The sequence below is a fragment of the Sebastes fasciatus genome, chromosome 3, assembly GCF_043250625.1.
Source record: "Sebastes fasciatus isolate fSebFas1 chromosome 3, fSebFas1.pri, whole genome shotgun sequence".
In the NCBI taxonomy this organism is placed as follows: Eukaryota; Metazoa; Chordata; class Actinopteri; order Perciformes; family Sebastidae; genus Sebastes; species Sebastes fasciatus.
This window is the reverse complement of record NC_133797.1, coordinates 16,510,004-16,736,109: the sequence shown is the minus strand read 5'-3', so window position 1 is coordinate 16,736,109 and position 226,106 is coordinate 16,510,004. Positions and strand designations below refer to the sequence as shown.

The window sequence follows — 226,106 nt, the reverse complement described above, 5'->3', positions numbered from 1 at the left end:
GATGATGCCAACAGGACCACATCATCTGCAAAAAGCAGCGATGAGATCCTCAGCACACCGATCTGCAAACCCTCCTCCACCCGACTACGCCTCGATATCCTGTCCATGAATATCACGAACAGGATTGGTGACAAAGCGCAGCCCTGGCGGAGGCCAACCCCCACCGGAAACGAGTCCGACTTATTGCCGAGGATCCGAACACAGCTCTCGCTTTGGGCGTACAGGGATTGGATGGCCCTGAGAAGTGCCCCCCTCACCCCATACTCCCGCAGCACCCCCCACAGTATCTCCCGGGGGACCCGGTCATATGCCTTCTCCAAATCCACAAAACACATGTAGACTGGATGGGCATACTCCCAGGCCCCCTCCAGGATCCTTGCGAGAGTGAAAAGCTGGTCCGTTGTTCCACGGCCAGGACGGAATCCGCATTGTTCCTCTTCGATCCGAGGTTCGACTATCGGCCGAACCCTCCTTTCCAGCACCTTGGAGTAGACTTTACCAGGGAGGCTGAGCAGTGTGATACCCCTGTAATTGGCACACACTCTCTGGTCCCCCTTTTTGAAAAGGGAAACCACCACCCCGGTCTGCCACTCCTTAGGCACTGTCACCGACTTCCACGCGGTGTTGAAGAGACGTGTCATCCAAGACAGCCCCTCCCCACCCAGAGCCTTCAGCATTTCTGGGCGGATCTCATCAACCCCCGGGGCTTTGCCACTGTGGAGTTGTTTGACTACCTCAGTGACTTCCACCAGGGTAATTGATGATGGTCCCCCATCAGCTTCCAGCTCTGCCTCTACCATAGAGGGCGTATTGGTCGGATTCAGAAGTTCCTCAAAGTGCTCCTTCCACCGCCCGATTACCTCCTCAGTTGAGGTCAACAGTGTCCCATCCTTACTGTACACAGCTTGGATGGTTCCCCGTTTCCCCCTCCTAAGGTGCCGGATGGTTTTCCAGAAGCACTTTGGTGCCGACCGAAAGTCCTTCTCCATGGCTGCTCCGAACTCCTCCCACACCCGCTGCTTTGCCTCCGTCACGGCAGTGGCTGCTGCTCTTCGGGCCCGTCGGTACCCTGCAACTGCCTCCGGAGACCTCCGAGATAACATATCCCGGAAGGCCTCCTTCTTCAGTCGGACGGCTTCCCTGACCACCGGTGTCCACCACGGTGTTCGAGGGTTGCCGCCCCTTGAGGCACCTAAGACCTTAAAACCACAGCTCACCGCCGCAGCTTCAGCAATGGAAGCTTTGAACATCGTCCACTCGGGTTCAATGCCCCCAACCTCCACAGGGATGCCAGAAAAGCTCCGCCGGAGGTGTGAGTTGAAGATCTCTCGGACAGGGGCCTCCTCCAGACGTTCCCAGTTCACCCTCACTACGCGTTTGGGCTTACCAGGTCTGTCCAGAGTCTTCCCCCACCCTCTGACCCAACTCACCACCAGATGGTGATCAGTTGACAGCTCCGCCCCTCTCTTCACCCGAGTGTCCAAAACATGCGGCCTCAGATCAGATGATACGATTACAAAATCGATCATCGACCTTCGGCCTAGGGTGCTCTGGTACCACGTACACTTATGAGCATCCTTATGTTCGAACATGGTGTTCGTTATGGACAATCCATGACTAGCACAGAAGTCCAACAACAAACGACCACTCGGGTTTAGATCAGGGAGGCCGTTCCTCCCAATCACGCCACTCCAGGTGTCTCCATCGTTGCCCACGTGCGCGTTGAAGTCTCCCAGGAGAACTATGGAGTCCCCTACTGGAGCCCCATACAGGACTCCATTCAGGGTCTCCAAGAAGGCCGAATACTCCGAACTGCTGTTTGGTGCATACGCACAAACAACAGTCAGAGTTTTCCCCCCCATAACTCGAAGGCGTAGGGAGGCGACCCTCTCGTCCACCGGGGTAAACTCCAACGTAGCGGCACTCAGCCGGGGATTTGTGAGTATCCCCACACCCGCCCGGCGCCTCACACCATGGGCAACTCCAGAGAAGAATAGAGTCCAACCCCTATCCAAGAGTACGGTTCCAGAACCGAGGCTGTGCGTAGAGGTAAGCCCTACCAGATCCAACTGATAGCGCTCCACCTCCCGCACAAGCTCCGGCTCCTTCCCCCACAGAGAGGTGACGTTCCACGTCCCCAGAGCCAGCCTCTGCCGCCCGGGTCTAGTCCGTCGAGGTCCCTGGCCTTCACTGCCACCCGTGTGGCAGCGCACCCGACCCAAGCGGTTCTTCCCGCAGGTGGTGAGCCCACAGGATGGAGAGGAGGGGGGTGCCACGTTCCTTTTTCGGGGTATCCCCGGCCGGGCTCCGTGGCAAGCCCGGCCACCAGACGCTCGTTGACGGGCCCTCCGTCTGGGCCTGGCTCCAGACGTGGGCCCCGGGCTTCCTCCGGGCCGGGTAACTCCTCCTCTGCCTCGTGTCGTCATTGGGTTTTTTGTGAACCATTCTTAGTCCGGCCCCTCACCTAAGACCAATTTGCCATGGGAGACCCTACCAGGAGCACGAGGCTCCAGACAACACAGCCCTCAGGGTCATAGCGACACACAAACCTCTCCACCACGTTAAGGTGATGGTTCCCGGAGAGGCATACTATACCATGACTTTTTAATGTAATTTTAATGGCATACTGTACTATGGCTTTTTTAAGACATTTTTTGACATACTATACTAAGACTTTTTATTATAGCATGCTATAGTGTTACTTTTTAAATAAATTTTTTGACATTATATACTATTACTTTTTTATAGCATACTATACTATGACGTTTTTCAACATACAATAACATGACATTCCAGTAATTTTCAACATAATATACTATGACTTTTTCTAAGAAATTTTTCATCATACTATATTATGAATTTTTTCATAAATTTTTTCGACATACTATATCATTACTTTTTTTATGAAATTTTTCAACATACTATACTATGACTTTTTTTGTTGATATTTTTTGATATTTAATACTATAACTGTTTTTATCATGACATTTTTCGACATACTATACTATGACTTTTTTCAATGAAATTTTCAACGTACTATCCTATGACCTCTTTTAAAGAAATTGTTCAACATACTATACTATGACTTTTTTTCATGAAATTTTTCGACATACTATACTATGACTTTTTTTATAACATTTTTCGCCATACTGTACTATGTCTTTTTTTGGCAAAATGTTTCGACATAGTTTACTATGGCTTTTTTAGGTGAAATGTTCCCACATACTATACTGTGACTTTTTTTCTAAGAAATTTTCCGAGATACTATACTGTGACTTTTTTTTCCATGACATTTTTTGACATATTATACTCTGACTTTTTTTCTAGGACATTTTTGACATACTATACGACTTTTTTCCACCTATTTTCTTTATGAATTTTTTTCGTCGATTTTTTCAATACTATACTACGTCTTTTTTTGGTGAAATTGTTCACCATACTATTCTATGACTTTTTTTGTAGATATTTTTCGATATACAATACTATGACTTTTTTTTCCTGAAATTTTTCGACATTGTGTACTATGTCTGTTTTTGGTGAAATTTTTCTACATGCTTTATTATGAGTTTTATAATAACATTTTTCGACATACTATACTATGACTTTTTTTTCCATTAAATAATTCGACATACTATACGATGACTTTTTTTAAATGAAATTTTTCGACATACTGTACTATGAATTATTTTTTCGATTAAATTTTTGAAAGCACTTTACTATGAATTTTTTTCACAAACTTTTTCGACGTACTATACTATGCTTTTTTTTCCACGAAATCTTTCACCATATTACACCGAGTTTTTTTTTCATTAAATTTTTCGACATACTATATTACGACTTTTTTCCACCTATTTTTTTATGAATTTTTTTCGTGGATTTTTTAAACATACTATACAATGCCTTTTTCATCAAGAAATTTTTCAAAAGACTTTACCATTACTTTTTTCCATGAAAATGTTTTAACATAATATGCTATGACTTGTTTTTCCATTACATTTTTCCTGCGACCTGCTCGCAGGTTCAATATAGTTTGCACACTCTTGCTGGAACTAACTGGAACTATGTTTGATTCTTCCTTTTATTCAATTTTATCGGATACCTCGCAGCCTTCAAAAACATGTATGCTCCATGGCCATGGTATAAATAAAGACAATGTGTCTTTGAATGTCTGGGAGAAATATGAAATATTAAATCAAAGCATGCGTCCTTCTGCTTTGTACCAGTCTGCAGTCTAGAAGTGATTGGCGCTCCGTCATCGGGTTGTGTCGCTCATCTGCAAAGAACATTTTCTTTCTTTCCTTTAATAAAAAAAATGTTATGTGCTGTGAAAACTACTGTGCTCTCCGTGGCACTTTTCACATTTAATTTCCTATAAAATAATCATCAAATTAATTCAGATGACCTAATCTGTTAATCTTTTAATTTACATACAATTTAACAAGGTTTTCTGTTGCACAGGTATACACTTTAAGGATTTGTCAATCTCTAATGCTGAAATAATAAATTATTAGCATTACTATATATTATTCATAAAAAAAATCTTAGATCCCAAAGTTGACTGATATTCTAATATCAAATTGTGCCAAATAAAGCAAAGTGGCCGGTAAAGAGTAAAGAAACTGATTAGAGACGAAAGTTTGGTGAACTCACTTGTTGGGATACAGCAGTAATTGGATTTTGTTATGAAACTGGTACTATATAAATCAAGCACAGTCAATCCATAATGCTGACACACAAATAAGAGAAATCTTGTGATTTGATCCTTTGATCATTTTACCCAGCCCCAGCATAAGGAAAGTAGTTTGAAGTTCTGGGGCATCATTATATTAAAAGTATCCTTTTGAGTTTTCACTGTACACAAACACAGTTTTGTTTGATCATCACCAAAATACATTGGGTGCAACCTTAAGGTGTAATGAACATGATGAATGCAGGTTTGTTTTTAACATTATGAAAGTTAATGTAACATCAAATGGCTGTCCTCTTCTTCCTCTTCCCCTCTTTAATTAGAGGAAAGCCATCTTTCATAGCATCACCTGCTGTCGATATCCCTGTGCTCTCACTGTGTGATCACACAAACAGTACAATACAAACAATAAGGGGACCTGCTCATCAAAACATAGCTCGACAGCGCCACCAGTTGTCAAAAGCTCAAAATATATTGTATGTCTCTTTTGAACACTGTGTTGCTTGTCAGCTATTGGGATAAGAAAAAAAATGCTTTGTTTCATAACATATCAGTCAAATGTATTTTATTTACATACTGGTCTGGATAAATCTGAATTTGGTGAATGCACCCATGCATACAGAAAACCTTAAAATTCCAGCCGATGCCCTTCATTATCACAGCATACGATATGCAACTATGTGCTTTGCAAGTTACAGACAGAGCATTATACCATAACACATGGACATACACATTTTGTGCATGTTAAACACAGCCTTGCATTACACACAAGGTTTCCATCTGTACATTAAAAGTTGAAATACCAACCATTTTGAAATCCAATTAATATCATGTATGAATTTACATAACGTATAAACCACACAACACATGAGATTGTAGATCTTTAGAGTATGTACACACAACTACATTTACAATAATACAATTTGTGAAAGCCTAAAAAGTTGTTGGTTTCGTCTTTATAACAAACTGCACTTAATATAACAAAGCACATACTGTATAATAGAAAGTAAGTGTTGATTTGCAAGTGTCAAAAATCATACACTGATTCTGTTTGACACTTTTCAAGTATCTGAAAAACAATGACCATGGCGTGTTCAAACAACTTTGGGAGGCTTCAATAAAAGATCAGGGTACAAAAGGTGCTAAATTTTTAAACCCTCTCCTACCGAACAGATCTTTGAAATACTGTGACAACAAAAGAAAGCTGCGTCGTTTCAGTCCAAACTGTGCTGTGGAACAATTGCAATACCAAAAGCTCAGATAAGACCAACCAACAAAAGCAGGGCTAAACTGACTCTCTCGCTGATTTTATACTTTGGGTTTATATTAGATGTGTAATCTGAATTAGAACGAAATTATGACAAATACTATTTGTCTTTTACATGAGTTTCTTTTTTTTTTTTAATCTCTAAACCTCAAAGAAAGGTATACCATCTCTGATATGTTGCTGATCAAAACAGTCACAAAATGCACCCCTGGTCACATGTTTTAACATCAAGCAAATAAAAAGCAATGGCTTGTGGCTAAAGGATCAAAGCAAGGCAAAAGCAGACTGCTAAATGAGGGAACGGTCCTCTCTCCAGGAAGAAATGAAGTGAAGGTGGGGCCTCTCAGCGGTGTGGCTGGAAGGCTGCCAGGGCTGTGTTAGGTGGAGGACATTTCCATGGTAAGTAGGTACATGCAGGTTTCATAGTAACAAGGTTATGGAGTGAGAGGGAGGCTGAGAAGACGGGGGTGTGCTGCTGGGATCCACCCGTGACATTTCGATTCAGTCGTTTTATTCATGGACAGTCGAGAAAGAGAAATCCACTGTTCTGCAGACGCACAATTTTTCAGATATCGTTCACAGAATGGCAGGGAGGGGCGGCGGGGGGGGGGGGGGGGGGGGGATCAGCGAGAGCCCAGAGTGAGGGGGTGTCACAACAGAGTCAGTTCTCTTTGAGATGATTTTCCATCTTGTTTTCTTTCTGCCTTTCTCTGTTCCGTCAGTCAGAGTCTCCTCAGATTGTGCTCCTCTGTGCAGGAGCCTTTCCTCAGGGTGATGTCGTCCACAGCCATCTCGCCGCTCCTGCCTCGCCCACGCTCCCCCTTCAGGATCACCTGATGAACAGCAGCAACGTGCACACTGAGGTACTGCAGCAAATACTGCTGGCATGCATTTCTGGTCGAAGCGGACGTCAATCTTACATTTTACAGATCCACTCTTTTTGAAATGCAGCTTGACTGCTGCTCTAATTTATTTTTCATAAACATTAACACAAACATTTGACATACTGTCCCAAATGTCTGTAGAAATATTCATATAAAACTCTCACTGTATGAGTGAACTTACAAAAAATATTTATACTTACACTTTCCAGACCTGTGCCCCATAATGTGATTTGGGTGTGCCTCCAGCCATTTCCACCTGTGCGGCCCCAGACTGCTGGACTGTACTGCTTCCCTTTCTTCACAAACACTTGCAGCATGCCCACGTGGTGGCCTGCCAGCTTGTGCCGGAACGACAGGCACAGATTGCCGTCGTTCCAGGGAGGGGTGAGTGGGAGGACCAGCCGGGCCCCTCGCCCAGTCCTCTTGTTGCCTACCTCGGGAATGGTGAGGTACCGTCCACCTGGGGAGGCAAGTGACGGCATCTTACAAAATGTAGCACTAAAAAATGTCCCGCCCTGCCATGAGTATGCTGCATCTTTGCCAGTTGCACTCCACTTATGCACTTTGTCCAAATTTTTCCATAATTTATACTCACCAGTCTGTACATATTGTGCATGATGTATTTAAATTAATATGCTTCTTGGACTATAAACCTTTGTGAATTGGTTTAAATTGACTTAAACTGAAACGAGTTGACCTAAACTGATTTGAAATAAAAATTTGTTGAAGTAGACTAGATTAAACAGAAAAGAAATGACACCATTTCTAATTAATTACGGCACTGAATAATAGCATGGCTTTCCAGAAACAATATCCCGATCTACTTACTGCAGGATAATTGACATAATGATTGAACAGTTTTTCATTTGATACCTTCTACTTCAGAAACAGTCCTCACGCAAACTGTTGACAACAAGGTCTGTGGATTGTCCTGAGTTAGTGCTGTTTGAGTTTTTCCAAATACATTGCAAACTTGCAAATGCAAGTCAGTTTTTTTCAATGCTTTGAGCAACGAAATACATCCATTCACCTCACTGTATTTGGGTGCCAGCACAATTAAAAACGAACCTGAACAAGCAGCATGGCCTTTTACTACGATAGGTATAAGTAAGAAAATGTGTTTATTTGTACTTTGGGTGAATGGACCCTTTAACATGTAGGTAGGTAGGTAGGTAGGTAGGTAGGTAGGTAGGTAGGTAGGTAGGTAGGTAGGTAGGTAGGTAGGTAGGTAGGTAGGTAGGCCCATCTGTCTGTCTGTCTGTCATAGCACAAATAAAAAAAATGTTATCCTTTACGGTCAAGTGTAGAATATGTTGGGAAACTGTGAAAAAAGTAGACAATTGAAAAAGACTTGACCCACTTATGTTTCTTCATCTCAAAGTACTGCCAGTTGGCAGTGGCAAATGGATTTTTTTTTTTATTAATTCATGCATTAGTTATAATAGCAGAGCTATATAGTTTTAAAAATTTAAAGTTGAAAGTGCTTCTGGGTAATAGCTGATTAATGCTGATGCATTTTGCTTATCTAGCAGATTCGTATAGGGCTAGTGTTAACCACGGGGGGTGCGATACGTATCTGTAGGCCACAGAGAGGTTCTGCATACGTTATGAGCACCCTTCAAATCTGTGCCAATCCTCTAACAGCCGTGAGTGTTTGCCAGAAGAACTTAAAGTGATGAACAGTAAATAGTTACATGCTTCACAACACACTGAAGATGTAGCAAAAACCATATATATATAGATGGATACACGCACATATCAATAAATAAGACCCTATTCAAATGTTCTGACTATTCACTACATGCTACTGAAAACTGAAATGTTGCCTCTTAAATGTAGTTAATCTTATTCAGGGCTTAGATTATGATTTACTATGAATGATTTTCCAGGGAACTGGGTCTGGGCAAAAATCTTTATTTTCTCTAATGAGTGAGCACAAACTTGGCTGAAATGAGGCCTCAGTCTGAGTGTCTGGGAACACACTTGTAACTGCAAGACCAAGCCAGTTGGCAGAGGAAGCCAGATGTAGTTAGCGTCGCTTAAACAGTGCCAGTGCACTACACTGTTTAGTCTTTGCACCGCATCTAATGAGTCCTCTCAACATAATTCATCACGTTTTCTCCTCGTCTGAACCCCAAGAAAAACAGTGTCGTGTTCCCATTTAATGTGAGCCACAGGTATCGCTGACGGGTCGCGTAATCCGCCTCTCATTTGCATCGCTTTGTAGAGCAAAGCACTAATCCGCAGAAAAGACAAACTACTTCCCTCAAGTAATTTTCATCTTGACCTGTAATTGAGTAGAACAAAATTGAGCTGCGTAGATAGTCTGACTCTGTGTGTTTGCATATGTATGCGTGTCGGTAAAGGAACGCAGCTATTCTCGTTTCCATTTACTGACTCTAAAGCAAACATTGTTCCTTATTGGAGTGTGTGAGTGAGAATGGCCCTGCAATTACCTGACGGATCAGGCGTCGTCTCCCAGTGCAGGTCTCCGTCTTTGTCCCTGATCCAACCGCAAAGGCCATCATCAAAGGAGCAGCTCAGATACCCCGACCCTGAAGAGAATAAAACACATTTTTCAGAGAAGTGCACACACATGCAAAGAGGCTTCATTCTTCTCTCTGTGATGCTTCACAAGAGCCCTTCTGTGTGACTCATCCGTTACCGGGAGCAAGAGGACTGCTCGTGCTCCTTCTGATGAGCATGATGATACAATAAAAATGTAAACATTTATTGTACTGTTGAAATCATGGAGGACAAATGAGGTGGAAAAGGAGCTGCGTAAATCTCAAGTGGAAATGCATTCATCAAAAAATATATATATATATATATTTGTATGAGTTGCTGGAATTGCTGATATGTCTGTGTGTTTTTATAAAAGTGAGTGTTCTTATACATACAGCCTATTGTATGCCTACCCTCCACCATAATAAAATGCTCTATAGTGACAAAAGGGAGGTATAATATTCAATGACTGATGATTTCTTTCCAAGTGATGATGCCTAGACAATAACATTAAGGGAATGCAGGCTAAACAGTTGCGGCATCATCCATGCATTTCTGTACAAATTGGTTCAAAGATAGGAATAACATCCATCACTTTGTCCCTGAAATAGGATTTCTGCAAAACATTTCTCAGTTAATTTTCTGAGCCAATGAAAATACCTTCTCACTTGACACTGCATAGCAAACGACGCGCCGTGAACCAAAATAAACACGTAGCTAAACCATTAGGCAATTTAATCTGCATACCATTGACATCAATAAATCACATCGAGCAAATATGACAAACAAAATGCTGTCTCTTCACAAAAGCTATTCTCTTATTGTTGCTTTAGGAACTCTACACTGAGTACAATGGTGCAATGATGTGCTTCAAGATGATCAATTAATCATTCAAGTAGTCAAGCAATCAAGCAAGCATAATGTGAAAAGTGGAAAGTCTGGCAGTACGTTCTGGGCTGTGAGCCATTATTTAAAACGAATACAGCCAGATGTCATGTGTCACCTCCTGGTGAAAGGCCGATCAAAACACATCTGGTCACTATAATATCTTCGCCTCGGCAGCAACCACTGCAGGAGTTGATTGTCAGTTTCATTTTGCAGATACCAAATGTGGCTCGTCCGTCATCATTTGAGGTCGGCTACGAGCAGGGCTGATTGTCTCTGTCAAATGTGTTGTGTTTACCTGGGTCGTCCTTGGCTTCATCTGCCGTGTTGCCGAGCTCAATGTCAAAGTCGACGCCGAGGACGGTGTTATGGCCGTGGTTCCGAGGGACTGAGGAGAGAGGTCAGAGACGCAGGTTTAGATAAAGGATTAACAAAGGTATTATATTTGCTCAGTGTCAGCCCTGCTTGTGGCTATTGTGTGGCTTTGTTTCATCACTCTACAAGGACTCCGCAAGGATGAATCAATGTCATGGTTTAGTGGCTGCATATCCAGAGCGGAGCACATTTAACAACACAGCACCAGAGCAGAATACCTTAGAAAACCTGCAGAAACACCAGAAGTCAAATGTGAATCATAACAAGGAAAAGGCCGATGGTTCATCTGACGCAACGTCTGGGCTGCAACAAAACCTGGAGCTACAGTACATGCACACACACACACACACACACACACACACACATATATAGCACACAGCCGGTCCTGAAATAGTCTCTTTCCTTCTCCAATGGGGTCACACTGCCAAAAATACTATAAGCCAAGCTGTCTTATTAAAGGTCGAATGACAAGTGAAGGACAGAAAGTTGTTTCTTGTACTTTTACAGTGGCAAGAATTTTGTGGCGAAACACTTTTTGTCTCTTTTACTCTATTAGAGTGAAAGTTGTCTTTACTGGTTTTAAACTGCCTTTATGAAGAGGTTCTTCATGAAGAAAAGTGTCCCAACAATGTAAAATACAGATAAACATCATCTAAGTATGTATTGCATTTGCAGATGAGATAAACCAGTGTAATTTAATTGTACAAACTATCACTAAAACTATTCCTATAGCATCCCAGGCAGATTCTCTCTACTATGCCGTGAATGCGCTGTACTGTAGCCTCCCCAACATGTGCCCCCTCCAGTCAGCCTGAGCACAGAAAGGGCGCATCCTCCCTCACGCTGGGTCACAACCGCCTGGCAGACCGCAATGTAGTCTGACAGTCGAAGGAATCTGACAGCGGGGAGGTCACACTCCCACCAGGCTCTCCAGCAATCCCGGGCATCCAGGTCTGTGTGTGTGTGCGTGTCTGTGTTTGTGTGTGTCTGTGCTTTTAAGGAATGAAGCCCCCCCGGATTTCTCATGTCCGGTCGTAGAGCAGTTATATAAAGAGTAAATAAGGCGATACGCCAGTTAAGGGAGCAGTAATTTGAACACTGTGACTACAAGTATAAAATAGCTGTTTGACTCTCCTATATTGACGAGATAGATACTTTGTGTAATTAATCTAATTCTTGCAAAGAAACTGTGTAGTTTTATATGGTATATTTGTTTTCTCTAATGTAATTTTCTGTTAAAGAGTCAGTTTAAAAAAAAGTACAAAACATGTTAAGTATATGCATGTCACATTGACTGTATATAAACATTTAAAACCCATCCAGTGTCTTTCTGGTTCCTTTGTATGATCCACAGACCTCACTGTTTTCACAGTTTTCATGTGACTTTTTCTTCAGTAGAAAGTAGCACAAATGAAAACTTTTCACAGAAAGGTCAGTGGATTATCCAGAGTATCTGAGACACTGTTTCTGCAAAGCCAAATGTCTTGATGGTTTTCTAATGAATGCCTTTAATTCCATTCACCTCCATCATAAAACTGTAACTCTCTGCATGGATAGACACCACCAGAGGTAGGTTTGTAAGTGACCCTGTCAACAACTTATTTGTTCAACCACTATGTTGAAACACAAACTAAATGTCGCTCCACTGGCCAGCCTTGTTATTTTACCTCTTCACCTTTTGTGGTTCATTTCATCCAAATATTGAGGTCAATAAAAGCTGCTCAAGTGGGATTTCCTGTTCTGCCAAAATGTTCAGCAATAAACCAATCCCTGACTCTTTTAAGGTTTGGAGACAAACACAGCATTCTTCATCATTATGATTTGTTTTAACAGATGCCAACATCCCCTTTGTTGACATGATGTTGAATCATTATATTCATATTACTGTATTACTGGGTGAAAACCTTGAATCTATAAATGCCAACTTTTATGGAGCTTAGGTAAACTGTGTTATTTTAAACTTAATGTAAATGCATTTTTAACGAGAGATTGTTATTTGCTATTGATTGATAGAGGATTGTTGAAAGAGTTTTATTGGCGTCAGAGGTTTAAGGGTTTTATATATCATTCATCTTCTTGCTGAGAGTTAGCTGAGCAGATTGATACAACTCTTGTCTATCAATCTAATCTTCTAGCACAAAATTGAATTTGTGTATTTCCCAAAACTATTCCTTGAACTATTCCCGAACTGAAAATAAGAAAAGGTTGCAGGTACAAGGTTTATAGACACTAATGTTGCTAGTACACATTCAGTCTAAAGTCAGCATGCTCTGACTTCAGTACACACCTGCATTTGAGGCACAGCTGAGGCGTTCTTCGTGCCATGAGGCTCTTATTCAAATGATTCCTATTTCCATCTAATTATTTGAATAATCACTCAGCGGTGTCTCTCCTCCCTCCCTCTCTCGTCTTATTCAAACCATCTTCAGGAAGCTCTGATTTCTAGAACTGCTCTGCCGTGATGCGAACTATTAGATTGATGTCTCCCTCAAGCAGTGCAGACAGGTGTTAATGTAATCTTCTCTCCTCTTTCCTTTTTCTAATTATGTGACGCCATCTGGCAAGGTGAGTAGGAACCGCACTATCTCACCTCTTATTCTGTACTTTGCTGTTGCATCTCACAAGATATCTCTATGTTAAAGGAGCTTAATGTTTTGGTTTTGGTAAACATGACACAAAAAACATTTCGATCTACGTTAAATTACAATTTTAGTGCAATTCATACTGTTGGTGCATCTGGACTAAATATTCTCACCTTCTGTTGCTTTTTCTGTATGGCACTACATCATAATAATGTGCAAATTTACTGAAACTACACATGTTTGAGTAGTTCCTGGTTAATCTGTTTGTTAAATCGTGTCTATGGCACTCAGCGCTTTAAAGTTAACTTATTACTACTGAAAAAGTAAATCTTTGAATGTGATATTTTTTTTAAAGGCCAAGAATTTTCCCACTCGGCAGTGTAATTTTTAGCAAATGTTACTCAAAAAGGAGTAAATAGTACTTATAGTATTTGTTGAGAACTATTTTACACTGTGGATGAATATGCATTTGGTGCTCTTTTCGTCTTTTCATGGGATTTGTTGACAGTCAGAACAATCCGGTCTCACAGGAAGGCGTATAAATAGCACGATATTACACGGACATTTCATGTGTCATTTGTACGCCGCTTTTCGCGTGTCATTTGTGCTACACAACAAAACTACGGTAACATTAATAGTTAGGTTTAGGCAACAAAACCACTTAGTTAGGTTTAGGAAGAACGTCATGGTTGGGCTTATAATAAGTAAAATACATAAGAAATAAATTAAACAATGTAACATAAATTCCGAAAACACATTACAAACATCACTAACCTTACAAAACACCGGCCTCCTGGTTAAAATGTGTCTGTTTGTTGGACCCATCCACCTCCCCTCCTGCCCACCATAAGCAGTCTTTCTCCCTCTTTATTCTACGTCACTAACTGCGGCTGCGTTTACATTGCAATCAGTACAGCCTAAATGGTGTACAAATGACACGCCAAAAGCAAGACAGGTGTTCTTATTAAACGTTAAATGCCTTGTGTCTTATCGCGACATTCATATGCCTTTAAGTGCAAACGGGCTGGTCAGAAAAATATTAAATACCAGCCTTTCCTTTCAAAAGCTGTTATAAAAAGTGTTTACCTGCAGCCAAATGATCCATCATATCAACAAAAAAAGAAGAAGATAATAGTAGTGTGTGAATTTGGCCCTGAACTGAATATTTCAGTTTCAAGTCATAGAGATTATCTCATTAAAAAACAATTCAGCGTTATGAAAAGGTGCATGTATTTAACACTGAGAAGAAATCAGCACATGATTGCTGTGATTACCTTCTTTGTTAAAGCACAGAAACAATCTCAGCAACCTCTCATTACTACGGTGATTTTATAATTCAATTCTATAAATTGCTTTTTGATCGAGAACGTCAAACTAAAACAAAGACTGATGATGCATTTTTGAATGTAATTGGTGTCACAGATACATGCTTGGCAGGGAGTTTGGTGTGACAGGTGGATAAACAACAGTCTGGCTGAGTGTTTGTTAACTGAAGCCAAAAAGATAATTACCTTGAGAGGAAAATATTCCTACTTTAACACTTAGCACCCTCTGCAATTATAGAAACTAATTTATCATCTTGTAAAAATTGGCATTATTTCTTCATTAATCTGCGTTTCATACTGCAATATGGGGGTGGATATATCTTGATTGAGAACACATGCGAAGGTTACAGCGAGACAGCTACTTGAAAGCATTAACACACAAAGCTCTCATTGCCTTATAATGAATCTGATAGACCTTTGATTTCAACCATTTTCACCAGTTTACATTAAACACAACCTTCAAATCTTCTTGCTAAATGTTTAGCGTGAACTCTTTCCTGTTGTTAGCTGGCAGATAAACTGTGTACACGGGCACTGACTGCCAACTGCTGTGTGCACATATTCATGTGTTTGAATACAAAATGAATATGATAATACACATCATCTGTCGAGTAAACATCACTACTGATTCCCCAGATGGTGACATGTGTCATAATAAACAAAATGTTCCAGGATTCAGATGAAGAAATATGCAAATATGCTCCAATTTGGTTAGAGGAAACCTGTCAGGGAGCTGATGAAGACAAATAAGTGCCTTTTAATGTCAAAGTCTGCGACCCAAAAAAATACAGAGATTAGAACCTGCTAATACAACAAGTTATTATGTTTTCTGAGCTGTTTAAGATCATCTAATCAATATTTTATATGATCAATGGGTACTTCTATATATGTTATGTGTTATGTGAAGGGTGTTGCTCGTAGTGATGAACCCACAGAGAATCATCAGTCGACTCAGCTATACGGAGCGTTTTAGCATCGTTCGGCTCATCGCTTTGCTTCTACGGCTCACAACTTTGCTATTTTGGTTCACTCTCACTGCTCTCATCAGTGTCATTTCCAGACACAGCAGTACACTACCAGTACCAGTACCACTGTACACTAACTGCTCAGTAAGAAAAAGCAGTCACTCAAAGTTAGCAACTAGCTGGTGAACAAAGTGGAGCATTAAGCAGAGCCAGATAATTCCCCCAGGAGTTGGTAGAGACCAAAAGCAGAGCTAAAAGGAGAATAAAGTGGGACTTATTTTTTGTTTATTTATAATAATGCTCCGTATCTCCTGGATGTGCAAATAGACAACTGTTTGCTAAAAGTTAACTATAACAACTATATGAGGTGATAATATGTCAATGTTGTGTACTGCCCCCAAGTGGCAAAAAAAATTAATTAATTCAGGTTTGCTTACAATATTCATATTTGTAGAGAGGGCTATAATTTCATATGTGATCAAAGACACAAAATGCTGATTTCTCATCTATAACTTAAATCATTCAATTATGTTTGTGAATAACTCTTAGATTTAGATGGTCAAGAACTAACGTGTGTATTTAAACAGACCGTTCGTTGCTAAACGTACGAAAAGCAATGCACTGCAAATTGTATTTATCCCACTAAATCAATTTGTATGTAATCCATGTAATTGTGAACCAGGAAGTATATAGAGCAACAAACGCTGCGTAGGGAGGAGGTCAGGGTGGATGGGGAGGTCAAAAAACACTGGACTTTCGCCCAGGAGACTGGCGTCCATATCCTGTGTGAAACCAGGAGCCAACGTTGATTTATTTGTCACGTAACTCTTTTCCTAAACCTAAGAAGATTTGTTGCCTAAACCTAATTAAGTGGTTTCCTGTGAAGACAGAAGTTAACTTTGAAAAGACTGTAGCGGAAATTGACACATGCGTCACGTGCTGGACATTCGTAGGAAAACACACAAAAAATGAGGAATAACTTTTGGTAAGATATCATACGAACCGTTGTATGAGGATACGTTGATTTAAAAGGTGCAATGAATGTCATCTATGTAAAACTAAAACTGAATAAAATATAAATTTAGTTCTTACTGTGGACATCCCCTCTCTGTTTGGTGACCTCTTTCTGGATGGTGTTGTCTACAGGTGTGACCGGTGGCGTCGTCTGGGGCTGTCTGGTGGGAGCCACTGGCCTTGTTGGGATGTAGGGTTTGCGTGTGGGTGCTGGTGGCTTCCTGGTTGGGATAAAGGGCTTCCGGGTGGGAACTGCCGGCTTGCGTGGAGGTGGGGTGACCCTCTTTGGAGGCAGAGGTGCTTTGGTCGTTGTCATGGTTGTCGTGGATGTCGTGGTTGTCGTGGTTGTCGTGGTTGTTGTGGCGGCAGTTGTTGTTTTAGGGATAACTGGGAAGATTCTCTTTTGAGTCACTGGTGGGCGGATGGTGGTGGTGGTCCTCCTCTGATCCATGTCGGGGATGCGGTTGTGATGATTTGGAGGCAGTTTTCCCGGTCTCGGGGGGTCAATAACCACCTTAGGAATGGCTGAAATAATAAGAGAATGCAGATGGAGTAATGAAATATGAGCACTTAAATGTTAATGAGGCATACAATTGCAGACTAACTGCAATGATTAGTCTGCCTTTTGCACGGAGGGCTTTCTTTCATCTACTGAGACTTCTCCTGATATCTATTAACTAAATGTTAGCATCCTAAAACAAATTGGGTGTCTCAAATCTCACTGGAGCAAAAGCTCACACAAGAGAGGCGCATAAAATCATCACGCTGCAAGTTCACAATCATTCAATTTGGGGTTTGTTTTTTTTAGAGATAATTCTAGACATATTTTCCAGAGGATGACACGGTGCCTTCAGAAACTCACCCACAAAGACACCCCAAGTTCAGTTCATTTCTGCTTTTGTGAAATCAATATTGCTTTCTGACAGTGTCTTTTTTTTATCCGTTCATGGGCTCGTCCTGATTAGTGATTCTTTGTGTGTTCATAGCCAGAGGCCTCGCAGCATCAGGCTAAAGCTGCTCTGTGTGTGTGGAATGATCTCTACTCTCAAACAGGCTGCCGTGCCCCGGAGATCACCCTCGCCCTGCTGATGTCATCAACGTAACACCTCCTTCGCCTTTGTTCCTGCGCACATTCTTCACGTCAGGAGCAGAGACAGAGACTGGGGGGGTTTGGTGGTGGTGGAGGGGCTTCATAAGGGTTTCATGAGTGAGGAATGAGAGTGGACAAAGGCAAGAGGTCTGAACTGAGAAGTTATTGCCTCCTCAGGTTGCAGGCGACTTTGATATGTGATACACAGATAGGATATTGCAACTCGACTCCCAGAGCACTTGTGGCTCACACCCCCCTTGGGCAGGCGACGGTGAAATATTTGCAGCGTGCTTTAAGCCAGGAGGCATCCTCTCTGCTCTATGGACTGTTACACCAGTTGTGTCTGTTAAATGATTAAATAACTGTGGAGTATAAATGACTTCTTGTCCACTGAGCTGCTGTAAAAATCTGCAGACGCGCAGACTAATGAACTGTGTGTCAGCAAGCAAAATGAGACCAGGAAAAGATATATTTCACATTTGATAATGAGTCTTTTGGCTGATTAAAATGGCCAGACGTCAAAAAAAAAAGGAGTCACTCTGGGCACATGTGATAAGGGAGCAGGGTGATTTAAGTGATGACTGACAGCCTTTACAAAGAGAGGAATTTCAGTCCCGGCTCTGTGCTTGCAAGGCTATTCCTCCCTCTTTTTTTGCTTTTTAGCTTTTTAAGAAACATGGGCAAAGAAAACAAAAATGTGAGGCCCCGTTCCTCTTTGGAAAAGTGAGCATCGGGGCCAGGGGTTTTGTTCCCATTTCTTACGTTTGCAGTCGTGGCCCATCCCCCTGTAGCCGTCTTTGCATTTGCACTTGTATGAGCCCGGCGTGTTGTAGCAGGAGGCGAAGCTGCTGCAGTGGCTCTGACCTAAAGAGCACTCATCCACATCTGAAAGATAATGGAAACATATCAACATTCAGCTACCGGGTGCAAAAGTAAAATAAACATCAGACATGAAAGTAGAATGTCAAAGGATAATTGCTTCACATCCACTTCAAGGAGGGCTCAAAGTTTATGTCATACGTACTGTTAGTGAAACCATTTTAGTGAATAACAGTGATCCCTCTATTAATGCCAGGGCAAACATCATCAACAGAGTTGTTTGTTATAAAAATCATCCCTGAGATCGAGCTGCAAGGTCCTTAGAAGCATTTTAACAGCAACTGTTTCTTTCTCTCTTTTTTACATTTGTTCTAAAAAATGAATAAATAAAGATTTGAGATGGTGCATTTTCCAGATGCTGCTAAGATAGATTCAAGGTAACCATGTTGATATGTATTGAATATTAATTTTAGATGGCATGTATTCATAAGTATGGTGTAAATAACACTAAAGTGCACTGCAGGGGCAAAGTTTAATAACATGAAATAGAAACGGTAGTTTGAATTAGTTTTGCAGTATTAATAGTTAATTAAATAAGTATTCTGAAGTGGTTTCAGTTTATCCTCAATTATTATGTATTTTCTTTATTTACTATAATTACAGAGTACTTTCCAAACGTAAAAGAAAGGAATCAGTAAGCCTTCTTCATGAGACAGCCTCAACTGACTTTTTGATTTAGCTGTTTTGATTTTGAAAACACTTGAATCCAACATCCGAATATGATGCTATACTGTAATATTGCAGGTGTAAATACAGTAAAATCAATGTCTTAAAAAGTAGTTAGCACCAGTGGTGGAAAAAGAGTAAACATAGCAGTACCTCAGTGTAAAAATACTCTGTTACAAGTAAAAGTTCTGTATTAATATTTTACTTTATTAGAGTGAAATATTGTCAGCAAAATGTAAGTATCAGATGTTAAAGTACTAATTCTGCAAAATGGCCCCTTCCACTGTGTTATATTATTATTTATTACACGGCTGTGTTGAATACTCAATTCTGATTGGTCAATCACGGCATTCTGTGATCTGTAATATCTGTATAACAGACCGTTGCTATGGGCGCTGATGTCGGACTCTGGCGAACCATTTTTGTGACAAAATATTGATTTCTTAAGTAAGTAGCCATGTAATAAGCGGGATACTGTACAGCTAGCAGGTCATTGTTGTGAAAGAAACCCCTTCAGGACGATGAGAGACCCCTCCCCTTCGTGTCAAGGTGCAGCATCGCCCTGTCGGGGATTCTTTCACAACAATGACTGGCTCGCTGTACATTATCCCTTGTAGCAGGTCAAGGCAGAGCTAATTTAAACAACCCTGTCTCCTAAAAATTACATTCCCACACAATGATACTGCATTGTGAAATATTTTTTGAGGGAAACGTATTTTGTCACGGATTATGTTTCTTTTTTGACAAATCACAAATACGTTTATATATACGTTTACATCGGGAGGTGGAAGGTGGTGGATGGGTCAAACAAACACAGGACTTTCACACAGGAGACCGCTGTTAGTGTACCGTGTGTACATCCGTAGCTTAACAACATAACAAACATATTCATTTTAAGCCAAATCATGATGTTTTTTACTAAACCTAACCAAGTAGTTTTGTTGCATTTTTCGTTTTGTTTTGTTTTGTAGGAGCCTTCTGGGTAGATTATTCTATAATAATGCATCATATTTCATAAAATGACCAAAAATTTTGCATGCAAAATCTTAATCTACAAAGTAACTAAAAACTATAGCTGTCAGATAAATGCAGTGGAGTAAAAAGTAGAATATTTGCCTCTGAAATGTAGTGAACTTGAAGTATAAAGTAGCATAAAATTAAAACAAAATACTCAAGTAAAGAACAAATCTGTCAAAATTGTATTTACAGATTAAATGTACTTAGTCACTGGTTGGTTGTAGATATCTTCTGCAGTTACAGGAGGAATAATTACAGGAAGCAAAAACTGCTTCGGTGTACTATAGGCTGCATATGGGCACCGGACTATTGTTTAATGTGCATTTTTTTGTATGTGTACGTGTCTGTGCGCTATTTTTTCTATTTGCTCCCTCAGCGTCTGGTGTAAAAACAACACCTGCATCACTGAAAATAACTTGGTTATAAGTCAAAACATCTCAGCACATTTATGACCTTTGCAAGTTTTATCTGTAAACGCCTCACTGCGGAGACCTTGTGACAGTACCTATGCATTGGTATTTCCCATTGATGTATTGCAGGTCAAAGCCCTCGTGGCACTTGCAGATGTAGCTACCGAAGGTGTTTATGCATTTCCTGAACCTGGGACACACTGCTAAGCCTGCTGCACACTCATCCACATCTGCAAGAGAAAAAGAGATGCCGCTTATTACACAGAAGAAAATATTCAAATTAAAATATAATGTATTCAGCAGTTTTCACTAAACAATCCTTTTAAAGTTTGTCACATACAGTATATAATGCATTTAAATAACACAATGCAATGGGAAACAAGGTTAAAAAATAATAAAAATTAAAGAAACATCTCAATTCACCCCAGGAGGCTTTTTTTTTTTTTTTACCTTCCCTGGTTAGTATTCATTTATGAACAAAGCACATTAGGAATTCTGTTCAGTGAGCAGAATACAATGCACAATACCTTGTTTCATTATTTAAAGACCTATTCTAAGTGTCTCTGTTGATCACCATTGCAGGCATGTGGGCATTAATATTTAGACACAGAGAGGCTTACACATTTACCTTAAAATTATTAATTTATTTGCTGCATAATGAAGCTGAGACACCGTGGAGCCACAGGGACTGTTGTTTGTAAAAGGACCTTAACACAGACACACCTGGACCAGCTGGGAAAACAAGCAAGTGAAGTAAGTGGGCAGAGCTCTCTTATTCCTTAACAACTACTGTTGAGGATCTCATCAGCAAGGTGCTTAATCCCAAACTGCTCCTGTGGACCTGCTTAATGGCCAACAGTTGAATTATTTAGCTACTGACAGAGCAGTAGTGAATTATTATGTAATACATACACGAGCACACATAAATATAATCACTGTGTCAAGATGTATGGTAATATTGCTTACAAATGCCTGTTTTTATGAATTCCGCATCTAGCTTTGAAGACAGCCACGACTCGTCTTTCAAAGCAGCAAATCCTTAAGCATCCGATTCAAACCTTTATTCATAGTTATACATCAGCCAATATTAAGCTCCGCAATTGTGTTTTACTTGACAACTCGTCTGATGAATTAAGCAATTTCTATGAGAGGCAGCATTGAAATACGAAGCCGCCGCATACTGAACTTCTGCAACAATGCACAAACATCAATACACTTTGTCATTAATCAGACAGTTTTCTGTCACAGTGCAAAACAAGTCAATACGTCCTTCTAGTGGATCATTTGACACCCTTCTTAAGGGATTTCTGGCCTAATCCACTTTTAGAACACAAATAGCAGGTGCACAGTTAAAAAGAAACGCTATTTGAAATTTAAAACAGACTCTATTTTTAACATCAAATCATAAATCCAAACACTGAGGCCTGTATTTGGCAAACTGCTAAAAGTTTAAATTTGGACTGAAACAGTAACTTCAGTATTTTTCAACATGGACCTGGAAATTGGCAGCAGCTCAACGCCATGTTATTTTGTAGCTGGTTATGGTAAACACTCTCTGAAAGTTATCTTCTCTGCACAAAAAACTATTTGAGAAAATGAAAAAAAACAAAGCCAAAACAAATGTGCAGGCTGCACTGCAGTGTTCAATTAAGTGCACACTTGCAAAAGAAACATCAGTTTTTCACAGTCAGCCATGGTTTTTGTTTACGATGCACCTGGAACGCTTGGAGGTCGAAATTTGGAAATTTGAACGCTTTCCTGTTTCAGTTTGGTTTTCTTTTTGTTTCCATTTATCATAATTTTCTAATATGTCGTCCCAATTAATACATCCCATATATCAAAAATATTAGACTGATTAATTTCACATTTCAATTGGTACAGGAGCTATTTCATACAAATAAAAAGATACAATTTGTTGAAAAAACAAATTATGTTTTTGCAGAAAAACATGTATCTGAGTAACTTGCAAGGATAAAAAAAAGAACTCGTCATCATATGTGCATCAATAGAAATAGAAAATATGTGTAGGATGGGAATGTGCTTACACTTTGCTGTAAGTAGGAATAAGTGGCTTGATAAAGAGTCTTATTCTTTACACCCAGCGAAACACTTTTTTACTCCTAAACTGGATCTTTGAAACAGGCAACGTTTAAAGCTACAACAACAATGTGTTGACACATTTCACAGTATCATAATGAGTAAAAACAGCTCTGCATCTATTCAGACTCTCAACTAAGGCTCTTGCTACTAGAAGTCATCACCTCCATAAATATGATTAAAAACTCTCCATAAAACATCTACTTCTTGATGGATCCGGAAACATTCCAATAAACTGTCGTAACACCTGTTGCAGGAAACCTTTCCTCCCCCTCCTCCATCATTTTTCATGATTGATGTCCGTCCTGTCTTAGAAATCCGCCCCCCATTAGGCAGCCCACAGTTAAGTGGGACTATAAGGCAGCGTAACAGGAACAGTCCAGTCTGGGACAGCCTGTATTTAAACCTGACACAGGTTAACTGCCTCAACTGCCCCTTCATCTGTTAGTTACCCCTCTGAAAGGAGGAGGCGAGGTTAGGGGGAGGATAGGAGGAGGGTCGGGGGTGGGCTTCCTCTGATCATATTTCTGTTGTGAAAGCTGGAGGAAGGAAGTGGAATAAAGTCACCATTCAGTTGACAAGGCCTGCTAAATTGCTGGGGTCCTTGCATCAAAGCAAAAAAAGACATATTGGTAAATATTTTTGGATGAATTTCAGCTTTCGCTGAAGGTTTTGTTTGAGTTCCAAAATTGCAGTTTCACTGCCAAGTTTTCTTTCTTGCTCTGCCAAAACAGTTGCATTTGATAATCAATTTAAAGGCTGAGAAGAACATACACAAATAAAAGTAAAACATTCTCGTTTGTGATGCTTTACATGAGTAGCTCACGGAAGGGAGTGGTAACATACGGCTCAGTTTTCAGGCCTGTGGAGATATATAAAGACTGGGACGTACCCACGCAGGTTCTTCCATCCGGAGCCAGCTGCAGCCCCGGCGACGGACACTGACATCGGACCTCTCCTTTCAGCACCTCGCAGCCGTACTGACAGTTGGCCATGCCACAAGTGCGAGCGTCTGATGGACACAAGGGAAACACAACACATATAATAGGGAGAGAAAAGGTGGGAGGTGGGGTAGTTTGTAATGCTCACACTGTCACTTTATTTCCTTCTCACATCCACGCTCACACTTTATCCTTATCCTCCGGCCAGTGTGTGAGAGCCAGGCTACTGCCTGATATTAGCTTGGTAGACCCTGAGGTGCAGACAACAGAACAGCACACACTGCCATTATTAGATTGCTGTGCTGTGCAGTCGCTCTGTGCTCACACCTTAGCCCACGCTTCCCTCACCCACTTCACTACACCTAAAGAATCATAATCCATCTAAGCCCCATCAAAGTGTGTGTGTATACTGTGCAACGCCTCTGTTGTGGAGCCGTGCCGGGCAGATCAAGACCCTACAAAATGATAATAATATAATGGAAAAGATTTTGTTCAGCTTCACTCAATAACTTCGGACCTTAAAAAGGAAATTAAAAGTGAGGCTCATGCTGCCGCTGCTACTTCAGCTGCCGCAGGCACCCTGGAGTACAGTTTGATGACTAAGGCAGGCCAGGCTGATTAAATGCTACAGCGATCTATTGATCAAAGCAGTAGCAGGGGAGAAAAGAAGAGCGGCAAGGTGTTTAACACTATCGTGCCATCATCACACAACAACACCTGGAATTGTTTGGGATTGCCTCAAGTGGTTAGCAATTCAGACTTTAAAAGGGGGAAAATGAATTCTCCTCTGATAAAAAGAGAACTAATTAAAAAGAGGAGGGAGGGAGTCACGCTATGCTCGAGTGGAAACGTGAGGAGAAAATAGTTATCAGGTGGGAAACAGAAGTTACAGTGAGACATGTACGGGCATTAACTCCCATTCTGTGGAATACCTCAGGGCAAACCATAAGAATTGCACACTCACTTGAGGGGATGTCTTTCATACTTTTCTACTTAGGGTTCTTCAGAGGGGTTCTGCAGACTGTGGAGCTGCTGTAATGAAGTGCATCAACGTGGGGCTTTAATCAAAACAGTCTATCATAAGATTGCGAGGCTGCTGTCAGATGTACTCACACAAGTGGGACAACGTATTTTATAATAGAGAGCATATGTCATCAGCATTGCCTTGCACTCGCATTCAGATGAGTACATTTGTAGTGAAGTGAAGTGAAGAAAGGCTTCACAGTAGCACGTCCAGGCTACACAGCAGAAACAAATGGAGGGAAAATAGATCGGGGATGAAAATATCCACAACAATACAACCAGTGATGTGTGTGTTTGTGTGTGTATATGTGTGTGTGTGTGTGTGTGTGTGTGTGTGAGGGACAGACTCACTTCCACAGGTCCCGTCAGGCATCAGCATGTAGCCGTTGAGGCAGTAGCACTTGTAACTCCCATATGTGTTCATGCACCTGTGTTTACAGGGTCTCGGCTTCAGTCCGCACTCATTCAGGTCTGCAGACAGAGAGAGACGGCATAAGAGGACTGGAGGACAGACAGACAGAGAGAGAGAGAGAGAGAGAGAGAGACTCCTACACAGAGGTGAAATTAGTCAGAGGGCAAAGGTGAAGAGGTCAACGGTGTCAAACCTCGCCCATCCATTTATGTGTCTGTCTGTGCATCGGTGTGTTAATGTGTGTGTTTTGGAGGGGGCGGGGGTGTCTTCGAGGAAGTGCCATGTTCTGACACGCCTGCGACTTCCCTCTTTGATGATTTAACAGGAAGCCAGTGTCGACTGTCAACCTGCCCATTACCTGCAAGTGATAAAAGATGCTATTATATCCTCTGACTCACCACGACTTCATGTGCTAGTTCCTGCAACATCCACACATAATTCCAGTATTTTTATGCAGGCATAAAAGTAGAGAAATCTCACCCACAACCGCCCGTGAAAACCGTATTAGAAAATGATGCTGTCTGACTTCGGGGCTCCTGGGAGAAAGGAATATGCCCCCTGAGCTCAACACCTGTCAAATGCTTATGCAAATTCAAGTCATTATACCCGTCGCACAGCACAACATTTATATATTTCAGTCGCACGGCCCTGGTGTTGTGTATGTTGCCTCACTGGAATGACTTGGAACAGAGAAACCATTAATGTTATTAGTTACACCTGCATACTTTCTGCTACGACAAGTCAAAGCGTACTCCACGTGAAGGGTTTATGATGGCTGTTCATTTCTTCTTCACTGAAATCTTATTTTAAGGACTGTAACTAAAGTTAAGTGACATTCACAACATTAAAACTGCAGCAAACCAACCAACCTAGTTAGATAACGACGTTTTGACATGTCATAGCAGGAAACACACAGGTGTAACTAATAACATTAATCGTGTCCTCATTTCATTTATATATTTCAGTTCCAGGGCCCTGGTGTTTTGCATTTTATCTCCCTGAGATGACTTACTGACAGTCTTAAATGGAACAGAGACACCATTAATGTTATTAGTTACACCTGTATACTTCCAGCAATGACAAGTCAACGTGTCCTTCATTAAAACTGCAGAGTTAAAGAAGTAAACATTTGTATTTCTTACTATAGACACCATTGGACACTTACTTTAAAGAACTAAAGTAAAGTGACATTCACAACATCCAAATTGTTGCAAACCAACCGATACGAGCTAGATGGCTGTATAGGGCAGATATTATTGACAGGTCATACTATTAAACGCACAGGGGTAACTAATAACATTAATGATGTTTGCATTCAATTTAGGTGTTACAGGTCAACGTATCCTCATATAACGGTTTGTATGATTTCTTAGTAAAAGTTTTTCCTCATTTTTCATGCGTCCACTCCAATCCACTCCAACCTCCTTCCTACATGGCGTTTGTCGCTCTATATACTTCCTGGTCCACAATTCCGTGGATTACATACCAATTGATTTTGTGGATATATACGAATTACAGGACATTACTTTTTAGTAGGTATAGCTACTAACAGTGAATGAGAGCAGACTGCAGTCTATAACTGCATTTATAACAAAGCATTCAAACTGTAGAAAAAGAAACCAAAAAGAGTTAGATAGCTCTATTGCCTTTTTTTCACAGCAGACAGTTTTACACACTGTAAGGTGTAATTAATAATAATATTTAATTAAAGTCTGTTCCCTACTTAGGCTGGAAAATGGAGCCATCATTAATGGAGCATGGCGGTAGTTCAGGTAGGGACAGAAGTCGTTTTATAGTCACACGTTCTCTTTACTGCATGTTCACAACCTTCTCGTTCATCGAGGTGGTCCACACAGTGAGGCTTCTGCCCTCTCTAATAAATTGTTAAAACCTGAAGTAAGGAGTCCTGACTAAAATGTTACTTACACCTGTGCTTTTCCTAGCAAAAGAAAAATGTCTGCTGTGGAAAAGGCCAATATGTATTCTAGATGCACATCTTTCTTACAGGGTAACTTTGGTATTTTTCAACCTGGACCTGAACTTTCCTATGTTTTTGTGTCTGACTGACTAGTAACAACAACAATTTCTGAAATTGGCCCAGTACTGAGGGAGAGCGCTCCAGACAGGAGCTGCTCACAACCTGCAATATAGTGTTAATGGGGCAAGCTGGCATTGTCATTTGCGTCCACTAAAAGTGCTTGTTTTGTCCCTGACAGGCTCTGATTGTTATTATAGGTGTCTGACATAATGGAAAGAGTCTCAAAATCTGGCGAAGTGACATGTGCCGGAAGACAATGGTGGAATAGTGGAATATATTCATTGTGGAAACACAAGAGTTTGTTGCGTTGTGGTACAGAAAGTGTAGCTTAGTGTTATCTAAAAGATTTACAATGTCATGGCTCAATATTTAGATGATTTCAACAGTGTGCATGAGATCTTTGAATTTGATGGCCGCCCGTATTTATTCGAGCCAGAGTATACAGATATTCAGATTTCACAACGAGACTTCTTCTTGAGCCGGACTTGGACACAATAACAAACAGACCGGATCAAGCTAAAGGTAAGAAAAATGTTTTTTTCTCTGTAGGATCCTTTCCATAATGTTGTCAGACACTTCTAATAACAATCTGAGCCTGTCAGTGGCAAAAACAAGCACTTTCAGTGGAAGTAACGTGACATTGACCCTGCTCACTTGCCCTCACAGCTCATTTCGCGGCTGCCGGTTACAGCGTTCTCCCTCAATACTGGACCAATTTCATAACTTGTTGTCCCCATTAGTCACATAGACACAAAAATATGGAAAAATAGGGTCCAAGTTGAAAAATACAAAAGTTACCCTTTAATGCAATATTGATCATGCTGCCATTATCTGTGGTGGAAATGAACTAATTAGTCTCATTACTGTAATTGACCATGTTTGTTGTGTATTTGTTCTACGTCACTACACTCAATAACTCAGTTAAGCACATTCTTGATTCTGTCTGCGCTCATACGTACTTTGAGAAAGAGAGGGATTATAGAGTAGCCTGGAGTTATGCTGTTCTGACACTGAGAGGAAGATTTTTCATTTCAGTTTTCTTTAAACCTCCTTTTCCTCCTAAAGCAATTTTCAAGATTAAGTTTTCTCATAAAGAAAATAGTGCCACTGCTCTTGCAGAACATCACTGAATTGAAGAGGGTTGGTTCCAAAATGTATTCTTACTTCTTCTTACTTTTACTTATATCAGTACTTTGATATACTTTGATATACTAGCAATAGTCCTTGCGATGTTTGGTATTTGTCAGTGAATCACAAAAAGTGGCTCTGAGAGTAAAACATTACTTTTAAAACCTGTGAGAATTAACACATATTTTGCCAAATTGTATTGCAATGATTCATCAGGAAACATTTTTGTTCAGATATCAGACAAAATCATACTGTAGCTGTGTAAGATATCAGTTATAATTCCTTTAATGTCAAAGTTGGCATGTCATTGAGCTTAATATATTCTTTCAAATTAAATAAAGGCTCAGATTATGAATGGCTGAACGAATTTAAGGCCACTCTTGGCTTTGGCTCAACACTTTTCCCTGAGTAATTCCTAATGAGTGTGTGGGGTTTAAAGGCTTATGGATGTTGACGGAGACAACGGGTATTGATGGAAGTGAATATTTCATCACAAAAGCATCTTCTGTGGGGTCCGTCGGGAGCACCAGGCCCAAAAGGGGAGAATCCAACATGTGACTACACAGGAATTCATCACACTGGAATGATAACACAGGCTCCGAGGAATAGAAATAACTTAGACTATGAACACCCCCCCCCCGTTTCTGGGATACACTAGAACCATCACAAATAGATTTAGTGTCACTGTACAGCACATGAGGGCTCGTTTTCATCTTGGCCGGCCGCACTTTGTAAATGGCTCCGCGTTTAGCTCTGTGGACATATGCGGGGTGCATTCTTTGAGTGCCGCATACCATCTCCATTTAACAGATACCATAGATTAATTTAGATGAATGACGGAGCAGATGCCTAGTTTATATGTCAGAACCCACTTTCTATTAATGGTAAGCTGCTGGTCTACTAAAGCCACGTTGGCTGATTCAGTAGGCGCGGCTGGAATTTGGACTGACCGTCTGCTTGTTGAATCCAGTCCCGCCAGGCTTTATGTTATGTTCCATGACTATAAATTATTCTGGGTGTATAGGGGTCAGTTTGTGAATGCAGTTGTTACATGAGGGCCAGTATAGTGAAACCTTTATAGGGTTATTTTCACTGAATAGGATAACAAGGATCCGACATTTAGGAGTGTCATTTATTTTTACATGTGGGCGTGTGATGAGCAAGCTAATCATTTCAGAGAGAGTGTTCCAATTGGCTGTTCATTAAACGGAGGCAGCTCTCTATCACTCGTGAACTCCGATCAAACGGTCAAACTAGGCAGCGTTGATCAAATATGAATCAATATTCTGTTACTGTAATGACTATTTGTCGCCTTTGGTCAGAGTTCGAGTGATTGACAGCTGCTCAGAGACGACAGGCTCCAGCTCGGCTCTGATTGGTTGTTTTCCTCCAATCTGTGAAATCTTGCAGATGCCATTAGGAGCACCGGAGGACACAGAGGCACATGACTTTTTTCAGAGTGCCTGTCTCATGCTCTACTGTCAGGATATAGTGACAGTTTTATAAAAATAGCTTTTTTTAATCATATTTGCTCCAAATCTACTCACTGCAGCTTTAATATTATGATCTAAATTTATCAGTAGATATAAAAAAAATGACAACGAATATATAAGGCTAAAGTTTCTGTTTGCATTTGTGCTTGCAAAAAGAGGTATTCTAAGCACCTGCGTTTTCTAAGAAACGCAGGTGTCGTGTCAAAATGATACTGAAATTGAACAGTTGTTGTTGCACTGCCACTGTGTCTGTGCTACAGCTGGTGTGCACCACATGAATATGGAGGCCACTGTGTTTTTTTTTAAAGCCTGTTGAAAAAAATTACTTTCTTTCTGAACTGATATTAACGCTTCTTAACTCTTTATCAAAACAAACTAAAATGATTTGTCCTGTCCTTGTCAGACAGCAAGCTTAGCTCTTCACAGTCCAAATACAAACCCCACAACTGTCTCTTTCTCCCACAAGATTATGTCCCCGCCACTCACACTTGCACGCACGCACACACACACACACGCACGCACACACACGCTCGTCACTTTTTTAATTAGCGGTGTCAACCCTGTTTTCCTCCCTGGTTTTCACAGTAAACAACTGGCATTCTCATTACTGCGATTGCAGAAAACCATAGCAACACTGTCCATTGTCAGCGTGGTAGAAGCACAGGTCTCCACTTGCCCGTTGCACTGGAAAAACAGCTTAAAAATTTAAATGAGGGATTATTGAAATGGTCACATTCTCAGACAGAGGCAGCTCCGTGAGCATCAGCAACATGCCAGACACAAGACGCAGCCAGGGCCTCGTCCATGTAGAAAGAAACAGACAAGACGGAGAGAGAGCACAAGGGACAAGACGGAGAAAGGACACAGAGAGATGGAAAAACTGAGAGATAACAGAAAGATATGACCACCATTTGACAGTTCGACACGGCCCCAGGACTGCAGGAACCTGCGATAGCAGAGGTGGCGAGCCCCTCCGGGGTGTTCACTGTACGCTAAATGAACTGCTGAGACACATCTGAAGTGATGCAAAGTGGAGTGATTTATTGGGTCAGCTCCACTGAGGTATGCTATGCTACATTCCCGACACGCCTCTATCACTGACAGAGAGATTAGCAGAAAAGCTTTTTCTTGGGGATATGCTCGACTCTAAAGAAGATAACACTGGTTAGAACTCAAGGCCTTTTTTCTAGCAGCGATGGAGGAGTCATGTCCATGTTGATGATGGTTTTAAAGGGAAGGAGGAGCTCTTTGTTCCAGGTGCTCAAAAAAAGCCGGAGAGGAAAATGAGGGAGGAGAAAGGGGCAGAGCAATAAGGAAAATCATAATGGGTCTTTGGTACTGAGAAACTGTTTCTTAGAGTGAAAGAAAAAAGCAGTGGTGAAGACCGTGACATGCTGGCATTCATGCTGGCATTTATGCTGGCATTTCTACCAAAAACTACTGTTCGGTGGTGTCTCTTCTGCCAGAGGAGGACAGGAAGACATAAGAAAATAGTTGAGAGTGACATTCACTGCTCTGCAGTCCGCACAGTGCAGCCCCATGCATGTTGCTAAGATGGGGAAGAAGGGGAGAAGGTACTTGGGGGGAGGTCGATCGATGAATCTCACCCTCCATCACTACCCTCGCTGGCTGATGGTCCACAGGAAGAAAGATAGGAAGGTGACTGGCCCACACTGGTGGGGTTAAATAGTCCAGCTCTTCTTCTTTAGACAAAAGGAAATGAGTTCAAGGGGATGGGGGGGGGAGTGGGGGGGGAGGGGGTTTGATCGAAGATAAAGTAGTAAAGGGTGGAGAAAGAGTAAGAAGGATAAAAGGAGAGAGACAGAGAGAGAGAGAGATGTAGTGAGAACAAAAAGCACCAACCGGTGGATTAACACACCTCTGACCACACCACATTCCTGGAAAGTAAAGAGGAACATTATGCAGCAAAGAGGATTACACTTGTGGGAATAGGACATGAGCTGAATATGAGAAAAAGAATTCTAGGGCACATGGGAGAAACAGTTTTTGCATCCCTTCTCCTCCTGCCCTCGTCTCTCTTCTGCATTCCTTCTTTGTCGTGAGGGTGAAATAGGATCTGAGAGAATTACAGTATCACATGGATTCAGAGGATCCCTTCACAATTTGTAATTTGGAGGTTCAAAGGTAGGCAGGCGTTACCAAATCACTGCTTGACTACAAACACTTCAGCCTCAAGAATTTCAGCCCCTCCTCCCCTCTCTGCCTATATCCATCCATCCATCCATCCATCCAGCTACCTTTCCTCCGGCAGTCAGCTAACAACACCTATTGTTAAGTGACAGGAAGATGATACAGCTACCTCGGACTGTTTCGCACGCTTCAAATCATTCAAGCGTTTCCCTATTGAGGGAAGCGGTAACTTTAAGCTGAGAGGTTATGCAAGCCTACTGCATTCCTGCCAACTCTACCCAGGACAGAAACACTTGTTGCAGGCCTCATCTGCTAATAGACACTATGGATGGGTATATTGGTATAAGACGTTTTAGTAGCTAAGAATAATTCACTGAGAGAATTGTGTAACCAGTGCAGCACTGTCTAATAACAGTTTGCCTTTCTTGTTGTAGTCACGCAGGTAAACAGTCTATGCAGAAAGCAAATGAGTAACACATTGGCTTAAAAGTTTTTTAGAACTAAAACATCTTCAAAAACGATATAAGAGATTACAAGTTTATTAAGTAAACCTGTAAAATCTAAGGAAATATAATAGCCCTGCAGTAGTAGTTAGTGTTGGTGCTGCACTGGACTGCATTATGTTGAAAGTAGGGCCATCCTCGACCAAAGAAATTCTTAGTTGACTAACATTAATACGATTTTGAATCGACAGATCTGTGAAACTGAGTTTCTCCAAAAAGAATCGCACAAAAGCATCACTTCAAATCTTCTGTTTACCAGAGATGAGTTAATAAGTTTCTTAAAATTAAGTCAGTCAGCATGAAAACAAGCATAAAAAATGACTAAAGAACTCTTAGTCGACTAAGACCGAAACGACCGATTAGTCGACTAAGAGGAGGCAGCCCTGCTTCAAAGGTGTTTTCAACATTGCCAATTGACATTTAAATGTGTATGTGCTGGACAATACATCTTTCAATTGTTTGGACAAAAGCTAAGCTTGAACAATATCCCATGAAATTGGAAAACAGAGCAGCTTTCCTGGAACATGAGGCCATAGTGTCATATCAAAAATCTCCCCCGGAGACAAACTCTGCATGTTATTTGATGGGATCAGACACTGATCCCCGTGGGATTCAATAAACAGACGCTGTTGTTCATTTAGCGGAGCAAGACTTTTGCTCCGTGATAAAAAACAAAATAAGCTAAAAGAATCTTTAGGAGGTTGATGACATTATTGATCTGATCTCATCACAATCTAGCCAGGTGCTGAGATTTTAATGCTGCTTGAAAATCTCACTTTCTGGTCTGTATACATGTGGCACTTTCCTGCTATTCTCCATGCCGTTAAATTGGCTCAGTAATAAAAGACAGTCCTGCAAGACAGCACCTGGTATGAGCAGATACTGCCATAGCCTTTTGTACTGTAACATTGCCTCTTCAAACACATTTGTTCAACCCTGGTAGTAACTCACTTGCTTAATCATCCTCACAGTGAAAATGTGACATTATTTTTTGCATCATTACAATAACCGCTCAAGGGGAGGTTAGGAGGAGATCAGTTCTATCTATTGTATTTCAGTTCCTGCTTCCTGCTTATAGAGGTCAGTTAAGGACAAATATTACTTCATATCCCCTTCAATGACCTTGTTATAAAAGAGAACATAGATAAAAACAAATACAATTTGGGATAATTAGATGATAATTGAGGGAAAATACACAATATGATGACATGCATGCAATACGTATTATAGCAGCTGTTTGATTGTTAACAGCAGACAGCTAAGAAGACAAACAGTGACAGAGAGGGATCAGTTTCTAAGCCAACAACCAGTATCTGTCTACACCTCGACTGATCTAAATCATAACATTTTCCAGACAGCAAAGTGCCTTCGCCAAGATAAAGCAGTGAAAGGTCCAGATTATTAGCTAATCTAACTAAAATGGAAGGATGGCCCAATCCCAAGGCTTTAAGCTCCAAACCCTCAGGGACCTAACTGACGTCACCTGGTAAATTCTTGAGTGTGAGAGGCTGCAAGGGTTTGAAATGGTATAAATAGGAATCGAATGGGACAGCACTTTGCGGCGACATTATCACGTTACCTTGACGACAACTTCCAGGCTCTTGCCTCACCGGACGAGAGGTAACTCAAATAATCAATTTACTATTTTTTGTCAAAACAGCATCATTAATCAAAATTAAAAGAAATTGTTGATGAATAAACACCAGGTGCGTAATATAGTCTAACGCTTGCATTCCTCTGATTTCATGTGTTCCTTAATGTTAATGCTTCTGTGTAAATTTAAGCCAGGCTGAACACCCATGTGCCGTCCTCTTTGTTTACCTTCTTCTTTAGTGCCTCCGGGCTTCCCGTGGTAACCCCGTATTTAACGTCACAAAGCTATGAATTATGGGTAATTCCCTCAGGCAAAGTCTCCAGAAATGCGGACTTATGGATAGTGCGCATAAAGGGCTCAAAACGTCTGCAAGAGAGCCCTCGAGCACTTGACGATTTGACAGGGAACAGCCTTTAACCCCCACCAACTTTGCAGGATCGCGCCTTAAATGCTTGGGTTCGAGAGTGTGAAGATTTGGAATGGGTCAGTGTCTGTCCAGCGATTTTCTGGACAACTGTTCATCCGATCGACATGCAGGGTACACCTTGCTCTCTGTCACTCGCTAAAATATGAACTGTTACACCACTCAATAGCATGCTAGGTACAGCTCGGTCTCTGTTGCGCAATACAATATTAAATGATACACCGTCGAACGGCATGTTGGGTACAGCTTGCTGTCCGTCACTCGCTACAGTACACTCAAGAAGAGATGAAAAAAGAGACCGGAGTGACCGGAGATCTACTGGACAGTAACTGGCTCGACAACCATTCATCTGATCGACGTGTGTAAAATCTGAGGCTGATTCATACACATTGAATGTGGGTTTGGCTTCATTGAGGCCATAAAATGTGTGAGCTTTTGCACCCAAATACCACATTATTCTCTAGCACTGCTATGTCATGGCAGGTCAGTCAGGACCCAAGGAAGCGCAGTGTTGAGTGTGAAGTTGTCTGGATGAGCGGTTCTCGAGAAAGCTGCAAACAGCAACACCAGAGGCCAAGCGACCCGTTCTGAACAGGCATGTCACAATTTGAACGGGCACTGCACTAATATTCTAAAAACAGATCAAGAAACAAATTGCATATTTACTTCAACCGCAGCTCGAGACTATCATATTTGAAGTGCTATTAATTATATAGATGGCTGACAGAAAAGGGGTGGGGGGGAAGAAAGCAGCATCTGGAGGCGTAGCAGCTGTATTGCTTCTGATGTCTGCGATGTCACTCCTCCAGCTAAAATCTTTTATAGCGTCTTAACATCAGGTCAACTACAACCAATTAAATCCACCTGCACAGAATAATCATCTTATTAAAATGATTGGATCAGCAGGGGAGGGGAGGGAGGGGTGTGCTGCCAAACTGTTAAACAGATTATCCCTATAATGAGTTTATTTGTGCAGCTAGAGCGTATTCGTCTGTCCTCACCATGCTGTATGACAGATCCAATTCTCATCAGCACCAAAGGTGTAGCGCTTTCTGAAAACGATAGGGATTCTCCAAGTAGTGCTTATTATTCTTGACAGGTGAGTGCCTGTTAATTTAATGACGAACATAATCAGAATCATTCCAATGATATCCCATTCAGCTGTTGAGATTTTCTGTACAGGAGAAGCAATGAAAGTGAAATAAACACTAAGGTGAAATGATTTGGCAGGTGAAAAGAGCTGGCACTAAAAACAGACATGTCGTCCTTGAAGAATAAATCTCTCATAATGGTTTGACAGAGGAAAATATGTCTTTGATTCAGAGAGTGAGAAATCAATATAGTATCTGCCATGCTTTTTGTTTGGTATAAACACTCATGTTTCCTCTGTGGTTTGTTTTTGCTCCATTACAAACGGTGTTCCTGAGGTGTTTAACACTCTTGTTAATCTGATTGCCTCTGGGATCACACATCTGTCCACGCCTCCCACTTAGAGCAGAGGAAGTGTGTCCAAAATATCTCTATGCACTTGCAGGTTTATATTCTATATTTTCAGCTAGGCACAACCGAGTGCTGAATAAGTGAAAGGGTTAAAAGTTCTATGACGAAAACACGGACAACCCCCAGACCGGACAACGCCCTAAAGCATACCCTGCTTTATGGTCTATTTGACTCCAAATGGGACCATAATTTACTAAATGAACATCATGCTGTATTGAAGACTTGAAACTCGCGATTGAGACCTTAAACTCATGTTTACAATTTTTACTAAGGTAATAAATCAAGTCAGAAGTAGGGCCATTTTCTCATAGACTTTTATACAATCAGACTTCTCTTTGCTTAGTCGCCCCCTGCTGGCTGTTAGAAAGAATGCAAGTTCAAGGCACTTCTGCATTGGCTTCACTTTTTGGAGCTGAATCTTTTATGTGCTGATCATGTTTCTTTAGAAACTTAATTTCATTAGATTAGTGAACTCTTAGAAGAATATTTCAACTCATCCAACTCATTATTTAAAGTCAAGTGTTCTGAAAATGAAAATGAGAAATTGTAAGTTGAATTAACTTAAAATGTAATATTTACATACCATAAAAAATTACTTAGTTGATTCCACTAAATTGCTGTATGATGTTTTACAGTTTATTGGGGCGACTATTTGACCTTTAATAGCATCGATGTCAGGGAAGCAGCACTGGGCAACTCTCCCAACAGTCTTTCACTCCTCAAGATAAATGTGCTCGAGAGGGGCAGGATATTAGAATGCTTCGAAACATTGGCCACCTGGCACATCAATAGCAAACCTCGAATCAATCTTTAATGGAGGCTGCATTTAAATGAGAAAATCTAATCTATGGTTTGAGAATAATTAAATTGGTTTGCGTAGCATGTGCCAACTCAAAACAGAATCCAAGGTTATCTCTACCTAAATAGGCTGAAAGGGCATGTCTGCCACTCAAAGCCGAGTAAAATGGAAAGCTCTGTTAAACGTCTAGAGCTTATTGAACAAATGGGGCTTCGATGGACACTTGAAAGTACAGTTTCATCTTGAAAGGCCTTGGAATCACATTTGTCCGATAAGTCTGTCTGAATGGTTGGCAGCAAAGTCTATTGTAGTTGGATATGGGACGCAGATCCTTTTCCCTCTCCCTTTGTTGCAGATTAAGACAAAGTACAGCCGTCTGGCCGGGCAGACAGGAGCCACCTATAGCCTCCAAATACAGGATGAGTCACTTGGAACATTCCGGAAAGGATTTCAACACCTCCTCCTCCTCCTCCTCCTCCACCTCCTCCTCCTCCTCTTCCTCCTCCTCCTCCACCTCCACCTCAGCCGTTGTTTTTAATTACACACTATCCTATTCCTGTCTTAGGGCGTGAATTCCACAAGTATTTTCAAGCTGCTTGGATGCCCGTCAACTTCCTAACTAACTGGGACGCTTTATCGCTTTCCAACATGTCCAATCTGTCAGTGATGAAAATGCACAAAAACTCAAGCACACACACGAACACACTTTCAATAGCATCGGTTGCGTCAGCCGAGCCAAGTTATCTCAGGTCAGTAATTGAGATGTTATCTTCACAGGAGAGGATGCACCCCCGGGATCATTCAACGTGGCCTCACCACTCATTTCCATTTGAGCTGAATCAGCACTCTCTCTCCACCTCCTCCCCTTGTGATTAAAGTTTCTCACTACTGTCAGCTGGTGGCAAACAAGCTTCACAGCTCCACGAGTGGCAACTTTATTATGCTGGTGTTGTGCGGTGGAGATCTGGCCACAATAAACAATGATTACCCTGCCATCGCTCAGGGCAGCAGTTCTCCTTCACTTAGCTTTCATGTGAAAAATGCAGGCCTCAGTGCTTTTGAGTCACGGTATGTTCAGGCACCCGATTCGACTTCTATCAGGCTATTAAATAGGCAGTACCAGTCGCTAAAAGCACCATAGATGTGGGTCATAAGGGGCCTATTACACCCACTACGTTATAAAAGTGAAAGCGAAACTAAAAAGCAACAATATCTAACATGTTTTAAAACTGAATCAAGTGTTACGTTTTTAATACAAACAAAAGGCTTCTCTAGGTTTAGGCAACAAAACCACTTTGATAAAGGTCAAGTGTTTAGGATTTAAGGTTATCTATTAGCAGAAATGGAATATAGTATTCAAAACTATGATTTCATTAGTGTATAATACCCTAAATCTAAGAATTGTGTTTTCGTTAGCTTAGAATGAGCCCTTCATATCTACATAGGGAGCGGGTCCTCTTCACGGAGTCCACCTTGTTGCACCGGCATGCTTCTACAGTAGCACAAAACTGCCAAACACTGGCTCTAGAGAGAGCCTTGCGCGTTTCTACGTTACTTGAGGACCACCATAGTTCTCTGACACGCTTGGAAAGGAAGAGGTGAGTGGAGGGTATTCAATTGGTCTGCAACCTCACCACTAGATGCCACTAAATCCTACACACTGTCCTTTTAAGTTCAAGGGAAAACATTGTGTTTGGCTTAAAATAACTACGTTTCAAAAGAGAAAGTGACACTTAATGCTTGTGAACAGAAAGACAACTACATGTTTTTGGTTTCACACGGGATGCGAACCTCAGTCTCCTGGTTGAAAGCCCTCCACCCATATGGAGTTTCATGCCATCTATACTACAGCGCCTGACTTCCGCTTCTGCTCCTATCATAATTACTATGGTAGCTAGGTCACTGTCGTCTTCTTTTATACCATCTTTCTGTGACTGACCATGTGAATAGATGTTAAAACCTACTAGTGGGTGTAGCAGGCCCCTTCGGAACCATCTTATAACCACTGATAACGCCTCTTTAATGGCCTGATAACAGTCTAATCGGTTGGTCCAGGAGGACCATATATTCCAACTCTTCCTCTCTCTTTCTTTGTGGTGAACGTTTAAACTTCAGTGCCCTATGACAAGTAAAAAAGTCACAAGCAACTGCAAAGTAACATCTGTGAATTCATAGTGTTGACACATTCCAGGCGAGAGCTCACCTTGATTGCAGGTCTTGCCAGTGAAGCCAGGGTGGCACTTGCACTTATTGGGTCCCACGCAGTCTCCTTGCTTACAGCCAGGCTGGCACACAGCTGTTCAGGGAGGATTCAAAGAGGAAGAGACAGATCAGTGCAGCGCCCTGGCAGACTACATGTTCAAGATCAGGATGACAAAGCACTTAATCCTACTGCTCCTTGACTTGGCTGTAAAGTATCTGTTTACTCCACATTACTGCAATAAGACAGCACGATGCCTCATTCATATAGGAAATGTGTTTGTTTCTTTCTCCTTGTGTGACAGTGTTATTATCATTGACTAATGGTAATGGAGCAGCCATTCTCTGCTAACCACATAATTTTCGCGTTGAACAGAGCTGGAAAAGTTTTATTGTCCTTATTGATACTAAATCATTTCACACTGTGCGAGATAAAGGAGAAGTTTGACCTTTTAACACTGAGCAAAGTTTTGATTTTCCTTGTTTGAAAAATACAGCGCTGATATTTACGCTGGCACCCTGCCAACGAGGATTACCTCAGCGAATAATATTTCCCCCTTAGACTGAAGCTGAAACAATTAGAGCACCAAAATAGTAGATTGTAATTAGTGCCTCAGTAAAGAGCTGCCCTGCAGATCGTACATAGTGTGTGGAAGGGGATATTTTGAGTGTGCACGGAGACGTGGTAGATGCTGCACAGCTTCACTGACTGTGTTCTGTCTCAGGGAGCTGTAGGCTTACCCTGCTTATCTGACTGTGCTTACTGCAGCTTGCTGCTAAGCATGTCTGATACACGGGGCCTCAGCCAAGTGTTACTAATTTTCATTAAAAGCTTCATTAATTCTGTCATAATACACTGCAATCAGAAGACTTAATTATCACTGTGGTGGAAGAGGCGGCACATAGGCCTACGTGTGTGTTGTGTGTTTGTCGAGATTCTGCATGAGAGTGTTTATCAGGCCGTTTGTTGTGTATCTGCAAAAGTGTGATGGTGTAGATTTATTTGTGACAATACAGATGGTTTAATACACAGTGACAGTAATGCCATACCTAATACACCCAAACATCTGTCTCGGTACATAACCTCCAGCAAGGAGATTTAGCTTTTGGTTTCCCATGTTTGTCAGTATAACTATTAGAGGGAGAGCTTCACATTTCTCTTCAGTTTAGTTGAATGATTAAAAGATGAACAGGTTATAGCGGACGTTCAGAAAACAGCAAAACAAATGTAAGGGGTTGTTGTTTCAGATATCAGCGAGATGATGAAACATGATCCAGGAAGTCCAGTTTGGGTAATAAAATATTTTTGAGGCTTATCAGAGGGCCAAAACACTGCATAGTTGTTTACAATGCTATAAGACGTGTCCTTTGTCTTTAAGGTAGGTTCATCGTTTTTGCTGGATGACCCTGCGTTTATTTGCCAGAACTACATTTATATGATATACAGTATGCATATATCAACTCAGAGCAATCCTGCATGGTATTTTGATGGCGTTGGATATGTTTACATTGAATCAACACGTTCTCATCCCAACTCGTCACATACGGACACGACCCCTTTGTATCACTCTTTGGTTGCAGTAAACACGTGCTTAATGTTGTGAATAAAACTAAAACTTGCTTAGGTTTAGGCAACAAAATCACTTAGTTAGGTTTTGGAAAAAACTACATAGTTGGGCTTAAAATTACTAAACTTTTACAGTGAAAATGTGACTTGACGTTGTGAACCCGGGACATGAATGAACAGCTGATTGTAACATGAAAGTGAAACTTAATGCACAAGACACAAACAGCAGTCTCCTGGATGAAAGCCTTGTGTTTGTTGGCCCCATAAACCTCCCCACCGACCCGCCCGGTGTGTCTCTTTCGCTCTTTAAACTACGTCACCACAGTCACTCTGTGACTGGAGCACATTCTCAGAGCTGCTGTCGATGGCTTTACATTGTAGTTAATTGAAAGCCTGGTGCGTCTCATACCAGCGCTAAAGCGTGCCTTGTGCAGCGGTATCGAACGTGGACGGCCGTGGCAAAGCGTTGGTATTTGGCACCCTGGGAATCAGAACAGGCTGGTTGAATCATGCAGCCTTGTAGAGAAATTCAGTCTCTAAATGCTTCATGTTTTCAATCTTTATTAATAAATATTAGAAATGAAAGCTGCTTTAACACATATTGAGGGAAACCTTATAAAACTGAAGAACAAAGGGCTGAATAATACACTCTTAATATGATATGCGTACTTTCACAATCGAGTTACAACCTCAGAAATTTCCATTCATACACATTCAGTATGAAGGTCCGTAGTCTAAGGAAGGACATCTTTCGCTGCTCAGGTTTCAGTCTGTAACATTGTTCAAACTGAATTCAAAGGCACAAAGGTATGTGATGAATCCTTTAACTGGAGTCGATAACATCTCCAGACTCATTCCACTTCATTTGCCTATGTAATTAAATTGAAAGAAAGTATTGTTAGCCCACTTGGAGCTCACAGTACTGTTATATGAGCCAGGGTGTTAACACACTGAGCAGTCTAAGGTCACGATTACAAATTAAAAATGGTCCAATTTGTTGGAGGAAAAGGATAGGTTGTACTTTTCTGGAAGTAGGAGTTTATTAGACGTTGGTCTGGTCAGCAGATGAAATGAAAAAAGCATGTGATGTCGTTAGTTAGAGGGAAGTCAAGTGGAGAGCTTTTTGTTATTCTCGTACTTGGGGGGAGGATTTGATTAGCAGGATCAGAGGCGGCCATCAACAGCCTTCGCCTCGGAGGGTATTTTTAAGCCTCTGGCCTGGCAGAGAGATCAGGGAAATGGCCAGTGATCATTAACCACAGCAGAGGACACGGAGGACTAAAAATGGTCGTAGCAGCTGGAAGGCCAAACATAGCATGTATGACCCTCGTCCCATGAACACCATCAAAACATGCCGAGTGATGACACACTTTCACTCTGGTTTACATCAGCCATTCCTGCTGCTACTGATGCAGAATCTTTTGATATATCGACGGTTCATGGATGCCTGACAGTAAACACAAGGGGGAGTATTATTTTTTAATTGACACTGATATTGCATATGAATGTTTGTAGTAGTTTAATGTATTTAAGTGAGATGGGAAAATCATTACTTATTCAATTACAAGCTGCATTATCTTGCAATCAACTAAATAATGATCTAAGGCTGCTTATAATCATTATTTTTTATTATCGCTTGATTTGCTGATTGTTTAGCTTTTTTATTAATCAATTGATTGCTTGAAAAGTTCTCTCTTTTAAAAATTGCTTATTTGTCAGACCAACAGCCCCAAACCCAAAAGTAATTCACAATTACATGCTTTTCAAACTAAGAAAAGCAGAACATTCTAGCATTTGAAGAGAATATTTTGCATTTTTGCTCAATAAATGACAAAAAAATCTCTTATCAAAATTGTTCAGCTGATTACCTAATTCAGTGGTCCACAACCTATTTCCCTTAACCTATTCCCCCCCACACTTTCTCTTTCTTCAACTATCTTTAATGAATATAACTCGGCAGTTTCGTCAACATAAATAAAGTGATTACGTCTTGACGGATTCACCAAGCGAATGCAGATACATAATATGATCTCTTTTTTTGTAACAACTTAATTAACTTACTATAATAGTGTTGGAACCAAAATATATATATATTTTGTCATTGTGGTTAAATAAATGTAATTTACGGTGTTGTTAGACTGCTGCTTGACCGCCCTGTTAATACAGGTGCGTCAAGCAGGAGGGCAAATAGGTTTTTGACCGCAGTGAAAATGTTGCTTTCGAAAGGCTAAACGCCAACAAATATGGATTGAAAATGAATATTTCGTTAGATTTTGCGACCAAGTATCTTTTTAAGTAGTTTCATTTCCAGACTTTTGTATAAATCATCTTGTTAGTGTGTTATCATGATTTTAGTTATGCATGAGCAAATCTAATTTGACAACCTCAGAGCAGACAAATTCTTGCGAACCCCCTGTGATCTTTGGTCCCAAACCCCAGGTTGGGAATTGCTGACCTAATCAATTAACCAACTAATTGTTATTGCATACTATACAGATCAGAGGACAGATCGTGTAGTGTCTGGGGTCTGAATTTGTTCTATCGTGTCTGTGTGTAGTGAAAATGTCATTGATCGACCGGGTAATGTCTTGGTGAATGTCGTTTACCTAAGTGATGAAGTATGATGGCATTGGCATTCTCCACCTGACTGATTTCTGTGTACTTACGTATGCAGACCATCTCCAACCACAGTGAAACGCTCAGATATTACTCTGCACCGCACAGATGGATATATTATGGATATATTAATTAAAAAACATTATGGATTTCAGCTTTAAGGGTTTCATTAGTATTCTAAGGGGTCGACTGGAGGGGCGGGTGAATCTTAATGAAACTGAAGAACTTCAGCATAATTCATGTTAAGACACAGCCTCAGGTGAAATCAGGTCTGCAGAGTGTGTAAGCTGTTTGCATAGATCCGAGGCCGGAGGGAAGAAGATGGCCGCTACCAACCGAGGGGCGTGAGGTGTTAGTGGGGGGCTGGGGGACTTGGCTCTATAAATAAGTGAGTGAGCCCAGGATTCAGAGGATGTGCCCCCAGCAATACATGTCAAGCAAGATTATTTCAAGAAACATGTGGAGCTAACCTTGGGGCTGGCACCTTATCCCGGCTACTCTGTGTGTTAAGGCGAAGAGAGCTGCAAAACAAATAGCCAAACAAACAAAGGTTGCGGGCAATGTTTAGTCGTTGAGAGCAAAAAAATAAACATGATGTTAGAGGGCAGAGCCTGGTCATTTCGACAAGCAAACGTTCCTGGAAAAAAATAAATAAAAGAAAAAACACACAGTCTGGAGTTCTGGAGTCGCACATATTCCCAGTTGCCTCGAGGTAATTCTGAATGCATTTACAATTGAGTTTTAAAAATTTAAATGATGTCCGAATTAAACCACCGTCTCAGGGGATGTTCTGTTATTCCTTATCGCTCACATCTAAATGGAAGTGAATGAAGCAGTTTTAATCTTGCACACAGTGAGTGTGAAAATAATAATTCCCTCTTAAAATTGCACCACTGCACTGAAAGATGAAAACACCACTGATATCATTCAAGGAGATCACGGTCCTGCTTTCTTTAATATGAAAATAAACGCTGCAGCTACCTTACTGTGAAGAGACATTAGGTTTTTAAATCAGCACCGTTTCAAAGTGCCTTTAAAGCCACAACTGTGTCAAGTAATTCAGAACATGTGCCTTTTTATTTCCGCGTATATTCCCTGTAATTTTTTTACGAGCAAACCATTCCATTCTGTTTTCACCTTATTACCTCAAGGAGATGAAAAGGCACGCTGTTAGACGGGCCTTTACAGCCCAGTGGTCATGAAAGAAAGTAGAGCAGACATGGAAACACAGACAATCACGATAAAGTGAATTACTGAAACTGAGATATCACTTTTCTGCTTTCATCGCTCACTTGTTAGCTCAAATTACCAATTCAGAAGTCCTGCCTTAATCCTGTCCACACCATTTGTCAAACAAAGACCGCACTCAATCAAACTAAATCCCAGTCTTAGTGGATTTGTTAAATCCACCAGGACCTCTGAGGAAATTATAAAATGTGATCTATTTAATATGGAGGTGATATTCAAACCAGTTCCTGTACAATGCAGAGAATGTATTTCTTTCTACCAAAGCTTTTTTTTTGTCTTTTGGAAGAATTAAGTTAATATTTAACTTGGTCAAAACCAGATTTGAATGTTAATTTAAATGATTTTATTTCAAATCTCAAACCAAATCAAGTCTTTGGGGAGCCAGCTTTAGAGTCAAGTCTCAAGTCCTCAGTATCAGTCTGAATATAATCCAACCCTATCTCCAGACAATAATGTTGATATTAGACAATTCTGCAAAACCCAAGAACCGGCGATTCAACATTTGCCGGCCCAGCTATGTTAACAAAGCACAGAGAAATGTGGATTACAACACACAGAGAGGAGGAGCGACTTCATTCTCTGCTCAGGTAGACATTACTCCTCTATATCTTTACATAGCAAATCGTTTTTCACTGCGATATTAATGCTCTGTATCTCGTAAAGAGCACCTTTAACGTTAGGGAACGATTGTGGTTTAGGTCTAGTAAAAGAAGAACAAATAAACAAACAAAAGTGCAGGCTTGAGACCAGACATAGACTTCTGTCTCCTACATGAAAAGCGGAGGCAGTGCACCTGAATGCTCCAACTTTCACACTCCTACTCTCCACTTTGCTACTTATAAGGGCACACTACTGCCTGCATTGACGCTAAATGTTAACATAATCATGAAGTGCGGTGCAGAATTGTCCAATATGAACTTAAATCAGATGAATATAGTCATGAGTTCTTTAGTCAGTTGCTTCTTGATATTTGTAGTAAAACCCCAGACAGTTTTGCTTTCCAGAACGTCTAATATGGATTAAATTAGTTTCAAATTAACAACCTCATAGGTCTTGTATCACCTGATCTCAAATGCATGAAATGATTGGAGTTCCTGCTACGACTGACTTGAGTGGACCATTTGGATGCAAACACTAGTGGGATCAACTTGTTGATTAGAGAGTTATCCATCTTCATCAAGAGCGGAAGAGATGAAAAGTATTTTTACTGTTAACTGTATCACCCTGGAAATGCAAATGTTCAAATGCTCACAGTGGCAGTAAAATGTTCATGATGGCAGCTGGTTGGAATAAGTAGCTTCAAGTGTGGCTCTGCCTGCCGGATGGCCTGTCAGAACATTATAAGTGGAGCTACAGTCTACTATAAATCTAAAGCTCCTCTCTCTCTTTCTCCATCTGCCTGCTTTCCTCACTTGTCTCTCTCTCCCTCTGTCCTGACGTCTCCCCCCACTCCAGCAGCAATCATCTCTCTACCTCCTTACCTCTGAACCGTTTCCCTTACACCTCAGCATTTTTACTTCCTCCAACTTTTAGTCCTTTCCCACCTTTCTCTCTCTCTCTCTCTCTCACACACTCTTTCAGTTCTGGGAGCTTTAAAGGAAGAAAGAATCAAGGTTGATCTATTAAGTTTCTCACTCTTTGAGAGAAGTCTCACAAACCTATCGCTGAGCTCCGTGGCTGAGAAAGCCACAATCCTACAGCTCCAATCTAATCTCCTCTATCGCCACAAATACCAGGACCTGAAATCTGTGCCGACTGCATCCTCTCACACACATGATTACACTTTCTTTCTTTCCCAAACCGTCCACCTCCTCCCTCGTCTATAAGGTTTAAATCAGCAGCTCACTGACTTGATGGAGTACTGATTGTAAGTCTCAAGTGAATGGATTTGAGCTTTGCACCCCGGCAGGAGCATTTGGAGGCATTAAGGCGAGCACTCACCGAGTGATTTAACTCGCAGAACAGATTTGGTTTTGTAGAAATAAAACGTGGTGGAGTGAAAATGCTTTAGCGGCTTGATATAGTGGTTAAGCTCAAACTTATCTCATATTTTAGCCTCAACATGGAACACGTGGGACTCCAGAACAACAAGGAAAACATGTACACACACTGCTGTTTGGCTGCTCGAGTCATTGATGCAAACATGACCTTTTTAATGTGACTGAGCTTGATTTATTATAAAGTAAATGTCACCTATGATGTATCATCACTAGGGCTGCCCAATTAGACTAATCGATCGTTTAGGTCTTAGTCAACTAAGATTTCTTTAGTCGATTTGTCTTTTTTATGCTTTTTTCATGCTGAATGATATATTTTCATGAAACTTATGAGCACATCTCACAAACACACGATTTAAAGTGGTGCTTTTGTGTGATTCTTTGTGGAGAAACTCAGTTTCACAGATCTGTAGATTAAAATCAAAATCGTATGAGTGTTAGTCGACTAAGTCAAGGACAGCCCTTATCTTTGCCCTTGATCTCTAGAGGCAAAACAACAAATGTGTTGTGTTGTGGAACCGTGACTACACTACGACATGTGCTGCAGCAATTCTCATCACTGTTTGGGTTTTAAGTGAGTAAAATCTGAGCACATGAATCACGTCTTGCCCCCTAATTTAAGCTTCTGTCATAATAAAGTCGTCGTCTTCTTTCTCGTCCTCATCCAAAACCCACATCTATTCCACCTTGAATTTTCTGAGCATGGGAAGCTGCAAAGGCAGAGAGCCCAGTACAGATGCACTGGGAGGTATTGGGCATTGAGATAGCTGACGCCTGCCAGGATTACTGCTGAGTCTGGCCCCCATGTTCAAACAAACACTATCAAATGATACAATTGAGTTGTCTCAGTAAAACTGTGCTGCTTTTGCTTAAATCATCCCAGCACAGATTGTGTAGTTCAAGTGTCAAGGCCTTGGGAAAAGGTAGGAGGTTTTATTACAAAAAAAAACACCAAAAAAACTCTCTAATTTCCAACCATGAAATCAATCCCCTCAAGCTACGAGTCTAGGTCTGTCCCATAAACCATTAGCATAACTTGTTTTCCTGACTCCAAGTGTTTATATAAGAATAAAATTATCATATTTTGTTTCTAATAGAGATGAAGCAAAAGGTGGATAAAAAGCAGATTTGTCTTGGAAAGACCTGAGGTTAATCTGGCAGAGCTAAAAAGAAATACAGAAACATTGAGGCCATGAACTCAAGTAATATTGTTTGTGTTCTCCAGAACAGAATAAGAAATCTTGCAGCGCGCTCCAACATCAAGTGAAAAGATGGCACTCTGCCACTTTTACATGCAATTGGAGTGAAAAATAGCTGCTCAACCCAGAAAATACAGAAATCTTTTAGCTGCAGCAGTACAGACCTTTGGGCCCAAAGCAGTGTGTGACATATTTCCCACAAAAAGAACATCCAAAATACAACAAATAAACAAAATGTCAGCTACAGCATGGCATGATGAGCTTCAAAACATGAGAACATAATTATGGTGATTTCAGCAATGAAAAACACAAAATGAGTGGATTAAAAAAAACATTATTTTAACAAGCTATAAATAAGTGGCCAGAACCAACATGCAGAGTTATGAGCCTTTTTTGGTCTTTTCCACAGGAGGAACTTAACAACCCAGAATATGAAGCTTCCAGTAACCTTAAAATTGAACGACTCGTGGCTTTGGTGCTAGTTCCTCATTTGTGTTTTCACCGTTTTCTCAACATTTTAGATATGCTTTGCTGAACAGCAACTTTTTATATTGATTCAAAAGGAGACAGACGTTGTCAATTTCATGCACTGATTTGCAGTTGTGGGACAGACAACAATAGAAGAAGTGGCACTAATCCTGACATTGATTTTCTTTCACATGAATTTGAGATGTAAAATTGTATGCCAACGAAGACAGAAATAATTCCAAAAGAGGATGGAAAAGATCAGACAGTGGAGAGATAAATTGAAGGATCAACTTGTGAGAGCTACAGGTCTGAGGAAAGAAAATGAAAATGAGCATCTCTAGTGCGACAACAATAACTTTGCCGTGCTGGTTCAACAAGTGGTCGCAGTATTGAAATGCGGGTTACTGCTGTGTCTGCTTACACATTGGCTTGACTAATCACAATGGGCAGCACTGCCTGCATCCGCTGACAGTATCTGGAGCTTGGATTTAGTTTCGCCTCCTGAGCAGATCTGAATTTTAGTTTTAGGAACGCGGAGAACAGTGGAAACAAAACCAGAAGCTTTGACAACAGCGACATGTTAAAGCAGTAGTTTTACAAGAAATACACTTAATCGCTTTCTTGCAGAGAGTTAGATGAGAATATTGATACCACTCTGTCTGTATATATGAAGCTACAAGCCCGGTTGCACGAAAAGGCGAGTGAATGACACGATAATGCGCAAGGCAAAAGCATGTAATAAAAAACGGCTTTCTTGCTTTAGGCGTGTCATTTTTCACGCCATATAGTCGGTACTGACTGCATAATGACGTAGAATAAAACAGGAGAAAGGCCGTTAATGGCAGGCGGGAGGTGAGGTGGATGGGTCCAACAAACACAGGACTTTCAACAAGGAGACCAGTGTTCGAGACAAGTGTTTTGTTTAGTTGTTTCGTTACATTAATGAGGTTTATCACGTGTTTTCCGTACTGATGTTACGTTCTTTCTGTACATATTGTACTTAGTTTACAGACTTATTTTAAGGGCAACCATGATGTTTTTCCTAAACCTAAGTGAGTGGTTTTGTTTCCCCTGCTGGTAGGCTACTGCACCTTCATACGTAATATTCACACATCAGCGAGGCAAAACGTGACACTGACACGCTATCCTCTGGTGGACCGGCGGGTCTGTTACACGCTTTCGGGTGATATTGGATTGAGCTACCACTAGCAGCCAATTAGCTTAGCTTAAGATGAAGACTGTAAAGTGGGAAACAGCTAGCCTGGCTCTGTGTAAAGGTTAAAAAAATAAATCGACCTACTAGCGCCTCTTCAGATTTTTACCGTTGGACAGATCCAGGCTAACTGTTTCTGCCTGTTTACAGTCTTTGTGCTGAGCTTGACTGCTGGCTGTACCTTCATATTTAAAAGTCGTATTGAGCGTGGTATTGATTTCTCATCTAACTCTTGCGAAGGAAACCAATAAGTAGGCTGTATAATCGGTTGTTTTGGTCTTAGTCGACTAAGAATTCTTTACTCGATTAGTCGTTTTTTATGCTTTTTTCATGCTGAATTACTTATTTCCAAAAAACGTATGTTAAACACAAGATTTAAAGTGGTGCTATTGTGTGATTCTTTGTGGAGAAACTCAGTTTTACAGATTAAATCAACTAATCGATTAGTCGACAAAATCGTATGAGTGTTAGTCGACTAAGAATTTCTTTAGTAGAGAACAGATCTACCAAAATGTCTAACTATTCCTTCAACTTGCTTGTTGCTAAGTTCCTGCTGTGGAAAAAGCCCATTTCTAAGTAACCCCCGTATAATTAAACCTCCACAGCACAGCAGCAGCTATACCGGCACACAGGCACCAAGCCATGCAGAGGATTTGACATTTGTGAGGCAAGTGGCCAGATCTGAAACCCATGTTAGGATATTCACACCTCCCTGGGTAGAATTACAGGAGAGCGGAAGATGGTTACACAATGTAAATATGTCGGAAATGTGACGTGTTAATATTTCATACAGTTCATGTGACACAGGCGTGCGGTCATGACAGGAGACATCCTCTGAATCCTCTAAGTGGCGTTGCTGAATATAAAGATGAGTTGAGGTCTAGCACTCCTGACAACACCATGGGTTATGTGCACACTGCTTGTTCTGGCAGCGTTACCTCGCTTGTTTTTTACAATTATAATCTATAATCAATCTCCCATCTACCCTTGAATGTGTTCACCTGCAGCTACAGCCTCTCCCTCATTATGGCCACCCTCAGCGTGAATATAAATGTCAGCTTTTCCTCCGGGTCCAACCGGCCATTACCATCAATCTTTACTCAAAGATTGTCCCAGGTGTGACGCTCCATTAGCTGTATGTGTTTCTGTTGTGACAAGGTGCATGTGTGTGTGTCTCCCAGAGCCCCTGGTTATTGTTGTAGTGCTGCAGCATCTCCCGTGTCTAATAGCATCTTTGACCCCAGCTTGAAACCTCGCAACCTTGTTAGCCCTGTTTGCCCCCAGTAGCAGCAGCAGGCATGGTGGCACTCACGCTGGCAGTGACCCCAGGAACGGCGTGTCCATCCCCAGCAGCAGTCCACCCTGGCCCCGTATCGACACAGGCCGTTGGACGAGGCCATCTGCCGCGGCCACCTGTGAGGGGATGACATAATTAGTTCACAGCCAATTAAAGTGTCTTAATGAAAAGCAGGGGTCTTTTTCAATGTTGTTTGGAAGGATGCTTCAAAGCGTTCACATTCATTTCATTTTCCTGCTGTATAGAGAGAACACACTAGTATTAAGTCTTTTCATTGGCATGAATACAAGTAATTTCCATTCTTTTCACCTGTTAAAGGGTTTTTATTATTGTCATGTACAGATTGTAAAGCCCTTTGAGGCAAATTTGTGATTTGGGGTTGCGTATAAATAAAACTGACTTGACTAATCTGTGTATATGCTTTTAAGTAAATAATCGCGCTTCAATAGCACTGAACGTTCTGTCACATGTAGTCTGTACTGACTGCAATGTAAACACAGCCGTGTAAATATGCTACGCTCAGAGCTAGTGACGTAGAATAAAAAGTGAGAAAGAATGCTTACGGCGGGTGGGTGGAGAGGTGGATGGGTCCAACAAACACAGGACTTTCAACCAGGAGACCAGTGTTTTGTTTTGTAAGGTACGTTAGTGACATTTGTGACGTGTTTTTTAGTGACGCATGTGATCTGTTTTCCATACTTATATTACATTGTTACCGTATTTTACTTAGTTTTCGTCACTAGCGTAGCCAGAAAAAAAACTGTGGGTGTACATCAGAAAAACTGGGTGTGCCACATGATCCAGAGGCGAACTGGGAATGAAATTCAGCCCAGGACTTTGAGATGGAGAGGCCCTTTATTTGAGAGCCTGGAGAGCGCAAGCAGAATTTTTTTTGGCAGTTTTAACACTATTACAGCCACCCCAGCTGCCACCTCAGTATATATTTATGAAAAGTTTTTGCTGGTCGGAAATTCACAAGAGCGGAACTCCGATGTTCGAGTGCCAGTGAATGCTGAAAGAGATGACTGCCGCTCTGTTTTTTCGTGCTAAATGTGTGTGTACGATTGCAAACTTCCACGAGTAGAAGATAGAACGGCTGCAGATGAATAGTGGCAGGTTGTTTTGTTTAATAATAGTAACTCGTTTTAGCAATGCTATAACTAAAAATTCATTCTGCATCTCTTTGGGTGGCACAGGCACCCCCGGCACACCCGTGGCTACGCCATAGGTTTAGGTACTTATTTTAAGCCCAACCATGACATTTTTTCTAAACCTAACTAAGTGGTTTTGTTGCCTAAACCTAACTGCAGCCGTTACCGTAGTTTTGTTACTTGGCGTACAAATGACACACGAAAAGCCAAAAATGCGTCTCCATGACACGCGGAGCGTTGTTGTAATGCCTATTAAAATTTGCCAGATCCCAAGGTGACAGCTTTCAGTTTAATATCACATTAGACAAAGAACAGCAACAAATAGTCCCATTTGAGAAGCTGAGACCAGGATGTGTTTCAAATTCTTGCTTTAAAATTGAATAAAATATAAAAGTAGACTTTCCCAGGGTGTTGAAGGCTGTCTTTTCACTGCCCAGATTATGTTTTGTGTCATGGAAATAAAACTGATAGCACATCAGATCATGTTGGTTTGTGCGATGTCAAACGGCAAACCTGTGTTGAAAGCCTGCCAGACCCGATTTGAATTCATCCTTCAGTTTGCATCGGTGCACCGCTGACACTCACAACTGAGAAGACCACATTACTGCTGGGTTCATTACAAGGCTTGTGAAACAGATTCGAAGCTACGTAGTGCCTGATGCCCTTGAAAATATGAAAATACAGTATGTCTCCTATCTCCATCTATTAAATTAATACATGTATGTGCCACTGTACCGTATATGTTCAAAGAACATATGACAGTGGAAGATAATATCATCCTGCTGCAGGGTGAACATGCACGCATTAGTGTTTATAGAGATATAGGTTATTTCCAAAGCACTGCAATTCCAGTAAGAGAAATTACAGCCGGATGTTTTTGTTATACCATGTTCTATTCTGCTCAGAGCGAGAAATAGCTTCTTGGCAGACAGTGCATGTGTATTACCTTTTTATCTGACTGTACCAAGGCTCACCACATATTTATGGAGAGAATGGGGCGAAGGAATGAGTCCATTTAAGGATACTGATGAAAACCCAAGCTGCATACTTTGAGAGGCTGGCTCTGAGATGTTACCTAAAATCTAGCAAAGTAAAAAATAAATCAGAAGCAGGTGTGTGTAGATCACTGAATAAATCCAATACGACGTGAACTGACTATGCAGGTTATTAGTTGTACACAGGAAACACTGTAATCTGGTTACAAAACAGAGGAGAGATTATCTTGATATACTTCTTTTACACAATGGATTCCTTCTTTTGTGCCTAGATGAGAGAGTGAGGTTGTTGCTCAGTATTCAAGGCACATCCTTTGCCGCTATCCCTGCCTGTTAGTGTCTCTATGCCAAGATGAGGAAATGCTAATGCTTGGCCCCGCTGCCAATCACCTCTTTGGAAAAAAAAAAAAAAAAAAACCCGATGGATGCTAAGTGAGAGTGGCAGATCCAGGGAAAATGTTTGTCTGCTGCCTGGAAAGCAGGGAGGCAGTCAGGCAGGGAAAAACTCCAAGTAGGAGAGGAGAGGAGACTGGCAGTGCATACATATTAAACACTAATAAAAATAAAGAAGAGTAAAAATATATATTATGCATAGAAATAGAAAATATGTATTTGCCTGACCTATAAAAACAGCAAGATATTACACGTTTGCTGAGTTGTATTGACTCAATATACAAGTAATAAATAAGTATGGGAATAAATATGTAAAAAGGAATAAACTAATGCCGGGTACACACTACGCAAAAATCAAGCAGATTTTGGGCCTGATTCCACCCTCCGACAATCGTCAGCAAGGCTCCGATGATTTTTTGATGGATCTAAATGTTATCCTTCCAGATATTCCTGTCGTGTGAGCTATAAGAGTGTTTTTTACATCCCTCGATATCTGCTTGGAAGTCTATCCTGGCTGCACGATTTCAAATCATAAATATTAAACATGTTCAATATTTACGATGGGATATCCTATTGTGTGTGGGGGAACCCCGAGGACAGCCGATGACACCATCATGTAGGAAAGAAAGATAGCCAGTTGCGAATTAAGCTGACTTAAGCGGAAGGACAACCACCGCCGTCATCGCGGCAACAGTTAATGCAAGAGGTAATGCAAAACACAAAGCATAAAGTAGTAAGATAGACCTCAGAAATGGAGGACCTACTTGTTGATTTGTGGCAACAACACAAGTGTTTATTTAACATGTCTCCATGACTTCATCCATCCATCCTTCATGAATTTTCAGTACAAAGTAGAGCAAAAATAACATCACTAATCCTTCCTGCCGGTCGTCCACCATGTTTGTTTGCACTGAAGTCACGTTTGAACATGAAAGATTGTTTTTTAGTCGGGATTCTTGATGTTCATGAATGAATCTGTTAGTGTGTGATGAGCTGTTTTGGCCAAATCATTCCTCCCCACACACTATAGGAGCAAAATTGTTAAATTTATCATAACATGTCGTTATGTGTTGGGTCTCTCACATTTTCAACATCTGTTAAGATTGTAAATATCTTTTAGTGTGGGGCACTAAGCTGCAGATGGAATGTAAATATCTGTAGTATATACAGTACAAAGGGTGCAGATGAAATGTCAAAACGTAATGTCAAACTGTAAAAACATCTGTACAGTGTACAATATATACATAGATAAGTAGTTCTAACTGTAAGTATTGTAGTGCTGAGGAAGAGGAGAGGAAACACAAGGAAAAGGAGAGGAAAGGAGAAGATAGGAAAGGAAATTGAATGAAAAAAAGGAATGGAAAGGTCTGGACAGCAGCCAGGTTTGGATGTCACTATCTCTGCTAGTGACATGCACCCACCCACAAACACATGCCCAAATATGGCACCTGCTGTCCCTCCATACTGTAAACTACATAAAGCATCTCAGCCTGTGGCAAAACTCACTTCATTTGCAGGATGGTGGTGACGCATTTAAAAAAAAAAAAACACAGACACCTGTCAACCTCCCATGACATTTCAGTGATTTCCCCTGATGATCTAGTACACTCTTTAATGTATTCATGCGGTAATTATCATCTTAGAATATGGAGGCATCATGTGGGAAGAGTTTATGCTGCGACGGCGCACCTGCTCCTCCTGTAGAACCCAATGGTGTCATTTCCTGTGCAGTTATATGACATTACAAAGCAATCATTGCATCGGATGACTCCCGGCAGAAAGCTGCCCATGCCAGATCACATTTAACAGTTTACAAAATATTCTGTGGCTTAAATAGATGTTTTGATTTCCAAGGCTCCATCAACAGTCCAGGTTTATTGGCCTCAAATAAAAGCTCTTTTCAAATACCAGAATCTCTGCCATAGCACTAGTCTTGTTCCTTGATCTCTCAATTTAGAAATTGATTTTTTTTGTTTTGTTTTGTAACATCAAAACTAATTGCGTGACTGACGCTTGTTATTCTGCCAGCTCTTCTTCTCTCGCCTATTTCTTTATGTCTCCACAAGTTGCTTTTAAAATCACATCTAATGGTGTTGATAGCCAGATGTTGTTTAGATGACTAATATGCCGCTAATAAGCTTCAACTCCACAACGCCGGCCAATGTAGTCATCCTGTGTGAAGAGATGTGATGGGAAATGTCCTCATTTGGTATTCACATTATTTTGTTCATTCGTTAAGAGCCAAAAATTCACTGGTTCCTCCTGTTAAAACGTGAATATCTATTGGTTCTCTCGGTCCTCTATTATAGAAAATTGTATAAATGTGGGTAGAGCTGCAACAATTAATCAATTAGTTGCCAACTATTAAATTAATCGCCAACTATTTTGATAACCGATTAATCGGTTTGAGTAATTTTTGAGAAGAAAAAAGTTTAAATCCTCTGCTTCCAGCTTCTTAAATGTGAATCTTTTCTGGTCTCTTTACTCCTCTATGACAGTAAACTGAATATCTTTGAGTTGTGGACAAAACAAGACATTTGAGGATGTCATCTTGGGCTTTGGGAAACACTGATCGACATTTTATAGACCAAACAACTAATCGATTACTAAAGAAAATAATCAGCAGATTAATCGACAATGGAAATATTTAGGGCTGTCAAAGAGTTAACGCGATAATAACACGTTATCGCAAATTCGTTTTTTACGCCACTAATTTCTTTAACGCATTAACGCGATCGTTCTTTTGACGATTGTAGCAGGCTCAGTTTAAAGCTAGAATGAAAATACTGGAATCATATGAAATTAAAAATCTTAAAGAATCAATTGGTACCAACCATGTCATACTAGCTTCTCACAAAGGAGGTAAATAACGCTCAAAACTTACGCTAAATTGTAGCTAGGAAAAACTGTCATGACCATTTTCAAAGGGGTCCCTTGACCTCTGACCTCAAGATATGTGATTGAAAATGGGTTCTATGGGTACCCACGAGTCTCCCCTTTACAGACACGCCCACTTTATGATAATCACATGCAGTTTGGGGTGGGTCATAGTCAAGTCAGCACACTGACACACTGACAGCTGTTGTTGCCTGTTGGGCTGCAGTTTGCCATGTTATGATTTGAGCATATTTTATGCTAAATGCAGTACCTGTGAGGGTTTCTGGACAATATTTGTCATTGTTTTGTGTTGTTAATTGATATCTAATAATAAATATATACATACATTTTCATAAAGCAAGCATATTTGCCCACTCCCATGTTGATAAGAGTATTAAATACTTGACAAATCACCCTTTAAGGTACATTTTGAACAGATAAAAAAATGTGCAATTAATTTGCAATTAATCACGATTAAATATTATAATCTATTGACAGCCCTTTATTTGGGTTTTGGAAGCAAAGGAATTTGTAAACATCAACTTGACACTTTGAAGACCAAAACCATAAATAGAGAAAATAAAAGGCTGATTAGTTGCAGCCCTATTCTTTGTACATGCATATCCAAAAAAGATTGAGGTTGATGAAATGTAAAATTATCATCATAATGGAAACAACAGACAGATGAGGCAGCCATAACAATCAGATGGAACCGAGAAAAAGTCTATTTTGGCAATTGAATGTAAGATTTCTAGTTGTTTTTCCAGTAGCAGGAAATGATAATGTGGTAGAGCTGATATTTTCTTTGCCCAGAGGATTTTAACAAAAATAAATATATATCTATACTGTATATATGAAATTTTCTCAACATGCCGGGATCAGAAGGGCACGACATTTGACTCTGAGCATATGACGTTAAGAAGACGGTGAACAAAGGAGGAGAGTTTGAACTCCTACGGGCTCCCAGAGGATGGTGGGCGAGAGGTGTCTGGGGGCAATAAGGAGACAGGGACCTCATGAGACGCAACAGGTCCTGCATTATTGAATCAAATAGTTTCCTCTAATTCTTTCTCCTATACTCTTATACATATATACATTTCCATATATAGATATACTGTATATACGCACTCATATAGTGAATATGGAATCCAGTTTCATGCTCTCCGTCCTCCCTTCATGCTGAATTCAGCTGGAGGCAGTCGTGTACCGTAACGCGCTCTGAACTTGAAACTGAAGGTTTAATACAAGTCGCCCGCTCACCGATTCATCACACCAACACTGCAGCAATAAACATTTTCTTAGAACATTCATGGCTTGAAATTGACGATGAATCTCAATTAACGATGGGAGTTACAGTGACGCCACACAAAAAAAGAAGAGCATTTTGTCAGATACATCTTGTCCCAAGTGATATTCTACTGAGCAGGAAGCTGGCATATCAAATGGACTCGAGCATAATACCTGTATTTATTACCCTGGGGCTCTGAATAATGATCCCAAATTACACTAAGCCTTGAAGGAACTCAAGCAGATAATTATTACCCTTCACGCATGCCGTGTGACACCTCTTCTCAAGCACACACCATCAGACAAGGTTCTTCCAGGAGAACCTGAGAGGTTGATATTCACTACGGGGACGCCATCCGTCTTCCATTGTTTTACTAATGGATACAGAGCTGGCCGATATCCCCTTCCTGACAGTGAAGAGCAGCGAGTCCATCGCTCAGAGGAGCATTGTGGGGTGTAGCATGATAATCAGGACCATGAAGGTATATAATTTAATCTATCTATCATCCATCCATGAAATCATACTGAAGCATGCAAAGCGTGCCCGTTGAATGGATTTCTCTCACAAACACCCATAGTTGTTGACGGCTGCACTTGTAGCATCTTGGTATGAAAGACTTGCTCGGACCTGCCGGGCTCAGCTGAAGGCATGAGCTTGTGGAGTGAAAAGGTGTCTGGCGTCTTAATGAGCCACCTCGGCCACACGCGCTGCCAGATCTGCACGCAGACTGCCAAGTCTATCACATTAACACTCATCGCCATGTGGGATATTGAGTAATATCTATCTGAGGTAAAGATTTAAAGTGAGAAATCAGCTGGCCTATTAAAATAAATAATTTTCCTTACAAAGAAGGCATATCGGAAGGTATTCACTGAGTGGCCAAAAAAATAAAAACACCTGCATGATGTAATGCAATGCAACACAATAGCTCTGCAATAAACGCTACTAAAATGTCTTTGTTGACACTTCTGATGTAAGAATATGTGTTTTGACTCCATGCTGTGGCACTTCTCAGGCTGCACTTCAATAGAGCACCATAATGAAAGATGTCCCCCTCATTCACATCTATGGAAGAGCAAAATGTTGGAAACATCTTGAAATATAATGCAAAGCAATACTTTCTTTTACATTATGTTACATTGCTTAGACTTTTTTGTCCTAAGTGGCTTACAATAAGTGCATTCAACCTCCGTAGGAACAAGAGGTAGATGTTGGCAACAACTGTAAGTGCACTCGTTCCAAACAAACCGCTAAGAGCATGTTCAGTGCTGCAATACAAGCGCTAATAGGATGTTTTCTTCTAAAGGGAATGAAGCGCTTGTAAGTACTAGCATGGCATGTCTACAGTAGATGTAGCCTGAAAAGGTTTTTTACAGCAAAAGACTCTGTTGTCCTGACTCCAGTGGGTTTATTTCACCGCTGTGGGATTCAACACCACCGACTACAGACTTACAAATTAGCACAGAATCAAGTCCGGCACAGTGTTAACATTTAATAAAGCTGGGGTAGACAGTTTTACTGGAAAAGGCAAAAGAAAGCTTCAGAATTTGAAAATACAGCCCTCCTCCAGCAGCTCTCCCCTCTCTGTCCTCAGCCTGCCCAACCAGACAAGCACAGGCATAAGCATGCGCTTCATACAGTAACCTATACGAGTGCTAGTCATTTATTTCAAACATCATCGCAATCGTGATTATGATGCCGACGCCATTATATAGCAGCACTGTGGGCCTGTAAAGCCCTTTGAGATGACGTACTGTGATTCGAGGCTCTAGCGAGCTACATAGCTGTGAGCTTTTGGCTACGGCATAAACTGTATACAAGAAATGGACGGTTTGACGACTGCCGTTTTGAAGCCTCCAGTTCGGCATTTTGGCCATCGCCATCTTGGTTTCTTGCAACCAGAAGTGATATGAGAGGGTGGAGCTAAGTACAACCGAATGCTGAATAAGACGTTTTTAGGCGACCAAAAAGGTTATAATGAACTTTCATGAACTGAAAACACACTGTGAAAGGGTTAAAGTTCTAAGACGAAAACACAAACAACTCCCGGACCGGATAACGCTGTGGTAGCCACCTGTCAATCACAAGGTAGCCACGGCCTAAAGCATACCCTGCTTTATGGTCTTTTTCACTCTAAATGGGACCATAGTTTACTAAATGAACCTCATGCTGTATTGAAGAAGACTTGAAGCTAGCAATTGGGACCATAAACTCATGTTTACAATGTTTACTGAGGTAATAAATCAAGTGAGAAGTAGGGTCATTTTCTCATAGACTTCTATACAACCAGACTTCTTTTTGCAACCAGAGGAGTCGCCCCCTGCTGGCTATTAGAAAGAATGCAAGTTTAAGGCACTTCTGCATTGGCTTCACTTTTCAGACCCCGGAGTTGCCCAGTGGGCTACGGTTGGCAGAAGGTTTAACTATGAGCAACATTTTCTCTCTATTTGAAATGCTTCGCAGATACTGACATGTGTTTTACTGCATTTATTGTCAGTCACTCTCTTTTGATAAGTCCGTCTCCCTTTTTGAGGGGGGTTTTGGGGACGTGCACGCTCATCTGCATTCGTAGAACAGCCAATAGGAACGCTCTCTCTCTGAAATGACCTGTGATTGGCCAAAGTCTCCCGTCACGAGCTTAGAAAATCTTTTTAAAACCTGAAAAAAGAGCCTCAGACCACTTGAATTACAATATGCTAAAAGGTTATTATGATTTTATTTTTGCCCAATGACGCCCTTATATATGTCTAACCCAGTTTTAAATCACAAACCTTGTATTTATTACAGGAGTGTTGAAAAGCATTACAAAATGTCTGGTCACAGAGTTTATTGTGAAACAGATTGTGCACACAAGCTGCCTAACCTTGCTGCAACTCGCGCTACTCCCTTTCTTTCTTTCTTTGTATAAAGGACACAGCAAAATGTCAATGTCTATGCCGGTAATACTTCAGTTCCATACTAGGCTGTTATGGTGACCAGTGTAGGTTTAATCGTCCACGATATTTCAATACAGTGTATAGTTTCTCAATGGATTTCCAATAACTCCCAATCTGTCCTGTTTGCTGAGGGAGAACGACAACAGAATAGCTGGAGAGAAGTTATGTTAGCCATAAACTGAAACGCTGTATGCTGAGTTTTTCCACCGGTATCTGATAAAGTTCATATGTCTTGTTTAGTGAGGTACAGCACTTGAATGCATGTTACTCAGTAAAAGACAACACTGAACAGTCAGTCAATGGAGTCTGACTCCATTTATTGTTCACGCTCAGAAAACATATGGCAAGGTTACGCTTTAAATCTCTTCTACGGCTCCTAATAAAGATGTCGGCACACTCTTCATTACGACGTTGTGACATACGCTAGATGTTGAACACTGAGAAATCTATAAATGTAGTATTTTTCTACTTCATACTGCCTGTTGGGCTACCCATAAAATGTGACTTCGGCAGTATTTTCGCACTCATTCTCAACCCCTGAAAGCCCAAATGTGGGTCTGCTATTACAACGCCAACACAACCTGGCACCAGTCCACGGCTTTGGATTATTACCGAGGAGGTCTGGTATGTGTTGCTTGGCTGAGTTGGACTTTTAGTGACATCACTAGGGAAGAATATCCTCTGCTGCATGTGTTCCCTTTCATTTAGGCGTCTATGTTACATGGCAGGAAATTGGCTCTGTTGGAATAAAGAGTGGCAACAACAACAGCACAATGTTTTTAGCTGGTAAATGTGCACAGCTCTGGGAGAACAAAATGATCTTGCCAATGATGCCCGTGAAGGACCCTTCAGGACTAGATGGATAAGCCTGTTAGCAACGCTCTCTAAAAGGCAATAAGTAAGAGAGAGCAGGTAATAAATGGCTTTTTTTTTTGCTTGTGCTTGGTCTCAGGGGATATTCTCTCAATGAATTAATATTGAGGCAGAGACTCAGGCCCAGGCAAGTTTATACCCATAAAAAATGTCAAATTATGGTCATGGTGACAAGCCACTCCATCAGCAGGGATGTTAATAATGTGCTGCTGCTGCTGCTGCTGATAGGTTAAAGCAAATGATCATTACACAAAGGCAATGCGTGAAATACAAGTTAAAGCCGCCAGACCGTGGCCCGTCACACAGACATTAGCCAAGGTGATTAAGAAAAAAAAAAAAGAAAATAATAATATTGTATGTGCTCAACTCACATTTTCTGTAATATTTCTGCTTCATTCTCTCACACACACTTTTACTTCTCGCTCGAACCTTTGATAACCAAATCGCTTCTTCTGAAACACTTTTGAACACAGCAGCAAGAAAGTGAATTGAATTGAAAGAGCAGAGGAGGAGAAAAACAAGTCTCTATACCTCCAGATGTCAGAATCTATCAACAAGCAGGTGGAGTGGCAGTCAGTCTAAAAAAAAGGGGCTTTTATTGAAATGCGTGCACACTATTTCAATAACAAGTAGTTCCAATGATCTTCAAAAACTTTTTTCATTCATTTGAATATTTGAAACATGAGAGAGGATCCTGCTTTGGGGGCCGAGGCTGTTTGACAGAGATACACGAGGAAAAATAAAGTACAATACTTGGCTGCATTCTCTGCTGGAGATGCAGGAAATTTGGCAGTAGGAGTCTGCGTGCGTTTGTGTAACTCTCTCGCTGTTTGGATGGTTTTCAGTCCAATTTTTATTCTGAGCTCTAATCCAGCTCAATATGACACAGAATAAGAGATGGAATAGTGTCGATTTTACTCACCTCTTTAAACTCACAAATAGTGCAACAAATGAGTATTCTGCAAGTGAACATGACTGGAGCAAACACATTTTTGGAAAGATGTTTTTACATACTTGTTTCAAAGGAATGGCCCAGGGTTACAGCTAAATTACAACTTGGTTTTATGATGCATGGTTGTAAAAAGGTGGGGGAAAGAATCCATCCATCTTATCATGTTCATTAACTCAGATGCACCTATAGGCAGATCCAAATCTCGGACACACATGCATTCTTTGGGGTCTGGCACATTCTGCACACCTCCAGTCTGCACATACTTCATCAGCTTCGTGTTTGAACATGAAGCACCGGGCAACGTGCTGTCACATCACTTTATAATCAGCCCTGATATCTGCACACTAAGACAAGATCACCGCTTGGTGGGATGTTTGCACATGGAAACACTGCTGCTGCTGCTGCTGCTGCTAGAACAGCAATGTGTGCTCTGGGAAGGTTTGGATGCACTTCTTGGATTATTACTGTTTGCATCATAACAATAAAAGTTATATAGATAATAGACTGGATCACCACGAACCAGCTTGGCTTTACGCACAGGAGCGCACACAATTTTAACAAGAGCAACATGTTTTGCAACCACTCTCCAGCAAGTGTGCTATATCTTTATAACCAAAGGTGCAGTCTCTTTCTTCAGAAACAGCCGGATTGAAGTGTGATGCAAGATCTTAATCAAAATCACCGTTATTTCACAAAAGCATCGGCTTCTGCAAATCATGTGAACCATGTGCACTTACCTGCCGTCAAAGTCTGCACTTGCTCCAAAGCAGCAGCAGCACAACAACATCAACTTTATCCATAAATCCATGATAACGCGCCCACGCTGCTTTTCTGTTGTTCTGCGTAAATCCAAAATCGCCGGTTATAGGAAACCGCGGAGGAAACAATCAGACAGCAGAGTTTGTGAGGGCGCACAGGTAGGAAATGTCTGCTGACGTCCTCCCAGACTGTTCATGTGCGATATTCAGGAGGTGCAGGAGTGGAAACCAGTCCGAGTGACCCCAATGTGTGTGAGTGAGTGTTTGTGTGTGAGACGCGCACAGCTCTCTCGCTCTCTCTCTCTCTCTCTCTGTGTCTCTCTCTCTGTGTCTCTCGCTCGCTCGCTCTCTCTCTCTCTCTGTCTCTCTCTCTCCTCACAAGTTCAGTCAGCCAACAGCACCCACTGCAGTCAGACCTCGTCTCCTCGTCTCTTTTAAACAACCAGCGGTCAATAAAACATCGCGCAGATCCAGCCGGCAGCACTTGTGGGACTGTACGTGTAACGTCATGACCCGCGCAGCCTAGAGGAGGAAGAGTCGCCTCCAGATGCGCGTGCTTTTGGAGATGCCTTAATTAATTGCGCAGCCTGCTGAGGCACGCAGGTGCATCGGCCACCCAGGTAGATATGGTGCTCAGTGCTCACACACAGCAGAGACGACGCAGTGGAAATTACTGGGGAGGACAAAAAAGATCAGTAGCACAAAATACAAAATGAGCGGGTTTGATACTCTTTCCAGAGTATACTTGAATAAGACTTTTGTTGAACCTGTAATTATTGTAAATAAAAACACTAAGTGATATGGCTTTTGATTGAAATTGTTTTTTTTTGTTTTTTTTATGGCATAATGAATCCAGACAGATTCTGTCTTTTCTTTGTGTCAGATATTTCCTCTATTGCATTATTGTTAAAAAAAAGTGCACTTAAAAACCTACTGTGCACATTAAGTTGTTAAGTTCAGCATACCTACTACCATAATGTTAAAAACATGGTAAAGGCACAAAACGTGTGCTGACATCTGTGAGAAGCATATTCTATCCAAATGCCAAAATCATTAAATACCTGGCTCATCAGCTGCTTTTCTTGAACTTTGCACAACATCTTGAACATGATGCACCCTATATGAAATTGCTTAGTGGCATCCAAACCACTATTAGGTTTGGGAAAAAAACAACATGATTGGACTTAAAAATACAACATTTGTACAGTGAAAATTAAACTTGAACGTTGATCAGAAAATCAAACGAAGGAACTGCTGAACTTAAGGCGGGGGACACAATTCCCATTCATTGTCTATGTAAGCAGTCGTGCAATGCATTCTGGTAGCGTTGTATTGCCTTTCGAGAGAGAGAGACCAACACAGTTGGCTGCTCCTCATTTGCATAAAATGTGGCTTAAGGCTACTTTACACAAGTCAGGGGCGTCCAGCACAACTCTCCACCTCTGGAAACTCCCGACAAACTTTTAAACTAACCGTTGTCAATTCTAAAATGAGACAGATTCAGCAACTGCATGGCTTATTTCTCACCTCAGTGAGAAAACAGTTTCTAAACGACCCGCCATGTTGGTTCCGGTTTGAAAGCTGCATGGGAGCAGCAACCCACAAGTGAGGCGTTCATTCAATCTTGTGCCTATAGTGGCAGCCCATCAAACGTCCAATGCTGCTAAGCGACGCAATCCCTCGCATCCTCTGTGTACATGTAAAATCAGTGTGTCTTTTCACTCTTTAAACTACATCACCACGCTCCCGGCGCACTTTCTCTGAGCGTTTTCTGTTGCTGCAGATGGGTTTATATTGTAGTTAATAGAAAGCAGTGACTCTCATACAGGAGCTAAAGGGTGCCTTGCGCGGCGGTATCACACGCCGACAGCCGTGACAAAGCCTCGGTATTTGACGCCCTGGGAATGAGAACAGACTGTTATATTAGTAGAGTGTAATTATCTGCCTGTAGCACAAAATTCTGGACCCTGTACATTCTCTATTGGCCCTGCCCGCATCCACGGCTATTAACCCCCCCCCCCCCCCCCCTAGTCTTACGCCCCTGACGCAAAGGCAGCACTTCGTATTGAAAGTCTGGTGAATTGCTCTTCCTGTCTGGGGGCAGAATTATAAAGGTCTGCCTCATTTTCAGACTTCTGCCTCAAGAATCAGAGACGTCAGTCAATAAAATAGTTCTCCATTAAGGACTCAATGGAATGAAAGTGGTGGGGGTGGGGGATGACAGGGTAACTAAACGGCATCATTTCCAGTATAATGGAGCAGGAGATGGATGAGATGAAGGTTTGATATGATTAGCCTACTGCGGCTTGTTCACAGTAACCGCCATCTTTTGATACATGGCACTGTTGCCTTGTTACGCCCCGTCTCCGACTTGATAATAAATCTATGCGGTGGCTCAGAGGTTTGACATCTCTAGAAGCATGTGATCGGAGAAATGCCGTTTGTGTATAATTACACTATTAATCACATTATTTTTATGACTGGACTGTAAGAATGTATTTCTATGATGATTTATTACATTTAAAAACTAGTTATGGGTAATTATAATTATGCCACATTACTAATAATATAAGGAGAACTAAGACTGATCATATGAAACTTAAAGGGTCGGTTCACACAAAACACAAAAAATACATATTGTCTCACTTATCCCAAGTGGTATTTAGCCATGCAAGGTTTTTCAGTTTCATCTCCTAAAGTTTGGAGATCTCTAAGACACAGTTATTTTAGTTAGGATTTAGTTGAATGTAGAAGCAGTCTTTCATTTCCAGAGGAATTATCTTGAGAGAGAGCGGTTCCATTTAAACCTAAATATTCATTTATGGTCGTTTATTATAGGAAACGTATTTTGTTATACTGCGTGTTGATTTGCATGCTTGTTTTTAGAAAAAACATTCAGATTTCTTTGTATATTCAGCTCACCTGCTGTGTATGAGACTCCTTATTAGGAACTAATTTGAATTAAGTAATTGTAAGGAGCACAAAATGAACACTGAATCCACAGTATTTTACCTATAATAAATGCCATTTCAGGAAACGTCCAAAGAAATTATAAAGGAATTAAAGTTAACGCACAACAGTTAACGCTCAGCGAAAGTGCTGTGGTGACGTAGTTTAAAGAGGGAAGGAGACAGAGGACGCTATTTGTGTCCTGTGCATTAAGTTTCACTTTAACGTTACAATCAGCTGTTCGTTCATGTCCCGTATTCACAACGCTAAGTCATTTTTTCACTGTATAAACATAGTAATTTTAAGCCAAACCATGTTGTTTTTTCCTTAACCTAACTAACTGGTTTTGTTGCCTAAACATAAGCAAGCATTTTTGGTTAATTTACAACATTAAGCACGTGTTTACTTCGACCGAAAAGTGACGCCGAGGGGCCTGACAATGCGTCAGTATGTGACGCGTTCAGATGAGATTGTGTTGGTTGTGCTTGAAGTATTGAAAAAAACAAAACAACAACAACAACATGTCTTTCCAGAAATTATGTCTACATTACTCAGGATAATCCCCAAAACATGCAGCCAATTGTCAGGGGGAACGTACTGTTGTGATTTGGGTGAACTCACCCTTTAAAACACCCAGAGGCACACAATGCTACAGCAGATTCAAGTAGAAAATAAACGGAAAAAATAGAATATCAGCAGGGGAATGATAATTAACTGGGATATACAGTAAATGTTGACAGCAGATATGACATATAGGATGAGAAGCATCAGGGAATAGATTATTATTATGACTATTATTATCATTGAACACAATAACAGCAGCTGCACCAGCTGTAGGCAAACAAAGAGGAAATGTGTGCATAATAATTTGTTGTTATTCCTGACTTCTATAATTATGCTCAACATTGTTTATTAGAACAAATATACAAGAGAAATTAAACACATTGCGTTGGTGGTCATGCATGTTAAATGGCAAATACAAAAGCATGGTATTTAAGATAATTGAAAGGGCAGCAGAGGCCCCTTGTATCCATCTGGGTTTGTACTTTATATCAGTGCCTGTTATAGTAACCGTCAACACATAAACAAGGTCACTGTTTGTCAAAAAAGAAAAAGGACTCCCAAATATGGAGCAACGAACTGTTGCAGACAAACAGCCATAAACACTGCCAGTGTAATGAGGTGGAAAACCAAGACCAGATGAGTTTTAATTACAAGTAATAACTGAAGTGGATAAAACAGTGAAAGCATCATTACTTCAGGTTTTCTGCAGCAACTAATTGATCAGTTCAGAGCTGCTTTTGAAAACCTACACAAATGGTGAAGAGTGTCTCCAGTGAAAGGTTTCTACATCAAAGTGTTAATCCATGATTATTTGAAAGCTGATTATCAGCATTAAAAGACTGCTCGCTGATAATATGATAAAAGTCTATTGCATATAAGTTTTGTTTGGTTCCTTTTGCTCCAAAACTAATTAGTTTCAAGTTTAGCTCACGTCTCGTCAACTTTTCTATTGATGTCAATCAGTTAAATACACAATAAAAAAAGGCACCCGGCTCAGTGTGTCACCGACTCTAATCTGTACTCATAGAAAGGCTTCACCATTAGTAAAGAAACGCTGTGCATTTACATAAAAATAAGCTCAGATATCTCACCTATTTAATCTAAACAAATACTCTTGTTTAGTCACCTTCAAGGCCTCAAGTGTTTGGGTTGAATCGACCCACTTCACACCTCAATATTCTATCTCTCATGCAAGCTTTAAGTGGCGCCACCCACTCTCTCTATCTCCTCTTTTGTGCCTATATGAATTTCTGTAATGTGCACTTGTGCAGAGCCACAAACATGAACAGGGAGTCAGCCGTCTCCTTTAGAAATAATTCCAGTCCTTTGAAGGAACTGTGTCTGGCCATTCACCTCGGGATAGATTGACTCTGCTGACTGAATTCAGATGAGCTCGACGCCGGAGAAGCCTGCAACCTCTCTCTCGTCTATCCCTTCGGTGTGAGCAGGAAAACTGGCTCTCCGGCTACCTCCCCTGATTTCTCAAGCAGCCGCGATACGCTGTCAAAGGTGACAACACAGGATTTTTCAGAGAAATACATGACCAGTTTCACCTGGAAGAATGAAAGCTTAAAGGGGCTATAGTGTGCCTGAAGTATACGGGTTTGGAAATACGGAGCGCGTTGTGTGATTTTCAGCTGCTGGGCTCTGAATAGTGCGCATCTAATCAAGCACACTGACCTTTTTCGCCAGCATCATAAAACATTCATTGCGGCTGAACGTATTACGGCATGCATACCATATTCACATTCAATCTTTATGAGGAATAATCAGTTTCTCTGTAGATCCATGACAAATGCTACATTTTACCTGATGTGATATGAGTGTGAATCCAATTCATCTCTTCAATGGTGGAAGAAGTACTCAGATATTTTTTCTTAAGTAAAAGTAGCAATACCACAGGGTAGAAATACTCTGTTATAAGTAAAAGTCCTGCGTTTAAAATTTGACTTAAGTAGGCTAAAAGTATCAGCATCAAAACATACTAGTACAAAAAGTACTCATCGTGCAGAATGGCCCATTTCAGAAAGATAAATAGAATATTTTTAAATTATAACTATTGATGCATTATTATAAACATTACTTTAATGTTGCAGCTGGTAGAGGTGGGACTTTCTTTTCTTCTTACTTACTATATACTGTATACTACTGGGTAGCTTGTGAATTTCACCAAAGGATCATTAAAGTCTTATCTTTATCCATAATAATTAGGGCTGTCAAAATTAACGCGATAACTAGTTCACGCAAATTCGTTTTAACGTCACAAATTTCTTTAATGCATTAACGCAACTTGCAATTTTTAGGGTATAGTGGGCTAGATACTAGCTTGTCACGAAAGAGGTTAAATAACGCTTCAAACTTACACAAAATTTTGGCGAAGAAAAACTGGTATGGCCATTTTCAAAGGGGTCCCTTGACCTCTGACCTCAAGATATGTGAATAAAAATGGATTCTATGGGTACCCACGAGTCTCCCCTTTACAGACATGCCCACTTTATGATAATCACAAGCAGTTTGGGGCAAGTCATAGTCAAGTCAGCACACTGACACACTGACAGCTGTTGTTGCCTGTAAGGCTTAGTAATAAATATATACATACATTTGCATAAAGCAGCATATTTGCCCACTCCCATGTTGATAAGAGTATTAAATACTTAAGATAAGATAAGATAAGATATTCCTTTATTAGTCCCGCAGTGGGGATATTTGCAGCTTCAAACCTCCCTTTAAGGTACATTTTGTACGGATTTAAAATGGGATTAATTTATGGTTAATCACAATTAAATATGTCAATCGATTGACAGCCTTAATAATGATACATTGTAATTTATTTGTTGATTATATTTTGTATTAATAATCTGAACCTGCAGGGTAACTAAAAATGTCAGACAAATATTTGCTTCCAATATGTAGTGAGTAGAAGTATAAAGTTGCATGAATTAGTTTTAGTACAGTACCTCAAAAGTGTACTTAAGTACAGTACTTGAGTGAATGTATTAGTTACTTACTCCCCTCCTCCCTCCCTCTCTCAGGCCCTCACAAACACACTCAGGAGAGGTAGATAATGATAACTCCCCATCTGATCTTTAAGTGCTGATGACCTTTTAGCGCTGAATCTCTCTCTCTTCTTCTGTTAATACCTAGCAACAGAGGAAGCTGACGGCTCGGTTCGATCACAGAAGGCCGTATACAGATTATTTGCAAAAAGCACCAAGTGGAAAGTATGGGGTGCTTAATTCGCAATGTCGGTGTGCAATTCCTGCTGCTTCTGTTTACGCTGACAGCTTGATCACACAAATTTAGGCAAAGACACAAGCGTAACGTAGCAGTTGGTGAGAGACTCGAGCTTTTACTACAACTAAGCGTCCGATGAGCGCATTTTAACAAGGGAGAGGAGTAATTCTCAGAGAGCACTGTATTTATCGCATCAAAAATCACTACCTTCAGTCTAAAAGAGATTTTAGAAGAGGAGCCAGTCCAGAAATAATGAGCAAACATCTCATTTATTTTCCAAGGCGGTTTCTTACAAAATGGCTTGTAAAAAATAAATAAAAAGGAAATGGTGAGGGTGGATAAAGCACCGGGATGACACAGCCAGGAGCCACAGAGGCTGGGTACTTTATCAAATCCTGACCACACTGAAGATGCTCGGTTGTACACTGGCGCTCGCAGTGCTAATTATGCACCAGTGCTTCCAGTTGGCTAGCACCCACTTCCAGTCCACTCTTGTGCCTTCCCACCAGCATGTTGTTCTTCGGTGAACAGCTTTCAGGCTCCATAGTCATCACCTGCACCGAGTATCCATGAGTCTCTGCTGCCCACGAGCGATCCAAGTCTACCAGGCCCATACACTGTTTACCTGCAGTGGTACAAAAAGAAAAAGGATTGCATTTTATCATCCAAAAACAAAATAAGCCCAAAGAAAGGGACATTTGTTTACACTTTTACACATTTTTTTGTGTGTTTATACGTACAGGTATGGAAAAAACAACAGGAACTCCTTTATTTTACAATGTGAGGCAATCCAAACTAATAGCAACACAAAGCACAGCCTCAAAAGTTACATTTAAAAAAACATTACAAGTCAAGCCTGACCGATATCAGGTATTTAAAAGGGCTTATTTAAAATTCCAGAGCATACTGTATATATTGCCTCCATACAGCTCTCAACATGGCGACTGCTGAGCCGGCGGCTTGCAGCTATAAATTACATTTTTATGCAGTCCGGAGGCGTGTTCATGTGTTTCAGGTGGGAATACATTCTTTGTAACATATAGGTCAACATGTCACAGGAGACACGGGTTCAGTTTACTGACTGGCTGTGGATATTCTCGTGCCGCGCTTCGCCGCTAAAAGTTAAACTTTTCCCAACTTTTAGTTTGGCTGCACTTCACTGCAGAATCAAACAGCTGCAGCTTGCTGAGCTCAGGAGCGGCCGGCGCAGCTTTTCATAGACATTACATTGCAGCTCGCCGCAGGCAGCACGTCGCCGCTGCTCTGGTGTGACATCGACGTAACAATGCAAACAGCAAACGACAGCAACAGTGCTGACAGAGCTAACAGTGATAATCTGTGGCGGGAAACCGGGGGGTGGGTGCTACACTTCTGCAATGTTATCAGTTATAACCTCCATATTATCACAGTACAGACTGGCGGCCGTGAGCTAGCCAGTGGGGCACGCTCACATGCACGAACATGCACTAAAAGCACGCGCAGTCATTGTTTGATGCTATATTAATGCCCTGGATATCGCATAGAGAACCGTTAAACCATTGCAATACTGATATTTAAGAATAATTTAAAAATAAAAAAACAGATTTTGATATTCAGATAATATATATTCAGACATATTTCATTTTAACATTATTACATTAAATACGAGAGAGAAACATGTTTGGCAAGGATTCTTATAATTAGGTTATAACTGTATTTCGGAGGATTGAACGGTAAAGTTTGGAGTAACCCCGGGTTCACATCAGGGACGGAAGCGCAGCGATTTTCAGAGAAGCGCTGCCCATGTCCTTTTGGCAGCAATGTAAATCAATTGAGCTGTTGACACACCACGGAGCTTAGCGGCCGGCTTGCGATCTTCAGCGATAGTTTCAGCGTCTGGTCTATTTTCTCTGTGTGCCACTAGTGTATCTGGCAATAAAACACACCGATGATCTACTATAAACGATATAAATGATATATCATATGTGATATAAATGATCTGATTCTGATAAGATGATAAAATATGCATCCCACGAATGCTTTTTACTTCGCTCCCATCTCTCCCTGCTGTTCTCCCAGAGTTTTGATTCCTCCGATTCCCTCCCAACCAATCACATTTCAAAATCCATCCACTATTTATCAGAGCTTAGTGTCACTGCCAGTTGTCAGTTGTGTCTAAATAGACAGAGACACAGACAGAGAGAGAGAGAGAGAGAGAGAGAGAGCTCTATAGTAAACAGCAGAGGAGCAGAATCGCTTGTTGACCGTTCCTGTTGTGAACCCACTGTAACAGAGCGGTAAACTATGGTCAAATTGAAATATTGTATAAAATAGACAAAAATAATAGAACAAAAACAACAACATAACTAACAAACAAAATATCTAACAAATTATATAAAATAATTGTCACGTGTCACTCAAAAATGGCATATCTGCCAACAATACAGTCATGTGTCAAACTAAAAGGGAAAAACCTGAATAATTGAGTGGGCATGCTGCCATGCACATGAACTGCATGATACAAGTCACATCTCTTCAAGCTCTGTGACATGTATAAAAAGGCAGAGCAGACCCAGTTGACTTTGATTTTGGATCAAAACAACAGAGGAGACGTATCCATCCTTATGTGTCGTTCCTCCCGGGATGACAATATCCCCACCCACAGGGCACTATGGGGGTCACTGCATGCTTTGATACGAATGAAAATGAAGTGAATCATATGATGTGTCCTTCACAGTCACCAGATCTCAACCGAAATGAACACCGGAGGGAGATTTTGGACCAACGTGTCAGAAAGAGCTCTATTGTACTCCGGCTGCTGTTCATCACAGTGCTACTGTATAGGGTTTGCATATTGTAGGTGTTCCTGTTATTTTGTTCATTTCCTGTATGTTCCTAGCATTTGTGTGCATCTATATCCTACAGAAGCCACTTATTCATCAACAACTTCACACTGATTATCACGCTTTTCTCTTAGGATTTCCCTTAAACAGACTTCAAATGTATTTGGCAGGTAGGTAGCAGGTGGCAGACACTGTAAATGTGAGCTTTGGTCTGTCACACTGCCTAGAGATGGGCACAGTCACGCTGGCAGGCTCTGGAGAGATGAGATCAAACATGGTTAGAAAATGTTAGTGGGAGAGGTTGAGCCCTGCTAACTGATATAGAGCAGAGACGCTGTGGCAGGTGGTGTCAGGTACATATGAAAGGGCTTCAGACTGACGAGGCACTGGGGAGCCTCCACAGATTCAGAGGGAAGCTTTGATAAGCTGGAGAACTATCAGGGTGAAGAGTGTTCTCAACATAATGAAACACTGTACGGCAAAGCCTCAGCACGGGCCTGAAGGTTTCAGTCTGACAAAACCCTTCCCTCTGAATGCGACAACGCGGATCTGGCAGCTGTTTAGTCACACTGAAGAAATCCCTGCATAAACATTTTTCACACTTCTCAAAAGTCTAGACTTTTTGAAAAAGAGGAGCAGTGGAATTAGGTCACGGTGTAAATCGCCATGTACTAAGATAACTGTTTAGGCAGGGTTCAACGTTAAAGGGGATAGTTAAGGTGTTTTGAAGTGGGGTTGTATGAGGTACTTATTCATAGTCAGTGTATTACCTACAGTAGATGACGGTCGGCAGATCCCCAGCTTGGAGAAACAGAAAGGAGCACCGACGCCAGAGCAAAGCAATACAGTGCAGTGGCAGGGGCAAACAGAAAAGCTTATTTTAGCCACCTAAAAGAAAGGCTTCAGTTTAAGTGTACGCTATATTTAGAATATTTCCTGAACTGTAAGTGAAACGTATCTATACTGTTTTTTGTTTTTTCCATTTGGGCCTGCTGGCTTTGGAGAGAGCATAGATAAGTTTCACTTTCAGCTCAGCTCCCTGTTAGAAAGGAGAAGGAGAGGGCTGTCTGATGGCGATCTTTATTTAAGTAAATTAATCTGGAGTAACACCACCCAACTAAACTCAGGATAAATGAAAAGTGCTCGCTTGCACTTCAACTCATGAACTTTGTCTTTACCCGCCGCCATTTTCTCGAGAGTGTCCGAACGGTACAGCGCATGTGCAACTCTTAACAGAGATGAAAAGAAAGCAATATGGCTTACTCCTCAGCTACTTCCATCAGCAGCTACAGAAAAAAAAAACGGTGTGTTTAATTAATTTTTACCACTTCCCCGATCAGGCAAGTGAGGTGCAAGATTTATTAGCCCGATGTGGCATTTTACTTCCCCCAGGTGAGTGGGCAAACCTTTGTATTGAGCCTTGTTACTCTGGAAAAATGTGCCTCAAAAATGCCTTAGTGATGTTAATTCAAACAACGGAATTTAGCATAAAAATTAACATTAAAAAAGTCCATGGTTTCAATACAGTACAATACAAAATAGTATCCATTTCTATTGTCAGACATATAAAAAGGTCAATCAAATCAGATCATGTTTGTCACATACACAATTATACACAGTACAACGTGTAGTGAAATTCTCTTGTGTCTATAGCTCCAGAAAGCAATTAACAAAAAGACAACAATAGAATAGACTACTATAGAATAGAGTGAATGCTCAGCTATAAGGAGAAGATTGTAAACAGTACCTATGAGACGCCTGTCAGGAGGGAGCTGGCCAGCAGTTTGGTCTGCGAAGCGACAGAGGATCATGTGTTCCTGAAACAAGGACAGTTAATTAAAACTACAACTAAAGCTCTGGATGATATCTGTCAAGTCTCAAAACCACACGTTTTAGCACTGCCACTGCAATAACAGCTAAATCACCAATTAGATGAAGCAGAGATTTGAAGTATTCCTGTTATGCATACACATACACACAAGCATGCATGAATTTGTTTTATCTATTCACATCTGCTTATCCTACTTACAGCTGTGGCGAGAGGGGCTTGAGCCTATCTATCCTATCTATCGATCTCTATCTATCTCAGCATGCTCAGACTGAGATATATGAAAACGTCATCAGCAGATCACTCGTCTATCACATGGAAAAAAATTCAATGTAGGAAATCAAACCAAACAGTATTTGATGTGTTTTCTTAGCCACACTATCGACATGGCTCTAAGGATGACAATGTCGGTCCACGTCTTTGGTCCAGACTGAAATATCTCAACAACTATTGTATGCATTGCCATAATATTTTGTACAGACATTCATATTCCATAAAAAGAGGAGTACTACTGACTTTGGTGATCCCTTAACTGTTACTCTAGCGCCACCTGCAGGTTGACATTTTTTGGTTTCAACTTCAAGCAAAATATATCTGGATAAACATATTAAAATATAAACCTGGATGGCTTACCAAGATATATATATTTCCAAATGGTAACCAAATTGAATAACTTAGGTGAAACCCCTGGCTTTTCATCCAGCGCCATTCTCAGGTCAATGATTGGTTTATGATCTCTAATGACCTCAGCTCTAGTTTAGTGCTAATTAGAAAATATTAGCATGCTAACAGGCTAAACTAAGAAGATGAAACTGGCAAATATTATAAATAATATAAAATCAGCATGCTGATATTAGAATACAGCTTCACAGAGACACTAGCGTGGCTGTAGACTCTCAGCCTCGCTTCAGTCTCTGGACTGAGGGACGGGGATCGAACCGATTGATTTCTCTCCATGGTGTGCATCATTTGTAAAAACCAGTTTACAGTACGTCAGATTAGTTGACCAGGCGTAAGACGGGAAATCCATCAGAAGAGAAAACAAAAAGGACTTAATTTGCATGGTAAACTCTTTCTAAGATTCTTTGAATAAAATCATCCCTGTAGACGAACCCATGTTATTTATTTCCAACCGAAGGACGAGTCCTGTTTTTACCTCGCTGTGGTTCATGGGTTCATGAAACAATTGAATCGGAGAGCGGTTACTCAGCTCTAACTTGCTTCTACTTTAATTGATTCAATTCCTCACTCCACGGGGTCGACGCTTAATACAAGGCCATCGAGCAGGTGCTTAAAGTTAGCGCTGAGCAACAATATCTCACACCATTAGTCCTTTACTCCAGCGACACACCATTTGTCAATGTGCTGCCATTCTGTTTAACTACTGTAGTTTCCGGACGGCCAACTGTGGTTCTGCTATAAAACAATGTAACGCTGCTTTTATTCCTATTTCATTCCAGTGTCGGCTGGGGGTTTGGGAGCAGAGACACAGGAAACAGTGGGGTTCCCTACACTAAGCCCAAAGGAACAGCAGATACCAAACACGGTGGTTGAAAGCAAAACCACAAAGGGAAGCAAGGGGGATTTAGAGCTTGGGTTTAAAGTGGCAGATAATGTGTCTGCTGGTTTAAATAGAATATAGATTTCTCCTGCTGTGTGGCCACATGTTTAGTTTCCCATTTCCAGACAGAAAATATGGCAATTGTGATTTCTTTTGCTCACTGAGCTTCCGGTAGTAGAAAAATCAAAGAACAGTACAATTGCCCAGTGTCTCGTAAATAATATATAATCTTCTGTCTCAAGCCGCGTCTGTAAAAATCAGTTTCTACTGGTGCACAACAGAAGAGAAGTCAGAGGTGGTCCGATGTTGTGACATGTCAACTCTTGAGGTTGCCATGGTTAGGACCTGCAGCAACTTCTGCACAGATTCTCCCCAGGGGCACTGACAGGTCCCATACATCATCATGGGACGGGCCCTGCCAGAGTACAGTGCTGTGTCTGTGCTGAGCGATAAGGGGTTGAGAGACCTCTTGTAACTGCCTGGGGTATCTCCGCTCCCAAGATAGCAATGTGATTAATTTTATTTTACTGTCCTATAAAATAAATACAATAAAATAGTTAAATTAAATATATTGTTTGCAACACTAAAACATTTGTGGAGGTTATGTTACAATTGTGATGCTACAGTAACTTCCTGTTAACATACTGTAGTTGCGCTACAGTTGTTTCTAAGCAACTAATTTACACATTACTTCGCTAGCTAATAGTTACTAAGAACTTAGAGAGGACTTTAAGCACAAACTTAATAGTGGATTTAGGAACAACTAGTGCAACCCAATCCAGATGCGTCTCTGCTTCTCAAGTTGTTACTCATTTGTCTGAATCTCTTCTGCCTTCTGTTTGCTGAGTGGTGACAATTGTGGTATTTCACCTTTAACTGGGTCATCGCACTCTGGTCTAGGTATGTGAAACAGTAACTTTTGAACTTAATGCCTTTTCATTACGTCTCTGTTGATGCAGGGGCATCTTAATTAAGAAGCAATTAGCGAAGAGAACAAATTGTCTCATCGTGTTGTAACCGAATACGTAAGACTCTAATGAACAAGATGTGTTAAAATAAGTCATGACCCATGACGGCGTCTTTCGATGTGAGCTGAATCTGCAACGCAATACTTGAGCTGCTGTTATTCAGTATTCTGTACTTGATGTTTTGCAGTGTGCAAATGAAAAAACGTAATAGAGGGATTTAATCACATTTAAAAGCATACCTTATATGTCAGAGTCTCTCGGAACCTTTTGCTGTAAAAACAGAAAAAAACAGAAGATTAAACGGTAGAGTGCAGTGATTAAATTGTGGGAGTAAAATGTGTTTTAGGGTGCTCTAGGGTAAAGTTGTTTTTTTCACTTTAAAAACAAGCAAATATATATAACCAAATCTAAGGCCCAGCAAAACACAAACAACATGTATTATCTCTAAAACAAAGCACTTTCTCCATGGGAAAGAAGGACTGAAAACAGAGAAAACAAGGCTTTCGCTATGACACAGGAACAGGGTCAATCGGTTTGTGATGGTTAAATGTAGTCAGATCATCACTAAAGCTAATGAAAAGTCAACATACAGAGTGTCAGGGGTTAGGGGCCAGTCAGGTCACAAGGAGAGAAGTTCTAAGTTTAACTCGGACTGTTAGTTAGGGCCTTAATGAAATGGGCACTTTAGTTTCACAGCTCATAAAAACCTGTGAACGGCCTGGAATGTCGACACCTGCAGAATATCCACATGAGCACCTGGAAAATGACCTGAGGGGAAAACACTAAAAGTAGCCAGATGAAGATTGACACAGTCAGGTGCGTAGGCCCCTCGCTGCACGACTGCCCTCCAGAAAAAACAGCTTCTTGTTGTCCATTACAGCTGCACAGTTTTTTTTTTTTTGTCTTTCTTTAATATTTTATGAGGAGTCAGTAGGGGTGAAGTGTCAAGTTGGCAAAAGTGAGGAGCGGAAAAACTAAGTATGTGAAAACTCTTAAATATTTATATTGTACACGGCGGGTCCTCGCCAGGGTCCCTTTAAAATTCCAACACATTCTCACTCCCAACTCGTCAAATACCACCGCTTGGTCAGCGCCCCTCGGCATCGGAGGCTGACACACGGGGTACCGCTCTCTTACGTTATTTTTGGACGCTTGATACATGCATACTGTCCTTTCAAAATAAACTTCCGTCTTCACAGGAAGTTAGGTTTAGGCAACACAACCTCTTAGTTAGAGTTAGGAAACGGTCGCGGTTGATGTTAACTTCAATGACTGATGCCTCACGTGAATAGCGGCTCACGTAACTCACAAGACTAACGATACTAACAGGTCATGTGACTAAAGACCAACGTGACAAAATAAGTCATCGTTAATTTTAGTTTCAGTACAGGTCACAAACAGTGGTCTCCTGGTTGAGAGTCCTGTGTTTGTTTGACCCATCCTCCACACTGTATGATTTTGTCCCAGACCGGAGCAGACTTGGCCCAAGTAGAACATGAGACAGATAATCTTTATAAAAAAAAACATGCTCCTCTGCCTCCTCCCAGTGCTGCTAATGGCATTTGCAAGATTTCACCACGCCCGAAGGAAAACAACCGCAGCTGTCAATTACTGCTCGCGAAAATTCCAAACTCTGATCAAACTGTCAAACTAGGCAGCGCCAATCAAATATGAATCAAGATTATGTTACTGTAATGCCTATTTCGCTCCTCAAATGTTTTCAGAATCATATTCAAGTATACAGCTGTAAAATGAGAAAGTTTGTGACCCGGCAACCATATTGAAAACAGTCAAGCCAAAACCAAGCACCTCCCACTGGCCAGAACAAACTTTCTCATTTTACAGCTTAACAGTACATGATATGTTTCTGAAAACATTTGAGGCAAGAAATAGGCATTACAGTCACAGAATATTGATTCATATTTGATATTGCGCCAGTGCTTGAAGTGGGCCGGTACTCGCCAGTAGGCAAAGCTGCTGGTACTCTTTTTTGCCCTTGTCTTTGGGAGATACATAATGGCGATTCAATAATGCATGTCCTTTTTGTAAAAGAATTAGTGAACTAACGTTTTTTATTTGTTAACAAATATGAATAATGAAAACATATTTAGAGGTTTTCTGAATCTGCTCTTTTAGGGCAAACATTTCCAGAAGAATTAAACGTTCCGACGAAGGCTGAGATATGTGTAAATAATAAATGAATCATTTAACGAGTGATAATAATGGTCCAAAATGATGTCAAATTGCATAGTTTTAAGTCAAAAACCTTCAAATATTCTGTAGTTTTCAGTACTGCCACTTATTTTTTTCCACTTCAAGCACTGATCAGCGCTGCCTAGTTTGACAGTTTGATCAGAGTTCACGAGCAGTGACTGACAGCTGCGTTAGAGACTCCTCAGCTCTGATTGGTTGTTTTCCTTCAGAAAACCAACTGCAGCTTTAATGCCAAAATCATTACTATAATCAGCTATGTAATCACGATGGGTATCTACACTTGAGCCTTCTAGTGATCACAGTCTCTCAGTTGCTACAACAGCAACCCTAAACAGCTGCATTTTACTTTGAAGCCTTCAGCATCCCAATGTGGATTTAGCAGCATATTACCTTGTAATGATTCTAAAGCCATTAGAGTGTCATTAGTCAACAGGGCGCTGCTATAGCAACAGGATCAACACCAATTAAGTATAACCTCTTCCTTCTCCTTCGCTGCTTTCATTTGTTTCTTCCATCTCTGCTTAAACATCATCACCAGAACTAAGTTGATTCTCTGTAACACTACGTACAACGTCATTTCAACAAGAGGAGTATTTTATGTCTGCACCTCCAACTGGATTTTCCTGTCACTCTGTAATATCCAAGAAGACAGCATCTGCACAGAGAAGCCTATGCTCTGTTGCTGATAGAACGGGGGGCTAAGATTGAAAAGCAGAGGCGTGGACCTTGTTGTGAAGGCGATGTGACACTGCTGCCTTGTACCGTCAGTGGTGATGATAAGAGATGGGAGGTGAACAAAAAGCAGCGACAAGAGATGTATAGATTATGTGTATGTGTGAGAGAGTGTGAGAATGAGTGTGAAAATGATGGAGGCCCAAAAGAGAAATCGGAGAAGAAAAAAAAAGAGAGAATGGGAAAGAAGAGAAGCACCAGTGGTAGCAGGGGCCAACAAGAAAACAACAAGGTCGGCCATTTTTTATAAAAAGCAGAAACCCTGAGAGGTGACACAGGGCTGAGGTGCGGTGAGGAGGTACAAACCTCTTGGGAAAGGTGAACTTGATTGCGTTCTGGACGAAGCCGTAGCAACATGGACTGATGACAAAGGCGGCTCCTGCCTGGACGCAATGCTCCATCACCATGTCTGTTGCGACGCCACATGCATGGAGAGCAACCTGAAGTGAGACAGACAAAGAAAACAAATGCAAAAATGTGTTTTATTCACCAGTAAATTAAAGAAGTAAAAAATAGATTTCTTGAAAACCTTCTTCGTCCAACAGCGAGACGAAAAGTGAGAGCACTTGAGAGCAGGCACTCGATCCCATTGATTACTTCATAATGGCTGCTGCTTTTAAATACGTCTATGCTCTCAACGGTGCAGAGTCGGGGAGTTAGAGCAAACAAAATGTATTAGTGCTTCAGGAGCGGAGGCACAAATGCATCGGGATTCCCATTGAGTGGGTAAACTGTGCGTGGTGATGAACACCTAGCTATGCATTAGTAATGGTGTGGTTATATATCGGACGGCGGAATGGGACTTAAAGACACAATATTATAGCCTGTCTGCATTCCAGCTTGCAAAAATACATTATGATTCATCAAAGGCAATGAGTTTAATATCCAAAGTACAGTGGTAAAAGAGATGATTTCCTCTCAAGCGTACATTAGCTAAATAGGTTCTGGGTTAATGGTCCACATAAAATGCATTATCAACAGTTTAATGTGACAACAGCTACTCGGGCTCAGTGAAATTAACCCCGTCCTCAACTCAAGCAGCCACCTCAAACTTCTATTCTCGTCTTCCAAGAAGTTGTCACTTGGCGTCCAGGAGTCTGCACGTTGCCTTGACAGCAGTGCCACACAGAGCAGAAGTTCAGACTCGGTCAAGTCGGGGCCGAGCCAAGATTGTCAGCGACAACAAAAGATTACAGAAGACGCACTCTTGACAGTTGCCAAACCCACTCATAAAGACACCAAGATGTCTGAGTGGGGGTACATTTCTCAGAGGTGCTTAAGCGCTCCCTGGAAGTTGGACAGCTGCAGCGATCCTTCAGCTCACAACTACAGAAGAAACCAAAGGTGTAGATTGAAAACCTGCTAAATTTGTTATGTTTAATTTCACAGTCTGCACTAGGAAACAAGTCTTCTCATCTGTGTTAAGTGCTCCACATGATGAGTTTAGTCTCTCAATGTTCATCATCAAAGAATCATTTATTCCACTTCAAAAAGATGATTTAAATATGAAGTTATACAAGGAGACTCCGCAGGTGAAATAATAAGCAGAAACTGAAAATTGGAGAATTAACATCAATTACCTGCATGGCCTTGCATCTATTTGACACCTAATTTTCTATCCTGCATTTATTCATGGCGTCAGGGAAAAGCCAAGTTCTTTCAACAGCGTGTTTCACACTGCTGATTAGGAGGAGGAGTCCCCATCACAGATTGCATGATGTTACATCCCCCACATCTAAAGAAAAAATAATTAACAAAGTAACACCATCACTCTTACCCAGCTACTTAATGTTATACATTAGTCATGCTGTGGTAAATCCTAATTACATTTTATAACCTTTAGCCTTGATTTAATACAAACACAAAGCCACTCAACCAAAAAGAAATGCACACAACTAAAATAAAACACATTCCGATATGTTTTGATAACTAATTATGCATTTCCAATTCTTGATTAAGAAAGCATCCTTGCTTTATCAATGGCTTCTTCTGTCTGTGTCTGTTTAAGCAATATTGATGAAGCCATGTCCCAGCCCAATATGTTATGTGCGCTACTAATTAAAAATGGATAATGGAAGATGAATATATATACAAGGCTGATATAAAACCATCTGATATACAGTATTTCACTGGAAAAATAAATCATAAATCAAAATGCAACAACCAAAAGGGCTGAGGGCCATTTATAAAACTGTCTTTTGGGGAGAGGAAAAGCTGTTTCTCTCTGTATCTTCCTCTTGATAATCACATCACAGAAATAATGAGGCTTCATTATTCACTCTTATTCCAGTAATCACATCCCTCTCCTCTCCTATCAGACAGAACAAGTTCCTGCAACGCAGCCAACTAAAACTCTTCTTAATCAACATCTCACCCCTCTGGAGCAGTGCAATACTGTTGCAGAAAGGTGTGGTGCCAGAGTTTTTAAAAGCTTTGGCTTGCTGTGTTGGAGTTTTATATGTTCAGCTCCTGATATCAAGCTTCATAATCTAGCAATTCAAAAAAAATTTGAGTTAGTTAGTTAGTTAAAGGGACTATTTGTAACTTTCAGAAATGCTTGTTAACAGCGACACCTGTGGCCTTGAAATCAACGAAAGTCAGCGTCGAGCTCGCGCTTGCTCGCTCTAAATAGACATGGACGAGCATCGCTCAAAACAGTGAGGCGACACACGTCAGCTAAAAGCACAATATCACTCTATATTTCAGCTGCTTGGCAGTAATGTTAGCTGACCAGACGAAGGTCTCTCCATGAATCACTTCTGATCCTAGTGTTGGCTTTTCCTGCCTCAGCGCAGGCTCAGGCAGCGGGGTTACTCAACGAGTTACGTTATCACCTCCCGACCGCAGCCGGCAGCCGCAGGGAGACACCGGCACCCGGTCGGTAACGAGAGGACAACGTAACACGTGGAGGAGCCCCGTCACTTCACAAGACACGGAAAACCTCTGTTGGTCTGGAGGAGCTGCAGCATTTATTTCAGCACAAACGTCCGCTGTACATTCACTAGATATTCTCAGAGCTAAACTGACTCTTCTGCAGTGTGGAGTGAGCGCGCGTTCACGTCTAGTAGAGGTGGAGCGAGTACGCGAGTACGCGAGTACGCGAGTACGCGAGAACGCGCGCTCTGTCTGAGTGAAGGTAAGCAGGCAGCGGAGACGAGGCTCCGGCCACACGCGAGCGCGCATATGCGAACGCGCATGTGTGGCGACCCGCTACATTTATACGCTTAAAAAGTTACAAACAGTCCCTTTAAAAAAAAAAAAAAAAAGGTCCATCATCAATAAGAACTGTATATCAGCAGAACTTCAACAATTTGTGATTCTCTGGTATGTTCACTTTGTTTTTGTGTTGTTTTCCTCTCAAAAGGTGGATGATGCGATGTTGCATTTGACTGGAAATAAACAGACTCAGTCTTTAAGTCTTCAAAAAAGAACCAAGAAAAATACACTTAGAACCCTTAAACTATATCATTACCTCATGTGACAGCATTCAACATTTGGAATATGATGCCAGACTCTGGTGCCAGAGTTAATGGGGTTTATATATTCCTTGCTTGGCTGAATGCAGCGTTCCACCTCTCCCTAACACCAGCGAGCGAGCAAACTCTGGCGGATGTTTAATCAAAGTTTATTAATATTGAAAATGTCGTCTGTCCAAATTGCACTAGCTTTAAACACTGCACGTCCTTGGGTCCCCAGCAATACACCCGGCAAGTGAGAGGTAGCTCGGATAAACAGTTCTTGAGATATGCGAAGGACACACACACATACTGTACACACATACAGACAGACAGACAGACAGAGATTCCTTGCTTTATAGTTAACTTAGATACATAAGGCTTAAAGTAATAACAGCAAGAACATTTTTCTTCACACAAACATAAAAAAGTCCACTGAAAGAATCAATGGCTAACAATCAGACCCTCAAGCAGAACCAATAAAGGACCTGGATGCAGTAAAATCTAAATCAACTTCAAGCTCCACAACTTTTCCTGCCTCTGAGGTGTGTTGGCTCAATGTTATCTGACAGGAGACAGAATAAAAAAACAAATACACTGTATGTAGAGGATACCAGTCCAACACCTGGGACATGCAATTGCAGACAGCAAGAGCAGACTAAGAAAAGGGACACTTCAACTTAATTAGCCTGATTAAATGAGCGTGACTAAAAATGGGACCATGTATAATACATAACAGGATTAAAACCAGTGGTAGACTGGCTCCTTCAGGTAGAAATATCTGCCATGCAGGAGGAAGCTTAGCCAAAGCAACAGCTGAGGCTGCACAGAAGTTGAGCTACGAATCTCAAGCAGTGTAAAAAGGCACCTGTTTCATACATAAATCTGAACGCTCATTTAAAACCCATGTGTGTGCGCGTAAACTCTCTGACTAGGCTACAAAAAAACACCCACATATTGCAGAGAAGAATAATCTGTGCTGTTTGCTTCTTGCCAAGTGGAACGGGTCTCGGCGGAGTGACGATGCTGGAACAATAGCTTCTAATTACAGCAGGTACATACATATATATTCCGATTTGTCCCAGAGAGAGTTAAAGCGAGGCTATATTAGAACAGCTGGCTTTTCTGAAACTGGGCTACGAGACACGGCAGGAAGACGGATCTGCTCAACATGTTTGGGGGAAGACACTGACCTGAGACACATAAATAACAACAACGATCAAGAGTGATGACGACGAAGATGCTATGGGAGAGCAAAATGTTGCCTTCGGGAAAACAGGAATTAAGAGACTCATCACATTTTGTTTTAATCCCAAAGACCTGTTTTTGTGTGACACAGCCAGATTCAAACAACCACAGTTAAGGACCTATTTGCTCTAAATTGATAGTAATTATCAGTTCGAGAAGTCAAGAGCTCTATAGATGAAGGTGGGTGTTTCGACTTGCAGCTGCTACCCAATGCTGAATTTCAGATTGTTTCTGCCCCATTAAGCACAGAGTTTGAAAGCTAGTAAAATATGTATTCTGTTGTCGCAGGTAGCTGTGCAGAATTAAACACATTCACTAAGCCGGATCTTTAAGCTTCGACAACACAAACAGGCAGAACTGTAGTCTTGGCAGATGTGTTGGTGTAGAAAATGTGTGATGAATTAAGAAGTGAAAGGCTGACAAGTTAACTGCATAAAACGTGAAAAGGCTGGCAACCATTTTTTACTTTTATTACCAACACTTTCTTTCCAAAGAGGACTCCTTTAATAAGAGTATAACTCTTACAATCTTGGCAAAATGTTTTTTGAAAGCAAACCAAAAGGATGGTAGATTTACACGAACAAACAAAGCCAAGCCTCGGTGAGGAGATCCTTTAACCCTGACATTACCTTTGTCCTTCATTTTCTGGGTAAAACTACCTTTTGGCTTTCCAATAATCAGAGACGCACACTGCTCGACTGAAGTGCAGAGCACTAAAAGGGTTCTGATTAAAAGCTCCACTTCAGGAAATGAAAAGCCAACTTAGCTGCACTGACAAAACTAATGGCACGTTGGCATTTTCAGTTACTGGAAAAAAGATGAGTGTACGGTGTACGATCCACTTAAATGGTCATCTCTAGATGTAAGAAGACACATTCACAGGCTTCAACGTATATTTATTCAAACCTATTTACAATATGTTGTACCTTTTACTTTCAATGATCATGTCAGCTCAGCTCTATTCTCTGTCCCTCATGCTAAGAAAACTATTGACAAAAGAGCTTTTATGTTCATAGCAGCAGATTGGAATAATTCACCTGTTGATATTAGATCCATTCCTTGGTATGTTTAATCATGCCCTGTCTTCTGACTTTGAGATGGACTGCTTGTTATCAATGAAGCTGTCACCGTTTATACCTTATGTTTAGGGCTGCAACTAACGATTATTTTCATTGTTGATTAATCTGTTGATTATTTTCTCGACTAATCGATTAGTTGTTTGGTCTATAAAATGTCAGAAAATGGTGAAAAATGTTGATCAGTATTTCCCAAAGCCCAAGATTCAGTTTACTGTCATAGAGGAGTAAAGAAATCAGAAAATATTCACATTTAAGAAGCTAGAATAAGATCTTTTTTTTTCTTCAAAAATAACAGATTACTGATTACCGATTAATCAATTATCAAAATAGGTGTCGATTAAATAATAGTTGACAACTAATCGATTAATTGTTGCAGCTCTACTAATGTTTATACCTGATTATATTTGGTGGACTACCGGCCACCTTGTGGTTGTAATGTTGTAAATGTTTTCATTAATTCATGTATGTGGTTTGTCTTTGTTTTTTTGTTTGTCTGTACGTTGCCATATAGATAATTGTATTTCTATTTTTCATTTATTCTGTCACTACTATGTTGTTATGTAGTGATTGTGATATATGTTATACGAAAACGAGATGGTACATCTCTAGGGGTTTTTATCCTAATAAATACATTTGAACACAAAGGTGTTAACTTCTCAATTTCAATGCATCATCAGAAATGGGAAGCACTGGGTTATTGGCTTAATTACCATTTTTAACATTTAACAGAAAAGGTAATGTTGCACGTCATAAAAGCCAAAAGATGGCAACTGTTTTTATTCGAACATCATGCTGATTTCTTAGATAAATTATAGCAATATGGAACTGGATGATTACTCTGTTGATAAGGCTGATACACAATTTTAATGCAGTAAAATAAATCAATGTCACAGGATTGTTGGTGTAAACACATCGTCTTTGTAGCTCAATAAGATGATCATTATGACAGTGGGACTACATTAGCTTGCTTCCTCCTAAGCTTTAGAGTTTTCACACCAAATGTCACTGCTAATTACATTTTCTCTCTGCAGATGTGTAAGTGTGGAAAGCAATTACATTTGAATAAAATAAATATGTGGAAATTAAAAATTGGATTGTGATTACAGTTTAACAATGCAAATTACAACAAAACAAAGGAAATTAAACCAGAGCTACTTTGGCTGCTAGTTTATAATAATTACAATAGCGTAAATATATAGTGCAGTGCAGATGATAATGTGACTACTCATTTTATTGACACTTATGGGTATCATTTAATTTTAGTGATTTGTACCATCACAAACAAGTTTTATATGGCATTTCCTTTCAATTTTTTTTTGTTTCCATTATTCCCAAATTAGCAAAATCTTAGTGGTAGTCATTTGAAGTGATTATATATTGTCTACAGAATCTATGGATCATCATACGAATGGAGACAAAATACAAGCAAAGGTACATGTTTGTTGTGTAGTGTTAGTTGCTACGCTCACCCCAATTTGAAAGGGTCCGGTGAAGTAGTCCAAATTAGCCTGAATGAAGCCAATGTTTTTCAGACCGAGCTCAGTACTGCGACTCTGGGCCCTGACCAACGACTCCTCTTTGTTCTCTATGAGGATGATCTTGAATAAAGACAGAAAAAACACAGCTGCATATGATTGCTACTTTTTCAGATGGCCTGGAATGAGTAATAATAAAGTTTAAATGCATATAGCATCATTAAGCAATGTTCAAACGACACTGAGATATACGCAGGAAAAAACAAACAAATATAAGATGTCCAAATTAACAATAAATGCACACGGGAGAAGTTTGCCTTCAGGGCTTTCTGCCAGAAATCTCCTTAGTTTTAGGCAACAAACCTACTTGGTTAAGGTCTAGGAAAAGATCATGGTTTGGGTTAAAATAAACCCTTTCTGACAGAAAGCCCTCAAGCAAACTTCTCCCGTGTGCACAATAAACACAGACTAATTTAAACGACAGAAACATGAGATTACAGGAGGCCTTTTCTTAGATTAAAAAAAATAAAATAATAATAGGATAAAACATAATATGATCAGTTCTTCAGCAACTCGCATCATGTTTTCAAAAATAATACAGCAGTATTATAGTGATGCATTTAATGATAAATAATAATCACGTCATCATTATTAATAGATATAGGGCTGCAACTAACGATTATTTTCATTGTCGATTAATCTGTTGATTATTTTCTCAATTAGTCGATCTGTAATTGTTTGGTCTATAAAATGACAGAAAATGGTGATCAGTGTTTCCCAAAACCCAAGATGACGTCCTCAAATTTCTTGTTTTGTCCACAACTCAAAGATAATCAGTTTACTGTCATAGAGGAGAAAAAGGAAACAGAAAATATTCACATTTAAGAAGCTGGAATCAGAGGATTTTGACTTTTTTTCTTAAAAATTACTCTAATTAATTAATCCACTACGGAATAGTTGGTAATTAATTTAATAGTCAACAACTAATTGATTAATCGTTGCAGCTCTAAATAGATTTATTGGTTTATCTACCAATGTCTTTGTTTATTAAATGTAAAAAAATAATGACAAAAGCCTGTTAAAAGTCACCAAAGTCAAGTCTTCAATACTTTCACATTGTCTGAGCAATAACATTCAGTGATAGGACACACACACATCTGTACAAATACACGTTACCTGGCAATCTGGAAGTGTGTGAGCCAAAACAATCCCTACATGGCCCTGGGAGACAGCAACAAAGAGAGAGAAAAATCAGTGAAAAAACACAAAAAGAAAACAGCACACATCAAAGAGGGCATCAATGGAGTTATGATTAGTGCTGCCCTTTCCAACCGAGTATTGACCCTTCCGCCATGCAGCGTTACCGCTCTGAGCATTTTCATGAGTGTAATTACCATTCTCTGTCTGTGTACACCGGCCAACAACAAAAGTCATTTTAAAGAGGCAAGAAAAACATGAGGGAATATGAGAAGCTGGCTGCTAATGGAGCGGCAGTCTAATGTAGTCATCAGGTGCAGTGATAAATATACATGCATAGCTGGACTGATGGATGAATAAACACGTACCGTTCCACTGCAGAAATCCACAACGGTGTATCCCGGCTTGGCTAGCTCTGTAACCATGGCAACCAAGTTATTCAGCTGTTGCCTCTTCCTGACTGCACGGATATTTGACATTTTCCCTGCAGAAGAGAACAAAGCGACAGGTTATTCAAGGTAATTAATCTGAAAAGTCAATTAAGAGGAAAAAAAACAAAATAAAAACTGTGCCAGAGAAGAAAGCTATCAAACATAAATGGGATTTTGTTATGATTATAAAAATCTATTTTTTAGCTTGGTTTCTTCCAGTCAATGAACAATAAAAAGACATCAGAATACTTGTTAAGAAAAATAAAATCACACTACACATTTGTCATTACTCTAATGTCTTCTTTTCCTTTGCTGTCAGCGAGCAAACAGTCCCCTCCCCGCAGCTACTCAAATTTTGATTTACAACCAGCCATTTCAGGTAATGGTTATAGCAGACAGATGAAAAGGCTCTACTCTCTCTTCAGCATGTTTCCAGCCAATTGCCAACGAGGGAGAGCAAACAATCTTTCAACATAATCAAAAGCAAGCTTCAGAGCCAGAAAGTGTCCTCCTTGTTTGTGGCAGAACTTTCCGCTGCTGTGCGAGCAGCAGTATGTACCCCATTAAGTCAAAGCACATTTCAGCCTCCTGCATCTTCATCACCCGTCTGCTAGCACGCCACATCGGCAGCGAGCCGTTGACACGCTGTGCCAATGCCATCTCTGGTCCATAAATCTAGAGTGACGAGTGTTTCATTTACCCCGCGGTCACACCCTCGTATCCACACACAACTGGAATATCAGAAAAAATATTATTCCTTCATGTTAATGCTCACACTGCTACGACGACAGGGGAGGGGAGAGAGCGGAAGAGACCTTTCATTTTGCAGACAAGAAGAGGAAATTTCATAGTGTCATTATTCAGGCGCTCACGCTGGCTGTTATTGAGCTGATCCCAGTTGTAGGGAGAGCACAATAAAGGAAGTGAGGGTTGAATTTAAATACAGAAAAACAGCAGGAATTTAATTGACTCTGATCTTCCTTTGGATGAGTTAATTCACACGGGTGCAGACACTTCTATGTGTCTGCGGATCCAGAGGGGCTTCAGTATAGAGGCCTTTTGATGCATCTGAACACAATTGCAAATTGCATTACAGAGTGGGCAGAAATAGAAAGGAGAATCAAAGATGTGGCTTCGTGTAGAAAAATGGAATAACTAAACACAGTAACAGGAGAGATTATCCATTTAGAACTCAAACCTTTGACATAGAACACTTTTTGGCCACTTGGAGGCAGCGGAAACAAGCTGTAAACACAACACTGACATATTATCTTATAAATTTGGCAAGTCCAATATTTACTGTACTTTTAGCTCCGTTTTGGCCTCCGACAAGTCCTGAGGGAAATATCCGCTAATTGCTGAATGCTCCACTATGAGCAACTGTCCGTCATTTGGTGCTGAGCACGCAGCACCATTTAATTTTTTTAAGTGTTTTTGCTAACAGCTGCCTGCTGCGGCTGAAAATGACGCTATGAGAGCGGCGAGAGTCAACTAAATCAGCAAATCAGAGTCAGCTTTATTGGCTAGGTATGCATAGGGCAGCTGTGGCTCAGAGGGTAGAGCAGGTTGTCCACCAATCGGAAGGTCGGTGGTTCGATCCCCGGCTGCTCCGGGTCACATGTCGATGTGTCCTTGAGCAAGACACTTAACCCTAATTGCTCCCGGAGGCATAGCCATCGGTGTGTGAATGAGTATTTAGATTAAATCCTGATGGGCAAAGTTGGCACCTTAGTAGCCTCTGCCATCAGTGTATGAATGTGTGTGTGAATGGGTGAATACTGACATGTAGTGTAAAGCGCTTTGAGTGGTCGGAAGACTAGAAAAGTGCTATATAAGTCCAAGTCCATTACCATTTACCATACAAATACTAGGAATTTGACCCGTTTTTTGTTGTTGCTCTCATTGTACATACACAGATATAGAAATAAAGCTAAATACAAGGACAAACAAAGCTGAACAAGAGTAAACATAAAGAGTTAGCTATCATGTACATACCAGTAACTAAAAGAAGATATATAAAAAGTATATACACCAATCAGCCATAATATTAAGACCACGGAGAGGTGAAGTGAATAACATTGATTTTCTCGTTACAATGGCACCTGGCAGCTGGTGGGATATGTTAGACAGCAAGTGAACATTTTGATCTTTGAACTTTGTGTTGGAAGCAGAAAAAATGGGCAAGCTTAAGGATGTGAGCGACTTTGACAAGGGCCAAATTGTGATGGCTAGACGACTGGGTCAGAGCATCTCCAAAACTGCAGCTCTTGTGGGATGTTCCCGGTCTGCAGTGGTCAGGAGCTACCAAAAGTGGTCCAAGGAAGGAAAACCGGAGAACCGGCGACAGGGTCAGACCAGAGGCTCATTGATGCACGTGGGGAGCGAAGGCTGGCCTGTGTTGTCCGATCCAATAGAAGAGCTACTGGAGCTCAAATTGCTGAAAAAGTTATTGCTGGTTCTGATAGAAAGGTGTCAGAACACATAGTGCATCGCAGTTTGTTGCATATGGGGCTGCGTAGCCGCAGACCGGTCAGGGTGCCCATGCTGTCCTAATGTTATGGCTGATTGGTGTATATAAATAATACAATAAGGAACAACAACATACAATGTCTATAAATCAGATTGTTTCGGTCAAGTGTAAACAATTATACAGTAGTGCAATGGCGAAGAGCGCAAATATGCTGGAATAAATATTGAATGACTAATAAAAGAAGTTTATTTTTGGTTTAGTTTGAAGTTGTGGACCTGATAATCAAAACAATGAGCTGAAAGATGCTATAAAGCTTCACAGAGCTGAGGGGAACTGTAGAGTCGGGTGATAATTATATGTGGACACTTCCACATACAAGTAGTCATGTGATCCATTGTTAATATAAAAATATTGATTAAAGCCGCTTTAAGGCCTGATGGTTTTGCCCAAAACCTAATCTAGGAAAAGCCTTAAATTTAAAGGGTTTTAAAAAATATCCTGTTTCTAAATTTGTCACTGTGAACTTTGATTTGTTGTCGATATAGTTGTGAGTGTGCATGTGCAAAACCTGTTTTATGCGTCAAAGGCAAGCGTGTGTGTGAGGCCACACAAAAGGTGGCTTATGAGTTTACAAGAGGTTACACAAGTGCATCAGGCAAATCCCCTGGTAAGTTGGTAATATGTGCTGAGAGCAAAAAAACAACGGACTGAGGTCAGTTACACAAGTCAGAACAAAACAAAACTGAAGTGCCAAAGGTGTATACAGTATTCTTAAGTTTTAAAAAGTGTATCCATTGATTTTATAGTCTGTGTGTGATTGACTGCATTTCTGCTCAAACAAGATTTTGTTTTGATGAAAGGTCACCACACAACTGAAGGTCAAACCCATCAGCTACGTAGGGCCGAGTGGGCGGCAGCAGAAGAGCTAACTACATGCCAGTCGACCTCTCCCTTTGTTTTCAATTTCATTTTTTTGATGTGGTTTCAGGGAAAAGAATAAAACTGAGAGAGCTCTTAAAAGTTTGTGCCCTGGACTGCCGTAATTGCGTCGAATTCACTCAATTTCAGATGAACATCATAAAGTATGCGTCAAACAGAGTAGAGGTCAGAAAGCCACAAGATGTAAAAAGAAAAACAAGAGTGGGAACACACAGTAGAGAATACTGAACAGCTCCAAATAGGCTTAATGACACAAATAACAGGAAGCTTGTTTCATAATGTCTTAAAACGTTCTTGAATTTCAAATGGTCAACCAATAAAACAAAGTGGATTTCCCTGCAATATAATTCACTTAAAATTTTATAGCAGACACCTAAGGGAAAAGAGACATAAAACGAGCCATTTATTCTCTTTATTTTCCTTTAATTTTAAGAAAAGCAGCAGAATAGGTAGGAAAGGGGAGGGAAATCAATATCTTAATTAAAGATACAAATGGTTATGGGTTTAACTTTTATAGCTTAAACTGATGACATCAATCCCCCTAGAGAATTTCTCTTCCAACCTGCAACCTCATCTCAGGTTTTATGTAGTCCTCTCTCTCTCTGCAGTAACACAGCTCAAAGAGCGGACACACTGAATGGCTGTTAAATATTTAACGCTTAACTAAAATGTTGATCTTCATTGGCTGTTACTTGCGCAATCACTGAAAACAATGCTCAGTATCAGTATTAGTACCTGTAAAAAGTATCAGTATTTTACTGTATTGCACCCTAACATGGAGACAAATATTGCATTCTGGAGATTCTGGGCTATTTGTGGTATCTGTGAACTTACTGTAATGTATTTAGTCCCAGACTACATGTATCCCTTGACCCTGAGGTAATGAGCCCACAAAGTAATGCTCAAATATGGCTTCTTTGCTAAGAGGGTCACTCAGACACGACTCGCAGACAAGCACCTCTCCCCGGGTCTTCATGAGACTTAATCATCATTCGTCTCTTAGGAGGATCTCTGCTTGAATTGCAAACCACTACTGGCTAGACAGAACGCTGATAGTGGATGATTCTGTGAAACCCTGCATTATGTTCAAAGACGAGGTTTCTGAATGTTCAATGTCAGCATTTTTCATCTGATTATGGCTAACACCCAGTGGGCTACCTCCGTTTCTTGGCTTCTGAGAAGTGAAGTCAATGCTGAAGTGCCTTAAACTTGCATTCTTTCTAACAGCCAGCAGGGGGCGACTCCTCTGGTTGCAAAAAGAAGTCAGATTGTATAGAATTCTATGAGAAAATGACCCTACTTCTCACTTGATTTATTACCTCGGTAAACATTGTAAACATGAGTTTATGGTCTCAATCTCTAGTTTCAAGTCTTCTTCAATACAGCATGAGGTTCATTTAGTAAATTATGGTCCCATTTAAAGTCAAATAGACCATAAAGCAGGGGATGCTTCAGGGCGTGGCTACCTTGTGATTGACAGGTTGCTACCACGGTGTTGTCCGGTCTAGGAGTTGTCCGTGTTTTCGTCTTACAACTTTAACCCTTTCACAGTGTGTTTTCAGTTCATTAAAGTTAATTATAACCTTTTTGGTCACCTGAAAACGTGTTATTCAGATTTCGGTTGTACTTAGCTCCACCCTCTCGTGTCACTTCTGATTGCAAAAAACTGACATGGCCACGGCCAAAAACCAACCTTTTATTGAACAAGTGTTGCAACTGTCGTGAATTCCATCGCTGCCGGTATGGATAGTTTTGATGCAAAATATTCGTAGGCGAGTATTTCACATTTTCATGTAATTTATTCGTCACGCTCCCAGTATGTAAAAGCCTTTAGGCAGCTAAAACACACAAAGATGTTGCTAAATGCTAACCTGACATTTAGCAGATATAATGTTCACCATGTTCACCATCTTAGTTCAGCTTGTTAGCATGCTAACATTGGCTAATTAGCACTAAACACAAGTATTGGATACAATGACATTTTGACTTTATGATGGCGCTAGATGAAAAGTCAGGGGATCAAAGATCTTACAAATTATCCAAAGAGGGAACATGAATGTGTGTACCAACTTTTATGGCAATTCATCCAATAGTTGCAGAGCTATTTGACTAAAAAACACACATGTGAACAGAAGAAAAGTCACAACCAACGTCTTTAGGAAGTTTTACAAAATTGTGCATCAATCCATCCAGTAGTTGTCAAGGAATTTAAGTAAAGCCAAAAATGTAATCCTGCTAGTGGCACGACAGGAAAAGCCATCAGAGGCTTGTGAGGAGTTTGCAAACCTTCTCTGTGACCCTCTGAAGGTAGCCCTGTCACCATTCAAGTATGAAATAAATTCAATGCAGCTGTAATGTCTCTCATCCACAGAGAGTTATCAATGTCCCAGTTTTAGTCGCCAAGGCAGGGAGAGTATTTTCCAATGCAGGACATGAGGCCACTGGGCCATCTGATTGAAGGATGGTCTCCCTTTCCAATAAGCAAAATCATTACATGTCGCCAAAGCTGCCAATGATGTGACATCTACCATTCGCCTCAATGACAATAAATACAACCACAGCATGTGAATGGAGCTCAGGAGACTGAAATGTAACGGAACAGTTTTGACAAGGAAACCTCAAAAGTTTGATCCCAGCCTGAACTCGCAAGACAAAAACAATCACAGACCATGTAATTCACAAAGAGCTCCGACGGAGAGAGGCCTATCTGCACGGTGACATTTTTTCTCTCATGCATCCCAGTTCGGTCTACTGTCTTCCAGACACTTTATAAACACACACACAGCAATCACAAGTGTGACAGAAACTGCCTGCAACTGTCATCTAGCCAAACCCAAATGATCCACTTGCAAGAAAAGTTGTTGACAGGTGGACATTAGCTCAACTCTTCTCCTCTGTCATTACTCACATCACACTGTACAAGACTGAGGAGGAGCGGCAATGTTTTAGCAATTAGTCAGACATTGTCTTTTTTAGCATCAACGCATCTAAAAGTGCTATTTGTCATGCATAAATTATCACTAAGGGGGTGAAACCTGAAACAACAAGTCTGAAACCATGTTACAAGAAATGACAGACTATAAAACGCTGGATTCAAAGACTCTTTTCGAACTGAACCTTGGCATCATGGAATATAATTGTTTGTATCAGACAAGTAATTATCGTAGGACACGCTGGCAAAGAAAATACAATCTTTGGCCAACCATTAATGAACAGTAAAATTATATTTTCTTACAACAAGCAAAACCAATAAATCCACCAACATTAAGAGATTATTTTACTTGTTTCCAATCCATACTTCAATGCAAATTTCAACATTTTCCAGAATAGTTTTCTTGTTTTGTTTGAAGATGCTCATTTCTGAATAAAATCCTGAAACATGGGAAACTTCACTGGGAACAAGTGGGATCATCTCATCCAAATTATCCCAGTTTTAAGGGGTGAAAAGCCAAAAGTGAACATATTATGTGTTTATATTGTTATACAATATTTGTTTGCAGTGTGCATAGGTACACACCATAGACCAGGGGTCTCAAACTCGCGGCCCGCGGGCCAATTGCGGCCCGCAAGACGATATTTTGTGGCCCCCACCTTGATATGAAAGTTTAATGTTAGTGCGGCCCGCAAATTTTTTTTTTTTTTCTAAAGTTTTTTATAAAGTTTTTTTTGGGGGCATTTTTTCATTTTTATTGACAGGACAGTGGATAGAGTCTTGGAAAGGGGGGAGAGAGAGAGTGGATGCGGAAAGAGCCACAGGCCGGATTCGAACCCGGGCCGCCGCGGTCAGGACCAAGTCTTGTTACATGGGCGCCCGCTCTACCAACTGAGCTAACCAGGCGCCCTCGGCCCGCGAGTTTTATGTGAATGGCAGTTTGCCGTGGAAGGTCCCTTTGTTGCGCGAGCCCGAGCTGAACGAACCTACCAATCACACTGGGGTATATGGCTCCCGGAGGCGGGCAATCGGCCGGGCTTGATGCAAGCAGAGAAACATTTCACAACAACTGTGGCGGCGCCCGTGTAACATCGCATAAGCTTGATTAAAGCTTGATTTATACTTCTGCGTTGAATCGACGCCGTAGCCTGACGTGCACCTCTCCAGAAATGTAACTACACGTCGCGGCGACGCAGACCGCAACAGCTGTGATTGGTCCAGTCTCTCAGCGATGCTGAGCGGCCAGGACCAAGTTCTACTTCTCGCTGCCTCCATCTTTTCAATGTTTGTTCACACAAATCCACTCAGATATATGTTCTCTTTTCGGCGTTGCAGTAATGTCAGTAGAAGTTCTGTGGTTCAACAGTTATTAGCTCCAACTCCGCTCAGTTTCTGTTTGTAGTACAAGAAGAAGAAGGAAACTCATAGAGACGCCGCCGCCAACTAGCGGTTTGGTGGTGTAATTGCAGAGCAACACAAACACAGCAGGCACAACTTTATTGCGGAGTGACACCAAGTGGAATGAATATATATCTTGTCACACAGCCCCAATCATGTCTTTTTCAAAGCCTGCAGTGAAGAGAAAGGTTGGTGACGAGCACAGACAATTTCAGGAAAAGTGGGAGACGCAATAGAGGCCATGTTCAGAAGAACCGTTCATGTTCTTCAATGTTCCATTAATGTTCAGGACAGTTCATGTTCAGAAGAACCCATTCAAGTTAAAGAACTGTTAATAATGACGTTTGAGAAGATTGTTTGTTTTTTAACAAAGCTTTTTTTGTGGAATACCTGATGCGGCCCAGCCTCACCCAGACTCTGCCTCCAGCGGCCCCCAGGTAAATTGAGTTTGAGACCACTGCCATAGACTGTATATAAAGATGGACAACATAACAGCTCCCTAAAAGTGAAGCCAAAACATCTCGATCGCCCCCTGGTGGCTGGCTGCAATATAGGTCATAAAGCCCGCCCCCTCCATGTTAGTGGATGGGAGGTGGCCAAACTAAAAAGTCAAAGTACACGTTAAACTTTTCCCAAAGATTGTTTCTGTTATTTTAGGGACACACGTTCAAGCACGGACTGTATGTTTTTGTCAGCATATCAATTTTCATGAAATATAATTACAATACTCTGTGGATTTTTAGATTTGCCTGCAGCAGAAAGACATTTAATTTCATCGTACATATTGTGCCAGCCAGTTGACAATGTAATTATTTCCTCGTTCCAGCTTTCGTTTCCTTAACCTCCTCTGCTGACACGTTAAGTTGGTTGGAATCTCTGGGGCTCAGGTGTTTTCTCCTGAAAGACGTTTGTATTTAACCTCCTTCCATAGGCTGATGTGAGCCGAAGGCAGAATATTCTGATGTTGGTGGTGTTTGTGGACAGCAGCACAGGCATCATCCCATCCGGATAACTACTGGCACAAAGCCAGAGATGACAGAACCAGTAAGAGTCTTGGTATCGGAGAGATGAGTTTTCTGTTTTTCCAGCAGTTTGACTCTGCCTTGACATCTCCCAAAGCTCAGTGAGGAGAAAACATGCTTTGGCTGCGTCATCAGGGGAGACTGAGGATCCATTAGCCCGTGTGTCCTCTGCTGCTAAAAGGTGCTGCAGCTGGCAGCGAGCCCTGAGCTCTTCCCTTTTTCCCCTGATGCTGCAGAACTGCCCAAAGCCTTATCAAGCAGGTCCATCACACAGATTAGAATGTAAACACATTGCTGTTGCACAGGGGGCCTCTGTTTGGGCTCTGCAGGATGCGACAGCTAACATCGCTCAGAGGATATGCTGGTTTAAAAAGCAAACATAAGGAGTGCTGGTCTAAGATTCACTTTTAGATTATGGTTTTAAATTCATGACTTCAATATATTTGGGGTTGAATCACTTGGATCTCATGTTTGTTCTGAAAAATGATTGTAAACTCTAGTTAATGCCATACTGGTCAAACTATGGGAAAACATTCTTTTCTGGGAATTACATTTGAAAGAGTGGGGGTTGAATTATATTTGAGGACAAACTTAAGTACCAAAGTACCAGCTCTTGTGTTACAGAGTGAGCATGCTGAAAAAAGTGTTGTATAATGTTAGAGAGCAGAAAGTTTCCATATCTTCATATCTTTCTTAACTGTGTACACCAGTGTTACGCAGCCCCAAAGGTGTCCAGCAATCTGTTGGCTCATGTTACGCGTTTTGCTGTCACGGAGGAAATACATTCCTTACGGGGGGAAAGCGTCTCCAGACGTGTTTACCACAGAAATGTCCCAGACAGAGTCATCTGTCGACCACCAAGACGTATGGTGTCAAAGGGTGTCATGTTAGAAGACGGCGAGCCTGAAAGGACAGTCTTAAAACAACTTATGTTGCAGAGAAACTGGGTCAAACGTGGACTGTTTCCAAGAATGTGTGAGTTTATGACTAAAAAGCACTACAAAAGATTGAATAATGACATTTTTATTTATTTTATATTAAATCGGTATGTCTATCTACTTCAGTGAAATTCAGTGTTTCTCATTTTCAAAATGTATTTATCCATAACAGGTGTTGCAAAATGGTCATCTTATATGCCAATATGGAATCCTGCTTTGAGTTTTCCATAAAATATATAAGTAGAAATAGGAGTAGTATAGTTCACATAGGATAATAATATTGAATGTCAACAGCTATCTAGTACTTGATAATACATACGTGTAGTTCGTAACAAAAATAAGACTCTTGATGTGGTGATGTTTATGCTCTTCCAGGTGGAGTAAACTATCATGATTTTTGAATGAGCTCATATGTTTTTACACCTTACAGCCAATTTAAAGAAAATAAAAAGTGCAGGTCAATAAATCAAGATGAAACTTTGAAGAGGGTCACTACAGGGAAAGGAGACGTGTACACGTATTGCATCTTAAGTAAGCAGGATTTCTTTAAAGAGTAAACTTTTGCATTCAGTTTCATCCATATTAGTGTATGTACGTCAGACGACGCAGCATGTGCACATCATGTTGGGTCGTGCACGATCAGGCCGTAACCAAGCACTCGGGATATGTTTGCTCGTAGAAGCACTGGGGCATGCTACATGTATACGTGTTTGGTGAGGTGAAGTGGAAACAGGAAGGTGTGGTGCTGGATCATTATCTTCTCACCCTGACTTCTGCAGCTCTTCTGATTATATCATGTTTGAATGCCTGGATCCTGCTCAAGGAGTCATGAATGTACCAGTGTGTGAATTCACGAAAGGATCAGGTTGGCTGTCTTAGTCCTTCCGACGAACAATAACAATGTTTTCTCATCTTGGCAGCTGCTCAAGAACAATGCAGTGTGTCATAAAAACAAGTGCAAGGGTGGTGCGGGAGCTCTTAGCAGGACTGGAGGGGTAAAGCAAACGGCCTTTAAAAGTGAACCTGTTAACACCTAACTCCTGCAACAGCACAGACCTTTTATAAGGGCTGAATTAAAAAGATTGATTAAGTAATGTGAATTTGCCATGCACCAAATTAAAGGCTGGCTAATGCATCCGTAACTCCTGTTAAACTGCCTGGTGTGAGAGAGCTTGCTGTAATTCCTTTCTTTGGCTGGAAGAGTGTAACCTGCTGTTCTCCTAAGAGCTGTGAAAGGCACACACAGGTTCTGCAGGAGTAAACTGAGCAACCAAAATAAAGAGTGAAAGAGTGCTCCTACCACCTAATAAACAACCTGCCTGGAGCAGAGTAACAAAGGTAAGATGGATTACCAAGATTCTGACAAATGCGGATGCGGGGAAAGCTAAAGGCTTAACAAAATGGCACATATTACGGCACTGGCTTAGAAAAACAGGGGAAAACCTCCCCTCTTGAAATCTTTTCCCTTTAACAATTCTCTTAAGTTTCCTTAAATTTAAAGGTCTTATTGGTAAACATTTTTATGTAGACGAATATTTTTTTTTAAATATTACATCCACAGAGCTTTTAAAAAGGTGAAAAAAGTTATTATGATTGTGACTTAATCATTTTAAAAATGTTGATCCAAAATTTATGTTTTGTTTATCTCTGTGAAAGATATCTGACGTTTGGTTCCCACTTACCAACGATGTTGGTATCATATTGAAACATATTCTTTGAATAGCATCAAAATAACACAAAATTGGCCAATGAGACATGGCTAAATGTTTAATGTTTTCCATCATTTCATTGTAGTTTGATGGTGTGTGCACTTGCTACTCGTGCAGATGTAAAAAAGGACGCACAAAAAGAGACAGTTTTTAAATATAAGCCAACAAATAAAATTCCATCACATGACATTATCTCTTCAATGTTGGATTTGTGTTGCATGACATTCATTTCTGTAGAAGGACCCAAAGTGATTTATCACAGTTCCATAGACTTAAAGGCACCTTCAACATGTTTTTTATGTGACAAGATTCTGGCATCCTTTCATGAATGGCCACAATATCTAGCTGGCAGAGCATTAGTTCTACCTTGGCATTGACTACTGCAGGCATCCTGCAATGTCTTCGCCATAATTTGAAATTTGAAATGGCTTTTTGGCAATTAAGGTTCAGTGTGTAACATTTCGGGGGATCCTCGAGCAGAAATGGAATGTTGAAATGTTTTTATTAGTGTATAATCATCTGAAACTAAGAATTGTTGTGTTTTCGTTAGCTTAGAATGAGCCCTTCATATCTACATAGGAAGCGGGTCCTCTTCCACCATGTTGCTCCGCCATGTTTCTACAGTAGCCCAGAATGGACAAACCAAACACTGGCTCTAGTGAGAGCCTTTCACGTTTTTAAGTTACCCGAAGGCCACCGTAGTTCTCCGACACGCTTGTGAAATTGTGGTAACGTGAGCCGCAGAGTGGAAAACCGTGGTACCGCCAGCCACTGTCTGACTTCCGTTGCTCCTAGAGTTGTGTTATTACCGTAAGGATGGCCTCTGAGCGACGCAAACGGCGTTACCACGGTTTTGCATGCGGCGGCTCACGTTACCACAGTCTTGGAAAGGGAGGGGTGAGCGGAGGGGTACTCAGTTGGTTGCAATCTGCAACCTACACACTGTACCTTTAAAAGCGTGTGCACTGGTGCAGAAAAGTTTGCATTTGACAACATGTTCTTCATTATTGGAAAACTACGCACCAAAGCAGGAAATGAACTTTGGCACATCTTTGCAGAGTGTTGACAGTAATTAATGACAGGAGAGAAATCTAAACTCACAGTCCTTCTCTGGCAGTGTGAATATCCTGGGGAATGATCCTGAGAGCTACAACACCACAAAACATAACTGCAGTTGTGCTGTGAGGTATTTAAAAAGGTTTGAGGTTTGTGCACAGCCAAACACCAAGCAGAAACTAAACAGAATCATGTTGAGTCGGCTTGTAGTAGAAAATACACAATACTGAAAGCTCCAATTGTTGACAAGTTTGTCAGGAAAAAAAATGTCTGCATTCACAGCAGCAGTCGCTGAAATTTTTCCAATGTGTTTGCATAAGACTGCGATGACAAGAAAAACGAAAGGTAATGAAGACAAACACAAGAGGAAAAAGCCTCTCACTGTGCATCCTTCAACAGCTTAGGAATGTCTGTCAAAACATGACCAGACGTAGCTGTAGGCGAGAGGTCTGCATAATTATGGAACTCCCATGGTCCCTCTCACAGGTCAGAGCACATACCCAATTTGTCTGCACTGTTTTGTTGCAAAACGGGCATACAACCAAACTGAGACATAAATTTTGTTCTTCCGAATACATCCAAATACTGCATTTTCTTTCACAAGTGTACAGAGCATCTCATCAACACACGCTTATCATTTTTACATAAACTAGCATGATGAAAATCTGAATTAATGCTGGTATGGCTAAAATGGTTTGTCAATAAATTGATTAGTCAATTGAAAGAAAATGTATTAATGTTTTGATAATCAATTCTTAAAAGCTAGTCACAATGTCTTAAATTCAAATATTTGCTACTTTTTCTAAATTTTGTGCCAGGGTTATTTAATCCATTCAGATTTTTTGATTGTTGTTAGTCAAAAAAAGCTTTTTAAAAGGATAACTTTCATACAACAGTGTATTAAGGCTATTGTAGGTAAAAGTAAAAAAAAAAAAAAAAAGGGGGTAATATTCGGAGAAAAAAATTATTAGTTATAAATTTACAAGAAAAAAAACTTGTATATTCTCTGAGATTGAAGTGGCAAATTTACAATGAAAAACTCACACATTTGCGAGATTATAAAGTCGTAAATGTATGAGAAAATTTTTTTTTCCTCAGAATATTACCCCCCTCCCCCGGCGCCGTCATTTTCTTATTAATTTTTTTACCTACAACGGCCTTAACAGGCCATCATGCTTTCAGCTTCAGATAGGCACAAATTGATAAATAAAATGATCATTATTTGTAGCCCTACATGATAGCAAACCTAAGCGGGTAACACTTTAATTGCAGATCCCATTGTCTCCTATAATTTCCTTGAAAGGAACTGATATTAAAACTCATAAAATGTCTGCAATGAATGATGTAATTTACAGGAGATAGTGTTCTATTAGTAGTACACTTATTCTTATTAATTGTTTATTTCCTCTTCTTTCAAGGAAATTTCTCTGGACATCAACATCCAGAATTAGTGTTAAATGACATCGTTCTTTCCCGGAAAAGAAACTAATGTCAAGAGATGATTAGGAGAAATTCTTAGGACATTACAGACGTGTAAGATGAAGTGTTACCCCTCAGCCAATATGTTATGTGTTGTAACATGCCAAAGTGTCTCGATGGAGACCCTCAGCCTTTTCACATTGTTTCGGTTCACTGGACTTGTCAAAACAACCGACAACAAGCACAACAGAGAGCCTCTCCAACCCCCACATTGGCACACTAGATCCTCATCAAAGAAGATTTGCTGAGAATAATATTGATATTTCTGGAATAAAAATGTTTTGACTGAAAACAAATGTTTTTAATAGGATGGCCAAAGAGAGCTCGACAATCCATCTCTGTTATCTCATTTATCAAGATAATGTTGCATGTTTTGTCCAAGATAAATCACACTATGAGATTACCATATTGGCCCAAGCCCTGCAGACAGAGCCTTCCTCTCCTTTTGGCTACCATTTATTGTGTAGGCCACATGTTGACCTGCAGTCTGTCTGCTGAATGCTGTTCACTGCACATCTACACTCCTCTGCTTTAAAACTTTGGGAGTATGAAATCGATCCGTTCTGCCATAAGCCGTAAGGTGAACTAAGAAAAAGTGTCAAGAAAGTGATATCCTTCCACAGTTTTTCGTTACCAGTGAAGTTGCATTTGCCATGGGCCGAGAAAAAAAAATGTTGTGGTTGTTCAGAGACATTCACAACTCAGCTCAGGTAAGGAACCAATGACCTCAGGCTACCCGCAAGCTGACACATCGGTAAACCATGTCCACAAGGAAAACATGAGATTTTGCTCAGTGTGTGGACTTGAGGTGGATTTTACACTTTAATATATCAACCTGTGTACAAAAGTAGAGTTGTTCTACCTAAAAACAGCAAAACAAGATTGGCTATAAAAGACCTATTTGTCCAAAACGCTCACAGTACTACCCTCACTTTACCCTGAATCCAAAAATGCACCACTGGAGCCCCAAGAAAGTCACATGCCATCCACTTCCCAACTGAGCGTGATGCCACTCAATGGTTTGTGGACTGCCGTTTTGAAGCCTTGAATTCGATTCGCGATTTTTGCTACCAGAAGTGATACTAGAGGGTAGCGCTAAGTACAACCGAATGCTGAACAAGAAATTTTACGGTGACCAAAAAGGTTATAATTACCTTTCATGAACTGAAAACACACTGTGAAAGGGTTAAAGTTCTAAGACGAAAACACGGACAACTCCCAGACCGGTTAGCGCCGTGGTAGCGACCTGTCAATCACAAGGTAGCCACGCCCTGAAGCATACCCTGCTTTATCGTCTATTTGACTCTAAATGGGACCATAATTTACTAAATGAACATCATGCTGTATTAAAAAAGACTTGAAACTAGAGATTGAGACCATAAACTCATGTTTACAATGTTTACTGAGGTAATAAATCAAGTGAGAAGTAGGGTATTTTTCTCATACACATCTGACTTAATTTTGCAACCAGAGGAGTCGCCCCCTGCTGGCTATTAGAAAGAATGCAAGTTCAAGGCACTTCAGCATTGGCTTCACTTTTCAGAACCAGAGGTTGCCCACTGGACAGCACATTTTGGAGGTGAGACACACCATGCTAACACTATCATCTGAGAGTTATATTCTCTGTTTCTATCAGTAACAGAACAATTATAACAGAGTTAAAATGGTAAGTCAATTAATGAACTAGTCGACTGATATAAAATGTACAATTTTCTATTTTTTCTATTGAAATCATTTGATATGTAAAACATAAATGTGTTGTAAATTGGAAGACATCACTTTGGGCATTTGGAACTTCTAATGGGAAGGTGTCATTAATATTTGTTATTTTATAGATTGCTAGTGAAAATGATTATTTGTTAGATGCTTCCCTGAACATTGTTGGGGTGTGGGTATTTTGGTGGGTTTGGAACAACATCTTTCGAGTAAGTATGACACGTAAACTTCCAGGTATGAACAGGTCTGGATGGGCATCAAATAAACAAATCAAGTCACATTTACACAACACCAAAAAGAGACCATTTGCATCACTGACTTGACCTAAATGCAAAAAAAGAACAAAAAGAAATTGTACATTTTTGGCGCAGGATAATTTGGTTGCATGACCATACTGCAAGTACAAGATTGTCATGCACAACAGAATAGACATCATCAAATCAATTTATTTTGAACAAATGCAATACTGTAATACGAAGGAGCAAAGGTTCTGTTATGGTCTCCCCTTTCTCTTCGGTTTCGACTGTAAAAAATACTTAATAACAGCATGAATGGAATATATATTTCCTGAAAATAAAGTCTACGAAACTATAAAGTAATTCCAGCTGTTCTTCCTACTACGTCTCCTGAAAACCTTCCCCCACTATTGCTCTTTTCTAACTGTTTTTATTCAGTGCACTCTCCCGGAGCTGTCAAAGTCAGGGAGTAAGTGGCACAACGCTGGCATCTGTGGAGGGCCGTGTCAACGTCTCTTGGCTTGCCACCTTTGTAAAATCTTCCAGCCGGTATGGCTTTTAGCCTTAGCCTTGCAGTGTTAGCTCAAGGATAAATAAAGGCTGGTTGGACTCCAGCCAGCTGGTGTCCCTGCTCCTCCTGGTTTTCTTACAAAAACGTTGGGTTGCCAGCACCAAGGCCCCTCTATTGAGAGAAATAAAAGGATTCTCCCTTCAGCTCTGTGCATTAAGTTTATAGTGTCCCTGCAGAGAGAGACTCCTGGTGTTTGAAAGGAACATTTCCACAACAAATACAGATTCCGACTCATTATCGCTTTAGTGCTACCTGCGATATACACATTATTTTAGTGATAGAAAGTGTACTTTGGCTCAATGTATCTATTTCCTTATTATATCTGCAAATGTCTTGGCACTGCACAGATATTCTTATTTAGGAAAGTGGGACGAGGATCAAGGGACTGCAGATTGGCCACAAACACTACATTCATGTGCCCTTTGGATAATTAGAGCAGGATTTAGATGAATCATTATTCTGTCTTACTGAGCCACCTGCATACTAAAAAGAAAAGAAAAAAGACTTCATGCAAGCTTTTGTTACCCTCCAATTCTTGCAGGTCCCGCAAATCTTGGCAAACTCTGCCTGTTACTATGTCTCATATAAACCAAAATAGCTCAATTAATACAATATGCAATGTTGACAAAAGGATACGTTTGTGCCAGTAACTCTGGGGATATGAGCCACAACTGTTTATCTAAAAGCCATTATAGTTACCAGAATGTGAAAAGGTATGGAGGCCCCTGCACCTCAGGTGATTTATATTTATTTTTAAATGCTCTGCAGATGTAGAAACAGACAAAACACACACGCAATGACAACTCACCCCTACAGCAGTGTAAGACAACACCATGCGGGTGTAAAAAACATGAGGGAAAACTCCTCCAACAACAAGACGCTGAACTGACAACTGAGACACACATGCCAAAATCCATACACAACCTTCTTTTGAGCCAAATTAGATGTGGGCACTGGGGGAGGTCCCTGCCACAATAGGAGCACACCTCACAGTACACACTGAAACCAAATATGACACATCATCCATTACAGTGTTCACCAGATACACAACATAATAATAAGCCTTGGGCATTTCTTTTTGCCTACGCTGACAAAATGAGGAATTCCTGTAAGATCACTTTGTTCAGGGACGGGGAGAACAAATACAAAAGTGATGCATGTAGTGGTGGGAGTGGCAAAATGCTTTAATTGTGTTGTCAGGAGTTTGTGAAAATAGGTTGAGTTCGGGGGGGGGGGGGGGGGGGGGGGGAAGTGAAAAAGGTAAGAGGTTAAAAACTTAAAACACACACAACTTGTTTTTCACTCAGACCTGTTGTGTGAAGAATCTCCTGTAATTAACAAGTCTTTCATAACATGCCAAGCTACAAATGAAACTGACAGATGTGTTGAGCATCTTTCCAAATTAAATATCATGTTACGGTTTTAAACTCTTAGTTGCTAACTCGGGTTACTGAATTGGATCAAGACTGCGGTGGAACATATTATTCATCTAATCGGGATGCAACTTTCATTTATTTTCCGCTACACCCTCTGCTTTACACCTGTAACAAGTGCAGATCTGTCTACCTCCATTGGCGTCTTTCTATTGACTATCTTTGTCAGCTAAATCAGCTATTCCCAACCTGTGGGCCACGGAGCGCCATCCAGTGGCCTGCGGAGGTACTGTCAAATGGTTAGATTCAATTAAAAACTAATTTATTTGGGTAATTTACAAAGCTAGTTATTTTTTTATCTAAATGTGCTCAATAATTAACATAAATCCAAAAACATCAAATTAAAATGCATAAATAACCAGTTACGTTTGACTATCAACAACACATCATCCGGTAGAGACAAACGTGTTTTGCCACCGTTAGCTAGCTAACATTCCCTCAGATACAGTGACAGAAAATGGATCAGTTTTTGAAACAAAAACCTGCACCAGTAAAAGCTCTGAAGCGTTGTGTGTAAAGAAATATGACCCTGAATACATTAAATTTGGATTCATAATGGCAGTGATGGTGAGAGAAAGCAGAATATTTATTTTGGTCAATATAACCGACAGAGACGTAACACATATTTACAGCCCAGTTTATTTTTCTCCTTTTTTTGTCGTGTTATGATTTATCTTCTCATTTATTTGGGAAGGTGAAATGTTTTAACAATAAGAAGTGAGCCTTAAGTTACAAAAGGTTGTGAATTCCTGCTCTAAATACCACTTCACACTGTGTAATGCAGCTGAATGGCAGCCTGGTTTATGTTTTTGGAGTAAACATGTCAACATTTGTTACCAACAAAGATTTTTTTAGGAAGTCAGCCTGATCAGTCATTTTTCTACTTTTATTAATGAGGACATTCTCGTCTAAATATTTTGTTTTCTTTTTTTAGTTTAGTTTAGCCCTATGAGCCACTATAGTAAAAAGCATGTTTTTTGCACAATTTTGTTTGTATATCTTCAATCAAAAAAGCGTTCATCGTGCGCTTAAAGCATCATCACACAAAGTCATAGCATGAGAATGAATTAAAAAAAAAAAAAGAACATGAGTGTGGTCTAAAACCATGGCAACAGTTAACAGCTTCTTCTCATTCAACAAAAAAAGCAAATAGTGCATAATAATAAACTTATTTAATAATCAGACACAATTTAAGACAAAATATCTATTCTATGTAACTTGGGAATGGGATATGACTGAATATCTATGACTGTTTGAACATCTCCATTATTTTCTATAACAGTCAGACACATATAAAGTCTGAACATTTGAGAAGATCTTTTATAGAGATAGTAAAGTGTCCGAAATATATTGCAGGAATGTGTTACAGATCAATCAGTCTAGAAAATGTAGTCAGAGAGTTTCTTTTGTTCATCTTTAAATCAGTGATATTCGGTGATGGAAGAAGTACTAAGAGCTACTTTAGTAAAAGTAGCAATACCACAGCAGAAATACTCTTTTACAAGTAAAAACATGAATTCAAAATTCTACAAGTGAAGTAAAAATGCAAAAGTATTAAACTTTACTTAAAGTGCCAAAAGTACTCCTATGGCCCATTTCAGAATAAGATATATTATATTATTTGATTTTAATTATTGATGCATTAATGTGTTCATCGTTAATGTAGCAGCAGGTAAAGGTGAAGGTACTTTTTATCTTATCTTATTTGAACCTATAATAATATATCATAATTTATTTGTTGATTATATTTTGTATTATTAATCTGAATCTGCAAGGTAATTAGTAACTAAAGTTATAAAATAAATGTAGTGGAGTAAAAGTATAAAGTAGCAGAAAATGGAAATACTCAAGTAAAGTACCTCAAAATTATACTCAAGTACAGTACTTAAGTAAATGTACTTAGTTACTTTCCATCACTGGTGATACTATGTGTGTTCTGAAGGAAAAGAAAACTGCGTTTGTCATCCAGTCCACACCAAAACACTTTTGTCATATCTCTATAAAGGCAAAAGTGAAAACGTACAAGCAACTAAAAGATAACAGAAAAGTTAGTACATTCAATCTGAACTGAAATGTCATCTCTCCATTAGAAACAAACAAACAAGATTTTAATAGACAAATCGTGTTAAACTGTGCTCCAAAGGAAAGGCCTGCAGAGAAAAGATTTGGTTTTACATTCTACTCAGGGCTGAAAACACTAATCAGTAATTAATTATGAGTCTGGTGAAACGGCATAAGAAACACTATGTAATCCAAAACCCACTGGAAGCTGGCGAGGGTTAGGCAAAACGTCTCCCCGCTCCATACCCACACCACACTGCCTCACTAGAGATTATTGAACAAAACAAAACTAAGGAGACAAATGAATATTCATGATATGACATTTGCAGGGAGCTCATCATAGAGGCAGCCAGTGGCTCCGCATTTAAATGGGCACAACTCAAACATCACTGCAAATAGTGAAACTCTGCGGTACTCCTCCAGGGAGTCTAGATGTGTTTGAACTTGAATTGTAGAAATAAAGTGCCAATTATCCCTCTAATTGGGAGTAACAAAGCTGGCTGCCTGTTGTGCCTGGTCCCATGTTTACCGCGTTATCTTTAAATCTCCAATTTAAAGGCTCTAATGAGTTCAATTAATTGAGAATGAGGGGAGTGATTTGGAAGCCACAGCCTGCTGTTTGGAGCTGTAAGCTCAAGGGAATGAGGTGTTAACCAAATGCCAGCACACAGTACAAACAGATATTCCCTGCTAATGTTCAATAACAACATTTTCATCAAATCACATCTATGTGTTTGTATTATTAACATGTGCTCTCGGAAAAAAACTCTTTGATCTCTAGTTTTAATAACAGGCAATTTACCTTTAATTGTACATACAAGATTGACAGCTTTACGTGCTTTAAGCTGGTAAACACACACACCTCTCCTTGAAGGCAAACAGAAAATCTGAACACTTTCACATGTGCAACTTTTAGCCATGGCTCTAGGCAATGTCGGTCTGTCGGACGATTGGTCCACCACAGACAGAAACTAGGGCTGCCCCCTCTTAGTCTATCAGTCGATTAACATTGTTTTGATCTTGGTTGACTAAGATTTCATTTGTTGATTAGTTGTTTTTTAAGCTTTTTATTCATGCAGAATGACTCATTTCCAAGAAACTTATGAGCACATCTCTGGTAAACACAATATTTAAAGTGGTGCATTTGTGTGATTCTTTGTGGAGAAACTCAGTTTCACAGATCTGTCGATTAAATTAACTAGCAGGAATTGTCATAAATATTGTACAAACATTGATTGTCCTCAGAAGATGAAGACTACTGATCTTGGTGTTCCCCTGAATTTTCATCCAACAGTCAAAGTCTTTACTTATCCAGTGAAACATCTCAACATCTCAACATCTACTAGATTGATTGACCCAATTTTTTTTGCACAAACATTCATGGTTCCCTGTCAGACAATAAAACAACTTTGATGATCGCTTCACTGTTCTTCTAGCACCACCGTGAGGTTGATATTTGTGGTTTTGAGAGAAATTTCTTGACAAATATGGGATAGATTGCATTGCAATTTGGTACTGAGCATAGACTGTATATAAGAAGTGGACATAGTCACCGTGACGCCACCCATTGGGTTGTGGACTACGGTTTTGAAGCCTCAAGTTCAGCATTTTGGCCATCGCCATCTCAGTTTTTGGCTGATGCCATCTTGGTTATTAACTTTCATGAACTGAAAACACACTGTGAAAGGGTTAAAGTTCTAAGGCGAAAATACGGACAACTCACAGATCAGACAACGGCGTGGTAGCAACCTGTCATCACAAGGTAGCCACGCCCTAAAGCATCCCCTGCTTTATGGTCTATCTGACTCTAAATGGGACCATAATTTACTAAATGAACATCATGCTGTATTGAAGAAGACTTGAAACTATAGCGATTGAGACCATAAACTCATGTTTACAATGTTTACTGAGGTAATAAATCAAGTGAGAAGTAGGCTCATTTTCTAACGGACTTCAATCAGACTTCTTTTTGCAACCAGAGGAGTCGCCCCCTGCTGGCTATTAGAAAGAATGCAAGATTAAGGCAGTTCCGCATTAGCTTCACATTTCCAACCACGGAGGTTGCCCACTGGTACTGAGGTTCATGTCCTTCTCAATTGTAATAACGTTGTTGGTGCCCTCACTTTTCATCTAGCACCACCATGAGGTGAAAATTTGTTCCGTACCTGGTTTATGTTCAAATCCCTGCAAAGCTAATATCATTACCATCAGCTTCAGCTATACTTGGTGTTTAGTGCTAATTAGTAACTGTCAGCATGCTAAACTAAGATGGTGAATATAGTAAACATTATACTGCTAAACATCAGCATGTTAGCATTGTCATTCTGAGCATGTTAGCATGCAGACATTAGCATTTAGCTGAAAGCTCCACTGTGTCTAAGTACATCCTCACAGAGACGCTAGCATGCCTGTAGAGTCTTTTATGGGAGAAATATAGATATCCGCTCTCCTGTCTCAAGGAAATGTTAAAAAAGGGTTCAAGGTTTGTCTGGCACATTTGCTGTAGCAATTCCTACTAATCTTCCTTTGCAACTCTCAGATTCCTGGATCAAACATTCTATAAGACGCTCTGACGCAGAATATTTTATTCATTACAAGCATTTGGAGAGGGAGAGTTGAATTTTTGAAAGTTGACAAGATCAGTAAGTTACTTAGAGTTAGGAAATCTGTCTCTCATGAACTCAGGCTTACATCAACGAGGACTGGTCTAAGTAGAATTTGTGTGCACATAGAAAGTGTCTGAGGCAAAAACCCACGCACTATCTTCCATCTAGATTACCCTTGACATTTGTCTGACAGAAGCCTAAGGATGGCAAGCACCTTTTGACAAGAATCCGACAGGCAGACACTTTTTTTTTTTTAAATTATCTTGCCTCGACTTTGCCCATGTCACTTGTTTTGAACTCACAACCCCGAAAAACACTATCGCATTTACAAAAGAACACAGAGGGGAAAAGGGAGAGAGAGACTCAGTCAACCTAATCTCTCGACTAAGCTTGTGTGGTAATATGCAGGCCAGCAGTTAAACTGATCTGTGACTAAGCCTGCTGTGTTTTTCTCAGCAGAGCTTCATTCAGCCTGTCAGCTGGACAGCAAAAAAACAGCCTTGTACACAGAATCCAATTCTGTTGGATGACTGAAGTGTTGTGCAAAAGCTCCACGGGTAGGACAGGGAAACGTGTTTGTGCTCAGACTGAGTCAAATCAAAACATTTCAATCAACCACATTTCTAGTTTCTCCTGGAATTGGATGTATAATGACTTATATGTGTGGTTGATTTACTTAGATGTCAAGTCAATAAAAAACATATTTGCTGTTGCATCCATGCCAGTAAGAGTGAGAGTATGGATTCATTTTAATTGATGACTATGGTCTATTGTATCTTAAGAAAAGTTAACCTTGGATTCAGATACAATCAAATCTAATCCTTCATTCACTACTGAAAGTTCATGACCAAAGGTGAGGGCTAAAATACAGGCAGGTGGGTGAACATGTTAGCAAACAGTTGCCCAGCAGACACAGAACAACATTATATATATTTCATTTTATGTTGTGTTTCTGCCAAATAATTCAAATATTAGCTCTCCTTTTAGACCTGATTTAGTCTCCACCAACTCCTGAGGGAAATATCTGGCTCTTAAGCTGTTAAATGTTGCACTACACTATGTTCATCAGCTTAAGAGCTCCACAGAGCTGAAGGGAAGTGCAAATCACATTATCATTTGATCCATTGTTAATACAAAAATATTGATTAGAGCTGCTTTAAATCTGACTAGGCCAGTGGTTTGCAATTCGTGGACTATGGCCAACAGACTGTCATATGATGTGAAATTCAGTTAGGTTTCAGTGGAACTCCTGCTTGAATTCAGAAAAATACATTTAAAGAGGACCTATTGTACTTTTGTGCCTTTTCTCTTACCTTTAGTGTGTTATATACTTTTTTGGGCATGTAAAAGGTCTGCAAAGTTTCAAAGCCCAAAGTTCAGGCCAAAGGGAGTTACACCCTACAGAAACACTGCTCCTGAACTGCCTGAAATGCCTTGCAGGAAGTCCCGCCTTTTCTTCCGTAACGTGGTGATGTCACCAAGTAACACATTTGCATAATACCTGCCTAGCGGCTAGTTTGGCACGCCCTCAAACAAAGCTAGTTAGAGTGGAGCTGGAGTAGAGTCCAAAGAGTTTGGTTCAGTTGACCAATCACAACAGAGTGCGCCAGCTGAACAATCAGAGCAGACTGGGCCGACTCTAGCTCAAACAAAGCGTTTCAGATATGGCTGCCCAATTAATCGAAATTCTATCAATTTTATCACAATTCCATATTCTTATTTCTTATTTGTATTTTTACAAATACCTTACACTGATTATAATCAGATAAAACACTATGCAAACTGTGACGTCTGACAGTAATGAAATGTCACGATGCGCTTACAGATCCTCTTAAAGAAACAATCCTCAATAAGTGGCAAAATTAAATCTTTGCAAGGTTCCTTATTAAAGTTAACGATAATGCACTAGAGTGAAGTGCAGCTGAGAGAAACTGTGCTGTTTCCTTAGGGCGCCTGCTCAATATGTAGTCTAGGAAAATTAAGGAAATGTTAAAGGAAATTCATAAATCTGGACTTGAGTCAAAACCAGCTAATTATCTTCATCTAAGTTAAATAACAGTGAGATGATATGCCTGAAGGGAAATCACAGCCATTACAGGCAGTGGATGAAACGGATGAAATCAACACCGCATCGCTGCATCAGAGCACATTTAACATCTTCAAATCAAAGTCAGAGAAAGAAAAGAACATATCCGCCTACATAATAAAATATCTGAAAGTTGTTGTTGGATTGATATTCCATCTTGATGCATTTTACAGACAAATCTTCCTATTCCCACAGCAATATGGTAAGCATCTGAGGGGTAACTGGAAACTAAACATGACAGATGTTTAACTGCTCATTAGACTTGTGCACAGTGCAGAAAACAAGCAAAGCACCGAGAAGTGTGGGCCAAGACTTCTGGTGTGGCCAACATTTCTATTGGGATCTGAATTACAAAGAAGATGATGATGTAGGAGGAAGTCTGTGAAGGAGTACAAAGTTTCAGCTCAGCTGAAGCAACATAGTTTCAAAAAACACCTTTTAATTCCGCCTCAGGATGCTGTGAAATCACTTAACACTGCTTGGCCATTATATTGCTGAATAGCCAATTACTGCACCGATCAACCCGTACAAGCGCTACTATCAGCACTACTGAGTTTTAGCATCTTTCAACAAGGTGAGAATATGTCAGCGTTGGGTTTACAGCTTGTTTTCGCTGCCCACAAGTGGCCAAAAAAGTCAGGTACTGCAGGTTTAAGAAGACCATATAACATACAATGTATAGCATATAAAAACAGAGAAACAGATTTCTAAATGTTCCTTTTTGAGAGACTTTATGGATGGAAATTCAAAATTTGACTGAATATGGAGGATGTTCAAGGAATAGTTCAACATTTTGAGAAATTATTTGCTTTTTTGCCAAGAGTTAGATGACAAGATCGATTCCCCTCTCATGTCTGCATGGTAAATATGAAGCAGCTGGAAACAGCTCTGTCCGCCAGCTGCCAAATGTGAGTAAATTTAGTCTTTGGCGAGTAAATTATGTGCACCCGCCACACTGGCCGGTAGAAAATAATTTCCTACATGCGCTGGAGAAAGCTGCTGGGAAGTTGATTTACCTCAAAAAAATTATCCGCTGATCTTATCCGCTGATTATCTGCGTCTCTTTCCCAATTGAAGTCTATGGGAAAAAGTCTGTCCAATGGTATCACGTGATGAACCTGGAAGGTGTAATTCCACCATTTGGCCACTACAAAATTTGGCTTCAAAATTCAGTGCTCATCCTGGGGGCTTGCCTACAAGTAGCAAACTCCTTTAAGGAATAACTCAGTGCGTAAGTTGTGTGCGTAACGTTAGCGAGTGTCGAGAGAGAGAGAGACAGGATGTTGCATCATGACTGGGATAAAAACTGTGATAATATATCTACAAATAATCACAAGGTACTGTCCATTGTTCAACTTTTTCTTCTACTTCTACCAAACCACAACAAAAGAAAAGGGGAAAAAACACACTAGTCCAGTGTGGAGTTGCAATCTCAATCACATCTCTGCTGTAGTCGAAGCAGGGAGACAAGAGACAAATGGAGCCAGTTTTCACTCCAGCGGTTCAACTTCTGTCATACTCTTGTAACCTAAGAAAAAGACACGGGAGCTCATCTCATCTCCTTGTACCAAAACAACCCCGGAGGACCGAACAGCAGCAGGTCTCAAAGCATGACAACTATGTAGTTTCCACGCCAGCCCTCCCCTTTTTATGCTCAATTGTCTCGCTCACCCCTCTTCCCCTGCCTTGTTTTCTCCTGATAACCCTTGTCTCTCTTCAGGCTGTCTCACCACCCTATCTCAATCTCACTGTCACACACTCCATCATCCTAACCCGCTTTATTCGCTGCCTCCCCTCCTCCCTCTATTAAGTGAAGCGCTGCAGACAAGACGTTGGCTGCTCTATACAATGGCCCCTGTATTCACAGGGCTGTTTACGTGTCTGCAGGCAGGGGGGCAAAAACGTAAACAGCCCTCATGCACAGAGGTCCCTTTGTTCCTCTACACATTGTGCATACCTGAGCGTCAGTGTGTAGGACTTGTTACCATTAAAATGTCAATTAGTTGGGTCAACACACTGGATCAATGTATAAAATAAGTGTTTATCATAGTATATAGTATAGTAATGAATGTGTGATTATCTTACACCTGTTTTGTAGAAGTAGATATGAACTACACGTCTGAAAGAAACATACAGCGAAGTTTTAAGACAGTGATAAGAGTTTTTATAGTTTTGGGTCTATATCAGAATAATGGATTTCAAACTACCACAAGAATAAAGTGCAGCTGTAAGGGCGTGTGGAGGTCTTCACATCCATACTGGCTATGCAAATTGTAGTCTCTTCTACCCTTCAGGGGTCTAAATAAAAAAGGCTTAAATGTGTTCATTGATGTAAACACTCAAATTAAAGCTGAAAGTCACCACTTCTTAACATTGTTTCACTTTACAGCCAATGCTTTGGAGTACGAAGCCAGAACAAACTATCCAAATACTATATATGCACTTACATGAAAAAAGCCAAGAAATAAAGCAGCTTTCAAAGACTAGCGTGTGTTATATTAGTTTTGCATGTATGGAAATATGTATGCATATGTAAGGGAAATTGTCCCTGTAGTACGTGTGGGCATGTGTGCAGCCATTTGTGTATAGTGGAGGTAGATAGATGGGAAAGCCCACGCGCTGGGGTTCAGTACAAATTGTCTGCCTCTTGTCTCTGCTCCTCTTTAATTACACAGCCGTGAAACACAGGGGCTACCTACCTACAACTAATACCGCAGAAGGACGTATCAACAGTGCCGTTTATCATGCAGAGTGCCGACAAAAGTAGGGCGGCTAAAATGTAGTCTCTCTCTCATTCTCAGAATAGATACGCTGCCCACATCATCAAGAGCACTTCTGTCTAGATGGCAGTGGGGTTTTTTGGGAAACAGATGATTAAGTTGTACAGTGGAAATAAATGAATAGTCTACAAATGGCTGTCAAAATTACAGCTAGCACGGTGCAGTCAGAAAATAATAATGATGTTTTTTATTGTGTTGACTCTAATCAAGCACTTTGTACTTGAAATGACACAGGGACTGTCAGGTTACTACTACTACTACTACTTTTGTTTTACTACTAACGGTTCACTCAGTTTTACTACATGTTAGAAAATGTAGCTTTTAAGTTTCACTTTTACAATATAGTAGGCCCCCTACTGACCCACAGTGCTTATAGCGTCGGATGACGCCTATTTAATGGCCTGATAACAGTCGAATCGGGTGGTTCATTTTAGAACAATGCAGAAGGGCAATGATCCCAAATGTACAGACAAGGTAACAAATGAGCTTTTAAAGAGTGTCACTGCTCTAATATTGCTGAATTTGCTGTATATGTATCTCCAATTAATAAAGTAATTAAACCAATTAAAGCTTTTGAATTAAAGTCATACCGGATTGAAGTGTGTGGAATATTCACACCACCAAACACTTGATTTCACAAAAAATTATTTGTGGTGAATGTTGTTTGTTGAGTCAATAAAAAAATACATACCGACGTGGTGATATTCATTATTAGTGCTGCTTTCATATAGATTTATCTGCCAATTATTATAATAATGATTAATAGTCGCTAAAATGGCAGATAAAATGTCAGAAAAATGCCTGTTAAAATTTCCCAAAGTCAAAGGTGATCTATTTAGAAAGCATGTTTTATTCAACCAAAATATATATGACAAAGAAAAGCATCAAATCCTCACATCTGAGAAGCTGGAATCCGTGAATGTTCTGCACTTTTGCTTGAAAAATGACAAAAACGATTAATCGACTATCAAAATAGTTGCCAATTAATTTCTGATTCAAATAATCATTGCAGTTCAATTAATTAAAGCTAAATAAGTAAAAGATGGACTGCAAACTGGTGATTTCAGTGAGCAATGAAACAAAACAAAACACTTATGACATCTGTATTCAGAACTCATTTAGTTGATTATCTCCATTTAACCATTCTCTGTAATTGTTTTGTGAAGCAGTGTAACCATCGGTCTAAAAAAGTACTATAGAAATAAAGTTAAGCTTATCATACAATTCTTCTTGTTTAGAGTCAAAGTTATACTGAAGCTCATTCACAGGACACTACAGGAGGTAACGAAGTGCAAAGTAGGCCTGCACTAACACAAGAGCCGAGAGAGGGAGGAAGCTGAACTTGCGGTGCCATATACATGCATATCTTGATAATGAAATACCTCTGCAGTTTCAATTTCCTGTGTTCTCTGATAAGTGGAGGAATAAGCGATGAGAATCAACTTCTGCTTGTCACAATTTTCCACATAACTGAAAAGGACGGGAAGCAAGAAATGAACGCATAACGCAGTGATGAAGAGAAAACGAAACGTCTAAATATTCATATTATGTATATATGTGTGTCTTTATGAACCCTCTCCGTTTCCTTATAAACAATAACACTGATAGATTACAGCCGCTCCAACGCGTGCATTCACACCATTTAGCATCACTGCCGACAGACATCTCACTAATAATAAGAAAAACAAAGCAGGCAAGAGAAATGGAGAGAAAGAAACATGGAGATTTCTTCTTTCTGCTTCACCAGTGCCACCTGGGGCAGCAATCAACAAGACTTCCATTGCCTATTAGATACCGCTCTCACTGCAATCAGTAACCACTAAAGCATAAGCACAAGTTCCACGCTGCACATTAGTTGTTTTTGCCTTCAGTGTGTGCATGTTTTTTGCGGGTTTCTGCTGTGCCGAGTCTGTTTCAGTCACAGACCTATTCCACACTTTCGTTCCACAACACGAGGAGGATAACACATCGAGATTAGCACTTTAAAATTCATCATGGGGAGAAACATCCAGCTGAGGCTCAACAGAAAGCTCTGCAATGTGTCTAATATTTCTTCTTTTGAGAGGGGGCGGCAAGGTGCCACTGAAAATCACCAGGCTACAGTAGCACGGGAAGGTTTTATGCAAATATTTATGCACATTCCTCGCTCTTACTTCATACAAAGTATCAGTAGTGTTTGTTTAAGCTTTCACCAAGTAATAAGCCGAAAGAAAGAGGGAGTAGGTGTTATGCAGAGGCACACAGATTAAGAGATAGAGGAGGTGAAAATGATGAGAGGAGGAGGGTTAGGGTTAGGAACAAGAACAAGAAAAACAAAAGAAGAAGAAACAGGCCAAAAGAGCACAGAAGAGTGTGCGAGGACAGAAGGGCAAAAGGAAACTGGAGAAAGGAAAGAGCCACAAGGCAGAGATTTGACATTACCTTCAATGGGGTTGATAGCCCCTGGTAAGCTGTCCCATGGGAGAGCCCAGGCAGGGCAAGGATGAGGAGCGAAGACTGCCTCGATGCCATTTTCCTAAGGGGGGAACACACACACACATAAATACAACCGTTACCATAGAAACCCCTCCACAGCCTTGAGGTTCTGTGGTCCAAATGGTTCTAATGAAGCGATTCAAAAAGTACTATTCTTGAACAACCCCTTTGTTACCTCGCTCACGCTGATCTGAAGCTATACCTGAGGAAAGGCCGCCGCTGTGCTAGAGCACTTATTACTCTCTCAAGAGACAACACCACCACTACAGCACATACCCCTGCACATCCAATAATACACTTCAGAGAAGTACTGGAGAAACACTTAAAATTGAGGCGGACAAGGTAAGAAAGTGAATACAAGTAAAGCACTTTGGTTATTCTTCTCTCTTTGATGATAAGAGGGTTACAACAATAAGCAGGAGCACAGCCTATGAAGGCAGGAAATGGGTAGAGTCTTTATTGTTGCAAACAAATTAATGCAAAAATGTCTTTTGGGAAAAATATTTTCTAACAGCTGAACGTTTGCCTTCACATCAGTGGCCTTCCTATAGTGATTAAATCTGATAATAGGTCCTACATGGCCACCAATAAATATGAAATCGCCTCATGATTAAGACGTAAAAGGGGTGTGTGGTGCAGGCAAAATGTCATTCACATATTTCATAATTTCCAAGATATAATGGTATCTGACGATAACTTTACTTTACTTTACTTTGAAATTACACAAAAGTGATGCCTTATTCATGTTTTTTCTTTTAGTAAAAATGTTTCTTCAAATATTGTGTATTTGGTTATCACTAAGGCTGTCAAAGTTAACGCGATAACGCATTCACGCAAATTCGTTTTAACGCCACTAATTTCTTTAACGCATCAATTAATTAACATAACCCTCCAAACTTGCGCTAAATTTTGGTGAGGAAAACTGTCATGGCCATTTTCAAAGGGGTTCCTTGACCTCTGACCTCAAGATATGTGAATGAAAATGGGTTCTCTGGGTACCCACGAGTCTCCCCTTCACAGACATGCCCACTTTATGATAATCACATGCAGTTCATAGTCAAGTCAGCACACTGACACACTGACAGCTGTTGTTGCCTGTTGGGGTGAGTTTACCATGTTATGATTTGAGCATATTTTTTATGTTAAATGCAGTACCTGTCAGGGTTTCTGGACAATATTTGTCATTGTTTTGTGTTGTTAAATGATTTCCAATGATAAATATATTCATACGTTTGCATAGAGCAGTATATTTGCCCACTCACATGTTGATAAGAGTATTAAATACTTGACAAATCACCCATTAAGGTACATTTTGAACAGATAAGAAATGTGTGATTAATTTGCCATTAATCACGATTAATCATGGACAATCATGCAATTAATCGTGATTAAATATTTAAATCGATTGACAGCCATGGTTACCACAACAATTGATTATGACAATGCATCATTTTGTGATAACTGACTGAAACATCTATATTACACAAAGACAGTATTATAGAGGTGCAATGGTGTTGTACAGTCCTTGTCAGTATAGCTCATATCATAGCATATTGCCCGGGCCTATAGTCACAGCAAAGTATATACAGTTAAATAAATAAATAACTGGAAGATATACACTGAGACCCAACAAAAATATGAATACTTAAATTATGTAATGCAACGTAATACAACCAGCTCTACAGTAAACACTATTTTACTGAAAATATTTCATTTTTGATGACACTACTACTTTTACGAATTAATCTAAACAAGTGATTCTGATTTAAACTAATCCAAAACACAATGTGTCTACAGCAATGGTCCAAAATGATTGTTAAGTTAACTGTATGTCTAATTCTATTTTTAAAAAATGTTTTTGAGAGGTACAGGGGCCCTGTCTCTCTCGGGACTGTGACGCTCGATGTAGATGTTGTTTTGTTTTGTTTTGTTTTTTATGTTTGTTTCCATTTGTTTTATGTATTAAGATGCTTATTTATGTGCAAAAACATTAGGTTCATCATTTAGGTCATTTAAGTTATGGAAGAGTGTAGGACCTTATAAGTGTTTACTTCTGCCTACTCCTTTTCGAACATGTCATATTTATTTATTTACTCAGTTTATTCAGAATTTGCTGTATATGTTTGCTCTTCATTTTATTCCTTTTTCCTGTTTTGTTGTCTTATTATTTGTTACATGTTTAAAATAATCTAATCTAATAAATAGTACTGAATGTAGGTAAGCCATTAGAATGTATTAACATATTTAAAAGTTGACTGTGCAAATGAAAAAGATACAGTGGATGCTTTCCATAATGGCAGCCTCGGGCACATTCTGGCAAGACAAAAGCTGAAATAAAGATCTGCACAAAAGGACGAGCAGCAACACTGCGGTTAAAAAGATCACGCATTGACATCTGTGCTGCTTAGGCCACATTTTCACGATGCACCAGTCATATCCTGAAGGTGCATTAAGGTGGACACTACATTCAAGCTGGGAGAGAGGAGTCGTAAATGACAAGCAAGGGCCGATCCCTTCTGCCCAACCGAGGACTAAAAGGAGCCAGTAACCTGCCACACAGCTGGTTAGTTTCAGCCCATAAGTTTCCACAGGGACAGGGACAGACTTTCAGTAATCCCAGTTTCTGGGACGCCGGCTTTCCTGTGAGCCCCATTCTGCCTCGTCTCTCGCTCTCCCTCCCTCTGTGTGTTTGTTTCTCTCTCCTATCTGTGTGAATGATGTGCTTCAGTTTGTGTAGCCTGTCTTTTTTCTAGGTTACATTGTGGAGAGGAGGTAGTGAGGTTTTTTTGGGGGGAGTTTTTCCTTATCCAAAGCGAGGGTCAAAAAAGACGAAGGGGGCGTCATGCAGCTACATTCTCTTAAATTTATTTTGTATTTTCTCTTATTTTTCTGTTAAGAGAAAAAATAAGAGAAGTCAACTGCAAATGCACCAAACGTTCTTAACCATCCAAATCTGCTTTTATCCAAGTGTGCTGAATGATGAATACCACTTGATCATAAACTGGAGCGTGTGGCCCATTGTTTACTATCAGCATAGGTAACACCACCTAAACAAGGGCAGCTTTTGTGCCGTGTGTTAATACTGACACATGGCCAAGAATTGGAGAGATGCCACCAAAGGAAGGCTGTAAGAAGAAGAAGAACTTCAGCAGTAGTGAAACTGAGGTACTGTTAAATAACTGGTGTTACTGGTGTTACTGGTGTTACAGGAAGATCAAAAAGCATCTAAGAGCAGTATACAAGCAATTTAAAAGATGAACGCACGCAATATCATCCAAGAGTTTAGTCTTCATTGGGATCACTGGACCAATAGTATTTCATTAGCCCACAAATGTAATAATCAATCATTATAATTACTCTAAAATATATAAGAATCTAAATTTGATTATATAATATTCATGCGTTTTTTTATGTTCCTCAAATTTGAATTGTATGTTTCCTTGCGTTGGACGAACAATTTGTAGACTGTGAAAACAAGAGTTTTTTTTCCTATCTTGGTAAGAGTGCTCTCGAACACTTGTGAAATGTTCTCTTACCTAAAAGAAGAGGAAAAATAAGACATTGTTGAATCCCAGGGTACCAATGGGTACTAACAAAATAAGAACAAATTGTGGATAGGAACAAAAATAAGAGGAAATTTGTTCATATCGCTTCCTGCATGAGGCCCAGAGTGTCATATCTTGTACAGATTGTAAAGCCCCGCTGAGGCAAATTTGTGATTTGTGATATTGGGCTATATACTGTAAATAAAACTGACTTGACTTGTCAACAGAAAATCCAAGATTTCCCTGAAATTTCATAGATTGAGTTGTTATCTAATGCTAGAAACTATATTTAAAGACCCGTCAATCAATTTGTCAGTGACGTCAGCCAGGTTTTAGTCTCGGGTCTTGAATGTTTGGTAGCGGGGCAACACTTTTGCTTACATTTGGATCACAGGTTGCGCCTCTACAGCTCATTGCACACAGGCAGTTTGACTGGCATGCATCGGTGTGTGTTCACTGAAGTGAGAAAGAGGGAGAGTTTATGAGTCATTTATATTGTGGATAGAGTAGCCAGGATGAGCCTGGTGCCTCTGGTTAGCAGCAGTGAAGGATCGCATGTCACCGCGTCAGACGACAGACCTCTCTGTCTCCATGTGCTTGCCTTGAGACGCACCCAGTCATATATGAGGACTTATGCGCGCACACACGCACGCACACACACACACACACACACACAGGCACCTTGGCCAAGCAACACAACAGCTGCAGTGCAGACATGTTGGTGGCGACACGCAGCCATCCTTATAATCCCTCTAGGCAAAGAAAGAATGGTGGCCATTGTGTGTGTGTGTGTGTGTGTGTGTGTGTGTGTGTGTGTCGGTGTGTGTCGGTGTGTGTCGGTGTGTGTGCGTACACACATTCCTTTCAGTTTTAATGTCTGATTTCAACCTGCCATGAAAACTGTCATTTGTGCACATCTGTGCCTAAATACATTTAATCCGGCAGCATGGCATGTTTAAAAGGCACATCCCATCCTGGCCACCCAGCTCACTCAGCCTCATCCAAACTCTCCAAATACTGCTTTCTCTCTCTTCCCGTCACTTCAAAAAAAACAAAACACATTGTAATAGACACTTAGCCAGCAGGAAATCACACACATATCTCTGCTGAGAGAGCAGAGCAACAAGGCCAAGAGAACAGTCGCAAAGCTTAGTAGTGAGAGGTTAGTCAGGGCTGAGGAGACAGTCTCCTATTAAAACAGCTGGGCCTGCTTATCTCCTTCTGGAGAAGCAAGTAGAGAGAAATGTTGCAGGGGCAATATTTGGTGTGCTATAGAGCTAAGAAAGCTATAAATTTGTGTGCCTGTGTGTGTGTGTGTGTGTCTTGGCGATGCTTCCTGAGGGAACTGCATTTTAAGAGCGTGGACACATTACGCTACTATTGTGTGCCTTGTTTTCTCTTTACACTAAGATCTTCGGCCATTACTATAAACTACTTAGTCTGGCTATAAAGCTTTGTTTTGCTTTGGACTGGATTCATTGTTTTTATTGCACCTGAAATGAGGATAAGCTGAATGTGCACTGTCTGCACTATTGCAAGTGGCAACAGGATCCGCTGATAATACTGAATTGTGCATTTTATAATGCACCGAGGGCGGTACAACACTGTTCAAAATAAAACAGATTCTATTATTCTTTTAAGGCAAGTCACTTTTTTTTTGTGAGCTTGTCTTGACTGATAAAAATGTGTGTCATACAAACAACCTCTGTGAGAAGAAAAGCATGTATACAGACAAGCAGCCCCACTTAAAAATGTTAATTCTGTGACTGAATGCACTTAACGTTAAACCACTGGCAGAAAGACGAAAAATTCAGCAATTAAGAAAGTCTGCCAGAAGCCAAAACATTAACTCAGAGCTACACTCTTGAAGGCACCATCAGCAGAAAATGGGTGCATGAAATTACAGGGATAATAGTTAACAACCAGTTGGAGCTTTCAAACCCTCTGTCTATCTGTAGTGCGAAGGGGAGACAGCTGCTCAAATAGTGTGAGAGCATGTTTGCAGAGTAGACCACAGAGAGGTAAAACATGATGAGAAATAAGTAAGGAAATGTAATAATTTACTTGAAGTTTAGTCATTGTGGGCCTGGGGCCACCGACAAACGGAAGCTGCGTGGTCATCTCCTGGCCTTCGTCTTGCTCCAATAGGCTAGCTGGGTTGTTTTCTGCTGAAGGCCCTGGGAGGCCGGACGTGGGAAGGTGGGGGATGGAAAGAGCCATCCCACAGGCCTCGGCTGCCCGAAGGACCCCAGGTACTTCCTGAACGCGGCCGTACCAACGCAGCAGGTGGGGGAGCTGATGTAGAGTGCTCGCAGCGTGGGCTTGGAGGGAACACTATCAAAGACAATAAAAGAGAAAAGAAAGAAAAAAACAAACAAACAAGGAGATATTGATTAAGTGGCTCATCTGACATGTCATCTCCAGTGGAGCGAGATGTCAGGTTCCACCAGAATTCACTCATCACACTGGCGGACGGATAGACACGAGGGGGCCCGGCAGGGAAAAACATCAAAACAGCGTTGGCAGGTGGGGAGGGTAAAGACACAAACAGAGACATGATCAGAGGCGCGGTGTCACCGTGTGTGACTATGTGTGGAAGACAGGAAGAAAGAAAGGGAGAGAGGGACACAAGCACAGAGGGAGAAGAAGGGGCACTCTGCAGTGCGACGAGTGGGTGGAGTGGAAAGGATCCGTCGTGGCGGCCGCATGTTCCGCGGACAGTGATGGCCGTTAAGAGGAGACACGCTAGGCTGAGTGTGAAACTGGAAACCACTGGAGCACAGCTGACTACTAAAAGCCTCATTGTGAGAACTCGAGTTCATTCCCACAGTCGAGGAATGGTTGGAAGCGGCTGACGGGGTGAAATGGAGGTTGAGACCCACTTCACTGCCCCGACAGTGCAGCATTCCTGATCAATAACAATATACCACTGAACTAAATAGACGCTCCGCTGAAGATACTTTAATTGCTGCTACCGACTTTACTTGTAAAATATGCAATCGTTCAATGTAATGAATATTCAGAAAAGGAGCTTTTGAAGTCTTGCAGATTTTTTTTTTTTTTTTTAAAGTTAAGAAGAGTTTTAAGGTCAACATAACAACCCACCAATACTTGATCTGTTGCAGAGAGAAAACCGTTCCCAAAAGGAAAGTCATTGAAATGCATTCCAACCTGCTGCATTTGAATAGAAACCCTCCCATACACTGTTATCACTCTTTGCCAGGTGGCTCTAGACCACCTTTGAGAGCACAACCTGTGCCAAGTAGTCTGATGCAGCGAGTCTTCTTAACTCAAGTTTCTGCCTGGGTGGATCTGAAAGGAGCTGGGTGTACTGCCTGCTCACCCTGACCGGAGTGTCAAAACCATAAGTTATGCATAATTTGACCCGTCATCATAATATAGACATTAAAAAGACAGTAAATACACGTAAGGGGGGGGTCTGTAGCCTGAATGGCACCATCTGTATATGAGGTGACATCAGACTTAAGTTATGTATGCTACTCTTTATGTTGAGACAACGCCTTGAATGGCTACACTTGATTTCTCAGGGCACAATAATGGTTTTTTTTGCTTACAATAAGTGTTGCAAAGTTCACAGTGTGTCGATGCATTTAAAGTATAAGGCTTAACAAGGAAATATAGCCATTAATACTAACATTAAATGAGCATTTGACGTGTACTCATTATGCTATAACTTAAGGCAGAAATATGAGAAGGGTCCTTAGCCACAAGGGTTCATTACAGACAACACTCAAACATAAATCAAACTCCAAGGCCCTTACCGCGTACTGATAGATGCAGGGCAGCAGCACCACATCAGTCAGAGTGAAGTACAGTCCTTCAGCAAACACGTGCTCCAGCGGAGGCAGGTCTGTGGTCTTCACTTTCCTGATCTCAGAGCTCTCTCTGGTGGTCGACGCTGGAATTGAATCCACAGACAGCTTGGCCAGAGCCGCCCTGAGCTCAAGTCCCTCACTGACCTGAGGCGGCTGTCCGGGTTTGGACTCAGAGTCCGGGTCCCCCTGGCCTTCGGGGGACTCATTCTTTTCGTTCCGTCTCTGCTCTTGGAGTTTCTGTCTCCGTATCTTGTCATCATTGTGCACTTTGACAGGCTCCGCTAGCCTTCGCTCTAGGGTGAGGATGGAGAGAGGAAGCTGCTGATATTGATCGGTGGGATTTCTGAGGTGTTCTTCAACAGCAGAGGGGATGCCAATTTCACACAGTCTGGTCCACTTGCTCACCTGAGAGTGAGGAATGAAAAGATGTTAGAGGTCAAATGAGGTCTTTAAAAGTGCTCAAAATTGAAAGACACTAAATAAAGTGCTATCCTATCCTATCTCATCCTAACTGTTTATTATTGTGGTATGTTATATTTATGTGCGTCTAAGTATAATGTTGCTGATACTGTGACCAAAACCCTAATCAACATGCTGTAACTAAAAAGAAATCCATAGACCCTGGTCATATAGTGTGGTCATTATAGCAAAATAAAAGTTAATTTGGACTAAAAAACTAAAAAACTAAAAAACATTGAGGACTTGACATTTCATCAGCTGAGGAATTAGTACAGAATTGAGAACCACTGATGACTTTACTATTTAACTTCACCTAGGACATTACTGGTTAAGAACTACTCAACTGTACCCTGAGATAAAGTTGTGAGGCAATTATTTGAGTTTTGTTAGATGTGTGAGTTTATAAGCAGTTATAGATTTCCAGAAGAATTTCCTTGGACGACCTACTCTATTGAAACCCAACTAAATATGTTTTAATTTTTCATTTATTGCATGTTCAGCTGACATGCAGTGCACTGACTAAAAGACTAGGTTGTACTAGCAATTAATCACAATTAATTATTTGGAAGTAATTTGAACACTGTCAATTTCCCCTGTGATTACAACCAAATAAGAGCTGCAACGATTAATCCATTCAACTATTAAATTAATCGCCAATTATTTTGAGAATCGATTTAATCTGTTTGAGTAATTCCAGCTTCTTAAATGTGAATATGTTCTGGTTTCTTTACTCCTCTATGACAGTAAACTGAATATCTTTGAGTTGTGGACAAAACTAGACATTTGAGGACATCATCTTGGGCTTTGGGAAACAGTAAAGGACATTTTTCAACAATTTTCCGACATTTTACAGATCAAACAACTAATCGATTAATCGAGAAAATAATTGACAGATTAATCAACAATAAAAAATAATCGTTAGTTGCTGCCCTAAACCAAATTATGTCCGTTTTCAGTAACATTCTGGTGAATGTTTGGTGCATCAGTTCCTTTAAAGGAAATTATGGAACCCATAAAATGAAGTGTTACTGGTATTTTGACACTATGCACACTATGTATGGATAGTATCCTATCACATCTCAGGCATTGCGTTTTATTGAAATTGAGATGTGGAAGTGAAACATGCTCAGACTTATTATAAATCACAATGTGTACAATATGGATTCAAGCAGTAATGCTGTCATGGTGCTGGCTCCAGAGTACACATGCATACATTGAGTGAGTGATGCTGAGTTGAAGGATCAAAACTTTAATAAATGCCACAAGCCGAAATGCAAAGGTCTCACAATAAACTTGTTTTTAGTACTACCAAGTGTTGCTAAAGTTTCAACCCTTTAAAGCATCCTTCTCCGTAAACCAGGGGTCAGCAACCTTTACTACCAAAAGAGCCCTTTTAGGCAAAAAATAAATAAAAAATCTGTCAGGAGCTGCAAAACATTTGAGCATTGTGATGAAGGTAACACAGTTTATAGTCTAAGTATATAGTATATAAGTCTAATGCAGTGAGGGCCAAAGAGCAAATGTACTATGAAGTATTAGGGCCACATTGAGGGAAAAAACATCTGAGATTTACAGAATAAAGTCATAATATTATGAGAAAAAAGGTGTAATTTTATGAGAATAAAGTCATAACTTTAGGAGAAAAAAAGAAAATAACACGTAAAATTACTACTTTATAATATTATGACTTTATTCTCATGATACTGCGACTTTTTTCCCTTAAACTTATGACTTTATTCTCATATTACGACTTTTTTCTTGTAAACCTTTGACTTTATTATAATATTACGACTTTTTTTTCGTAATCCTATTATGACTTTAGTCTCGACATCTCAGATTTATTTTTTTTCCTCAATGTGACCCTAATACTCCGTCTTACCATAGACCTACAACAATGATAAATAAAAATGAAAATGTAAAAAAAAGACAATTATTCATTTCCATTTTTAAAAATTCACAGGGAGCCACTGGAGAGGAGGTGAAGAGCCACATGAGGCTCCAGAGCCACAGGTTGCAGACCCCTGCACTAAACCTTGCAAGTAGGTGAAGTTGTGCTAGAAACCCCCACTATGACAGACGTCAGTGGACTTTTTGTGGACTTTGCTCATGTGTGTCCCTGCTTGCCACTATATGTGCAATAACATGCTGATCACTCTGTGCAATAATTATATAATTATCTGACTGACACTTTGTGCAATAATCTGGCAAAACTGTCATCTCATCAATATACATATTGTATTTTTATATTTTTTATTGTATTATCTTTTTTAGCCCCTATGGGATTGTCACAATCTAATTTCGTTGTACTACACACAATGACAATAAAGGGCTTGAATCTTGAATGACTGACCTCAGCACAGGCCTTCAGACAGGTCTTCTTGAATCCCAGCAGTGCAGACACATCATTTCTAGAAGGGTCAGCCTCCAAGGTCTTGTTGATGATGTGTCTCAGGACCACAGCCAGACCTGCCCTGCAGAGCATCCCAGTCTCATCCAGAACAGCAGGCAGACGGCAGCCCCTCACCAGCTGGGGCAGATCCTCCAGCTGGATGTCAGACACATCCAGACCCTCTGGGAGCCTGATCCTCCTCAGGGACTGATGGGAGCTGCTGGCAGGTTTGGTGGAGACCAGGAACACTTTGAAAGACTTGCACTCGCAGTAGGACAGCAGGAACAGGGAGATGGAGGTGTGCAACGGGAGACGAGGCTCCTCATTGTGGGAACAAACTTCTAGGAAGAGGGAGTGATGTTGATGCTTCACCTCTGAGTGCTTCATCATAGATAGATAGTACTGTGAAGTGGAAACAAGAGGGAAGTTAACAAGTAATCATCGTAGGAAAGCTAACGTAAAATATAATTAATAGATACTTACAACTGTTTCAGTAATGCGGGTATATACACCGGTATAATGTCAATAAACCCACGTTGTTATGGTCCACGCTTCCTAGTGGTGCTTCTTCTTCTTCTCCTTGTGTTAAAGACAGCTGAGCTCCACAGCGCCACCAAGTGATGTCACTAGTGATGGGAATTACGGCTCTTTTTAGTGAGCTGGATCATTTGGCTCAGGTCACCAAGAAGAGCCGGCTCTTTCGGCTCCCAAACGGCTCTTCATTTTACCACTTCTGCTTCTTTATAATTCAGCCAAATTTAGCTTTAGCTGTTTTGACCTATGATTAGTGTGTGTGCACATATATCACTTAAATTATTCAATATAATTATACTAAACCTTATAATTTCCAGAATACCGTAATTTGGTATGATCCTTGTCTGTCATAAGATAAGATAAGATATACTTTTATTGTTTCCGTGGGGAAATATTTCCTGGACTCCGTCCAACTGCAGTTACAAGCACTAAACAATAATAAAAGATTCCACACAAGACAGGGAAACAGTTCCACAGAAACAGATGTTTCAACACATACACAGTCCACGTACATAATGGCACATACTATCACACACACCATGGCAGGTATTGCACCCAGGTGGTGCTCTGCACCGTCTACCGTCTAGCCCATATTGCACAGACAATAGCCCAATATTACACAGATGCAACATATTGCACTGTCCAAATTTAACATATTGCACTGTCCCTAATTAACATATTTCACTGTCATTATGATAGCTTTATGTTACGAGTTGTTGAGGAGTTTAATAGTCATCAACTGATTGGTCGCACGGACGTCATTAACACAACATTCAGTCAGAGTCAGTGCATGGAGTGCCCGTGGCGCGGAGAAGATCATCCTATCATTCTGCCTTGAATTAAATAAAGAAAAAGAAAAAAGGAAAAAAACAGCTCTTGGACGTGAGCCGGCTTTTATCGTTCGCTTGAACGAGCCGGCTCTTTAAACCGGCTCGTTCGCACCGACACATCACTAGTTGGCATCTTGCTTTCGCTGCCTGCTGTCAAACCGTACGAATACAATTTAGATTACATAAAATTATACATGGTACATTATAATTATAAACGAATTTATAGAGCGTAAAGTTGTGTAATATATATGAAATGAAACAGATTTCCACACAAGGTTCCACCGCGTGTAGATTCCGGACATATTTAACAGTTGCACACAAGCTGTGTCCGCCGCCCCGGCTGAAGTGTTGTTCATCACCGTTAGTTGCAGTTTTGCTCACCAAAAACGAAACCACCGGGTTGAGGAGAAGGTTTTAACCAGCAGCAGAGTGTCAGGTAACGTAGTATATAACCGGTGAATGTGTCTTTATAGCTGACAGCTGACGGAGAAGGTGACTTTAGCTGCTGTGCTGCTAACTAGGACAGTGTTTCTGTTCCGGTTACACAGCAACCGACTCATTGACTCAGTGTTCAGGTCGGCTGTCATGTTCAGGACAATAAGGACTGTTTGGACTCAACCCAGAGCCAGAGGCTGTAGGTTAGATCCAGATCCACTCAGTGCAGCACACAGGTGTACAGTAAACACTTGAACAGCAGTCCTGGTCGACCTGAAGTGTCTTTCCTTCTCCTCAGAGCTGTTTCTGTGGCCTGTTTCTCTCTCTGTCCTCTACTCTCACTTCACTTTGTATTATCTTATCAATGTTAATGATTATGGTCATCATCAGTGACAAATGTCTCAGATATAAAAACAATGAGTACATGAAAGACACAGGGACTAGCCTGCACTGTGAACAACAGACACATTTACCAGTAAATATATCCTAAATATTTGATGTGGAGAAAACACGCTTGTTTTTTAATTTCACCTTTACCAGCTCAATCATGATGTAGCTGAATGCGAGGAGGAAACTGAAGACTGTGCTTTAAAGGTCCCATATGATGCTCATTTTCAGGTTCATACTTGTATTTTGTGTTTCTACTAGAACATGTTAACATGCTGTAATGTTAAAAAAAAACTTTATTTTCCTCATACTGTCAGCCTGAATATGCCTGTATTTACCCTCTCTGTCCGAAACGCTCCGTTTTAGCACATTTTGACGGAATTGCATCGGAATTGCATCAGAATTGCGTTGCTAGGCAACAGCTTGGGTCCATCTGCACTTCCTGTCAGCTGATGACATTCACATACACTGCAACCAGGAATAAACTGGGACACATTTAGAATGTTTACGTTTAAAACTGTGTCAAGGGTCTAATTATTGTATATTTGTGACATCACGAATGGGCAGAAATCCTGACAGCTTGTTTCAAATGCAGAGTTTCTGAGTGCAGGCTGTGTGTATTTCCTTGTGGATTGAGTGTTTCGATACTTTCACAGTATTATATAGGACTTAAGCCTGCTTTATAATAAAAAAACATGAAAATCTCACTTTTTTATAATTTATATGGGACCTTTAAGTAGCTGAATGATTCCAGCTTGAAGGCTGTAGATGCAAGTTTGTTTACCCTGTGGCACAGTGTGACTGTAGCAAAGGTCTGTAGTGATCGAGCCCTCGAAAAGACATGTTGTTCTTGGAATCAGTTTAGTGTTTTACTGTACTCTGTCTGTATTTAATCTCAAAGCTCTCAGCCAAGTCAAATGCCAGTCCAAGTTAGCACTGCAGTGTCTATATGGCAGCTACAGTTTTTGTTTTGTCTTTTTCTATTGTAAAAGTCTGTCATCTGTGTAACCTAACTTGTCTTCCTTTGCAGTGGTATTTGATAAAGTTGTAACTGAATCCTAAGAAGCTGACAAGATTATTTTATGATTACCAGTTTCTGCCATGGCTGGACCTGTCAGTCTGGAGCTGGATCCCATCTTCTTAAAGGGACTCAGTTACCTGCACTCCAAGAGTAAAGACTCAGCTGAGAAACTCAAGGCTTTACTAGATGAGTCCCTTTCAAGAGGAAGTGACTCAACTTACCGTTCATTACAAAAAGTAAGGAGTTCATCACATATTTCTGTTGATACATCCTGAGTCTTTATTTACGCTGTACCTCATTATCATTCATCTCTCTTTTAATTCATTTGGTGTGTAATTTATACAACTGAATGCCAAGTATTGTCATTGTGTATCCTCAGGAGATAGAGGTGTCCAAGGTGACTGTGTCAAAACTGAGCTTGAGTAAACAGGACTCCAAGTCCTCCTCAAGTTCCTCTTCCTCCAGCAGCAGCAGTAGCAGCAGTAGCAAATCCAGCTCGGAAAAGAGCAAGAAAGAGCCAGAGAAGAGAACTATTGAGAAGGTATGGGAAAAATAAATAGACACCAAAAATAAATTCAAAATCACAAAAAAATATGTCAGTGTTTTTGAGGCTACATTCACCATTGTTTTGCGTTTCTTTTGAAAAACTGTGTCCCAGTCATGTTTTGCTGCCTGTGAACATTGTGTTCCTCTGTGAAGTAGCACAGCATACATTGTGACTGTTATTAAGTCATGATCAAATGTAAAACAAAATATATACATCTGTCATTTTAGAATGAAGGTCAGAGCGCCAAAACAGTTAGACGGTAGAATAATCAATAAGCTGGCTATGAATTGACAGTGTTACTTGTGACATTGATGTCAACATACCTCTTTCTGTCTGTTACTGACTAACAGGTCAGGGTTGAGTTGGCTGAGGTGGACCCTCCGAAAAAGCCTCGTTTGGAGAAACAGGAGAATCGCTCTTCTCCAATTACCGTTCAGACGAGCAAAGACCTTCTGCCAAACATAAACGACTACGATGAGACCAATGCTGATGACTTTGCCATGGAAATGGGCCTGGCTTGTGTGGTTTGCAGGTACATCTTAAGTATTAGCAAATAACCTAAGATTCAGGATGCATTCCAGTCTTATTATTCATATTAATTCAACTTAATCTTTGAGCATAGAAAAGGTCAACTTGGGTACTAACATGCAACATTCATTTCCATTGCCAAAGACAAATGACAGTGACCATGGGAAACCAGTTGGTTGAGTGCCAGGAGTGCCATAATCTGTACCACCAGGACTGTCACAAGCCCCAAGTGACAGACAAAGAAGTGAATGATCCACGGCTCGTGTGGTATTGTGCCCGCTGCACCAGGCAGATGAAACGTATGGTGAGAAAAAAAAATTCCACTATCTACTTTGTATGTCCTTTTTTGTCAGTGCATCATCATAGATTATGTGATTATGTGGTATTGTTTCTGTTTAAAACTAAGTATGTTTGTTTGTCCACTAGGCCCAGAAACCTCCGCAGAAGCCATCCCCGGTATCTGCATCATCAGCGCCTGTTGTAAAAGACACACTGGTGAAAAAGACGGAGCTTAAAGCCAAACCGGACACAGCCAGCACCTTCCAAGCCTTCAAAAGAGCAGAAGTGAAGGTATGTGTTATTTAGTAATGGCTGTATGACACTTTTTGTATCCACAATAATATATTGTGCTACTGTGTCACCCTGAAATAAGATTCAGTATCCCTAAGTTATTACTGGTAGCAAGTGAGTGAGAAGAGGAATAGCTGTCAGTGTGCAAAACTGCTCTAAAAGGCAGTCGACATAAATCCCTCCAGAGGGAGAATGAGCAGAAAGTAAACATCAGACAAGTGACTTCTGCTGCTTAGATAGTGTTGCCGTACAATATCATTTCTCCAGAGGGAGAAAACTTTACTTTTACTTATTGGAGTTGACCGTGGGGTTATTTTGACAGCCTTTTAATGATTTAATTATTATTCAAGTCAGAGTGGGAGTTTTGCTCAAGTAAGCAAGTTGGGGCATTGTCTAGCTTGCAGGTAACCCTGCTATTGATTGAAATATATTGGTAAATACATGTATTCGCTCCGCTACGCAGCGATCGGAAGATAGGTTAAAGGATAAGGCTAGTTTTATTAAACAATGTTAGTCCGTCTCTGAATACTTTCTGACTTCCCTACCTTGTCTTTGGCACTCTTAGAAAAACAGGTCAAAAATATATAATTACATTTTATTAAATGGGTTAAGTAATTTCCTAAAACGGCAATGCACTAATAGTCTTCAGCAGACATTACGCAGGAATAAATAGTATATTTCCTGTGAACTATTTTCAGAGGATTAATACACGTTTGGTGTTCTCATGAGTGTTTCTTGGCTACTTGTGGTACTTGCTTATAGGTAATGGATCCGACTTTGCTGCACTCTCACATTTAAACACCTCTAAGTCTTGCTGATCCTGAGCTTGCATTTATGTGTTTCTTTTATTGTTTAATGGTGTATTCACGAAAAGTAACCTCACTTATACATGTACAGAGATATTTTGATTGAAAGCGAAAAGGTTACGCCCCCTTTATTGTGGTTGTAGACCATATTTCTTTTTTCTTTTTTTTAAGATTTATTTTTGCCATTTTACCTTGTATTAGATAGTGACAGTGATAGCTATGAAATGGGGAGAGAGAGGGAATGAAATGCAGCAACGGTCGGATTAGAATACCAGGCCACTGCGGTAAGGACTAAGCCTTGGTACATGGGGCGCCCGCCCCACCAGGTGAGCTACCAGGGCACCCCATAGACCATATTTCTTGATAATATATAACCTGAAGTAGTTAAAGAGATGGTTATACCAAAGCTAAATGATTGTATAGATATGTTATGCATCTACATTTAGATATTCCTCATGCCTTGAAGTGGTAAATGAGCTTCAGTTAATAATAAAACCTTACACAATATTATTTTTTGAAATGTCAAATATACTGACAGACCTAAACTATAGGCCTTATAAAGTAAACTGCTTTCATGAACACTGAAAATAATTTGTTGGTGTTTGACTCCAGAGATTTTAACGTCTTCTTAAAGTCTCAATTTCAAAACTTTATAAGTTATTATTGCAATGTGACAATGAAATCTCAGGCTCTGTTGAATTTGTGTTAATTGTGGTGACTGTTTATAATTCCAGGCATCCACAACATCAGCCAATCCCACCGGCGGCGGCTCCGCCTCCGCAGGCAGCGGCCTTACAGGCTGGGCTGCATTTGGCGCCAAGACGAGCCCGTCTCTTTCTGCCAGCTCCAAACTAGGTCCCTCGGGCCCAAGTGGGAGCCACAAGACGTTGACAACTCCCTCCGGCCAGAAACCTGCCGGGCTGTCTGGGCTAACAGGAGCCAAGTCGGGACTTGGGAGTGCAAAGATACCTGGGAGCGGCAATGGGAACGGTTCTAGTCAGGCGCCTCTGAAACCTCCTCCACCCCTGACTCTGGGTAAGCAGCCACTGAACCGCTCATCGAGCGGTGAAATCCAAGGGAAAGGGTCCACTCCGTCAGGGGCCGGCTCCCCGGGCAGCTCCCAGGCAAGCGGAGGAGGGAACGGAGGCAGTAACGGAGGAGGTAACGGGAACAATGGGAATGGGTCAAAGGCCGCCACAGGGGACAAAGCACCAACGTCCCAAGAGTCCCAGCTTATCGCCATGAAACGGTTACAACTGGTGAAGAAGAAAGCGGCGCAGAAGAAGCTGAAGAAATGATTGAAAGGAGGTGCGAGGGAGTAGAAAATAAACGCTTAAATTGTGCGGAATTAGTGCCAGAGCATTCTGTTTGTAGTAAAAGAGCATCTGTACATGAGTAACACCATCCAGTCAAATACTTGAATCTTGCTTTGTGTAAATGCTGCTGGACTGTGTACCTCGTTCTGTCCTAACAAGTCTAACCGTTGAAAAAGTAACTCACTTTTTATCAGCACGTCATTAAATCTCTTCTTACAAACTTGCAGCAGCAGTGATTTTGAATGTGAATCAATGAACAACGGATCATGTTTATTCATGATTGATAAAATATAAATGGTGATAGATTTCTTCATTTTACATTCACATAAAATATATAGACTTCATTTATGAATCATTCCACATAAAACATTTACTTCATCTGTAAATCGGTTCACATATAAAATTTTCTTCATGGATAAATCACTTCATTATCGGTATAAAGTCAACAACACTGAAGTAGAAAAAGTGCTCAGCACAGTGCCCTGTATTTTCCTACCATTATTTATATTCATCACAGATTACTGGTCAAGTCCCATTGGTGAGCTGTCTTGTTATGATCAAAGCAGATTCAACATCAACACTTTTGGTTTGGTTTGAGACATATGAAAAGATCTAGAGATACCTAGTGCAAGTTTGACTTTCACAAAGCAGAAATGTGACGTGTTTTACACTCAGGCCTATTTTAAATCATGTATTAAAGTGTAAGCGGGTTTGTTTAAAATGCCACTGGTTGTTTTGGTTTTCTGGATATCCTATGCAGAAATGGAGGGCCTCTATTTATGCATAGGACATCCTGCCAAGGTAGTTGGCAGGGACGTATCCCTTCTGTCCGTTAGCCTCAGCTAACCACCAATCCTTATTGCCTCCCAGGTCATTGAACTGAAGGATGCGGACATGCTGGTACTCCTGCAAGGTCAGCTCCTGGTCACAGCGGGCTTGAAATGCGTACACAGCGTAGAACTGTGGAAAGAGACACAAATCAGATGTAATCAGGGGAAATGATTATACCATTTGAAAAATGTGACAGCAGTAGTTAAAGCTGCAGTGGCTAGAATTGGAATAAATATGATTTAAAAAAGTTATTTTTATAAAAAGCATTACATGAGAAAGTTTGTGACCCGGCCGCCATGTTGAGATCAGTTGACGAAATACAAAGCACCGCCCACCAGCTGGAGCAAACTTTCTCATTTTACAGCGAAACCGTACACTACAAGATGTTTCTGAAAACATTTTAGGCGAGAAATAGACATTACAGTAACATAATATTGATTCATATTTGATCAGCTGCCTAGTTTGACCGTTTGATCAGAGTTTGTGAGTGATTGACAGCTGCCCCTGTTGAATGAACAGGCTCTCTCTCTGAAACGACCTGTAATTGGCCTCCCATCACGGGCTAGATTTTTTTAAAGCCTAAAAAACAGAGCCATAAGGAGGTGCAGAAGTCTAGTTTTGTCTCGGAACACTTGAATTACAATATGCTGAAAGGTTATTAGGGAATTTTTGCCCAATGATGCCAAAAATATTCTGCCTACTGCACGTTTATGTGCTTTTTTGAACAAAGGTACTTTAGTGAAGTGATTCTCAAAGTGGGGTCCTCGGACCCCCTGGAGTCCGTGGCACTCTGTGAGGTGGTCCACGAAATTGTGCTGTATGATTATGACCCTCTGTTTAAAAGTATATATCTGATATTAACATGATTCAAATTTAAATGTGTTTCTGTTCATTATTATGAAACAGGTCTGAAGTATTTAGGTTGACATTTCTTTAGAATACAAATAGCTCCAACAGCATCTAAGAGTACAAATGGTAGTAAGCATATGTTTATTCGTGTTAGGATTATGAGAGGGTCCTTGGGAAATCTTCTCTGGCCCCCAAAAGTTTGAGAACCGCTGCCTTAGTGCAGCTGACAATTACAAACTGTTGTCCAAATGATTATTAAATAATATTGAAGTGTGTCCTCCTGTAAATCCAGAGGGTGGCACTGTTTATCAGCACTAGAGTGTTACCACCAGTCTTAATTATTGGTTACAATCTACTGAGTCTCGTCAACACTTTATTATTTTAAGACCAATAACTGTGTCATATTATGATGAAGATCGGAGTCATATCGGTAGTCACAGCCGATGAAGACATGACCACAAGAAGGATGAAGCCTTGTAGTGTTGAAGCCAGAGTGACAGCGCGCTGTCATCATTTAATGTTATTCACTCCATTTAATTTCAACGCGAGCCAGACAGAGACGCTGTAAAGCTGTCGAGTGTGCAGCCACAGCTTCTGCTCATCCAGTCTATATAACTGCATTCCTCAGTTTTACTGGCCCTCTGTAATAACAGCCCTCATATATTACAGGTGGAGTCTCATATGTGAGGAGGCACTTATGGCCAGTTAAAGTTGCATGCCTTGCTGAGCCGTTATTTTTATTGTAATTATGAGTTTTATGTGGTGTGAGGTTTGATGTGTTTCAGTTTTGTCTCCTGTTTTTTTTTTTTAATTCCTTAAGGTTTATTTCAAAGTGTTACTTATTTATGCACATGAGCATGATTGAGTGTTGAGACATGCGGCCTTTCTGCAACTGCAAAACCATGCAAAGGGCATTAATCTTCTTGACCTTGACTGCTCTCAAGCTGACAACCAAACTGAGCAGAACAAAGACATTTTACCTGTCTCCTCAGCACTGCAACTTCAAATGGCATCCATATGGTGCAAGAACAGTTCCTAAACACACATGCATGCTACCACACACACACCTGCTGAGCATCAGTGTCCAGTGTGTCCTCCAGGTCTTCTGGGCTCTCTGGCTCCCCCTGTAGTCCAGACAGGGTTGAGCCGCTGTCGGTGGTGTTGAGGTTGAAGCTGCGCAGGCTGCTGCTGCCACTGCCCGACACGAACAGGCTGATGTCGTCAAAGTCCTCGTCCGCCATGGCAGGCGGCTGCTGCTGCTGCTCTTTGGCCATCTGGCCGGCCCGCTGGGAGTCCCTCAGAGGGTTGTACTGCTTCAGGAAGGTGGAGTAGACGTAGCCCTGTGTACCTAGCGGGGACACAAAGGGGCAGTTTGTCAGGATGCCTGACCTCTGAGTTAATTTTAAAGGGTTGGTTCAGCCAAATTGCAAATTAAATTCCCTCTAGTGTTATATATGTAGATAGTTTTAAATTGTCCAGGTTTTGAGATATGCATCTCTTAGATTTCCTCCATTAGACACATCAAACACTGAAAAATCAACACTGCATCTCTTCTCAGAAACAGTGTCCCAGTTACTCGGGATAATCCACTCACAGAACAGTTTGTCCATTTTTACAAAAACAATTTCTTTGGTAGAAATCAGTTCTAATAAAAACTGTTCTCAGTGAGGTCTGTGGATTATCCAGAGTAACCAGGACATGTTTCTGAGGTTTTTAGTGTATTTTTTCAGTTATTTATGCACAACAATCAAAATTCACATCGTATTAGGGTGGAGACATATCTCAGAGATGGACCCCAAAACCTGCAATGAAAAAAATCTCCATTTTCAAATTTGGGTGAACTGATCCTTTAAATGTCTAACATCAATGTAATTGCAGAACAAACTGTACTTCATAAGACGTTTTCCTTTATCAATCAAAAAGCTGCTTCATAAAATTAAATGGGTTTCATCTCTGGAGGATCAATGTGTGTTTAATATATGGGCCTGCATGTCTTACATTAAGGCTGTAAGCTTTTGCTTACACAATCTTAAAATCCATGTGAGCGAACTGAGGAATGTGTAAATGTGAGGCGAGCATATTCATAGTGTTGATATCAACAGAAGGATGAACAACAACTTCCTGGGAATGCTTGTAATCCCAGAGGGAAAGACAAGCCTGTGAAGAATGTACTTCGTACCAAGAAACATGCACACACTCTTTTTTATCTAGAGCTCATAAAAAAAAGAAGTTATTATTGCCGAGTACAGAGAGAGGCGCGCGAGCATCATCTCTCCGTCCTTGTTTCCGAATACCCATAGGGAAAGGCTTTGTACTCTAGGTAACGCTGCGTAAGACGCGCAGCGGTTTGTTCCAAACAAGACATTGGGATCTCAGGTGTCTCTGGGAGATGTAGAGGGGAGATGGAGACAAGCTATGGAGTTGGCCCTGTTGTGAGGCAACCATCTCCAGAGGCAGGCAAACCGTGACATCACAGGAGCCCCTGGGACTAATTCTTATCAGTGTCAGAAAGTAAAGTTTGGTGTGTGTACACAGCCTCAGTCGTCTAACAGATGCAGGTGCACTCACAGAAGAGTGTGTATTAAAGGAGACCTATGCCGACCATGCCTGCAGATGATCTGCTGTGATGACTTAATCCACCTTGTGTCTCTTACTAACAGAATGCTACCGCTGCCCCCGAGGGTCTTTGTCCTTACGCACGCACACACATGAACTCCAGCTCGTTCTCATTCCCAAGGACTTGCATTTATATAGCACTTTTCTAGTCTTCCGACCACTCAAAGCGCTTTACACTACATGTCAGTATTCACCCATTCACACACTGATGGCAGAGGCTGCTAAGGTGCCAATTTTGCCCATCAGGATCTAATCTAAATACTCATTCACACACTGATGGCTATGCCGGGAGCAATTTGGGGTTAAGCGTCTGGCTCAAGGACACATCGACATGTGACCCAGAGCAGCCGGGGATCGAACCCCTGACCTTTCGATTGGTGGACAACCTGTTCTACCCTCTGAGCCACAGCCGCCCCTAACTGCAATATAAACCCATCTGCGTCAATATGAAACGCTCAGGGAAAGTGCGCCGGGAGTGTGGTGACGTAGCTTTAAGAGCGACAAGACACACAGCTTTCATCCAGCAGACCGCTGTTTGTGTCCCGTGCGTCACGTTACAGTCATCTGTTCGTTCATGTCCTGTGTTCACAACGTTCAGAGTCATTTTCACCGTACAAACATAGTAGTTTTAAGGCCAATCACGTTTTTTTTCCTAAAACTAACTATGGGGATTTTATTGCCTAAACCTACACAAGTGTTTTTGTTTACTTCAGAGCTTTTTACTGCGACCGAAAACTGACGCAGAAGGCTCGTTAAGCAAGTGTTTACAAAGCAAAGTATATGAGGAGTAGAGATGAGAACGCGTTGCATGCACACACTTGCCTCCAGTGTGAACGAGCCAGCGGCTGCTGCTCCCTAGTGGGTCGGTGTCCTCCAGCAGGGCCACCAGCTCCCCCTCCAGCAGGCTGAGGTCCTGCTCCTGGCAGCCGTTACACTTCCTCTTCAGCTGGTACAGACGGCTCACTGGGTATTCTGCCAGCAGCCAGGCGCGCTGCTCCTCGGTTTGATGCTGCACCTCCGGCATCTGGAGGACAGAGCGGCACAAAGGGTGTAATTATTTGTGTAAGTGGGTCTGGTGTGTGGGCACATGTACGGAGGCATGCTGTTGGTTATCGGTGTTCGAGGGAGGGCGGAAGGTAATAAGCTCCTGGGGGTAGGAGTTGCAAATAGATGTCCAAGCACACTCTCATGTACTGATGATGTGTATGCATATGTGTACACCTACACACGTATAGATATAAGAGTCTCAGGGGATGGATACCTGGTGGAGTGTTGGTTTGCCAACTGCCCCAGTTAATCAGAGCTCGGAGCTGTTCTCTGTGTCTGCCTTTGATAAGACTTATAGCTGCTCATTTATGGCTTGGAATTAGTTCAAAAAAATTTAGAAAGACTTAGAGGAATATGTGGGACTTTTGTTTTAAAGGTCTTAACGATAACATTTTTATGTAGACGAATATTTAAAAAAAAAGAATACATCAGGGCCTTCAGAAAGGTGCTGAATAAAAGTATGGCATTTCCTGAAAAAACAATTATTATGATTGTGAATAAGGGGCTGTCAATCGATTAAATAATTAATCACGATTAATCGCATGATTGTCCATAGTTAATTCCAAATTAATTACACATTTTTTATCTCTTGAAAATCTACCTTAAAGGGAGATTTGTCAAGTATTTAATACTCTTATAAACTTGGAAGTGAGCAAATATGCTTATTTATGTATTGTGCAAATTTATGCACATGTATATATTTATTATTAGAGCTCAATTAACAACACAAAACAATGACAAATTTTGTCCAGAAACCCTCACAGGTACTGCATTTAGCATAAATGTATGCTCAAATCATAACACGGCAAACTGAAGCCCAACAGGCAACAACAGCTGTCAGTGTGTCATTGTGCTGACTTGACTATGACATGTCCAAAACTGCATGTGATTATCATAAAGTGGGCATGTCTGTAAAGGGGAGACTCGTGGGTACCCATAGAACCCATTTTCAATCACATATCTGGAGGTCAGAGGTCAAGGGACCCCTTTGAAAATGGTCATACCAGTTTTTCCTCACCAAAATTTAGCTTAAGTTTGGAGCGTTATTTAGCCTGATTTGCGAGAAGCTAGTATGATACGGTTGGTACCAATGGATTAGTTTCATCTGGTACCAGTATATTCACTGTAGCTTTAAAACTGAGCCCGCTACAACCTAAAATCGCAGTTGTATTAATGCATTATTAGGGAAATTAGTGGCATTAAAACGAATTTGAATTATTGTGTTATTATCGCATTAACCTTGACAGCCCTAGAATTTATCATTTTAAAAATGTTGATGGGTCCAAAATTAATGTTTTGTTTAACTCTGTGGAAGATACTGTATCTGACGTTTGGTTCCAACTTCTAACACTTCTAGCTTGTGAGTCAATAGTAAAACGACGTTGGTATCTCGTGGTATCTCTGGGTCGTCAATTAGTGTGGAAAAAACGGATAAATGGCTGAGATTGACGTTAAGTGCCTGGCAATGACTTGTTGTGAAGTGAATGCAATGGAACGAGGGAGGGAGAATAAGACATCTAGTGGCTGAATGTTATCAATGTTATCAACAGCACCTTAAACCTAGAGTCAATGGTAAGTTTAAAAACCAGGGATCTACAGTAAATAGTACAGATTGCAGGCTAAAATGTGCATTTTAGTCTCTAGATGTGAATAATTTAGATTATTTCCACTTCCTTACCGCTATTTTCTTGTCTCGTTGCCTCTCGAAGCTGACTTTTCGCTCCATTAACTTCTGTGCGTTGTCCTTGACAAAGGTCAGATTGTTCAGCTCATCCATGATGCTGTTCTGCACTTCAGCAATGTTTGACAACGGAGCCTGAAAAACAGGAACACATTTTAGTTTCAATATTAAACAGGGCTGGAAATAAATGAATGTGATTTATGTGTGGGATCCTCACTGGTAGCTGCTGTATGGAGGGGGCACGTAGTAGTATTTGATCCATCAGCCCTCTGAGCAGGGCCACTAGATACACCACACAGTTGGTCAGGATGGTGTAGGTGGCCATGTTGAACCTCTGCAGCTCCTCCACCAGCAAGGCATTGATAGCTTCATAGTCCCTCCTGGCGGGACCGGGCGGGTCTACTGACACCAGCGAGGGAGAGGACGAAGAGGTGGAAGACGAGGACGAAGATGAAACGGAAGAAGAGCGCTCAAGGCGGCTGCAGTAATCCAGCAATTTGTCATATCGCTTCTGGATGAGCTTCTGTGGGGCCGTGAACATGCCTTGCAGGGAGGAGAGGGGGGCGAGGACCAAGCGCTCCATGCTGTCTTTCTGGAGCAGGAAGTCAATGAGGCAGGCAGGAAATGAAATAAAGATATCGTCTATTAGTCTAACAAATTTCATTAAATATTCTCTGTACATGTAAGCAGGTACTTTTACCGTACTTCTGTGTGATGCATCTCTAATTCACAACAATTTTGTCCAAGGGGAGACAGTAAAGTACACATTGAATACATAACACCAACAACAACAAGAGAGCTGCTGCAGCTTGATTTGCATGCAGACAAACAGGTAGTGATGTTATTGAGCTTACAGGAAGACTTTAGCACACATAACAGACGTCATCTATCATAGCGTGGAGCATGTAATGGGTAGTACTCGACATAAAGTAATAAAGAACAGTTTCTTTGGTGAAAATGTTCCTGAAAGCATCTATCAGTTGCAGCCGTCATGTTTTCATTATAGCAGATACAATGGATCCCTTTTCGTACAAAGTAAGTCTGTCACTTTTCTTCTTAGAGTGCACATGCCTTTGTGTCTACACTTATTTTGTGAAGCTTATTACAGACTTTGGTTTCAGGCAGTGACGAGCTGCTGCACAAAGAATCTTATTCAGGTATAGTAATCGCAGGAAGGGGAAGGTGGCAGAGTTACAGAGGGAGCTGGTAGGAAGGTTAGAGGCGTAGAAGAAGAGGATTAATATAATGGACAGAAGACAGGTAGCTTTGGGCAAAGTGACAGATGACTCACATGGAGGGTGAATGGGAGGTCATGTAGGAACAGCAAGGCAAAGCAAGGACAGATCAAAATACACGTTCTCATCCCAACTCGTGACATACAGACGCTTTGTCAGACCCCTCGGTGTCACTTCTCGGTCACAGTAAACACGTGCTTAATGTTGTGAAGTAAACAAAAACACTTGCTTAGGTTTAGGCAATGCAACCACTACATTAAGTTTAAGAAAAACAACATGGTTGGGCTTAACGTTGCTATGTTTTTACAGTGAAAATGAAACTGAACATTGTGAACACGGGACATGAACGAACAGCTGATTGTAACGTTAAAGTGTCACTTTGCGCACAGGGCGCTAACAGCGGTCTCCTGGATGAAAGCCTTGTGTTTGTTGGATCCATCCACCACCCCTCCCACCAGCCCTGTGTGTCTCTTTCGCTCTTTAAACTACGTCACCACAGCACCCTCCCTGAGCGTTTAATATTGCTGCAATATTGTAGTTGATGGAAAGCCCAGTTCATCTCCTACCGCCACTAAAGGATGCGGTATTGAACGCCGACGGCTGTCACAAATCGGAGCAAAGGGAAAAGCTGGATTTTAAAGTAAATTATACCCTGAATAAAACTAATGACATTGTTGTGAAGAACAAAAAAAAGCCTTAACTTACAAAGTGCTTATAGGGGTCATTTCCATTAGTGTGCGAAGAGCCGTTTATGTCATCCTTGATCATGTCCTCCATGTCCTGGACGTTCTGAACAGCTACAGACACCATCTCCTGTAAAACAGACAAGGACACCAAGGGAAAAGTCTCAGAACGTTGACAGAATATTTCAAACCATTAATATACACTTTACAGTAGGACACGCTAATCAGCACCTACCTGAGTGTGCTGCAGGTAAAATTGAACATTCTTGACCAGCTGCCTCACAGCCTTCTCCAGACTCCTGAACAGCTTCTCCTCTCTGTCAAATACTTCATCTCTCACCTACAGACAGAAAACTTTGTTGATTAAATAGTAGCTAAATACCAAAATTTGATTTGCCTTGTGCTAAATTTTTAGTTTCTGCACTTGGAAAGACGACTAACAACTGCATAAAAGCAACAATTTGTATATCAATAATGTACCTTTAGGCCAGAAAGGTCAACAAGCCTCATAACTTTTATTCCATGTACTCATTTTTATTACAGGAGTGAACTATTGTATTTTACCTGTGGTTCAACTCCAGTGAGGATCTTGAGATAGCCGGCAAACCTGTCGCTTTTCTTCCGGATAGAGTGGATGTTGAACTTGTTTAGTTTGCCCCTCAGTGTGCCTTCATCTTCCAACCTCTTATACTTCATCACTGAGAATGAACAGGAGCAGGAGATCATTTACAATGAACCAGCTTTAGCTAAATCACAAATCTGATAAATAAATAGACATCAGTGATAAACACCTTGTGTGTGTGTGTGTGTGTGACTGTAAATGAAATCTCACCTATATCTTTGCGTCTCTTGAACTCATTGATGTTAACATTGATGATCTTGGCGGCAGTGAAGGCCTCCTGCAGTGGGCGACAGTCAGGGTGGTCTTCAGGCGTGGCGTGCCACAGCTCCCCGAGCAGCAACGGGTACTTCATGATCCTCTGGACCGGTTTGATGAGCAGTGAGCCCATGTTCAGCAAGTTGGGTTTTCCTCTGTGCAAATACACATATTATACAGTGAACCATTATTGACATGACCGACAGATCAGAGATTCACAATGCATGACAACAAAAAAAAAAACTGCTAATCCAACACAAAAATCAAGATCTATGTATTAATATGGAATTCAGTATATTTTTTCTCATTAAAGTGTACTCACTCATTGTCGTAGATTTTCCTGTTATTACAAAGACAAAGAAACACCAATAAGATTATACACTGTAAAGTGTAGAATATCAGGAAAGTTATAAATGATTTGAAAACTATTTGGAGGAAGTGACTTACTTCAGAGCTAATACACACGTGGTGAAATGTTTCTTTATTTCTTCATCTTTTTCATAGGATTTGAGTGACATGTTGGCATCATCATGGTGGTAACAGTAAATCTTATATACATCTTCTAAAGCTGCCTTCACCTGGATGAATATTTCTCCTTCAAATAAAAATGGGACATGAGATATTTTGTTTAATATCAACTAGAGCAGTACAAATAATTAAATCAGGCAAGAGTCTAAATGGTCTTACCTATGACGACCGCCTCTGGATCAGGGTCGGCAATGGCCTCTTGCAGTCTGTGAAGGAGTGCTGCAGATACCTCAAACACTGTCTCTGTGTTGGTGAACAACCTGTCGACATCCACAACCTGACAAAGGATAAGGAAATTAAATCTTGAATGAAAATGAATCAAACAAAATCTGCTTATAGTCAAAATATCAATAAACCAGAATTACTGTATAAATAAGCTGTCATTTATGTTATTTCCCCTGTTTGCCACACTTTATTTGAATACTCCAATGCTGATTCATTTGATCTTAAAATTCTCCAAAGTTTTAGCTGATTCTCACAATCTTAGTGTGTGAATCAGTTACTGCTATTGTTGGGCTTGATATTAGAAATAAGGTCAGAGTTAGGATTATATTGTACAGTTGATCAAGCTGTACCAAATAGACAATTACATTATTGAACATCAACTTTTAGTCAGCAGGCAGCTAGTTGAGTACAGAGTGCTGCGGGGATGACGTATTTTTTTAGGCCAACCAGGACAACACCTCGCCCCGGTTCCCTTGACAAAAAGCCAATGGGATTTTTCCATTGGGTTTTGGATTATTGCAGAAAATAAGCTCTGTGGCAAACACACAAAAAAGTTTATGATACTTACAGGTTTTGTTTAGCAAGATAATCTTCACAAATGAACACCACTGTTATGATTTTTGAAGCGTGAATACAATCACCACAAGTAAAAAGCTAACGTTAGGCTATAAACATACTACACCACGGTCAGGTGACTTCACGTCACCACCACTAAGCTAAAGGCAGACTAGTGTTCGGCGTGATGACGTTTTGTAGTCTCGTTTAGCCACTTGTTAGCAACTGCCTTTTTTATGACACGTAAAAGCTTCAAAATTCATGAGTGGGATATTTACTGATGTATTTTATATCGTAGAACAAAACATTAAAATCTCTTAAGCTTGTGTTAACCACAGACCTTATTTCAGGCCTCTAACTAAAAAGTCATTAATAAAAACCACTGACTTCCAGACGAGGGAACCGGAAGTGCTAAAATGTTAACTCAATTCTGGGTTAGGCCCAAGCCCCCAGAAAGTGCACCGGGCTTTGAGGCAAATTTTCATAGTGGCCAAATGGTGGTATTACAACTTTCGTGTCCATCATGTGATGCCATTGGGCCCAAAAACATCTGTAACTCAGCGGATCATTTTTTTTTTTAGGTACGGGGGGGGGGGGTGACTGGAGGGTGGGTGCTATACTTCCGCAACGACGCCATGGGTCTAACATGCATGCGCGGTTGGCTTTGTAAAAAGAAGTGTAGAGAAGATCGGGTTGCAACACACAGAGAGAGTGACTTCATTCTCTGCTCAGGTAGACATTACTCCTCTATATCTTCACATTGCAAAAAGTTGTTTGCTGCTATTTTAATGCTCTGAATCCCGTGTATAGAATCTTTAACATTTTACTTTACAATAGAAGTTTTACTTTAAGAAAATTGTTTTTTTTAAAAGGAAAATCACTGAAAGTGTCTACCTGCAGATTGCGTAGAGGCTGGACCACTTCTCTGATGCACAGCTCCAGGTCTGTGAGGTAGTCCTTTTCAGTCTGCACAAGCTCCTGGATGACCTTTGCCCTGCGGTTCATCTTCCTCTGACGGACCTCCTCTGGGTCCAGTGATGGAGACAAGATTGTGGGCAGGTTGTGTGGGGACATTTTCTCTGAGAAAAGATGACATCATATAATTAGTATAAAGACAGCATCTGGTCTAATGAGTCATACAGGTCACACAATGACAAAGAAAACTAATGATATTGTGAACCTACATTTTGCTGTAAATGTGCAATTTCCCCAAAATATATGTGTTTGCCAACAATTTCAAGCCATCTGTGTGCATTTTCTAAAAATGCTGGTAAACACCCCGCCGCTGTTGGCTGTGCATGCTTGGAAAAAACCTACATCTCTACTAATGCACCCGCTTGACGCCTGAGCAGCCATCAGTATTTCACGGTGATATAATTATTTTGACTCGAGCGCCAAAAGGCCTCACTTAACATGCCAGTCAGGCTCACTTTTCTGTTTTTTATTGCTCCGCTGTCTAATCAGTCTGTGGCGGCTCTGCGCTTTGCATGGCAGGCAGGAGAGTGTGTTCGGGGAAGAGGGATGCTTCCTTGCTGCCTAATCGACGCCACACACCACTTCCTTCTCTTGGGGGGGTGGGGGGGGGGGGCAATGAAGAGAGAGAGAGCGAGAGATGGAGGGAGGGAGACGCAGGGCTGCGAGGCTCGTGTCAGGTTACGGAACTAATCGTGGCGCTGATGTAATGCTCCGTCGTGCTCAGGCATTCCATCTGCTCAGACTGGGAGTGTGCGGGGGGGGAGTGGCACACAATGATGAACACACACCTGCATATGCAATGACACGCGCACACACACACACACACACACACACTGATTCACACAGGAATACATACACACACAAACAAATTCACTACACCCACCACAGCTTACTCATTTTACACACACACACATACAGTAAACTTGCATAAGATCTGACCAAAGGAGTTCAATTTAGTGTACAAGATATCTTAATAAGGCACCTTTTGCAAAAGAATACAATAGACATATTAGCTATTCAGGTAATGATTAGTCCAGTCACATTAGTATTCACACCTAGTAGGCCTATTTGTACAGTGTGTGCTCTCATTAGTGTGATTCTGGGTTTGCTGCAACAAGTTATCGATGAGCTGTCAACTATTAAATTAATCTCCAACTATTTTGATAATCGATTAATCGGTTTGAGTATTTTTTTTAAATGAAAAAAAGCTTCTTAAATGTGAATATTTTCTGGTTTCTTTACTCCTCTATGACAGTAAACTGAATATCTTTGACATTTGAGGACGTCATCTTGGGCTTTGGGAAACACTTATTGTCATTTTTCACCATTTTATAGGCCAAACAACTAATCGATTAATCAAGAAAATAATCGACAATTAAAATAATAGTTGCAGCCCATGTTTTGACCAGATCTTTTGCACATGATAAGCAAAGCGGGCAAGAAAGTGAGAAAGTTGCACTGTCAAAGAAAACAACTTGGGCAGGTAGGGACATTCCTCTTTCCCCCCTATATTTCTTCATCATTTAATTTTCAAAAATTATATTTTATTTATTTTGTTGGCGGCAACAGGAATGGCAAGTTGCAGCTTCAGTGAGTGAAAGTACAACATTGCCATGCAGTGAAAAGGGTACAGTAACTAGAGGCTGAAGCTGAGTAGAATGGCTCATGTGTCTCTGGCCAGTGGGCAGTACTTTCTCATGAATGCGAACACTGTACAGATTGTGTTCACACGTGGCTGACTCCAGCACAGATCTGATCACATTCTCCTCGCAACACTGCATACAGTGACACCTTACATTTGTCTTTTTTCCCCCTGAGATACATGAATTCACCTGCAGTCACCTCTCTGAAAACCACAAGGAAAACTGAACATTATAAAGGTTATATTAATTTGAAGGTTTTTGTGTCCTTCACTTGTATCTTGATACAGATCACCTTTTAATACCAGGGTTTAAGTGTGCAGTCGGTGTATCAGTTGAAGCTGCTAAACCCTCCTGCAATCTTTTCATCTCCTCTGAATGATTGCAATGCAACAGCTGAAATTAATTAAACAAATCACAGTTTTCTTCTGAATTCAGCTTCTTTGACCATTACATAGTACAAGCTGTGTGCACTCAGCATATACTGCATTATTAAACCGAACTGTGCAGTCTTTTTCCTTCTTTTCCTTCAGTAGTTATTAATTAACTTGTCAATGCCTGATAAAACTTCAAGAAATATTCAAGGTCATCTCTTGTATGAGTCGAATGAAGCTTTGGAATGAATCCCTGTTAAATATATTTCCATGTTTTATTGTGGAATAACATTTTTCATTGTAGGAGCATCGGATAAACTGTTTTACTTGGTTTTACCGGTGGAAATCGTATGTAAGAGAAGTATCACATTGATGTTTCAACGGTATCATGAAGTGTCACGTGTCTAAATGGGCTTTCAGTGTGAAAAGAGACCCCAGAATCAGTGAAAACCTCCACCCGTGAGAAAAGTCCCGTTAATGATAGATCATGTGAGGATTCCTGGTGGCTTGTTCGACAGGTCTTTTCATACATCATCACCTTTTCACTCACACACAACATTTCCTTGCCACTGTACAACGTCTTAACAAGAGAATCGATATAAAGATTCTGTTTAAAAGTTGTCCCGTTCAAAACTGGCCTTGAAAAGATTCCTCCAACACTGACACAATGATACAGAAACTAAAATGTACTATAGCCGATCAAGACTCAGCAGTAGATGTTAAACTGTGCTGACTTCTCCTTTTGCCAGCGTTATGTTTGGTTGCCGGCACAGGAGTTCCCATGAAAGTGGATACAGGGCTTTTCACTGTGAGCCCATTTGAAAGGGATCCGAGAGACAGCCCCAGAACAGAGTACAAGGCACGGTGTATCACGTATCCCCAGCAAGAAAAACGACACGTTTGACTTTGCCAAACTGCAAAGTGCACAATGGGATTTTATCACTGAGAATATATATTGGATAAAGTATGCTGAAACTGAAGAAAGCCTGAAAAATGTCTATAAAACTATTGACTAAAAAATAAATAATTTTTCACTTAAAGGGAAGTTGGACATTTGTCTTATTAAGTATGTTACCATTCATTGTGTCTAACTGGAAAGAAAGCCATATAATGCCATAAAAAGTCTTAAGGTGACACACACACTCTCACACACACAGAGTGAGAAAGAGTCCAATAAATCCACATCAAAGTAACCTGCTCCATGCATGATTCACAGATAAATACATAGGGATATTTAGTTTATTACTGTCCCTCTATATGAGTTTTGTGCTGGTCAATCATTGCCGGAACTATTGTATTTAATGACTGTAAATAATTAGACATAGTGATGTCCCGTTGCCATGGTTCCTGTGGCTTGACCAACCTGTCTGACGAGCAAATGAGAACTGGCTGTCGAGCAGCGACTCACATGTTTCCTCTTTCAGTGAAGTCATCATTCTGTCAATATTTGCAATGGTAATACCACTGTAAATATGTCATGCTGCTTGTCAGGTGTGAGGCTAAAGTCAAACAGGGCGGGAAATTGGTTTACTGAAAACACACCAGTGTTTTTCTTTTGACAACTCTGCCTGGCCATTATGCAGGTTGGTCAAGACAACACAAAGTGCCAAAGGAGTAGAGAGGGTCTCTATTTCAAGTAAACAGAGCAGATGCTGATAAGGAAAGTGTGACTGAAGGCTATCTTATCAGGACAGCACCAAGTGAGAATTGGGTTATACTTTGCTATTTTAATCAAGGTGCCACTAATGGTTTTGGCATGTGTATTGTTCACAGGAAAGGAATCCAGGAACAGGTGGCACAGGAAAGCCTACATACTAATCTTGCATAGTAACCCCCTGCTGACACAGTGATGTCAGTCATGTTGCCTGAAGTGCAGCATTCCCAGTCACTGAGTGCACTCTAAAGACAGGTGAAGCCAGTTTTTCTGAAATGCGGACGTGTGTCAGTAAAAAGACTGTGTCAGCATTTGTGATGAGGCAACATACAGCTCTGTTTTTTATCACAACTCGTTCTCCTTTCCATCTAGTTCTTGTTATGTCATATACAATGTAAACCAAACTAGAAGACCAATCGTCTGACATGGTGATGAAAAAATAATCTGTACATCCTTCTTCGAGGTCTTGTTTACCAGCTGGTCTGCAACACGTCTAAAGCCACTCCTCTGTGCCTGAGTTTGGAGCACAGTTTGCATATGTGGCTTCATCCCTGTGGGAGTATCTCCTGCTGCTCAACACATAGTAACACAACAGGTGCCCAGTATCCACAGCTATAGAGCAGCGCGTACTCTATGAGCCTTGCTGACACTGGTGTGAGCTGGGACAATGACGGTTTTTGCGTACCGTCAATATCTATATGTTGCCATATATGTGTTGCTATGTGTGTATGTTTCTGTGTACTGGTTGTGAAAACAAATATCACTCTGGTGTGTGTTGAATTTTTGCCCTTAAGCCATAGATGCTGCTCTCGCAGTCCATCTATAGTGGACATATTTGGATGATATTTAATATATATAATATATAATATACATGGTTGTCCTCCTAACCAGTGTGTTATCAACAAGTTTGCAGTGTAAAGAGTTGAGAGACTTTTCACACTGACTCGTGTGTGTGTATAGATTGTTGCTATAGTTTTGACCCCTGGGGAGGTCATTAGCTGCATGGTGTACCTTTAAGTTTAGCGCTGTACTCCGTCTTGTCAGACTGACTCCTCCTCACCAGCGTCCCCAGGTTGAAGTCGCCTTTGGCCGAGTCCTCGACCACAATAGTGTCCGTCTTCCTCCTCTCCAGGTATCGCAGGAACACAGGCCGGTTCCTCCTCTTGATCGTTTTGTCCTTCTCTTTCTCTTTCTCCTTCTCCTTCTCGACCCCGCCGGCCTCATTGGGATCCATGGCAAGCTCCCTTTCAGAGCAGTCACGGAGAAAAGAAGGGGAAGAGAGAGGGACAGGAAGAGGGAAAGAGAAAACAGAGAGAGAGAGAGAGCCTGGGAAGTGCAACAGGTGTAGTGTTCACTGTGCACTGACTGTCAACTCTGCACAGGTAATCTAGCTCCTCCCTGTGTCTACCTGTCATGAGAGCTATGTGGCCACACCTCTCTACTGCTGCATTATATTCATCCAGGGAGAAGATTTAAAGGCTTTTATTATGCTTTTCCTAAAACTAAATGTCCTCAATATAAAATAAAATGCATGGGAGACCTCACAGAGACACTAACAATGTGCAAACGTGTTGACAAGGAAGTATGTATGTAAATGGGCCGGTGCTGTGCTGTAAATCACACTTGCCAATACAGAGAGCTTCATATTTACACAATGAATAACTCCAAATCAAGTCAGTTGAACATTTTTAAGTACATTGCTCTCTTTTAATGTAGGAAAAAGCAAGTGAAATGAATGAAACAAAACGTACACAGTCTATATTGCCGCAGCAGCTGAATTATAATAATATGCTAAAAGTTTCATGTCACAGTTGTGCTTAAGCAAAAGTGTAGAGTATTCAAGGACATGAAGCTGCACTCATACGTGTTGACTATGTGTCAGGTAAGTGTGTTTTTAGTGGTTTTGAGACAACAGAGGTCCTGTTTGTCAAACAGTGATAGTCAAATTTTTGTTTGACGTATGTTCTAAGTTTTTGTTCCCCTATACAAAAATGTATTCTTTCAAGTGACAACCTATAAATTGTCTCATAAAGTGTCAGATCTGGTTTGACAGGTAATTCATCCACTCACACGCTGTCACAATGATTTCTGGTCATAGCAACCAGATACCGTGTTGCTCGCCAGAACAATGAATGGATGCATTTCCTCCCCATTGAACCAGCACAGGTAATGAGTGCTCCCATTGTGTTTTCACATCACTATGCAGTGCGCTCATAGCACACCTGTTTAATTTCCATTAGTCTAGATGCACACATATGGCTCTCACCTAACATAAGACTATATATTTTTAGTATCTCACATTGCATCATCATATGTTGTGTATATAAGAAAAAGAATAAGATATTTAATGTTAACTCACTTATTCTCTGTTAAACAAGCACAGCTAAATTGTGTTCAAACATAGAGGATGTCATTGTTAGCAGTATTATGTAACCACGTCTCGGTAAACCCTGCTGAACAATCACATACTCTCTCTATACAAACATGAAAGTGAGTAAATAGTGTTATATCGTCTGTGCGCTGTCAGCATGGCGATATTAATTGTTCTGCCCTGAAGGAGCTCATGTGACATTGTGTCACTCAGGGTGTGGCTTTACTTGACCTGCTCAGAGAGAGACGTGTACTCTCTCTCACTCCTCAGAGTGAATATAGTCATTAAACTTGTACTGCCCACAGAATAAAACTCTGCTTCTAGTTAGGACTCCAATTAATGATATATTTTTTAAATTAACCATTAACCTGACGATCATTTTCTCAAATCATTGTTTGGTCTTTAAATTGTCAGAATGAAGTAAAAATATCCATCAAAATTTCCCAGAGCAGCAAATCCTCACATCGGAGAAGCTGCAACCAGAAAATGGTTGACACTCTTGCCTGATAGACTTAAAGGAACAGTGTGTAGGATTTGGCGGCATCTAGTGGTGTGGTTGCAGATTGCAACCAACTGAGCACCCCTCCGCTCACTCCTCCCTCTCCAAGACTGCAGTAACGTGAGCTGCCAAGTGCAAAACCGTGGTAACACCGTTCGCCTCGCTCAGAAGCCATCCTTACCATAATAACACTACTTTAGGAGCAACGGAAGTCAGACAGCGGCTGGCGGTACCGCGGTTTAGCACTCTGCAGCTCACGTTCCCGCAGTTTCACCAGCATGTTGGAGAACTACGGTGGCCTTCAGATAACGTAAAAACGTAAAAGGCTCTCTCTAGAGCCAGTGTTTGGTTTGTCCATTCTGGGCTACTGTAGAAACATGGCGGAGCAACATGGTGGACTCCGTGAAGAGGACCCGCTCCCTATGTAGAGGTGAAGGGCTCATTCTAAGGTAACGAAAACACATCGATTCTTAGTTTCTGGTGAGTATACACCAATGAAAACATAGTTATGAATATTGTAATCCATTTCTGCTAATAGATCCCCCAAAATGTTACACACTGTTCCTTTAAATCATTAATCGAGTTGTTGCCGATTATTTTTATGTTGATCAACGAATCGATTCATCGATTGTCTCCACTGTACGTCAGATGACAAACTTAACAACAGAGTCCACATATTGCACGTGGTAAACAAACAGAGATAAATTGTCATTAATATAAGCTGCCGTTTGAGAATGATTATGACCACCTACCTACTATATGTTTTCAGCCAACAAACAAACAAAAGTATTTTCTTGTGCTAAAAGAAACGAATGCGACCTATTTTTCAAAGTTTGCTTGGTGAGACAAAATAACAAAGAGAACCTTATTTTGTCAGCAGGAGAAGCAGCTGCAGGAGCCAGCCAGGTGTGAATAGGGAAAGGGAAAATAAAAACACACTCATGCCTGAAACTGTCTTTTACAGCCACAGACTTTTACTGCTATAGCCACTTGGGCGCCATCGCTGGAAGAATCCCCATGGTTGAGAGGTTTGCTTATGGGCACAGAAATTAAAGGAAGGGATGCTCTTCTCATTTGGCTCTCCATCCAGATTTTCCAAACCAGTACAAAGATTAAAAACTGATCAAATACAGACATTTAGCTCTCGGTGAAGCCTCTATAATCTCACCAGATCACCTCCCTTAATTATGTCAAGTCATAGTACTTTGACCTTGACCCCTATAGACTGCTGTCCAACTTACAAGTTTATTGCATGAAATATTTTCCTGTGAGATCTACAGCGAGATTGGTCAAAACTGTCCTGGTAACTGAAACATTGGATTAATAGGATTTTGTGCTCTGCAGAATTGAAGACGTTTTGGTAACAGTATCAAAGGCAAGATTTTAATAAAGCAACTTTTTATGGCTGCCGACAGGTATGCGATGTGTTTGAACAGTGACCGACCTATTCAACATCAAGGTCGCTGCGGTGGGTGTTTGTTTATGACACAATGGATGCATATGGACTTTGATCTCAGGATGTATTGTGGAAATTACCACCATCGAATCCATTAACTTCACGTCATAAAAACAAAAGCAGGGGGACATTAAAGCAAGAGCGACGGCGACCTTTATGGTGCTTCTCAAAATGGAGGCCAAACGTGCCCAGAAAGAAGGAGATAATCATCACTACACTCAGTTATTGAACATGGAAAAATACACTGTAAAAAACATGTGTTGCATTAGCCTCATGTTAGTGACAAAAGGTCTACAAACGTATTGTACTGGCTCTTCTACTACTGTTAGTAGCCTAACTAGGACCATCAGAACTGTATAACATTGTTTCTTGTCTGTTAGCTGTGTGATAGAGCTACAATTAGAAAGACCAACAAAAATGGAAAAGAAAAGAAAGAAGAAATAAATAAATGAAAAATTCAGAATTAATGTCCCGGTCTCTCCATGTCAGACATGCTTTAGATTTAGGCTACCATTTTTTCTTAAATATTGCATCTTTGTTCCCATTCATTGGACAAAGATATTAGAAATTAACAATGTGACTTATCTAGCAAATGTGCCTGTGTTTGTTTTTTGGGGGTCAGATTGGCTGGACGGCAGCAAAATAGAGCTACTCCTGCACTGCATATGGACCACAAGCATGCAAAGGAAGAATTGTGAAGTTCATATGGATACAAATAATTGACTTCTGGTTGTAATGATTATCAAAGTAAAAGTGCAATGGTAACTAACAAGCACATCTGTGTAGGTGTAGTTACTGCACATACCCAAATCTGTTACTAAAATATTCAAATTATGGATAGATATACAGATTAAAGCATATGCCATACATGTTTTGGTGACTGCCCTGAACTTCCCTCTAGGCCTATACTTTATGCCATGTATTATATATATTTTACACTATGAGCCAAGCATCAGGCCAAAGATCCCATGGAAAAAAAAAAACTACAAAAATTGAATGGAAAGACAAATTTACATTGCACATTCACAAGCGTGAAGCAAATCTCTCTCTCTCTGTTTTGGATATCCCTACATACAAAAGTGTAAATTTTGCACACAAATTACTGTCATATTACCATGGATTTAATGCCATCAGAGGATTACTTTACCATCATTCAGTTTATAGTTTTCAATAACTACTACTACTACTAGGTATACACATGGACTACTAAACTGACATATGGACCACAAGCATGCAATGGAAGAATAGTAAAGTTAATAAGGAAAAAATAATTGACTTCCGGTTGCAAGGATTTCATTATCAAAATAAAGATGTAATAGTAACCGAGCGGCTACAGTATGTGCTCTGTTGAGGTGTAATGACACATACCCAAATACTATGTTACGACAATATTATTGAAACTATGGACAAATATAGGCTACGGATTAAAACGTATGCCATACATGCTTTGGTGACTGCCCTGATCTTCCCTTGAGGCCTTTTGCCATGTTATATGTATATTTTATATTTCTATGCGCCAAACATCAGGCCAAAGATCCCACATGAAAAAAACATAATTTTTTTTTTTGCTAAGCCCATTATCTGATTTTATATATTTGTTTCTCTCTTATTATTTAATTTAATTGTTCTAGTTATTTACTTTTCTTAATTTGTTTAATTTATTACTATTTTTTTCCCCCTTTCAGACCAACATGGTGTGTGTATGAGTGTGTGTGTGTGTGTGTGTGTGTGTGTATGAGTGTGTGTGTGTGTGTGTGTTTCTGTTTTTATTTCATGTTAAGGACAATGTGTTACATTCTACATTTGATGATAAGATGACTTTTGCCATGTCTAAAAAAAAACTAAAAAAAAAAGATTTGAAAAAAATCAATACCAAAAAAAACAAAAACATACCAGAAAACTAAATTTATATTGCACATTCACAGTCATCCAAAAAAATATATCTCCATTTAAGATACCCCTACAAACTCCTATAGGCACACAAGATCCTGGCATATTGCCATGCATTAAATGCCATCAGAGGATTAATTTACCATCAACTCACTCCCCAAACACATCAGAGACTGCGCCAAGCTGTTCACATTCAAATTACAAATCAAAACTCACCTTTTTAGAACTGCTTTTAATGTGTAATTAATAATGTGCGTTTTATATCTTTTTTACGATGTCCTTGTTTTATGATCTTTTTATCTTTGTAAAGTGTCTTTGAGTTTTTAGAAAAGCGCTAGATAAATAAAATGTATTATTATTATTACTATTATTATATTTCAGTTTATGGTTTTCAATCAAACCCTTATTTTTTCTCTATGTCTATTACTCGATAGATTCAAACATATTTTACCCATATTTGGCCTTTTTTTTGGTGATTTTTAGAGAGCATAGGCTACGTTCCAAATCGCATACTTTTTCTTTTTACTTCTAGTACATACTGCAGCTGCCATTACAAAGTACATACTGTTGCATGCAGTATGCAAACAATTGGGACATTGGGACACACTACTTCCTCATAACCTTATAATGCGACCGAATGTAGTAGGATGTCCTGGCATACTGCATTTGACATACTATGTATTGGGACATACTAAATCTTTTTCTGGCATACTAAATAGTATGGTAGTATGGGTATTGGAACGCACGGTACGTACTAAAGGCGCAATGTTATGCATTCTGCATGCAACACTACGCAGCTGCAGTATGTACTACAAGTAAAAAGAACAAGTGTGTGATTTGGAACGCGTCCATAGTCTCCACCCGCTGCACTGTACATGCTTTTATTTTGAAAACCCGACAGGAAGCCCTGGTTTCCCCTCTGGCGGACTAATGAGTGGATGTGTCGGAGGAGGAGAAGCAGGAACCGAGAGAGGAGGAAGAAGAAGTAGTAGTGTCTATAATGAGCCCGCTGTTGCTGCGCTGCTCGCTCGGCTGCTTGACGACAGTTCTCGGCTCATTTTCCGCTTCACGAAACAAACTCGTCACACAAGCAGCAGCAGCAGCTCCTCATCTGTTGTATCTCAGGAAAACGATGCACTATCAGACGGAGGAGAGAGGACGCCCACATTCTGCTGACTACCGGATCTATTTCAGTAAGTTCTAATCATCGAGCGGAACCATGGTTTAACGGGTTAGCAGCAGGCTGCAGGTGTCGGACAGGTAACCAGGGTGACACACACAGGTCGACCTGCAGGTCAAGGTAACGTTTGACCTTTGAGCTGCAAAGCGAGGAGTTTTCTTGACATATGGCACCGATAGCACGTAGCTCTAGAGAGATAAACCCCTCCGGTGTTAGGAGACAGCTTCCTGTAGGCTGAACTGGTTCATAAGCAGAGAGAGAGGAAGATGTTTCACTGGATCCTCCTCACGAGGTTCTACTTCCTGTTTACATTTCAGCCCCCCACATGTCAGATCAGGTGATGTTAGACTCATTACAGTGTGATGCAGATGTTCAGATCAGGTGATGTTAGACTCATTACAGTGTGATGCAGATGTTCAGATCAGGTGATGTTAGACTCATTACAGTGTGATGCAGATGTTCAGATCAGGTGATGTTAGACTCATTACAGTGTGATGCAGATGTTCAGATCAGGTGATGTTAGACTCATTACAATGTGATGCAGATGTTGAGACATTTTATTCACTGTTATTTAGTCTTGATTCAGATATTGTCAATATTTGATAGTTCTTTTCATATTTTCATTGTAATTTTCTTCTATACAGATGTAGTTTTAATTCAGATGTATTGCTCATATTTTATAGTATTTTCTTCATATTTTCATTGTAATTATCTTCTGTATGGCTTACATTTTAATTCAGTATATTGCACTTATTTTATAGTATTTTTCATATTTTCATCGTAATTTTGTTCTATGCGGCATACATTTTAATTCAGATATATTATACATATTTTTATAGTATTTCTTTCATGTTTTCATTGTTATTTTCTTCTATACAGATTTCATTTTAATTCAGATATAGTGCACATATTTTATTGTATTTTCATTGTAATTTTGTTCAATGCGGCATACATTTTAATTCAGATATATTGCACATATTTTATGGTATTTTTCATATTTTTATTGTAATTTCCTTCCATACAGCTTTCGTTATTTTTTTCTATATTGCTTAAATTTTAATTCAGATATATTGCTCATATTTTATAGTGTTTTCTTCATATTTTCATTGTAATTCTCTTCTTTATGGTTTACATTTTATTTCAGTATATTACACTTATTTTATAGTCATTTTTTATATTTTCATTGTAATTTTGTTCTATGCAGCTTTCATTTTAATTCAGATATATTGCACATAGTTAATGGTATTTTTCACATTTTCCTTTTAATTTCCTTCTATACAGCTTTTTGTTTTATATCAGATATATTATACATATTTTTATAGTATTTCTAATTTTGTTCTATGTGGCTTACATTTTAGTTTGTTTGTTTATCTTACATTTGTCATCAAGTTGTTAGCTACGCTTTTGCTTAACTTCCCCACGTTGTCACAAATCTACAACATTCAAAGACCTTTGATATTTCTGTATGCTGTGTAATAATTGAATGTACGATAAACAATCTCCTGGGATTTATGTTTGTATGTATGGAGGTTTTAACTTTTTTTGTTTGTTTTTTCTTAGAAACGTCTGAAGGGAAATACATTTCACCGTTCCATGACATCTCACTTATAGCGGAGACAGAACAGGTAACTGTTTGATAAATACTGCAGAAAGTTCATGACTCTGTCTACCTGCTAAACTGCATGAGAATATTCAAACTACTCTTTTTTTTTTTTTTCTTTCAACAGGACAATGATGTGCCAGCTAAAAAGCCCAAGAAGCATGATAGTGAGGTATTGTCAAATTTAAATTTTTATGTCAGTTTTACCAGCTGAAACATTCCCCCAGCATGCACTGCATATAGCTATCTTCTGTACTTCCAGGTGCTCTATAACATGGTCGTGGAGGTACCTCGATGGACAAATGCTAAAATGGAGGTAAGAAGGCTGTATATTAATATAGCTTATATGGCTTAAATTAATGATTATCTTAATTGTTTTCTTTAAAATGTCAGAAAATGGTGAAAAATGTCGATCAGTGTTTCCCAAAGCCCAAGATGATGTCCTCAAATGTCTTGTTTTGTCCACAACTCAAAGATATTCAGTTTACTGTCATAGAGGAGTAAAGAAACCAGAAAATATTCACATTTAAGAAGCTGGAATCAGAGAATTTTTCATTAAAATCAATTAATCGTTGCCGCTCTATCACTTCCAGTACTACAGCTACTACTGCTTTAGAAAAGGCTGAGATTGAAATGTTTAATAATAACCGGTGTGTCAACTTTCACTCAATGATAATCCATCATAAAGTTTCCAAGAATTTATCAGAGCAGTCGCCTGAAGCTATTTTATTCGTTATTTAACGAGTCTCTAAATTGATGATGCCAGACTTACTGTCGCCAAGAATTGGCTTGACAAAAAGAGTCTAAACTGAGTTAGCACAGCGTTAGCTTGAAGCCGAGGTTTTGATTGTTGGTGACACGAGAGAAAATAAATAAAATATGCTTCAACATTGATGAAAGCACGCACTTGCACTCAAATACAAACATACACCTTCATAACTGCCTCAATTTCCAGATCGCAACTAAGGAACCGTTGAACCCGATCAAACAAGATGTGAAGAAAGGAAAGCTCCGATACGTTGCCAACATATTCCCCCATAAAGGTTACATCTGGAATTATGGGGCGCTCCCACAGGTGAGCAAAATACACCGTATGAATTCAGACTTTCAGACTTTTTTTGTGTATTTTTTTTGTGCATGTCCCATCATCCTCATGTTGTATTGATTTTTATCGTAGTCAGCGATTGACAAATAACAACACTGCAATTTAAAGGAACAGTGTGTAGCATTTCGGGGGGTCTATTAGTAATATAATACTCATAACTATGTTTTCATTTGTGTATAATCACCTGAAGCTAAGAATTGTTGTGTTTTCGTTAGCTTAGAATGAGCCCTTCATATCTACATAGATGCCACCAAATCCTACAAACCTTTAAAGACTTAGTGATGAATTTTGTTTTAATTGAAAAGCATATTTTAGTCCCACTGTCATTATTTCTACTTATTTATTTATTTTATAGGTAGTTAGTTGAAATGTTTGCCAGATTTGTTTTTATTTTTCTAATTCTGTTTTTGAACTTTTCTTTGGGGAAAGACATGGGAGGACCCAAACCACACAGACGAAGAGACAAAGTGCTGTGGTGACAATGATCCCATTGACGTTTGTGAGATCGGCACTCAGGTAAGACTGCTTCAAGTGTATATGTAAGAGATAATGTACAGCGAGCCCGTTATTGCTGCTAAATAAACAGCGACGCAAAGCGGAGGGGTGTTGCATCGCCCTGAAGGGGTTTATTTTACAACAATGACCCGCTAGCTGTACATTATCCCACTTATTACACGACTACTTACTTAAGAAACCAATAATTTGACACAGAAATGATCCTCCAGACTCTGAGATCAGAGCTGCGTCCATAGCAACGGTTTGTTATACATAGCAACAGTCTGCTATAAAGAAATAACAGACCGTAGAACACCGTGATCGACCAGAATCGAGTATTCAACAAAGCTGTGTAATAAATATATAAATCATATCATTAGAGGTTTTTTTACTCACTTTAGAAAGACTTCTCAAAGATAACTTGATTTGATTTATAATTTTCTGGTCTGTTCTTCAGGTGTGCTTTCCAGGTCAGGTGATCCAGGTGAAAGTGCTCGGCATCTTGGCCATGATCGATGAGGGAGAAATGGACTGGAAGGTCATCGCCATCAATGCTAAAGACCCAGATGCCAAAAACCTGAATAGTGGGTGTTTTTCCAAAGATCATATCAACAGTCACCAAAAAAAAAAAACCCTGCTGCACACTGCTCCATTCTCTATCCGGAAGAATATTTAGTTCAAGAAACCTGCTGGCATAGATAGATAGATAGATAGATAGATAGATAGATAGATAGATAGATAGATAGATAGATAGATAGATAGAAAACTTGATTCCTGATTTACAGAAACACAGAAATTGTCCTTTGACAGGGCTCAACATCAAACGTGCACATTTATTTAAAAACACAAGTAAAATAGGACTAAAACTGTTAAAACTACGGTTGACAAGAGCAGTGCTAACAGGTCAGGGTACAGAGCCTATTTTATTTGATCAGGGTGATGATCGCTGAGGGAATAAAAGATTATTTTGTAGATGTTAAGATATTAAGATATAACTAAACTACTTTTGTTGGACGATATATTTTCCCTGAAATAATTGCTATAAACAATATTATTGTCATTTTAAGTCTATTTTATGCCACTGATATAATGATAATAGCATAATAATGAAATTACACCCTTTCAAAGGGCAATGAACATTTAATTCTTAACAATATTCAGACACTGGAATTGAAATGTAAAAAAAATATTAAAATATTCAAAATAAATAAAATGGACTCTTGAGCCCTGTTAACAAAATGCACAATGCCCAAGTCTTATTATGGTATGGAAAACCCTGCTGTTTAATCTAGCTAAATTACAATTTTTATTAAAATTGTTGGCTAAAATGTTGTTAACATTCTTATGTAAACAAACACGCGATGTAAACACAATGGGCAATATCGAGGTCAGCACAAATAATCAAGGTCATGTCCATATATCGTACGATAAGTCGGTAATGTAGTTATCGTGAGGGGTCTAGTGTCAGCGGAAATAAAATGCCTTCAGCTGCTCCAGAAGCCGACCACATATTATAAATACAGTATCAATGCACCTGCACTGCCCAGTTCACATTCAAGTGATTTGAATTCGGAAAGAAATATTTTCAGAAGCAACACATAAATCCAGTTGGCAGCTCAGACATCAACTTCAGACTGTAGTTAAAACACTAACCTAGAAGATTCCCTGTGGAGTTTTTATTGTCAACACGGCTTTGTTTACATTCAACGCTTCTTTACGAAACGTGTGTATCCTGAAGGCGTAACAAACATGTTGAATGACTTTTTTTTTTTACCCCATACAGCACTTACAAAACCGGTTTCTGAATATGCTTTAGCCTGCATTGTTTCTAATACAGCTGCAACCTTCTCCTAATGTTGTTTTAATGGGGCTTTGCTACCTTTTAAATATTTTCTAAACTCTTATCATCCTACAGAAGGATGTGCATATTCAACATACTCTTATATTTTGCATTAAGATATATTCCTAATACCAAGTGTAAATGGAGTACAGTCATATCTAATTCATACCAGGACGAATAAGAGCTTCAACAATTAATCGATTAGTTCTCAACTATTAAATTAATCGCCAACCATTTTGAGAATCGATTTGAGTCATTTTTTAAGAGAAAACAAGTAAAAATTCTCTGATTCCAGCTTCTTAAATGTGAATATTTTCTGGTTTCTTTACTCCTCTATGACAGTGAACTGAATATCTTTGAGTTGTGGACAAAACAAGACATTTTAGGACGTCATCTTGGGCTTTGGGAAACACTGATTGACATTTTTCACCATTTTCTGAAATTTTTTGACCAAACAACTCATCGATTAATCAAGAAAATCCCGACAATGATAATAATAATATTTGCAGCCCTAGTGCAAATTGGTCCTCTGTTCTTATTCTGCTGAATGTGTTTGTGTTTTCCTCAGGCATAGAGGATGTCCGCAAGTGCCGGCCCGGTCATTTAGAGGCCACTGTCGACTGGTTTAGGAAATATAAGGTGCCTGATGGGAAGCCTGAGAACCAATTTGGATTCAACGGACAATTCAAAGACAAGGTACGGAGACCTTTGTAGCACCAAACACAGTACGTAGATAAGACATGACAGTTTGTATACTCGGGTTTGGAGTCCATTGTGTTCTCAGCGGCTAAAACTGAATGGATCGCTCCCTAAGAAATCAAAATGTTTTTCTCTGATGTCCTGTTTTCAGGACTTTGCAGTTGAGATCATTAAGTCCACCCATGAGCACTGGAGGGCACTAGTGCAGAAGCAGACAAATAGTGGAGGGATCGACTGGTAAGTTGGTGGAGGTAAAACCCCTGCAGTGTGTGTGTGTGTGATGTACATATATAACAGACTATGTAAATGTAATTTACTTTTTTGATCAGCAAAAACATCTCCTGCTGTGAGAGCCCTTTCAAATGCAGTGCGGATGAGGCCAGAGACGTGGTGGAATCGGTGAGAACTTCCTGTTGTTTCACAATGATGATAGCAAACACAATAATAACATAATATAAAACTGTATTCAGGTTAGGTTTGGTAATTGTCCTGTGTAACGTTTGACACCCCAGGCCCCTGCGTTGGACAGCGCACATCCTGTGTCTCCAAATGGTAAGTAAATAACAACTAACCTGCACTCAATTTGGATTATTTGAGGCATTATGTGTTTCAACACTTATATTTCTATGTGACTCTAAATCTTCTCTCACTCTCACAGTGGACAAGTGGCATTTTGTCTGAAGCCCTAAAGACGATATGGAAACCAACAAAACCTCTTGAAGTCGTTTGAAGCAGCTGCGTCTTTTGAATACAGCTGGATTTATTTTCGGTAAGGACTCATTCTCAGCTGTATAAAGTGCCATGTAAGGTTATCAGACAATAATTTGTTTAAAAAAAACAACTGTAATACGCAGTACATTGGATATATGAGCCAGTGAAGATCTGTACAAAGTGGGTTTTTTGGACACCAAATTGATTTATTATAATAATAATTTAGAGTTTAGAAAATAAAAAATAATGAGTCTCCTTTCTATCGATTTGTAAATTATGTTGTATTCCGTATGTACTGCAGTATTTTTGTGTCTTGTATAAAAGACAAAGTCATGCTAATATGCCACAATTAGCCTTTTCGACTGTAATCACTTTCTGCTAGAATCACAACACAGTTTGTATGTAACAAGTAAACAAGTTCTTCCTGTTTGGGTAAATAAAAATGAAGGCGTGAACATGGCGTGATCTCTCCAGTTTTGTCCGTTATTACACATTTTAAAACTTCAACATGTGGACAATAATGCACAATATTAGTTAGAGTTCTTAAATATCAATTAGATATCTCTCTATCTATAAAGCAAGGAATCTCTATCTGTCTGTGTGTCCTTTGCATATCTCGCGAACCGCTCATTTGATCTACTTCACACTTGGCGGGTGATTTGCTGGGGACCCGAGGGAGTGCTTTGTCGAATTTGGTGCAATTTGGACATGTGACACGTTCAATATTAATAAACTGAATAAACAAGTGAATGGAGCTCTGCGTGGCAGCGGAGGTGGGGCTTCAGGGCTCTGAGGACTGAATCCAGCGTGTCGTCTGCAGCGGGCAGACCGCGGCTCATTGACTGTCGTTCACTTTTGATGCTGGATATACAAACAATACAACTAAACTCTTCTTCACTCCCCTGGAGTCTACGAGTGATGAGCGGTTCTCGACAACGCTACAAGCAGCACTTCTGGGGGCCGAGCAATCGGCGTGCTCCAAACGGGCACGCCACCCGACAACGTTGTAAGTAGAAATAACAGAAGCCAATCAGCCAGTTCCTAACGGGCACGCCACCCCGACAACGTTGCAAGAAGTAATACCGGGAGCCAATCGGCCACATCCCGAACGGCCACTGCACTAGTTGTTAGTATTAACTTGGAGTAACAAATCAATTTGCTTTAAATAAATATAAATTTTATTAAAAAAACACCCACATCTCAGCAATATCAGGAATGATATAATAAACAGCTTTCAAATAAACTGCATTCATTACATTACAATACTTACAGTATTAATACCCATCCTTAATTCCATTTTTTTGTAGCATACCAAACTTCAGGAGAACAAGGGAAGCCTTAAAAAATAAAATGACAGGCAAAAAGTTGCACTTTTTTTTATTTTTTTATACCCTTAGTGTCTAACTGCAAAAAGACCAAGTGTGCATCAACTGCTAGCGTAACCTTTGAGCTGAGCACGTATAGCGCACTAGTTAAGCCCAGAAAGTCATTCAAGTAATGTTGACTCACTCAGAAACACTCTGAAGCATCTTCAAGTATGGCTATGCTTTTAACCCGCTATATCTGAGACACCTTGGCTTTCTCAACCACAACCTGCTACTGTAGCTGGGTCCTGTACAACGAAATTCAACATTTTTGTTTATGTAGATTTATTTTACAAAATTGGAACAGTTAAAAAAAACTAGAACTTCTAATGTCTGAGCGAAACAGGATACTATAACTGTAAACATTGCTGTGACAGTGAGCACACATTTACAGACTTCCTGGATAATCTAACCGTGATCGTTCTGTTAACCTGAAGGAGCCGAAAGAATATTAAACGATAATGATGAGGATCGCTGATAGAGGAGCTGTGGGTCGATCTGACAGAACAAGAAGAACCTACGTCAACGTCAAAGAATGAGTTGTTTTCCTGCAATACAGGTTCTTGGTATGTACAATGTGACATAATTTATTTATTTTTTTTAACACATTTACAATCTATTTAAATAAAATGTAATTACATATTTTTTTTTCCTGAAAAAGAAATGAAGTGCTTTCAGAAAATGAATATGTTGAAGAGTGGGGTAAGGTGTTACTATAACATGACAGTCATTCCACTATATAGCGCATTAATTAAATCAAATAGACAGGGAAGAAAAATCATTATACAATTGCTTAGTGGTTATAAATAAATTTAACTATACACAGGCACAAAGATGTGCAACTACGTTAATCACTGCCCTGGTCTTGCCTTGTAGCAAAAGCAAACACATTGCTTTTTGCTTAGTCAATAGCATACTTTCCCTTTAGTCAACTCAGTGCATATATGTTCAAATGACTTTTAAAAGATTACCACCATCCCACTAGCTAAAATATAAGTAAAAAAAACTGCAGGAAAGTATCTTTTCTTCTCACAAAATAATTTTTCTCTATGTGAAGTAGATGAAAATTGGATTCAGGATGCAATGGCAAGTACCTGAATGAGAAAAAGACCAGATGGATACAGGCGATGAACACAGAATTAGTTGAAAATGTCCCTGATTTTACAGTAACATCAAAGGTTCAAGTTCAAGTAATACTTTCTAACAGATTGATAAGAAAGTAAGAAATGAACTGCCTTTTGGTGGCCTGAAGTTGAACTGTTATTAAAAAATGTTTGAAATTAATATACAAAGGAAGGAAGAAAAATATGTTATAATCCTATTGCCAAACTAGTTTTGAGGTATATGACAGGTTTGTACTGTACATTATTTAAAAGCCTTCTCGCTCGCTCAAAGAGTCTCACATTGTACGTTTCTAGTAGGTTGGATAGCACCTTATGATATAAAATCAGTTAAAACCCAAAGAAATACAATGAAATAGGCTGTTAGCATTCTTTACAACACTAAATCTCTAACAGTAATTCCAAAAAAGGGAAATTAATTTACTGTACAAATCTCACCTGTTTATCTTACAGTTAGATTACAATAATTAAAGACCCCACAGCAAGCCAGCTGCCCTCTGAAACTGACACTGAGCTTACCCTGTTTCATGTTCCTCAGTGTATAAAAAGCACATTTCCTAAGCACCACAGACACACAACTACATGTAATATTCACAGTCCAGGTTTGTTCAATGATCCTAAGGTAAGGAACATTAAAAACAGTCGCTGACAACACAAAAACCTGGAAAAAAACTGAAATAACACAAAGGTAGACTTTTTTTTTTCCTCAAAATGTTAAAAATGCACCATAAGGATGGCTCGATTTACAGTATAAATGACATAGGAAAGTGAGAGAAGCACCGACACAATGATAGTTTAAAAAATGTTTTTGCATGAAATTGAAACAGTTTCGTGGATCGCTCATACAATCCTCTGTTATAAATTCATCAATTTAATTTTAGTGATGCTTAGAAGTGAAATTACTCTCAATGTAGCGATAACCAGATTGTATGATTTAAAGGTATTACCAAAACATTTAACTCTCATTATCAAAAAGTGCTCTCAGAAACACTGACTAACCAAAAACCATAATGATGCTGATCATTTGACCCGAGGGATGATATATCTTCAGTGTCCTGTTGTGTCACTCGTAGAGTGAGTTATGGTCATAGTGTGAAGGCATTTGACTTTAAATAAATGGTAATAAGCACACACTTTAGCACCGTGAATGTTGTCATTTACAAAGTCAGTGTTTTATGCCAAGAGTACAATTTTGTAAGAAAAATAAAGCCACCAAAAATGAAACTTTGTTTCCATTAAAAATAGGTCCTTATGTATCAGACGGAAAGCACCAGAGATGTTGACAGTGTGTTTCTTGCAAAAGTTGCCAAACAAAAATAAATACATCCGTAGTAGGGTCAACGAGTAAAGCTTGATTGTTAAAGAGGTGAAAGACCTGATGTGAGAGGTGATTTAAGTCTCATCTGATCACAGGTTCAGTTTTCTACGTAACCTCACGGACAGGAAGGAGTGTTTAGACGAGGCCGGCGGTGCTTGTGGTCTTTGTCATAAATAAAGCACCTTAGATTTTCTTCTTCATGAGTGTTTCTCACACAAACTGACTGTAAGGCCCTGTGACCTTGGTGAAGGCGTACGGAGCTGTATTGACATAGGTGTTTGTTGTGCACGACAAGGACCCCTGCATTAGTGCCTGGATGAAACGCTTGTAAGGAGGCTCCCCGGTGGTTTCTGACTCCGGATGCTCGCGCTTCGCCCCCTTCTTGCCCTTGCTGGGCGTCCCCTCGCCGCCATTCCTCTCCGCGTCTTCCTCCTTCTCTCGAGCCTTCTCTGCCATCTTGGCTTCCCACAGTGCCAAACCGTGCTTGGCCTCGTTCATGTTTTTGTGCTGGTAGAAGACCAAGGAGATGCGCGTTGGGTGCGTGCGGTCGGGGTTTTTGACGGGCGTTGTGGCGTGGAGCTCCCGTTTCGCACACTCGATGAGGACTGAGCCGTGGCTCGGCGCCACTGCCACGCCACCGATGTCGGGATCCAAGAAGTTGTGCTCGTTGTCTGACCACACCTCGGGCTTTTGTGGTGTTGTGGGTGTCTGCGGCGTTCCAGGCTCCTGCTTAATACCAGAGCCCATGAGGCTCCCGTTAGGCAGACCTAACCCTGACTGAGTTTCAGGGTTTAAACACCCGCCACTTAGCTGAGCAGAAAGCATCTGCGGACGAGGCATGCCCATCTCTGTCTTGATTTGCATATGGAAAGGATCTTGGCCTGGGGCTAAGATCTGAGGGCTCCGAGACAGGTATGGATTTGCGTATCCTCCAAACTGATTGCCTTTGCTCACAGCAGCTGTATAGTCCAGACCTCCGTGAGCTGAGGGTGCTCTTGAGAGGGGGTCCATGAACTGGGGGTCTGAGGCTCCATTAGGACCATAAGGAGAGTACGGTCTCATGGGATGGACTGGCCTCATGCTGCAGGCATTGTAACCATTCACCTGTAAACCTTGCTCGCCATACCTTGGCGGGTAATTGACCTCATAACGTTGATGAACACCGTACGGCTGCTCTGAGTAAAGTGCTGGCCGCTGCTGTCGATACATGTCCAGATGCTTTGGGTTCGAAGCATAGTACGGATGGTAATTGTCAAGGGGCATTCCTCCGTTACATTGATAACCTGGGTATGGGCGACTTGATCCGTTCATGTAGGAGTTGGTTACGTGGAGCGGGGAGGGGTAAGTGCTGGCTGGTGTTGGCGGCTGAGGGGGATACATGGCGCCTGGCTTGGAAGTGCTTGGAAAAGACCCAGGGTGGTTGGGGAACCTGGGGTAACTGGCTACATTGGGTGAGCCAGGATAAGGGGGAAGGATGCTCTGGTGCTGTTGTTGCTGTTGTTGCTGTAGTTGCTGTAGTTGCTGTAGTTGCTGTAGTTGCTGTAGTTGCTGATGATGGGCCCCTAGGGGGTGTGTTGGCTGACCTGACTGTAGGATTGCTCCCACAGCACCTGGAATAGGTCCTAGAAAACAAAACCCCCAAAAGATAAAGCCCTAAGCTGCAGTTTAAACACAAAGCTTCAATCATGTGTCAATATTTAAGAAACAATTGATAAAAAATGCGTCAGAATAAAAGTTACCCTACCTGCCATAGGAGTGCTCTGAGCGATGTTCTCGTAAGCGCCAGCTTTTGCCTTGGCCAGGAGGGCGGCCTTCTCTGCCTTTTCACTGTCCAGCATGGCATTCCTGTTGGCAGCTGCCTTCTTAGCATCCAGCTTCTTTTGCCGGCAAGACTTGGCGGGCTCTGAAAGCATGCGCACCTGGCGGCGGAAGGCACTGAGGACTTGGATGGCTCCTGACTTGATTTTCTCCTGCTGACCCTCCTCGCTGCCAAATTCATCAGTGTTGGAAGCCTTATAAAGAGGCAGTACATGGAGCTGCTCATCCTCGGGTATTTTTCCAATTTCTCGGTTATCCTCGCTTGTTAATGTGCACACCTGGAAAAAAAAAGGTGAGTTTAGTACTTTCTGTTTTGGATGATATTAAATAATAAATCTGCTTTTATTGTTCACACATCTGTTTCAAAGCCACGCTTCGATGGGACGCTAAGGCGTAGCTCGATGTGCAGTTTGCAGTTTCTCCGTATCTATCTTTCCTCAAATAAATACTTGTAAAGATATACTGTACGTTTCCCAGGTTGTGCTTACCACAGTGCTACCACCCTGCATGTTGTGGAGGTCTCTGTGAGCGTGGGCGCAGAAGTCCAGACAAGCGGTGACCCCGGAGAAGGGACGGCCCTCCTTGACCCCCAGACGACAATCTGGTGCCCTGTGTTCATGTTCCGTCTGTTTACAGGTACAACAGGAGGTACATTTGAATACGATATTAAGAGTTTCTGGAGGTTATTAAACAGTATAGATGGGGAATCTTCACAAAACGTCTTTATCATGTAGACACTTTGAGAAATACCCATGCAAAGTGTACCATTGTTGTCCTGCGTGCAAGTTGCATCACTCACAAGTAAACACGTGACTTAAAACCATGCAAAAACACAACATTTTCATCATATATTTTGGTAATACTAAATTATTAAGATGTAGATGTGGGAAGGTTAGCAGTCTATATGATGTTTAAATATACACACCTGGTTTGCATACGCTTCAGGTGCCAAAGTTTTATACAAGGGACCCAATAAGGTTGCTAGATTTTGAAGGTTGTGCTCCAGTTTCTCTTCCTGAAAGACAAAAATTGGCAGTATTAAGTACCTTAATTAACATATTATATTAGCGTAACCATGGTGCACATATACCTCTCTCATATCATCTCCTAGTAGCTTGAATTTTCTTGGGATTTTGCTCCGGGCGAATTTGCAGCCGTTGTAGTACATGCTCCAGGAGCAGCCGAAGGAGAAAGACGCTCCACAGGCGTCAGGATTTAATCCCTGGCACGCACAGGTCCTCCTGAAGAGGGAGGACAAAAAAAAAGAGGATTGAATTGGTAACTTAAATCTATAACTTCATGTTCCTTTTATGCATACAAAATAAGAACCAAGAACCAAACATTCCCCTTAACTTGTGTGTTTGGTTAAAAAACTAATGTAGCGCCACTTGGCCAGACCTGAGTTCTGTAGCGCTGTCACTTACTCTTCATTGATAGCGCATCGTCTCTGGGTGAGGGCTCCATGCTTTGTTAGAGTTTCACTTAGCTCGAGGTAGAGGCGGTCAGCCAGGCTGGGCAGGATGCCCTCCCAGACCAGGATGACTACAATGATGCAGGCTGATTCACATTTGTGACCAGTGCGTTCCCGCACCAGCACCAGCAACTTTTCGTCTACACTGGATCGACGAATCACCTGAAACGTGACAGGTAGAGGAATTTGTGCACACGCGGATATTTGGGGTCAAATACGAGGGCAGATGATTTGCCTGCTTCTCAAATGAAATAAACAAAAATGGTTCTTACCCATTTGGCTATGGGACACCCTTGTGTACTTTTTCCTTCCTTGCCGGTGTATATTACTTTCTCAATCCTGATGGCGCTACCAGTTAGACCAGACCTTCAAAGCAGAATAGAGGCATTAAAGTAAACACAAGAAATACAATCCATGTTTACGGTAATTTATTAAGAGGTCAAATATGTGGCTAACCTTTTCTCGATCCCCTCCCGAATACCGGCAACACTCGGCGCTGACCCCAAGTGAGTGTAGTACGGGCCTTCGTCCTTCTCACTGATTTGTTCTAAATATCATAAAGGAACATACATTAATATTTACACACCAACTGATCAATCGTGTTGCAGAACCAACATCATGAGACTCACCAACACAGTGGCAGGATGCGATATCATACTGTGTTTTCATGGGGGTGTCCAGGAGGTTCTTTATAGGGGTATCCAATAGCTTCATAGGAGACTCCATGAAGCTCTGTAGGAGGTGCTCCTTCTTCGGGGTCAAATCAGGTGGTCTTTTTAGCGTTACGGCGGGGGGAGCAGCTGATGCTGATTCCATTCCACACAGGTCGGCGTTGGTTGACAGGATCGTGACGGGCCCGGAAGATTCCACCTTGACTTTATTTAATGAATTGACGACGAGGGATTTCTTCTCAAACACAGGTGAAAGCTGGTACTGCCTCAGGCTTTGTTCCATGGAGGCCAAGATGCTTCCCTGCCTCTTGCTTTGCTCGCTGCACATGGATGGTTGATTCTCCTGCTTGACTTGCACTCCGCCCATGCCCGCCTCTCGCATCTGTAACTGATGCTCCTGATGTGAACAAGGCATCTCAAATCTGGGTTCGTTTTCCATTTTCACAGGTCTCAGGCCAAGTTGGGGGTCACTAGTGCTCTGAAGGAGATGAGGAGGGCCCTGGCGCTCCTGCCTTTGTAGCAGGTGCATACGCAGTGCCGCGTGCCTCTGAGTGTCTCCATGGGGACCCACAGGTGCCAGAGGTAGTCGAGGTCCCCTTTGGAACTGAGCGCACGATATCTTCAGCTGCTGCTCAGCTTTAGGATACATCTGTGTTGATACCTGTTGGTTTAACGCGCCTTGCGGTAAGTGAGGTTGTGACTGCGTCGAGGTGAAGTCTGCATGGTTGGGCTGGTGGCAGTGGTTGATAGGCCGCTGTGGTTGAAATTGCTTGAGGTTACTGCTGCCTGAGTTGGGTGGAAACGGCCTTTGATGTTGTTGAAGCATTTCTGCTGTGTTATTGTAACTGAATGTTGCATGGTCGCCGTGCTGGATGTGTTGGTTGTTGGGTTGAGCAGAGTTGTTTCTAGGAGGCTGGTTGGTTTGAAGCTGCTGCTGGCCGGGCTGAGGCTGACTGCGAGGTCTGTAATCGGGAGACTTGAGCTGCTGCCCCTCAAACTGCGGCGGGTGGGACAGCGGGCGCTGAAGGTGACAGTGCTGTTGTTGTTGCTGCTGCTGTTGCTGTGTTGGTAAAAACCCCGGTGACAGTATATCCTGCAGGTCAGGGTCTTCACATAAGTGCTCTGGCTGCATCTGAGTGTGGTAGCGGCCTTCTGCTTGCTGATCTTGGTGGAAATTACGCTGCTCGGGCATCTTCTGGGGCAGAGGCTGCTGCATTTGAGGTGCTTTTGAATTCGATTGCTGCCACTCAGGGGCAGTGTTGTGCTGGGCTGGAGCACAGTGTGTTTGGGCCAGGAGACGGTCCTGCTGTTGCTGCTGGAAGCTGTTAGACCCCTGGCTGCTATCTGTGAAACCTGCCTGTGTCTGGAACCTTTGCGCTGCATTTGGCTCCAACATCTGGCAGTGAAGCTGGGGGTTAGCTGTCTGCTGCTCCGACTGAGGCTTAGCAGGGAAGCCCCTCCACATGTCCTGCTCTTGTGCCTGGGACGACGGGCCGCTCGCCGGTTGCTGCTGGGAAGAGTTCTGCTCTACCCAGCCTTTCTGGAGGGGAGTGGAACATGATAAATTGGCTCTCTGCTGAGGTGCGCTCTCCATCCCGTTTTCTAAGCCAGCATGACGTGGCTGCTGGAGGCCGGGCCCCATGGGTCCAGTACTGTCAGCTCCATGTGAGCTCCCAGCATTTTGTTTAAAGGTCTGGGGTTGAATCCCGTACTGGTGGCCCCTATCAGTGCCGAGGCGCTGATGCTGACCAGACCTGGGTTCTTCACTTTGCCCCATCTTCTGTATCCCAGCGCTGGGAAAATTTGCGTATCCGCCTGTCTCTGCTGCCTGTAGAGGAGCGCTGCGCTCCAGAAAAGAGTTCTGGTTAAACTCCTGGTTGGCCTTTGCATATATTCCTTGATGATTTGCATCATCTGGATAGCACCGTGGGCCATTTTGATGTTGTTGGGAGCTATTGGCAGTGTTTGTAGGTGAGATCATGCCAGGCAGCTGACCTAGAGACAGCTCCTGACCAGAGTATGATGGTGGCCGCTGCTGCTGCTGCTGCTGCTGGTGGTCTGCTTCAAAATTGTTGGAGTATCCATTCACTACATAGTTGTTATAATTGTTGCCTCCTTCGACGCTGCCCGATGCTCCAGGCTGCTGTTGCTGTGAGTCCGGCATTTGAGCTGAATTGGGCAATCCTGAGGTTAAAGAGGGGGGTTGAGCACCATCACCGGGCAGCTTATTTGCCAGTGAACCATTGACAGCATCCAGCTGTGGCCCAGATGTTTGTGGTGCGATTGACACTTGCTCAGGATAATACTGAGACAAGGTTTTCTCTAAAAGATCGCCCGGAGTGCTTTCTATGGTTGAGGGGGGCGATACAGCACCGTTTGGAATAGAACCTTGTTTATTCCTCGGAAGACAGAAAATATCCCCATTAGGAAAATTACAGTTCCTCTTATCTATCTTAATCTCTGTCTGTGGGCTATTGCATCCAAACTCTGCTGCCTTTGCCAGCTCAGGAAAGCTATGCACCAAACTGGAGCTCATGTCGTCATTTCTTTTTATCTCAGAATCTACTTTAAGTTTCTTGGGCTGGTGGGCCAGTAAGGACTGCTCAGTGAGGGCATGCTTCAACTCTCCATTCATCATGTAGGATCCTTGATCGAACAGCCCTTGCACTGAAGCAGGACTGCTGCAGTTCTCCCTGTGCCTCTTCATGGAGTTGGCACCTGCGCCGGGCTTGTAATGGTTCCAGTTCGTGTCCCCAGTGATCTGCAGAGAATCTCCCTCCGAAGACTGGCCTCCATTCTGGAGTTTGTGAGAGATGTTGCGAGATGTGCCAAATTGCGCTAATATCAGATTTTCTTCCGTCTCATGTCTGGCCTGTTCTGTTTCCATCTGGCCTGCTCAGAGTCCATCCACAGGGCTGCCCTCTGTCCGTCCTGCAGGGCAACAAAGAGGGAGAGAAACCGTCATTATTCAAGCAGAGTTATGTTTTTAAATACAATATGTACTATGTTAGATCATACAGCGTTCCCCACGTGATTTTATTTGAACCTAGATATGTGCAGGAACTTCACACAGTCAAATACACTCTGCTGACACACATCTACCTTCAGCACTCTTCATCTAGAGGCTCAGGTCTGAATATGGCCTTAGTGAAGGGAAGGTCAGTCGAGTAATGTGTTTACACTTGGCACTGAATGTGTATCAGCTGGCAACACGATCCTGTCATAGAATTAGATTGACCCTGACCTCATCCCTCTATAACCTAAAAAAACGGATAGCAAGTAGAAAGTGAGCAGAGGAGGAGATAATACAAACTGGAGGTCATCGCAGGACTATGTTGGCTCACAGTGGACTGTGAGTCACCATGCTTAAGTTAAACCTACACAGCTAACCAAAAGGTGTCCTGAAGGTGTCCTGTGGTCACATTTTCAGTGCTCCAGTATCAGGAGTGCATGGCAATGTGTGTGTGTGTTTCCTTTTTGAAGGCCTTTATCTCAAACTGAAAACTGTGACTTCCTGTTATGTGCTGTGTATGTGGATAGGCCAAATGCTTACTGTCACCTATACAACTGTTCTGCAGGTCAAAATAAAAGAGGGATTTAGGGAAAGCAATGTGACTGCAGTGTTCTGAAACAAACCTTTTGGTTTCAAAAATGTCAATCAACCATTTGGTGTTTGGTTTACTTCCATAGTGGGAGGTTTATGTATATTAGGGCTGCAACTAACAATTATTTTCATTGTTGATTAATCTGTCGATTATTTTCTCGATTAATGGATTAGTTGTTTAGTCTATAAAATGTCAGAAAATGGTGAAAAATGTCGATCAGTGATCAGAGGAAAAAAGGAAAAAAGAGCACATATCAGCAGCTTCTTGCTTCTTTTCAGACAAACACAAACACACGCATCAGACAACAGCATGTGTTTCAATCCCTTCTCGAGATTCTGAGTGTTGTGTGAAGAACTCTTTTCATCTGAATTTGGTTTATTGGTTATCATATTAAAAGGACAGAATATATTAAAGCAAGCATACGTCTAGTTGATTGAAGGCAGTAGGATGCAAGGCTAATGTCCCAGATGGTAGATGGGAGGAGGAGTCGGCTGCTCGTCAGCTGTTCGGTCGAGGTATTCCTCACCCTGAACACATTGTAATGTCAAATATGCAAATACAACTCGGTTCTCAAGTTTGAGGCCTTTTGTTATCCGGGCTCAACTCTCTATGCAGAATATAGACTCACTCCCACAAATGTTTCCCACACTGACTTAATAATCCTCATAAACTTCCTTTCAAACTCTCTGATTTAAGTAAATGCTATTTGTTGGAGGAGCTGAATGTAAATTAATGTAAAGACTTCAAAATAAGCAACATATAGGTGAATATTTCACATGGTAATCTAAATAAGTTTGATGTCTGGTTTCAGTAGAACATTAAATGTATATGATTCGATATAGATAAGTTGGCCAAACTACGAGAGGAGCTAGCTTTTAATATTTATAACTGTAATAAAGTCATTTAATAAAGTAATAAAAGTGATGTATGGAAAATAAGATCTCTACAGAAGGTTAAGCAGCAAACAGAGCGTATGGTTTCATTTTTACATTCCCCTCTCTCTCTCTCTCTCTCTCTCTCTCTCTCTCTCTCTCTCTCTCTCTCTCTCTCTCTCTCTCTCTCTCTCTCTCTCTCTCTCTCTCTCTCTCTCTCTCTCTCTCTCTCTCTCTCTCTCTCTCTCTCCGCTGCCTAAAGCGTATAGATTCCAGTGATTCCACTCGAACATTGATTTCTGCCTGCCTCCCTCAATTATTAATGCATGTCACATCCGCAGCATCTGCAAAACAATTGCAGCGCGCAGGCACAAAGAGCCGCAGTCTAATCCATCATAATTATGAGCAACTCCTGCTGATGCTGAAGGAATGGGCAGCCGATGAGCACCGAGAGGGGCCCAGATTCAGTTTTAAGTGTTAAAGTAAAAGAGTGTTGAGCGTTAAAGCTCCAGAGAAACTGATTGTATGTAGATTCATGGTTGGCACGGGATGAAGGGAGTTCAGATGTCCTTATTACAGTTTATATCACAAAACTTCAGTTTGTCCTCAATGTTAAATTAGCATCAAACAAAGTATAGTCACGTTTGCATCTTGCACGTGTCTTTTCTGTTTACTGCCAAATTGTGTTTACCTGCTTTTGACGGTTTAAAAAAAGACACTCTCACACAGATTGTCCATTTCTGTTTAGCCAGTGGTGATCAATATCAAATACACAGCCACCATGCTCGTTCCTGAGCGTTGTTTTCCTACACATGTTGATGGCGAGAGAAGATGCATTTTCCTGACTTTAATTGGTGTCCTGAGGTTTTGTCCGCCTGCGCACAAGCATCCCTCAGCCACAACCAGCCTCTACTATGAATACTCACAGGAATGTGGAACGCTTGGCTGGGTTTGAAAAGTATGTGAGCCTTTTTGATCATAACATAAGATGAAATCCAGTAGTCCGATTCCAATATTTTGTACTTTAAAGTCAACATATGTAATTAATCAGCCATAAACAGCCTTAACTTTCACTTAGCTGCCCATATAAGCTCATCCAAATAGGCTGCAACTAACTATTTATTTCCCTGTTTCCCAAAGTTAATTAAATTAAAAATTGATTATTATTATTATTAAAGTAGTTGGCGATTAATTTAATGCTTAACAACTAATCGATTACTTGTTGCAGCTCTACATCCAAGACATTTTACAAATGCAACACAGATAAAAACAAGATACTAATGAATTTATAAAGCCTACATTCATGTCTCTCATATGTCAGTTTTCAAACCTTTGTGATCAGGTTGAATGATATTAAATGATGATAGAGGTGCTAAATGCCTCTACAGTTACTACAGGCATGTGATGAAGCCTTCTGTCATACCTCAGATCATTTTTTCACACTACATGACTATTGGTCAAAATGTAGATACAACTTCAAATAGTTTTTTGTAAGTGGTTTGGCACTGCATGGTGTCCAGTAAATGGCAGTGTACGAAAAATGTGTTCATCGAGGCAATTTAGGTTCTTGTTAGTTAAAAAGACTTCCTGCTTTATGTTCTTGGACATTTAGATCAGCTAAACACTCTGTATGTACTTAAAGTAAATAATGTCCTTGGAGCTCTGAGTGAAGCCTCGGGTCACAACTGCCGGCTGCTTTGGTAAAGTTCAGAGAAATATGCTATACAACCTTTGAAAACATAATTGGATCCAGCTTTAGATTCCCACAAAAGCCCTCCTGTTAATGCGAACCTACTATAGGCTCGCTATAGGCACTGACTGATGTTTGGGGGGAAAAAAGGAAAGAAAAAATGGCTAAATATTTGAGGTACTATGGCATGTTTCATTTGGCATGATCGTGCTCTATCATTGGGCCTGATTATCACATCTGGAAGCGGTTACAGCTGCTTATGATTCTGGCAGAAGAGCTGTCGTCTTCAAACGACATGTTTTATCCAAAGCCCGATAACCTTTTTTTTTTTTTTTTTTCTCAAATGCTTGTATAGGTACAGTATCCATTTCAGCCACAACATGCATGGCCCTTTAAAGAAAAGTCTATTAATCATGTCCATTGCTTCATTCAAGAATGACTGTAAACATTTTTAAGGGTCAGTAATAATTTGCAATTTGTGGAAACATCTCAAATATAAATTAGATTTGACTGTACAGAAGGGTAATATGAGTTAGAAAAATATATATTTAATATATTCAGCTTCTCTGGGGTGACTGTAGACCGGGCTGGTTTGCAAAAGTGTCTTTGGAGGTCTTAAAATGTAGCACCTGCAGCATCAGATGTTGTGAATTTTAAGTGAAAAGTTCTTCCAATCTTCCAACCAAATATTTGTTTCTTATTTGTTTTTTAAAAAGTTGCCCATTTCATACAGTAATTCAAGACCTCAAGATACTGTGCACTTTCAGTATTCATAATCAAGTTCCTCTATGTCCAAACAGGCCATGTGGACCATGAATGAGGCAAAATAAAAAATGTTGATCGCGTCCCAGTCGACCGCCCGGACCGAGACAACCTACACGGGAAACTGTCAGGCCAAAGCTCCGCACAGGCCGGCGAGCTGGTCGCAATAATGACATCCTTCTCTGTGTCAATCACCCCTCCAGGACATTAGCAGCCCTCCAGACCCCCAAAGTTAGCGTGCTAAATCTCCCACTAACGAGCCAAGCTGTTACAAGGGTGTCTGGAAGCTCCCGCCGTTGTCACAACAGAGCAGCCAGCTGCCTGTTAGCAGGTGGAAGAGGGAAAACAAAGACAGCTCTCAGGTCAATGGCTGGGGAAAGGAGCCTGAAAGGTGTCTTTTTATGTGTGGTGCGTGAAGAGCAAGCATCTCGCATCCCAAATACCTTTAACTTTTTAAGAAAGACTGCCTTGTTGTGAGCTTGATGGAAATATGTTTTCGACATTATCCGGTTTTGGACGGGTTTCATAAGCCAGATGAGTAGAGAAGTTTATGAAACTTAAGAAGAGCATCATGCAAAGATAAAAACTGCTAAATCAACTAGTTTTTATATGCAATATCACTTGAATAAAACTAGTTCAGATGAACAGTTAGAAGGATTACACAGAATTATTTAGTTTATGTCTGATTTATGCTCCCTTCTTAAAGTCTTTAAGGGAGGATTTCTTAATGTTGTAGTCAGACTACAGACTGTCGTCTAATATCTGGGCGAATGTAATTAAAATGTGGAATAGTTGGGTGCCCCGGTAGCTCACCTGGTAGAGCAGGTGCCCCATAAACCAAGGCTGAGTCCTTACCACAGCGGCCCAGCGTTCGAATCCGACCGGCGGCCCTTTGCTGCATGTCATCCCCTCTCATATCCGTCACTGTCACTATCCCATAAAGGCAAAAAAGCCCCCAAAAAATAGTCTGTAAAATAGCGTGAGACAATGTAAGACTACGTCCACTAAAAGCAAGTTGGGGTAACTCATTAGTTATATTCAGACAGCACTGGAACCAGCAGACAAAGAGTCTCGAGGCAACAAGTTGCAGAGCTAATCTCTCTTTTGCTGCTGCCAGACACAGACGGATGTAAAATGCCACAGCGGGATGCCGCCACCAGTATCGTAATCAGAAGCGACACTGAGCCTCTTTATGATTATGTCAAAGTTATTAAAATTGAAATGTGTTATTTTGACAAATGAGTGCGAGGGAACCACGTGGGAGCTGTGAAACGCGCACGCCTCCGTTTGATGAATGGCAAATGGTCTTCGCATCCCGGAGACGTCTTCATTCATACAACATAACATTTGGATGTTCTCATCTGTGGCAGATCTGCTGATTATATAATGTGCTGTTCGGATCATTTTTTTCTGTTTTTGTGTAGCAAATTGTGTTCGCAATGAAATGAAGAGGATGAAATGACATGAGGTGTGATCGGTCATATACTGAAGAGAGTTGTGCAGAGTTACAAGCTAATTTATCAGTCTTGATTACTACGTGGCACATTGACCTAAAAAATTACTTTTACTTTGAAATGTACTTAATGATTATTTCCCCCTGGATTTGTAATTTAAGCTTAAATATTTAAAACTTACTGCTGCACGGAGTTATGTACAATAAATCATTAACATTAACGGAAAATAACAAAATACGCAATTAAATTAGGAGATTAAAACCTCTTTCTTTCTGCAGTACACTCACTAAGAGAACATCAGTTTGGTTTGAGGGAAAATGAGCTAAAAGGAGTAACCTAATGCTCCCACCTCTCTGAACTCTGTCACATATAAAGCATCTGATCCTTGCGAACGTAACAATGAGGTAAGCGAGTGAATACCACTTCCCGGCCCCATGTGACTACTCCTTTGTTTTGTCTGGCCCTCGGTGCAGTCTGCAAATCAGTAACTAAGTCAAGAGGTGAACGCCGGCGCTAAGCTGCTTTCAGCAGGCTGCTCCGTTCCTGAGGGACACTCCAGGGTTTACCCAGGACCGAACGGAGCCAAGCAGCTTGTCACAGTTGGATACACCCACACTGACAACAAAAAAAAATCTTTGCAAACCCAGAACAAAGCCAGAGATCCCAGCTGAGTGTGCGCCGCCTGTCAGCATACAAACATACAAACACATACACACACACCAATCACACAATGTTGTAAGTCCAGCTTTGGCCGTGTCTGCTTTAAGAGAGTGTTGGCCGCTTGCTCTTAATTATTTATCAGGCGTGATTCACAGGGAGATCTATTTTTGCTCCGGAAGTAGAGCACTAAACTAAACCAGAGGCACAGCCTCGCAGTGGCTTTAGTGTGGACGCCTGCTGGAAGTTATAACGCTTTGATCTATTTTGGTTTTCTTTCTAGTAGCTAATGTCCACCAGAGCTCTGTTCCAGTTTATGATATGACTCAGCTTGCTTGAACTGGACTCCCAACAAAGCTTTCTTTCCCTCCAGAAGTCAATTTCTTTGTCTCTGTACGCTGTTGTTTGGCTTCTCTCCCTCTCCCACAGCCTCACCTCCAGCCCTCTGCCCTGTAATTACACTCTATGTCCCTCTGTACTTCTGTCTGCTATCATCCTCTTCAGTCTATCATCTAGCCTGCACAGTCATGATCGTGGCCACTAAGCGCTGTCGTAGTTATTGCCTCTGTCGCTATGTATTTGCTGGCATTTATAGATGGTGAGTTGCTTTAGTGCTTTGAAGCCTGGGGGCAAGGGTGGACTCTTGGACACAGTGTGACCAGTGTTGTAAAACAATGGACACAGTTTGCACAAGAGTCATTTAAAAGGGCAGCAGTTAATGCACATGACCGTAGAGCCTTATTTTAACAACTAAGTGTCTTGTTTTTTAATATAACTTTGCTTTACCAAATGCAACTCGTTTCTGTTTGTCCATCGACTTGCCAAAAGATCATCTCTTTTTGTCAAAACTAGAATATAAATCATAGGTGTTATGGATATTTAGTCCTATTGCCTGATGCTTTGTCTTCACAGCACTAGTGTAACAACCTTTAATGCGCCGGACTCACACTGTGTTTTTGTTATTCCCAGAGAGAGCCAGTGAAATATGAGAGCTGCCATAGTAGATGGGGTCTATTTGGCGTGACTTGGCAGCCGTATGTGACATTCACCACTAACGACAGCTGCTGGGAAACTCAGGTCTCTGCACTTTCAGGTTGAGGCCGAGGCAGCTAGGCGAAAGAGTCCTGCTGTTGTGTAGAGAGAGAGAGCGAGAGAGAGAATGGGCGGTGTGGAGCAGCACTGTAAATCAAACACACACTTGCCAAGCCGCACCACTGTTTTGCAGAATAGTCTCAAGAATAAGCCATAATCTCAAGTGTATATTTCCTTTTCTTTGCTGATTTGGGCCTATTCACATGTTCCTGTTTGGTAGATAAGAACATGGAGCATGCGTCCAGTCCAGAGACTATAAATTTTCAAAAAACCCACATGCCTCAAGAACTGAGTCATATCAAAGTATAATACTAATATTCATTGTAATATCACCTGACTACTAGGGGTGGGGGAAAAAATCGATTCACTTATGTATCGCGATTTTGAAATTGATTTTTTAATGCCAGAACTGATATACTGTATTTGCAACGTTGCAACATAGTTTAATTTTCTGGATTAATCTTTTAATTTAGATATTTTACAAAGTAAAAGTCCCTAGAAGAATATGATTCAACTTTTCCCCATGGTATAGTGATAAAAAAGTGAACAAAAATCGCAATAAATCACAATATCGAATCCCAATATCGAATCCCAATACTTAAAAATCGCAATACATATCAAATTGGCACCCAAGTATCGTGACAGTATCGAATAGGGAGATAGGTGTATCATCCCAGCCCTACTGATTACATATTATAAATGTAACTAACTGTAACTCCACTACTATAACTCAATGCTAACGCTATAACAACAACAACATAATAACATACAACACTGAACCAACTGGGTTTGTTTACAGTCAGTGTTAACAAAGTCAATACTCAATATGAACTATCGCTTGCTACTCTGACTTTGCTAGTCATTTAGTCATTTCACCCACAGCATTGCTACCACTTTTATTGATCAGAATTAACATAGCTTTAATTTAAAAAAACAAAACAACAACTGATAGTGTTGGTAGTCTACTGATAATACAAACTGAAATCCAGTCTTGATATTTGTTTAATATGACTGAGACTTTAATTTAATTGCATATGAAAGTATCAAAACATTATTAAAAGCCATCTATTGGGAAGAATTTCTAAAAAAACTAAGGCTTATTTCTAGTGGTGTACTTTTTTTTAAATTTCTTATGCCTCTATTGTGATTTCATGCCACTAACATACTAAAAAATGTAATTCAAACTCTTTAAACATGGTGTAAAATACACCAGGTGAGTATATATAACTGAAAGTGATTCACTTTGTGTATTAGTGATATGTAGACATTAACCAGGGACCTTAGTTTTGTGTTGCTCATCTCTAAAGCAGCAAAATTGAAACATATGAGCCTCATTGGAAATGTTAGAGGAGATGAACTAACCTCTCACTTCTTACTTAACCAAACGTTAAGACAAACCGTGACAGGAAAAGGGAATGGAGATAAAACTAAGTCTTTGTTTATAACATTAATTTTGGTAATGGATATTCAATGTCAAAACATAGAAGGATTGTAATGGCAGTGTATGCTCACATACTCGAGTTCAGACTGCACTAAGCAGAGCTGCGAGTGAAACCTCATCCTTAGCAACCCCTACCAGTGTAATTAGGTCAGATGACTTGCATTCTACAGTGTTTTAAATCCCTCCCGTAAATATAGAGCCGAACCCGCTGCTCTGCAAACCTCATGACCTCTGACAACATTTTCACAACTCTGCATTCCAGCTGGCTGCGTAAACAACAAAGATGTTGGCTCGAAAACTCTTCAGGATATCCTAAAGATCATTATTAAATCTGAAACTGAGTTGCTATGTGGGAACCTGAAGGTGCTAAATGCACAATTTGGAGCATTTTTATTGCCTCTGCACAGCTCTCAACATGGCGACAGCTGAGCCGGTGGCTAGCAGCTAATGGTGCTAGCAGCTAATGGTGCTAACAGTGAAAACAACGGCATCAGTGCTGACAGAGCTAACGGTGTTAACCTGGAGGGGGAAATGAAGGGTGGGTGCTAAGCTGCCGGGACAGCGTTATCAGCTGTAACCGTCATATGAGAGCAGTGCTGAGTGGCAGCTGTGAGCTAACCAGTGGGGCACGCTCACATGCACAAACATGTACTAAAGCCGCATTTCCACGTACGCAAGGTACGGCTCTGCTCAACTTGACCCACTTTTGGTACCAGATCCTTTTCTCTATGCCGTGTTCCCACTGCGAATAGTGTAGGCAGGACTCTCAGCTGATCACTATAGCGGCGGCGCATGAAACTGACGTGACACCATCTTCATCTGGACACTCGCTGAATCATTTCAATGGCAACCAAACAGAGGAACGTCTGCACTTCATCAATTGTACGACGTAGTTTACAGAGCAGTTTTGAGAGCTGCCATTTTTTTAAATCTGGGTCGAGTGAATTACAAATTTTGTTGACGGTAGCTTGGCTATTTAAAAATTGGCGGTTTTGAGCAGGATGTCCCGTGTCATGTTAGTGATGATTCCCTCTGACCAATCAGTGCTCTGCAGTGTTTTAACTCCAAAAACTCCGAGGTGGTACCAGGAATGGAGCGGTTCTATTGGTTCCATCACAACTTTTGCAAATGGAAACACAAAAATAACTGTTCTAATGTGTAACGAGCTAAACTGAACTTGGTGGAAACGTGCCATACATGCATACGCGGCTGGCTGGGTTATGTCAGCAAAGCACAGAGAAACTTAGATTACAACACACACAGAGGAAGAGCGACTTCATTCTCTGCTCAGGTAGACATTACTCCTCTATACCTTTACATAGAAAATAGCTGTTTGATGCTTTATTAATGCTCTGGATATCGTATAGAGCACCTTTAATCATACATGCTACACCTTTGACCTTAGTGTTATGGGTCCAGCTATCAAGACACAGCCTGAACAGTTCTGTCGAACACAACAAGAGAATTCTTTATGCACACACATTTGCCTGATTTAAGGCAGTGTTTAATTCTTCCTTAAGACATCTGTATAGACATTATGAATTACGACTGTTCATGGCATATGGCTAGCATATGAACTGACTCCACTGGGGAGAGTTTTGGGGAAAAGTTTAGGGGGAGGACTGTAAAGTCTGGAAGGTCAGAACACACCAAGTCATAAAGCACAATGTGAAGTGAAGTGCTAGTAGCATGTGTTGTTACTGACTGCTGTTACTATAGGACAGATGTTAACTCATGTTCTGCATCTCACTGAGTCTCTCAGTCAGGCACGTCACACTTGGGATTTATGTCACATGGCACGTTCATGCAGTGCGTACAATGCACCTCACATGGTTGCTCGTGCCTTCTCTCTCTTTCTTTCTATCGGTCTGAACATATGACACTCCACCCTGGCTAAGAAACAAAAGCCCTCTGTGTCTGAAGTCACTTTTATAATCCTCCGAATGTACATGCTAGCCAGATCACTGTTAAGTTTTTGTCGGGCTGCTTAGATCTTGTTGCTATTCTGTCACGTGAGCAATTTGTGGGATCTACACTCAGAGCTGCACAGAGAGAGGAAATATCTAAACAAATTAAACATGAAAGTGAAATCCTGACCACAAACCCAGATGAAAGTAGACCACACACACTGGTCAACGCTCTGACTGTATCTCGCCATTCCCTCATTTGTCAAATCAGAGCAACACGTGTTTTTCTTTTCCCTTAAAGGAACAGTGTGTAACATTTCGGGGATTTATAAGCAGAAATGGAATATAATATTCATAAGGATGTTTTCATTAGTGTACAATCACCTAAAACTAAGAATAGTTTTCGTTAACTTACAATGAGCCCTTCATATCTACATAGGGAGCGGGTCCTCTTCAAGGAGTCCGCCATGTTTCTACAGTAGCCCAGAACGGACAAACCAAACACTAGCTTTAGTTAGAGTCTTCCACATTTTTATGTTACCTGAAGGCCACCGTAGTTCTCCGACACACTTGTGAAACTGCGTTTACGTGAGCAGCAAAGTGCAAAACCGTGGTACCACCAGCCGCCGTCTGACTTCCGTAGCTCCGAAAGTAGTGTTATTATGGTGAGGATGGCCTCTGAGCGAGGCGAACTGCGTTATCCCGGTTTTGCACTCGGCAGCTCACGTTACCGCAGTCTTGGAAAGGGATGAGTGAGTGGAGGGGTACTCAGTTGGTTGCAATCTGCAACCACACCACTAGATGTCGCCAAATCCTACACACTGTACCTTTAAAGGAATAGTTTGACATTTTGGAAAATGCTCGTTTGCTAACATGCTTGAGCATTGAGATTGACACCCATCTCATGCCTTAACCATAAATATAAAACTACTCCAGAAAGTCACTGCTCTCGGCCAAGAAATAGTTTGGCACATTACCTCCCGTAAAACCTTGTCATTGTTATACTTTGTTTTTTGTTAGGATTAAACTAATGAGATATATTGCGTTAATTAGTGAGATTTAGCACCCGATTCGACTGTTATCAGGCCATGAAATAGGCGTTATCGCTCGCTATATGCATCAGAGATGTTGGTCATTAGGGCCTACTACACCTACTACGTTGTAAAAGTGAAAGCGAAACATAAAAGCAACACGTTCTAAAACCTAAAACTGAATGAAACGTAACGTTTTGAACACAAAAAAAGAGCTTCTTTAGGTTTAGGCAACAAATCCACTTAGTTAAGTTTAGGGAAAAAGATTGTGTCTTGAATTAAAATAACAATTATAACGGCGGTTTGCTCCTGTTATAATTACTATGGTCACTGGAGGTCGCTGTCATCTTCTTTTATTCCTTCATGTGAATAGATGATAAAACTGACTAGTGGGTGTAGCAGGGCCCTACTGACCCACTTTTATGATGTATACCCACTGATAACGCCCCGTTTAGGTTCTTGGCTAGCTTTTTCCACCTGTTTCCAGTCTTTGTGCTAAGCTAAGCTAACCTAAATAATAATAGAAATGTCAAACTATTCCTTTAACACTACAAGACAATCTGAAATGTTAAGGTTCTTTGTTTTAGATGGTTGTGCACCAACTTTTATTCCCTAAAGGTTGATCCATCTGTCTCATGTTTGGGGCGTAGACAGCTTCTGTTTTAGATTAAGATGTGGCGATCTTTTGTATTGGTCACTGAAGGGTTGCAGACACATGTGAAGGTTATTACCAGGAATGTAAAAGCTTGAGGTTCTGAGTCTGTGATGTGACTCATGTTGCTTCCATTAATGACAACAAAGGACGCTGCGTGAGGAGGGAAACTGACTTAGCATTGTACAACCTCAGGACTATTTTTTTCTGTCAGGTGGAGGAGTGCAGTTTCCTGTTGATGCACTCTGTGGCCTAATCACTACACTGTGATGTAAAGATGGCTGCATCACATGACAGCCTGAAGCAACAGCTCTGTTTTTCCTTCCCTCTGCCTTCATGGTTGACCAAAAACAGTCCAGCTCTGCAGGTACAATCAGCTTTTCTGAGAAACTGAATGCTGATGAACAAATGATTCACTCTTTCAATTCAATATGAAATGAAAATGTTACATGTCAATGGGATGCAGTTACATTTATCTAGCCGTCCATCTTTTCCAATGTGTTTGGGGATTTTTAGTGATGTATGCATGCAAATACAAGTACGTGCTATTTGGTATCTTGATTTTCTGCTTTGAATCTGGAGACAAGATTAATAGATTACAGCAGAAACGCCGAGGATATACACTTCTGTTTGTAATTTCTTCCCTAGAGAGCCTCCTCCCCCTCCTTAAGAAGAAGGGATCTGTACAATCTACATTGTTCTTTATGTCTAACGCAAGACAGATGTGGCCGACTTGTGGAGATTCCCACTGCAGTCTCTGTGCTTCCACAGTGTTTTGTCTCATTGCTTTCTCTTCTCTTACTGTATTGTGACATATCTTAGGTTAATTTGCACTACTTAGCATTACTTTATTTAATTTCTTTGTTTTCCATTCATTCCATTATCAGTGGAGGACCCAGGAAACCAGCAATGTCTCATTAGTATCGGTTTGAGTGAAGTTTTGGGAATATGGATTAAAGCTACAGTTGTTAATCTTCTTCAAAAAATGTTTTTATTATATTAGATGAAATTCTCATTATATCCCGACAGCGATCAATAAATCAAACACTGTGACGAACAAAGAAAAAGTCTGGTATCTGTGTCTGTTACAGGACTGTAATACGCCCCTCCAATCTTTTCATTCATCCCAAATTTAATGATTGAATAGCTTACTGCCTGTCTAACTACCTGCCTGCATTGCACAGATTTAGGGACTTTTGAAACTAGTGCTGCTAGCTACTTTCATTGAAAAAGAGTTGGCATTGGTTGGGTTTTTTGGTTGGATCATTTTTTTTTAAATATAGCATATTCTTTCAGGTTTCTTAAGATTACCAACCCCAGCTTTAACTATGCAGTGACTGGTGAAATCATTATAATAATTCTATGGTTATAACGTGTACCACAAGTTGTTGGGGAAAGCCTCAATTCTAGAGTACAATTTTTATTAGGTTATGTGAGCGTACACACGATCTTAAAGGAGATATCAATCTATTTTTTCTATTCATCTTTCCGCTAAGGCAGCTGAATCTACAGAAATTCAGTTTTGAGAATTCTTACTTTTGATCAGCCACAACAAGATAAATTGGTGATTGATGATATGGATAGCTGACTGCTGGAACGCTGGGGTTTCAATGTGGGATCTGCACCTTTTCCTGTAAAGACTTTACAATAATTGTGTTACCATAAACTTTATTATATTTGTCATATACATACAAGTACATACACGATATTTCACCTATTCATTTAACCCATCCTTTGAAGCAGTGGGCTGCTGTGAAGCAGGGGAGCAACTTGAGGTTCAGTGTCTCACTCAAGGACACTTCGACATGCAGACAGGGGATCAAACCGCCAACTTTGCGGTTAAAAGACGACCACTCAACAACTTCTCAACGACAGTTTAGCTGGAGAGTGAAGCTGAAATAGTCAAATAGAAGACAAACTGGAAAAATGCCTTGTACATCAGGGCCATAATAAGAAGTGCAGTTCTTCTTTGGTTAACTGGTGGAGCTCCCTCAAGGTAAAAAGATAAACTGAGAGAGGGGAAAGATTAACTGGCACCATAATAATTTGCCATATCCAAGGGCTCACAGCCATAATTAAGATCAATGTCAAAACTAATCCAAGATTGTTTGATAGTATTGTACAGGGTTCAGTGGGCTCAGGAAGCAGTGGACAAGACACATCAAATACATTTACTCGTACAGATCCACAAGGTCTGAGGAATATACATGTCAGTGATTTATGGCAGCCTATTAAGGCTAGACCGGTTTTGTTGCGTCTACTTTTCAAGGGCGAGGCTGCACTGGCTGAACTGTTGACAGTTTTAAGTTGACTCAGTCTATATTGTGGATCCAAAGCTCTTGCACTAATGGACAAAAATCCTTCAGGATCTTCCTCTTGTGGTTTCTTTTATAAATAAATAAGGCAGTTCAAGTTGTTGATACAAACTGAATATGATTGAGTTTGAGAATATCGCATGTATTAGTGCTTTAATGCTTATGGTGCTGAATGTCTGAGTAATACCTCGTGAGTCAGTAACTATGAAGGAGGTTTTGAGCGTTATGTTAACTGGAAAGGTGACAGAAAAGTTCTTTATGATGACATTGGTATGAACAACTCAACAACCTTTGTTGTCGGGGATAAACCCCGCCTCTGTACGTTTCTGATACAACTTGTTTCGCAGGTATTCTGGGAAAACAGTCAAAGCACTCACACCCAAAACATCCTGCTGGTATATTACACATTATCTACTTAAATCAGTCTCATCTGCTCTGCATTTTATCATTTTTCTGAAAATGTTGCTTAAATTTGCTTAACAATAATAATAAATACATTATTTTTACACAAGAATATGATAATTTGGCTAGCACTGAAACCCCCTCACACAACTGCTGATACAGGCAACAGTGTCATAGATCAAATCTGTAAACCATTAGCCTTCCCTCCAAAACCTTTTCAGTGACACAGTGCCTTGCGTGCAAGTGTAGTGTAGACCGTTTCACAGAAGAAGTAAATCCTGATAGTAAACAGCAGTTAAACATTAGCTTAGGTCTGACTTCATAAACCTGTTAATCTTCATTTTCCCTGTTTAACCAGCACAACCCGAGAAGAAACTAAGAAGCACAATGTGCAAAGCTTACACACACAGAGTCTAAACCTTTTTCTGTGGCTTCAAGCTGCATCACATGGAGACTCTAATTAAGAAATGGGCTTCTGAGCATACGACCCCACCAACCCGACCCCTCACACTGCTGCTTCCTTCCAACCAGCCTATCCCCTTTCCCCCCTCCAACGCTTTGTCTATGCAACAGTCAATATATCTGACTAACTTGATGAACTGTGCGCAGAGCAAAGTTAATTTCTCTCAGAGTGCATGGTAGCCATGGCGACCATCTTATGAGCGCTCCAAAGCCCATCTGGTCTAAACATTACCCCGGCACGGCTGACTGCAGAATAGGCTGCTTTGCCGCGGTGTGCACATGTGCTTTACGCATTGATCCCGCCAGTAAATCAATAGCGCCACATATTCAGAAGCCTACATTTGAATTTGTGCGGATCAACACCTTTAAATGTGCCTTTTTAGAAATGTTTTGAGCTTGAAACATTTCTGCCTCACATTTCTTTCTGAATTAAGGTTGCACTATTTAAAATCTAATATGTGTTATCTTAAGCCTTTTTAGAGCCTCACCAATAAAGATGTTGCTCTTAGTTGAACCGGTAAGACGAGGAATACTTTTATGCTGACCTTTTCCCTCCTCATTCATCCTCCCATCCACTACAATCTGGCATTAAATGGAAAACTGGTACACAAAGCCAAGTGATGAACAAACACTGATTCCCATGTTGTCCTCTAGCCTGCGAGTCTTGGCATGTGATAAGCTCACAGGCACATTTATTTAGCAAATATTTCCTCATGATCCAAATCCAAACCAGCTTCCAATTAAACAGGAAGCGGAGGTGAACAGTAAACAGAGCAGAGGGAAACATTATTATAGGAGGGAAATTAAAACATGGCAATGGAGGAATTCTAAATGGGCAGATTTATGGAAGACTGAGCTTCAGATGGTGGTTTATTGTGAACAAAAAGCAAGGTACGTTTGGCAATCTCCACTTTCTTTCTTCTTGTATTCATCAAACGTGAAGCCAAAAATACATTATAGTAGTGCCCAGAATAACTTTGAATAAAGCATATTTGCTCTGTCTCATTTGTCATCTGGAAAGCGAATGTGGTGATATTCTTTCCCTCATTGGTTTCTAAGCAGCCTGACCTAAACCGCTGTTGCTAAGCTCCCTCTTTCCCTCCACCGAGTGGGAGGCACGTGACTCATTGAATAGGAATCACAAATCCATCTGAGTGAGGGATATTTTCTGTGATTCATGGCTCCAGTGTAAGAATGTATAAACTCTTTTGACACCTCAGCAATTCATAAAGGAGGGATGGTGATTTTAAATAGTAATTATTGAGTTCATGGTCTGTGTATTGTTTTAGTATTTGCTTAAAGACTAAATATGTATGAGCTTCAGGAATCATCAATCATGTTCTGCCACACAGTTTTACTACACAGGAACTGTATTTGTACCCACCACATGTGTAAGACTCTTATTTTGGTAGGGAGTTCCTATCCATTCACACCCATAGCTAAAATCAGTCTTTGAAACTTTCCCAATATAAATACATATATGGACGTAAACCGGTCTGATTGTCACGGAGCACCACCAGCTGCTGCACTCGTACATTCCACTTAGGAAACCTAATATTGAGCGCGAGCCACTCGAAGCCCTCAGAAGTAGTTAGTGATGTCATTCAGAGCCTTTGGTAGGGTTACGCTTCTAAATGACATTCAGGACCAGCTGTCTTGTCTTTGCGCTCCTTGCGCAGACAACAGGGGGCCATGGGGCCTAACCTTTTCAATGACAGCTCCTCGCAGCAAAACCGTCCATATCTGACAGCCATTTTAGAAAGAGGGTTAACAGCCATCAGAAGCGGTTGTTTAGATCGCGGCGAACCCCATTGAGATTGCGGAGCTTTGTTGATCCCGACAACAGGAACATTAGTTATGGAAACTGTTCTAATTAAGCCAATCTTTTTTGACAAGCTATATATGAAAAGTGTCTCCTCTTCTGGTCCTTTTTTTCCCCCTCAATGAACTTTTTTCAGGATTAGACCTGTGACGAAGCCTCGTCATCGTCACAGATTTGATTTAACTGGAACTGACTGACCTCTTTACATTTTGACAGGAGAGAGTCTTAAGGGTAAGATCCTAGCATGAGGTTAGGTCACTTTTCAAGATCTGTTAAGGCATATTGACAGCCTGTGTGCAGGTTTGCTTCTTCTCCACGCATTTGTTACGCCTACGCTTGAAAAGCGACATCTCGGCTGGTAAGGAGGCATCTTTCACTCTCCGATATGGAAACACCAGCGCATTTGTCTGCATATTTTCCTGTTGACTGATAATAAACAATCTTTTTTACCCTCGCTTTCAAGAGTTCTAGATTTAGCGCAACTTAATTTATTCAGAAAAGATGATTTTTCTTTTTTTTTTGTATGAAACCTTGGAAATATTGCCATTTTGTTTTCATGACCCAAAGCTGCAACTGTAAAGGGAGTTTATAAAATCATCAGAAAAGTTTACAGCCAGTTTAATCTTCGGACCTTCACCTGTGCAGGAGCAATGCGCTGTCATTGCAGCATCAACATAAGAAAAGGCCTGCTCTCAGCTTCGCCACGTTCCTCGAGCACAGACGCTGCTGTGACTGGAGCTCTTAATTTCCTTTTTTTATCCTTAACTTCTTGTAGCGGAACCGGCGAAAAACAGCATTCAAGGAGATTGTCCAAGCGTAGTAGAGGCGTCCCGGCGAGAGGCGGGAAGGGATGCTATTGGCTCTGGGGGCGATTGCGTAACATCTCACTCGCCTCTCTCTGTGTGCGGAATGCCAGGATAGTGTTTGTAAACAGAGCGGCCATGTGCGTGTGCTCACGTGGAGGAAGCTTTTGAGTCACTGCCCTCGCTGTCTCACCCCCGAGGTAAACCCTGACATCGATACATGCTCACAGAGCCAGCAACACTCCCTCCGGCCCCGTGCCACTCAAACAGAGCCTTATCACTCACACTCCATAATTACGCCTCGGCCCGGCAAACAACGCACGGCCTCGTGGAAAAAGAAGGCCACGAGTCATAGTCCGGATTCACAGTGGATGCGGTGTGGCAATTACTTTTCGTATCTCAGACTCATAAAAACGTAATTACTATTACACACTTCCAGTGATGACCAATAAATCAGTTGCAGGCCATAATCACATCACCGTCTCTAACAAGGTAGCGCCTTCATGAGATGGAAAGCAAAAATTCTTGTTGGGGTTTGGGGTGGATCTGGAGTGGCAATTATTGATATTTTTTGTGATTTGGCTTCAGTTCATTCTTTTGATTTATTTTCAGAGCACATAACTCCCTTGAACCCACGATGTTTTGCAGACATAAAGAAAGTGATTCACAAGTCAGAAGACCGTTTGATCCATTCAGCAGGCTTCAGATAAATCCAATAAATGGTAAAACCCACACAGATATCATGCTAAATAAAGTGGCACATGGCATGCAGTTCTCTATCAAAACTCCACAGGAATGTCTGAGCTTATTCAACCTTATCCTGCAGGTCCTAATTTGCTTCCATCAACGACAAAATTCTCCATGCTCTTGCACTTTCTGTGGCAAATTCTGTTTAAAAACGTGCATAAATGAGGGACTACATTATGGCACTGAGATTCCATTGCAGAAACACTTGATTTTGCTGCTTCTCTCTTGCTCTCCACAGAAAAACAACCCCCCCAATAGCAGACAAGAGGGAAATCAATATTGCAGAAATCAATACAACACTCAGAATCTCGCCATTTTGTCTCAGGAAAGCAGTCCATGCTACAGTATGACTGACTAGCCAGCAGGTAGTGCAGTATAAAATGTCTAACCTGCCACTGGGCCTGCTCCTCTGTGTCATTGTGGGTGGAAATACGATGCGTGGGCTGGACAGAGCGGGGTCAGAGGTGAGGGCTTGGGTAAGGGCTTGGGTATTGTAAGTGGACAGCATTGTTGTGCAACGCTATGGCAACTGGACATTCTTCCCAAAGGTGATATTGTCTTTGCCTCTGGGAGTGACATAAAGGGGACTTACGGCCACGGCGAAGGAGCAATCCAACCGCACGGCTTTATCTGTAGGTGTGGACTGATGAGAGAAGCTATGTGCATGTGATTGATCTATATGGCCCTTCCCCCACTCAGCTCCCCCCCCCCCTACAGGCCCATTAATGTTCTGGTGCCTTTTCAACAGCAGCCACGCAAGAGGCTCATGGAAACACCTCCAGTAAGATTGTGTGCTTATATTTCTTAATTTTAGAACGTGGGCATTGTTATTCAGGTCAGGATTAGCATTTGTAAATCCTGTGAACAGTGCAGCCGAACACAAAGGGGAACACAAATTGTACAACCACACCGTGACAACCATTAATAATGTGCTTTCAGTAGCAAGCAGAGAACTGGGTTAGATGCAATCCATCCAAACTATACAGCAGATATAGTGATGTTTAATGTGCTAAGGGAATAGTGAGAAATAAAAATAGACCACTTGATACACAAGATACAGAACTACTTAGTTTGAGCTGTTCATTTTTCTATTTTTTTTCTCTCTAGTTAGCTAAATAGAAACAAAAAAATCAAACTGGTTTGACCTAATCTAGTCTTTCACATGGAACATTATCCACAGTGTCTCCACATCGTGAACCGGGCAATGGGATCTGTACACACACACACACAAAAGCGTGGACCACCTGATCTCATGCAGTCACAACATACTTCATGAGTACTATGGAGAAACACCCCTGCTTGAGCACTCGTGTTGACACGGCGCAGTCAATGACCATGCTAGCCATATCAAAACACAGCCATGCCGTTGCGTCAGAGGGGTACACCGCCATTGTTGGTTTCGAAAGTTTCCTGACAGCTCACGAGGACTAAGAATGGGACCCACAACAAGCAGGTCATGTTTAGTAGAGAGTGTGTGTACTGTAATGTCAGGGCCGCGTACGCAACCACAGACATGCAGCATGTAAACACAAACATTTTAAAACAAATGCGTAATTCAGAAGGGGAAAGGGAGCGTTTGGATGTGATAGAATAATGTCCCTCTTTGTCTGCCATCATCAGCTGTTCACATAAAAGATTGGTGATTGTCTTTTAGTCATTGGACAAGCAGCTGACTTTATTTTGACTTCTTCACCTTCTCTATAACCCCTTTTTATCCGCATATTTCACTTAATGTCACCGTTAACTTTCAGCTTCAAGTTCAGAAAGCCGGAAACTTCCGCAATCTGAATTCCTGCATTGCTCCTCCAGACGGCTTCCACCGTTAAATTACGACGGCCAATTTAAGGTCAGTCATTATTCTCCACCTTGCAGGCACGCCTTTACGCTGCTTTTTACCTGAGGCCATACTGTGGTTACATTACAACTGTAGTCAGTAGAATACACAAACCCAATACACAAACCTAGGGGAGATCAGTTATAATCTAATGGGCCATTCAGATGTTAATCTTACCAGTAAACACTTAGTGAATTCAGGAAAAAAAAAAAAACTAACAACCAATTAGCTATTTGAGATAAGACCTGATGTCCTGCTGAATTTACATGTTGTTATCATGTAACTAGTGTATTTCTAAAAAATGTGCATAGTAACACAAAACCCTCAAAACTGTCCGGGTATGCAGGCATTTACCTCACTGCTATCACGCCATTATTGTAGTTTACCTCTCTATCTGTGCAGGTATTAGGTCAACGTGATTACAGATCACACATAGAAAAACCCAGACACATTCCTCTTTGTATCTTCAATAATCTATTTGTCAATAATAGCTCCACTGCAGTCTAACTGTTGTGACCTTTAACTGCTTATGCTCCATTAAAAACATTCAATCCAGTCAACTATTGGTTTGGTTTCTCAAAGAAGTTGACTAAACTTCTAGGACGTTTGTTCCTGTTTTCTGGCAACAATCCCCTGTTTAGCCTCTAGTTAAATAAAGAAACCTTCTCCAGAATGACCATTCTTGTTCCCCCAGTTAATGGTGCAGTAGGATTGAGTTTCATTTCCCTCAGAGCTTTCTGACCTTGTCTGCCTTCACTACACTCTGCCACTACAATTCTCTTCTCTTTTTGCTTCTCCTTGGGATTTGGCTTTGTGTCTGTGTCTTGTCATTCAGCGGTGAAAGCAATGAAAGCTGATTAACAGAGATACACAGAGCCAGAAGCTATTGCAGCTCTACTGCTGTGCAGACACACTTACTGCTGGACACGTCCAGGTTGGACTTTTACTCTTCTACATATATACAGTCTCCCTCCTTGAAGAGCACAAACAAACACATACACAGCCACAGATGTGAAAATGAGAAGCTCCAGGGGGTATCACTGCCTGCATCTTAACCTATTTAGGAAAAAATATCATAATTGTGTAATAGCTAATAATTACACATAAATGTTCAAAAATGTGGTTCAAACACACTCATACAAAAACACACATATTACACAATCAAACACACCTTTAAAAAAACATGTGCCTCATTTAAAAAAGCAAGGTTGAAATGTTGAGGAGAGAAAGAGAGCATTATGCAGCCATTTAAATTATGCTTAAAGAAAAACTCCTGAACAAGCACACACCATTTCCTATGATGCGTTCAAAAGCAGCAAGAATGTGGAGTGAACACACAGGGAAACACAGAAGGTGCCTTTTCAGATTCAGCTGGCAGAAAAAAAAGAGAAAGAAAATCGTCAGCCATGTTGGAGTAGCTTTATCTAATATCCCCTCCTTATTATGTTGGCTCTTGCTTTTACGCTGGGGGACATTTGCTATACCTCGCCTGATACAAAAGCCACCATAATGCACCCAGTGTTAAAGGGGAAGAGTGTAAGCAGAGTATTAACACACTAAGCAAAATCCTCACCTCCTTTTTACGTCCCTCCACTTTGTAGAAATTCCAACAAACCGTCTGGATCTCCTCTTTAACAAATCCTAAAGGGCAGCCATCTTGCCTCCTTCTGTTCTTCTATGAAACAGACTATCCTCCACATCAATATTCATGGAAACCAGTCTGACGTCGGCTCTCATCATCAGGAGCCCGGGTGTCGCTGTTTTGCCGGCCCGAGAAGCACACTCATATGTGGCTCTGGCGTTTAAGGCAGCAGAGGCGCAGAGTAGACGAGATGTTGCCGTGGGTCAGAGGGGGGAGAGCCTTACTTTGCTGGCAAACTCAAATAATCACAAAATCACTTTCCTGCTGAGTCCTTCCCACACAAAGAGACAGGTTTTCTTTCCCTCCTCTGCTCCCTCCTCTTTTTTTTCTTCTTCCCTCAGCCGCACACAATAGTGAACACTATGATGGCTGCCCTGAAGCACTGGAGTGGATTCAGTGAGCAGGACAGGACTTTACCCCCAGTGCACTTTATGTTGAATATTGCACTGGCCTCAACTGTCTGAGTGAGGCAGAGCACAAGATGCCTCCACCCCCTTCCTTTAGTCAGACAGGAAGCCAAGTGACTCAGGGTTTTTCCCTCCCTTTTCACCCCGTCTATCTCGGCTTCCTTCTTTCATTTTCTTTCTTCCTCTGTCATTGGTTAAAGAAGTTCCCCTGTTGTGTAATCGCCCTCGTTTTTTGAGAGCATTACAGCAACAATCAGAGGTGGCCAGCTTGGAGTCCAACCAGTTGAGCAATGCACTCGTTTTCCAACGGCTGCGTCTTATTTTGGCACACCTCAGCCGGGTTTGGCTGGCTCATTTTTAGAGTGTAAGACAACTCTTTAGTCTGCATACAGGCAGCATAACTTTGCTTCATGTGTCTGCCAAGACCCACCTCCTGTTGACACTGGCCACGTGGGCTTGGAAGAGATAGAGAGAGCAGTGTGAGGGGCTTTAAAAGAGCGATTTAAAAAAGACAAATTCGGCCCGGAAAGGTTGTTGGAATAACACAAGTAAAAATGTGTTATAACAGCGAATGTACTGAAACGTCTGCTGTGGTTTTTGTTGTGGGTTTCTGTGCTTCTTACATCCTTATGCAGAGGATGTCTGAGGTTTAGTTTGCAAAGTGTGTTTGTTTTTGCGTGTTTAATTTTAAAGGTCATAATGTCACAAACAGCTCCAGTGATGTCAGTAATACAATTTAAGAGAATGTTTTTAGTAAAAAAAAAGTATGTAGTATTTTGAAGCAGTATTGTGTTCATTATGTGTGATTTCTTAAGATATGGTCGCAGCATTAACCCCCCATTCCCTTTACTATTTAATTCCTCCTTCTTTACTTTACTAACAGGTGGGTCTTGTCTGAAAATAATCTGCCTTTAGCAGCAGTTCAGGCTTAAAGGGAGACCCCACCTCTTTCCCAGCAGCCCCTGCCTAGCTGCAGTGACATTTGTTGACTCAATAGTTTCAGGCTCAGAGCAGAAAAGGAGATTTGTTTTACACATGTGGGGGAGGGGAAGAGGCAGAGAGAGAGAGAGGAAGGAGGAGTCACTCTAGCTGCAACCCAGATCCTGTAAAAGACAAAATAGAGCCATTCACATTAGGTCTGTCTTCTTTCTGTACATAACCTAGTTGTTACTCAGGTGTAGCAGGTTGTCGAACTGCCTTTAAACCACATTAAACAGTTGCAATCAAGTCAAATCGGGTCATTGTTGCTGCAGAGAACAGTCCTCATTGATTTCCTCTTTAAACTGATCACAAGGGAGGAGATAGAGATTAAAAAACAGACAGTTTTGAGAGGATTATTGTGATAAAAGCTGCAAAATATCAGAAATAAGTTCCCGATATTCTGAGTGTGCATGGACTACTACAGCATACAGCATTTATTATGCATCCTACTGTTGTGTCAGGCTAAAATACTATAAATTGCAGTTAGTACAGTGTTGAAGTAACTGAACTGATATGAGAAACAGCTCTATTATCAAGGCTGAATATTTCTGGAGTTTCCAGTGGACTGCTGACAGCTGCGTGTTTATGCTTGTCTGATGTTAATCCTTGTTTGCATAGACCTAGGTAACGTGAACTGCAGCTAATATTAGAGAGCTTGTGACCACAAAATTTAAATCCCCAGATGAGTTGTGAAGATCCCAGAAGTGAATGAATGAAAAGCCCTTATTTCCCCCTCTCATCAACTGCCACCAACAAGGCAGTAAACTTACCGGTGCACCAATGAAGTGTCCCATAGTGATCACCGCTGCAGGGCCTTCAGTGGTTGTTTGGACTGGTTAACTTCCTCTCATCTCTCTGGCTCTGCTCACTCAGGCCGCCGCTGTAAAACAAGAAAGTCAACTTGTAAATGACATTTAAAATACAACTGGTGTCCATATTGGATGTCTCTACATTCAGATAGCTGCATTAAGGCTCAAAGTCAGGGCTGTCAAAGTTAACACGATAATAATGAGTTAACACAAATTTGTTTTAACGCCGCTAATTTCTTTAACGCATTTTCGCAACTTGTGATTTTTAGTTAACCTCTTAAAAATTCGACGGGCCTCCTAATCCATTAGTACCAACCATGTCATATTAGCTTGTATGCAAGGTGAAATAACGCTCCAAAGTTACGCACATTTTTTTTTTTTTTTTTAGATTATTTTTTTTGGGGGCATTTTTCAAGCCTTTATTTATAGGACAGTGGATAGTCTATAAAAGGGGAGAGAGAGAGAGGGGGAGACATGCGGAAATGGCCACAGGTTGGATTCGAGCCCAGGCCGCCGCGGTTAGGGCTCTGCCATCTGAGCTATCGAGGCACCCGTTACGCAAAATGTTGGCGTGGAAAAACTGTCATGGCCATTTTCAAAGGGGTCCTTTGACCTCTGACCTCAAGATGTGTGAATGAAAATGGGTTCTTTGGGTACCCACGAGTCTCCCCTTTACAGACATGCCCACTTTATGATAATCACATGCAGTTTGGGGCAAGTCATAGTCAAGTCAGCACACTGACACACTGACAGCTGTTGTTGCCTGTTGGGCTTGATTTTGCCATGTTATGATTTGCGCATATTCTTTTATGCTAAATGCAGTACCTGTGAGGGTTTCTGGACAATATTGGTCATTGTTTTGTGTTGTTAATTGATTTCCAATAATAAATATATTCATACATTTACATAAAGCAAACATATTTGCCCCCTCCAATGTTGATAAGAGTATTAAATACTTGACAAATCTCTCTTCAAGTTACATTTTAACACATAACAGATACAAAATGTGCAATTAATCGTGATTAATATTTGAAATCAATTGACAGCCCTACTCAAAGTACAGGTAGCTTTTGATATTCTCAGGCAAAGAGCTTGTATACTTTTTGTTCTCTGAATGAATTTATTTATTTGTTACTGTTTAAATGCACAGGGGGTTTGACTTGAAGCCACAGCACTCCCAAAGTTAGGCAGTTAGGTGTGTGTATTGCCAGCAGTCAGCCAGAAGATCTATCCCCCTGAAAGCTACTGTATCTCGTAAATCAGAGATTATCTCGTCATTCCTCTCACCTTGTCACATTTCAAAGGACTAGAGGCGTGTGCCGTCACCTCGTCTGTAAACACAGAGCCGTGGCCTCATGCTGACCCGGGGTCATCAAAATTCAGGCACACTTGCCACTTGACTGATTTCACACCTAAAGATGCCGATGAGCATTAGAGACTGTTTTTCTTGTGGGCTCAGCGCTCTTGTTGATTTACGCCAAACAAAACAAAGACAGGATCCTAAACTGGCTCCTCAGGTCAGAGATCCAGGCATCTGGTCTTAAGATCTGTGTCACTATAAGCCACGAGGTGGTTTATAGTCCGCCTCCCTAAACAGGCTGCGTGTTGGCCATTTCATGAAGAACTGTGGTGAAGCACGAGTTCACATTATCAAGCTGGGTGGGGAAACCAGAGTGAAATGAGTCATTCTTTTCAACGTTTTTACATGCCATGTGTAGGAAATGTAACTCAGTAGTCAGAAAGTCTACTGGATGATGAAATTTACAGTTTCATGTTCAATTACCAGCATCTTATGGGTGCATGAGGCTGCACAAGTAGAAAAGATTAGAAATCTGAACTGAAAAACTGTCCTTTTGCAAACCTGAAATGTGAAATCCGTAAAGGAAATGTAAAGTTCTTTGTAACCTTAAGTTTTTTAGATTAATTAAGCACAATATTATAATCTGTATTTAAGGAACAACTGCCTTTTCATCTCTAAATTTGAATGGAGATGCTGTGTTTTTCATGTAGAGCTCTATGATTGTTCTTGGTTGGTTGATGTCCCCTTCAGGCCATGTCCACACTAATATACTTTTATACATTTTGTCCACCAAAACAAATTTTATTCAAAACTATTTATTTAATTTTATTATGGACAAGGAAACATATGATTGTCATGTGATCTGACTCAAGTGGCTTGCACGTGCCCATGTGAAGAGCCTTAAATACTTTTCTATTGTTTTGTTATTTCAGTGTAAACTGGGGCTGTCAAAATTGGCCAAAAATGACATTTGAATATGTGTTCTAAAAAAACTCGAACTATTTGAATTTGTATTTTGGCGCATTATGTTTATGACACAGTGTCCTAACTGGTCGCGAGTGACGCAGCACTGAGCAGCTGAACTTTTGTAGGATGCCCTGTTTCTATTTATTCCTGTCGCTCACTTTGAAAGCACTGCAATGGACGAGGAACGGCTGATTTGTGAAGTTGAAGCGATACCTCCTCATTTCACTGCAAAAAACCTAAACAAAGTGACAGCAGGCCGGAGGGAGATCACCAGGACATCACCTGAAAGCTTCCTTCTTGCTGTTGATTATATTGTATGTCATTTCCAGTAAATATCACAATATAAAATATGTGTTTTCCGTTTAAAAAGTAAAAACTTCAGAAGATAGCAAGTACTACTCACCCATCTTTTAGGTGGTTACGTCTCCAGTCTGATCTGGAGCTCACAGCTGAATAGGACAGTACGTGGTTTGTTTACATGACGTAACGCTTGCTGTTAGAGCACGGTGTCACTCTCTCTGCGGCCAAGTTCTCTCCATCATTACGGTTGTTGTTGAATTATTCCTCGTTCAGCTTGACCTAACATTACATTTCATTTTCAATTAATGAAAGTGACATTGTGTGACTCCCGTCATGTGGTGAATTCAGTGTGCGCGAGGCAGACAGATGCAGTAGGACTGCTTTTATTCATTCTTTTTTTTTTTTTTTTCACAATTGAATATTAATTGTCATATTCAAATAATTGTTTTTTTTACTATTCGAATATATATTCAAATGTAGAATATTCATTGACAGCCCTAGTGTAAACTTTTTTTAAACAACCTAAATATCCGCATGTGTATTGATAACACTCCACATGTAAACACAGTTTTTTTAATTTACCCACATTACTGAGGACATGACCTCACTTTGCTGCCTGGAAACGTTTTATATATTTGGTGAGAATCATTTGGTCCTAAATAAAGGTGGAGACTCAAATAAGTGGAGGCTGATTTGTGACGAAAGCATTGATTTACAGCTTTCTTTACATTTGGTCTGAAGGTGGGAGAAAAGGGTGACATCTGAGACGCGACAAAGCTACTGGGGCTCGTCGGGAAGCTGAGAAAACTAGCACTTCTCACAAGCACCGGTGGGTATTAGCACACATCTCACCCGGGGCAATCTAAACACACACATACAAGCTTCTTTATGTAGGGTAATAACTAGGTATCCTCTGCCTGGGCCAATACACAAGCGCTCTGACCACAGGATTCCCCCCCCTAACAAGATGTCACACACTGCTGCCCCTCCTCCTGTAGTTATCTTAAAAGACAAGGGAGAGTCGTTAGAGTTGGTCTCACATAGCCTAATTGTTTAAGCCGCAGCAGGGGGTCTGGGGCAGGGTGGCGGGGGACGGGGGTTTAAAGACAGAGAGGGAGAGTTACTGGAAAATCATATTATTGAGCTCCAAAAGGCACCGAATTTGAACATTTTTGTGCCGTTTCGCACTATTTCCTGCACATTTGTAATCACAGGACTTTTGTGCCGCTACACAATGCCTCTCTGTCTGCGGTGTGTGTGTGCCATCTAACAATTGACAGAGTTCCTCCCCGGGCACAGCAGGGTTGGACAAGGCCAATCATGGCCTGCCGCTGTTCCCGTGGCGACCAACTGCTTCTGAGAGGTTTAAGAGCTGGTTCCCGCATTCAGTGCTGCAGGTGCTTCCATCCTCCCCTGACATGCCACCCCCAGCTGAAGCCTCTGCAGGCACGGCCCGCTATTAAGTATGGGGGAAGCCCTTTTTTTACCAGCTGTGTGATATAAGCCTCTCACCCACTTCTCCAGCTCTCCATCAAAGAGGGGAATCATTGCCTGGTGGTCCCGTCCCGCTCGTTTGAGTCACTGCTGTGAGTCGATGTCTTGCGTTGGTGCAGATTGAAGATAAAACCTGAAACCAAAAGAGATAAGACAGTAAAAACTCTTGTGTGGTTGAACAAAGATTTCCCTTTAGGAAATGGGTATGTGGGATGAAAATTGTACACATATCAGCAGCTTGTCATGAAGTGAAGTGAAGCTGAATGATCCGTCACACACTTTCATAGAAATAATCACAATTCCCGCGCTGTTCAGGATTAGTATCTGGTTGACAAACTGCACTTAAGTCCCACTGTTTTTGTCTGGTGTTTGGCATGGAGCAGATGATGACCCCTGCTGGTGAAGCATGATGACCTACAATGCATCTGATCCTCCTTTTAAAGAGATTGTGTGTTGCAGTATGAGAGGGCTTTGCAGTTTCCTTCAGTTTCCTGGAAACTAATATTTTGCAATTTTGTAATTCACAAAGAAATACAGGTTTTTCACTAATTCTAACATTTGTGCTTTCATACATCCTCTGCACCTTGATTTAATTTAGAAAAAGTAATTAAATTATTATTTAATTTCTGTATTCTATAGAGTGGTGCAGGGATGACGTTCTTTTGTAGGCCAACTAGAAAGTTAGCATCGCCCTGGTTCCCTCGACAAAAAGCCAATGAGATTTTTCTATTGGGTTTTGGATTATTGCAGAAAATAAGCTCTGTATCAAACACACGATTATGATGCTTACTCAAAAGATAATCTTCACAAATGAACACTTTTTTGAAGTGTGAATGCAATCGCCAGAAGTAAAAAACTAACGTTAGGCTTTAAAGGAACTACACCACGGTCGCATGAGCGTGAGTATACACAACGAGGCTGGAAAGGTGAAGGAGTTGGTGTTATGACGTTTAGTAGTTTCATTTAGCCACTTGTTAGCAACCGCCTTTTTTTAAGATATGTAAAAGCCTCAAAGTTCACGAGTGGGGTATTTATGTTATTTAGGTCGTAGAACAAAAGGTTAAAATCTCTTCATCTTGTGTTAACCACTGACCTTATTTCAGGCATCTAACTAAAAACCCCATTGACTTCCAGACGGGGGAACAGGAAGTGCTAAAATGCTAACTCATTTCCAGGTTTTAGGACTCATTTCTGCACCACTGCAGTCTAAGTCTATATAAAAGTAATATAACTAAAGTTGGAGTAAACTGTAGGATTGTTTTGCAGAGGCACAAAGTTGTTTGTGTCTGTTTGAAAAATGAGATGCAGCCACTCCACGCGCAGACAGCTGGCACTTGACATTTGTGACTGTTAATGTCACATCATCACAGCAGCCTTAAATGCCCCCATACCGTCTAAACAACATCGTGATTCACCATCCTCCTACAGTTGGCCTCCGGCTTTGCCCCCACCTGCCTGCCAAATGTCCCAGCAGCAAACACTCGGCTACCTCAGCCAGAACACACATCACTGTCCCCTTTTATTCCTGCCCAAGTCTCTGTTTGTCAAAGCAATAGTAAGATGGCCGTATTGCCATGTATTAAATAAGGCTTACTGGCTTACTCATATATGTCTGTATCATAAAGACAGCAGTACATGTGCTCTACTATTCAACAGGAGTATTGCAAAGAAAAAAAGGTGTTGGTGGTGGAAGAAGTATTCAGAGGTAACAACACAACAACTCCATCTGAATTAATAATGTTACTAAACTAAAAGTGCATTATAGTATTACTACACAAATACTGTCTAAGAAAAAAAAGTAAAAGTACTTATGTAGGCAGAATATCAACTGTCATTGTTACTGTGTTATATACTATTACTGACACAATGTGTAAGCACCTAATGTAGCTAGACAAGGTGAAGCTAAATTTAACTACTTGTTTATAGTTATATAATTTGTAATTAAAATCTTAATCTACAATGTTGTGTAACTAATGCTGTCAGATCAATGTAGTTGAGTAAAAAGTAAATTTTCCCCCTAGAATATAGTGAAGTTGAGATATAAAGTAGCATAACATGGAAATACTCAAGTAAAGTACATGATCCAACGTACTTAGTTACATTCCACCATTAAGTAGATTTTTTAATTAAGTAAACTCTTTATATATATATTTAAGTGATTCTTCTCACTTTACCATAACAAAGAAACGTAAGAGAGAAAATCATCTAAATGTTCCTGTATTCATTACAAAACTAGTTGTACTTTTATTTTACTTGCATATTTCAATTTGATACTATGTTATATCTCCACTTCACTATATTTCAAGGGGAAAAGGTCTGGCAACATTAGTTACTAGTTACATTTCTTTGCATTTTAAGATTTTACATACAAAACATTAGGGTTGTCAATCGATTAAAATATCTAATCCCTATTAATCGCATAATTGTCCACAGTTAATTGCGATTAATCACAAATTAATCGCAGTTTTTATCTGTTCAAAATGTACCTTAAAAGGAGATTTGTCAAGTATTTAATACTCTTATCAACATGGGAGTGGGCAAATATGTTTGCTCTATGTAAATGTATGTATATATTTATTATTGGAAATCAATTAACAACACAAAACAATGACAAATATTGTCCAGAAACCCTCACAGGTACTGCATTTAGCATAAAAAAAAAATGCTCAAATCATAACATGGCAAACTGAAGCCCAACAGGCAACAACAGCTGTCAGTGTGTCAGTGTGCTGACTTGACTATGGTCACTACTCGTGGTAAAATTTAGCGTAACTTTGGAGCTAGTATGACATGGTTGGTACCGATGGACTCCTTAAGTTTTCTAGTTTCATGTGATGCCAGTATCTTCACTCTACAACCTAAACATCTCAAGTGGCGTTAATGCCTTAAAGAAATTAGTGACATTAAACCAAATTTGCGTTAATCCGTTAACTTTGACAGACTTACAAAACATACTAAAGACCATCTTGCGATGGGATCAAACCAGCCACAACGCCAAATCGGTGTGTGTATAAGTGTGTGTACTTCCGGCGCCCTTGCTCGGACCACAAATCTTTGAACTCTGCCTTCATTTTGACCTCAACTACACGCCCTGTAAAGTTTCGTGGCTACATCTTGCACAGTTGTGATGCAATCGTGGTCCCAAAATCTGTCTACAGACAGAAATATAAACACCTGGCAAAGCACTCAAAACCTCCTCTGTGTTAGTTCCCGCTACAGTAGGTGTCTCACAGACACACACACACACACACACACACACACACACACACACACACACACACACACACACACACACACACACACACACACACACACACACACACACACACACACACACACACACACACACACACACACACACACACACACACACACACACACACACACACACACACACACACACACACACACACACACACACACACACACAAGGTGAAACAATACAAGCGTTGCTGTCGTGGTTGTTAATAATGTATACATACTGTATATGATGCATTTCTGGCAGCTCATAGTGGCCCAACAAGACATTTAATGTTGTTTCTTTTTCAATTTGTCATCTGTGTGTATATATTCTTTATAGTGTATGTGTCCCACATCTACCAGTAAAAGAATCCAATGTTTTATTGTTATATTCCCACACAGGAATATTAATAATAAGTAAACATTGAACTTTTGCATCTGGCTCAGAAACTACATGGCTTCTATAGATATGATGGTGAACAGATTGTTGCTCAACTTGTTTGTCAGTGGAATGATACTCAACCAGTTGCAGGCAGCAACAGCAGCAGCAGCTACAGCAGCTACAGCAGCTGCAACGTCCCTGCTTATCTTTGCATTGGCAGCAGCTGAGACGGTCTTTCCAGATAGCACAGACATGAAATCATCCCTTCACCTGCTCCTGGCTTGGTTCAGTACGACAAGCACACAGCGCAACAACTGCCCCCAGCCATGTTGTCTATCACCAGACAAACCTCCCTTCCTCTGAACTGCTGAACCATAAAACACTTAAACCTGACAGGAAATAAAAACAGATAAGAAAGGCAAAGCTATGATTTTACTCCCAAAACAGTGTGTGGGGATGGTGGAGATAAGGCTCAGATTAAGGCATCCAGAGCAGAATTCATCCAGACGGGGAGAGACAGTCTGGCATTAAGGTAATTAAGGTGATGTTTTGCAGCAGCAAAGATGTGCTTGTGACTCAGAGTATGTAGCGTAACAGCTGTGCCGTGACACATAAGCCCCCCTCCGCAGCCCATCACTGATTGTGGCAAGTCCTTGGCTGTGACCTTGCTCTCCCTCTGCCCACGCTGTTTTGAGCAGGAGATGGTTGACGATCAATTTCAGCTGCGAGTGTGCTGCGGAGGAAGGCAGCATATGGTTAGACATGATTTACGCACAAACACGAGCGCTCCCTGATACCCCCGCACCCTCCCTCCTCCTCCACTCACAAACAAGCACTTACATAAATTATCATGTTTTGTGCCGCTGCAGGCATCGCTGGTGAATCGGTAATTCCGGTTACAGGTTTGTGGTTTAGCAAAGACAGGATGAAACGGGGAGTGGAGAGGATGCAGCCCAAAATATAGGATCAACATTTGTTTTTAAAAGGCAATTGATAAAAGGTTTTGTCTTTTTCAGGTTTGTTAAAGGGATAGTTCGGGTGTTTTGAAGTGGGGCTGTATGAGGTGCTTACCCATAGCAGGTGTATTACTTACAGTAGATGACGGTCTGCACGCCCCCAGGAGGAGCCAGCAACAACTAAGGTCACATTTTCTGATGGCTGTCGTCAGAAAACGTGACCCCACTGTTCCCTTATTGTCGTAAATACGTGACAATGAGTACGTGAAAACACACAAAACTTAATTGTTAAAGATATATTCACAAAACTCTAAAAGAAAAGTATAAGATAGGTACAGAGGGGGTCACATTTTCTGCTGACAGCCCCAGAGATGGTAACCTCATGTTGCTGGCTCCTCTGCGGTCACAGATTTCTGTGTAATACCGGCACAGGAGCAAAGCAATGTACTGCTGTGGACAGGACCAGCAAAAAACATATTTTAGTCACATAAAAGAAAGGCTCACCTAAATTCTGATGTGATGGGGAACTGAATTGAATGAGAATCTATACTGTTTTTGTCAACAAAAACTGTCTGGTGGCTTTGGAGAGAGCATAGATTTCAGTTCAGTTCCCGTCGGAAAGGGCTGTCTAACAGCAAGATAAAGCGATGAAAATATTCTAAATATAACGTTCACTTAAACGGATATTTTCTTAGGTGAGCCTTTCTTTTAGGCGTCTAAAATCTATTTTGCGGCTGGCCCTGTCCACAGCAGTACATTGCTTTGCTCCCGTGTCCATACTCATGTCTGTTTCTCCAAGCTGGGGGTGTGCCGACCGTCATCTACTGTAGGTAATACACTGACTATGGATATGTACCTCATACAAACCCACATTTAAAAACCCCAAACTATCCCTTTTTAAGGAGTTAAAGGATAGGTTCACATGTTTCAAGTCTTAAAACAATATTCACAAGCCCTTATGTTGATTGAAACAGGTTTTGCATGCTGTAATCATTCCTCCTGTTCGTACTGGTCAATGAAAGATTTCTCCCAAACACAATTTCAAAGTAAGTGATGAGGGAAAAAATCTACAGTCCCCATTCTGTGTAAAAATGTATTTCAAAATTTATCTGACGCTAATATGATTCCACCCCTCTATCGCCAACTTTCCTTCAAACACATCATTTTAATAAAATAATTTATTACACGGCTTTGTTGAATACTCGATTCTGATTGGTCAATCGCGGCATTCTATGGTCTGTTATTTCTTTATAGCAGACCGTTGCTATGTATAACAGACTGTTGCTATGGGCGCAGTTCTGATGTCAGACTCTGACAGACCATTTTTGTGTCAAATTATTGATTTCTTAACTAAGTAGCCGTGTAATAAGGGGGATAATGTACAGCTAGCGGGTAATTCGCATGCAGCATCACCCGGTTGGGGTTTATTTCACAACAATGACCAGCTCGCTGTACATTATCCTTTACTTGTATACTCCGGTGACATGAAAAAACTATTAAAATCTCTCTGCCTCTTTAGCAGATACAGTGTAGGGTGTATAAATCCTTCAGGTGTGTCACAACAAATCTGCAGGATGCAACAAGCAGGGAGGATGTTAGAGTCTATGTGATGTGCTCTGACCTCTGACCTTCAGTCACTATCCTGCAGCAGCAGAGGTTCAAGATGACTCGTAGATTATCGAGCGCTGAATGTCTGTAGAGCTGTGATGTTTTGTAGCTCTCTGATGTGGTTGTGATAAAAGCGTAGTCTGGGTGAGCTAGACCTCCCTTACAGTGAGGTCAAGCCAACGGGGGATTTGAGCTGCAAACACCATCAATTGTAGTCTGGTCATGGTTGTGTCGTGCGACTGGTAAGACTGGTAAAACCTCATAATAAGGAATCTCAATACATGTGTTGTTGACCAGATTAACCAAAGAATAAGACGTCAACAAATATGGTGTAAAATGATCAGTTAAAGTAGGCTTTGAAGTGGGCACCAAGAGGAAGATGAGTTAAGTTAAGTGTCATTCTGAAGTATTCAGTCCCAAACCCTTGGTTTCAAGTGAGGTTGAGATAAAAGAGGGGGATTCACAATTTTGTTTTGTTATTTACTTTTGTTCAAAACCTGGACTAATAATTCTCAGAGCTAAAATCGCAGGTTAGAACAAGCCTACCACTGCTTATCTATCTGACTTCTAATTTAGTTATGTTATAGATTGTGTGCATATACGCTAGTATCCAGCCTGCAAGGACATATAAGACACAAAAAATACAGTTGCAGACAAGAACTTGACATTGTATGAAAAAAAATGTGTCTTCTGTCCTAAGCTATATAAATAAGGTCTGTCACAAAAGGTTCCTTTAAAGGGAAAGTTTGAGTGTTTTGAGGTGGGGTTGTATGAGGTACTTATCCATACTCAGTGTATTACTTACAGTAGATGACAGTCGGTGCGCCACCGACACCGGTGCAAAGCAATGTACTGCTGTGAACGGGGACGGCAGAAAAACGTTTTTTAGCCACCTAAAACAAAGGCTCACTTAAAAAAATCAATATCTGTTTAAGTGTAAGCTATATTTTGAATATTTCCACAGCTTTATTTTGCCGTCAGACAGCCCTTTCCTTCTCCTTTTCGACAGGGAATTGAACTGAAAGTGAAAAGTATCTATGCTCTCTTCAAAGCCACCAGGCTTCGTTGACAAAAACAGTATAGATATGTTTTACTTTTAGTTCAATTCTCCATCAGAAAATATTATAAATATAGCATACACTTAAACAGATGTTGATTTTTTTTAGGTGAGCCTTTCTTTTAGGTGGCTAAAATAAGTTCTTCTGCCGTCCCCGTCCACAGCACTGTATTGCTTTGCTCCAGTGCTCCTATCTGTTTCTCGATGCTGGGGGCGTGACGACCATCATCTACTGTAAGTAACACACCTACTATGGATAACTACCTCCGGGGAATGAAATTAGCACCTGCCACCTGCCAAATACAGGGTAAATGTTGGCTGTGGCAGGTACAAATGTCAGGTCACCTGCCACTATGGCAGACAGGTTTTCCTTATGTTAAGAAATATTATTTTTAAAAAGCAATTCTAAATCCCAAATTAAATATGAATTTATACTACTTATATAATATAAGGTTACATGATATATTCCAAAATTCTACAGTCTGGGCACTGAGGAAAAAGGTTAATTTCAGACCGTGAGTAGCTCATACAACCCCACTTCAAAACACCCAAACTATCCCTTTAAAACACCACTCCAAAATGTCCACTTAAATCATCATATAATGAGCAATACAACATGACATGGACATCTTCAAAGCCTTCTCTCTACAGAGAGACATTAAACCAGCCTGTTTCTATAGCTTATGTTCATGTACCTGAAGATAACTGTGAGATCTTTGACTTTCAGTTAAATTCTGCTTCACATAAGTCTCTACGCCGTCTTATATGCAACAGCAAAGCAGTTTAGTTAAGTCCAGTCTCAGCGTGTTCTGGAATACTTCATCTTGACAAAAAGAAAAACACTTGGCAGCAGTGGGGTTTCAGCTCACTTTTACGGAGAGCGTCAGCATAGTGATATTTTTATTCCGGGAGACATGGCCTAAATGATTTCATGTGCTAATGCAAGGGGCTTGGCCATCCCCAAGGCAACAGCACTGGTCTCATTAGGGTTTCTAGTCATGAAAGTAGTGAAAAAGGAAAAGCGCTGATGGGGTCGTTAAATACATCATCAAAGAGGTGTGTCCCTGCTCTCTCGTTATAACTTAAGATAACGCAAAAAAAAGGTCCCCGGTTAGCGGGAAGGGGAAGGGGAGGGGGGTATATGCGGGGAAAAGTCAGTTAGTGTTTGCTTGTATTTCTGTTTTTGTATTTAATTACTGAGTCATAATGAATTTTCCATGTCTAAGGAGACAATTTAATTTGCAGCAGCTAACGACACCAGGTGTGTAGATTGGAAGTATTCCAGTAAAAGTACAAAACACTAGAGCTAGAAAACCCTTTTAGCTCATCTGCACTTTACTTACACCTCCTCTTTTGTGATCAAGATGAATTTAATGAGAGAAATCCATGATAAATAATGGCTTTTACCTAAATTCACATATTTATATGTGCAGATAAAATATATATATAACTCGTCCTGACCGCAGAGGACACTATAAATCATTTAATATTCATCTTAAATGTGGAGCTGTGGCCGTGATGTACATTACCTACACTAAATGTCCACTAGAGGGCAATGTGTCCAATGCATTCAGTCTGATGTCACAGGTTTCATAAGGGCGACAAACCACACAAAGAGAAATGACAAAGAGTCAGTTAGTACACCGTGTGCAGATTAGAAGAGTGAAGCACCCCAAAATCTGATCATTACCTTGGTATGAAGCTGTTTTTTTCAGTTGGTGTCATATTATTTTTTTGCCATTGCTCTTTGCAGTTGATTATTGAGCAATTTTCCAGTAGGGTTTTTTTTTTTTCACACCGTCCACCTTGCAATGTCACACTGCAAATTAAATCCTGTAATGATCATGTTTGCAGTCGATGATTGATTAATAATCAAAATGTGAAAGAAGAAGAAGGACCTAAAGGGACAAATAAAATGTCATTCTTCGTATATGTTTGCTTGTTTATTGTTAGCGATTACAGTGGTAGAGGGTAATATAGAAAATGGCAATAATGAAAATCAGATGTAGTGAAATAATAATCAATACATTTTATTTTATTTTTTTGCTTCTAACAAAGAGGAAGCTGCCTGTTTCCTCTTCCACTATCTTTTCCTATTCCCCTCTCTCTCTCTCTCTGTGTCCCCCCTCCCTCCTGTGGGATCATGGGAATTGTGCAAGTAGCGTGGCGTTCCACGCTCTGCCCGCGGCGCTCCAGGAGGAGGCGTGCAGTAATGACCTGCTCCTCAGCTCGCTCGCCATCATCGCCCTCACAATTAATTCCCGCCTCGCGTTCCTCTGTGGTGGCGGGCGGGTGGGGGAGGTGAGGTGGGGGGGATGAGAGCGTGGGCTCCCTCATTAGAGCTCCTTGTAATGTGTCTGGCAGCAGTTCCCATCCTGCCACTTCTGCCCTTCCACTGCTGCTACCATGTTTGTTTTATAGATGCCTCCCTCTATGCTTTCCTGCCTCACAGAATGACTGACACCGAGTGTAAAAGTGCACCTGGTCCGTGTTTTTATCCATCAGGGCTCTAGGAAACACATGAATACACCTTTCACATGCGTGACATGGAGGGGAATATTTTGAGCAGGTTATTCCAGGTCCGTCCGGCTAGCGTAGGAGCCTTTTCACAACAAACACAATTCATGGAAATGTCCAAAGCACTGTCACATTATAATGCCTTCAGAAAAGGTGATGACATGTTGAACAGCTGGTGACACCGAACTCAGACTACGCACTGAACTTTTAGACCAAGTGCAGCAGAGTCTGACCTGGATTTCAACTCTGAGCTTGACCAGGGTCTATTTTACAGTTTCATCTTACCATGGTCTGCTTCGCAACGGTGGGTCAGCCTGCATATTTTCCAGGTTATAAGTGTGAAAGGGTAGCAACATAAGGCATAAAGACACCATGTTGTATATAATGTAGAGGACTTTTGCCATTGGCACTCATCTTTTTGATGTGCTCATGGCAACAATCTCACCAGTGAAATACTGAATGACACAGCCAGCAACTTTTTAGTCCTTGAAAAAACATAATGATGAAGAAAAGAACAATTTAAAGGTGTTATTGATGACATTTTTATGTAGACGAATTGTTCGAAAAAATAATAATACAATAGTTTTTAGAAAGGTGCTGAATACAAATATCGCTTTTCCTGAAATAAGATATTATGATTGTGAATTAATTATTTAAAAAATGTTGGCGGGTCCAAAATTAATGATTTGTTTATCTCTGTGGAAGATATCTGACGTTTGATTCCCACTTCTAACAAGGCTTGTGAGCAAATAGTAAAACGACATTGGTATGACGTGCCATCTCTGGGTCGAGTTAGTGTGGAAAAAACAGATAAATGGCTGAGACTGACGGTAAGTGCCTGGCAACAACTTGTTGTGAAGTGAATGCAATGGAACGGGGGAGGGAGAATGCAACATCTAGTGGCTGAACGTTATCAGTATTATCAATAGCACCTTTAAAGTTGCTACAATAACAATGTATTAAATGATAATGTGAAAGTGCTTACTTGTAGTGATGAACCTACTGTACAGAGAATGATCAACTGAATCTGCATCTCCCCTCTGCTTTACGGATTTATAACGAGTTTCAGCTCATTGGTTCACTCTCACCGCTCTAGTGTCTTTAGACCGCGGCAGGCAGCTGTTTTCAGCTCTAAGCTCTAAAAGCTCACTGTGCACTACCTGCTCTGCACTAAACGGCAGACAGACACATTATGCGACTATAGCAGGTGAACATAATGAACATAATTAGCTGCTAAAAAGACAGATATTCCACAGGAGTTGGCAATAGAGATGCACCGATACCTATACTGGATCGGATATCGGGCCGATACCGACTCAAATAGCTGGATCAGGTATCAGTGATAATGGGGCCGATCCATGCAATTCAATTTTATGTTTATATACCATATACATTACAAACTGTAATTTTAATTCCTGTTTAAGTTTTGACCAATTTGTTGCTGCATTAAAAAGGTTTACACCTGAATTGTAATTCCTGTTAATTTAGAATTTTTTTTACTAAGTTGCTGGTGTACGATTTATTATTTTAATAATAAATAACAATTAAATACATTTTTATCTATGTATTTAATGGTCACATTTTATTTTACAAAGTTAAGAAAGCAAAGTCAGGCCTGATGTTGCCTTACACATACACAATGATCTCAGTCACTTCCACCACACAGTGAGACATCGGGTATCGGGACTGAAAAAGTGCATCCCTAGTTGTTAACTTGGTAGAGACCAAAAACAGAGCTAAAACAGAGTGAATATTGGACTTACATTTGCCATGCAGCCAGAAACTGTTGGTCTGTAACTGCTGGATGTGTAACAAATTCACCATATCAACTTAAAAGGTGATGATATGTCAATGTTGTGTTCACAACTTGTTTCCGCAGCCCCCAAGTCGCCAAATAAAAGATGTAAGCAACACGTCATCAATGGAAAACCAACTTTACTTCATCCATTTTCTGTAACCACATATACTATTCAGGGTCTCGAGGGGGGCTGGAGCCGATCCCAGCTCGTCTCACATAGCCAGCCCTATCTCCACAGTGCTAAAGAAAGGTCTGGCTCCACACATTATCAATATGGTGTTAGTGGAAAATACGCTGTGGCTTGTTTGTATTTTTTAAACTAATCACAATCGTGTAGGGCAGCGGTACCCTTGTAAAATAGATAGCACAGATAGTGGAAGGGGAGGAGAATGCAGCGTGCGATACGCAGCTTATACCCACAGTCTACATCCGGTGGGTCAGACGAGGTTAGTGAGAGGCGGGGTAAACCGTGGACAGCTCGCCAGGCAATCACAGGTCATAGAGACAGACAACCACGCTCACACGCTGGACTGTGGGAGGAAGCCAGAGAAGCCGGAGAAAACCCTCGCTAACATGGGGAGAACTTGCAAACTCCACACAGAAGCGCCCCAGCCGACCAGCAGGTTCGAAACCCAGAACCCCTCTTGCTGTGAGGCAACATTGCTAACCACTGCACCACCGTGCTGCTTCAACTTCACTTCCCAAGAGTAATTATTCTTACTATAATCATTACCTGTTTTTATTTGCAGCACAAAATCTTGGAAATGCCACGTAAATACACGCTGACAATGTCTTGACCACGGCTACATATATTGTTTTTACTGCAGTTTGAAGCTGTTTGCATTCACTGGGAGCCACACAGTAAGCAAACACAATACAAAAAGCAAACAATGTACAGTATATTGTACATACTCAGTATGAAAAAAAGTAGCAGACTGGTATTCTTTAGGGACAACTGAACATGAAGCATATACGAGGAAAAAAAATCTGTATGCTGCTTCTGGTGTACGCTGAGGAAACTGACACAAACTGAGACCCATTAGTCAGTCCTTCACATTTCTGAATGTATTAATATCAAAATGTCAAACACTTACGTCTCAAAAGTCAAGAAATTATGCAAAATTTGGGCAGTTTAGGAGTGAAGACGGGTCGGTTTGATACTTAGGATGAGTTGTATAGGTCTGGGGAGAACAGTTCTCAGTTATCCTGCGTCTTACATCACAAAGAAAGTGCATGCAGTGTCATGTTACTCGGCAGGAACCATTTACTTGCTGTCACAATAAAGCTCATACAGAGAGCAGTTTGTACACAGACCCTTTTAAATAACACAATCAAAGACACTGACTTCTGCACACTGTGTCACAAATACTTTCATGCTTCTTGTTACTGCGATGCAGAGTTCATTCACTGTCATAGTTGTTGGGAACTCTTTTGCTCTACTACATTGGTTTTTGCACAGCTATTGTGCAGGAGACAGATTCAGCATTTGCCATTGTGGACTTTGTCAAAGCCAAGGCTGCGGCTTTGAGGTTGAGTGAATGTGCAGATAAATAGAGGCTAGTTCTGGTTGACAGTTCTATGAAAGAAGTATAACAAGTAGTATTCATTTCACCTAACATTGATGATATGATCGCAGCGATAAATGGGTGATTGTGTGTGTGTGTGTGCGTGTCATGTCTCTCTGCCTTGCCTGTTTCTCAGTCTCTATATCCAAAACATTACTGGTTGTTGCAGCTCGTGCAGCGCTTCGAACTTCTATCCACTGTAAGATGTTGTGTATCAAAACCATGTAGTTCATCCGGACACTTAATGTATACTTGGACATCAGTTAGCCCTGATCGAGGACCGCATGTTGGAGAATGTTGTAAATAGGGTAAATGCATCTTAATGTAAGGTGTGGATGAACATAGAACATATTGTAATCAGAGTGCAATCGGATGCAATCTTAAGGCTGGCCCACGCGACAAGATTTTTCAGAACTTAACAGATGTTGAAAATGTGAGAGACCCCACACATAACGACATGTTATGATTATGGCAGTCAGTCGATTAAAATATTTAATCACGATTAATTGCATGATTGCCCATGATTAATCGCAAACTAATCACACATTTTTTATCTGTTCAAAATGTACCTTAAAGGGAGATTTGTCAGGTATTTAATACTCTTATCAACATGGGAGTGAGCAAATATGCTGCTTTATGCAAATGTATGTATATATTTATTGCTGGAAATCAATTAACAACACAAAACAATGACAAATATTGTCCAGAAACCCTCACAGGTACTGCATTTAGCATAAAACATGTTAAAATCATAACATGGCAAACTGCAGCCCAACAGGCAACAACAGCTGTCAGTGTGTCAGTGTGCTGACTTGACTATGACCCGCCCCAAACTGCATGTGATTATCATAAAGTGGGCATGTCTGTAAAGGGGAGACTCATGGGTACACATAAAACACATTTTCATCACATGTCTTGAGGTCAGAGGTCAAGGGACCCCTTTAAATATGGCCATGCCAGTTTTTCCTCGCCAAAATGTAGCGTAAGTGTGGAGCGTTATTTAACCTCCTTAGCGATAAACGTAGTATGACATGGTTGGTACCAATGGATTCCTTAGGTTTTCTAGTTTCATATGATATATCTTCTTCTTATGATATATATCTCTTCACTCTAGCTTTAAAACGGAGCTCGCTACAACCTCCAAATGATTGATTGCATTAATGTGTTAAAGAAATTAGTAGCGTTAAAACAAATTTGCGTTAACGCGTTATTATCGCGTTAACTTTGACAGCCCTAGTTATGATAAATGTAACCGTTTTGTTCCTATAGTGTGTGGTGAGCAACGATTTGGCCAAAACAGCACAGCACACACCAACAAGAGACCCGACTACTTGCACAACTTTGTACTGAAAATTCACAAATAAAAAAATAAGTATGAAGTCATGGAGACATATTAAATAAACATTTGTGTTTTTGCCACAAATCAACAAGTTGGTCCTCCATTTCTGAGCTCCATCTTACTAGTACTTTATGCTTCACATTTTGCATTAGCCACTGCCGCCATGACTGCTGTTGTTGTCCTTTCCTCCTCAATCAGCTTGGTTCACAATTGGCTATCGTTCTTTCCAACGTGACTGCATCATCGGCTGTTCTCGGGGTTCCCCACTCACAACAGGAGATCCGATCGTACAGTAAATGTTGAACATGTTTTAATATTTGCGATTTGAAACGGTACAGCCAGGATGGACTTCGAAACAGATTGGGAGTTGAAAAACACTCTTAACATAATTCACACCACAGGAATATCTGGCAAGATAACATTTAGAACCATCAAAAAATCAGGGATTGCTGATGATTGTCGGGAGGGGGGGGAATCTGGGCCAAAATCGTCTTGATTCTCGTGTAGTGTGTGCCTGGCATCACCCAGTGAAAAAGCAATCTGTACAATTTGGACACAACCTGCCTAACAAGTTGAAAGGTCTCCCAGCTCGGCCTCTTGTTGCATCTCAAGCAAGCACGTATTCAAGAAATGCATCCAAGAAATACATCCATGGACAAAGAACTACGGACGACCCTGAGCTCAGTAAGGGAAAAGTAGAGCCCATGCAGCTGGGACGTGCTTGTTGATAATTCTCTGCTTACTTAATTTGCATATCATGTTCTAATATGCTCTCATGATGTGGACTGAATCGAGATAACGAGAAAGCTTATTAATACCAGGTGTAACTGCAAAGGCTTGTGATCAGATGTCATTATCTAGATAACCAATCCAGATACACATCACATGTCAATACCAGGTGTAAATAGGGCATTAATATGAATATGAATTTAACTCTAAACAGACCAACAAAACAAAATCAACAACAAAATTTCAACAGCTTCATTACCAGCTGTTGTATAAAAGTAATAACGCTGCTGCAGCTTCCGATGGCGTCATGTCCACATGTAAACATCTAAGTCCGACAAGTCTGAGTGCAAGCACAAAATGTGATGTGAACCACTTAAAACTGAGTCATATCCTGAATGTGACTTACGGACTTAACCGGGTGCTTCCAAGATGTTTGTGTTTGCCGAAGCTGTTTGCTCACCCTCACTGACAGATGAGCATGGCAACTGTGTTTGCACATATTAGCACAAAAACAAAAGTGTCCCCATTCCAAGTTCGTGAAGAGGGACACTTGAAGTTGAATCACTTGTCTGTGTTTGATAAATTTGGGGTTTTGTTTGTTGAACATGTTTGTTTTGAGGTGGCTAGCTGCCTCCGTGAATAAAAGAAACAATGCTGAATTTCCTTGAAAAATTGGGACAACAGCTGAAGAGTTTCTCAACTAGGGGTGTGAGAAAATATTGATACACTTCAATATCGCGATATTATGTTTTGTGATACTGTATCGATTCTCAAATCGTCTAATTAATATTTTACAAGCAAAGATTTGTGGCAGACAGTTGTTCATTTGTGTTGTGTTTTGATGTTGGATGTTACGTTATAAGTGCAAATAGAGAAAAAGTTAACTTTTTTTCACTCAGATATGGTGTATTCTTTATACTATGAAAGTTTTCATAAAATTCGATTTAAAAAAATCGCAATAAATCGCAATATACTGAAACGTAACTCTTTCTGAAACGCCTATATACAGCCCTATTCTCAACCTTGTGGTCTCGACCCAGTGTTGGTCCTTTGATGAGTTTGTGGTAAATGTATATGACTTGGTGTGAAATATATCATAATTTCTCTAAATTCAATTTGCTGTTTCTTTATGAAAACAGAACCAACCGTACTCAAATTCACATGATAAAAATGTGCGAATCTTGGGACCCAAGAAAGGGGTTCACACGCCAGAAAAGAATAGGAAACCTCCAATAAAGTCTTCTGTCGTGTTCAGTGGCCCTAATCTGTTGGTTTGAGTTGGATTACAGCCACAACAAGAGAACATTCAACACTGTTTAACATTGATTTCCACCTAACTCTTCCACAACAGCACAGTCCTGTTTATTGTCTCTGGTCAGTTTAATACCTTCTGACATCGAAGAAGGATCATTATTGTCTGAGTGTTTACATTCATGAAGCAGGACAGCCCTGTGACAGCTTAGAGCAAATATTGATCGTGGGCTGTATGGTGGCTTTTAATTCCAGCTGATGACCTTTGTCACCTGCAACCCTACTGTTCTTACATCCTGTCTGTGAAGCAGCCAATCAGGACAGACGTGTGAAACAACTAAACATCTGGTCTTCACAACTCTAAAACGAAACAGTATACCTCGTCATGCTGTTAAAATGATTATTTATTGGGAAGTGCAAACACAGTTAGAGGAAGTCAAAGTTTGGTTTGTGCACTAAATATTTTGTTCTGAAGATACCACTCTATCTGGTCTTTATAATTCATGCACATTGGTGTATCAGCAGTGTTTATGCAGTAAATCCACAGTATGTAAAACATTAGTTCATGAAGAAAAGTTTTGACTAGGGTTGTCCTCGACTAAAGAAATTCTTAGTCAACTAACACTCACATGATTTTGTCAACTAATCGATTAGTTGATTTAATCGACATATCTTTGAAACTGAGCTTCTCCACAAAGAATCACACAAAAGCACCACTTTAAATCTCGTGTTTACCAAAGATGTGCTCAAAAGTTACTTGGAAATAAGTCATTCAGCATTATAAAAGCATAAAAAAGGACTAATCGACTAAAGAAATCTTAGTCGACTAAGACCAAAACGACCGATTAGTCGACTAATCGACTAAGAGGAGGCAGCCCTAGTTTTTACTATGACGTACTGTAGGTGGGTATACGAAAGATATGTGATACTAAACTACTAAATACAAAACATGTTGTGTCAAATCTGTAAAAAGACCATTATATAAAACAAAATACACAAAAGTGCATGTTACAAAAGCACACTGGGGATTATTTTTCCCTCACTAGGCTAATAATACATACAAGTACATTTACTCAAGTACTGTACTTAAGTACAATTTTGAGGTACTTTCCATACTTTATTTCCATTTTCTGCTACTTTATACTTTGTTGTTAGTTTGCAGATTTTATGCAAAACTTATGATGAACTTAACTATGATTTTATATTGTAGATTAAACTACCAGACAGTGTATCTGCGTCTTTGAGTCCCTGAAAAGCGCTATATAAGTCAAATTTATTATTATTGTATCAAGTAGATCAAATTAGCTCCACCTTGACCAGCTACTAGAGTAAAATGCTACTTATGGCACATTTGTCATATTGCTCAGGCGGTAATTATGAGCTGCCGAGTTGTAAAAAACTTTCACATTAGCTTCCGACTTGTAATTCTGAGTCAGAGACGTCGGGAATATCTGGCAGCGATGATCACCTCCCACTTTGTAAAGAACTATATGAAGTGTCAACAAACTGATGGCCAGTTACTTCTACTGTATATAAAATTCAATATTAACATTTATATTCAGCTGATTTAAAAACGCCTGTACTTTGTTTTTTCGTACCTGGTTTCACTTGTTAATGAAAGTAGCGAAGCAATTTAGGCTCTTTAAATAATGTGACTACAGCAGTTTTTCATGTTCTTCCCATTCTGCTGACATGGCATTAATGCTGATACATTAGTATTAACAATTCAATAATATCATATATATTAATATAACACTCACAGGGACAATTTGTCTGCATAATGAGCATGTTTACTTTTGATATTTTAAGTAGATTTTGCTTGTAATACTTTCTTTATTCTAAGATTAATAATGACGTTAAGATTTTGAATGCTTGAATTTCAATGAGCTAAACACAGTCAAATAAATGTAAGTGTAATTGATTTGTTATTTCCCACTCTGCTGGATGTTGGAGATCCCAAGCTTGAGGGAAACACACCTAAGAAGACAATTAACGTAACACACTCAAATAGAGTGATGGATGGATCCGAAGAGGGAATGTAAATCTTGCATTTGTTGGTGCATTTGTTAGCACAATGGGCAAAAATAAAAAACAGAAAGAACCTGAAATAATAATACCAGAACTCTCCAGTGTCAGTCCTTCTACCTGAAGAAAGTTTGAAAAGCAGATCTACAGAATATGAACTTTCATCATGCAGCCTACATGCAGACGCTTTCTATCCATGTTACTTGAGGTTCTCAGTGGAAGTGATTGTGTGTAGGTGCTGTCATTTGTACCAGACTGTGTGCCAGGAGTCGGCTTTCTTTCAGCAAAGCTACTAACTGGATAATTAAGGGTGCTCTATACACTCCAATTAGCAGGCGATGGGAAAAGGGAGGAGGGATCGCTCGGCTGTATCCGAGGAAAGCAGCGTAAAACCGGCTGATACACATCAAATCACAGCAAAAGGCTAATGTGTGCGAGGTGAGGGCACCATACATTACAGCCTGCAGGAGGAAATGAGGCAGGTTTCTAAATAAATACTGCCAAGGTTGCTGCTGCACTGTGGCGCATCACTGCCAAACCCATAATCTCATACTGTTTATTTTCCCAAGTCTCCCTCTCTCTCTCTCTCTCTCTCTGTCTGTGTCTTTCTCTTCATGCTTTAAAGGCCTCAGAGGAATGCTGTTTACCATAACAGCCTGTGTGAGCCCATCAGAAACACCTCCAGGAGACACAGTCGAGCTCCTCCCTTTTCCTGGTCAGTTTTTTTTTTTTTTTTTTTCATAATTCCACTGAGAAACAACTGTGACTCTGTTTTCTTTGCTTGCATACAGAAATCTATACAACCTGCAAGTGTCTGGGGCCTCGAAACATTTTCCAACAGGGAAATATACAGCATGCATTAGAGAGAAAAAAACAAAACAGGTGGAGATCTGGGGAAGCCAGCTAACCCCACCATTTCAAGCATGTATTTTTCACCTAATATTATATTTTTATTTTTTTCACATTAGCTGTTAAATTGCAGGATTTTTATAAATGTTTCACAAGAAGAGAAAAGTAGACTGGGTGTATCACCGCTGCCGGTATCTTCACTGTCTCTCTCCTGACAGATGTGAGCTCAGTGCTCGGATCAAATTGAGACAGATGAATCAATGGATTCACACCATCACCCCTCAAACACCCATGTCTTATGACTTCACTCCTCTGTGATTCTATTTCCATCGACTAAATGCGGGCTACGTTTAAATCTGGGGTCGTGGTTATTAATTACTCCTCCGAGTTCAGTTGAAAGCCCAGGGAAACGGGGGGAGGAGTAGACGCACGGGGAGCGACGCCGGAGCACGCAGGCAGGAACAAAGGCCTGCCACGAGGGTTCATGCCTCCCACTGCTAGAGACCCACATACTGCCGTTGCTCTGCAGACGGAGGTTAGGACCACCTAGGCAGATTTCCCCTGGGGGCTATTATCGCCCGGAAGATAAAATGATTTTCAGACAGAGGAGCTTCCACACACACACACACACACACACACACACACACACATACAGATGCACAGAATCTGATACTGACGAAAATAACGCTTCAAGGATGGTTCCCTTTTTTTGTAATGTAACTGTCAATCGTGTCTAAGAACAAAAGTTCTGATTCATCATTATTTTGGGGCAAAGTCAAGACAAATTTATTCCTAAATTCCTCTCTGTTTGCCAAATGTGCTTTTGTGATGTCAAAAGGACATATGTGCCTTTTATCGTAGTGTGAAAGGGGAACTACAAAATGATCAAGACAAGACAGAAGAAAATGAAACATAGAATGAAAGATTATCATTTTTTGAAAATCTGTTTAAGGAGCGAAGACAATATAAGACGCACCTTCCAAAGTAAGAGTTTACCAGCAGGAAAGGTGGAAAAAGGCCGAGCTAACAACCAGTGGGCATGAAAGCAAGACAGGCCACGCTACATACAGGAGACATTTTCATCCACAGTTGACTATCGAAACATTAAGTTTGTTTTTATGCATACAAGTACTCGGATTACGAAATATTTTGATATTGTTACGATTAAGTCTCTGTACAGAAGGACTAATGACAATACTAGGGGTGCAACGGATCACAAAACTCACGGTTCGGATCATATCATTGTTTGGGGTCACAGATCAGATCAGCAGAAGATATTAAAGGGAGAAAATATAACTTTTAGAGATGCCCCGATCACGTTTTCTTGCCGCATATACAGATTGCTGATCGTCGATGAGCCATATCGGCAATACAGATCGGTTTTGTTGTTTATAAATTTAAATGTTATCCTTTTACTTTGTTATAGTCATCTATAGTGGTTATTTGCATAAACACACAAATGATAAGGAAATAAAATGATTGAGCATTAGTAGTTCTAATGATGTATTATAAGCTGCTTAGTGTTAGGAAGGTAAACAGGCCATTATTCCCTCTCTATTCTCTATTTTATATTGCTGTGAAATCATCTCCTTCTAACAAGCTATTCTAGTCGTCCGACCACTCAAAGCGCTTTACACTACATGTCAGCATTCACCCATTCACACACACATTCATACACTGATGGCAGAGGCTGCCATGCAAGGTGCCAACTTTGCCAATCATCTAATCTAAATACTCAATTTGGGATTAAGTATCTTGCTCAAGGACACTTCGACATGTGACCGGAGGATGAACCACCGACCTTCCGATTGGTGGACGACCTGCTCTTACCTCTGAGCCACAGCCGCCTTCAAGTCACACGAGCAGTTTGAACATGTTTGCAAAGCCCCCAAAACTAAAAGAGTCAGCAAGTGTGTTAACTGGTGCTTACTTACTCTGACTCATGACTTCACCTTGATTAAAGTAAGTGGTGTTGAGCACATTTAGTGTTTTATTTCTTGATTAAAGACAGACGAAGATGAAGAAAGATTTAAAGTCTTCACACCCAAGATGTGAGAAATTACAGCTCAGAGGTGTGTTGGCAGACGAGACTGTTTAGTCTTTACGACTCCACATCTAAACCCAACTAGCCAATCACCCCATATACTTCTTTCACACTTACTTCTTTCAACCAGGTTGGTGTGTCATCACGCCCACGATGATTGACAGCCATTGAGAGAGCGATGGTTTGACAGCTGTTGAATGAAGAAGAGGAAGTTTTAGGCCCAAACTCTTTTGAATCAGGTCACCAAAAACAAGACTTGAACCCTGTAACGAGTTCATCATCCTAAGAGTCAATGATGTATGTAAATTCATCATTTGTGCATCATCTGTTAATGAACCAAATGTCACTTCTAAACTAAGTCAGGTCTAAACA

The 226,106-nt window shown here is 40.7% G+C and overlaps 6 protein-coding genes across 14 annotated transcripts; 2 read left to right on the top strand and 4 right to left on the bottom strand.

Annotated features, from left to right (window-relative positions):
* Nucleotides 1-6,074: 6,074 nt before the first annotated feature.
* On the bottom strand, nucleotides 6,075-62,945 carry npnta (nephronectin a). Of its 4 annotated transcripts, XM_074629283.1 has the most exons (14): nucleotides 62,661-62,927; nucleotides 50,474-50,574; nucleotides 43,507-43,557; nucleotides 38,858-38,950; nucleotides 31,291-31,386; nucleotides 24,964-25,083; nucleotides 23,541-23,660; nucleotides 20,647-20,781; nucleotides 18,342-18,464; nucleotides 16,568-17,014; nucleotides 10,527-10,616; nucleotides 9,295-9,393; nucleotides 7,039-7,298; nucleotides 6,075-6,787 (listed from the first exon to the last, which is right to left on the bottom strand). In XM_074629283.1, exons 1-14 carry the CDS (start codon nucleotides 62,729-62,731, stop codon nucleotides 6,677-6,679), a joined length of 1,917 nt encoding a protein of 638 aa, XP_074485384.1. In that variant the 5' UTR covers nucleotides 62,732-62,927; the 3' UTR covers nucleotides 6,075-6,676. The 4 variants fall into 4 exon arrangements, with proteins under 4 accessions (XP_074485384.1, XP_074485386.1, XP_074485387.1 ...); XM_074629285.1 differs by lacking the exon at nucleotides 43,507-43,557 and having other exon boundaries at nucleotides 62,661-62,935; XM_074629286.1 differs by lacking the exon at nucleotides 31,291-31,386.
* Nucleotides 62,946-69,678: 6,733 nt separating this feature from the next.
* Nucleotides 69,679-129,180, bottom strand: gstcd (glutathione S-transferase, C-terminal domain containing). The gene is made up of 12 exons (XM_074629282.1): nucleotides 129,058-129,180; nucleotides 128,536-128,976; nucleotides 125,673-126,131; nucleotides 123,955-124,224; nucleotides 118,292-118,385; nucleotides 88,376-88,491; nucleotides 87,987-88,031; nucleotides 86,805-86,933; nucleotides 79,860-79,993; nucleotides 76,847-76,877; nucleotides 73,998-74,067; nucleotides 69,679-70,053 (listed from the first exon to the last, which is right to left on the bottom strand). The coding sequence occupies exons 2-12, from the start codon at nucleotides 128,962-128,964 to the stop codon at nucleotides 69,869-69,871; spliced, it is 1,962 nt and encodes a 653-aa protein (XP_074485383.1). The 5' UTR covers nucleotides 128,965-128,976; nucleotides 129,058-129,180; the 3' UTR covers nucleotides 69,679-69,868.
* An 870-nt stretch (nucleotides 129,181-130,050) lies between these two features.
* ints12 (integrator complex subunit 12) lies at nucleotides 130,051-135,772 on the top strand. 2 transcript variants are annotated; one of them, XM_074629281.1, is made up of 7 exons: nucleotides 130,051-130,374; nucleotides 131,791-132,017; nucleotides 132,161-132,322; nucleotides 132,679-132,860; nucleotides 133,001-133,160; nucleotides 133,283-133,426; nucleotides 134,967-135,772. In XM_074629281.1, exons 2-7 carry the CDS (start codon nucleotides 131,862-131,864, stop codon nucleotides 135,528-135,530), a joined length of 1,368 nt encoding a protein of 455 aa, XP_074485382.1. In that variant the 5' UTR covers nucleotides 130,051-130,374; nucleotides 131,791-131,861; the 3' UTR covers nucleotides 135,531-135,772. The 2 variants fall into 2 exon arrangements, with proteins under 2 accessions (XP_074485382.1, XP_074485381.1); XM_074629280.1 differs by having other exon boundaries at nucleotides 130,052-130,374; nucleotides 131,854-132,017.
* A 12-nt stretch (nucleotides 135,773-135,784) lies between these two features.
* arhgef38 (Rho guanine nucleotide exchange factor (GEF) 38) lies at nucleotides 135,785-152,697 on the bottom strand. 5 transcript variants are annotated; one of them, XM_074629277.1, is made up of 14 exons: nucleotides 152,330-152,696; nucleotides 147,570-147,754; nucleotides 146,055-146,172; nucleotides 145,815-145,962; nucleotides 145,690-145,707; nucleotides 145,323-145,522; nucleotides 145,055-145,188; nucleotides 144,726-144,830; nucleotides 144,513-144,620; nucleotides 142,790-143,164; nucleotides 142,570-142,707; nucleotides 140,667-140,868; nucleotides 138,296-138,576; nucleotides 135,785-136,508 (listed from the first exon to the last, which is right to left on the bottom strand). In XM_074629277.1, the coding sequence occupies exons 1-14, from the start codon at nucleotides 152,550-152,552 to the stop codon at nucleotides 136,326-136,328; spliced, it is 2,418 nt and encodes an 805-aa protein (XP_074485378.1). In that variant the 5' UTR covers nucleotides 152,553-152,696; the 3' UTR covers nucleotides 135,785-136,325. The 5 variants fall into 5 exon arrangements, 3 of the variants coding, with proteins under 3 accessions (XP_074485378.1, XP_074485379.1, XP_074485380.1); XR_012593235.1 differs by lacking the exon at nucleotides 145,690-145,707 and having other exon boundaries at nucleotides 138,296-138,568; nucleotides 140,663-140,868; nucleotides 145,794-145,962; XM_074629278.1 differs by lacking the exon at nucleotides 145,690-145,707 and having other exon boundaries at nucleotides 145,794-145,962; nucleotides 152,330-152,697.
* Nucleotides 152,698-158,443: 5,746 nt separating this feature from the next.
* ppa2 (inorganic pyrophosphatase 2) lies at nucleotides 158,444-165,624 on the top strand. The gene is made up of 12 exons (XM_074629276.1): nucleotides 158,444-158,727; nucleotides 160,275-160,339; nucleotides 160,442-160,486; nucleotides 160,577-160,630; nucleotides 161,270-161,389; nucleotides 161,849-161,935; nucleotides 162,372-162,498; nucleotides 164,323-164,450; nucleotides 164,605-164,690; nucleotides 164,783-164,852; nucleotides 164,966-165,005; nucleotides 165,112-165,624. The coding sequence occupies exons 1-12, from the start codon at nucleotides 158,535-158,537 to the stop codon at nucleotides 165,132-165,134; spliced, it is 1,038 nt and encodes a 345-aa protein (XP_074485377.1). The 5' UTR covers nucleotides 158,444-158,534; the 3' UTR covers nucleotides 165,135-165,624.
* Nucleotides 165,625-166,319: 695 nt separating this feature from the next.
* tet2 (tet methylcytosine dioxygenase 2) lies at nucleotides 166,320-198,597 on the bottom strand. The gene is made up of 10 exons (XM_074629272.1): nucleotides 198,049-198,597; nucleotides 172,886-175,858; nucleotides 172,713-172,803; nucleotides 172,529-172,622; nucleotides 172,210-172,418; nucleotides 171,876-172,026; nucleotides 171,711-171,800; nucleotides 171,274-171,411; nucleotides 170,712-171,063; nucleotides 166,320-170,589 (listed from the first exon to the last, which is right to left on the bottom strand). Exons 2-10 carry the CDS (start codon nucleotides 175,812-175,814, stop codon nucleotides 169,178-169,180), a joined length of 5,466 nt encoding a protein of 1,821 aa, XP_074485373.1. The 5' UTR covers nucleotides 175,815-175,858; nucleotides 198,049-198,597; the 3' UTR covers nucleotides 166,320-169,177.
* Nucleotides 198,598-226,106: the final 27,509 nt, after the last annotated feature.

Bases quoted from the DNA above. Each gene is read 5' to 3' on its own strand.
- npnta (XM_074629283.1), bottom strand. From the start codon at position 62,731: ATGGATTTATGGATAAAGTTGATGTTGTTGTGCTGCTGCTGCTTTGGA. The intron at 25,084-31,290 runs GTGAGATTCATC...CTCTGTCTGCAG, and splicing joins AGCGAGGGTAGTGATGGAGG to ACCTGAATGAGTGCGGACTG. The intron at 17,015-18,341 runs GTAAGAAATGGG...TTATTATTTCAG, and splicing joins GATGGGCCACGACTGCAAAC to CCATTCCTAAGGTGGTTATT.
- gstcd (XM_074629282.1), bottom strand. From the start codon at position 128,964: ATGATGAAGCACTCAGAGGTGAAGCATCAACATCACTCCCTCTTCCTA. The intron at 126,132-128,535 runs GTCAGTCATTCA...CCTCACTCTCAG, and splicing joins GTCTGAAGGCCTGTGCTGAG to GTGAGCAAGTGGACCAGACT. The intron at 79,994-86,804 runs GTGAGCGTAGCA...GTCTCACTTCAG, and splicing joins CCGGACCCTTTCAAATTGGG to GTTGCTCTCCATGCATGTGG.
- ints12 (XM_074629281.1), top strand. From the start codon at position 131,862: ATGGCTGGACCTGTCAGTCTGGAGCTGGATCCCATCTTCTTAAAGGGA. The intron at 132,323-132,678 runs GTATGGGAAAAA...ACTGACTAACAG, and splicing joins AGAAGAGAACTATTGAGAAG to GTCAGGGTTGAGTTGGCTGA. The intron at 133,161-133,282 runs GTGAGAAAAAAA...TTTGTCCACTAG, and splicing joins CCAGGCAGATGAAACGTATG to GCCCAGAAACCTCCGCAGAA.
- arhgef38 (XM_074629277.1), bottom strand. From the start codon at position 152,552: ATGGATCCCAATGAGGCCGGCGGGGTCGAGAAGGAGAAGGAGAAAGAG. The intron at 146,173-147,569 runs GTAGACACTTTC...ATCCTTTGTCAG, and splicing joins AGCCTCTACGCAATCTGCAG to GTTGTGGATGTCGACAGGTT. The intron at 142,708-142,789 runs GTGAGGATCCCA...CCTGTTTTTCAG, and splicing joins CCTCCATACAGCAGCTACCA to GCTCCGTTGTCAAACATTGC.
- ppa2 (XM_074629276.1), top strand. From the start codon at position 158,535: ATGAGCCCGCTGTTGCTGCGCTGCTCGCTCGGCTGCTTGACGACAGTT. The intron at 160,487-160,576 runs GTATTGTCAAAT...CTGTACTTCCAG, and splicing joins CCAAGAAGCATGATAGTGAG to GTGCTCTATAACATGGTCGT. The intron at 161,390-161,848 runs GTGAGCAAAATA...CTTTGGGGAAAG, and splicing joins ATTATGGGGCGCTCCCACAG to ACATGGGAGGACCCAAACCA.
- tet2 (XM_074629272.1), bottom strand. From the start codon at position 175,814: ATGGAAACAGAACAGGCCAGACATGAGACGGAAGAAAATCTGATATTA. The intron at 172,623-172,712 runs GTTAGCCACATA...TCTGCTTTGAAG, and splicing joins CGGGAGGGGATCGAGAAAAG to GTCTGGTCTAACTGGTAGCG. The intron at 170,590-170,711 runs GTAGGGTAACTT...TTTGTTTTCTAG, and splicing joins TCAGAGCACTCCTATGGCAG to GACCTATTCCAGGTGCTGTG.